Source organism: Sparus aurata, chromosome 2, assembly GCF_900880675.1.
Source record: "Sparus aurata chromosome 2, fSpaAur1.1, whole genome shotgun sequence".
NCBI lineage: Eukaryota > Metazoa > Chordata > Actinopteri > Spariformes > Sparidae > Sparus > Sparus aurata.
Window position 1 is genome coordinate 5,888,483 of NC_044188.1, and position 248,172 is coordinate 6,136,654.

The 248,172-nt window shown below is 42.4% G+C and overlaps 8 protein-coding genes across 16 annotated transcripts; 3 read left to right on the forward strand and 5 right to left on the reverse strand.

Moving 5' to 3' along the window:
- Positions 1–24,210: 24,210 nt before the first annotated feature.
- Positions 24,211–94,669, forward strand: arhgap42b (Rho GTPase activating protein 42b). Of its 4 annotated transcripts, none has more exons than XM_030403653.1 (25): positions 24,211–24,566; positions 44,566–44,661; positions 49,839–49,900; positions 68,983–69,054; positions 78,559–78,660; positions 78,892–79,002; positions 80,663–80,767; positions 81,600–81,729; positions 82,103–82,203; positions 83,353–83,462; positions 84,522–84,578; positions 86,559–86,637; positions 86,922–86,961; positions 87,291–87,353; positions 87,538–87,612; positions 88,253–88,337; positions 88,530–88,588; positions 89,108–89,213; positions 89,449–89,608; positions 90,334–90,484; positions 90,747–91,148; positions 91,509–91,665; positions 92,927–92,989; positions 93,103–93,182; positions 94,166–94,669. In XM_030403653.1, exons 1-25 carry the CDS (start codon positions 24,413–24,415, stop codon positions 94,252–94,254), a joined length of 2,709 nt encoding a protein of 902 aa, XP_030259513.1. In that variant the 5' UTR covers positions 24,211–24,412; the 3' UTR covers positions 94,255–94,669. The 4 variants fall into 4 exon arrangements, with proteins under 4 accessions (XP_030259513.1, XP_030259518.1, XP_030259526.1 ...); XM_030403658.1 differs by having other exon boundaries at positions 90,759–91,148; XM_030403666.1 differs by lacking the exon at positions 84,522–84,578.
- A 657-nt stretch (positions 94,670–95,326) lies between these two features.
- On the reverse strand, positions 95,327–102,130 carry pgr (progesterone receptor). 2 transcript variants are annotated; one of them, XM_030403685.1, is made up of 8 exons: positions 100,742–102,130; positions 99,914–100,023; positions 98,981–99,097; positions 98,353–98,658; positions 97,869–98,013; positions 97,627–97,757; positions 96,663–96,820; positions 95,327–96,577 (listed from the first exon to the last, which is right to left on the reverse strand). In XM_030403685.1, exons 1-8 carry the CDS (start codon positions 101,653–101,655, stop codon positions 96,422–96,424), a joined length of 2,037 nt encoding a protein of 678 aa, XP_030259545.1. In that variant the 5' UTR covers positions 101,656–102,130; the 3' UTR covers positions 95,327–96,421. The 2 variants fall into 2 exon arrangements, with proteins under 2 accessions (XP_030259545.1, XP_030259551.1); XM_030403691.1 differs by having other exon boundaries at positions 95,327–96,532; positions 100,742–102,062.
- Positions 102,131–103,799: 1,669 nt separating this feature from the next.
- trpc6b (transient receptor potential cation channel, subfamily C, member 6b) lies at positions 103,800–112,787 on the reverse strand. The gene is made up of 12 exons (XM_030399350.1): positions 112,310–112,787; positions 110,207–110,975; positions 109,631–109,816; positions 109,360–109,524; positions 108,637–108,853; positions 107,820–108,047; positions 106,359–106,623; positions 106,046–106,241; positions 105,630–105,836; positions 105,347–105,403; positions 104,687–104,762; positions 103,800–104,589 (listed from the first exon to the last, which is right to left on the reverse strand). Exons 2-12 carry the CDS (start codon positions 110,951–110,953, stop codon positions 104,441–104,443), a joined length of 2,493 nt encoding a protein of 830 aa, XP_030255210.1. The 5' UTR covers positions 110,954–110,975; positions 112,310–112,787; the 3' UTR covers positions 103,800–104,440.
- Positions 112,788–113,519: 732 nt separating this feature from the next.
- cep126 (centrosomal protein 126) lies at positions 113,520–124,802 on the forward strand. The gene is made up of 11 exons (XM_030399339.1): positions 113,520–113,894; positions 114,455–114,574; positions 116,220–116,365; positions 116,469–116,580; positions 116,784–116,955; positions 119,501–121,454; positions 122,756–122,874; positions 123,253–123,322; positions 123,698–123,907; positions 124,025–124,089; positions 124,180–124,802. Exons 1-11 carry the CDS (start codon positions 113,857–113,859, stop codon positions 124,258–124,260), a joined length of 3,087 nt encoding a protein of 1,028 aa, XP_030255199.1. The 5' UTR covers positions 113,520–113,856; the 3' UTR covers positions 124,261–124,802.
- Positions 124,353–154,156, forward strand: yap1 (Yes1 associated transcriptional regulator). Of its 2 annotated transcripts, XM_030399371.1 has the most exons (9): positions 124,353–124,480; positions 124,938–124,994; positions 130,795–131,030; positions 141,734–141,852; positions 143,137–143,250; positions 148,691–148,857; positions 151,328–151,455; positions 152,631–152,743; positions 153,335–154,156. In XM_030399371.1, exons 3-9 carry the CDS (start codon positions 130,906–130,908, stop codon positions 153,568–153,570), a joined length of 1,002 nt encoding a protein of 333 aa, XP_030255231.1. In that variant the 5' UTR covers positions 124,353–124,480; positions 124,938–124,994; positions 130,795–130,905; the 3' UTR covers positions 153,571–154,156. The 2 variants fall into 2 exon arrangements, with proteins under 2 accessions (XP_030255231.1, XP_030255222.1); XM_030399362.1 differs by lacking the exons at positions 124,353–124,480; positions 124,938–124,994 and adding an exon at positions 128,844–129,640.
- A 4,503-nt stretch (positions 154,157–158,659) lies between these two features.
- maml2 (mastermind like transcriptional coactivator 2) lies at positions 158,660–198,120 on the reverse strand. Its single transcript, XM_030404841.1, has 5 exons — positions 196,659–198,120; positions 167,147–168,367; positions 161,112–161,276; positions 160,900–161,008; positions 158,660–160,138 (listed from the first exon to the last, which is right to left on the reverse strand). The coding sequence occupies exons 1-5, from the start codon at positions 197,067–197,069 to the stop codon at positions 159,291–159,293; spliced, it is 2,754 nt and encodes a 917-aa protein (XP_030260701.1). The 5' UTR covers positions 197,070–198,120; the 3' UTR covers positions 158,660–159,290.
- Positions 198,121–201,049: 2,929 nt separating this feature from the next.
- On the reverse strand, positions 201,050–236,650 carry gab2 (GRB2-associated binding protein 2). Of its 4 annotated transcripts, none has more exons than XM_030403128.1 (10): positions 236,210–236,650; positions 220,643–220,943; positions 208,573–208,801; positions 206,029–206,621; positions 205,127–205,224; positions 204,695–204,974; positions 204,442–204,532; positions 204,184–204,286; positions 203,925–204,044; positions 201,050–203,809 (listed from the first exon to the last, which is right to left on the reverse strand). In XM_030403128.1, the coding sequence occupies exons 1-10, from the start codon at positions 236,279–236,281 to the stop codon at positions 203,666–203,668; spliced, it is 2,031 nt and encodes a 676-aa protein (XP_030258988.1). In that variant the 5' UTR covers positions 236,282–236,650; the 3' UTR covers positions 201,050–203,665. The 4 variants fall into 4 exon arrangements, with proteins under 4 accessions (XP_030258988.1, XP_030258982.1, XP_030259006.1 ...); XM_030403122.1 differs by having other exon boundaries at positions 203,925–204,047; XM_030403146.1 differs by lacking the exon at positions 236,210–236,650 and adding an exon at positions 225,031–225,114 and having other exon boundaries at positions 203,925–204,047.
- A 966-nt stretch (positions 236,651–237,616) lies between these two features.
- nars2 (asparaginyl-tRNA synthetase 2, mitochondrial) lies at positions 237,617–242,696 on the reverse strand. The gene is made up of 14 exons (XM_030403158.1): positions 242,365–242,696; positions 241,083–241,192; positions 240,849–240,969; positions 240,434–240,574; positions 240,257–240,337; positions 240,058–240,152; positions 239,756–239,888; positions 239,293–239,391; positions 239,134–239,171; positions 238,960–239,026; positions 238,692–238,829; positions 238,458–238,555; positions 237,963–237,989; positions 237,617–237,865 (listed from the first exon to the last, which is right to left on the reverse strand). Exons 1-14 carry the CDS (start codon positions 242,524–242,526, stop codon positions 237,721–237,723), a joined length of 1,455 nt encoding a protein of 484 aa, XP_030259018.1. The 5' UTR covers positions 242,527–242,696; the 3' UTR covers positions 237,617–237,720.
- Between the last annotated feature and the right edge of the window lie 5,476 nt (positions 242,697–248,172).

The window sequence follows — 248,172 nt, forward strand, 5'->3', positions numbered from 1 at the left end:
CTTTATGTATCGTCTACTGCGATTGCAATAAATATATTAACTTGAGTTTACATGTGGGCTGATAGTGTAAAGTTTCCCTCCTCTCTTTCCTCTTCACGCTGACGGTCCTCCCTCTGAAACTGTAAAAACACAAGAACAGTGACCCATCTGCACCGAAGCAAAAGCCTCAAATATGCTACCCCAGCAAGTATCAGTTAATACTACTTCTGTCTTCATCCATGCCCACGTGTCCTTTAGCCTCCTAAAGTCAAGTATTAAATTGTCTCAGTGGCGTCGTCGCTGGATCTGCTCCGTGATTGAGAGCTGAGTCGTGACTTTGCTTTTCATGCGGGTCAAAGTTTAACACTCATCCTGAAATTGCCAGAAGAGTAGAGCCCTTCAACAGATGCTGCCGCTACAGTAAGAGGGAAAACTGTAATATCATACTGTAAGAGACTGTCTGTGCGACGTGTCGTTTTCTGTGTTGCGTTTGATGGCTCTGCTTGCACAGTAAGTAAGTAAGTACTGTTTTATTTCAACGGCTGATACTGTTAAATGACGCCACAACGAAGATGAGTTCAAATGGGGGGGGAAAAAAAAAGATGATGGTAAAATGGTGTAATAATAATGAAGTGTGTGTTTCCATGCGTGTTTTTTTTTAGGAACTGTCTTTTTCGGGACCACACACAGTTTCCAGTGAATTAAAAACCATAATTGTGGTCTCCCCCTAAATCAATTTCCGCTGCGATTTTTCTCAATAAGCTTTAATTAAGTGTTCTCAATCTATAATTCTCTACCAATGTATGTCTGGTTAATAGTCTTTTAGTTTAATTAAAAGCTTGTGTGTGATGTGAGACCTTCTGTGATAATGAAACACTCTCCAGATAAATGATTTCTGAACCGTTGAATGAGATATCAACTCAAGAGTTATTTCCTATCTTAGCCAAAGACATTTTGTAGTTTTTGGTCTATAATTGTAAATATACAAGTCTTGGGACTTCTAGTACCGCTGGCTAATTTGTGTTTGCAGTTGGAGGTTGTTGTTTTTTTTTTTATGTTTGGATTTTCGGCCTGCTGGTCTCCCCAAGCAGCAGCAGAGATGGCAGAGAATGAGAATTAGGGAAGTGGGCCATGTTCTGTTGAAGCCTGTGAACAGGGGGATTAAAGGAGCAGCTTTGCAGGGAGAGTCAACATCCAGCATTGTATTGCACTAGTCCAGTAATTATTGAAGTTATAATTGAAGTTGTCTTTTGACCTCTAAAGCCAGCTGTGCTGTCAGGAAGCCTCGGTGCACTCTGTGTTCCTCTGTTGAGCTTGGCCAGACATAAAGAATTCATGCCTTCTTCTGTGTCTGTTTACAGTCCTCTCATTGAACCAGTAACAACTTATTCATCAGCCTGTAATTCTACCATTTTGCCCCAAGGACGCTACATTAAAACCAGGACACAGCCATGGAGACGGAGCCCCGGTCACTCCAATGAAAGCCGAAGTCAAATTGGCTCGACTAGCCACCGTTTTGGAAACTCTTTTTTTCACAATGTTGGCATATGGGAAGTATTTTCAGGCCCCGGTGCATCATGTGATGTCGTGATTACACTGTTTGGCCACTCTGAAAGGTAGGCTTCAAAGCCTGCCGCTCTTTCTGGGGGCTTGCATTCGCCCCGCCATTTGCCAGACTGGGATATCAGTTGGTCGGCCAGTCGATTCAACACTTCAGTTACGAGTTCATGGTCTCTTTGTTTAGACATCTTGATGACTGTTTAATACTGTTTCATGTGTTTGAAAGAAAAGAAAGAATGACATCATTTACATCCGAGATGCTTCCCTACAGCGTCATGTGAGGATGGTTTTAGTAGCGCCAGGAATTCACAAAAAAACACAATCTTCATCAAACATGCAGCATATGAAACTAAACTTAGATCCACATGTTGCAGACTTTGGTTCTTTTTTTTTTTTTTTTTTTTTTAAACAAATGCTCTCGTCTTGTTTGATGGCAGATGGTGTATTAGAGGGAAACTTCTTAAGATACACTAATTTGATATCCTGTGAACTCTCCCTCACAAGAAATTAAAGTAGAAGTGCCCTGCCGAGAAGCCTCGTTAGGGAGACGCATTTAAGAGTAAATCTGAGAAGAAAAAAAGACAAATCCTGTTGATTAAACTTTCAACCCCTTCTAGATCAGCCCTTGTGTTTTTTCTGCTCCCGAACGTTTGCCAAATATAAAACTGAAAGGGAGTAATGGGATGCATTGTACAGCCCTGCTTTATTAGAGCTCTATCTCTACTGAAGTGAATCGTGCTCTCGACATACTTTCAACCTCAAACTGAATATTATCAGGCTCAGAAAGCCTGGTTATTGTAGGGCATGTGTTACGCTGTAAGGTGAATACTGAACCAAAATGTGACTTTTCTGAGCCACATTTCCAACGCCCAATATTTCCAAAATGCCGCTCCAAAGAAATCAACATTTTCATTCAAGAATTTCCGCTGCAGCTGCAAATCCTCTCAGGAAGGAAAAGTCACATTCGGTGATTTGTTGATACAGATGTTGGAGCCCGGCCAGACCCCTGCAGATTGGCGAAGGTGCTGATTCAATTTGGAGATCCAAGCTACTTTTCCCTAGACCCATTGTGTGCGGAAATATAATAGGACGGATTTGTAAATCTGGGGATAATCTAAGTGCGATGTATATAGGAGGATGAGGGCTGCATAGGGAGATTTAAAGGTTAAGAGAGAGAGCAGTCATCTCAGTGCAGACCTCTGCCAAGACCTTATAATCCCCCCCAGTTAACTGCCTTCACAGTCAGTAATGTACCATGTAGATATCAGAACAGTCATATGAAGGTGACCAAACTTTCACTTGTCGGAGGCACTGCAGTGGAGGTCATGGGGTCACGCTATTCAAAAGGTTTTCTCCCGACGGAAGAAGATAGCGGGTAGTCTAGTAGTAAACCAAGAAACAACTGTACATTTCTTTTTGTTGCAACCTTTCTTTAGGTTCAGTTTTTTTCTGTTCTATATTTTATATTCTGACAATGCTGCGCTTATGTTTTGTTCAGGTTGAGGCACTTGGTTAGGGTCAGTTTTTGGCGCATATGGTTCTGTCGGGAAGCCAACACGGCTGGAAATTTGTCTCGATATCGTGTTAAAAAATCCAGTGATTTTAATGCGTGTGAATGTGTGAAACGCCAGCTCGAACAGTGGTCTCCGGCTTGGCAGCTGTGTTGCCAAGCCAGACCACAAACCGTCATATGCTGAGTAACATGAACGTGACATGTAAAAATGTTGGTATGATGCATATGACATGTAACAAAAGTCCATATAAAACCAAATATCTGTGATCTATAATCTAAACAGTGTAAATTAGAGACATTTGCATGTGATTATTAAGCTCATGTAATTAATACAAGTCACCAGAGGTCCCCAAGTAATACCAGTCCAGTGTGAAAATAGAATAGAAAGTCATCAGCTCACCACTTACAAGCATGAATGTGTCCGGGCCGTCCATCACATTGAGCTGACTGCACTGCAACTGCTCTTAAGGTCACGACTCCAGTAATACATAAATGTATCAGCTTGTTAACTGGTGGGAGGTGGTGATAAAGCTAGCTCAGTGTGAGTTTCCCTTAATCACTATAAACTTTTGACTTCTGGGACGGAGCAAAGTATTTAAGCTGTAAAGTTCATCTACCCAACTTTTGGAAACTACACTTGCACTTCTCATTTGTTATTCTTGGCCAGAGAAAATAGTATTTTGTGTATGCTGTTTGGACTGGTGCTGCTGAGGGCTGTTAGAATATATTTTTTGTTTTATCACTGGTTCATGGGTTTGCTCATATCCATTGTAGTTTGGAGTTTGACTCAGAAAATTGTCGGGCCTGACTTTGACCGGCACTGCAGCATCAAAATCTGACAGATTTACAGGACAAATGCAGCTGGGGCTGATGGGAACTCAACCGTGGATAAAAGAGGGGTTTCAGGGGTCACATACATGATTTTAAATGTTCGTTTTAATGTCCAATTCTTTTTTAAAGAAGGAAATGAAGTGATGAAATGATCTCTCAATCAAATATGTCAAACAAAAGACGTAGTATCATGATGTCTTGAAGTAACATTGGATCATAAGAGTATGTTGTCTTCATGTCAAACTAGAATGGCACTCAGTAGAGAGTATACCTCCGTCCCCAATCCTAATCATTCATAGACACCAGCCACCTAAAAACAGCAGATTTTTGTCCATCGAGATCCATGCGTTATTCCCTGAGAAATGCAGGGAAAATGTTGAAAAATGTCTTGTCTCACACTGTTAAACAGAGTGAGTGAACATTCTCGATCCGTTCCTTTATCCGGATCTGCGACAAAAGTTAATGGGGTCTATTCTGAGCTGGAAACCATCCTCCATCCAAGTTTTGTGAAAATCTTTTCTGTAGTTTTTTTTTGTGTGATCCTGGTGACAAAGCAGAAACAAACAAACCGGCCACAGTGAAAACATAACCTCCCTAACAGAGGTTACAGCCACCTTTTCTGAGAAAAATGTTCCCCAATCTCTCATGTATCACCGGATCTTCACCCAGAAGTTATAGCAGCAGGCGAACAAGATGAAAAAACACCACTACCTTGATAGAATTATGGATTTTGGACTCAACAAAATCTCTGAGATTTGGCGCCCCAATTTGATGTGATACACACATCATGTGTTAGAAACATGCATGTTGAAGTAAACATGTGTAATGCTGTGATCTATCCTCTTACTAATGTTACATAGTGCAGGAACAAGGTGTAGGGGGATGAGTGGCTGAGACAGAGACACTATCCACCCTATTTCAAGACACTGGACCATCAAAACAACTTTGGAGCTCTTATTTTAAGGCAATAATAAGTGACATAATGTTGCTTTAAATAACAACTCGGAGGATTAACATCTGTGCCAAATTTTATAGTCCTTCATCCTGTGAGTCTCGAATAAAGTGTGAAGAAGAGGCCACAGTTATTACATTGCAGTTTTTTTTTGTTTTTCTTTAATTCATAGCTCAGATTTCTTAAACGGGAGCGACAGCAAAACTTTCCATTTGGAGCGCAGAAAATGTGAGAGGGTTGAGCATCTGTGAAGAAAACACCCAAGTAAATCACCAGAATGTCACACCCCGGAGTTTTTGACATTTGTCACCAATCTGAATGTCAGCGAATGCTGGGTGCAGATGGTCACATCTAATTGTGTCTACGTGTCCTGGTGGATTTAGGCGTCTCAAAACAGAATAACATGCTGTTACGGCCACTTTCACTTTTATTTCACTTTTGCTGAAAGTGTAAATCACCCTTCATGGTTCACCTGTGAGCTGCTGTATGTTGACATGATTGTACACATTTCTCAGAGGTGTCCTGTAGTCTACAAATTACACCGAATCAGTCCAGCCACACAGTTCCCTTTGTCTTGATTATATTCAGGGTTTTTTTTTTTTTTTTTTTACATCTTAATAACAACTGGATCTGAAGGTAATACCCAATGTTTTATTCATTGCCTTTAGATTCAGATGAATCAAAGTCTCATCAGTTCCCTTAATGCACTGGCTCTTCCCGGATTGAACTGTTCTGACCTGTCGCTAAGACTCTGCTGCAGCCCCACACCCTCCATTTTCCATAGAGGGTGGAGAGAAAGGTAAACGCTGGGTTTATCCTTGGTCTAGAGCCCGGCTGTGCAAGGGAGCATCCAGTTCATCGCTTGGCCTTTTACAGCTTCATTGCCTACTTTACAGTAAAGCCAGGTGCAGCGAACCTTTCATGGTGCTGACATATTACCTGATTTAAAGATTCCCTGGGTGGTAGGCCACAGTAAAACCCGGATCAGTTGAGGCAATCTGAGGGTTCCTTCAAAGTGAAACTAAGTAATAAAACAGTAAAGAGGCCACACTCCCCTCGTCTCAATGCTGCTTTCTGCCGCTCTTCTCCAAGTTTAAATTGGCTGGATTATCAGAAAGCCCCACATTTGCCAATGTCAGACTGCAGCGAAAGAGACCTGATCATTTCCATGACGGACAGGAAAAAAAAGTTGAAGCGGTTTCACTTTGGCCTCAGAGAAGTTGTGCTCTTATTTTAGCTCGGCTGAAGTGTGCCTGATTTTTCAAAAGGCATTTGCAGTTTGCAGAGTAACAACAGCTGCGTCGTTTCAATACTCATTTACTTAAATAGCAACTGTCTGACTGTCATGTTTCTGGCACTGACGGCGCTGGCGGAGCCGCGGCTGAAAGAGCATTTCGAATAATTCAATGAAACGCTCTTTGTTTCATGATGCATGAAATCAAAAAGTATTATCGAGCACACTGTGTGGAATGTATAGCGCATAAAGCACTCATTAAATGTGATCTCAGTTAAAGAACAGAAGGAACAGCGACCGTGTGTGTTCACTCAACTCACAGTGATTTCAATTAGCTACTCGCTCCCTTAGAGCTATAGGATTTGCTGCGAAGAGATGAATAAAGTGATTGTGTCATGTGATTCTCAAGGACTGTAAACACTAACAAGATGGAAACGATTCCATAAAAAGGCTGTATGTATGTGCATGAAGTTTTATGATATAGAGCTTCAAATGCAAAAACAACCAGATTATCAGAGAATTTTTCTGCTTTTTTTTTTTTTTTTTTCAGCCCACATTATGTTATTGTACCAAAGTGGCAGATCTCAAAGGTCTCTTGTGGGACGTGTGAAATATCCAACCGATGGTGTTGCGTGTCCACACTGAGCTCAGTTTGATTTGCAGCAGAACATGAAATACGCCTATGATGTACAACATCTCATGGATAAAGACTGTACATTGTCATTATTCAGTCAGTTTGAATTTACACAAATAATTACAAAAAGGGTCGTGCTCACCTCTTGTCTATTGTCTATTGAGCACTGTTAATAGGCCCCTTTTTACTTTCAATAATGCAGCTGCTTGTGTTGTATGTGTGTGTTTCACAAATAATACCATGGGACAAAAAGCTGGACATATTATCAGTTAAAAAATGAAAAATGTCAATGAAGGATGCAAGATGAAGAACAAACAAATGCAAAGGAGAATGATACACGTGCCCACAGTTGTGTTGCCCTGATAGCTCACCTGGTTAAGCATGCGCCTCATGTACGGAGGACGAGTCCTCAGTAGCAGCCTCAGTTTGATTCCAGCCTGTGGGTCTTTGCTGCATGTCTTCCTGACTCTCCTCCGGCATTTCCTGCTTGACTCTCTAGCTGACCAGTCTCAAAAAAAGTCAAAAACTCACGAAAGTAATCTTGGAAAAAACAAAAACCTGTACTGTTAAACAAGACTGAATTAGTCTTTACAAAAGTTACCTGTTAGGTTTATAAGTTTTGTTGTCTTTGTTGAAAAGGTGTACAGAGAATGAATGCCATGGAAATGAATTTTATAATCCAGTTTGATAGTCAGTCCTACCAAAAAAAAATCAAAAAAAATCTACAAAGTTTGCTGACATGAGCTCGTCTACCTGTGCATTGAAACAATCTGTTAATTTGCACACAGGTGTGCAGGACGCTGCTCAGAAACAGACAGTTCCCACTTCAGGGCTAATAAATGCTGTAGTATTGGATCGGAGCGAAGACTTGCAAACTTGATACCTGATCCAGCATTTTAAGCTGCACCAGAGGCCTTTCCAGTACTAGTAACGGTTTTGGAACAACCGTAACTGGGATGGCGCTAGAAGACTGAATCTGAAATAAAACCAAAACTACAATAAAAAAAAAAATTGTAATTTAAATCAACCAAGGTTTTAACAGTCTATAACTCTGAATCTAATCTTCATTCTCTTAGAGCAGAGGGAGTACTTCACAGTATAAACCAGCGGGTCATGTCGGTGTACATCTCACATGCCTTGCAGGCAACCAACATCTAAAGGGAGGATACAACAATGATACTTGTCGAATCAATGCCGGCGTCGTTACCGTGCAGACTGCCAATACGCTCAAGGCTCAAATCATTCACCTCTGATGTCTTACACACAGTGTTGTCAGAACGTCTTCCCTGTATGACAGGTGCACACCATCAAAGCCCAACAGCAACCCGAGGTAGAGTCCCGTTTGAGCGGCGAGGTCCTCCCAGACTATTGAGCGAAAAACCAGGTATGCACGCGTGCTGCAGAATCAATACGCAAGGATATTGCAGCTCTGAGGAAGACCATGATGAATGAGACGGACTTGGAAGTGATTGAGCATGTCTGCTCTGATGGTGGTGCATTTAAATTGGGCTGTGCATGTAAATGTTTTCCCTTAATTGGTAGCCAGAAGAGGTTTATCACCCGAGGTGAATACAGATCTGCAACACAGGCAACTGAAAAGAAATCCAATTCAGATTTAATGAGCTGTAGGCTGGAAATCTCAGTTTACGCTCATAGGCGGAGCGGAGAGCCACTTCTCTTTGTACTGAGACGTAGAGATTTTTTCTTTTTTTAAAACTCCGGTGATTAATGTCCTATGTTTGACCTTATTGACTTGAAGCTCAAATGAGGAAATTGCTCTCAAGAGTGGTGCACTTTACCCTTCGTTCAGGCCAGCATGTCACATGTGCAGATCGTGTTTCCCTGTATGGTAGATTAAGTCGGACTGATTTTCCTGCGCAGAGGAAAACGGAGCCCAGCTTAATTTTGAGGATGCACTACAAACAGCGGGGATGGGCCACCTGTCTGTTCGGGTGGACCGGACATCAAGGTCTTCACCGTCGAGAGGGCCTCTTGATTAACGTCATCTCGGAGGCCAGTTGGCGTGTTAGACAGCTCCTTTATGGCTGAGACAAAACGTAGGCAAAAATACATGACAGGAGTGAGCCACGGGGAGCTGGGAAGTGAAGATCTGAAAACAAAGCAGATGCCCATAGTGAGAGAATTACAATAAATCATCAAATAATAGTGGGTGCTGTCGGAGCCGTCGTCTTCACATATTACAGCATGCAAACCCCTCACAGTAAATGAGACGCCTCTCACTTTGAAATGGCCGTGCACACATGTTTGATGCTGCACGTGAGAAGATAAGCATATTGTTGAGACGCCATTTATCCATTTTAACAACTTAGAATTCTTATCGGGGTTGGGGGGGGGAGGGGAAACAATTTGACTGCACAAAGAAAAAAGATTTATGGACATCCGCTTTATGTTGGTGAAATCTAAATGATCTGATCCGGCAGTGAAATTGAAATTATTGCAAAGGCACTGCATGCCAGCGCCAACGTCAACCTCATGGACTGATAGATGGCGGTAATAAAGTGCAGCGATAACGTGGCCTTTTTTTCCTGAAGGTTATGAATAAAATTGAGATTTTGCATGAATGTGCTCAATATGAAAACGGCCATTTATCCTTCAAAACCAGCGCCACTGAAATCAATGGAGCCACTGATATGTTTACTGTATCGCACGCTGGCATAAAATCAATGTAATATGGGGTTTCCGAATATCCTGCTGGATGTCTTTACTTGTGCAATTGCTGGATAATCTTCTGAGATTTCCTCTGGGTTTGTTTCCGAGCGGCTGTGTAGTTTGTTTTAAGTGGTTCAGTTACAGGGCTCTCCACACCATCGGAGCGACTGTGTGATTACAGCGCGCTCTTCTGTGGCTCCGCGTAGCCCGCTGGACCACTCGGGCTAATCTCAGTTTAGCATTTCCACACAAAAGGCTGTCTTTGTGATTGCTCAAACAATGGACGACCACTAGAAGCCTCAGATCAGGCCGTTTGTGAAAACAATGCCATGTAGCCCCCAGTTTCAATCTTTCCGAAATGGCGGTTTTTGCATGTAAGCCGCAGCTCAATTGGTGTCCCGCCGGACTGTCCCCGAGGCCTCAATCCTTTGGCACGGACACTGATGTGGTTAGGATTAATTTCGTGCAGACAGGAGTGGCAGCTAAATATCTTTATTCATTCGTACACAGTACATGCTTCAAATAAGAGTAACTTAACTTAAAAAGAAGTAACAAACCAAGATGCCAGGCTAAATGTCTGCTCTGTATGTCCGTGCATATCTCAGATACGTTTTTCAGTTTAACGTTGTGACAACGCTGTGTTTTAAGCCTGATGAGGTTTAGGCAAAAAAGCCTCTTGGTAAAGGTTTGGAAAAGGCTTAAAATATTAGTTTTGGCCACAAACACGGCTGAAAAAATGTCCCAACGTCTCCCTCATCGTCATACCTAAACAACTTAATCGGTCAATTGCCAGCAACATGACTATTGCCGCATACCAGAAACATCTGCACCAGACCTTTGTCATGTAGTTGCAGTTGTTTGGGTTTAGCTAAGAAAACTAGTTGGATAAGTCTCCTGTCCACCTTCCTATGCTGCCTCTTTATACTGTACTACTTTACCTGACTTTTGTCACCACAAAAGCAGCCAGAAAAATGTCCTGGTGTCTCTTCAAACATACTTGGTTTTATCTCCACAAACGCAGCTGGAAAATGTTCTGATGTCTCGTTAGAAAATCCCTGCTTCTGTCATCACAGACAGCGAAATGTTCCAGGTTCCAGAATCACATTCAATATGACTGGAAAAAAAAAAAGTCTGAGAAATTAAAGCGAAACTCTCGCCAAAAAGCAACCGAGGCTTTATTTGGGATTGAATATGAGTCAAACCTTCGTGTGAAAGCATAATTAGGACGAAAGAGGCACTTTTAAGATTTACCGTAGTTTCGGTTTTGGGCACGTTAATTTTGAACGGGAGTGCATGGGGCAGGACATGCTAACGTGAGTAGTTCAAAAACCTCCTTTTTCATAAACTCTGTGTACACAAACAATGTTCTCAATGCTCTTGTTCATGAGTAGAGACCCTGGTGATGCTACGAGCAAAGTTTCATGTTGTGTCGAGCCTTCTTAGTGTTCTAAAAATAGCGATTTTGATGCTAGCATGTCCTGCCCCATGCACTCCCGTTCAAAATGAACGTGCCCAAAACCGAAACCACGGTAAATCTTAAAAGTGCCTCTTTCGTCCTAATTATGCTTTCACACGAAGGTTTGACTCATATTCAAGCCCAAATAAAGCCTCGGTTGCTTTTTGGCGAGAGTTTCACTTTAAAAAATATCCAGTTTGTCATTTGAAACGTGGTCTCAAACAATGTATTAGCAAGATCATCCCGAGGTCCTAACTGCGGTGGGTTAGGGTCACCTCACCTGTTTTCTCTCCACACGCTGAAACTCTGATCACACAAACATCTCCGCGCAGTGATGAAAACCTGCGGCAACTTTGCCGTTCTGGCATAATGTTATAACATGCTTAGCATTTCCACCGGGGCCTGTTGAAATCCACACTTGGTTTATCATTCACGCCGTGCATACTAATGAGCCCTGTTCTAACAGACAAATCCTGTCTTCACCGGCTATTTATAGTTTTTCCCAGGATTAAAAAAAAAAGCAAAAAAAAAAAAAGCAGAGAGATTTACTGAAAACTAAAGCAACAGAGCTCTGAAATCCAAGGAAAAGAAAAACAAAAAGTTTCACTCTGACTGAGACCATTTCCGGAGAGAAACATAAGAAGAGCATTAAAAATGCAGTAATTCAGTGGGCACGCAGCAAAGAACATACTGCAAGTTGGCTCAAGGGTTGGAAACGTACCATCAGCCTTCAGTGAGCGGAGATTGAATCTGGCCTGGGAATCATTTTTAAATCTTCCCTCTCTGTCTCCCTCTTAATATCGCTCTGCTGAAGGCTGTCTAATGAATACAAAAGTATATCTGTCTCCTCTTCCTCTCTCAGACAGGTTTTTAGATACGAGTGTTTCTCACAGGACGGACACACTGCAAGCAAACGATGATTTTATGAAAAACGACGGATCGACGTGGATTGAAGTAGCCGGCGGTACGTGAAGCGGTAAAATTGAGCTCAACCTTAAACACGCAACACATTAACGCAGCAGTAATATTAATCTACAACTCCTCTCCAGCCACATTCATGTTTGTTTCTAGGCCCTTTCAGTGCTGTTCCCCCTCCATCCACCACATTCCCTCGGACGATCCCTTCTTCCTCCATCGCCTGATGATCCCGCCCCTCCACTCACCTGTTCCCGCTCTCCCTCGTCAGCCCTGCGGATACTTAACCAGCCCTCTCAGATTCTTTCAGTTCATTCCTGGTTGCCTTGTTGGATTGTTGCCCTTTGTAATATTTGAGTTTCTCTGATTGCTCCCTGTGAACCGGCCATTCCGCACGTGAGCTTCTGAAACAAATGGCCGATGTTTTTCACGCTGCCTCTCTTGACTTTGACTTGAACGCAGCATTTGATTTGCCATGACAAACGTCCTTACTGCCGCTAACCCACTTTTAATTATCTCTTCCTACTGACGTGACTTAACACCTACACTTCCATGTTAATCATAATTAAAACTAATTAAGATTGAATGTCGATGCTGGAAAAGGTGGACGTTCAGCTGCGGTGACGTTATTACTCATTTTTATCCAAGAGCCTAAATCCAGATGTTGTTTTCACCACTCGCGAGCTGCTGTCGGAGCAAACAAGGTTCATCACACTGTAAACCGAAGCGTCAGACATTTCATTGTTTCATCTGTTCAAATTAACCCATATCGCGATGTCCAGAAAGGGGTAGATAAACATTTGGAATCATTTAACTTGATTGTTCTGTATCATTCAGCTGTGTCACATCCGTCTCTGAGCAGCCTGTTTACAATCAGCAGCTGTTTCACCACAAATCCGCCGAGGGATTTGTCACACCTGAGTCACATCAGAATGTCAGACGTCCCTTCTTCCTCCTTCCTGCGATACCTCGCATTCAGCAGCGAGCGATGTCTGGAAACGCTGCACATCAAATCACATGACACATGAAAGGTTTTATCTGCTTGCGAGGAAACGATGAATCCAGATAGACGCGGGTTGAAAGTGAGCTATTGATGTCGATGCCTCGTGTGTGAGCAGTATTCCTTCTGTAAACTGAAACGTGTTGAGCGCAGAAGTGTTACCGATGCCTCTCCCAGCAGATTCAAGTTGCGTCCAGGTGAATCTCGGGAAGATTGTTTTGGGCGTCTTTTGTCCCGACGTGCTCATAGAGCCTGACACCATGACAATAGGTGGATTGGAGAGGCTCAATGCAGCCTTTCAGATTAGCATAAATCTTTAAAGTGGAGGCTGTCACTCATTCGGCTTGATTGGCATTACTGGTGATGTGAGGCAAACGAAAAGTGGCGAGATAAGCCTTTTGTCTTTGTCTGTTAAATGCCCTGACCTTGGATTATTGAGCTTCTGTCAACTGCACTCTCCACTCCCTGTTGCTTATTTACCAGCTTTGTGCTTGAGTAAGGACATCGCGGTGAGGAGACGGATGACAGTTTTGAAGCTGTCCTTACAGACATTCAGGACGGTCGTTAGTCCCGACCTCGTGGCACCGGGACGTTGGCTGGGTGTCTTCTTTTGCAATGTCCCACATTATGTTTGTGAGAGGGAAAATAATAACTTGACATTTGTGAGCAGCGTCTGCTGCACAGTGAGGACTGTGGTGAGAATGTGGGAATGTGGTCTTGTTTGTCCGTTTCGGGGAAATGTTTTGGACAGCGTTGAGAAATGGCTGAGTCCAAATGTCACACTGCCTAGTTTACTAAAGTTATGCCTGCTTGGGTATCAAAATGATTCAACTAATGCACCAAAACGTGATGTGGTTATAAATTCGGGGGGACGCTGCAGCTGCCTGTTTATCTCAGAGGCATTTTAAAGGCCTCTAATATCCAGATAATTAAATGGTGCCATGTGAAGTTAATGTATTTTATCAGATGTTAATAAGGGACATGGTAATTCAATAACACGACTCTGCCGTTACAGCTACATCAGAATTGTATTCTTTTTAAGATTGTTTTTTTTTATCATAAATATTTTTGTTGTAATCCTAAATATCACAGCTCACCTTTCCCAGGACTCACTATCCATTAGTGATTTTTCACATTTGCACCAACTTGCTGCTGCCTCTTAATGCTCAACCCAACCTACATCCATGCTACTTTGAAATAAATTTGCATTTATTTCATGTAAATACTGTAAATATCTTTTTTTAGTTTATTTGATTCTATCTGAGTTGTATACTTAACATGCTGACTTGTTTGTGTCTGTGTACAACTACTCCACGCGCCTTGAATTTTCCCCCAGGGACAAAAAACATTTTTTGAACTTAACTGAATTTTTAACGTCGTGTTGTCCTTGTCAGTCTCAGCATATATTAAAGACAGACCGCGTAACTTTTGGAGACAGACACAGCAGAACCTTTCTGTCCTTGTAATAAAAAAAATGAGTCAGCTACATCCTCCATTGGTCCGGCATGACCAGTAGCTTATGGTGGCAAACTTAAATAACATGTAAAATGTTTGTCGGGTGTTGTGTGGGGAGAGCTGGGCGGAGCTCCTCACCCGGAGTCACACTGGATTCTCCATTTGATTCTTAGTCGTTTGCTAACAGGAGAAGAATTTTATTTTAGGGGAATACAGTTGAATAAAATAGATAAAAAAAATAGGATTTTTTAAAAATCCTGTGTATTTTCATTTGTCCTTTTCATTTCTGTCCCTCATTAGTATCTGCATCCTCGTGTTGGCCACATGGAGAGTGTGACTACCTGCCATTAACATCCTTGTCTCTGATACAGCACATTCAAAGGAAACATGATTGAAAAGCACAGCTGGGCCTCTGTAAGGTACATGAATATGATCTGTGCCAGCACCATTCTGAGTCCATCCAGGTTTATGTAACAGTTGAGGCTGGTAGTGTTATAGATTTGTTGGCTCTCCCCTGCAGCATTTAACCTGTCAGATGATATCCTATGCACCGCGCTGATGGACTGTGAGCGTCTTAAATTAATTTGAAGGCATCATAAGCATGAAAGCGCAGGCTATATTAATATCTGCTTTGGACGGAAAAAGAAACGAAGGACCGGTGTTCCTTTCAGTCGCATGCTTTTAGTTGCGCGGGCTCTTTTGTGGGTATGACCCGCACAAAAGCTCCCTTTTTTTTTCATTTCAATTACCTGCTGTAAGCTATAGGGCTCCCAGAGAGAGTTGACAAAGCTTTTATCGGTCAATCACTAGAAGTCCAGCCATGTATTTTTGTGCCTTTAAAACTGAAAGCTACGTGGTTATTAAGCCTTTCCTGCAAGAAAAAAACTCTTCTAAGGGAGCTGTCCTCAACTCACTGATACTTTTTTCAGACTTTTACACCCAATAACAGTTATTCAGTCTGACCCCCGGAGTACTTTTTGTTTCATCACCAATGGCCAAAAATTGCCTTTATGTCTGTTACTGAATGTGACATAAACCTACAATATGAAACTCAAATATATCCCCTCAAAAAATGGTTGAATAGTGTCTTTATATTGAATTACAGTCTTAGTTCACTACATGGAAGAATTTAGCAACTACTCTAAGCCACCCAGTGTAACCACACGTCACTGCTTACTTATGTGCTTTTATTGCTTCACTCAGAAACATAATACCCCTTCTCTGCCTCTGGGAACTCACTATCACAGTGCTGCAATTTTGAATGTTCGGAAGAATTGTTTGCTTGATTTCTCCTTTAGCATGCTCGGTGAAAGTTAATCTCTTTGGCCCCCTTTCTCTCTGTCAGCAGAGGAAATATATTGGATAGAGAAACTTCAGGTGACATAAAACTAATGGGCTTTAAATTTAACCATGAGAAGGGGGAGATGATTGGAAAACTTTTTGAAGAATGTAAAATTATAATTCCGCGTCCCTGAGGAAGAGTCTGAAGCATCGGAGGACCTGTGTAATTCTCTCTCTGATGAAAACCCTTAATACTGATTTATCTGATCAAGAGCGTCTCAACAGCTTTCGCGGGTCTGCTTGAGGAATACTAATAAACCAGTCAACGCGAGGCTTGTTCTGCAAAGAGCAGAACAGGACTCGGGCCTTACAAACAAATCTGCTCGGACTGCAGAGTTTGATCGTCCACGTTTTATTGCCGTGACGGCTGGATTGGATCAGCGAAAATAGATTTTGTGCTTACTTTTAGCCAATGGTGCCGCTTTAATCATAAATGAAACGACAACATATAAACGGTGCTAGATTCACTGGTATCAGAACAGACAGACGTGTTAGAGAGGTCTCTCGGCATGAAACGTTTAATTTGGTGTGATTGTAACCATGAAAACAAATCTCAAAGACGCGAAGAGGCTCTAAAACAATTATCAGCAATGTTCACTGTGTGACTGAGTCATGTTCAGATTATATTAATCATGTTTGTGTGGGACACAAAGCTGGATGAGATTCATGGACGGAAGCAAAGTTGATCCCTAATCATTACCCAAACTTCTCTCAGTAACAAATAATTCTACCAAAAGCTCCCAAAGCCCTGCATTTGATGGAGAAAATAAAAAGCTATGGCAACATTTCCAATCTGAATGGCACTCAAAGAAAAAAGATGTCCGGTCAAAAGCACGCTGTCCAGACGGAATAAGCTGCGAGAGAGTGATCCAGTTTTAAATGCAATCTGTTGTTTTCTGTTGGGATATCAACTGGATCCTTTTGCTGTTGAGTCCCAGATGGTTCAATTGAATTGTCCAATAATGACACCCATTATTGACTCTTTGTAATCATCATTTTAAACTAATGAACCGGCATGTTTGTTGCGTCGGACAGCAAGAAAAAACTGCTCCAAAGAGTTTCTTTTAATAATAAAGAGGTGAAAATGACAAATACAGGTCACAATTTAGGTCAAATTTAATGGACAAATTTTACTCTACTCTTTCTTTCAAACAGAATTGTAGTTTTCATAGGGCGAGATGGGAAGCATACTTTTCTGTGCCATGAAGAGAAATGATTCAGTCACTCTTCAGCGATGTATCAGATGTGAAATAGTCGACTTTGAGCTAAAATGGAATCAAAGTTCTCTCTGAGATTCACACAGAGTCAGAAGCAGCTGCCAGCACTTGAAGTGGTAACCTGCATCTTGTTTTTAAAATAAGAACAAAGGCTTCTTTCGAGCACGGTGACTATTCTCTTCACAGCCTAACAGTTTGAGATTTCCGCCTTGGATGGGATTCGTTTGGTGATGTACCAAAACACCCTCACAGTGTGGGGTCAACACATGAAGGTGCCGCAGAGTCATTTTTCAGCTCTACAGGGGCGTGCTGATGTTGAGACGCCTCTATTTTTTAACATTTCTGCTGTTCCATATTAAAGCGAGCCTCCTAACAAAGCACCCAAGCTGTTTGCTTACGAAGCCGGTGGAGCCGCTCCGGTCATTTATCACCTGGACTTAAAGTTGTGCCTGGGGTCTGCCTGGGCAAAATCACCTTATGAAGGTCAATGGGGCAAAAAATAAAAACCGCTTTGCTCCTGAGGACAACCCCTCTCATGTGCGCTGAGAAGATTTTGTAAGTCAAGAGCTACAGATGCAGAGACACAGACGAGGCTTTCATGTGTGCCGGATTGCATTTACTCTCTAGCTCAGCCGCTTTTCGAGAGGATGTGTCCTTTACCTGACACCAGCCTCAGCTCAAATGCGACTGTGGCATTTGAAGCTTACCATCCCAATTTTCGTTGTGCAGTGAAAAGCAATGAATGGAATCCCTGGGGACGGCCGCGTGCTTTGGAGATGCCTCTTTGCGTAAAGAGGAGGTAATCGCGCATAACTGCTCAAAAACGTCATCTGGACATCGGAGTCATAAACAGGAGCGCGGCACTCACCACTTTGGCAGATTGCACTGTCAGGAGGTAAACAACGGAAAGAATGAGGAAGGACTCATCTGATAGGAAATGTCAGGGCGTGATTGGATTAAAAAAACCTTCTAAATTAGGGTCATTAATCATGAGCTGGGAAAACAGTGACAGGTCTTGTTCTCAAAAGCTCTCCTCTGGAACTAAGCTGAGTGCCACCCGGAAATTGTGCAATTACCTTAATACCTGATTTAAATGAAGAGTACGCATGGCAGTGTCAATTGTTAATTGGGGAAAACAGCTCATATTATTTAGAGGTAATTGCCATCACAAGAAGTCTAGTTATCTAAACCTGCCTTTTTTTTTTTTTTTTATGACGCACCCGTCTGTCTGGAATGCATAATTAACGCAACACGTTAAATTCAAATACCTGATGTTTCCCTACGCTGTGCAGCTATGGCTGATACCGAGTGTCACATTAAATGTCTTCCTCTGCTGTTGCCGGGGACTTTTTGCCGCATTCTGGCCAGTAATACACATGTCAAGTGTGACATCTTAAATTGCCATCCTCTCTGCACTTTCATATGGAAAATTGAGAGCCGTGCATTGAGCAGAAATTTTTTTTTTTTTTTTCCAAGTCCACCGCACAAGTCATCATCTTTCACCCAATAACCCAGTTCAGTACTGCAGAGTGCACACAGCAATTAACTTGGAGCAACAGTTACACTAATGTATCACATTTCTCTGCTCCCAGTGTAACAAACAGCACCCCCGAGGGCTGCTGCTGCAGGAATGATGGCACGCGAGCCGGAATTGACGGGGGCATGTTAGGAACCAACAACCCCCCGCCTCTCCCACCACGAGGAGAGCAGGCATCCTCCAGCATGCACACCGACTACCCCACTGTGTGATGCAGTGATATCAGAGGAAATCTAATCAGAAGTTCCCTGACTTGCACATAAGTCATTGCAGAGCTAATCAATGCTTATTCTGCATGGATTATGGATATCTGTTGTGAAATTCAAGACATTTTCTTTTTTTTTTTTTTTTCCGTCTGGGCTGCTGATTCTCCATCATGCAGGGCCAGAGTGGCTGTGTTTAAAGCAGGGAGAACAAGAGCGAGGACGTGGGAAGATGTGTCTGTGTGTTTCATATCTAATTTCTTCCCCCACATGTACGAGATAGCACGTGAAACATGTCTCATTCACTCAATGTGTGACAAAAGCCCGTGTGGCTCAAGCATGTGAGTATTTTCTGAGTGCACATGTTAAGCTCCCGGGCAGTTTCTTTACAGCTCTTGGTTGGTCTCCATAGGTGCAGTCACACAGAAAGTCATGTGCGCTGCATCTCGTTGGGCTCGCGCTCGCATGACTAATATGAATGTGTGAACGTCTTCATGGGAGAGGAGTTCAGGGACGCGGCTCCCCATCGAGTATCATCTTAATTAAACCGAACGTCCCTCAAAGACTCTGCGGCAAGCTATTTCAGATTGCAAATTAGCCACGCCTCGTGCAGCTAGCCACTCGTCCACAAGCGTCTGCTGGTGGGTTGTTCAGGCAACTTTTTCTGGATCATTCTTCCAACAGCTGCAAACAACTTCAACACAGATCATATTTAGCTTTATTTTCCGAGCATTACCTGATCGCTGAACCCCTGCCTTTCCCACGATCACATCCCAATGAATGAATACTACATGCAGGGGCATTATTATGGCTGCAGTAATCACATGTCCAGAGGAAAACTAGGATCCCTGACCAGCTTTGTCACATGCGACTTTAATCTGATTTTAGCGGTGCACCCGGTGACGCCTACCGGTGAATCCGTCATGGGTCTCTCATTCGGTTTCATTAGCAGGCCTGAGATTTCATCACTGTAAATGCATATGTGTAAAGAAAGATGCCGCCGCTGTCGCTGACTCCTCCGGTGCAGCCAGAGGCCAGTCTCTGTTCCCTTTCTTCACAGCGGTTTGACTGTGGCTGTGGTTTTCAATGAGACTCTCTGAGGCTATCATGCCTGAGGATTGACGGCTCCGTCTCACATCTCAGTTAGACATCAAAATATGGAAGCTGTGGACCTGTCTCATTCAGTTATGGGACACAGAGGAAGCAATCTTTCAAGCAGTATTGTACTTAGGTAAAAGCAAAGACATTGCGTTCAAATATTACTTTGATAAAAGTCAGTCACCCATATGAATGCTACATTAGTAAAGGATTTATAGTATCAGGTATCAAATGCACTTCACTGTCAAAAGTCAAATTTCTGATCCCTTTTCCTTTTCCTCACTGGCTACCAGCAACTCAGACTAAAACTTGAGTTCTTTCATCCATTTAATCCATTTTAGAGATCCTCAAACTCTTTACACCACCTCAGAATATGTTAGGCTCTCCAAGTTCCATTACCGACATTATAATCCAGCAGTTTAGGCCCACTCTGTCCAGCTTCCTGTTTTGAGTCTTTTTGCTGCTAAGGATAGCAGGTGCTGTGGAAGCTTCAGCAGCGCTATCTAAGTAGCACTTTTGCTCGTTCCCTGACGTCGACTTCAGTTTCAACAGGGCTGCTCGAAATAGTCTCCTCCTGTTCCGCACTTCAATTCACGATAGTTCCCATTTGGAGCCATGTGGGTGCAGGGATTTTGTGCCTTTTATTCTACTACTGCTTATCTTGCCTTTATAGTTTGGTTTTAGCGCTTAATACAACATTATTTGAAAATAACAGCTTCAAGATCATTTTGATGGTACGGCGTCTTGTAATAGGGTGATTGGTGTCTCTTCATGTCGCAGCCAATCCACCTCCCTATCACTTATTTCTGCACGGACCACAGTGTTTGCATTCAAGATACAAGTTTTCAATATATAAAACTGTCATGATGTAATGACTTATGTTTGTAGCTAGCACTTACACTACGTCTGACAAATTGTTACAGACCTGGGATTTGTGTTTACGACGGTGGTGTTGCACTCAGAGACTGTGCCAATTTCTGCATGATGTTGTTTTAACTAATCATGGATGACGTATGCACGTGCAACATGCATGAACGGGACTACATAGCAGGCTGCAATAAGAAACAGTATATATTTAATTTATGAGAAATTTATATTGTATACAAATGCACCTCATAGGCGAGTAACCAAAGTTATCAAGGGGAATAAAGAGTACAATGTTTTGCTCCAGATTGTGGTGAAGATGAAGTTTAATGCAGCAGAATATGTACAAGTACCTTCAAATTGTACATTAGTACAGTACTTTAGTAAATGTACTTAGTCACATCCCGCTGCTGTTTTGAGTCCTCTTGTCTGTGTAGATTCATAATGTCACTGTGGCTCCCTACTGTAGATAAAACAGGACAGGCTTGTGAGGGATCTGATAAAGATATTCCGGTAAAAAAATGTTTTGATAATCGGTACCTGACTGGCTGAAGCATCACGGCATGACGTTCATATTGCTCCTGATACAGCAACATTGATAAGAGAAGGAATATATTGTTATCAGTTTAGAAAGTGCAGCTTGACCACAGGCCTGCTGGCTGTTGCTGGAAGATGACGTTAACGCACACTAACAACTCAGCTGCAGCCACGTGACGCCGCCCAGGAAGGTTATCTGTCTCCACTGATTTATCTCCGTGCTACCTACTGTCAAAGAAGGTATCTTATTAGGAAAGGTCGCTAGTTAGTTATCAAGGAAGAAGGCTACAAGGCAACCTTCCAAATGACACTGAGCAAGAGCCTGTCCCCACCCACGGAGCTTACGGTGTGTAGTTGATAGTGAAGCATTAAATCATTAAATTATTAAAGTATTTTCATTGTGTGTGTTGGCTCGAGCCAGTGCTGCAGCGTTCGCCTCTCCGCGGAGACTGTTTTCACATTTGCTCAGAGATAAAGCTTCTTGCTGGCCCCGTGATGCAGTAAAGCACCATACGAAAGAGTCATCCAAAAGACTTAGTGCCACTGGTGACAGAGCCTCCGCTTCATGCTTACCAAAATACTCATTTGGAGTGTGACATCATTATCACTATCCTTTCCCGTTGCAGGAAAAGTATATGACAAATTCCCCTGACTCCAATTAGGCTCTTGTTCAATTACTTCTATTAACTGAGGTATTAACTCAGATCCCGCTCCTCAAACCCGTACTAATTCCAGCATGATGCATTACCACCCATAATTTCTACACAGAGTACAGTTCACGACTTTTAAAAGTAAGCCCGCTGGGATAATTTATCCAAAAACCTTAGATGTGACTGAGTCACGGCTCAGAGGGTGTAAGAATTATGAAAAAATGAAGTGTCATATAACAAAAAATAATAAAGTGTGGAGCACTAAGTCCTGATTAGCAGAGTTAATATTTAGTTAAAAAGCCTATGACACAATTCAGCTGGTCGTGTTGCTCAGTCTGAAAACAAATTTGTCACAATATTCTGCCAAGAGAAGCATGTTTGACAGTTCTGAAACTGACACTAGCATATGGATGCTGAAAAATGTTACCCTGACTCAAGACTAGACCAAGAAATAATAATGATATGAGACTCAGTAGAGTGCATACCTCCACCAAGGCCAAACAGTTCCCTTTAATTCAGTCAGCCTAATCCAATATAAAACACAATATCCCTGCATCACTTTAAATTCTATGCGGGCAGTTATTGTCAAACCAAAATTTAAGATCACTAGATTTAAGTCTTCATTATTCCCCGAGAATCTATTGAAAATGCCATATCTCACAATGTTAAAGACAGTGTTAAACATCCCAGGATCTGTTCCTTTATCCAGAGAGTAATGGGGTATATATTCTGGGCTGAGACCCAACTTCCATCCAAGTTTTGTGAAAATCTGCCTGATAGTTTTTTGTATAATCTTGCTGACGAACCAAGAACAAACGAATGGACGTGGGTGAAAACATAATGTCTTTGGTGGAGGTAAATTAATCTAGTGTTGGGAACTGTACCCCAAGTAACTAAACTAGTAGTTTAACTACATTTCGCTGAAGTGTCTAGTACTTCAGCGACGTTCATATTTAAAGTGATTCAAATACTTGCGGATTACTTTTTTTGTGTAGTAATAGTTTGGGCCATAAAAGGACAGGAAAAAACGTACAGTATTTGTCGTCATATTCATGAATATTGCTATTTATTAACACACATTTAGAAAAGTTCTTGCATGCTGTTTAAGAAGTGCCTGAGTAATCCAGCTCGGTGCAGCTACCCCACGTAGACTCTAGTTTCTGTAAGGCAGCTGTCTGACTGATGGACGTACGTACACAACATAAGCTGACACTTCTTGAACTCTCCAGTGATAAGTGCGGTATTATATCGTGTTTTGGGGTTTATGTATCACCTGTGAACAAGTGGGTACTTATCGCAATAAACTTTATTGAGTGCAATTTTTTTGCTGGCATGAGACTTTTTGTTATATATTTCGCTATAATTTTGTTTCACATGTCAAGCAAGTAATTCAAAGTGGTCGTAGCTTCAGCTAACCAAACCAGATTTCACCTCAGGGCAGCTTTGCTGTTGTTCAACTTCTTCCAGCGCCGTGAAGTAATTGGTAGTCTGCAAAGCTCTCCCGACACTGATAATATCTGTTATTGTATTTTCACAGAAGCTGAAACTCATACTTTGTTTCGCCCTTTTAATGGAGGCCTTTGTTTGACTTCTTTTCGTGGTTGGAACTCATGGGTGGTGAAGTGGGGTGGGGTCAAATTTTGTTTACGAACCCCCCAAAAAGTCTTGAGGCAGCTCACCCTGCTTCAGGACTTTAAATGCACCTTTACGTCGGGGATTATTCATGCGGACTCCTCCACTCTTATCTGGTCCTCACGACTTCCTGCTTTATGGTCCCCCACACAATACCCACACACAGCTCCATACATCTACTGCAGCAATTGTAACTATTTTTAATTAATCTGCTGATTGTTATTGTTATCAATAGTTTTGTTGATAACATTTCGCAGAGCCTAAATTTGTGTCTTCAAGTAGTTTATTTTCTCCAAACAACAATCCAAAACCCAAAGACTCTTTATGTGTGTGTCACAAATGGCAAAAAACAGCAGCAAACCTCACATTTAAGAAGCAAATGTGTCACATTTTTGCTTGGAAAAATTACTTTAATGATTAATCAATTATACAGATAGTTGGCAACTAACTGCACTTTGACTGATTGATTTGACTGATTGATTAATCAGTTAATCGTTGTAGTTAAGCCTCCTAAAAACGTAATGCTGTTGTCTATTCCTTTAACTTTAGCCCACATACAGTAAGAAAGCATTATGCCATAAGGACATGACATCATTGAAAACGTGTTAATTGGCCAATTAAGTAAGAAAAAATAATCACGACCTGTTGCCAGTGAGTTCTCCCACGGGGGCCCTCCTATACATCCCATAATATGCTTAATTAAATGAGATCAAGTGTGAAAAGAGGCCCGCAGTTTGTCTTTAAGTTTAATGTTATCATTCTGCATTTATTCGCGTGGAATGCAACTTTTGATACGCTAAATAATTCTCCTGAACTCTTGAAGAAGATCAGCAGCTTCTGGTCCACATCGAGCTGCTGTAAAGTATCCAGCAGTAACCAGCAGGAGTCACACCACCGCTAGTTTTACGATAGGTAGCGGAGAAAATCAAAGCGGAAGTGAGGAACTGAGAGGAGCAGGAAAACTTTTTTTTTTCTTCCTTTTTTTGGAGGGGAGGGGGGCGGCTGGAGGTGAAACTTGGAGACGACTGTATCACATCGGAACTGGAACTTGTGAGGGCGCACGGACGCGTACATGCAGAGTTGTGGAGAGTGAATAAAGGGGCAGCTTTTTTCTAGTTTAGTCGTTGAGGCGCGATGGGACTCCCCACTTTGGAGTTCAGTGACTCTTTCCTGGACAGTCCGGACTTCAGGGAGCGGATCAAATGTCACGAAATCGAGCTGGAGCGGACGAACAAATTCATCAAGGATCTCATCAAGGATGGCAACATGCTCATCGTTGCGCTCAAGAGTAAGTCCCGGCCTCCCTCCCTCCCTCTCTCCTGCGGGTCCAGAATTAATCTTTTTTTTTTTTTTTTTTTAAAAACACTATTAACCACCTGAAAGCCACAGGCGGCTTGTAATTAGCTGATGCATTCATTACAGAGTATTTAGGTCCACTGTGTTGGTGTCTGTTTGAACCCGAGCTGAATAACCCAGTGCTATCCCACTGGGAAACGTTATTATTGCTGGTGGGAAGCTTTCAGTCATTTTTGAAAAAATTCATTATTCGGAGGTTGTTGTAATTCCAGAACATTTTGTAAGGCTTTGTGTCTGCCTCCATGGCTGCGCTGCGTCCAACAGAGCCTGGAGTAAAAACCCAGTGTCCAAAACTGTGCGCATCATTTGAGTGGCTTTACTCTGCTTCTGAGGCCGGAACCAGAACCAGAACCAGGCACATGCTCTTCACTTCAGCCCCATTAATGAGAGATGCTCTCACCATTAAGGGCGGCTTTTCAAGGCACCTCAGAGGAGCGAGTGAAAGCTGGAGGTGGTTTGTCTTCAGTGAATCATTGGGTGAGAGCTTGTGTGTGTGTGTGTGTGTGTGTGTGTGTGACTGTGTGGATGAGGATGCCAGCACTCTGTCACGGGGTCATTGTCCTCTCCAAATCCCAAGTTCAATCTCAAATTCCTCCGCGCTGATTAAAGTGGACTTCCTGTTCTGCTGCTGTTCCCCCCCCCCCTAGGGTCAGCGTCAGGAGTGTGTATGCGAAATGGAGAAAACATCAGAAAATAAGCCCAGTAAACGTGGAAAATAGCTGTCGTGGAGTAGGACTGGAACAGGCCGCGGCGATGTGTTGTGGTCACTGTTTTATTCACAGCTTCGACCTGGCGTGGTCCTGTCAACCCGATGTGAGAACGCGTCATTCTTTTCGTGCGTTCACCCCTGTCTTTCAGCGTCACGGAACATGTTCTTGCTCGCGTGGTCAGTCGGCGATGCTGAAATGCCGCCAGCAGACGTTCTGACGGGGGTTGAAGTGACTGTTCACTGTCTTCTCACCCACGTGTGACGTTTCTCGTGGGCCACGAAACATTTCTAGCTTCTTAAACAACTGAAGTAGTTGGGAGCTGTGGAAAATACATAACAGCACAAACCAAATTATTGGGGAAGTAGTATCAATCAGCCCCGGACAGGAAATTGGACCTTTCAATATTTTAAATGCTCACCGAGAAGAACCGATGCTAAATGTGACCCATTTCTCTGTAATGATGGCCGCCATTACCCAAGTAGCTGCCTGATGCGTGCCATTAGTGTCACCACACAAGACAGCTAGCTACAGTTATTGCGGAAGCTAACATAGCCTTTGGACCGGATCAGAACCTATTTGGCTTTGGCTCCAGTTTCCCGCCTGTGTCTTAACCTTTAAATTATGAGAGCAATTGAGATTACATTGAGGCGGTTTCATAATCGCTCAAAAGCTCCTCGCACAGGCCGTCTTCATCAGAAAAACAACCGTCGGCCTACTATGAAAGTAGCTTATCACCACCCGCGGTTTAATGTCTGTTATTAGGTTTTTACAGCAGCAAAGGAGGAAGTCGGGCAAAGTTACGTCACATACATAGTGTTGCATACGTTCAGAGGTAGTTATACAAGGAACTTTGTTATTTGAAGCCAAACCTCAATGTTTTCCCAAACATAACCAACTAGTTTTTATTGCCTCAACCAAATGTGGTTGCATAATATCCCGATATTGTATTCAAAAAGCTCCACACTCTGACTCACTTTCTGAGTGTGATGGAGAGGTTGATGGCTGAATAAACACGGCGTAGACGATTAATAAACAGTCGCTTTGCTGTGGCCACATGCAGCTTGTTATTGTGAGAAACTGGATGTTAGTTCCGTGTTTCTATGGGTACATTCGATGTCAACAAAAGCAGCGAGGGGCACTTGCCGCATTTACCACTGTATTTGAAATAATTTTCTTCATCTTAAGGGCAGCTGAAGGCCAAAGCAATTTCAAGTCATTTTTGCAGGGGAAGTGTTCTGTCAGTGGACAGGGCGGCACAGGTGGACAGGAATACCCTCCCGGATGGTTTATTCATGACACTTAGGACACTCAGGCAGGATGTCATAGGTACATGAGGTGAGAGAACTTAACGTTCTTGGTTGTACAAAGCAAATAAGACAGTAGCAAGTGGATTGAAACTTTTGATTGCTTTTAATTGCTGTTGATTGCAGGAAAACGGCGTATCTGAGGGCCTGTTTGATCCCACCCTTACAAGTCAGAGAAGAGGAATGTAATCTGGTTCAGTAAATAACCCAAAAAAACATGGCCACACCTCAGCAGTATGAGTGGAACAGTCCTTTAGCTGGAAATCTCGGTTTCAGTCGGAGGCGGAGCGAAAGCGCAGGAAGAGCGTTGAAGGAAGTAAATTATTAATGGTCTTTAACTCGGGACGCCACAGGGGTTTATGACCCTTTATGACCCGCCATCAGTGGTGCCACGACTGAAAGACCCTTAATGGAGCCCCTTTTTTTTAATAGTAATCATCTCGTGTTTAAAAATTAAATAGTGTACCATAATAATTCATCGGCCTTTGTGTGTGGCGGTCTGTGTGAATGCGGCCTGTTGAGTCAAGTTTGACGGTCATGTTAATACGTTACCTGTTAAATAGTCCCACGCGTCACTGAAACTGCATTTAGCAGATTCCAAACCATGTAACAGTACTTTATGTTGGTGTGTGTGTAGTATACATGTGTACAGGATGTGTATGTCACGATGTAAAATCATTAAGGTATGATTATTGATTGTGTTTTGTTTATTTGTTACTTATTCGTAATGACAAATGCGATTAACTTTTGCAAGGTTGAGTCTTTGTTGGTGAGCTGATGCAATGATTAATGGGTCATGAAAATAGTTTGTAAATCATTTCCTTTTTTTTTTTTTTTTTTTTTTAAGAAAAATGTCAAACACTTCCTGGTTCAAGCTTCTTAATTGTAAAAATATTCTGCTTTTGGGCTCCGGGAGATTGTGATTAGCAGATTTCACAACCTTTCTGACATTTAATGGGCTTAACAAATAATTGATTCGATTGATTAATAATGAAATTGTTTGTAAGTTACAGCCCCTACTTTGTTGTTGCTGAAATAATGATGTACTGTGGTAGAGAAAGGTAGCATCGAACTTTGGGGATAAAATAGAGGCTTTGTCCTTTTCTTGTCAGTTTTCTTCCCTCTATAGGAAAACATTACGGTGAAGGAATCACAGTCTAAGTCATATCTCCATGGCAGTGTGTGCATTAATGATTAGGATCGTGGTGTAAACATTCCCAAAGCCCACCACCGTTTGAGCTTAGCTCTCTGTTGGTGTGGATAATTTGTTCCAGGTGCAGGTAGCAGCTATCTGCAGATGCTGTAAATAATCTTTGCCTTACTATCAGTGGCTACCACTGGCTGTTCACACCTGGTGTAAATAACAACTGCAGACTTTTATTAATCCCGCTGCTTGACAGGAGTAATTGAAAACACTAAAAGCACTAATTATCACTTCTTGAGTAGGGTGTGAGAAACCACAGATACAACTCATTTAACAATACATTGTAGATGTGTTGGGTAAGTCTGTAAACAAAGCACTCAGGCATGTAGCCAGACATGATTAGAGGCAATGTTGTATGCTTAGCACTCACTTTCAAATGGTGATTTGTTCTATTAGGATAACATAGGATGTCCAAAGTGTCAGTTACATACGAATAAATAAAACGAACGTTAAAGTGAAGATCTTTTGTTGGGACCAGATGTGGACATTTCAGTGTTTAACGGGATTATGGGATGCATTGTTATTTCGGTAACATCCTGATATCCGTGCCCGGCGGCCTCACAGTGATGACGGATTGCTGGAAGTGACTTCGCCTGGACAAGAAGCGGTCGGTCACATAACCCCACATGAAACGGCGACTCGTGGTTTTCAAACTTTGGTTTTTGTCTGGATTAAATAAACAAGAGAAAACATGTTCATCTGGGAGTGTCAGATGTTCTGGTAGGCTTTAGTCCACTGCAAAATATGTTTAGTGAAGCTGACAAGCTGCTGGTTGTGTCTTCATATTTGCATTCGCTATATTCCCATTTGCCGTCCACTTTCTCTCGCCTGTCATATACTGTAAGTCCTTTTAACGGTAGATTGACTGGCCAGCTCCCAAGAATAATGTGACACCGCTTTATTCACTGGATGTGGAGATTTTTCAACAACTGCTTGTTTACTTGACATTTGTCACACTGAACCTGTAGCATTCAGTTGGCTTTTCTATGAGCCTGTGTCCTGAAAGTGGCTGCAAATACAGCGAGTCATCCGATTCAGAGGATAAGCTTTACAACATTATTTTCTGAAGGGTCCAATCCATATTCTCTACCGACAGGTTCAAACTGAGTTGCAAGTGAAAAATCAAGTATTGTTAAAAACTGTTCCAAGTGGCACCCCCGGGCTACACATTGTGTTGGAATGGCAAAAAAATGTAACTTAGTGTTGGACCACAGAGCAGAAACAAACTGCTTGCCATAAAATAACCAGGGATCCTTTATCATCATGACTTAAGCAGTGATTTTAATCATATTTATAGAATAAATTGAATCTCAAGGTGGGCCAACTTTACCCCCACTTTGGGGCAGCCCTGCTCAAGAACATTAATCATAATATATCACTGACAAATGTGTCTAAAAAACATAATAAGATACTGTTGACTAAAGCCCCTTACTGGTCCTAGTGGTGTCATGGAATCCTCTCATACTCAGGTAGCCTTCGGGCTATTGATTGTGTCTTCCCTCATCAGTTGTACAGATCTGTGAAGCACCAGGCCAACTGCCAGTTGGTGCATGTAGGCACTTGAGGAAATTGTGCAACACCGCCACCAGACGTCTGCTGTTTAGGCCCGGACCTTCTGCACAACTCAAATAGTTCTCCAATCTGAGGTGTATTTAAAGTATGTTTGAAGGGTGGAGGAATTGCCCCAAAAATAGCATCGCGATCTATATAATTGCAAACCACAATCTAAATTGCCGTCTTTTTCTCAATTTTGAATTGCTATGTTGACTTTGGCCGGACATGAAATAGCCTTGGAGCTTCTCCGTTTGCACCACTGAAACAAAATACTGCAATAAAAAGAAAAAAAAACTCCCCCTCCACTTTGCTGCTAGCTAAAACTCGCGCTGCATTCTTTACAAGACTTCAGCAAAGGAAGAGCCACGTGAGGTCCAATCAGCGTAGCCATTTAGTTTGCCACACCGCTCGGTGTGTTTGTTCACATAGCGTAGACAATGGGGTTTTGTGACGTTTGGGAAAAAGAAGTAGTCCATGAGCTCTCCCACCTCAAGTTGTTCTGACTCTCCACAGTTATTATTAAAACCTCTCAGAGTGCAACATTGGTTTTCAAGAAGATTTCTTGAACAGGAGTAAACATTTGATTTTCACAAGCTTATATTAATGCTGTGAGATTAACTCAGTCTAAACCCGAAGACACCCCGTTATTATGCTAGCTGTCTGTCTCTGCCACTATCCATGCCCACGCCTGCTCACCAGCCAGAGTGATGCTTCCTCTCTGGGATGCATACAGTAATTAATGGCTGACAGGCATGGCCGTTATTATAAAAAAAAGATTACAGTGTTTTACAAGTATGTAAACAGCGTCTTTGCATGTTCCAACTGTGCCGGCGTAGTTGTGAGGCGCTTATGCGAGTTAACGTAGCTATGAATAGGGACTGTCATTTTGTTTAATGAAGACATGGCATGAAGGCTGTTTTCGTTCAAAGTGATGTCACAAAAGCTTTCAGCTTTGGGAACTCTCAGTGTTTGTTTGTCTGCGGACAGATGATGCTCCCAAGGCTCAGCCACAGGAAATGTCCTGTAAACATGCTTGTATAACCATCCCCCATCCTCCCTCAGATAGCATTTGGCCGGACATCTTTCTGCTTCACTGTGTGTGTGTGTGTGTGTGTGCGTGTGTGTTTGGGTATTTTCTGTGTGTTTGGCCGTCTGCTGGACTGTGACTGTAAAACGTGCAGTGTGTTGCAGGATTAAACCATTTGTAATGTACTGCCGCTGCTTTGACTGCTTTGATGAATCTGAACTTGTGTACTGGAAGTGAAATACAGGAGGACACTATGTGACTTGTTTAGCAATAGCGCTGAGCGGAGCGGCGAGCCCGGGCCCAATGCAGCACCGCGAGCGGCTCGGCTGTTTGCGCGGACAAATTTCGATAAAAGGATTAGACGTGTTGTATTTCCTAAAAGCTGTTTCCCCTCAGACCGCGCGGGGAAATGTGTTAGACTCCAGATTGAGGTCTGTTTTGAAGTGCTCCGCCGCTATTCTGCCAGTCAAAGTGATTGTCGCACCGAGCACACCGTTCCCATGCTTACAGTCGCCTGGCATCACGCGCCGCTGCTTCTGTTGCGTCCTCAGACTGAGAAGGATGAGGTGATGCGTTTGTGTTTCTCCTCCACCACATTAATAATTCACTCACTCTCTTCAACCGGACGTGGTTTGTTGTTGCATTATTCACCATATGTGAGGTTTTCGTCTTTGTTCTTAATGAAGATAAAATGCTCTGTTTTCTAAGGCAGTTGAAAGTCGCCAAACGGGTCAATGACGTTATTAGGTTTGATAGAAGCAAAGACTATCGAGAAGTGGTGCTTTCACTTCAGTGAAGTTGAGCAAACCTCAGACAGGGCTACAGCTTGCTCTTATTTGCGTTATCGATTATTTTCACTATTAATCAGCACATTAATTAGTCTGTAAAGTGTCAAAAAACTGTGAAATCGACTGAATTTCCCAGAGCTGAAAGTAACATTTTTGAATAGCTTCTTTTGCAAGAAAAGCAGCGGATAATTACATTTAACAGTCCAGCCAGGATACTGCAGGCTTTTTTGGAATTGTTGCGGCCTAGAGCGTCTGCTTTTCTTGAAGAATCGCGACGCAACTGTGTGTGAAATAGTGTACCTCAACTTACCTGTGGTTCTAAACCCCCCATCACCAAACAGTACACCGCAGCTCAGACAGGCAAAGAAAAGGGAAAAAAACGAGGGTGAACTGAAAGCAAGCTCCTTTTTACTGAACACCCCCCCCTCCCCCGAATGTGGATTGGCCAGCACCAATCTGGGGGAACCAAAGGGCAGAATGACCAGAATGCTCGGGTGGAAATCAACCTGTAAGTGGCACCTGGGCAGAAAATGGGAGAGAAAGAAAAGCAGAAAAGGGAAGAAAAACACACAAGCTCCCTGCAGAAGAATGTCTGTTTCTCCACAACCGCAAACAAGGAAGTTAAAATTGATGAAATATATGTGTGGCTGCTACGACTGGCGAAACGCGCAGGAAACCACAGATTTGAGTAAACTGTTGCGAACGCAACAACGCAACTTCCTAGAGAGACTGATTGAAGTAGCTGGAGCCACGATTAATCCGTTATCAAAATGAGTTGGCAATACATTAATAATCCACTAACAGGCAGATTGTTGCAGCTCTATCCCCAGATGCAATGTATTTTAGGATGAAATGAGTCACAGGCTTTGTGTAATTTACCTGTATTTTAAACCACTCATCCAGACTTGGCTCTCAGACATGATTTATGAGTGTGCTGTACATTCTTGAGATAAATCCAGAGTTTGTGCGGTGAAAGAAGGTGGATTTGCACTTTAGCCTACGCAGATGCTAAACTCAGACTTTGGATGGCACATTAGAAAGTCCCCAGCGTCTGGCCTCGTGGGTTGCCAAGTTTTATCAGAAGGTGTTTGGACAATGCAGAGTTTAAATTAGTTTTTTTTGCACGCCTCTTTTTTTTTTGTTGTTTTTTTTTATTGTGTTACTTGGAAGCCTGCTCTTGGCTAATTGTGCTCGCCTCGATAAGAGCTTGAAGGATTCGCACAAAGTCGGCGCTGTGTTGAATCTTATTGTGAACGCCTGCTTTTGCTGCAAACGTGAAATCCGTCTTGTTTTTTTCCAGAGTGCTTTTTCTTTCAGAGGCGAGTTCATCTTTGTCAGAAGTTGTGTCAGGCTGTCTTCTGAAAGAAAATCTCTCAACTCAGTCTAAAGGCTGTATTCTTGGTGATAAATGGAAGAGGCTGGCTCGGCTGGCTTTTTTCATTCCAGCAGAGTTGCGGGGCTAATAACTCTGATCTTTTTCTTTTGAGCTTAAGAGGCTGTAGCGTTGCATCAGCCTCATATCAAAGAACAGAGGTCAGTTTCTTTCATGTCTTCAATTGTTGGTAACACTTGAGATAGATGAAAACAATGCAGATTTAATCTGATCAGTCTATTCTGCGGGGATAGGTGCGTTTAAAAGGTATATTTCTCCCTGTCATCCCTGATCACCAGTGACCAGTGCATTGTTACAACATAATTGGATTAGTTGACTTAATTTAGCAGCCGATAGTCAGCTCACGTACAGATTGCTATAACAAGTCATCATATATTACTGGTTGTGTTTATTCTATCGAAATACTTGAGCATCTATTTCACAGCCTGTTCACGGCAGGAATTCTGCACCATTAGTCCGCCTCGCTGTTCTGTCTGAAATGTATGAACACATGATGGTCGGGTCATTGTTCTTCCTCCTTTTAAGCTGGCAGTGGAGGCAGCAGTGATGCAGACGAATAATGGCAAATGAATGAATCATGCCGGGACAGGGCTGTGACTTTTAATGACATGTTATGTGTGCGACCTACAACCAGGGGATGTAAAAAGCAGCGAGCGGCAGTTAGCATCTTACTCGCAGAAGAGTAGCAGCAACCGAAAATGGGGATGAAGAAGGGATAACTTGGGGTAAAAACAAAGGAGCGTCTTTACCTCCTAAGAGAGGGGGAGAACAAATGCCATACGTGTGTTAGAAGTCACACTAATGGCTGATGCATGAGTCATGGCGCCGTCACTCGTTTCCAAGTCTTAATCCTAAAACATGGCTACGCCGGCCCAAACTTCCTTCCTTGAAAGAAGTGCCGTGAAAACTGCCAAGTAGCATCACAAGCCATCGCTGAGAGCTATTTTAATGCTAAAGTACTGTATATATGCTGGTATCAGTGCACCCCAGAGACCGTGCTCTGAATCCTGCTCCCTCCATGTTTTATTCAGCTGTTTTAAGACCTCTCTCTCTCACGGAAGAATTAGTTCGCAGGTTGACCAGCTGCCACTGAAAGTTACTGCCTGCTCCTGTAGCATTGAGCATGGAGTTATTAGATAAGGCTTTGTTTCGGGCAATAGCTGGCGGTGGGAAGTGTTCGGTATTCTCTGGGAGTGCGGGGGCCCTGTCTGGTTGGCTCTCTCCACAAAGCTGTTCTCGCTCCCCTGCTGGGCAACTGACAGACGAACACTGTAGTAAGCGGGTGGAAGAGGCCTTTACCTGAAGGGCCACTCCCCTGCTACAATCCCTCCAAATGGAATCAAAGTGGCACAATGCGCCCCACTGTTGCATCAAAGAGATCTCCCCGCTTCTCGTTAAGCTGGGTGCATAGAGGCGTTCGCCTTTGAAGACCTTCTCATCTCAAATCGTCTGCGTCTCTCTGACAAGATAAAGTGGCTGCGCTGTTTCTCTCTATGATTTTGATGTACAGGCAGACGGTGCTCTGTCTCCACCAAAGTCGTCGCGGTATGCTTTTTTTTTTTTTTTTTGTTTGCCTCACTCAAAGACAAACGCGTATCGGAAAGACCGGGAACGTGCCTTGTAAATACTGAACAGAAAATACCTTGAGTGCATCCAGTGTCATCAGAGAGGGAAGTGTAAATATGCAGCTATTTAGCAAAAGCTGAAGATGAAGGCTTTATAGTGCAGACTGTTGCTTTTTTAATGGAGCACATCTTATGCTCATGACTCGAGGTTTTAAAAAAGCTTTTCTGGGCTAATTTGTGCTAAAGCACTTCATTAGCAGAAACCCATAAGAATATTCAGAGGAGTGAAAGCACAACAAGGATGCTGCTTGGTAATTAGTGTCGGGATGAGTATGTCAGTCACATAGCAGGGAGGGCTGGAAGTGCAGTGCGCTGAAGTTCATACATGCCCAAACATGTGCTTGTCAACAGGACATTTTTAAAATTCTTCCTTCTGTATTTTCTTAGCTTGCAGCTTTAAGTGCCTGTAGGGGATAGACAAACCAAGCGACAAGAGGACTTTGGAGATGTGCTGCAAACGGGTGTGCTTGTCACTTTCCTCCAAGTCCTCCGCCTGCTCTTTGTTAGTTCAGGGTGTCTCTCTTGGGTTGGAGTGAGTTTGGAGAGTATTTATATTATTTATTTAGCAGCTAAGTAGGTTTTATGGCCAATGCCCCTCGCAATTTAGGTCCAAATGCCTTTTATATCCTAGGAGGAGTTCTCTCACATTGCGTTGAACCGTGAAGCAATTAAAAGTCAAATGCCGCCGAATAGAATCCAACTTCATGTGAGCCACCTTCGTATTTGGAGTGCAATACTGAACAGAGGTTTTAATATTTGATGTCCTTCTGGGCAAAAACTCATTTTAAGTATTTAAAACTGCAAGGTAATATTTTTAAGTAATGACTAATACCACACAAGCATCACATTGCATTATGATCCTGTAGCTGAGTTATTTAAAGGGACAGTGTGTAACATATCAAGTATTTAGCGCCATCTAGCTGTGAGGTTCTACATCGCAACACTCCTTTGCTCACCCCTCCCGTTCTGAAGACGTTGGAGACGTTCCGGAAGCTACGGTGGCCCTGACAGACAAGAAACTCATTTTCAAAATATGGACTCTTTCCCAACAGCGTCGAGTATTTCTACTGATTCAAGTAATGAGGTAACTTTGTAGTTAGTTATTGTTACTGTTAGTGACGAGCGCTTTCGCTGAGCTCCCTCTCAGTTCCGCAGTCAAGCTAGCTCTGAGCGAAAACACGTTTAGCCTTACTACGTAGTACCACGTAGTACTTTGTGTCCCTCTCGGCAGTCCATAGTTTTTTTAAAACCGGAAAGACACGGCAGCCTCCATAGAGCTTGCCCGTGCTATGTATATTCAGATAGGTAATTCTTCGCTCAGGAGGATAAGTCAGATTGTTGGCAGAGGTAATTGTACACCAATGAGGACTTACTTATGAACGAAGACGTTGATTTGAGTTGATAAATTACTTAAATCGTTACACACTGTCCCTTTAAATGATGAGTTCCCCTAAAAATTTGAATTTAGCGATTAGCTTATCGACTTCATGGCAACAGAATGCAAGTCCATGAAACAGTTTTGCAGCGTTCTCCCTAGCAACTGAAGTAGATGGGGGTTTGTTTTAAAACATACAAAAACATAAAAAAAAAACATATATATATATATGTACACATATATATATATATATACACATATGTATATATATATATATGTACACATATATATATATATATACACATATGTATATAATCCATGTCCTAATGGCTACTTAAGTAAGCACGCACTTCTGTTTGCAAGACAATTGCAGCGTCGTCTGTGTTTTGTCCAGGGCTTTCAGCAGATGAAATTTGGTGCTGTGTGGTTGCCCTGGAGACGAGATAAAGGGCGTACCCAGGGGGCTTTGCTGTGCGCTGACTGACAGCCATAGTCCTCTCGCACATCTCGCACACTGGGCATTAACTGGGATCACTGCTCCATCCAGTCGTGTCTTGGCTGGGCGGTCAGAGCTCTACTCTTTGATTTTAAACCTGCACAGGGCAGGACACCATATGGCTCTGTCTGTTACCTAGTGTGCATTCATGCTGTGTGAAGAATCATTAGGTCCAATATTGTGTTAGGGAAATGACTTGCAGGGTAAAATAAAATGTTTTCTGGGTGCAATGAAATTAGATGGCACTATTTTAGGGTGCTGGTATAAATAGTGTTTTGTCTATTGTGTATAAATGAGTAAAAATGTCTCAAAAATAGCTTGTCTTTTCTTTTATACCTCTGTTTCTTGTGCTGCAGTAGCTCCTTCTTATTTCAGTGTTACACTTCATGTGGTAAATAACATCTTCAGACCCAGACCTTATCAAAGTTACGCTTCTTTCCTTTTATTACTCCCCTGAACAGCACAGCTCTTAGTCACCACGCACACACCTTCAAATTGATATGGAGCAAATTCCTGCTTCTGTCAGAGGCGATGCAGAGGAGTACGAGAAAAAAATGAAATATCTGGGGAACCATGAAGTCTCTTCTTCCTATACAGCAGACAAAGGTGCCTCTTCCTTTCTGTCTTTTATACCCTTTTTCCTCCCCTTCTTCTCAACTGGAAGCTAATCTGGTCTGCTGCTTTATGTCTCTGCATAGCACCAGTATTACCTGTGAGGTGTTATTCACTCCCAATATGACTGGTAATGACATGACAGGCCTGCACGGAGCACAACAAGCATTCAAACTGGAGTACTAGATGGAGTTTCAATGCATTTGTAGACTTGTTCTGCCATTTGGTTTATAATTTGATTTGGTTACGCGGCCTGATTGATCTCCGCTGTGTTATTGCCAATAACAACTCGCTTTCCAAAAAAGTAAAGTTTAGCCTTGGCGGCTACACGACACATCGTTCAATTAAAAAGTGATCAACAGAAATTTAATTCATCAGCGGGCTTAAGTATTTGGATGCAGGACGCCAACAGCAAGCGTTGACATTTAAACCGTTAAAATTCCCTGAAAGCAGAGAGTCTTTGTCTTATTGTTTCCGCAAAACTTTTAAAGGTTCGACCTGAATGTGTCACACTGATTATTGCTCTACTGCTTAGCTCAGTTAAAAAAATGAAAGCTGTTCATTTATCTTCCTTTACACTGATTCTGTTTCCATTTATCTTTGTGATCACTTTAAGTGAGTTTCTTTCTAAGTGCTTGAGAAGTATTTCCTGCAGTGCCCACTAATGAGCAGAGGACCCAAATCATTTGTGATGTTTCCCAAACTGCATAAATAATGCATATAGAGAGAAAGTGAACACAAAATTGTTGTGAGAGGTCTCCCACGAGCATTTCCCAAATAGAATATGGTACATATCTATACATTGGATATGCTTACATTGACATATTGCAGCAACGGGGCGGTGCTAGAGAGTCTCATCATGTAGGCACGCTTCTGTAAGGTATTTAGACTATTTAGGTATTTAAATATAAGCAGACATGCAGAAAAAAAAATAATAGTAAGTATTTAGCTGTCTAATCTGTTCTGCTGAGGGTAAATCAACATTGGGATATTTACCAGATAACATAAAGTTATGAAACTGTTACTGGAGCAAACAATTGTTAGCATATGGCTAGGCTATATAAGAGTATTATATTGTTATCTTGGTATGAGACTATATATCAACTAAGATTTTTAATGATGATATGTATAAGTGTATAAAGGCTGCATTACAGTAACATAATGATGTTTTCTGAGCATACCAGACTGTTCTGACATTTGCCTTTACCCACTTAGTCATTATATCCACATGACTGATGATTATTTATCCAAAATCGTTGTGTTATTATTTTGTTAAAGAACGAATAACAACAACATGCATTGTGCCGCAAGATCAACATCAAGGTATTTGGTCAGAAATATCGTGATATTTGATTTAATCGCAGAGTGCTAGCATTTATGACGTGCTTATAAGGAGATTTCAAAACATTGAGATCTACATGATGTTTCACAAAATATCCTAGAACTGCTGCAAAGTTATTTCAAGGCCATATCGCTCAGCACTATTTTAGCCTATTATTGTATATGTTCAGGACATGTATTATTATTGGACTGTACAGCTCAAAGAAAAAGAAATATAAAACATTAGTTGACACTTCATCTTTTGAGCTGCAGAGAATGAACAGTGAGCTTGACCACTGTGTTATTAATGATGATAACTGCTCGCCATCAGTTCCCCTGCTGCTGCTGCAACAAGTTAAGTTATTAAGAAAGTAACTAAAGCTGGTGGGCGATGTAGTATTTTGTTGCCAAGTACTGTTCAACTTGCTTCTGTCTCAGCCACCTCTCCCACGGTCCTGTGTCGCAGAAGTGCTGTCAAAGCTTAACGAGAGCTGTGGCTGTGGCTTTTTTTATTTATTTATTATTTTTTTCAACACAAGCAGCAGAACTTAAAATACCATAAATGGTGTAAAAGTTGCACCCCAAAAAAAAAAAATCAGGAACTTTCTAATTAAAGAATACATAAAGAACTTTTGGTAATGAGCCGTTGCATCTCAGGTGATACTGCGTAGCAAGACACGGCTCTTCCTTCCTGTCTTTGTCTTTTTCGCGCCCTTTTTCTTTGTACACCTGTGTTTCATTTGTTCATTGTTCCTGTGTCTGTTCCTCGTGTGTTCCCCTTGTTCCTGATTTGTTCCCAATGCCTTTATGCTTTTTTTTTTTTTTTTTGTACTTTTCTTTTCTTGGATTCTCCTCGGTGCTTCTTTGTTGCCAGCTTCTGTTTGCCCGTCTATTGTTGCTTGAATTTTAAAGCTCACTTCCTGCTCTCTCACCTTCCTGCCTGTGCGATCTTGCTGATTTTGTTCTTGGTTTCATCCTCATTTCCTCGGTCTGGCTGTGTATAAGAAAGCACTTCGGTTGATGGCAACATAGGTTTGTTTTTAGAGGTCTGAGCCTGCCTGAATGTCAGAGCTAAAAGAGCAGAAGTTATTGATGGTCCTGCGAGCGCGCCCAGACAACTGCAGCCAGGTATCGACCCCAAATCAAAAGCTTTAGAGTCAAAGCTAGAACAATAGGACCACTTCACTGGCGCAGTGCACGTGGAAAAGTCTCACTCCGTGGCACTCATTCACAAGTGGTCAGACATACTCATTTAATATAGTGTAGATGTCTTTAAGAGCCTTTCAGTCTGTGGTCTTGTTGAGCCACAGTGCTGTTATTCTGTCCCCTCAGATAACTAAAAAAAAAAACAGTGAAACACAAAATAACAATACATGCTGTTAGAAAAAGCCTTTCATTGACAAATATCACTCTCCGTCTTTCCAAGCAATTTATGTTCCTGTGGAGATGAGAGCATTGATTTTTTTTTTGTGGGCTTTCCGAGGCCGCTTTGTACTTTGGGATTTTAGACAACCTATTGTTGCCACAGTAGGAGCTGCGCAGCTTTCGACACTGTATCTGTTATGAACTGTCAAACATCACATCAGTCAGACACGTTCAACTTAACTTCAAACTGGAAAAAATGGACATTTTAAATCTTACAACTCTCCATTTTCAGTCATTATTATTACTATAGTTACTGAAAATATCAGTGTACAATATGATGTATGTGTGAGTATTCCAATAACATTAATATTTATAACATGCGTGTGAATGCAAAATCTGTCGGCGGGGAGTAGGAAGAGTTTTGGTATCTGGAATGTTCTGGTTTCCATTTGCAGTCTGAATAGTGTTGTCCATTCACATTTGAGTGGGCTGTGGTTACATGCAGATTGTGTGTGTGTGTGTGTGTGTGTGTGGAGAGCAGAAGAGGTGGAACTCCAGCTACCCATTAGCTCACCCCTTGGGAGTACACATCATGTATATACTCTATATTAGTATGTGCTTTTTCTTACTTCCAGGCAAGAGTCCACAGTTGTTTGAAGTGAAGACATGACTGTGAGAGAGAGAGAGAGAGGGAGAAACAGTTAGTGAGTCACTGTCGGCAAAGGCTATGAGAAAAAATGTGTACGTCTCAAACTGTGTGGGCTGACAGCTAAATTGTCGGAGGACTTTTCAAAATTCCATCTTGTTTTGCTTTTAATTATAAATTCAGCGAAATTATGGGATGTTAAAAGCCTCCCATTACGTGCTGGAGCCTCGTCCCACTCTTTAAAGCACTTGTAAACACAGGTTGCCTTCACTGCAGCAAGAACGTGTTCGCAGTGCTAACACAGCAGACCCACAGCTAACCTTTTGTGTAGCTGAGGTAGGACACAAAATGAAATCAGTCGCATAATACAAGAAATTAAATAAGAGTGCATTTGATTCATGCTCTTGGTCAGCTATTCGCAGGTCCCCTCGCATTAAAAAGCAGCTTAATTGCTTTTTTTCCTCAGAACATTTTCATGTGACTGAAATCGGATCCTCTGACCACTTAAAGAGTACGTCTCTGCAGATCACGGGATACTGAAGCTTTTGCATGCATGAGTCATATTAACCCTTTAGGCGCCAGAGTCGCAAATTTGCGACACACTGCGGTACTGAACAAAACAGCTGTTTTCTCCCAATAGAGTGTTACATGTCGTTCATACTCCCCACCACTAGTTGGCAGACATCCTATACTTAGACCTTAGCTCATAAAAACGTCTTGCTTCAATGCAAAATGTTCGAGGAAGTCCCATGCAAACTGTGGGGTGAGAGAGCGGAGACAGTGCGCCAGGAAGCCATTTTGCTGAAGGGGTATTGCTGGATTCAGACGTTATTGAGACGAAATAAACGACAATGGAATGCAAAAAGTTGACACTTAGGGAAGTGATTGAGCTCCTATTCGGTGATTCTGATTCTGAAGTGGAAAATCTAGCGTTGGGAGATGACGGTCGGTTGATTAGTGAGCTTGCTAGTCGCGGTGCGTCTTTGCATAGCAATGGCGGTGCCGCGCAGAGCGAGGAAAACGCACAAGCACTAACACACGATCCTTTGCCCAATAAGTGGGAATGGAAATGATACACGAACTCGTAGTATCAGTAGGGAAGCGAATGGATGTGGTAGAAGTAGCGGGGGTGGTGAGAATAGCGCTGGGTGTCAGCGCTAGTGTTCACTCTTTCCACCGCGACGGTCACGTAGCCTCCATCCGCGGCAGCGGTGCAGCTATGCGCCGCAGCAGTGTTCACGAAGCACAAAGCACACACGAGTCCAACTCTTCTCACAACACTAGAGGAGATAGCAGGGGGAGACGTGGGTGAAGTGTTCGTAGAAAGGCTGATGGGTGTCGTAGGGGCAACAGGGGAAGGCAGAACAGGGCTGGAAATGATGATGATGATGATGGTAATGGTGGCTGGGCTTACTTGAGAGATGAAGTATATGGATAAAGCCCTTTGATGAGCAAATTGGATATCGTGGTGACAGAAAGCTAAGCAATGATTCAAGGTCTATAGTTTTTTTGTCCCTCTTTCTGACTGATGATTTCTGGTATCTTATAACAATGGAGACAATGCTCATCAGTATTTAGGCTGACATGAACTAATTCCAAGTTCACGGTTTCATGAATGGTATGATGTAAATGTGTGTGTATATGTATATATATATATATATACATATATATATATATATATATATATATATATATATATATATATATATATATATATATATATATATATACATATATATATATATATATATATATATATACATATATATATATACATATATATAATTAGTTGTTATTGTCTCTATGCCTTGCAATGAGAGGCTCCACACTCTACAAATATTACAAACTTTTATCTGGATAGATGGGCACAGATAAGGCCTCTGCAGCTAAAAGACGCCTACTGTTATTATCATCATATAATAATAATAATAATAATTATAATAATAAAGAAGAAGAGAAGAGAAAACAAGAAAAAGGGAAGAAAAAAAACGCATACTGTTTACATGAGTTTTGTGGTGTACTAATAGTTCTAGTTTACGACTGTTGGCTTACAATTTACTTTTTCCCTGTTCATTTGATGTGTGGACAACATAACAAATGGATGGAGGGGATGAATCTGATGAAATAAGTTCAACTCTCTTTCAAAATACCAGGTATTTCATGGAAATTACATAATCCAATATGGCCGCCACCATATGACGTCATAATATGCAAATTAGATGGGAAAAATTACTCCCTTCATAAACTTTAGGTCATTCTCAATATTTGTCTCATTTACACTTTGTCTCTATCTCAAACTACATTCAAGCCAGAGCCTTCTGAAATTTAGATGTCAAAATCTAGTATTTTTTAAAATAAAACCCGGCGCCTAAAGGGTTAAAGGTACGACCCAGATTTCATTTTACTCTCTTGAGTTTATTTATGTCGTGGTTTGTTTGAGCGTATCCACATCATAACTCAAAATCCCTGCCGTTATGAAAAAAAGTGTTTAATAATTAAAAAAGGTGACTCATATTCCAGGAGATGCTCGTCCTGACTTTGATGGGCCCATTATGTTGCCCCTTTTGCTCGTCATTATTCTGTGGATGATAGAGGAGTGAAAGCGGGGCGGTTTATGTTGGGCGGGCAGCGTTCAGGAAATGAACACGCAAGCTTTTTTTTTTCTTCTTTCCATATTAGGTGAGAGATCATTCAAATCCTGAATGAACATGTAAGACTCCGGTTGACTCATCTCCACAAACAATGAGCAATCGCAATTTGCCAGTTCTGGCTCAGTGCTGATAAATCAACAGAACAAGACTGTACAAATGAAGACCTTGCGAGAGAACTCGATGAGAACGCTCCAAAGGATCTGGCAGCAGGACGGAAGCGGAGGCTGAGCTTTGTAGAACTTGTTAAAACGATTCAACAGCTCTGGTTTCGGTTCAAATTAGGATCAGTTAAGCAGCTACGGTGCAGCGATTTGTTAACGATTGTCACATTAACGCTTCGTGAATTTGCCTGGACTGATTTCAACCAGCTGGCCTCTTCTCCACAGCAACGACTGCTAAGGCTCATGGGTACTGTAGTATTTTGAGCCCGTCAAACATACCAACTTGATGAGTGAAAAACAAAGAAGTTCTCCAACTGCTGAAATGTATCGATATTCCTTTTAACATTTTTTTTGTTCATTGGCATCGTCCCCAACAATCAAGCATCAGTCAGGCGCTACTCAAAATTTACAATCGGAAAAATACTTCTGAGACCGGAGAGGTATCAGCTTTTCCGCTGACATCCCCGGTGAATGTTTGAATAAAAAGCGGTGCATGCTTTTTGTCTGCTGGAAAGCTGGAATACAAAAAAAAAAAAAAAGCTCAGGCCTGTTTTCTGGAGGGTTTCACGTGTCACTCTGTGAAAATAAGGACAGCTCTTTATCACAACTAAACTCCTGGAATGCAACAAACATCATAAATCCATATCCAGCTGTGTGAGAGTATCCAACGGTGGAATTTTACCTTTATTTGTGCTTTATCATTTTTGACACAAAGGTTAGGCAGCTCAGCGGTAGCCTATTTTTTTTTCCTGGACCGATGTTGGTATTATGATCAATGGACATGTGGTAAAGTAAATAAAACGGATACGGCAGCCACTAACAAGATTGCTATTGCATGAATGTCAGTGGGCATGGAAGTGGACCGTCAGCAGATGATAAAAGTGCATTATTCTACTCTTCTGCCCCCAGAAGATGTCAAACTGTAGCCATCTTAAGATCAAGTATTAATACAGATATACTGTCTGCACGGTATACAGTGTATAGGTTCTATAATTGTGACAAAGGCAAATAGCAAACATAAAGGTCCAGGGTGTAGGCTTAAGGGGCCAAAATATGATATTCCTAATTATGTATTCATTAGTGTATAATCACCTAAAACTGAGATTTGTCTTGTGTTTGTGACCTTTAAATAAACTGTTGATATCTACACAGGGAGCAGATCCTCTTCCACAGAGTCTGCCAGGATGCACTGCCATGTTTCTACTGTAGCCCAGAATGGACAAACCGGGCGCTAGAGAGTTTTTCTTTTAGTGGCTACATAGTCATGTCAAGTTCAAGTCAGGGGTTGTTCTGTTGGTTGCACACCTACACGTTGCTCCTTTAACTCAAAAGCTTCACAGTTTATATGTGCAGTAATGCCGAAGGGGCCGTATTGCTTACATAAGGAGAAATGATCCAAATCCACAAATCCTGTGACATAACATTGAGCTTGGATTTTTCTACTTTCTAACTGCTCTGCTGCACGTCTAAAGAGACGTCGACTTGCTGATTCAACTTTGTCACTTCTGAGGCGTTGGATAAACCACACGTCAGTCTCGCTGCCAATCTTGATAAGTAGTTAATTTATGGCTGTGCTGCATCAGCAAAATGTGTTTTTTTTTTGTCTACTATGCATATGTAGAATCTTGTCCATGTGTCGTCAGTGTCTGTTTCATTTGCGCGGTGTTCTGTTCTGACGCACTCACCCTCTCATCTTGCAGATCTTTCTGCTGCCGTCCAGAAGTTCTCCCAGTCCCTGCAGGAGTTCCAGTTTGAGTGCATAGGTGATGCAGAGACAGATGACGAGGTGAACATCGGTAAGTTCACTTTGTCCTGGCCCAGGAGGGCACATCACTCTCTGTGAAGTGTTTCATCTGCTTTCTTCTCTGCACTTCCCAGTTGGTCGGATTTTCACCTCGATTCAAACCTTTTCTGACATTTCTGTTCCGTCAGGAGACACATTCAGCGGCGGTACTTACACATGCCGCAAGCCAAGTGCTCAAATTATGACATTATTGTATCGGAGCAATTTTACACCGGCGAAAGTAGTTGAAAGAAAAGGAAGAAGCTTTGTCAGAGTCATCGGGAGCTGTTTTCACACTGAATTAAGCGTACTCTGCAAATTCCTGGAATGGGATTTGGCTGTGAGTGTAGATCTTAAAGTTACGACGCATGTATAATTAATGCTATTGATTTGCTTATGATGCTTCCTCTGTATCCTTTCAAGACTATGAGAGATCAAAGAGACTAATTGTGATCAGTGTCAGAGATTAATGGAGGTGCGAACCTCCTAGCCTCCAACAGGAATATGAAAGCAGCTGTGCAGTGGGCCTCACTGGCTCTAATGGGCAGGACTCCCAGTCTGGCCTCTTCTTTTTTTTCACTGCTCATTATCCCCAGCTTGAGTCCTCCGCTCCGTGGAGCTGGAGACTGCTGAATTACTGTCCATCTGTGAGGGCTAGACTGGATATCGACCTCCTCTACATGAGGCTGTAATGTTCATCTGAATCCGTAATGAATAGTCATTCTTCCCTTTTTTCTCCAAAAGCTGCAGCGTCTGTATGATGGGCAGGGGGGCAGGAGACCAATTACGCTTATTGGAAAAATCCACACCCAAATGCAAGCCTCATTAGAATAAAGCACGCTTTAATTTGAGGCACGGCACACTTTCCCTGGCCTTCGATCAAGAGCGGTGTTGATAACAGATTGAACAATGGATATTTTAGCTGCCCACCTGTTATGTAGCTGGACCTGCTGTGTATTTACAGTGCAAATCACCGGCACAATACGTGCCAGCAGTGTGGCTGAGCTCAGCGGACAGAGCCACGGGAACCTGTTTGGGAGAATTGGATTTATTGTGAACGACATACAAAGATAAATTCACATCGGGAGCCTTTAATCACGATCACTGCGAGTTAAACATCAGCACAAATAACAACACAGCCATTCGACACTTTTTTCTGTCGTGCCGCTCACCTCGAGAGTGTCATTATGTGTCTTACACTTGATGTTTTGTCATGCACTCTAATTGGCTAGTGTTTCTAACATCATGATAGAGAAAGACATTTACTGGACCAAAATATGATATAACAGCTCCACGGGAAGAAATCAACAGTGATGAAATTTAGTGATTCATTGATTTTACATCCCATTAAAGCGCTGGTGCGTTTCAGGCATGTTCTCGTCCATTTTGCCGGTTGAACGTCAGATAATCAGGGCGCAGATGTGGTGCAAAGAGGTGGTATTTAGAGTCTGAATTAGTCATGGGTGTGTTTTGGGCGGCACATAAATCAAACCAACCCAAGTGTCGTCTCCGTGCCAGGGCCTGGCACATATAACACATTGGAATTTATCTTTGCTGAGGGATCTTGTGCGTAATCCTCGGCTGCTAGATCTTCCGACCCGCCATTTCACAATCATCAGTGACATCAACAGCTCTGTTTGGCTGCATGTGAAAAAAATACACTGATATATAACTGAGGAGAAGCAGGTGGAGGAGGAGCGCTGCTGCGTGTCCCTCTGTTCTCTGTTCTGACGGATCATAAAAAGATCATCCTGATCAGTAAAAGGTGGGATGAGAGGGGAGATATACCTTAATGAGGAAAATATTAATAGTATTACCTGCGGGGCTCCTACAGTAGCAGAAACAATCTGTGTATCTCTACATAAACATGCACATTTGCGCACGAGGAACAGCTGATAACCTTCATTGATTAAGTCCAGCCTCTCAAATCGTAACACTAGAGCGTATGAACGGTGTGAACCTCAACCCGCCTGCGTAGGCGCATCTCATGCATCCTTTCAATAGCAAAATAGCTTTTTGTTGGTCTATGGTGCTGTTGATTTCTGCTTGCCTTCGAAATAGCGATCCACCATCAGTGAGCGTGACCACACCTCAATGTAAGACCAGCACACCCAAGAGCACACAGACGGGCGCGACAACTGCGTCGATCAGAAACCAGCAATGACACTTGCGCTGCTGTGTGCACCGCTTTGCGCCGAGTAGAGCCCATAGAGTGTAAGTCACGCAGGGGGGCCTGTGGTTGCCATGGAGAAGACTATAAAAACACATTGCTGAAGCATGAATTGAGAATGACAGGCAACCGTTTATTTTGTCTGTCTAGCGGCACAAGATTTTAACTTCCTTGCATCCCCAACACACAATTTCTCGGGCCCGGAATTGGGCTAACCGATCTGTTTTGTTTGTGAGTTAAGGTGTTCAATATCCTCTAAAAGAGAAATGGTCTCCTCGTACTCAAAGCTGTTAACTCACCGTCTTGGGGAGAAAGGCCATGATTACTGTTTGAGGAGAAAAATGGAACGGCCTGTTTAAATCAATCTTGTCATCAGTGAAGCTGAGCTTTCTGACTGACATAGCGAGACCCTTGCGTGAATGCCAGCCACAGTCTTGTTTCGGTATTGGTACAGTTCACTTTGATGCTCCCAACTTCCCCTCATAACATCAGGACCCTGTATGTGCTGCCAGAAGGGTTCACCTGACCTTTCATTGATTTTACTCCATGACTTCCTGCAGTGACATTCACATTCCACGCCAGTTATCTTGGAATCAATGGGGCCAAAAGATTGATGTGGCTATAGAAATTTAAATTTTTCAGAAAAGTTACATGCCCTTCTCTCAGAAGGTCAATCCTTCAGTCTCCAGGTGCTGCTCAGAGCCTTCTGGGGTGGAACAAGTCGGATGAGATCTAGAACTAGATCTAGAATATCACACAGAGGGGCAGCGGGTGAACCCGTAAAAATTGATCAGAAATATTGAAGTCTCCATATTGTATGTAGGAGAAATGTACATGTGCGGTAAAAGCTCTCCCTGTATTTTCAAATAAGCTCATCTTCGTTAATCGTCCCATGATTGAGGTGGTACATTGTCTTCTATTAAGTGATTTATTAGGTCTGTCACCTTCCTTACATTTACCAGTGAATGATATGCAAGCTGTAACCTCACTTTGACTCCCATTTCCTTTCGTCGGAGTCTAATCTTGTCCCATCAGCGGCTCCAGCTGTGCCCTTTACCCCCTGAGAGGTTTGTGCTGTTGATAAAGGAGCTAGTGGCGTTAATAGGAGGCCAGCCTGCCTGCAGGATCACTGGCACAAAATCATTGCTCCCTAGTCTTTAAAAGCTTTGGTGTGTAAATGGACCAAAGTGTCTAAGATGATGCATGGGTCCCCATGCCAGGCTGTCGCGGCTGATAATGATGTTACTGTGTTGGCAAGCAGAGCAGCTCGACCGCTGTTAAATGGCTGGACACGGGGTGACACAGGGGCTGACCAACAGAGGCCACACTGTATCTGGCCCTCCATTTAATGAAGCTGTGAAGCTATCAAGGCACAATTCTCTGGCAGATAAGATTCGATGTATTATATGCCGTATTCATCTGGCCCCGCACAATGTAATCTAAGCCAGCGAAGTAAAGCCCAGATGGCGTGAACATATCTCTACCACATCTCCTGCATTGTGACGGTATATTGTGAAGCCTAGCAGGGGAAAGAAAATAAAGGGAAGCAATCAGTGGGTTCCATTCCACTGAAGTATTGTTTTTTACCGCTATTCTTGGTTTTAAATTGGACAGCTGCATGATTTTATTAGGTTCTAAAATGTGCTGCACTGAAGGCTCTGATGCTGCAGCGCAGATAAACATTTTAGCACCGTGCTACAGTGCTCGTGGGGTGCCAGGAACATCTGATGTTTAACGACTGAGCCCCTGTGTTAAAATATCCTTTTTTATCATGCGAATATAAGTACGCAGTGGATCACTGTGTACTCGCTCGATGGTGAACATATTGTGCATGATTCATCCTACATGAAGAAGCGTTTATTGACCAAACATGCAGTATTTCACTGGAGTCGAGGCTGAGATCCATCCCGATGTCGGTATAGGTGCCGACGCTGACTGAATTCACTCAACACCTATTGGACCGACATCACTAAACCACGCACTGATCCAGACTACGTAGTGTGATTGGTTGATTGTTAGTCTCCCACTGCACTCTTTAAAATACTTGTATCACCTCTGAACTCATGCATAGAAATCAACTTTCAACCTTCCTTGTTTTTGAATTGATTGGACTTTTTTCTGAATGTCATGTCATGCAAACAAAGTGCCCAGCCCTCATGGGTTTAACAGCACAAGTACAGCTGCAGAGGTCAAGTCAATCAACTGTTGAATTCTGTCGAGCAACACTCATCAGACCAGTGTGCATATCCAACACACGATTGAGCTGAGTTTAAGTGTTCAGTGTCTCCCTGAAGAGAAATGATGTCCTCTATTCCTGCCAGTACAACAGGCGATGAGCGAAACTAAAAATGCGCTAGGAAAAAAGGTCCCCTTCCTGAAACACAAGTCAAGTTTTTTATAGTTATCCAGTTAAAAGAAATCAGTGTTTCGGTGAAAAGTGCATCTCTTATTTCCTCATATGTCCTCGTAGACTGGACAGCAAGACAAAAAAAATGAACCTCATTCTCAGTTACACCGAGCTCACACAACAAACACCGTCCGTCCTCTGGAGCGGCATTAGGGCTAATGGTAATGTTCCTGAATCTAACCGAGCACTTGGGGATCTTTGTCTTTTGTTTAGATTATACTCTACATAAGGTTTTGCCCTGTTGTGGTGGATAATGCATTGCTGGGTTCAACTTTTTTTTTCTCCAAACATTTATATAGTTGCCATAGAGATTTGCTCTCCTGAACCTGTTTGTATGCCGAGTCTGTTTAACCTGCAGTTCAAGTGGATTGCTCTAGAATACATTTAAATTTTAATGCGCGTCTGTGTCTGTTTTTGCTCTTTCAATAAGAAGTGCTGTGCGGTTTGCTACGGCCTCGTGTAACCTTATACAATACCGACAGTGACAAGAGTGATATGATATCCGAGAAAGTGGCCCAGGTATCTGTACCGGCATCTGCAGATATACAGAGTCAGGTATCAGAAACTGGCATCTTTAATATTATCCTTAAACGATATTTCCTTTGTGTTTCAGCCCAGTCATTCAAAGAGTTCTCGCAGCTGTTGAACACTGTTGAAGAAGAAAGGAGACGCCTGGTAAGCCTTCAATTTCTCTCTTTTTATAGATAGATTCTGTAAATGTATGAAACAAAAGAGAGACGGAGAACTCATACCTGCCTGGATTTGACACTCGGTAAGAATAACCTTTTTGACAGAAATTGGTTTGTGCTGTGCGTATTTGTATTAATCTGGACTCGTATGGGGTAGAGACTTTGCGTGAAAAGAGTTTGATCTGCAGGTTCCCAGCCTCCCATTTTCTCTCCGAAACCTAACCGAGCCGTCGATACGGGGGCCCTGGATTCTGACACCCTGTTTGTACACCAATCAGTCTTATTCAGCTTGTGGAAATACACTGGTGCTCCACTGAAACACAGCGAGGATGGAAATACCCCAACACTCCTCGCGGTGTAACAAAGACACAGTAGTAGGAACTGAAAGAGAGAAACGGGTTGTGGATATACACCGTGCAGAACAAAGATTACCGACCTTTGGACGCTGTGCCCCTTTTGTGGGACGAATAAAGGAATTCTGATTCTGATTCTGATCCTCATGCGGTTTTCATGTACAGTCTGATGCATTTTGTGTTTATTTTCTTCTTTTTGAAAAGTTCCAAAAATATATATATATTTTTTTTTTTATATCTTGATGATTCACTACACATTTTTACAGAGTCGTCAGCGTGCGGCTCTGATTGTGCAGAACGAACTTGGTGTGCACTGAGGGTTTGTTTTGCAAAAGTAGGCATGTTAGAGGGTGCTGCTGAGATTAAGTATTAAAGAGTGGATGAAGGGATAAATGAATGAATGGACATCACCCATCCCTCGTGGAGTTATTCAGACACAATGCCCAACAACAAACCCAGATATTTGGGCCACCATCATCTAGCTGCACTATACATAAACATAATCTTAACGTGGACGTAGACATTATCCAAGTGTACACGTAGACCTCCCCCAAATAATAGTGATGGATAAAGGGATGTCCCACAATGCCGCACACAAACAGAGCCCCCTGAGCGCTACACACAAATCCAGACAAAACAAAAGCTACCTGCCTCCATTTGTACCCGACACTGTACATTTCATCCCGTTCATAAATCAATAGTCCACAGTCCGGCTCATACTTCAGAGATATCGTCAGAAAATGCAAAATACATTGACAAAAAGGTGTTCGCTTAAAGCTCTCAACGCCAAACGATGTAAGTAAAGTTTATTAAGTGTAGCACTTTTCGCAGAGCAGAGCAATTGTAAGAGTGCTTCACGGACGTAAAATCCATAAAAACAGTAAAAAAAAAAAAAAAAAAAAAACCAACAATGAAATATAACCAGCAAAGATCACAAACCCTAGACAGCATGAGCCAGACAAAAGGCAGCTTGAATAAATGAGTCTCAGCTGCTTCTTAAAGGAGAACTCCACAGTTTCATACATTAAAGTTCGTTTACAGGTCTCGGGGGGAGTTCTACTACATATGTGGAAAAAGAAGTATAAAGCATTTTGTGGCTCCAGAGGAAGCTGCACACGATCTGATGGATTGTTTCTGGTGAGGTCACTCTGTGGCTAACTTGCATTGTGGGTAATGTAGGCACCATGTTTCTGAAAAGGAAGAAAAGTGTGTGGAATAACGAAGGATATATCTCTGGTTCTGTGTTGGCTTTGATCATTGAGTCCAACATTTTTATTGGAGTGCAATACTAGACCAGTGGTTTTCAAAACCCGGCACTTATCTTACCCACAATGCAATTTAGCCACTGAGTGACCTCACTGGAGGCAATTTTTCCAGATTGAATGCAGCTTCCACTAAAGACTTTACACGACTGGATTCCACATACGCAGTAGTGCTCCCCAAGACTTTAACATGCTTGAATACATAAAATTGGTGGTGTTGCCCTTTAATGGCATCAAAAGAGACTGCAGAATACAAGCTTACAGGAAGAGTATCCCACAGTGTCAGAGCCACAGTGACCTTCTGCTCTCGGTCAAGTGCGAAGGAGAACCGGTAAGCCCCGGTCAGAAGACTTCAGTGACCTACAGGTGAAACACGATGAAGCAGGACAGAGATGTACACATGCAGGTGCCTGACCATTCAGGGCTTATATGTGGGGGAAAAAGAAAAACAACAAAGTTAAGATGGGTGTGATGTGAGTCGTCCTGCCGGACCCGATCAACAGCCTTGCAGCAGTGTTCTGGACCGTTTGTAGACGATCCAGAGGCAGGTTCGAAGGGAATTGCAGTTGTCTCGCCAGGATTTTATCGAAGCGAGCGTACACGAGAGGCGCCTCAAGGCAGGAATTACTTTAGTCTACATTCTTCAGCTGTGCATCTGATTTACCAAGTCTGATATGGAAATGAGAGCAGCTGCAGGTTTTGCAGTCATAGGTTTTGGAACCGCCTGAGACACCATGAAGGAGCCGGCTACAGATTTTACAGCCATTTTTTCTCAGTTTAAAAAAACAACGCTTTAAAAATGGGGAGCACAGGTGAGACGTGAGGGATTAACACACAAGTTCAAAAGTTTCTAGGAATACTAGAATAATGTGATCAAACTACTGAAGCCCTCTCACACAGTGCATCATTTTGATGTGGTACACAGATATACTGTACCTCTGCTTGACTCTGCATCGTACTGAGGTATCACAGTGGTAGCTGCCGAAAAACACAGATTTGTCCTATAGATGTTGATATATGGCCCGGATTTATGTGACTTAATGTGAACAATTCCCTCCTCTTGACATTCAAAGTGCAGCTAAATTTTATGTTGGAAAGCGTTGCCCTTTAAAGTTGTGGGTCACCTCTGTGCAGGCCATGTAGCTTTATGGAATATTGTGTCATCCTAATCAATCTGACAAGCATAAAGGCACCGCTCATAAATCCACTTCGCCTGTAAAGCGCGTTCTTTTTTTTTTTTTTTTTTTTCCCCAAAGCTCTGATCCTTGTAAGTGATTTAATTGCCGTAGATGATGCATGGCCTGCGACGCCCGTGTCGGCCCCAACTAGCGATGTCTGGTTAATTTAGCAATGATGCAGAGCTTGAGAATATTTGCTCCAGGAAAGGAAATTAGATTTACTTTTAACTCAATGCATCATTTTATGCAAACTTCATCCTTTTTTGGGGGGATCCTCTGATCAACACACCTAAACATGCACAAATATTAATGCAGTGTAGAATGTGCAGTCGTGGGCAATGAATCAATATTATATCCTTGTCATGATACTATATATCCTCGAAGATGTTAGGTATCGTTATGGTGATATGACATTAGTGTTGTCAGTTCCTGGTCTTAAAGAAATGTGATTCTGTCACCGGGGCAGCACGAGGGACTCCTGGCCTCTGATGGCACCAGAGAAGGGCGTGAGAGGATTATATGAATGCGTTGCCGTTATACTGCCGTTAATCTCAGTCGGAGTGAGAACAAACAAACCATTTGCTAACAATTTGTTTGAAAATGTGTTTGTGAGACACATCATCTTCTTGAGTGGTGCTCAAGCTGTTGTGCTGGCAATGCTCATCCAGTTCTCTTTTTCCATTTCATCTCAATCCCAAGGCAGCGCTGTCACTGTTACTGATCGGATTCGCACAGGCAGCAGAGGAAACGCGCATTTCTGTGGCAACGTTTTTTTTTACATTTCAACACTTTCATCGGCTCGTCCAGGATTGCAGCAACGGGATGTGACACACTCGCCGCTAAACGCGGCGTGACACAGGGCTGGTTGGCTCTCACTGTCCCTGGTGCCTCAAACTAGCTCTGGCATATGGTTGTGACTTTGTCTTTCTGGTGTAGCGGTGGTCATTTGATGGCTGTCGAGGGCGGTCAGGCCAGATTTGTGCACACCAAGTTACATCCAAAAAACAGCCTTTTTTTGTGTGGTTTTTTTTTTTGTGCACATTTTGTGGTCAGAAATCTGGTTGGCATAAAGAAGGAACACCGCTTTGAAGCTCGATGTGTTTATGCCATTTGTATGCGCGGACACGGAAAGAAGACGTATACATACTAATGCAGGTTTTTTGGGAGGATTTTTTTCAGTGAAAGTGTTTAATTTCAAAGGGTTTTAAAGACACAAAAACAAATCAAGATGACAAGCAGAGACACAGCCGAGGTGATAACAGAAAATACATCGTAGCACAGCTTCGTATGACGAAAACCGACGACAACAACCGCACGCACTGTTGCAAAATGGTAGAAATAAATTCATAAATCACAGCGGCTACGACTGGTCACAGACACTACAGGATGCAGTGCTTTATTCAGCTGTGATGGATTTAATAAGTGAAAACCTATTCATAGCACACTCCCCCCCTCCCTCATACTGTACCCCTCTATACTTGCTTGAAAAGCACCGTGTTTTGCATCATCTCTTTTCTCTTCACCTAGCGCTCGTCTGTCTCATTAGATCACAGGAATATGAGAGGAAAATGCCTCTGATCCCTGCACTTTGAACTGATGGTTGATTCTAATGTTGGCGAAGCAGGAAGTAAAGCGTATTCTCCACTTGCACAGTCTCTTGGGATACAAGTGCCAGCGATGTACCTAATGTCATATGTAAAGGTAGTGTTTTTTTCTAAAATACCTGTGATATGAAAAACGACTCCTTGATGTAGTTTTCCGTGAAGGTGCTACTGGCGGGTGTTTTATTTTGAAGGGAAATAACCTTTTTTTTTTTTTTTATTCACTGCTCCTATAAATGAACTGCAAACTGCTAATGACTCACCTCACTTGTGGGGATGTAAAACTGTGATTGACAATGCTTAATAAGCTCTGTAGCTACTGTGCTCAATTTCAAGCTCATTTAGAGAAACGGGAAGTGTAAACCAAGCTCTGTGATTATCAGGCAGGTTGCCAGGTCCCCGACTTACACCAAGCATATTTTCTATGTCTCAATTTCCAGGACTGTCTCTCATTCACAGTTTTCACATCAGTGCCACCTTGGCGTAAATTGATCTCCGTCATGAATAATTAAAAATGCTCTTCTTTAATGTATTCCCGGCCAAATAAAGATAGGCACAGCATTAAAATGTGCCGTAATTGCACCTTATTCCACCATAGTGATTTAAACTTCAATCAAACTGTAGATCAGACACTCTGTGAATAATCAGTTCATCGTTTCAGTCCTCTTTTTAAGCTAAAATGTCAAACGTGTGCTGTTTTGCAAGGATTTGCCTTGGATTTCATAATTCATGATAGTCTCTAGGTTTTGGACTGTTGGTTGGACAGTTGAATCACATCACATCCAGGTTTTGCTCACACTAAAAGGACCCAGCGCATTAACTCATTATGATGACATAACTGAGCAAACACACAGCGGTAACCTTCCTAACTGCAGCCTGCGTACCCTATAATTTTGCAGATCTCAAAGAGCTATGACGGGCGTCTTGTAAAATCATGTTTAGACATGTTTTATAAAGTAAATAGTGTCGGATCTGTGAGCTTATTGTAGAAACAGGACAAAGGGAATACAGTTGTTCTCATAAAGTAGACAGATATCGATTTGATCATATTCCATTCTGCCCTGACGTCAATAAATCAAAGTTGCACCAACCAAAAGTGCAACCTGTTTTAAAAGCACGTTGGTGAATAGCTCATTCGAAACAGATAACTTGTAAATTGTTCTACAGCTGTTAAATCATTCATGCTTGACTGTGAACGAAACACGATGGTGGCATCACACTTAGTCAGACTACACAAGGAATAAACTTTACAGAGCGATCTGTGGAGATGATATTCTATCCACACAGCGTTCATTAGATCTGCTAAAGATGCAGTGAGGCTCGGCAGAGTCACACCGGCGCGGCGACAAAGTAACTTCTCTGTAGGCGGTTGTTTTATTTCGTTGCCCTCTGATATTTATTCCGAGGTGGAACGTAGAGTCAGTTCTACAGGTTCAGATTTTTTACGTCGCTTTGTGTGCTGGTTTCTGACAGCTGTATCAGTGAACGTTGTTATTGCATTTCCACGCAGCAGACAGTGTGTCTCACGTTGAGCTGTAAAGATACAAAATCAAGGATGACAGCGTACGCACTACAATGTAGAGATGAGTTATGTGTGACTGTCAGGGGAGACGGGTGCCAAACACACATATTCGGCTGTCAGCCTTTGGCTCAAATATTGTTAAAGGTATGAAAAGCTTATTCTGTCAGGACACTTTTCACTGAACACCTCTCATTTTCTAAAAAAAAAAAAAAAAGAAAACATAGAAGAAAAAAAAAGCTATTGACTGTCACTTGAGAGAGCGCCGAGTGGAAATTCCTTGAATGCTTTCTTCCGGATCGTTGCTGTCGTGGTGTGGACATCTGGCTGGTGCTGATGACCAGAAGGTTCCATTCTGGTCTTTGTGTAATTTGAAAGCAGTTGGTCTCAGAACTCAATTAGAGCACCTCAAACCAACACATGTTCACCAAACGTACAACATTCTTCTTAACAAGGGAAGCAGACTCCCCTCAAAACATGAAATATTGTGCATTTTACCAGCTGAGACCTGACTCTCTGCTATACTTAAGCCACAATAGCTGCCAGATGGTGTTTCTATTTGTAAGGTTTGTTAGTGCTAATAGATTACGGCGGACAGATGTGGCGTTGGTAAAAAAGAAACTTGTCACACTGAGTGGGTGCAAACTTTCAGTAGCAGGTCTCCACATAATTAAAAAAAAAAACAAAAAAAAACCCATCCCCCCCTTATTCCCATTCCACATCTGGACTGAATCTGCAGACTTAAAATAGAAGGGCACAGCCTGATAAGAATCTCTGAAACCCAGACATTTCAAAGCAATTGGAAAGGAAACCTGTACGTCTCAAATCGAGCACTCTGTCTTTTGTGGAATGTTAACTAGCATCCTGTATATCAGCGGTGCGTCTGCTGCACAGGGTAGACTCCAACCAGTGGCACAATTTCTGCAGGCCTTGTCAAGCTCGACACGTTTTATTGTCTGTTGGCTTGGCAGGTGGCCAGGCCTGAAATCTTCCTGCTTGTGCACTTTGTGATTGGCTTACCAACTACCCAAGTGTGTTATTCCATGGGAAGACTTCCCATATACTATCTTTTTTGCAAAGATTTCTGGTATAATTCCCCTGCTGATAACCCTTTCAGCAGCATAAAAAGAGCGAAAGTGGTTCAAGTTCTGCATGGATTGAGAAGGTTCAGCACTGCTGAGCATGGATGGCATTTAGGAGTGGAAGGGCAGTGCCCCGATGTTGTTGCTGTTGGAGTGATGATCATAACCCCCGGGGAGGAAGCCTTTTATGGCTGCAGTGGAAGATGGATTGTGTTTTCCTGTCGTTGTTGTGGTTGTTTTTCCTTTGAAAGCAAACAACAAAAAAAAAATCAGGTGCAGCTGTCTGAAAAGCTGTAAAGCTGTATACAAATGAGAAAATGTAAACAAAAAGTAAAAGCATGAACATTTATGGGAAAAAAAAACAAACATTCAGATTCTTCAAGGAAATGGTCTATTATCGATGTTTCCAAATGGCGTTCCCCTTTTTTCTTCCTCCCTTCTGATACCCTTGTTATGCGATAGTGTTTCAGTGAAAGAGTAGTTTGGGAACCGGACGAATCTGCAAGCTCATGTTTCATTTGCTCTGACAGATGAATCTGGCCCCCGTAGCATTCGCACAGATCTCCAGCCAACCGGGGGTATTCGGGCCAGTCACAACCATTTATCCACAGTAGGTGGGTTTGAAGTGGAAGAGTTCCCTTTGTATGATGGTGTCACAATTCCTGGGTTGTTGTTTAGGTGAGAAATAACGTAATTGCTAAAGCTTCACTGACATTTGATACACTGTACAGGGCCTAATTTAAGAGTTTGGTCTGGCTTTCGTGAGGAAAGGGTACTATAGACTGACCGAACAGGTGACTCAGAAAGATCAAAGTGAATATTGACTGTTGACTGATAAAGTGTTGTCTTTTCCTAAACCTATCCACTTTTGGTGTCTATATTTGAACGGGTAACCACCATGTTTCTGATTGTTTACTTCACCACAGAATGATACCATGTTGATTTCACGGGTAGCCAGCGCCAAACGCGACAGTAAAATTGTGGACTGGCGGGCCTATTACACTGTTTGTCTTGATACTAGGTTGTTGGGCAGAAGCTAGCTTGCTAGCACTTGAAGTGTTCACCGATGGAATTATAACAAAGCCAATACAAACAAAGCAGCAGGAGATTCACGCCGGTCTTTGCATTACCATTAGTAGTAAACTGCTTCAGTGAGACTTAACAAGAGCACTTGTTTATCTGTACTTCACGTGTTTTGCTCTAATTGGATGTAGGTATATCTAATTGCATCCAGAGGCATTTCTTAGTCCGTGTCGATGACGTCCCTTGGAAATTGCTAATTGCTTTAGCTATGCCAGGCTACTTAAAGAGGTTGCCATGTTAGTTTTACACACCCGGGTGTTTTCAGTGTATTTACTTATTTATTGCATGTTCAACAACGACTTGTAAATATGAACAAGATGATGCATGTGATGTATAACGGATGGAAAAACATTTGTGTTCAATGCACTCTCAGCTCATTAGTGACTCTGATAAATAGGAATGACATTAAGTCACTATTTGGGGCCTCATTTTTCCTCATTTTATTGTTGAAGAAAAACAAGTCGGGAAAAGCATTAGGGCTTCAGCGCTATCTCTGAAATCCTAGACATCGTTGCAATATTCAAAAAAGCTGTAGCGTCCTTTTTTTTTCTCCCAGTAATATGTGCAAGATAAATCTTGTAATTCCAGTTTCCTTTTCCTGCTCTACTGCGAGATGAACAACAGTCCCTTAAGTGCTGATTTTCTGCACTACACTGCATTTATTTCCCACGTTGGAAGTTTTCCTTTGGTTTACATTTCCTTCAGCAGCCTTCAACACAAACAATCGCACGTAATTTGTCTACGCCGCGGAACTGAAACCAAATGGTAAAAAAGCGTCTCCGTCTGGTATGAGGCATACGCCGCCGCTGTTGTCTCAGGATTTAACAGCACAGTAACTCCGCTCTGTGGGTAACTTGTGTGCTGGCCTGTGAACTGAGGAATGTCCCGTTGACCCTGAAACAACAGTGTGAGATAAAGGCAGTCATTGTTCGTAGCAACAGCCGCGGTGGCTTGTTTAATGAAAGTCTGAAAAGTATTTGGAATGGGACAGTATCAAACCCTCCCACGGATAAAATTAACCTTGGCTAGCAGGAGCAAAGATATCACTGTGGATATCATCATTCACCTCAGTCATTTTTCTTTACATTACATGTTCGTGTAAATTACATTACATTAACTTATATGTAGTGTTTGCTTTGTCAGTTTAGGCTCTGAGTTTCTTTTGATAGCAAGTTAGTGAAGGGTTAAGATGATTTTATCTATTTATTCTGTCTCAGTGTATCTGACTCTAATTCATGTGTAACTTTCACTTTGCGCAAAAAAAAGAATTTGCTGAAAATGAAAAGCCCCTCAGGCAAGGGCTTAGGTTTGGTCTCAACTGTGTTATGGATACAACAACCACCCCGGAGATGTATTTTAAAGGTCATATTTGCTGTACATATTAATACCAGTTTTAATGCTGATGCCTGCTGATAATACCAGACTATAATTCATAAGTGGGACCTCGCCTAAAACCCTGAAGATGCACCTTTTCCCTCGTCCGCCTGCTCTACTTCTCCAGCCTCCTGCTGGGTTGGCTGCAGACAACATTTTTCATTAATGTCGACATTTTCATGGGATATCTAGGCTGAAATTGAAATCATACGATGATAAAAAAAAACCACACCTTCTATAGTTACTCTTGCTAGCAACCCTACTGACAGAAGCCAGGGTTAGTCTGCCGGTTAACACGGCTTAACATGATGAACTTAAAGCAGTTGACAGTTAGTTAGGGAGTTAATCGGTTTTCATTTCAAATCAACCGATCAGATCGTAGCATATGTCTGAATCGGTGGTCGTAGCCTCTGGGAGTGCACGTCGTGATCATCTGATATGGCTTTCCTGTAAATGTAATGCGAACCAATTCGCTCCAATAACGGTAGAATCATGACCCTGCCGTCCGATTGCAAACCTTCGCTCTTGACCCCAGGCAACGAACAAAACACCTTCTGTCTTCCAGATTTCCTGGCGGAACAAAGTTAATACAACAAAGCGAGTCATACGGACTCGGCGCGTTCCCGATGTATCCCCAACATCACGCGTTGGCCGAGACAAACCATTAAAACAAACCTCGCCGGAGCCGCTGAACGCCTCTGTGTCCGGTCCGTCCGTGCTGCACTGCATTGACTCCTTTTTCTTCTCGCAGCTCTCGTTGTCTTTCTGCTTTTCTGCTATTTTACGTGTCACTTCAGGATGGCGAGGTCACAGATTCCTCTGATGGAAGGCAGTTTCTCTTCTGATGTGAGCCGTCAGTCTGAAGGCAGCTGCTTCTTGGAAAGCGTGGAAGGGAAAGAAGACGTTTAAGCAGTCACTAGCACAGGCTGTTTGCTGACATAATGTATTTCCTGTCACTCGTCTGTGCTAAGGAGGGACTGGATCCCACAGAGCCGGGCGCGCTGAAATACCTCTCCCAGGCGAGAATTTTTATGTTCCGATATATCAGCCTGAAGGTTCACCAGGCATACATTAATTAATACATGAAATATGGTGCTTAAATATCTATGTTACTTCAGCAGACAAATTATCTCGCTCACTCAGGGTTCTCAGTAAACTCCGCCTGCCAGCTTTACTAACTTACCGACAGCTAGCTACATTTTTTAGGATCCAATTTAATTTTTTACGATGACAGTCGGGTTGGTGTTGTAAATGTTTAGTTTCAGTGCAATGGCAGTGCAGCGGGGGGGGGGGGGGACAGACGTACTTTTGCAACAGCTCCCTCTGCATAATCTGACCCTTCTCACACACCTGACTGACAGCACAGCTTCCTGTTGTGACACACATGTGTAAATGATAATACTATTTTTAAGTCGCTGTCATTTGCCCCTGCTGTAGACACATTCAGTGTGACGCGCTCCGAGCGTTTCTGCTCAGAACAACAAAGGTTTCGCCACGAAGACAACCAGAAATAATTTTCGTGCCGTTGTTGACAAAATACACGAACACAGGATTACAAAGCAGGGTAGTCAAAATGTCAAAGAAAATGGGTTTAAAAGAGCTGCGTAAGTGTGGTGGTTTGTGATTGGAATGCAAACAGGAACACGTAATCGCCAAAAAATAACACAAGAGTTGGAATTTTCAAATTTAAGACGTAAAAGATCTACAATTTCAGCCATCAATCCTGTATCATACCAAACCATGTAATAGATCTGCTGTCATCCATCATGTCACTGTCACTATTCACGTCACGATGAATCCTAGCCCAAATGATTGCAATTCACAATATTATTCCAATAATTCTCAAGGTATGCTTAAAACTCCCCTAAAACCCCCCCTACAGATACAAATGTATTTTCTTTGTTAACGTCCTTTATCTTGAAAAAGAATTGAACAATCCTTGATAAGGTAATCATAAATCATAAGGAAATGATGGGCACCTCATCTCCCCGTTGTCCTTTAAGTTTGGCATCCATTGTGTTATTTATTTTTCTTATGGGGGGATACGACAGGCAAGCTGGGCCTTTAGCCATGGAGACAGGCTTAGGATTTTAGAATAACCAGAAAGATGCGGAGGCTCCCTCTGTGACTATTTACAATCATCCAGATAGTGGAAATGTGTCGATTTCTTTCAATACCCGACAGAATAACTTATATCCCCATCCCTATTATCCATCCCAATAAAGTTTGGGCACCAAAACTGCTTGATTAATTCACCACTTATTATTGGCTGTCTAACTCTGCCCTCCTAGCCAAAAGCCTACCTTCTATTACAGACTTCATCTTCCTCCCTGCTTCTTTAGCCGGTGGGTCTATGACACACTCACTAATGCACTGATTACAATCTCTGAATCAAAGTGCGAGACAAACTTTGCAGTCGAAACACTTGGTCCATTTATTGTCCCGGTGACTTCATCGTGTCCATTAAACTAAACAAACAGTAACATCCAGGACATCGAGTAACGACTGCAGCAACAGGCCGCCTCAGTAGAAACTGTTTACCTTCCAGAGGGAACGTCTGATCAGGAAAAGATTGTTTCCCGTCGTACAGAGCTGAGCACTAATCTGCTCTTACAAGAGGTTTTTTTGATACAGGGGCTAAGATTAGACTTAATCTTATTTTAATGAAAGAGAAAATTTAGCTACGTGGTTTTCAGGTAGATCAGTTGACAAACCCTAAAAAGATGATTTTCATGCCTCAAACTTTCGTACTTAACGTCTGTGTTGACGGATCATTGCGTACCATGGCTTGTTATATGAAGCAGTAGTTTAATACAAGAGGATAAATACATACATAACCACTGTAGAGCAGCCTGAAACTGAGGTATCAACAAGCATTACAGTATATCAGAGGCAACCAAACTGTACTTTAAACAAACAACAGAAAATCCTCATGGGACCGGCACGCCGGGTACTGTCTCCATTCCAGCGGCGGCTGCTTCATATCCTTGCTTAACAGCTTACTCTCCGATGAAATGTGTAGGGCAAATGTGTCACATCTACTCTCACACCGCTCCGTGACTCTGTCTGCACAAGGTTTGTTTTTATTTCATAGCTCATAAAAAAAAAAGTTGGGGGAGGATGACTTTTCAGCTTGCTGCAGGTGCCAGTGCTGCACCAGATAAAGATTTAGCTCTGCAATGAGATTGTTTCCCCCTCCCGCGCACACACACACACACACACACACACACACACACACACACGCACACACACTCCTCTGTCCAAAACAATCTGCAGAAAGAAGTGACTGAAGCACACGGCTGCCGCACTCCCGTCTTTCAATAAAGGTCATATCACACCGTCAGCATGAAACGGGATGTTTCGTTCCGTCACCATGATGAGGGCAATAATGTTTATTATGCATTAAGCACATTAATTAGGTTGTGGGGGGCTTTGCTTACACCTACTTTAATTAGTCAGGGTAATTCCTTTCGGTCGCCGCTGCTGTCATTGTGGTTATTGGTGCGAGTGTTGCTGATAGTTTTATGCGATGCTGCCGGCTATCATTAGCTGTAGTACAGTTAAGACAAAGACGTGCAGATGTCCGACACTCAGACCGCCTTTGTCACGTCAGGAAAACACACCCATGATTTTTGTTTTTTTTTCCCCGTTCCCGAATCTTCCCCAGCAGCACGTGTTAACATCCCTCTGCTACACGCGTCTCACTGCTGGATTTCGACAGTTAATAAATGGGCACAATCTTTCATTCAAGTACAGCTACGTTTCAGTACCAAAGGACTCCGTTGATCATTCACACATGGCAGCTAAACTTAGGCGACGACCTAATGGGAAGATGTAATCACTTCCAGGAATGAAGGCCACTCACGGTATGCATAGTTAAATCAATGATTTAATATTTATCACCGAGAGACCTCTTTACGGTCTCAAGGTGGAAACATGGACGACATTCATGAGAATATTCTTGATTAATTTAGCAGGAGGACAGAATTACAAGGCGGGCTCTTTGACCATTAAAGCTATAGTAAGGGAGAATTCTTCATCAAAATGTCTATTGCGACTCGACCTGTGTTATATGTTTTGTTGAGTTTTATACTTGCATTTCCCAAATGTTTCCAACAATGTTCAAACCCAGAGAAATCTGCATTTTTTACTAAAGGTTAACAGTGTGTTTCATTTAGTCGCTCGCGCTTGTAATTATGGGACAGAGTGTGTTCACTGCCAGCTAAGTAAGTTTGAACATGGGATCACTTGTGTATGTTTGTGTTACTAATGCAGTCTTTATTCGCCCCCCCAAAAAACAGATTGCTTTACTATACATTTAGCCTTAAGATGGTGAGCAATGGCACGCACCGAGGCTGCGTTAAGTTGAGGCTCTCACTGATCTCAGCACTCACCAGAGTCCCATTCTCTGTTCCCCCTGTTTCCTCAGTAACATTATGCTCATGTAAAGTAAAGTACATTTCCCTTCCAGCTCCAGTTGGCAGTCAGCGTTCACAGGTCATAAACCGTAGCCCCACAATGGAGGTCACCTCCACAGATCTCTGCTGCATTCAGGTTGATAAGCGGGAGTGAAGATAAATCCACTTTTTAATCCGAGAAATTAAAAAGTAATCCCTGAGCTCTCCTACCGTCGTTAAAGGGCTCCAGACCAGAGAAGAAATCTGATGTGAGTGTGCGTATTTATTCCTCCAGACGGTCTGGCTGTGCACGTGACTCTCTTCTCCTGCTGCTTGCCCGTTCCCATAATATACTTTACTACTTTATTAAATTCAGACTATAGTATGCTTATGGTTTTCTGAATGCTCTGAGATCAATAACATGTTTAGAATTAGACTTGAAAGAAATTCTCTGCAGAGGCTTTTATATTTTTGCCACCTCTTGACTCCTCATCGCTTTCGACTTGTACAAACCAGATGTCGAAACAAAGCAACACGTATTAAAAGCCTACTTGTTCCTATTAATACGCCGTGACGACGGTTGTGTTACATACAGAAAACAATGTCATATGTTGAACGTGAATGTCCTCGGCTCACCTGAATCAGAATTCTTAATACACTTTACCTCAGAAATGTCAGTGATTGTTTCACCTTTCTCTTGTTAGAGGCTTTTACAAAATTGTCATGGCAGATTTTAACTGGCAAGCACAGAACGATTAAACACCCACTTGTCATAGCCCAGTTGCCTTTTTCCACAACACTCTCTTCACTGCCCGAATCCACGTTCGCCTGGATATTGTATGCGAGAGTGAACAACAACAAAAAAAAATTGTGCCTTTTCATCTGAACGATAGTGCAACATGGTGAGCGAGCGGGCTTTTATGACGCCTCTTCAACCAGCAAAAGAATAGCAGGAGTGGTGTGCATGCGTGTGTTTGTGTGTATTGATGTACAAAGAGATTCAGTTGATTTGCACTGCAGAAAGCAGGGCTTCAGGTGTATTAGGCTGGCTGCTTATTGTGAGGACATTGTCAAAACGGAGCGGGCAAAAGGACTATAAATGTTATTTATCACCCATCACCCGTTATAGACTCACATGCTGTAACCAGGGAATTAAAGCAGTTAAATGCAACAATGATTATAACCTATAGGCATATAAGAGCAGAAAAAAAACACAAACAGCTCACCGTGAATTAATGTGACAATCTGCAGTAACGTATTCTGCAGCTGAAAGCCATTCCAATGGATCTCAAACACAATATTCTTTACACTGTAAACGTCTGCAGCACAAACAACATGGATGGAGCCTCGTGAGCTTACGAATGCTACGGTAACAAAAGCTTACCTGGCTGTGACATGGTCATCTGTAGGCATTTCTGTGAGTTATGCTCATGTGTGAACAGCATGAATAGATGTTGTCAGATAGAACAAAGGTGTGTTTGAAAAGAGACGGATGACATGCGCACGAATAGTATATCAACCCATCATTTAATTCGATGGATGAATGAGGGAGACACTCGTTGTGTCCAAACTACCTCAAGGGGGACATTCGCATTAAGAATTCTAAAGATATTTTTTTTTGACAGGTGTCAAAGGCAGAATTCAATCGGCCCACTTTGTTCTATTCAATTTGGCTCGGCCTTGGTGGCATTCTGCTCTGTCTCCGCGAATTAACCTTTAGAGCAAGACTTTTGATCCTCTTGATATTTGGACTGGTAAAAGCAGGAGCGAGGGAAATACAGCACATTGACATTCCTCCCCCTATCTGGTAATGAAATTGCTTAGCGCTATTGCATCCTTTCAAGCATCACACTGTGCTCGCTCATATGGATTTAATCCTGTTTAGAGAGGCTGTTGCTGAGGGCATTCGGCACAATGCCAGCTTGAAAGTAATAGGTTGAGTTTAAATAAGTTGGCCCCCGTCAAGAATAATTATCTGAATCAGCTTATTGGAAACGAATAATCAAAACTAATCTGAGAGTTTTTAGCATTTTAAATCTTGACATGCTGATTATCCTCCGTCTGCGTTCTCCACTTGTTTGGATGTAAACGGGTCTGGATGTAATGCGTGCTGATTGTGACTCCAGCTAAAATAAATGATTATTTTCATTGTTGATTACAGTGTTGATTAATCAATTAGTTGTCTGGTCTATAAAATGCATATTGTCATCCTGACATGGAGTAAAGAAACAAGAAAATATTCACATTTAAGAGGCGAGAATAAGAGATTTTCACATTTTTACTCAATTACTCAGTCGATTGATTAATGCTTATTGCTCGAGTATTCATTCATCAAAATGATTGATTAATTCTCGCAGCTCTGATTGCCACTTCAAGTTACCACACTGTTAATCTTTTGTAATGAACAATTGATCACACATTTGTTCTCATTCCATTTCAGCGCAAATATAAGTCTCACTTTGATCCTAAAACATCCGTTTGATGTACAAAGTCAGCTTCCAGGGTTCTAGAAACAGTCTGAAAGATCTAGATTTAGATTTAAGATTTAACTCAACAACCAACCCTACAGAAATCCAGAAAAGAACTAACAAAGATTTTTTTTTCTTTCTTTCATTCAATTGTAAATATTAGACAATAATCCCCAAAGCTTACAGTGCCATTTATTTAATTGTGCTGTCCATTCTACTGGGAATGAAAAAAAAAAGCTGAGGGTATTAGAAAATCTACATTTAAAGCATGGTAATATTGCAGGCTCAATTAGGCTGAAAGCGTAGGAGATAAGACAGAGGAAATGACATTATCACACAGGCAGAGTAGAATAATTCTCCCTGTTGACACAGTAGATAACATGATGACTTTGATATGACTGGAGGATTAGAGCAGTTAGATTTGATGACCGCCAAACGTCCTCTACGCTCCTAATGGAGTTTTCACTTGTACCCAAATTGCCTTGGTTTATCTTGCACAAGTGCTCTCCTCCATATGCTTTATCAATGCTCTCAAACCCATCCGGTGTCTGCCTGATGATCAGTAATGCAGGTCTGAGCGAGCAGCAGATTATTTATAATACTCCTCTTAACTGTCTTTTTAGAAGCGCTTAGTACACACCCTCTCGTGTGAAATCTGGCAGTGCATGTGATGAAAGTGACACCCTTAATTTAAATGTGTTTCTACAGTGTAGGGTGAGCGCAGAGTGTCAAACTATATGGCATCTCGGGGCTATAATTAGTAGTTCATAAGTTAAATGATTGCATAGTCCTATGTAGTTTGTACTTGTCAAGGTTGCCGTAAACATAAATAAGACAGACAATTAATCCATGAATACATTTACATTTATGAGAGGAGCACGCAAGATGATCTTTGAATTTGCAAAGAACTGTTCGGTATTAATACATTACAGTTATCAAAAGTAAGCTAAATTAGTTGATCAGCTAATCATCACGGCATGATGATTATGCAACGTTGCAGCTGTCAAAATGATGATTCGTGAGTGATAACGTCCTGAATCTCACTTGACTGTTCGCTGTTCCGATTTATCTTCCGAGCAATCGGCCTCGACCGATACCGGCACGTCGATCGATAAGTAAGCTGATGTTCGCAGGCGGCAGCGGCCGATGTTTATCTGATGCGTCGCATCAACGCGGCGCCGGCTCATTCATGACCAACTGGCTCATGAAACTCCTGCCATCAGATTGTAAGGCGGTTTAAGGAATATCAACATTGGAATCACAAAGGATGTATTCAAGGTTGTTTCGTGAATTTATGTGATCGAATGCAATGAAAGGCTGAATGAATATTACATTATCGTTGGCATTAACGGGGAAATGAATAACAACAAAAACAACATCAGCATCAGCCCGGAATATCACAGTCAGTGCAGCCCTATAGAAAAACAACGAGACGGCAAATATTTACAGTTGTAAGTCAGTGTAACCACCTACGGTGAGCAACATTATTTCAAGCGTGAAATGTGTGTCTGTGTTTGAAGGACCTCGAACATCGCGGTGTAATTAAAGTGCATTATTACAACAAAGCTGCACATTTACACTACAAGCTTACAGCGGGTCACAGCGGCGCATGCAGGAAGCACTGCGGGCTCGGGGAGATTGCGGCTCCGTTTGAAGCCACTCGTTCTGGTTGGCTGATGGAGCTGACAGGGTTATTTTGGGACAATGAAAATGCGCTGTGATTAATGGCTCAAAACAAAAACTCTATCCCGAGACGGTGTGTCTGTCTGTGTGTGTGCGCGTGTGTGTGTGTGTCAAGAGGACTGTAGCCGGAGAGCTGATAGTCCATCTGAGGCGACACCTCTAAATTAGTGCTGGTATCATAGACGTATTATAGAGCTCAGGCCTTAGTTTATCACATACACTCACCGCACAGAATAACACCTTAAATCAAACTAAGAGCCGTGTCATTTGTGACATTGCCTCCTGTAGAGCAGCCCCTCCGGTCTGATGTCATCTGATCTCGGCTGGATGAAAGCCCATCCACGGGAAATTCAGAAGCACCTTAATAATGGCACTTTTCCGAAACGCTCACTCGCAGGGATTGAGCACAGACTGTAATTGGCACAATATATCTCACCTTATCTGTTTCTGTCTGGAATGAGAAGGACGAGGCTCCAGGAGAGACCTTTTTTTACTCCGGTCGTGACGCAGGAGAGGTCACCAATATGTGGAGACATACCTCAAACATTTAAATGCATCGCAGGCTGCGATTGTTAAGCTCCCTCCTCCGCCTGTGCTGTGCCATATTTCAGCGAGGACTGACAACGCTGGTGCTTCACATAAAAAAGGCTCCATTTTCTTTCTATCTAGCCGAGCCATTGTTGAGTGCTCTATCTCCTATCTCTGTGATACTCACTTTCGGGTACCTCGCAGTAACACATTGTTCATTGTCGCTGGCTTAAGAGATATTAATGAATATGATTGCGCTATACTCCACTTGTGTTTGGACTCAATGCATCTGTATTTGACTTGGGCTGGATAATTTTCAGTGCTATTATTTCCTGTGTGTCATACACTCTTTCTGGCACATTTGTAGATCAAGACCATTGTGATGAAACTGAATGACTCCCGCTAGATTGAAAGGTTTTGGTGATATTCTCCCTTCTAAAAGTCGTTTTAAATCATTCAGAGGTGAGTCGGTTTGCATCTTTCATTCTAACATCCTCCTGTCTGTATTTTTTTTTTTTTCTTCTTTTTTTTAAACATCAGATTCAGAATGCAGACGACGTGTTGATTACCCCCCTGGAAAAGTTTCGGAAGGAGCAAATCGGTGCTGCGAAGGTAAGAGACCACCTACGCACGCAATTAGCGACTGAACAGCAAAGATATTCCACACGTTCTGATACTCTCACCTCTCGTCTTCAACCCGTTCGTCTCCCCCACAGTATGGAAGTCCTTGATTAAAAGAAAAAGTGTGACACTGCAAAGAGAAGTGTCCCGATCAGACTCGTCGGGGGGTATCAACAAATATTAAAAGATATTAAGGATATGATTTGATTTGTGTTTATGTTAAGCTCAATATTGAACGAAGCAATTATCCGTCTTTGGCAAACAGTTTGACAGAAATTGTATTTTACAAGTTATACGTATTAGATTTGAAAAATGTGATGTGATGAAATTTGCAATATGGCCAAGTGCACTATCCAAACGGCAGAAGCTGCAGTTGTATTTATAAAAATGAAATAGAAACGGTTTATATTAAGGTCCTAAGACTCCGATAGTAGATATATTATATTGCTTGATAACATTATGTGTTAATTATAGCCTCATAAACATGTTTATTTTTCGGCATTTACAGCTTAAAGACCTCAATAAAATCCAACTGTGTACTATAGTATTAAAAGCACATTTATTATTTATTATTTCCGATCATGTCATTGTTAAATCTTTACCAGATTTTCCAGGTCTGGGCTGGAATCAAACCAGCGCCCCTGTAGGACTGTAAATATCTAATAAGGACTTGTAAGGGACGTATTACCTTACAAATGTCTTTTTTAATACAAAATAATAAACCTTAATATAAAATATGTGACAGAACGGCATCTTAAAGAAGAACTGTAGTGCCACAGAGATGTCCTCGCCCACAAATCTTCTCCAGTTGTGAGAAAACATGTTCGTCTTGCACAGATTTCAACAAACCTCGCAAGTCACCGTCATCCTGCAGCCCTGATGAAAATGTGCAGGACCGGTTCAGCATCAGTGCTGTTCCCTCCTGACTTTGCTGACTTTTTTTTTAATGCACTCATAATCTGATTACTGTGAACTTAATATATTGGATTCACCATTTTTGTAATCAGATTACTGCAGTGCAGCTACATGTGATGCATTCTTGACTAATCTATTGGATATAGAGGATTGATATCAGTAGGGGTTCTGCAGAGCGTTGCTCGGAGGCATCCTGGTTCCACCGCGGATGTGTTGTTGAGGCCCGAGTTGACTGCGAAGAACAGAGTGGGCTTGTTGCTACAAGCTATGCTTTCATTTCTGGCCAATGCAAAGGCATAAAATGAAAGCACGGCAGCTTGTTTGTGGTCACTCCCTGGGTGAGATCACACATGAGCAAGCTGCTAGATGTCGAGCCTTACCACAGATCCCCCACTGAGTTTCTGAGCCCACTGCTAACTCTTCACTGAACTGAACTCTGTGAATCATTTGCACATCTTTACATAGCCACAACCCCTGCGAGGGACATTCCAGCCTGAGATTCACACTCTCACCCAGCCTGATTTATTTCACTTGACTTGACAGCGACTGGGTTGCAAAATAATTATTTTCTTCACTGCACTCGACTTGCGCCTTCACAATCCAACCTGCAATGGAGAGGAACTATTTTTCCTCTCGATGCTGAAGACTGAACATCGATCACTCTCCTTTTTTTTTTACCTGCCAAGGCTAATAACCATTGTCACTCCGCGTCTCAACCATCACATGTAGCTACTGTAATGAAATAGCACATTCTGCAGCCATCTCTCTCCCCTCCCCATCATGGTACTCAGTGTTATTGCACTGGCTCTCTATGTTTATAAAATGGTTTCTTAAAAGCCACAACCCCTGTCACTCCCACTACCTCTTCTTTTCTCCGACCACTTCCTCCTAATGGCTCTCTCCTCCTACGGCCCATCCCCCCACTAAACATTAGCCCAACTAGAGTGAGATAAAAGGCAGACATCACGAGTGGCTGAGCAACTTTCCACTCTTCCGAGAATCTGGAGAGATCTGCAGGCTGTCTGACCCTTCCAGTTACTGCGCTTCATGTCTGAGAACGTCAGATGGACAAACGGGGAGCTCTTGCCTTATTTGGCTATACTGCGAGTAATCCCGCTGAGGTTACGTACCAGTGTAGCAGCTTCTTAGGCACAAGCACAACACTTCCATGGCCATAACACACCGGCAGATTGACTGCAGCACTACAGGACATATTAGGCACAGTCTGCTTCACACAAGGCTGAGTCAAATGTTTTGGAAAAACCTTCAAACTTTGCACGGTTTATGAAAAATAAGAATCGAGAAAGCCACAAGAGTTGAAACTCTCATGTATTTTCACTGGAGCGTGGACTGACCGTGCGTTGGCTGTAGAAGTGAAATTATGGCTTGGCTCCTTTTCAGTTTCAGATCCGTTTTCGCAGGCTGAAAGTTGGTAATGTCCCGGGACTGATACTTCAGAAGTGAAATAAGGAATGAAAACCTGTCCAGGTTTCAGCGTTTCCTCTGCTGTTTTCTATCACTCCATCAACAGTCAGCCTCTCTGTTCTGCCAACTGATCTCTTAAAAACTTTAACCTGAACCTTTTCCTTGAAGTCTCACACCGACCTTCTGTATTTTCTTCCACAAACTCAAAACCACTGGAGGTAAATTGCCAAAAGCTGGCTTCACACTATTTGTGTGTACCTGTGTGTTTGTTGGTTGTCAGACTTGTTTAAGGCCTTGAAATTCGAACAAACCCCAGGGACGCTATCTCAAGAAGGTACCAGGGGGTGTCCAACTGGTGGGTGGCATTCCCGCTCTCTGAAATTCTGACAATATCAACATTAGGGGCACCATAGGGGTCCCCCGCTAGCTGAGTGTGAAGAATCAGTGCAAACAGACCCAGATGGGAGTCAGATGGCCGCTGATAATTTGAGCTGTCCTCATTCGACAAAGGCTGCACAGACATCAGATGATTCTTGGCTAGTTATGCCTCCAGAGGCAGAGATGACATTTGCATTCTTGCTATGAAATCTCAAAATATGCTAACCTACATCCTGTGGAGTGCTGGGATCAATTAACAGTGGTTTGGGGATATGCTTGCCAGCTGTGGGTGACACTAAAATCTTTCAATCACACAAATGTGAACAGTTACCTTGATTAACCTTGGGATTTGGTAAGTGTGGGAAAGTGACTCAACCCACCGTTTTTGAATTGAGTGTTGCAGAAAAGCTGAGCCGGGAAAAAAAAAAAAAAAAACCAGTCAAATTAAATTGTGATTCCATGATTGCATCGTGCTGTTGTTTTGGAGGATGTTCAACAGATAGTTCCCACTAACATCTGTAGTGCTAAATCTATCTGGATTGTTTTTGTGTCGGCTGCTGAGTTTTGGAGATGTCGGCCATAGAGATGTCTGCCTTTTCTCTAAAATATAGACTATAACTATAATAGAGCTAGACGGCACCTGGCTTGCGGTGCTCAAAGTGCCAAAAGTACATTTGAAAAACTCAACAGCAATGTCTGTCTCCTGAAATCATGAACCGGTTACTAGAGATAATAAACAGATCACAACGCAGAGGGAAGCGTGCATCCATTCATTGACGAGAGGCTCGGGCTTGTAACGGCGTAGACGTAACATTAATGGCTTCTTCTCTTTTTTTTTTTGCAGTGCTGTAACATTAGTTAGCCTAGTTAGCTCTGTTAGCTAGCCACTCATTCGTGGGTAGATGCATGCCTCCTGCTTGCTGGTTGGCTGGTGTAGTTGGGTTAAACAGAAAATGAGTCCTACATGAAACTGCTCAGAACAAGGCCTGTGGATTATCTTCATCTGCCAGGTCATGAGATTTGCAGAATTCGCCCCAAGATATGAGTCGGTCATGACCCAGTTACTCAAGATTATCAGCGGACATTGTAAGCTGTTTCATGTTGGAATCTATAAACGAACAAGAGGCTCGTACCTCTGGCAGCATTGACCTCCTCAGTGGTTATGTTAGCTAGCTTCTCGTCCTCGAGTAGACGCATGCTCGCTTCTGTATGGAGCTACAGAAAGAAAATAGTTTCAACACGAGGACATGTGAATTCCCCAGTGTGATCCTGAGTATCTGGGCGATGACTTCTGGAAAGAGATTTTGCTGCTGAGTTTTTCAAATGTGTTTTTTTATTTTTTCTGGCCCTTTGAGCACCACTAGCCGAGTGCCATCTGGTCCCATCTTTCAAGAGTAGGCAGACATCTCCACGGCTGACATCTCCAAAACTCAGCAACCAAGACCCAAACAATCTAAATGGATCAATATCGCTACGGTTAAGAGGAAAAATATGTGTTGGGTGAACTGTCCCTGGAGTGGCCACAGGTTTGGAAACGATAATTCCACCAGATGGTGCTAAAGTAAGGAAAATTGAAATCTTACACAAAGTGATCCAAATGAATTATAGCTGATCGATTGGCGATCAGCTGACCTAAAGCTAATAAACTGATCGTGTGAGCACTAAACTATTCACACTGTATGTGGATCACAGGCAGAGCGCAGCAGAGCTTTTCCGAGCCGTATTGAAATTCGGCACGAGTCCAGCCACTTAAGACACCAGATGATCAAAGATGGAATTGATGTCCTGGAGATATGCAAATCATGTTGCATAACAAACTTTGCGAGTGTCAGTTGAAATATCACTGATTAATCACAGAGGTGCACGCTGCAAAAACTCGACAAGAAAACTGCCACAGACTTTGAAAATGTTTCACCTAATAACGGCGAGGAAAACATGAATTAGGATGACAGCGACGCGGACGACAGTCGGACTCAGAATGTGGGCCGCGGAACAACAAACTGCATGAATGAGGTAATGCAAATTAAATGTAAATATTTGCATTTTTCTCATGTCTGCCCCATCACTTTCCACTTGCTCCACCCAATAAAGCAGAAACACCATTAAAACGATCTTTCAGAAGGTAATTACTTTTTTCTCCAGAACGTTACAGGGCAGTCCTTGAGAGTTTAGTCTTTACCTGTTTGAAATAAGCAACCAGGCCCTGTGAATACATCAGCTTCTTGTTTTTTCTATCATATTTTGATATAAATACAAACAGCAACATCCCATATTCTATGTATCTATTCACTTACTATTCATTTATTTTTTTTAATTTTTTGGTTTTACCTTGTTTTACTTTATTTATAATTTAGTTATGTATTTTATCAGTTAAAAAGCAGTTTTAGACTCCTAACCTTCAGTATTTTATCATTCTTAGTTTTAGAGCTTTATTATTTTATCTTTATTTTACTGCCTCTAGTGTCTCCTCAGTGAAATACATCGATGATAGCTTTTCCTCAGTTCCGCAATACCTGTTGTTTGTGCCCTGTTTTATTTATTACACTTTATTTTATTTATTTATTTCTACTATTTTTTTTATTTGACTCATTGTATTTTAAGAAGCTGTATGCTGTGTGTGTGTGTGTGTGTGTGGGGGGGGGGGGTTGTATTAATTGCTGCTGTTTTACCTCTGTAAAGCACTTAGTGCTACATTACGATGTATGAAAAGTGCTCTATAAATAAAGTCTGATTGATTGATTGACAAGGGTCAAAGGGCCTGGAAGTAATATAAGTTAGTAGTACTGTTCATTATTGTTATCATGTATAATTATTTGTATTTTTACAATTATTGCTGTTTACGTTCCTCCAGAACAGATGAAGGACAACTAATCTCATTGTGGTCATCAGAACTTACAACTCATGAATGTCTGTTTTTTCCTTTTTTTTTCTAATACAACTCTTTTTTTCTGACATTATCTGCACTGCAGTTGAACAATGACTCAGTGAAAGCATTTTGCAGGATGAACTTGACAGAATGGCGTCTAGTTTTTTATTGTATTTTCTTCCAGTACATTCACCGCTCTGTGGAACCGAAAGTGACTCTGAGACACTGAGTTTATGTCTAAGGTCATTCCTTATCTGTGGTGAAGCTTTTCCTGTCAGTCCCCTCTGTCTTTGGGTTTAATAAAGCAGAACTGTTTTGAAAATACCCTTCAGAGATAAACACAAGACTGACCATTAGCACGCAGACTGAAATTAAATGCGAAGCAAAACAAACTCTTAACTGAATGTTATTAAAATATCCCGACTACGTCAATGGTGAGATTAAATAACTTCCTGTGACACCGGACATAATTAATGAATAAAGGGCAGCACTGAGCGGTGACGTAATCCAAACCAAAAAATCCCCCAAATGAGTTAAAAAGTCCAGATGATTGAAGTTGCCTTCATTATCTCTCGGGTTAGGTGGTGAGGAGAAGGCTTAGGTTGCTCTTGACAGGGAGAAGCCTAAGGGCTCCCTATAGGATACAGTATAGATCTATATTCATGCAGAGCTTGTCAAAAGATTTTTTTTTTTTCACAACATGATGATAAAGAAGCGTTTGAAGGTTGATCTTAGGATGAAACGCGCTTTTTTCTCCTCGCTGCTCCAGCTCAGACCTTAAGAGTTAGTCTCAGATCAGATACAAAGAAAATAAAGAATGAGCGTGCACTGTATATGCAGATTTTTGTACTTGTACTTATTTGTATTATCTTGCATCATGTGTCAGAGAGAGCAGAGACAATGATCAACTCATAAAAGTTTGTTTTCCCAAGTAAAGCTTTGCAGTTTGCCTCAATCACACACACACTAAACATGTTCTATTCAGAAGTCTGGGTATTTGTTTTTCGGCTCTTCAGAAGCAGATGTTTGTAATTATTTCGTGTTAATTGGCCAACTTCTCGCTGTCTGTGATCTCTCGTCAGGAAGTGGGATTTCAGGTAAAGCGGGAGACATTTCTTGGCTTTGCAGCAAAGTAACTGAACTCGAGCGGGAACCTTGTGTTCTCGCCGCGTTCCCTCGTGGAAGAGAGAGACCAGCTCGCGCGTGGTGGAGGCATCAAAATAACCTGGCTATTGCTTTTTAATCACCATTCTGGACCCCTGCTCCAATTAGCTGTCTCTAATGAGTTCATAGAGAACGGTTGCAGAGTTCTCCCTTTCATGTCACTGCTCTGAGATCCCTTTCAGATGAACGTGTGGAGAATTGTGCTGCACGTGACGCCACGCTAGCGGTAGATGTTTGTATTATTCCAGGGCGTAAGGCGGATGCGAGGAGGTGTGGATAGTGTGTTTGATATATGGGGTTCTTTCCTCTATATACACACACACACGCAACACACACAACCGACCCTCCTTGCCGCTTACATCTGTTACCATGGTAATGAGAGGCTCGGAATGATGGCCCTGAGGCTCGTTAGGGCCGGTGTCAAAACTGGCGATGTACAGCTAGCTTCCAAATATTCCTCCCGCTGTCTTCACTGTTGTTTTCAGCATCCTTGCTTTGGCAAATTAGGAGAACACCTGACCAGAAGAAGGCCTGCCCTGTGGCTTTTTCCCTCCACGCTATACGAGCGTTTAGCAAATTCACCCATGCTACAGCTGGCATCAAAGCGCCGTTAACGCCAGTGTGAGCCTCGCCAGTTAGGAGTTCCACCACAGAGGAGGAATCTGCATCAGAATATTCTCTTCCTGCATCTGATTTATTCATGAGGGCGAACAAAGCAATCAGATGAGAAAATCTCCCAAGTGGTAGGTCCATGTGTGTTTTCTGCGCTACAGAGTGTTGGAAAGTGCCTCGGCGTGATCCATTCCCAGCCAGCTGATTACTCTGGGGCGCCGGCATTAGTTTGTGTCAGAAACTTGTGCGCTTCAGGGTTTATATCTATCCACATCTATGTCCTCCGCCACCACGTGTCGGGCTTCAAAGCCTTGTGCGTGAGCGCCGCTCCCCCCTCCGTCTCAAGGAGAGTGTTTGCAATTGAAATCGCTCATATTCCTCTCTGATTGCACAAACACTATCCGGGAGGGGTTGGGGAGGGGGGGCAGGATCTCACCCACCTCACGGACAAACCGTCAAACACCTGGTGTTCTGTGGGGGTATCATTATGGTAGCACCCGTTTATACACGTCCTCCCTGGATCAAAACAAAGCAGGACACTTTGGGTGACTTAATCAGGCTGGCTGTGCCTCACAGACTCACTGCGGCTCTGAGTCACTCCCCACTCTTTTCCAAGTGTGAAAGAGTTTGTCCAGACGTATGGAGGAGTGATTTGCGAGGAGTTTTCTGGCGTGCTCACACTGGTCAGCAGTGTTGGGAGATTCCCGCTGTGACTCCGGGGCTCAGCTAAACCTAAAGCTCTTAATTTAATGTGATCCCCAGTCTGTGTGTGTGTGTGTGTGTGTCGAGGTGTGTGTGTGTGTGTGTGTTGGTATTTTTCCCCGGGGCTTCAGCTGCATGCGTGCTCACGAAATAATGTCACGTCAACAGCAGTCAAAAAGGCCGACAGTCAGCTCCCCTTTTGTTCTCCAACCAAAAAAAAAACAATAATACTTTGGTCCTTTAGGGAAATGTATTTCCTGTCAGCGAGATATCATATTTAATCATATGTTTGTTTTGCTGTCCACCTGTTTATTTCCGCTTTGTTTCTGAATATTGGGCCTGCGCACAATTGATTTTTCCTCCCCACTCCTGCAGAGATCGTCCCTGGGTCAGACATGACAGGAAAGATGGAAATAAGATGCTACTACATGAAATTATCTATTGATTTTTTTTTTTTTGCGCTGTACTTGTAATAGTTATGTAGGAGGGTTACAGTGTCTTGCGACGAATTCCTCCAGTGTGTTTTACTGCTGTGGGGGGTTGCTGAGGCAGAACACTGTTCTAGGTCATATCAGTAGCTAGTAGATTAGACTTGCTAAATTTCAGGGCCATGGGAATGAAAACAAACAAGCAGGATTTGGTTACATTGGCCATTTCCTCGCACTTTCCTCGCCCTCCCCCCCCCCACTTTATTCTGTCTCTCCCCTAGCCTCCTTTGTGGATGTTTGCATAGCGAGATGGGCACCGAGTGGGCAAAGCTCGGTTTAGAGGTCAGACTTGCAGATGAGACACTCGAATGCTCTCTCACAGACAGGTTCTCTCTGCTTGGGCAGAGTTTGATTAAGGCCTGCAAAGTGGATCTTTTTTTTGCGGGGTGAAATGTTCAATCTCTTCGTCCATATGCTTTATAGATGGGCATCTGGCATGAAAAGCCCATTTCCTGTTGCCTCCTCAGAGCCTTCTGGGACAATCCTGGGACTCATGACCATGGAGCTTGACTTGTCTTTGCAGGTGGAGCATGACAAGAGAGGGGAAATTTCAAGACAGCGTCCAGCCAGCGCTGCATGTGACAGTGCAAAACGCATCAGGCTGATGATGATTTAGAATGTTGTGTGTTTTCCTGTGTACTCGTGTCTCCAGCTGGGGCGCCGTGACAACAATTGCATATATTACTCAGAGGTCCCGCTGATAATGCGTGATCCTTGTCGAGCAGGCCGACGTCGTCTCCTCATCACTCCGTGGTCATATGCCGCTTCTATGACCTGTGCTAATCTACTGACAGGACTTTTAAAGACATGCGGGCGAATGCCATGTGAAAATGTACTTACACCTCCACCTAGTGGCGGCTCCATCGCACACACACCCGCATCAGCAATGCACGACACACCGTTGGTGATGTTTAAGCCTTTCATGTGTCTTGTGGACCTTTTCAGGAGGGGAAGAAGAAGTTTGATAAGGAAACAGAGAAATACTACTCCACGCTTGAGAGACACCTCAGCCTGTCATCCAAAAAGAAGGAGGCATATCTGCAGGAGGTAAAGCCAAAACAAATTTTCTGATCCCCAAACATGTCTCTGAATAATACTGTTTTATGGTCTGCTGAGTGTCTCCTAGAAATAAAGCTGTTGTTTGTGAGCCGCTGTTTGCTCACACGCTGCTTCCAGGTGGTGATGCAAGCATTGGCTCTCTGTCCACACACTGCACCCCCAGTTTGACCGCCGTCTTTGTCGCGGCACTTAACCCTGGTTTTGTTTGCTCATTCTCAGGCCGACACGCAGATTGATAAGGAGAGACAGCTCTTTTATGACGCGTCCCTCGAGTACGTTTTCAAAATACAAGAAGTGCAGGAAAAGAAGAAATTTGAGTTTGTCGAGCCGGTAAGACAAGTTTTACACACCTCTGTGCTCCGTCGCTGCTGAATGCATATTTAAGATGCAGTCATTTCTTTTGCCTTTTTCCTCTACGTATGTAGTTAAAAAGACCTATTTAAGTGGCACATACTCAAAATAGCGCAGAATCTTTTACTGCTAATGAAAGTGGCTTTTTAAGTGTCTGCTCTCCTCTCCCGGATAACACGTCTCTCACAGGTAAACATCTATGCTCGTGTATAACACAAATTTGTCATCCGCATCCCGAATCCTCTGTAATATAGTCAATCCATCTGGGCAAAGTAGTGGATAAAATTTGATAAAGTGGTTGTTGTCAAATAAAACAAGACTAAGTGCAAATCAAAGCCCGTATAAAAGCCCCCTCCTCACAGATACATAGAGTCAATTCTAACATCTTTAGCGGAGAAGGTACAAGGGATAATTAAGTTCTCTAGGTGTTGAATGTCTGGGAACGTGAGATGGCAGCGAAGTGGCTCTTTGAAAAGCCCCCACTCCCATTTGTTTACACTCACTGGCAGGTCACCCAGAACCCAGGCCAGAAATGTAAATCTCCAGGTAGTGGAGGGGGTGGGAGAAATGACAAGGCTCAACCTTGCCTGTGATGAATCTGGGCCCAGATAAGATGGTTCATCCTTGAACATTTGATATACCCAAGCCTTCATCCTGGAAATAAAATCAGTGGTTGGGTCTGAGGATTTGACTGAGAGCTGCTCTGTGTTTGTCGGATCCTCCGCACCAGAGATGGGATCAATTTTTTCCTCCAACAATACTGCCAGTGCTTCTTTTTTTTTTTTTTTTCCACAACGGTTGGGGATGTTTGTGTTATACAGAAAATAAGATCAATATCTGTGTGCCACAAAGGAACTACAGCCTTGTGAATCTTCAACCCAATCGCGAGAGTAAATATTAATAATGTGCCTTTCTGCAAAACACAAGTATGTTGAAACTTTACTTTTCTTTAAGTTGCAACTGTATGTTTTTTTAGGTTATATTTTTTATATCTTATGTTGTGACAACAACGGGCTTAGTTCTTGGTCGGGGTTAAAAACAATATATATTAATTCATGGCTTAAATTACCTGATGTCTCATCCAAAAATAGTCAAGATAAATGTAATTGTCATTATCCAATACGAGATTGTGTAATGACATTTCTGTGTTTACTCCCTTGGCTACACAAAGAGAAAAAAAACAATTCACACAAATTAATGAATAATGTATTATATACTTCTGTTGAAATCCTTATATTTTATGTTGCAGAAATTAAAAAAAGACAAGATGTTATTCTTGACTGGGCCTTCATCTTATGTGCAATATTCAAGTGTTTAATTTCTTCAGATCTGCTAATCCTTTTTTCGTTTTGTTTCTACGAAGTATAGTCCCGCTTAAGTCGGTTTGGTTTTTAATGCAATATGTACATCATGATGATCGTTTTAGGACATAATTAAGCACATTTTGTAATTTTGAGGTGACAGAATTGTGATCAAATCCATTATTGAGAAAGAAAATCACTACTGAGTGGGTTAAACATCCCTCAAATTTATGTTGCCGTGTACCACTTTACAATGTACTCTCAGGTGTGAATCTGTAATGAAGCTCTGTGCTGTTTATTCACTCTGTGATTCACCCTTAAATATTGCTCCTCTCCAGCTCCTGGCCTTTCTTCAGGGCTTGTTTACATTCTACCATGAAGGATATGAGCTGGCTCATGAATTTGAGCCATACAAACAGCAGCTCCAGTTCAACCTACAGAACGTAAGTCTCAACACCTCGGGGGTTGTACACAAAGGCAACCAGCCACGTAATCAGATTCTGCAGCTTATCATACCCCGACATAACAAGCAGAGTTTTCACAAATGGATAGCTATGTGATTAAATGAGATTCTTCGCTGCACAGAGGATCAATATTTTTCAGTTTTGTATTGCAGGCAGTTACTGCAGGCCATTTAATGGTACTGTGTCAAAAGAAAAAAAAAAAGTTAGGGAGTAAAACTACAGCTGCTGCCGTGCCCCCTCTTTCCATCACCGTGACCTTAGCACTTGCAGCCTGAGGGCCCAAATTTCTCTTTGACCTGAAATGTCAGCACCGTTGCCCTGACAATTTCCACTCGGTAACCCTCCCTGTGTGTCCTCAGATGCAGAGAGCTCTAATAGGAGCGGGGAAAAGGTGAGGCTGTCTCAGCATCTCACTTGTAGGGGAAATGAAACAGCCTCATTCTGACCCTTTGTCTCCACAAAAGAGGATTCCTGCGAGCAATAAATACCGATTCTCTGTCCTAATTTTGGCTCGCACGAAGTTCATTCTTCCAATACTGAAGCAACATATTTGAATTAGACGCCGCGACTGTATTTTTCCGAAAGGTTTTGCCAATGTGTTAGTTATTCATCTCCCCAGGTGTTCTCGGGCAGCTGTACAAGCATGACGCATTTTGTCACATGTTTTTTCCTTTAATGTATTTCAATCTCGACGTAAACAAAGTCATATTTTTGAGATGCGAAACGGCGAGGAAAAAAAAAAAAAATTTGCAGATACACAAGACTTCCTTTTGAAATGCAATTATGATCCTGTCCTGCATTTTCTGCACAGACACGGAACAACTTTGTGAGCACCAAGCAGGAAGTGGAGAAGCTGATGAAGAGGATAAGATCTGCAGATCAGGACTATAAACCCCCAGGCCAGTGGACGATGGAAGGCTTCCTGTACGTCCAAGAGAAACGTGAGTCTTTCTAGCGGGGCTCCTAGTTAGCAAGCCCGGCCCCGTCATACTCCCCTCCCCCTCCGCCTCGCATATAAGTGCATGGTTTTACATCCATCACCATAAACATGTCCTGAGTTCTCCCAGGCCTCTGCAGAAGAGATCTCACACACACAGAGCTCGTAACTCATCCTGTTTACCGATTCGCTTTGATGTGCTCTCAAACAAGGGGGGAGATGCCCAAATGGTAGATTTTTATCAGCAGTGATAAACAACTTTTGATTTATCACACTATAATTGCAAATTGATTTTCAGATGTCTTTCCAGACGCTCTGTGATTCAGAGAAAAATATTTTGGCTCAAACCTCTGTTTCCCCCTATTTTTCTGTCTTAGGTCCTCTGGGATGCACTTGGATACGTCACTACTGCACGTATGAGAAAGGCAGCAAGACCTTCAGCATGAGCAACACTGAAGCCAAGTCGGCCGGGAAACAGGTAGTTTTCTCTAATTCGGCTTTTTTCTTTACTATTTTTGTTTAGTTTAGGTTCAGTTTTTTTTTTCCCATTTAGTTGTACATACAAATAAAAAGCTGAGACTGAGCAAGCATAATCTGTGTGGGTGAAACAAAGAAACCCCCCCGAGGCTCAGAAGAACGTCTCTACCCACAGGGGAAAAGAAAGACAAAAAAGTCACGATGACAGAACTGCGAATTGGGCACAGAAAACAAAAAAGACTTGTTAACTCAAAGCGGATAAAAATGGTTCAAAGATAGCAAAATCCACAAATAGCAAGAAAGAGCTCAAGGAAAGTAAAATCAACTTTTAACAGAAAGTTTGTGTGCCTTGTTTTGTACACGGAACGCATCCATCTCATTTACAAACATTTACAAATGAGGGGAAACTTATTTCAGACTTTGTGTTTTAGATCAACTGCCGTCCAAGCTTTTACATGTACTAACAGGACGATCATATTCCAGTTTTTACCCTTCTATAGACATTAGGGCTGGGTATCACCAGGTACCTCGCGATACGATACTATCACGATATTTTGCCCACGATAACGATAATATCACGATACAGCGATTCTGCAATAATCGATATATTGCAAGAAATTTCATCCACGATACATCACGATATCTGTGTCACTGAAGAAATTCAGAATTTATTGACTGCACTGAATCCATTTCACAGGAATTACAAAACATTGTCAATCAATTTCACATGAATGACAGCCAAGTAAACAAAGAGTGTATTGCACAGTGTCCCTTCTTAACACACACACTGGCTACAACTATCATTAAATATCTATATGTGTGGGTTTCAGAGCTACTTAAACCATTTTTAAAATTTCATTTGGTTGTATGCCTATGTTTGAATAAAGATACAGCTGTCCTCCGAAGAGGGGTGGTGGTGGTGGGCCAAAAATATGTATATTTTTTTTTTTACATTTTTAAATATCGATATTTGGTACCAGTGTATCGATAACGTACCTCAAGACAAAATATCGCGATATATCGTAGTATCGATATTTTGGAACACCCCTAATAGACATATGCATATCATTACAAGGTATGTGTGTAGTACAGTTTCGGCCATTTTCCATCCCGACTCGTATTTATAAATGTATGCTGTGTTTATTTCTAGAACGGTCTCGTCCTGAACCAGCCGGAGATGTTCAAACTCAAGTCCTGCATTCGGAGGAAAACCGACTCCATTGACAAGCGTTTCTGCTTTGATATTGAAGTGGTGGAGAGGTCTGTGACTTTCTGAATCATCTAGCTGTTTTTCCCAAAAAATGTCTTTTCACTTACATGGACTGAAAACATACAAATAAGCATGATATTTACAGGGACAGTTCACCCAAAATATGAAAATACATATTTGTTTTCTCTTACCTGTCGTGCAGTTTATCCATCCAGATTGTTGTGCTGTGAGCTGCTGAGTTTTTGAGATATCGGCCTTGGAGATGTCTCCTTTCGCTTTAATACAGTAGAACTAGATGGCACGCTTAGTTAGCCTAGTTAGCTTTGTTAGCCTCTCATCCATGGACAGATGCATGCTTCCTGCTGCGTAATGATATGGATGGCGGGCGTAGTTCGGTCGTCAAAAAATAGTTCCTTCGTGAAACTGCCAAAAGCAAGGTCCGTGGATTATCTGAGTAATCAGGTAATGATTTCTATAAACAGACTATGCTGTGGAGTTGCATGAGTCATCAGTAAACTGAGTATATTTTGATTATAATCGAGAGAAGGTGGAAATCTCTACAGCTGATATCTTATAAACTTGGCAATACGCAGAAAACAATCTGGATGAATAAATAGAACTACAGGTAAGAGGAGTGATAAGAATTTTTGATTTTGGGGTGAGCTTCCCTTTAACACTGTGACCCCTTCCCTTTAACATCTCAACATATGACAGGCAGAGCAATTAAAGAGACCAATTAGTAAAAACATCACCATTTTGTATATTAGCTAGTCTATCAAAGCAAAAGTCAGCATCACGTAAGACACGGTGCATGCGGGATGTTTTCTACTCATGCATCTTGAGTTCTGTCAAACCCAATTGATACTAGAGATTAACCCAGATTATCTTGGGAGTACTCAGCATTGCAAGAGCTGTTCAGGTTTGATAAACATTTTCAGAGGGTCCCTGTTTACCAGCGTTGGATGTTTTCAGCTCTGTTTGTGTCCTGCATGTTCCTGAAGCCCTTACCCTCCTGAAAGCTCTGTGTTTGTTATGTCCACAACATCCGTATTTTACACTATTATTTGAACCCATTCCGTCTTTTTTTCTCTGTGTTCGTGTCAACGTAGAAATGACATCTGTCGTGGAACTCTTTTCAGACCGCTTCAGTTTTTCTGTAAAGTCCGGTATGTGAACTGACCAGTGCTGCCCTTTCAGAGCAGTTGCATGTGCTGCATGTGTGCTGCTAATCACATCGTGCACTCCCGTCTTCAAATCTAAGCCTTTCTCCAGAAATACTGTTAACCTCCTTACCACCTCACTAAATCACAATCATCTCTTGGTCAATATGGGCTAAAGGACGCAGACGTATTCCTAAATTATTTATACCCATCTGCAATTACTCACGTAGTTTATTGATTTGGGTTTTCCTGAGAATCAAATAACAACATTGTCTCTCGTGAGAAGTTTGAAATCTTTAGCTTTATGGAAACATTCCTAACTGATTTGTATTTGATTTTGTTTGGGGGGGGGATCAGGATAAGGAATTGCCCAAAGATTGAACACATTGGCTGCGCGCTGATTAACAGTGGCTGAATTGATCAGGTCGTGCATCACGAGAGCTTGATAGGAGGTCATTACCGTGACGTGAATTTCCGGATATGGAGTTAGCTCATGGCTGTGCATTGCTCAGAGCTGCAGCTATCAATTACATTCTGGATTAATTGATTACTTGTTAGGTCGGAAAATGTTGAAAAATGTAAATCAGAAGCCCAAAAAGACATCTTCAAATGTCCGCAACCCAAAGAGATTCAGCTGACTGTCCTAGAAGAGTTAAGATGCCAGTAAATAGTTACATTTAAGAAGCTGAAAACGGAGGATTTGGGGCTTTATTTATTTATTATATTGCTCAAATAATTAATCGGTTGTTAAAGTAGTTTGGGATTAATTTAATACCTGACAGCTAATCAATTAATCATCGCAGCTCGAGCGTTGTTGTTGCACGGCAACCAGCAGGGCCCGCGCCGCTCACCCTCACCGAGTGTCGCTGAGCACGGACAATAACTGCAGTTTATTTGCAGGGCAACTCATTTATCATAAACGACGATGCCCCAAGGTGCTTGTTTCCAACCGCAAGGACAAGGCGGTTCAAGCTCCAGTCGGCTTCAAGCTCATCTATTCATCCTCATTATAATAAACGGGCTGTTACACCTAATAGCCCAGCCAGAGTCGGGCCAACCGTCTCAGAACCTCGCGTTTAAAGGGCTGATTCACCAAAGTTTACTGAAGTTAGTTTTTTTCTTTATTTGCCCAGATTTTGAGATATCCATCTCTGAAAAAGTTTAATTTGTGTTGCGCAAAGGAACGAAAAAATTTTATTTAAAAAATTCACCAGCAACATGTCTTTCTAGGAAGTGAATAATTCACAGTCCTGACTATCAACAGTTTTCATACGGCCCGCCGCAAAAGCACTTCCAAAGGAGGCAGATAACAGGTTCTGTGAATTAGAGACAGGAAAGACATGTTGCTGGTTCTGTTAAATGTTTGAGCATCAAAAATGAAACGTCTTCCACCTCCGCTTGTTTTAGGCTCGCATCTCCAAACCTGGTCAAATAAATCCCAAACTCTCTGCACGGTGAGATTCCCCTTGAGATTAGACTACAGTTACATTCATTTGGTTGATATTAATCGCAACACATTCAACCTGACATGGCTCCATGCTGGTACTAACTCTCACTACTGGGTGGGGTTTGTTTTGGTTTGCTGTCATCACATAATTCTCTCATGACATCCCTGAGCAGTGCTGTGTATCGACTGCCGATATATGGCTCGGGCCGGTGTAAAGCTACGTGGCGCACGGCGCGGTGAGACATGACACGTAATACCTGCTGCGCTGTAGAAACACAGATGAGATGAAGGTGTATGCATGTTGGGGTGCGGAAAAGCGAATCACTCTAATATTAAGCACATGTAGCGTTTAATTGGGGGTGGAATGCGAAGCGCTGAGCCAACCGGGGGCACAGTTTGAAGTCAAGCATTTGCACACGAGCTATTTTAGTCACACTAGTCCTTTTATAGTGGTCTCAGCCAGTGTAAACACGGTCTGTCCAGGGGCCCCAAGGCAATGAGATCAGACTGAGACCAGCTTTTCTCTGATATCTTTCCAGGCATGGCGTTATGACACTGCAGGCACTGTCAGAGTCCAACAGAAGACTGTGGCTGGAGGCCATGGATGGCAAGGAGCCGGTGAGGAGCCCCGGCTGCTCGGCCGGGATGTTTTTTAGTAGCTTCTCTGACAAGAAAACAATACGGCGACTGAATTATTGGTCACCGGCACCCTCCTCTGGTGTGTTCAGGCTAAGTCTCTCGAAGAAAAGATGACCTCACCGTCAACTTGTGCTAATAATAGATCAGTCTGCATAAAGCAAAGAAACTCTGGGAAAGCTGTGTGACAGAAATCTCTTCCTTTCTGGGACTTGTTAACCAAATGTTTCCTCGAATTGATTATGATTTTTCTAACCTTTCCCCAGATTTACAACCTGCCAGCCATACTAAGCAAAAAGGAAGAGAGTAAGTCTGTTTTTTTTTGTTATTTTTTATCTTTCAAAACCCCTTTCATCATTCAGTTGCATACACTTTTTTGTTTTTTTTTTAACACTTGGAATAAATCCCCAACACACGCTCATCAAACACATCCTCCATCACCTATAGCTGTATCTGTTCATTAACACAATTACTTGACACACACCCACTCAGCTGACATCGCAGAGCCTTGCAGCACAAGGGTTGCATCTTATTAGTGGAAGCAAAAACATAGGGGAGTGCTTATTATTCCTGCGTGGTGCGCCGTTAACCGACAGTAATTGATGTGTCAACCCTATTCTCATGTTGTGTTACAGCATTTCTTAATGAAGCGGGCTTTAACTTTATAAGGAAATGCATTGACCTGGTGGAGACAAGAGGTGAGGCATTTAAATCTCTCAGCTTTCATTTGTCGAATGACCTTAGTGCAGCCCGCTTGTGATTATGAATAACAATGTGCTTCATTCATTGGCGGGCCGTGACGTAACTTATTCTTAACTTGACAAAAAAATCTTTGTTCCTCGTTTCGATTCCTGAATTTCCTTTTTTTCCGTTGCCGCGCAGGCATAAACACAATGGGACTGTACAGAATCGGAGGGGTCAACTCCAAAGTACAGAAGCTGATGACCACTGTCTTTTGTAAGTAGCCTTGGAATGAGGCGAAAGGACTTGGTAAAAAAAAAAAAGCTGAGTAGAATGAAAAGTACTAATGAAGTCTGTGTTCGAGAGACTGGAGCCAAAGTATCAGTATCAGTGTTTATCAAAAGCTTTTTCCATCCTCAGGGTATTCCTCAACAATATCCTCACGTGCCATGAAGCAAAACTAATGTAAATAGATAATTCTCTGTTTTCCAAATGCATAAATGGTCACTCTCTCTTTCTACAGCATGCCAAGGTTTCACATATGAACAGCTCATTTTTCACAAGCATCTCGGGTTGAATTTGTGTGAGCCTGCAGAGTGAGGGAAGAGGTCCTCCCAGTGGTGCGACGGTGTAACAGCCACCCGGCCTCAGATTACTCTGTCATTACCTTATTAGATGAACCAGGGTAATCCTGTTAGCATACATTTCATACATTTGAACAGGAAATGTCAAAATGATTTATTAAAGGCTCTCTCAAGCTCGATCTCCATCTCTGTAAGAGGCCTGTGAACAGTCCATAATTTCAAAGCTCATTTAGGCAGCCTGGCAGGTCATGTCAGGTTGTATTGCTTTCTCCGGTCAGTTTACAGCTCGCTCATTGTGGTGATATAAAAAAAATAAAATGTGTTTCCAATAGCATCCAAGGCACCGGTGGACATGGACCTGGATCCAGAGACGTGGGACAACAAAACTATCACCAGCGGTCTGAAGAATTACCTCAGGTCAGCTCGCCCCACCAGCTGTGTATCTTTAGCCGTCAGGAATCATAATTACCTCCGTAATGCCTCTTTGAACACCTCCATGTGTTAGTCACACATTCAGAGCTACCAGTGACTCACAAAGGAAAGGTGGCTGCACTCAAAAGCCCAATGTCGCGGCAGAAATAAATGGTAACGGTTCTTTTTATTCACCAGATGTCTCTCTGAGCCTCTAATGACCTTCAAGCTCCACAAAGATCTTATCATGGCTGTCAGTAAGTTGTGAAAAGTTACTAACCAATTTTAATATAATAGATATTTTACCAACCGCTCCATTTCATTTTATTATCAAACATGAGAGGGCGACTTTAAAGTTAGCAGAGCTTTGTCAAATTAAAAAAACAGACACCGCGGATGAATCCCATGTTTACCGTATGAATGTTTTTAATCAAAGATGAGTATATGAGTATGTATATATATGTAGACATGTTTCCAAATCTCATATTTTCAGATTTAGCATTATGTACACTGCAGCAGGGATCTGAAATGAGCAAAGATTGAACCAATTAAATGGCTTCCATCTCTGAAAATACACTCGTGCTATGTGTACCGCGTAGCTCTCATATTATGTCAAAGTGAGAAGTTAAATTGGTTTAATATGCTCTAATATATGTGTTAATCATTTGCTTATCTCTACACCTCTGGATATAGTGTCAATAATTGGCAGCTTTGCCGTTTTTCTGTTCAAGTACATGAGCCTCTTGATCATCTTGCATCCATTTGCCCTTCCTCAGAGTCCGATGACCAGAACTACAGGGTGTGTGCCGTCCACGCTCTGGTTCACAAGCTGCCAGACAGGAACAAGGAAATGCTGGAGCTACTAATAAAGCACCTCGTCACGTACGTGTTCCAGTAATGAGCCTTGAAAAAAGGGAAAAGCTCTGTGAGAGGAGATAGAAATTGCTGAGACTGATTAAATTTGTCCTCGCGGCGCCGGGACGCTTTAATGTATTTACAGGTGTCTCTTAAACTGTCAGAGTTTGATAGATAACAAAACTGTCAACACGCGGTTAAGAGTTTCCATTATGGGTGTATCGGCAGAGAACAGCATCTCACACGTCTCTTCCACGTGCAGAGTTTCCGCACAAAGCCAGTCGAACCTGATGACGGTTTCCAACCTGGGCGTCATCTTCGGGCCGACGCTGATGAGGTCACAAGAGGAAACTGTGGCCGCCATGATGAACATCAAGTTCCAGAACATTGTGGTGGAAATTCTCATTGAGAACTTCATTAAGGTAATCTATCATCTGGCGTTGGACGTACATTATGCCTGTAATTTTACCTTCATCACTGAACCCGTTTAATTCTTACTTTCACAAATATTTTTTATCCATCGTTCCACACAAGCAAAAAACAGATTTGTGGCCAAAATGATGTGCAAAAATGAGCTTGACACTTCATGAAGACAGTATTTTAGTGTCTTCTATCATTTTATATGTAACTTCATATTGCATTATTTATATACCATATGTTTTGAAATATTGTATTTTCCGGAAACCTCCTCTGACACCTCTGATTAAGCTCCGTAGCATTGTGTTGGATGCACGACTTTGACCAAACAGATTGATAATATTGTGACTAACATGGTTAAGAGCATTGCTGTTTCGATGTTCTCCCCCGTGTGATTTAAGTTTTGTTACATCTGAAGACTGTCCAGTCATAAGAACCAAAATAAACAAGTAATTGTCAAAAAATCTGTCATGGCTTCCAGTCCTCTGATCTTCTTCGGGGATCTTAAATCTCAAGAAACCACTGTATGTTTCTGACTAAGTGGTTTACATGAGAGATAAACTTAACTATCTGACCAGACAGGCAAGCCTAAACTGGGTAGTGAGTGTCTTAAAATATTATTTATAACCAACTTCAAAAACACAGTTTAAATACCGGTCTGTATTGGTTAAGAAATACACAGATTGTGTAATTTGTGTTGAGTGATCAGCGCTCCTCTCTCGACCTGCAGATCTTTCACCAGCCTCCGGATCCCAACGTTCCTCTGCCCCAACCCCAGAGTCGGCCCGGCTCTCGCAGGAGTCGGGCCATCTGTCTGTCCACGGGGCCCCGGAAGCCCCGCAGCCTCTACACCCCAACACTTTGCCTGGCCGATGCGGAAAGTGAGTACCGAAGCAGTGATTGCCACCGCGGGCCGTCACACCACAATGTCCCAAAAACCCGTTGGTGGCCTTTAATATCAATCAGACACCTGCACACGCTGTTTCACCACATTTCTGTGAGAGTCACCTCATATTGGCTGTTTTTTAAAGCCTGAGTAACCCTTCCAAATGAGTGTTATCTGCTTTTTTTCAGGCTGTTAATAACCATAATTACCTCCTCATTCAGCAGGTTTTAATGAGGGCCGTGTGTGCCTCTTCTCTGGTCCCTGCATAGGTGACACTTTTAGCAGCAGTCCAGGCAGCACCCCCATGGGCAGCATGGAGTCTCTGTCCTCCCACTCCTCTGAGCAGAATACCTCCTCCAAAATGGCTTCCTCTGCTCCAGTCAAGGACAAGTCGCTCCTGGATCTCCGCCGTACGCCGTCCCAGCTCTCAAATGGCCCCAGGAGCACCGTATGCATCAGCAGTCCAGAGTCCAGCTCCAGGGAGGATGCGGGGCGTACAGATGGAGACTCAGAGGATGCTCTCAGCCTGTCCTCAGTCAGCACGGCGCCCTGGCTGTCTCCTGCCCCCAAAAAAGCCCCCCACTGCCGCCTGGACCTCAGGCCAGCACTGCTGCCCCGCTCGCCCGCTCCCTCTCTGAAATCACTGCATATATCGCAAGGTAGCATAATCATCAAGTAATCCAGTTTAGGCTTGTCTGTCATCAGATCATTGATTTTGTTTCCCTTGCAGTAATGAAGTGGAAAGAAACCTCGTGAAAGTGTCATTTTCGTGACGGGATTCATAAACTGGATGGTGTTATTGTCATAACTTATTCCTCCCGGACTCTCGCTCCTTTTCAGAGACATTCAGCACACAGTTGACATAAGCGTTATATAAACAGCAGCGTTCAAACGTTATTTTCTTGGCTCACTTCCCGAATTAGTTTGTGCCAGAGTTTGAGCTGTTTTAGCATCAAACTTTCTCGTCTTGTCGTCACCTCGTGGAGACAGGAGTTATTATTTGTTTGTCTCCCCTCAAGGCCGCAGGAGCTGCGCTGGATCTGTCCAAAGTCTGTCAACACTGGAGCCCAAAGAGAGTTTAAAGCCTGCTGAGCACCCCGACCTTCCGCCGAAACAAGTGATCCGCCGCAGGATGAACACATCAGCTACCAACGGCTACCAAAGACCAGGCTCAGTGTAAGGGGCTTTTTAAAGGCTCATCATTTTGCTCATTATAACCTGCCGTCCTGCCGAAGCCCGGTGTCTCGCTGGGGTTCACTGGGAGGCAGATGAGCCTGGTTTAGTCCACCCGTCCAGGTCCAGGCAGAGTCTAGTCAGCTGAAAGAGCCACTAGCTCAGTGGCTAACTGAGATAATTAGTGTACAGCAGCTAGCTACAGCCAAAGATAACTCGCAAAAGGAGCAGTTATGAGTTACTCTGTTAATATGCATTATATAATATTATTATTTTTATTATTATTATTATTATTATGATTATTATACTGGCTATATTTTACAAAATGTACCTTTAACGCCAATTCTGATAATTAAATAATAGCGGTTTTCTAACCGGCAAAAATGCTCTGGGAAGATGTAAAGACTTTTTTTTGACAACAGGTATTCATTGATTATTCAAAGCCAACAACTGGCAGATTAATTAATCACGGGCGTAACATTTGGTCCTGTCCCCTCATCCCTGCGCATGTGTGTGTGCAGTTAAATGTACCCCCACGGAATAACTACAAGTCAACAACATTTCTTTCCGTCTTCCTGCGTCTCTTTGTCTCTCCCCTCTGAGTCATCAGCCTCGTCTGCGTACGAGCAGTGAGCATTGCGAGGTCTCTGAGATCAGATGAGTATGTGCTGGAGATTTATGTCTTTCCCTCTCTGGTGGGAGAGCTGGCTTTAATTACGTTCTGCCTGCTCTGGGGTTGATGTGACCCAGCAGCAGCAGTCTGCGCTCGTTCTCTCGGGACAAACAGATTGTTTGACTTGTCATGTCTGAGAAGGCCAGTCACACAGTCTCTGTGTAGTTTCCCTGTACAGCACCCTCCCAGCTTGCCCTAGGCTCTGCTGTCCCCTTGACTCAGAGGTTGTTGCGTGCGGGGTCAAGTGCAGCCTTGTTATATAGTTTAATTCAGTTCTGCACTGTGCTGAGGCTGAGTCCACCCGGAGGAAGGAAACCTCCTGTGTTGTGTTGTCACGCCTTTCACCTCATTTGAAACAATGAGGAACGCTGGCGGGGCCGAGAGAAAGTGGACAGACCTGCTTTTGGTTTAGTTGTGACCTACAGTTTATCTTTAGACGTCTTTTAGACAATTATATATCAAAACAGATTGTACTTGTATTTTACTTACTTGAGGATTACATCATTTGTCAAACACGTCTGTTTTCCAGCTGTTTATTTTGTCCTCGTACGATCAAGTCAAGTGCACACTTCTGTTTTCATGTTGTTTCAGGGTCGCTGCCAGGGCGCTGCTTTTTGAAAATGCCTCCTCGCCCCAGTCTGTTCCTGTTGGAAGGTGCCGTACAAACGCGACACCGTCTACCACAGATTCCCCTGATTAATCCCACTCTGATCCCATTAAAAAAAAAAAAACTGCCATGACATTGCCTGTTTTTGTTGTCTTTGTAGGGATGCCAAGGCGATGTATTCGTGTGAGGCGGAGCACAGCCACGAGCTCAGCTTCCCCCAGGGGGCGCACTTCTCAAACGGTGAGGCGAACATTTCAGACGGTTACTTTGCTGCAGAAGTGCTCCCAACATCACACATGCCTCCTTGCGTAGGATGATAGGACATCGGGTAGTGTACACAGACAGTCTGGTGTGTCCTGGCAGCACACAGCCACACTTGGCTAATTCCCCGTGTTTTGCGGAGGCATAAAATAATGTTGCTCCTAGCATGAAACCCCCTTATCCACTGCTAAACAGACCCAGGATATTTTATTGCCTCTTGCCTTTTCCATGAAGAGACGACTTGGCCCTCGACCAGCGCTGACAGGTCACTGTAACCTAGAGATTGACGGCACCAGGGCCTGTTCCCTGTTAACAGAGCCAGCAGAGGCAGCAGCCAAAAGCAAAAAACGTCAACAAACGCTCCCTACCACTTACCAGCAGGCAGGGCGCTTTTATTGCTCTCTACGTTAACAGGGTTTTTTCTCTCTGCAGCCTTATTCAGCATAACTGTGCCAGATGGTTGTGGCTGATCATTTTGAAAGCTGTTCCCCCGTAATTTTGATGCATCTCAGCAACGACTCATCTTCTTGTTTTTGTGGTTTAAACTGATGTAAGGCGAGGCATCCTGTTTCAAGCCTGCTAAAATCCTCTGTAGGGACTGACTCCGGCCCCCTTTTTTTTTCTTCGACTCACTGAGTCTGAGAAGAACTGTGACCAAATACAGGCTCGGTGATTATAATCAGGTTACACTTGATCAGTGGTTCTCAAACTGCCCCTGCAGCGGGGGCATGGATGAGCAGGGGGGAACGAAATATAATTTATGTTGGGAAAATAAACAAACTTGCTGATTGATATCGCCCTGACCTTTATTTCTCTGAAATTCAACTTGAATCCTTTTATATTAGCGGCTTTTTCCTGATGCTTGATGAAGTTTTACGGGAGGTCTGCAGGAGATCAAGAGTCTGTTTCTCTCCCTGTCTTCAATTAAATGATCTTTTCTCTTTCCTTTTTTTGTCCTCTAGTCTACCCCTCTGTTGAGCCGGGCTGGCTCCAGGCAACGTTCGAAGGAAGAACGGGTTTAATCCCTGAGAATTATGTCGTCTTCCTCTAACAAACTGGTAAACATGGCATCTTTTTCATGGTATCCATGGAAAAAAAATAATAATAATAATGCACCATGTGGTTGACTGAGTTGTTCCTGTTGTTGCGGGTGACTGACATTTCTGCAGCAGTAATTGCTTGACCAGACCCAGAAGTACAGAGGCTAAAAAAAAAAAATGTTTTACCTCCTTTGGTTTGTTTTGAGAATCCGAGATTTTTTATGTTAGGAAGAAATAATTATGATATTATTGTTAGGTGTAAATATATTACCCATCGACTGCACTGATGTTTTTTTTTTAATCCCAGTATTAACCAACAGAATCACAAAACAATCACATCCCATTTAACAAAGACTTCCTCTCAGAAATATATCTCCCTATTATATCAACACAACAGTTGCTGATGGAAAACTGTAGTTTCATAAACCTTTTTTTTATTAGCTGTTAATCGAGGAAAAAAAAAACTGTGATTTTGAAATAAGGCAACTAGTCTAATCTATAAGGATCTAGTAGAGAAAGCGTAATGGGTTTGCACCTTAACTTTCATGTTTATGGCCTGTGATCATTGTTCATCCACTGAAACTCACTGCTGCAGTGCACTTTCTGGATCGCTACACGGTACTGTACGGTACTTTAACGCTCATGAGTTCTTCTGAAGTCGCTAATCCAAAAAATATTTGCTACTCGTAAACTGTTTATTACTATAAATTATCGCTTCAGATATATGCTGTATGTAAAGATGTGGGTTTTTTTTATAATGCTATGAATGCTATGTTCATGAGGTGGAGCCTCCACCTTCAATACCTGTTGTGGTACTGTAGTCACTGGTACACTGGTGTACTAGTAATAGACATGTATCAGAATATTATTATGTTATAGATGCTTTTTTTTAATATTTAATTTTCTGTTACTGTCACAGTAATAAACATTTCAATAGTACAAAGTCAATAGTTATCTCAAAAGGTAGCTTCAGTGATACATTTTCTCAAAAAAAAAAAAAAAAAAACAGATAAAAGAAAGAAACTAACCAACAGCCTGTTCACTCCTCAGTTATTACAAAAATGAGAAATTACTCCAAGGTTAAAACTTTCTCTGCTGCCCCGAAAATGTATTTGTGAAGGTGTTTGAGTTATTGCCAAGATCACCATGTTCTTTTTCCATTTACATTTTTAAGAATGCAACGTGGCCTTGGGATAATACTCCCTTACAGTCCGAAATATGCAGGGGCATATCGCGGAAATGATACTCACATCCTGAATATGTAACATTAGCATCCTTCTTTTTTTTTTTTTTTTTTTTAAATATGGCGAGCTTGTTTCCTTGCAATCATCTACTGTATCTTGACAGTGCATAAACATGTCTTAAAATAAAAACAGTGTGATTTATGACAGCGGTGGTCCAACTTGTTTGTCATTTCTGCATGTTGAGCCACATATTTTAAAGGATTTCTCAACATTGTTAATTATTTTCTATTTTTTAATGAACTACTGCACTCTTTCTGTTACATGCATCCCATTATCACCTGCAGCTGTGTGTATTTAGATGCAGATCAAGGTTCAGACTTTTAAAAGTTAAAGGTTTTATTAAAAGAAAACAAATTTAGGGCGTTGTTCATCCCCGGCGAGAGATGTGTGCCTTTTGAGTTATTTCTAATCAGCATAAGCTCACAGTAAGTCATTTGTTTTGTTTGTTTTTCCACAAATATTTCAGAGATCGTTATCTTCTCCTCCCTGAAGTCGGTGCAGTGAGTCACTCCGCAGTCACCCTAAAATAATTTAATCATTAGTTTGAGTGGGTGCTGTCAGTTGCTCCTACATTTTTCTTCTATTAAGAATAAAGTGTCGATGAGAAACACTGTTTTCACAGTTTTTGTATGTGCTTTTCCTCTGTTGCAGCTTCAGTTAAAAAAAATATCAGTATCTCTAGTGGTTCCCAATACCTTTTATTGAGCTTTATTGATTGATGCCTCTGAATTATTAATATTCATGTACTAAAAAACATACTTTAAGGAACATGTTTCACCTCATGAAGTAGAAGAGCTTAACACCATTAGATGCAATTTGCCAAAGAAATAATGACTACAAAAGCGAAAGGCTGTGAAAAAATCCAGTAATCGACACGTCAGGAGTCCAGTCACAGGACGTCTCCGCAGAGATTGTGGCGTCTGTGCTGGAGTCGTCACTTGGTGTGGAACAAAAGCGGCCTCACCATGCCGGCCAGGACCTTCGGAAGCTGGGAGGCGATGACCTCTGACATCATCTCTGGAAACTCCACTTTCATGGCGTCTGCCTGGATGAAGGTGGTCAGACAGAACAGGTTGACCTTCTTCACTATCTGCGAGAGAGGAGACATTCATGTTCGTCTTGGTTCTCATTAAATCCACCCCCAGATTTAAGACATGAATTATCGCCGCACTGACCTCATGCATGGCGTCCATCAGTTTGGTGAGGTGGTAGAACCGCTGCGAGCTCGCCACCAAGCCCTTCTCCCTGCCGTGGATAGCCTTGGTCAGCTCCCGGATGTAGCTTTGTCTCATCTCTTCAAATGCCCCCTGACTTTTGAGTCCTTCAAGAGGCACTGAGAGCAGACAGGGAAAAAAAAAAAACATTTCAAACAATCATTTCTCCATTTAGGGTAATTGTAGAAACATGGCAGACTCCATGGAAACAAACCTCCAGGAAGAGCACCATGCTTAGAAGCCAATATGACAAAGTGACTAAACCAAGTAATAACCACCTCATCTGACGCAGCGGCCTAAAAAAAAAAAAAAACTTTTTTCCATAAGAAGCGGCTGTAAAACGATGGGCAATGTGTCACAACCCCCGCAAAATGACTCATATTGTCAACAGAAATCTGATCAATGCAGTCTGAGAAAAACTGTAAAGTTGAGAAGAGCCACTTCCTTCTGTAGATAATAAAGACTTATTCCAATCTAATGAAAGCATAACTCTCAGTTTCGGTACTGATGAAAACAAAATCACGACTAATATATCACCTCTGGCAGCATAGGCCTCCCGTAGCCCTCTAAAACCTCCACACTGCACCTTTAAATGTAGTAAAGCACTAAGGAACTGTAACAGGAGTTCCAGTCAACAATGGGGGTTTTAGAAGAAACATGCTGCTATTAAAAAATAATGATTTCAAGTCAAGTGTAAAACCAGGACTTGATAGCAGCCGCTACATAAATCTTTTTCAAGGTCCAGTCACCCCGTACAGCACTCCCTTTATTGTGCGGCTCTGCAGTAAATGGTCATCGAAGCTTCACGTCTCTGTTTGCAACACTGTATACTGCACCTCGAGCAGTAAATGCAAAAACAAAAAAAGGTCAACGTAAGGTAAAAGTTGAGTCACAGGTCCGGTTCAGAAAGTCGGCTGTCTCTTACCTGTGTTGAGGAGAATTATGGCTTTCATGCAGAGAAACTCCTCGCGGGTTACTTGAAGGTTCGCAAACTCCTGGGGGATGAACTGGATCGCCAGGCAGAGGTCGTAAATCGGAGATCTCCTCATTTGCTCCCTGACAGACACAAGAAAAACAAACAAAAGATAAAACGGTTAATGTCTCTGAACGTGACTTTTTTTTTTTTGCTTTGTGAAGTGTAATTTCTGTGTGATGGCGGTTACTTACTGACTCAGGACCAGATCGGGTGCAAAGTATAAATATTCACTGTTGACGTTCTGAAAGGAGCGCCACCCAAGAGAGAACACCATCAGGTTCATCCACGAGTACTGGATGAGGGTCATCTGGTCAGTGATGTGAAGATTGCGAAACCCTTGAAAGAAAAAGAAAAAAAATCCCACGTTAGAGAACATTGAATTTGTCAGCTTTTGCGCTTTTGTATTTTTGTTTTTTTTACAGTGGATGCAACTTGTGTCCTAACACGTGTGCAATAATATACCATCGCACCCATAATCCTCTTGTTTCAACATTTCCTGTGACAGTCAAATTATTTCACACAACTTGCAGTAACTTCTCTCATATCCAGTATTCGTGTCATTACAAGACCTCTCCTCTCAGTCAGTGTTTTTTAAGGCTGAGACCTTCAGCGAGGCCTGACAGGAGGTCCCCATGGCGACAACTGTGGTGACCCTGAGCTGCAGAGAGCCGTTACCTGGCAGAGACTTGGACCACTTGACGATCCACAGCAGCTGTTTCTCGCACAGCCTGTTGAGACTGTTGAGCAGGAGATGGGCAACCTCTGGCTGGCTGTTGTCAAAACCCGAGTACACGACCTCCGGTTCAATGTTTTCCAGGATATTGATGATCTGCTGGGAGAACTGCACCTCGCGGATGCCTGGTATGCAAGACATGGAGTTCAAGGCCTGATTGTCGCTGGACATGGCCAAGTGAGACTGGAACATCAGGGACGGGGCCATACCCAAGGCTTTCAATGCCCCAAAACGCTTCAGCTTCCTGCCTGCGACATGAATACAAGGCCGGGTTAGATTTGATGACAAGGAGCACAATTTGTGCTCATAACACACACACACACACACGGAGCGTCAGTATCTTTCTTTCTGTACTTAGCAAATTCACACTTTGAGTTGCAGAATTGCTCAAACCTGCATTTGAAAAAAGAGTTTAATATCTCTGCCTACAAAAGGATCCAGTTCAATCGAATTCGTTCTACTGATCTTGGCACTCTTAACACTCGTTGACGCCAATCATGACTTCACATTGTGACTTGGTGCCACACGGCCACAGTCCCGCACAAAAAGAAAACCCAACCCACATTGTACCTCCGAGCATCATTCCAGCTTGATAGCACTTTCGGAGACGACACGCAGGGCAATTTTTCCTTCGGATTTTGTCCACAATGCAGTCATTACGCCCAGCGCAGAGATAACTATGGTGGCCTGTTGAGCGAAAGGGGGTGACAGACAATGCACACAATTTGAACAGCGCTTGATTCTGAAACACGTAAGAAGGAGGAGAGGGCACATAATGAGGAGAAACATGATGAGGGGCTCTTGACTATCAACATGGTCTCTCCTAGACACTAAGGCAGCGCTCTGAGGAGGCGTCTAAAGAAGGAAAATTAGATAGAGGCAAGGCTGTGAGGACAGAGTGACACGGCCAAAGTGAGACATAGTGGCTCTTACATATCGCGCATAACAAGATAACGAGAAAAAAACGCTCAAGATGAAGGAACACGGTGAACACTGGTCAATGTGATACTGTTGCTAATGACCTTTAACGACTACCATAGAAGGTCAGTCGAATTTAACAAGGCAGCTCCCCCTTTACAGCCTGCAGCCCCTCATTTCATCTCTCATCTTTTAGTCGTGACGTTCTGAACAATACCCATTATTATGCATAGGAAAATTAAATGATGTAGCATAGTAGGGATTGTTCTCAAGTATCATATGTGTATGTACAAGAACAGTGAACATGCACCAACAGAACACAGGCAACAGAGAAAAGACACAGTGACCCAGGGTAGATTTAAGTTGGGGGAATTAAACTGAAGAGGGCCTGAAAGCCTGAAAGAGGCCATTAAACTGTCTGTAATAACTGATGGCTCAGCTTTTTCCCTTTCACAGCAGCCCCGATACAAAATGTATTTGACTTGGACAATATTTGCCAAGTAATAAATCGAATTAAAAACAAGAACTTGTAGGTTGATTCTGCGAATAAGCACCTGAAGCAGATCAGAGACGCTCTCAACTCACCTTCGACTGCTCTTTTAAAAAAGACCTTACAGCTCCCGCAGGTTAACACTCCGTAGTGGCAACCGGATGCCTCGTCACCACAGATCATGCACATTCTTTGAGGTGGCACACTGGATAAAGAAAAAAAAAAAAAAAGAAACACCGATTGAACTAAATGCGTTTTAAAATCTGACAGAATCGTTCAGTCTTAAAGCTGAAAACTGTCATTTTTGAAACTTCATTCCACTTCTCACATAATGGTGAAAAGGGAACATGGAGTAGGAAACATTAAGAGGTACAACATGTGAGTTTAATTATGTTGTGAGGAAAGGCAAGAGCTGATTACTGTTTTAATTAAACTCTGACATGAGTGGTGGGCTTTTAAAGCTTTATTCAAGATGCTAATTCCTGTGTTTGCCAGCGAAGGACCCTGATTTTATGTCAAGATGTACAAGTGAAGAGGAAAGCAATGGTAAATGGTTGCGCAGGTGCTTTTTTTATGGAACTTCCTGATGATCTGAACTGCCAAAAACCAAAACCAGACCAAATGGTCTCTGGTTTTCAATGAAAAAAAGCTTGAGTCATTATCTGACAGTTTGTTTGTTCCACTTTCTCAGACTCAGAAACATCCTGAGTGACGCAGACTGTTAGTTGTTCAGTGATGGAAAATACTTTGTTCAAACACGTATCTTTAATTTCTATCTGATCATACGTGTGTGTGTGTGCTGCTGTCTACTTTCCATCTTTAAACGCCAACTGTCACACAGAGAAGCACACGTTTACGTCATGATTAAACTTTATATTTCATCTTGACAGTGACTTCTGAATGTTGTGGTTATTAACTGTTACCCGAGGAATGCAGAGAAGGGTGATGGATTCCTCTGAGACAGGAGCTGGCTCTGGATCCCATCATAGCCGCTGTGTGTGAACGGCTCCTCCGTCAGCCCTGCGGACTGGACCCAGTACTGAGGCTCGGCCGGAGACGTCTGCATCTGCCAACGGGGAACCTCGCTCTTGTACATCGTCAGCTGCGGGGCCGTGTGCCTGTTTGCATCAAAGCTGGTGACAGCCTTCCCGGACAAACCACACCTGGAGTCTGTCCTCACCTGGCTCAGCGCCGGCAGCTGCTCTCTCTCTGGTTGGTTCAGGTCGATCAGAAAGTTTGGAGATCCCTCCAGCCCCGGCCGAGGGCCGAGAGCGGCCGGCGTGAAGCCATTCGACTCACTGTCGCTCAGCCCCAGCTGCTGCTTCCTGTTGTTGGTCTGACAACAGGTGTCAAGAGCAGGTATCTCCGATGACGGATCAAAGCTGGGACAAGGTGTTTCCATAATCACAGAGGGCTCCTTCTCATCTTTGATGAACTTACACGCTCCGTTTGCCGCGGAGAGGTTTAAACTTGCGCCTGGTAAACTTTCGGATGGGGCCACATTCGTCTCCTGGACGTTTACAAAATCTACCCAAGGCACACTGTCGCACTTCAGATATTCACCGCGCGCGTAAAAGTGCTTGGCAACGAGTGAACCGTCGAGTATGTCACAGTCTCTGAAAACTGCGCCGTCGCCGCTTGAATTCAGACCGTGGATCAGTGTGCCAGTGTTTCCGAAATTACGCACGATAGAGGACGCGCAAGTAAGAGACGGCGAGCCGCTGGATAATTTGGTATTACCGTACCCAGCTTCGATCAAGTCGCTCACTCTTGTATCGGTGGAATCAGCGATCGAAGTACTGATGGCGCTCATCCTCTCGTTTATTTCACTTTCCATCTCCTGAACCGCGACGCGCACAGCAGAGAGTGGAGTGCTCCCGGGGGGGGGGGCTGGACGCGCTGTGATCAGCTGTAGCTCAGAGGCTCTCCTGTGGTGCTGGTGGTGCTGGTGGTCCTCCTCCTCGTCCAGGGAGGCTGTGACTTCTCCTTTCTTTCACACAAGAGTCTATTCCATAAACTTGAACAGCTGCTCAGAGAAGAAAACTTACTTTAAGTGTAATGATGAGGCATTAAACGGTGCGCATTTACAAACTGAACCTTGCATATTGAAGTTAATCAACCTTCTACTGTATTTCCTTGTTCGGGTGGTCCTGTCATCTTTCTAAGTTGAATAGATTTTCTTTTTTTCTTTAACACAGTTTTCCAAAAGCTTTCCTCATGAGCTGAAAAGCCAAGCCTCCAGAGGGTGACAGACGTATGGAGTAACACTTCCCTCACAGCAGCGCATCTATAGCTAATGGGCCAGCCAATGAGAAGACCGGACGACGGATCACTTCAATTTCAAGGGTCATTAGTCTCCTCCCTGCTGCTCACGAATCAGGTAGTTACAACATGGTGACATTTTCTTTTTTTTGGCCAAATAGGAAAATATTGGAAAGGAGGTGCTCATAGGAGATGAGACAATAACACCACAAACCTGCCATTAAGTTCATAATTACATGAGCTGTGCACTGTAATTAGGCTGTTTCAAATTAAACATCTAAGTTCAGCTGCTGCTGTGAATATTTCAGTTAGCTTAATTTAGGTAGAAGAGTTTGTTTCAAATCTTCTTTTAACACAATTGGAAGCGAACTGAACTTGAAAAATTCATCTTCAGTTAATTTAAGATATGAAGTTGAATCAACGACTGCTCAGTGACACTGACAATCACTACAATTCAATCTGATTTCCTTACATTCAAAAAGCACTTTGAAGGGTCAATTCTTCGTTTCACACAAGAAACATCAGCAGTTGCTCCGGACGTTATATCAACCAACTCACAATGATTTGATAAAAAGTGATAAAGACTGATAAAGTAAGGACAGGATATAATAATACGCTTCAGCGTGTCAGTTTTGCAGCAAGTTCCCATAACATGTGTTTTCTTCAAACGATAAGAAAAGAAAGATATCATGACAGTTTTACCTCTCAAACAATGCATGCTGGGAAGTCTCTCATTTGCTAATCATGTACATGTGCATTACATTCATCCAACTCATAATTTAAGGTCAAAAGACTTCAAATTTAACAAACTTATAATGTCGGTTGAAGTTGTCTGAAAATAAAAAGCTATAAACTTTAAGTTTAACCAACTCGAAACATATAAAACTTGTAAATGTATGCTAAGTTAATTATAAAAGATGATTCCACTAAATTAAATAATTTACTTTTTACAGTGTGCAAGTCAGTCGGATTATTATGTAAAGCTGAAGGTGTTAAAATAAAAGTCTTCATGTTTCTCAAATCTTTGCACATTTGCATTTATTTCCACGGCTGCTTCTCAATTCGGACGTAATGTTTTTGCTTTGTTTGTGTGCAAATGCACTTGAACTGCATCCGATCAGGCCGAGAGTAATAACCTTTGTCTTGTCTGGATGGCAGTGCTCTATATTTCGTAAGGAGTCATTACAGCATCCCAATCTTCCTCCATGTTCGGTTATCCTTATTAGATAACAGAGATGGTTTACTATTCAAGCTAATCAGCTGAGCGAAGATGTTGCTGATGCCTGTGGTTGTGATGCACACACAGGCCTTGGCCCCCTTCTTCTCCTGCGTCATCTGCTCGATATCAGAGGGGATTCTCAGGCTGTGGCCTACATAGTTCTTTGATAAGTGTTTTTCTCTCATATCTTCGTGATGTGTTCTTCAAATGTTGTAATAGCCTGGCTTTGATACAAAGTTGCAATCTCTTAATGCGATGCTCATGGTTCACAGCAACCAAAAGCTTTTAATTCTTGTGTAATCGACGATAAAGTCCTCACAGCAGCTCCGTTCGGGGTCCTGACAGCTCAAAACTCGCCTGGCCTGACTTTAGATGGTGCTGAGCTGTGTCTACATGACAGGTCACACTACTCTCAGACATTTGTCTTGCTTCACAGCATGCGTGCAAGAGCACAACAGCATCTGCTGTGACCATTTAAAAAACCCATAAACCCGCTGAAGTCCATGAGGTGAAGATAATCCTTTAATTATATCCATTAAACATTATGCTTAAGTGATCAACATTTTTATTACACACAACATAAAACAAGTTAATGGCCTTGTATGAACATTTTTTTTAAACTGGAGTCCCGCTGGATGATTCCAAGGTTACAGGGGAAAAAAAAAATGATTATCTCACAATTTGAGATTAACAGACAGCTCAGAGGGCAGTCATTACCAACAAGCACCATGTATCTTTATGTTACATCCGACTTATCAACCTGCTGCTTCAAATATATGCATTTTTTTAAATGTAGCTTAAACTGCTTTTACTCCAGATTAAAAACATCAAAAGTCTGAAAATCGTATGTTAGCAGTCAGTGGTGCATATTACCATACATAACAGCGGGCATCCATGTAAACTGTGCACATACAGGGACAAGAAGTATTTGATGACTTCTACTCCCAAAGTGATACATCTACACTCAGGAAAAAATAAACGATGTTAACAATATTGTTATATTCAAAATACAGAATATAAATCCTTCAGTTTTTGTCTAAAAATGTGTGTTTAGTCAGTGCATCCCTGGATGACTCAGAGAGTGAAGCAAGTCCAGATAATACATCTCTAATATCTACGTTCTTTGAGAAAGTACAGCCGGCTAACTCTTCCGCTCTTCCCTCTGGTGAGTGTTCATCACTTCTCCCAGTTGCCCGATGAGCTTTGCCAGCGTCTCCATGTCCCGGCTCCCCCTCTCCAGCAGCTCGTAGCGCAGGCTGGAGATGTCCTGTTTGATCTCCTTCAGTTCGCCTGTGGGACAGTGAGGGAGACGGCGTCAAACGAGGTTTCGGTATTTATGTGATCCAGACATGAAAAGCGCTGTATCCAGGGGACCTGCTGAGCTCACCTTCATTCACTTCATCGTTGTCTTTGTCTCTCTGCGCTTTTAAGATGTATCTTTTGATGAGGCGATTCATTATCTTCTGTGATAAAGAATGAGAAGGTTAGGGTCCCGAACTGATCAGTTATTTGTTCTTCAAAAATCACAAGTGTATAGAAAAAAAGAGCAAGAAGAGCAGCTGTCTGATTAATTTCATTCGGCTTGTTTGATTATAATCATGGTTTGATTGACACTGAAGCTTCGGACCAGGTTTTGAGTTATGCTTTTAGCTTTGCAGCTTCATTAGAAGTGTAAATAATGTCTTTTCAAATCAGTTTGAGGTCTGTACAAGTCTTTGAATTATGCCAGTCAAGGCTTTTTTTTGTTGTTTAAAAAACAAGTCCCCATCTACTCCAGGTGTTTAAGAGAATGCTGTAATTCTGTTTTGCTGTGAAGCTCCAGAAAAGTTTTGTGGACAATGAAACGTCACCCAACTTTCCATCAGCATGAGGCTGACGAGAGAAAGACAGAACTTTTATTTTGGATGGATGTGTCCTCCAGATATGAGGAGCTACAGTCCCACTATGTCACTAGCACTGCATTATTTATGGTCACAAGTCTATGAGTATAAAACCAAAAAAAAACATCCGTTATTAACAGGTCGATCAGCACTGAAAGCTGCTTTACTTGGTGGCGGGTTGGACCGAGTGATTCTTCCACGCTCAGGTCCTCTTGTTGCCTCAACTAAGATTGAAGACAAGAAAAAGAGATGAAGCAAGGTTAATACTTATCTTTAAACATTCTTGTGAGGAACACACTTACACCTGCAACTCCTAAATGTGACACAAGAGGGCTCTGTAGACCAGTTAGAATGTAGGTCAACCTTGCTTTTTAAATTCAAGAGAATGAATTTGGTAATTTCCTTCCCTTGAAATATCTATTTTTTTTTTGTCAGCAGCTGTTTTCTCACCTTGTTAAGCTCCATCTCATCATTTGGATTCCCCTTGCCTTTGCCTTGAGGTACATCCCAAAGAAATTGCCTTATCCCCAGCATGAAGGAAATTATAGATGTGGGGTTGGGTACGAGGTTGAAGGGCACTGGCAGTGTGCCGCCGTACTCAAAGTACGACAGCCACAGTTTGGCTCTGGCAAATTTCCACTCAACGTCAGAATCATCCTGCACCAACAGGAGAGGAAACGGTGAGGAGGGGGAGGAAACATTTGATGTGCAACAGGTGAATATTCAGAGATTTAATCACATGAATCAACTTCCAAATTATGTTAAATAAAAGAAAAAAAGGGACCTTACAGCTAATTGGTTATAATCATTTGTAGTAGGCTTTACATGACATAAACAGGAAGAGTAATTTAGCAATGTAGACGTACCTCAATTTCCTGGAAGGAGCTGTTGAACATGGCAATGAGCATATTCAGCAGGACAATCACCATGATGATGTTGTACACCCCGTACAGAACATAGCCAATATTCTCAATGAACTTGTGGTCGATGTTGATGACCACTGATTTCACTTCCGACAAGCCAAAGATGGCCCAAAATAACGTTTTGAAACTCTCCTCGAGCCTGGAGGAACAGAGAGACGGGAATCAAACAAGCATAGAGCGACTGATGTCTTACTCTAATATTTAACCATCTTCCGGTCTGTGTTAATGCAACAGTTCACAGACGTTTGACACTCACGTTGTAAAGGCATCGTTGTACTTGGCTCCGAGGTAGTACGAGTACAGGTTGAACATTCCCACCATGAAAGCCACAAAAACTGTGATGAAAATCACCATGAACTTGAAGATGTCTTTTACTGTTCTTCCCAGGGAGATCTGCAAAGGCCCAAAGCTCTCGTTGGCCGGCAGAATGTATGCAATGCGAGAGAAACTCAGCACCACCGCGATCGCGTAGAGGCCTTCGGAAATAAGCTGCGGGTCTGACGGCATCCAGTTGACTCGAGCTGAAAGGAAACCATTATGTTGGCAGTCAGTAAACTTTCACTCCGTTTAGACCACTGCCTGTGTATACAACTGCTACAGCTAACTCAACTGTGCGGTCATGCTGATAATGAATTACCCAGAAAATCAAATTCAGAAAGTAAAGTAACAAAATAATTTCCCAGTCTGGGATCAATAAAGCAATTCTATTCCATTCTATAAAATCAAAAACAGCTTTGCACCAGCCTTTGTCCTTAAGGGAACTGTTTCTATCATTGAGTAAGCTGATTACTCCTGACTCAGTGACATGTTAAATGATCAGTTAGTATTATCTTCATTGTGTAACAATAACAGTCGAGAACATCTGATAAACTGCACAATTACACCACAAAGTTATTGCAGTAAGTCCAGACAAGGGGTTTGGAGTTGGAATTTTGAGCAGATTTTGGAGAATTTTTTATGAAGTTCACCGAAATGAATGAAATCCTGAGACAATGGCCAACTGTATATTTAAAAAACAAATGTTTGTTTACGCTGCTGAAACCAGAGACGACCTCATGACCTACTGTGAAGCCTTGGCAACCCCTCGTGGGGGTCAGAACCCTAAATTGGAAACCAGTGCTTAATGCAACTAGGCGTAACATTAATTCTTTGTTTTTATGGATTTCCTTTTCTAGGAAAATCATCTTTAAAGAGCAACTAAACCCCTCAGTTTTGGATGACGTGCTCTAAGCTGGAAATTCAAAGAATGCCTTGATGATGGGCGGGGCTCCAGGAGTACTCTCCGATTCCCCCCTCCCCCCTCCCCCCTAACCGTCACCACACTACACTACCTACTCAATAATCACTATGCCTCTCTATTCACAATTCTCTCAATCCAACCTACTCGCCACAGATTCCAGATCAGCAGGTGCTAGTTTTTATAGGAGGGGGCGGAGCTAACCGTGGTGGACCGTGACGAAAGCTGCCTCCAAAACGTCATCTGCCTCCATCTCAGCCAATAGGAAAATTCGATCGTAATAACCGGGTTTCAACCCATAGAGGGCAGTCACACTTACATTTTTACTACAAAATACGCCAAATTGAAATACTTCGACTAAAATGTCAAGAGTTGGACCAGAATCACTCAGCAACACTACTTCATACCCAAATACATTGGTTTTCAGCAGAAAAAAGTGGTTTGGGGGTTTAGTTGCTCTTTAAATAGCAGCCCACTTACCCAGCTGGAAATATTGTATCTCAAACGGCAACGTCATGTTGGACAGGTCAGTGTAGTGCTTGTCAACATAACACTGGGCAGTGTATGCATGCCAGAAAGCCATTAATCTGGCAATGAAAGAGGTCATAAAAATGGACAAAATGCTAAAGTCAAGAAGGTTCCAGGGTTCGGAGATGTATTCCCGGATGTCCTGCGACCAGATATCTTTACATTCCTCCCAGATCTTCCCTGTTAGGAAAACACATCAGACGTGTTTTTGTCAGTCACACTGGTTCTCTCACAAATGTCAAATGAAATAATGGCTGCTAGACTTTTATTATGGCTTTTATACTTTTATTTACTTTTATTCAACATGTATAAACATGATAAATAAGGCTTGCATTGATAGTCTTATCACACAGGATTTCGTAATGCCGTCTGGCTCGCCTGTAGAGCCAAGTAACAGTGTCACCTTGACTTTTCCGTCTTTGGGAAGTCATTACAAGTCTGATTTATTATGGTACATGTGCTGAGAATACATAATTATCTATGCGGGCCATTTCCTAGCATGATAGATGTTCGGGGATTTGGAACTCCTCAGTGACTTGCAATATCCTTGACCCTGCATCCGCCTGCATAAATGATGTAATTGTGAAAAGTGTGGGACCTTGACTTATACTATGAGAAGAAGACGCGGCTGAGTGTCAGAAAGATGGGAGAGGAATACATTAACATAAATAAAAGATATACCAACATAACAAAAAAAAAAGTTGACGGCTAGTTCAGCTTCGTGTGTGAGAATTTTGAAGAATACTCGGGGTTGTGTGTTTAAACTGACCTATGACCCAGGATATGATGAGGATCTCCATCCAGGTGAAGGAGGTGGTTTTCATACGAAACAGCTGCGAGGGGTGGTCGTGGACGGTCATGTTGGGCAGCAGCGATGTTCCCCCAAACCGGTCCGCTGCATTCAGGACCAGCAGGCAAAGAAATATCATGAAGGAAGCTGCGTGGGCCACAAACTTCAGGAACGGTCCACACACAAGTTTTCCTAGCTGGAAACAAGTCAGGGAATGAGAATATAGTTTAACATTATTTTCTCTGACAGAGTATCAAATCGTATTGCGATTATTTTGACATCTATTGTAGAAAAACGACAAATACATGTAAAAATAATGATGATTTTTGCAGGGATTTGTACTAAACAAGTATATTTCCTTAAGTCTTTTAATAATTTACAAAAATAATTTGTATTCTGGGGCATCTCTGCAGTACCACAATGTTTTATGTGTTTATGTTTTACCTTTATCATAAAACTGCTGCCAGTGAAATTTGGATATTCCACTCGGCCGTATAGTGACATTTAAAGCTGCATTAATCCAGTTTGATGACTTTGGAAGAACTGCACAACAAGCTGACAAACCCACAGCCATGACATATTATTGCCTTATAAAGATTTTGAATTTTATGTTTGAGCAAATATTGGCCTGTTTAAACATCCAGCGCCAGACACAGTGCAACACTGAACTCAGGGTGAATGTAAACTCTTTTGTCGACTCACCTTACTCGATGGTGCTATCCAGTACATAAAGGCCAGGACAGGCAACCCAACAGCTACACCGAGGACAAGCAGGATTTTAACCGCCGTGGTTTGCTGACGTAGCCCATACAAGTTCTCGTACCAGATGGAGAGGAGCTGCTGTTGGCAGTTCGGATGTGCCACGAACTGAGAGAAGGAGCGGAAGTGGAAGGAATCATTAGTGGGAAGCCGAGGTTGAGTACGAACATCAGCTCTAATCCTTGAAATTAAAGTGCTCCTCTCGCATGCTTACCTTTTTAACTTCATATTTTATTGCAAGTTTCAACCTGATAAGGTTCTGTCTGCCGAAGGTTTCGGAGCTTTGGCATGATTCGGTGTCTCCGTTTAAGATGGCCTTCACCTCCTCTGTGTTTCGACACAAATCCAGGAGTCCCACCACGAAGTCTTTACACTGCATGGACAGTTTCTGGTAATCATTCTGTAACATACAAAGGTAACATTGTTCTCCATACTTTTATGAATCACTCATAACACAAACTGTATAAATCCGGTCATAACTGCAGATAGTGATCTTTTACTCAACATGATGCACAGCTGTTGTCCCTGAAATCTTGGTGAATGAAAACCAAGAACACTTAACTTGAAGGTCCAGTGTGCCGGATTTAGGGGTTTTAGAGGGCAGGAATGTAATAGAATATTGGTTGGAATGGAATATAATGTTGTGTTTTCATGAGTAAAGAACAACCTGAAAATGAGAATCATGTTTTTGTTACATTAGAATCAGCCTGTCTACAGAGGGAGCAGACGTACCAAAGTCTGGCTCTACATTGCTGCTAAATCCTTCACGCTGGACCTCTAAAAACTCTACCTTGAACTCCTTCTCGGTGTTGGCCAGAACTGCAAGCTCATTGCCCAGCTCCAGAGCCGCCATCACAGGGTCCTCGTTGGAAAGTGACAGATACGCCGGACTGGCCAGACCTTTATACGCATGGATACGGGATTGTGAGTGGCTAAATGAGTCGTGCTTTTGCTGCTCGCTGCAGGTCCGGCACTGGCAGAAGTAGTCATGGGGCCGCTCTATACGGGCCCCCTTTGTGAGAAGTATGTGCACTATTTCATACTCGTGGCACTGGGAGGCCAGGATGATGGGGGTGATGTCGTGAGAGAAACGCGTGCCATCCTCGTCGTAGGCGAAGAAGTCATCGTGTGTCTCGGCCTGACTGGGACTGTTGGTCAGCCTCTGACCGTCCGCGAAGGCCTCGTGGCTCAGTATGGCCTCCACTATACGGATGTAGCCTTTACTGATGGCCAACAGCAAAGCATCTCCTATTCTAGCGAGGTCTTTCTTCCGAAGCAGGAGTTTTGTCACGTCCAAATGCTCATTGGCAACTGCCAGCTGCAACGCATTCTGGCCCATGTAGTTCACACAGTTGACATTGAGGTCCGGCAGCTCATCTAGCATCCGCCGCACTTCGGCAATGTTGCCATATTCTGCAGCGTCTAGGAAAAGTTCCTCTGTCATGGAAAGGCAGGAGGAGGACTGAGCCTGGGACAGGTACCCAGCTCCCCGTAAGGCTTGTCTCCGGGGTTTGGCCATGGTCGGCCGCAGCATCATGGCTCTTCCGTCATTGCCCCACCTAAACACAGATTAATACATTTCAGATGATATGACACCATATTGCTTATACCTTATGTTTGTAAATGTAAATTTAGTAGGAGTTACTGTTAGTTTCTTCCTACACAGACACAATATTTTCAGTGGTCAGCTTGTTTAGGTAAATGAACGTTAGCTCCATCTATATTTCCAACAAATCTCTGGGAATGAGACAACAAGAAGACCTAAGTAGTGAATTGACCAACAGGGTGCAGTGGACAGCTGGTCCCCGCTGAATTATAACTCTCACTACATGTGTCACACCACCCACAGCGCCATCAGCTGCTCTCCTTCATTTCATTGCCCGGTGCTGTCCATCCACTCAGTCTCCGTCGGATAGTTGGATGATTTTAATCAGCATTTCTGGAACATCGTACAACAATGTCACCAGGTGTTAAACTTTTATTTACAGAATCAAGTATGATGTTAAGATCGTTCGGTAGACTATGACCGTACGACCATATGACAGAGACTATTTTAAATCCTAATTATGTTTCGGGGTCAATGTCAAACAAGTAAATCCACTTTCTGTCCAGTAATTACATTAGAATAACGTGGTTATCTCAGGAGCTAATTACTTGGGCACAGACGATGATAGATGGTGACAAACGTCTCTTCATTCAATCATAATTAGCGTTAATACGATTTTACACAACTGAACAACCTGGTGAGCGCAGGCTGTGGACAGAATATGTTTTAATGCAGAGTGAATTCATCCAGCTATCCATCTTTGACAGGATAACATTAAAACTATGTCATGTTGATCAGCCAGAAGGTGAAAAGAACTGGTATGATCACAACATGACATTTTTATCACAAGTTCGTTGGGTTTAAAAGCGGAATAGTTGGCTGCTCCGTGTGGATTTACCTGCCTGGCTGTTTGTGTTCTGCTGCCTCTTCTTCATCGTGACAGGCAGCTGTTGGCATGATGGATTACAACACTGGCACTTCCTGCACTACTTTAATGATGCACTGTGTGATAGATAAGCTTCTTCTGCCGTTGACGTCATCAGGCGATGTGTGTGTGTGTGTGTGTGTGTGTGCATGTGATGTTAACATTTCTAGTAACTGAAAAGAAGAAATCTGTGTCACATCTGAGAGAGGTAGACATCATTTATGAGGCTATATATGACAAGGGCAGGCACAATACTGCAGGATGAGATCACAGAGTAATAGTCTGTCACAGTGGCTCCTCTCCTACCAACATGGGCCTGAAGCTTTTTTTTTTTCCCTCAGAAGCCTCACCAAAGCATGTCACCTTCAGCATGCATCATATATGACTCACAGCAATATAAAAAGTCAGGATGGTCCACTCACCTCTCAGAGCACTGGTGTCCCAAACGACCTCACTTTTCACATCAAGTCGACCCAAAACTGCGTCCAGAGGCGGCCACCTGCACCTCGTGTAGCCTGTGATCCACACATGTCAGCCGGCTGCCCACCTGTGAGCGTGGCTCTCACCCTGAGTCCCACCTTGGGTCTGGATGCTGACGGTACGTGTAGCCTCTCCACGCCCAGTGGGCGGTTTTCTAGCTGTTTTAAAGGTATCTTGTATATTATATGATGTCTGTTATATCGTCCTGTTTAGATCTCTATCTGACTTCCTTAATTTTTCAGAACTATGATCGGCAATCCCCCCCCTCCCCCCAACAAAACATAAAACAAGACACACGAGTATGTCAATCTAATAGAGGATTGCATTGACCTACCTGGTTGTGTCATAAACTGAGGCACAAAGGCTAAGGGATTATTTTCTTGGGAACTATTTGTAATTGTCAGCGTGCAGGCTGCAGGCAGCGCCGCCACTAATGCTCTATATGGTGTTTGACACACTGAGAATAGATTGGATGCAGTGGCATACACAATCTGTAAAAAGCAGATTTTCCCAAATCCTCTTAACTCAAGGTGCCATCAAATGTAACACGTAATAACGACACGCGTGCCTTCATATTTTATAAGGGCATCACTCATGAGCAGATATAGCCTAAGCTATGCAAAAACAATCCTTTCCAAGATAATTAGACAATTATGTGATTGCAACCCGTTTAAAAATGAAGATGTATTTGCTTTTTTTTTTTGCTTTTTTTTTTTTGCTGCTCTTATATTCTTATTCTTGCTGTTTTACATTCTTATGTTTATGTAATTTTGAGCATATGAGCAAAGTTTTATCTTATTTTATTTCGCCATGGCTTATCTTATAAATCTGTATTTTTCTGATTTACATGTAAGAGCGCAGAAACAGACGAGCACTAATTCAATGTCAGTCAACGTAACTTTAAACCAGCTTTGGTGATTATATTCAACCGTAACATTAAAACTATATGACACATTTAATTGGACACATAGAATTCCTACTACGTTCTTTATTCAACCCATCAATCTCTGCTTGATTGTGTTGTTGTTTTTAGCTCTTTGTTTCCATCCGCACTCTGTTGTTGCTCATTATTACGACACTTCCAGGTGTACCTGAAGGCCGCTTGCATGTGTTGAGCCCTGCGCCCTCTGCTGGACATGTCGGGTACTGCCACCACAAGTCCCCGTTGTCAAGGAACTGCGTCCTCGGTTGCTAACACGGAGGGACCGTACACACAGACAGACTCAGGTGAAAGAGCGAGGAAAGTGACAACTTAGCTCGATTATTCCTCACTTTCACAAAACGACCGAGGGGCCCGTCATTCTCGAGGAGAAGTTGCCGCGATGTGGATTCGAGTATTCCCTTTGCAACTTCTGCTTCGTCCTGAAAATGGTTGACAGAGTTTTGAGCGTTAGCTAAACAGGACCTGACGAGCCAAGTTAGCAGCTAACGTTAGCAGCTCTGCTAACCTGTATGTCTGCCCGGTGTCAGCGAGAAGCAGCTGCCTCGGATGATGCAAGTTCCTCAAGACACCTTTTTCTATCATTCGTATCCTGTCAACGTTTAGTTGTCTATTTCTGTAGGTTTATTATATAAATGCTTTAGAAAATGTAGAGAAGCTCTTCATGTCAATATTGACAGTGTGTCACTATTGCCAGGACTTGTACCCCATTAAAAAACAACTTTAATCAAATTATTTACTCAAGTCAAAGTATGGCTGGGCTTTATATTGATATTGTATCATGAGAATAGATCATCTTTCTCTACATACATACATTGACTTTATTTATTTTATTTTATGCATTTGGCTATGCATATCTACATTATAAGGTACAAGGTAGATTTATTGTCATTTTGTAAACAAGGGTTTTAAAAATAATAAAATATTGATCCGGTCTTCCACTCCTGCTAAATCTACTAAAGACTTGTTGATAGCAGATATCACGGTATCATGTATAATTTGCCAGATTGTGTATTTATTCATACTTTTATTGTGTTCATATTTTGTGAAAGTGCCACTTATTATCCCTACAATATGTCACAATAATCCCTATCAAGGAATTTCGTCAATTCCCATAAAGCTGCTTTCCTTAGTTGCTCATTTGCAGAAATTCAAGGTTGGGAGCTGATGGAGGCCTCGAAAATGAGAGACAACTTTTGGTCGAAGAACAGAAGTTATGCAAAGCCCGAGCTCGCAGGTTTTCCGTGGAAACCAACCGACGCAGGAAGTAAGTTTTACCGTCTAATAATTATGCGTTATTGTTTTGATTTTAGCACTGATTGGATGTGTCCCCTCAGTTCAATGTGTGTGCACTCTGCCAGTTCTTTGTAAACTCAAAGCAGCATCTTCCATTTTTTTCCTGGAAGCTTACTGGTGTACAGTGTGCACCTCCCGGACAGACGGCTTATGGTTCTGTCCTCGGCTTAGCACCTTTGAGGCGTGGATGGTGCTGAAAGGATTTTAGAGTCCTTGAAATAGATCTGTTGCCCCTTAGGGTAACTGTGGGTCAGAGCCGTGACCGAGGCTTCACCTTTCTGACTAATAAAGCTGGAAATTTCAGAGATCCAAATAGGCAACAGATCTTGAAATCCTTCTATATGTATCTTTGCATAGTTATCAGCAGAGGCTATAAGTGTGTGTTGCTATTTTTAAACTAGTTTAAAAGAGTAAATCTATGCAGGGATAACTGTAGGTGGAGGTTACATTTATTATGTAGTATCAGAGACTGATTTTGGTTTTACAGAGGCAGCTGATCATTATTCGCATAATGTGGGTTAACATTCTAGCAGCTTTTATTTGTGCTTTTAATAGAGGCATAAATTAAAGGCGGTGGACTAGATATCCCTGTAACAATATATGAAATATAACTTGTTTTAGCTTGACCTTTGAAATAAATGTCACAAACATTTATTCAATATTGAATGCAGTAGATAATTGTATACATGTGATGCTGGTAACTAGAAAGCTGTCTGAGTAAATTATTGCTGTTGTACTTTTTCAGATATATTTCTTATTAGTATCAGATAAGCAGGAATGCAAGATTTTCCTTTCATGCCAGCGTAAAAAAGACAGAATGATTAGGTGTTAGTTTAGGTAACTTCTTGTTATAAGGACTAGTGCTGCAAATTTTAGTTGAATAATCCATTAGTTGATCAAAAGAAAATCAATGCTTTTTGGATCATCAATGTTTGCTCCAGTCACTTTTAAAGCAAACATTTTAGGCTTTTCTGCTCTTTTTGTCATTTATGTTAGCAAAATAAAGAGTCTTTGGGTTTTGGACTGATGGTCTGACAAAAGAAGACACTTTTTTCATAGACTGAACAACAGATCCATTGAACGTGAACATATTTGGTAGATTAATTGATTATGAAAATAATTGGGCTTAATTTGACACTTCCTCATGTTGTATGATCGTGCTTGTCTTAAAGTCTCAAATGTAATTCCATGCCAAAAGGTTGGAGTTCCAAACTTTACAGCTCCAAAAGATGCGATATGAATAAATATATTAGGTAATAAATGCGAGATGATAAAGATTGTGTTTATTTTAAGTAGTACAGTGTGTGTTAACTAAATGCGTATTCTAGTTTTTGTTCTAGTTCTCAACACTGTTTAAAAATGTACTCTGCTCGTGTTGACATTGATTACATTTCCATTTTAACCTATTAATAAAACATTCAAGCCGACCTTGATTGACCCGGCCGCTGTTATCTTTGGCTTCCTCTGTGAAGCGCTCTGGTAGCTTTTTATTTATTAATGGCTATGCTGAAATCATATCTTGTGGAATGGACTCAGGTTTCTTTATCCAAAACGTGGTCAGTCTGCATTTAATCAGTTTAAAATGTCCCTCGGGTTCATGCTCTGCTCTTCTCCAGGGCTCTGGAGGAAAGACAGAAGCAGCGGGATGTGCAGGAGCAGCGGCTGCGACAGAATATCCTGCAGCAACGCAGGCAGCGCGTACAGGATGCAACTGAGCGCTTCCAAAGAGCGCATCTACCTCCTTCTCAGAGATACAGACAATGTCAGAGATGTATCTTACATGGTGCTCCTAAGCGCATGAAATAAATCACTACAATCTTGACGCACTTAACTTTGTTTGAATGTTGTCCTGTATGTTGTTTCAGCTTCTAGAAGAAATGCCCCAAATATCGAAGATGCGCTCAGTCAAATTCAAAGCCAGCTCAGTTCACACAGCGGGCAGTCCTCGTTCCTGTCCAGCAACTCCAGCGTTAACAGGTAAAATGTTTGGTTAATGATTATATCTCAAGTGTCCTTCATGCTAATAATAGCCCAGTCACTTCTGACAGAAACAAAACCCTCATATTGTTACTCAAATGTTGGTGATATTTATGTTTTTTAGAAATGTATGCATTTCTCATAGCCTTTAGTCTTTTGAATGGCTGGATAAGTCATACATTTTATTTACATTTCTTTTATAGAAGCTGCACTCCCTCTCCTAAGCCTCCCACAGTTTGTAAATCCTCCCACCGCCAAGCACTCTCCGCTGTGGAGGCCTACACTAAACTGCTTCAGGAGCAGAGCATGACTTGCTTCAGGAACAGTCAACACACTGAAAAGGCACAAGAAAAGCAACAGGATCACAGTCCACAGGTACGTGGGTTATTGCACTTTAATGTCCAGGAAAGAAAATGTATTGCACAATCCTGCAAAGATTCTCTGTATTCTGTATTGGTATTATGTGACTTGATCTCTCCTCTTTATTGTACAGTGGTGATTCATATCTCATGCTGAGTCTTGACTTTCTGGCATTCAATTTTAGGCAACTTATTGAGCCAGCCATATGTCTGTGAGTAGCATGTAGACACTGTCAGAAGTTTCACTTTCACTCTAATCAACAAATCAGAAATTGATCTGTTTTTAAACAAAATTCATAATTTATATTAAACTGCCTATTTTGAAAAGTTATTTGAAAAGGTTTCAGTGTGTTACCTGGTGCTGTTTGTGTTGGTGTGGTTGGCTCACACAACCTGCACTAACTAACTTTATGGACCACTTGGGGGCAGCAGACGCATCATCACCTTTTGCACATCTTGCAGTTATGGAGCACACTATCATTCATTTTGACTCTTGTTTGAGGCAAATATCTGGCTCTTTAACTGCTAAATGCTGCACTTTGTTCAACAGCTAGTCTCTGATTGATCTTTTCAACTGACGGTAAACCTGCACAAGAAAATATTCATTCTGTCTGAGATCAATCAGCAGTGTGTGTGTGTGTGTGTGTGTGTGTGTGTGTCGGTGTGTTGGTCTGTCTGTATGTGTGTGTCTGTTTTTTGTTGTCTGTAACCAACCAACCAAGTCATAAAATTTCAAGTTTAAGGCGTTTTCTCTGCTGTCATTTTTGACCCGATGACAGCAGGAGGGTTAAGATTAAAACTGAGGTTCCGATATGAATGCCTCTTATGTGGTGTGTGAGGAAAAGCATGTTGGTAGAATGACTTAATCACTGAACATATTTGCATAACTAGCTTACACTATGTCACATTGTCATCAGGATATCAGGCAGTTCAAATGCCTGTGTGTCCATCTCATCCTCCCTCAAATAAACCCCTAGAGGGCAGTGGTGTGACATAAGCTGTTTCCGGCACCAGGAACGCCCGTCCTGGCTGCCACAAACTTTAGCACCCTCTAGTGAAATGTGTGTATGAGTACTGTTTCACAAATGTTATTTTTAATTCTATTTTGTAACAGAAAATCTTTGCTATTGTGAATAATGTTTGCCTCATGGCAGAGAGAACGACGGGTAGATGCTTTTAATGTGGGATTTGAATTAGTATGCTTGAATAAGAGAAAGATGAAATATCAATTTTCCGTATTTGGTGTATTGCTTTCATGTCCCTGTCATACCTGGCCTATACATATCACACACATACTGATCCGGTACCATACCAGCAGCTAGGAAGAGGATATGCACACCACTCTTTCTTCACAGATTCACTGTCAACTTGCAGGGTGTCACTTTATTTTGCAGTGAAGCTGTCCTCTCATCTCTGCCATGCTATCTCAGCTTTGTTAACAAACTCTTGTATAAATTGCACCTTTAAGTCAGACACCTGGTTTAAAATGACCCAAGAAAGTCTCATGGCCACCAAGCAGACCAGAGTCTGAACCCTGCTATTGACGGTGTGGTTTTACAGGTCTGTCTACCTAGGTTGGCCCTTTTATAACAGCAATTTCTTTCCGCCTGAACAACAGGCCAGCAAATGTGCAAAACACAAACAAATTGATGGGCTATAGTTAATGTGGGATAGACAGATATAGTGTAACGTCTAGGGCTGGGTATCACCAGGTACCTCGCGATACGATACTATCACGATATTTTGCCCACGATAACGATAATATCACGATACAGCGATTCTGCGATAATCGATATATTGCAAAAAATTTCATATCTGTGTCACTGAAGAAATTCATAATTTATTGACTGCACTGAATCCATTTCACAGGAATTACAAAACATTGTCAATCAATTTCACATGAATGACAGCCAAGTAAACAAAGAGTATATTGCACAGTGACTGTTCTTAACACACACACTGACTACAACTATCATTAATATCTATGTGTGGGTTTCAGAGCTACTTAAACCATTTTTTTAATTTTATTTGTTTGTACACCTATGTTTGAATAAAGATAAAGCTGTCCTCCGAAGAGGGGTTGTGGTGGTGGGCCAAAAAAAAAAAAAAAAAGTAAAAAAAAAAAATTTTTTTTTATTTTTTTTTTACATTTTTAAATATCGATATTTGGCACCAGTGTATCGATAACGTACCTCAAGACGAAATATCGCGATATATCGTAGAATCGATATTTTGGCACACCCCTAGTAACGTCCTTACCACCTTTGAGAAATGATGTATGATAAATTAACAGGCAGAACTCTTTTACTTTGTGATAATCAAGTGTTATCGAGTGATTAAAACATTTGAGATGTAAAATGTAATCTTACCATTGAAAGTTGACTTTAAGAGAGATCACTGGTCCATCAACACTATAGCCCTCACATTCTCCTCTCTCTCACTCTCCGCACTTTTTTTTTTATTTTAGATCTGTGTAACCAGCCATAGATAGCTATGGAAATCTATGTATTATTATCACATTATTAGTTTTTACTCATTCCTTTTGTTCTCCCATTTTTCAGGACAGCCAGCTGTCTGACTGCTGTAATTCTGAAAGCCTTTCCAGTAAGGACAGTTTGGAGAATGAGGACCCCTACCACAGTACAAAACATCACCAGTATTCCTTTTCATCATTCCTCCTTGATTCAGAGAAGCCCCATCCAGACCTGAGAAAGCAAAATGATTTGTGTCCAACATCAGACATAACTTCTTTCTCAACGATGATGCTCCTCGGTGATAATTTACCCCAGTCAAGAAAACTGCACGAAGCCAAGACGAAAACACAAGAGGACTCTGAAGGGCAGAACAGTAAGATGCACTCTACTAAAGCTTCTTGGGGGTTTACGTCTGTTGAGCAAACGCCTAAAACTGAGTTCCAGCCTGCTCTGCACAACTGCAACTTATTCACTCTTTGTGAAATTCTAAGTACGGACCCAGAGCACTTTGAGGTGAACTCCTCACAACACAGCCCCAACGACAACATCATCGTTACAAGTGGAGCTGCGTCCAGCAACACAGCTCTTCAGTCTTCGTGTCCTAAACAAGAGACTCTGTTGGATCTCAGGCAGCAGAGGGTCAGTGATGACAGACAATTAAAACATCCATCAGCTACAGAGATCCTTTTGCCTGCCAAAAATGGCAATAGCAAAGACATTTTGTTAAGGGCTCCCCCAAAGCCAAATATTTTCTTGCACGATAGTGCAACAGATAATGACTCAAAAGAAGGACCTCTTCAGCAAACAGGAAAAGAAATCCACTATCTGTCATCCCAGAAAGACCCTAGTGTTTCCATAAACAACCTCAATAAGGTTTTAAACTCAGAGCCCAAAACTGACACAGCATTGCTGCAGCACACATGCTTGTCTAACATTCAGTCAGACAGTCGTAAGTGCCTTAAACGTTCTGAGGAGGAAGTACAAAAATTGCCTGTTTCAGTGGGGACATCTCATTCAGAATGTGAGGTCAGATTCATTAAAGGAATCCTTAAAAAGCAATCCAAATACATGTCAGGAGATACCACATGTGTGTATGGCTCAGGACATCTGATTTTTGCAAAACAAGTAGCTTTAGCGATCAGAGATAGTGTTGAACTGACCAGGGCAAAAACTAAGGATGCGGAGGGCAAAGACTCGGTCAAAAAGAAGCTGCGTTGGTTTGATGAGGTACAAGAGGACAAAAAACAGGGCATAATGAAAAAGATGAAAAGCAAGTCCAATCTTAATCAGTCAAGTAACAACTCCGACGACCACCAGCTAAGTATCACTACAGTCTCAGGGGCTTCCAAGTCTGGACCCAGCGTGACCTCTCCAGCCTCCACTGGTTATCACTTTACAAAGCAAGCGTGGGCAGATGTTGTGGTTCAAGTCAGCCTGGCCCAGGAACAAACAGACGAGGTCAAGGTGCCGTGGAGCAGCATCGCGACCGGTGGCCCCAAGGTCCCTCGGAGAGAGCGCTCTGCCAGAGCTGCAGCGGGTCCTGTTTCCTCACGGACTAGAAAGGGCACTGTCATACGACCTCAATCTGCCACCGAGGTGAGTCAGATTGCCAAAACCCAAGGGAAGATCATGGTGCCCCGCCCACCTCCTAGGATGGAATATGTGGAAGACAAGACGCCGTACATCACTAAGACTCCATATGGCGTGGATCATGCGAGCGTCAACTGTAAACAAGCTGTGGCTGTAGAGCAGGCCCTGCACAAGGACAACTCCGAACGCTTTTTCTCACCTTACACACATCATGTAATGAGAACAGATAGTACTGTTATGTACACACCGCTTCCACCCTCGCATACCTGCCCCGTCTCGGAGGGCAACACAAAGGGCACGCCCAGCTCAAGTCATCAGGAAACTCAGGGCGGCAGTAGAAGAAGAGGGACGATGTACAATGAAAAAGGCCTCCGTTTGCATTGCACTCCCACGGATGAGGAAATCACACAGCTCTGGAGCGGTGTCCGCACTGCTTTAGCCACCAAGGATGGTAATGTATATTTCGGCCGACTGCCTCTCACACAGCTGTGGCTTGCTTTGTGTGTGTGCGCAGAGCTTATTTGTGTCGAAGCATTAGCTATCAAACTATAAATTTCAAGTTAACAATCTGAGTACCAGCTACAGTGCCCTGTTCTGATCCCTTTAATGCTTTATCCTTTTTGCAATCCCAGTGAGCCTTTGAATCTGGCCTTTTATCTGTAGCTGTCCTCACATGTAATCGCATTGAAGGGAAAATGCAGTGAATGAGCTGCATGATGCTTGTGTGACTGCCAATTTGCAATCCACTGCCAACTTGTAAGATTCCCAAGCGATCCTTTTTTCACCGGAAGGCAATTTTTCATAATTTGCATCAATACGCCAATACGCCTCTGGTGCTTAGTGTTTACCACTGTTTGTGTATTACTCACTTATTGAAAGTGATTCATATAATAACTGACTGCTCTGTTTACATCATCTTATGTTTTGACATTGAATAGTCGGTGAAGTCTTGATTTCCTGAGAATCCAGTAATACCTGGAAAAGAGGGCCTAGTTGACCCTAAAAACGTTCTGCCTCACGCTGTTGTTTGTTGTCTGCCTTGGCCTCGTCTTTCCCATGCTGCCGTCGGCGGTTCAAAGCAGTCACAGGAGTGCATTTACTCTTTCTTACCCCTTTTACTGGTGAGATCACACCTTGGATCTAAACCACATTTTCCACTGCAACAAAGAACACTACGAAGAATGTATCTTTGATGTAATTACTTTATTAGAGCTTTTACATACATTCGCACACTACGGTTTGAAATAGCAAAGCTGAACAGATCCGCCTTGAGCTGCACAATGTAGACAAAATGTTACATTTTGCTTGCAATGTCACCTTCTGCAAGAAGTGAAAAGCCCTAACAAAAGGGGGACTACACTAGCAATTAGAGCACAGTGTTATAAAGTGGTGTCTTTCCCTTCATATTGCATTTCAGGTCACAAACTGATTACGTTGTTTTCTCGGCATTCAAGTCTGCTCTCTCGTTCTCACAGCTGTCTTTAAATGTGTTTTTTTTTTCTGCTCCATTTATTCTCTAACACTTTGGAAAAATGCTGCACACACGCAGTTCTTATTCGCAATCTGAACATTATCTGCTGTGATTTTCAGTCGTCTGTATTGCAGGCTTAAGATGGAGACCATTTTATCATATCCTCCTTAGAGGACCACAGGGGCCTGGGCTCACCACATCCCAGTTGACATTATCATTTATGTTAATGTCACTATGTTTTATGTTAATTGAACAATGTAAGTAAATGCATCTTCTTTCAGCTAAAGCCAAGCTGAGAAGACAGGCCCTGGAGAGTGGGCGGGTTGTGAGGAAGTCGTGCGTGGAGCAGAGCAGACAGCCTCCTGGCTCAGGGAACAGAAGGCTTCCTCAGACCTCTCAGGTACATGCATGCAGTTGCCCTGTGGGGAGGAAGAGTGAGAATAATTACTAAAGATCAGTAAATGGGTGTGTGTTTGAACTTGTTGAATCAGTTTTGTAGTCCCTTTCATGCTGTCCTTAGCGTTGGTAAAACTGACTAGACAACACGATTTATGCCTGTCAAGACAAGACTTACTGGAAGGACCTGAGCTGTCAGGGTTTCACGAAAAAAAATAAACGTTGTTGCGTGATGTTTTTGTTTACAACTTGCTCTACCAGTTACTATGCTTACTATGCCTATCGCCTGTGATTCTCTTGAGTAGTACAGGTTGCATAAATATCATTTGAGGTTAATCCAAGACTTAACTGTCTTAACGTGTGTTTATTTTGTTATGTGTAGCCTACAAAACAGACCACAGAGCCAGTCAGCCAGTTTTCCGGCACTTACGACGTGGCCTTTCCAGATGCAGGTATTGTGTTCAGTGTGTCTGTGTTCAATGGAGAGTGGAAAATAACTTTCAATTTCTATAAACAGCAGAATAACAAAAATATCTGTCTTCTGTCAAGTTCTGCATTTCATGAGATTTCTCCCCAGAGCGTGTAGTGTTTGATATGTAACCAAAAAGAACCTGAAGTATCAAACAGCTCAAAGAAGTAATGTGGGAGTAATTATTCCAAGCCAGGACGATTCTGAATCATTTTTGCAGTACAACGGACATCAGAATTTTAGAAAGACAGCAGCACAGCTGTATTTTACTCATAAAATCCATAAAAAAAACAACAAAGGTAAAGTAGAAACAGGTGAGAATGCATGCCTTTGATGTGAAATTCGCCTCTGCTCTCAGGTTTGGAGAGTGCGGCCCAGTTACACCTGGCTGAAGAACATGCTGAAGGCCGTCTGGAAGAAAGGGGTATTGTGGCTGCCATGGGAACGGCCCAAACACAGAGGCCTGGAACGGTGCAGCAGCGGAGCCAACAGCAGGGACTCACCACCATTTCATTGGAAGAGCAGAAAATCCTCCTCTCTCTGGACCGACTCAACCACCAGCTGTTCTGTGAGGACTTTGTAAACACTGCAGAAACATTCAACTAGATCCTGCATATCACAGAAAAGTATTAATACGCTGTCATTTCAGTGCAGTATAATCTCTCCTACCTGTCACTGTTTGTAGGTATAAAGGAACATGTGGGGGCCAATACTGGCACGCGGGGCCTCGTACTTATTGATGGACCCTCTGTGAGTATGAATTTCTTAGAGAGAAAACAAGATCGGTCGCTTACTGTTCCACATGTTTTATTAGATACTTCCTTCTCCTTTATTTTTCAGACAAGGGAAGCCAAAGTCGGAAACCATCACAAGCACCGTGCATCCTCAGCTAACAACCGCTCTCGACAGAAGAAATTCTGACTCAAAGCATGTGTGGTCCACAGTGGTCTTCTCTCCCATCAGTGCATTATCCCTATCTGTACTATATTACAGAGCACTTTATTACCCTGGAAAATGGGTCGAGCCTCCTTTAAAACTAGATTTGCCCACATAAGTAACTTCAAGATCTACGAGATCAGCAGCAGTGGACTGTAGAGGCCGTTAGACATATCAGCAAAATTAGAAAAGAATTCTGACGTTGGTGAGTAGAAATAATTGTTTTATTTTCGCTCTCTGCTCGGACAGTATGTTGTCTCAGAAAACGCCTGTTGCTTTTGTTGACCCGCTTACTGTTAAGCAGTCATATTTTAAGTGCCTATGAAAATTACACTGCTTTGTTTTTGTTGTACAAATGAAATAAGGTCCTTCTTATAATTGACACACGGCCAGAGCTGACTGCAAGGTATGCACTGTAGATTTGTATTGGCTTGTTTTCGAAGCTGTCGTGCTCGTACTGTCTTACTGCTTTGACACCATATGGCTGGAACTGAATAAAGCTTGTTGTCAACGTACTGATAAATGGAGTGGGTGCAGTGTGTTTGGCAGTGTTACTATTACCTCAGTGATGCGTAGAACAGTCAATAAACGGACTAAGGGCCGGAAATGGTTTATTGTGAGAAGTGTCGCAACGTTGAAGGTGTGTTTGTCTTTCTTTGAAGGCTGCAGAAAGGACGATTAAGTCTTGTGCAGTCGACTCAACCTACTGGCTCAACAAGGTGAGCCTCTGCCAGAGGGTTTCCAGCCATCTGTTGCAACCGCTTCTACCCTAAACTTTACTCGTGCTTAAGGTCAGATTTCAGTAAAATGCACCTAAGTTAGAATAACACCTGTCAATAAAGCCTATATTTATTTGATGTCAGGTGTCTAAATGATAGATAAAAAAGCTTATTAATGAAATGTTTCTCTGTGCTTCAGTGAAAAAGCTGCAGGGATTATTGATGTGAGTTCAGTTGCTCCTCCTTCACCAGCATGTCTGGTTTTGCCCCTCAGCCAGCCTGTCGGGACTTGCTCCGAGAGGTGGAGGAAGCTCAAACTCATTTGAAGAGTCAGGCTCCCATCAGTGATGAAACTTCTTTTTTTTTCTTTCTGCATGTTTCTGGTTCTATCCATGTATACATTCTTGAGTGTGTCAGGACGGAGCTGTAAACAATGAAGTGACTGTGGTTGCCTCAGTGCCATGTAGAGTCATGCACCTTCTCCTTGTTATCTTACACCACAACTGAGAACAAAGAGAGATGCTCAAAAAAAGAGAAATATGCTCAGCGTTTAGTGTATGATGATGCCCGAAGCAGCAGAAGCCCTTTGACGAGTTCTGTGCGAAGAGATTCTCTAGTAAAAAGGACAAAAGATGTCGAATGTGGTTATTTGAGGAGGGACACCTTGAAGCCAATGGGCATAAAGTCATTAGAGAGGAAAAACACTGGCACTTTATCAAGATAGGTCAATGTTAATTGAAGCGTTCCTAAATAAATCAAAAAAGGAGAGTAAAGGCAAACAATCCACCAAATAACCGGGCCCCAACGCCTCCTTTCTTTTCACTCATTGCATTTCAGAACAATATTAAAGTAAAAAAAAACAAAAAAAACATCCTGTCCATTAATCACATTTCCTTCACTTGTATTAGTGAGAAGATTCTGAATGCACATGTTCAAATGTACAAAATAGTAAAATCATACGCAGTAGAGTTCATCTGTGCAGTCTGCACAGCGTTGTCCAATCTTTGGCTCCGAACACTCTGCTGCAGGTTGTTTAGTTTCTGAAATCTGTTCCCTTTGGCCTAGTACTGTTAATGTTCAGAGTCATTATACAATACAATGGTGAGCTTAATGACATTTAAGCCTTAACCAGCACAACACCCAGAAACTCAACAAGAAAGGGCAAGAGTGCCGAGAGTAAGGGAAGACGTTTTCCACGGCTGCAAGTCCAAGCTTGTGCCTTGGTCCGTTGTGAAGCTCAATCTCACTAGTATTTTGCCATGTTTTGTTACAGTCCATTTAACATGCCGTGAGCGAGCGTCTCGTCTGCTGGCTCGGTCTCTGCAACACTGCAAAAACTAGTCGGATGCTTGGAAAAAAAGATGCAACGTTGTGGACGGAAGGTTGCAGCTGTGTTCAACAATATTGCACATGAAGACAATATTTGGAATAATCTTATAATCTTACCTTTTTTTTCAGCTTTACTCTCTTAAAACAAATGACACATTACAGACTTGCAAAAATATAGATAATACAAAGAAAAAACATATACAATGGATGACTGGATATCAAATTTATTTATAAAACGTGTTCATAAAACTGATAAAAAAAAACCTCAAAACTAACATACAGTAGCTTTTTTCCAGTGATGGAATGTCACTAAGTACATTTACTCAAGTGCTACTTATGTGCAATTTTGAGGATCCTGAATATTTCCATTTTCTGGTACGCGACTATTTGATGAATTTGGTTACGAGTTACTTTGCAGATTACATACAGCATCAGAGACAACGTAATGCATTTTTAAATTAATGCTTTTTTTTATTGACAATGGGATGTAAATATTTCATTACATTTAATATGGGATACTTTCAGACTTTTACACAAGTCAATTCTGGTGTGTGTGTGTGTGTGTGTGTGTGTGTGTGTGTGTGTGTGTGTAAGGGATACCAAGTTTGCCTGTCTGTTTACTATGCTGTGTACCCACAGACCGTCTGTACCCATCACAGACTGCAGGGGGCACTCCAGCTCCCATCTGCCCAGCTGTCTGTAGCAACACCGTGCGTCACTATATCCGATAATAACACCCGAGCGAAGCGTTTCAAACAGGGAGGACTGGATATAGCCGCTCTGTCTTCCGTGACCTCGGATTGATTCTGTGAAATGGAGCCCAGGAAATCGTCTCTGCTGGTATCCCGCACCATCGAACCGAACCCCGGCGAGACTCGAGTCTCTTCAGCAGGAAGAAGAGATGTTGACTAAAAAAAAGTGGCCAAACTCTGCCAAGTGGGTGGTCCCCTCAGGGCCGCCGGGACACTGCAGTCCATCTCTTTAATGTGTCTGAGTGCGTTACAATGATGTGAAAATGACCACTTTCACCCAGACAATGGACATCTCTTGACTGGCAGCATGTGTGCACAGAATGTGCCATTCATAAATCAGAATGTGTGGGCTTGCAGCACAGTCATTAAGTGCTGCACAGACATTCAAATGTTCTCAGATAACTGTGGTGTGAACTATAATCATTAAATGCCCCTTGATTTACATTTTTTTTTTTTATAATACGAGATATATATTCCCAGAAGACAGTTATAGGACCATGATTAAGGCTAACAGGAAGTTATTACATTGGACCTGCTGGGTATCTTTATTTTGCTTAATTACAAAGTTTCGAAATTAGATGAAGAGAAAGAAAATTGAGTAAAAAAAAAGAAAATACTAGACTTGGTGACGTGCATCTGTTTAGAAACATGAGCATGTGTGTGTGTGAGAGTGGCAGGGGGAAGCGCTTTAATCTGCACGTCGGGGCTTTACAGTGTCTGCGGGTATTTAATGGGGCTTCATAATCATTCATTCAGTAGATGTATGGGAAAAAGAGTTGAAACAGAGCCTCTGTATCCAAAGAGAGTGGATCTTGACAAAATGATTTCTCAATGGAAGAGGGGCCTCATTAGCATAACAATTGTGGGAACTGCATGGATCTACTTTTCATGAGCACTGTAAAAAAAAAGTGCGAGAAAAAAAAAAGAAGCGTAGTACCATTTTGAGGCAACACACTGGTGAGGGAGTGTGGTTTTAAATCATTGTTTAGTATGCTGCATCATCATCCAGCCTAAAGACATGTGTTCCGCATAAATAAACACATTTAAAGTAGCGTACAACTGCAGTCAATTGTGTACGATTTCAAAAGCATTCCCTAAAAACACTTTTAAAAGTAATTACAGAGTGTATTCGTTTTTGCATAATTCATTTTAATTTATTGCCATATGCATTTTTTTTTTTTTTTTTATATAGCTGACCAACTTATGAAACTTGCATCTCTACTGTATTTCCTCTGTTTACTTAACACTCTGGCACTTCCACATTTTGGGTTGCAAATGAGCCACAGTTCAGTGTTTTCCCAAAGTTGGGCTCCAGCTGGATAATCAGGCATCAGCAGGGGTCCTTGTAGTATTCAAGTGGTTGCCAACAAAATAATGAACACTGTAATTCAGCAATTGTCGCCCAGATGATCTAATTAATGTGTAAGAATGATCGTTCGGTTATCCCAATCGATTATTAAATAAACAATAACAGAGTCACCAGCTGGAGGCTGATCTTTTAGAAGTGAGGGGATTTTAAATTCAACAATCTGTTTTTTTTTTGTTAATTCAACTTGGGTCATTTTGCATCGAATTTATTCAATCGAAGTTCGAGATTTTTTATGTAAACTTTTAAAAAAATATACATAGGCTATATATATAATATGTGTGGAGGGCCCCGGTCGTCCTCGGGCCCCTGGGCTACACTGACTGTACCTTTAAACACTCTTGTCCCAATTAAAGCGAAGCCCCGCCTCCTGGAGCAGACGTCCCATGAGTCATAAAGTTTGATGTCCTGCCCAAAGTTTAGACCCGACTGGAGCAAAAGTTTTTTTTTCTACTAAGTGAGCTGCGGAGATTTGTTGTACGGACTATGAATCTTTCTTGTAAGAACTTCCACTAACAGCTCCAGCTCGGCCGGCGCGCAGGAACACTTGGATTCTTTTTGCGTTTGTTGTGTTTATTTTTTCGTGTTTCGTGGCCGCGTCTCCCCCTTTTTTTTTTTTTTTTTTTTTTTTGGGAAAAGTTCGGGCCGGACGACAACATAGATTCCAGTGTGGTGTAGATATGCGCGTTGTTATATTCACAAGTATGCCAGCAAGAAACAACAGGGAAACGCTGTGTTTCTCCGCAGGTATCGACAGCTAACACACTTTGGAAAGAAAACTCAGTCCTCGGCTGCTCAACTGTAGAATGACTCGGGACAACTTTTACTGACTGTCGTCGAGATTTCCTGCTTTCCTGCTGCGTGAAGAAGAAGAAAGAGGGAACAAAAAAAAAAGTTTGGGATTGGCTCTAAACTTTTTTTTGTGAGTGTTTTTTTTTTTTTTTCCTGAACGCGACCTTTTTTCGGACACATAAAAGTTCGCAGACTTTTGGGGGACAATGGATCCGAGCCAGCATAACCCTCCTGCCGGACACCAGATCGTCCATGTACGGGGCGACTCAGAGACCGACCTGGAGGCGCTTTTCAACGCCGTGATGAACCCGAAAAACACTATCGTCCCCCCTTCCGTACCCATGAGGATGAGGAAGCTGCCAGACTCCTTCTTCAAACCTCCTGAACCAAAGTCCCATTCCAGACAAGTAAGCCCGCCCTGTCTCTCCGCTGCCCCTTCCCAGAAATCACGATTAAAGCAGGGCCCATCCTGTGGGGGGCTCAGGCCTGCAGTGTGTGACTGGTACAGTCACTTTATCCTGCTTAGTAGTCGTTAATGTCCTTTAAGGATATTACTACTGTTGCCTTGAGAGGTGTATTAATGTATTTTCTCTCCGCTCTCACACATTTTATCACACCAGGACTACATGTGATTAAAATCTCCCAGTAACTTTACAAAATCACTGCTGGGGGAAAAAAAAAAAAAGGCCTGTGGGGCCTGTGCGTAAAAGTTAAGAGAGTAAACAGAAGATCCTCGGAGCCACTTGTTTGGCCTCAGCAGCTGGTTTTATTACGGATGTGTGATATTATTACACTGATGAGTGAGTTGTCAGATCGGCCGAACCCACACGGGACGAGTTAACTCGCACTTACGTGTAGATGTTTTGGTTAGTCGCGTCCGGGGCTGCGAGTTATTAGACGAGTTACAAATCATGCGGAAATAATGAAACGCGAGTGTCGTAAACAAGAGTGTTTCTGTAATGATGACAGAAAGATGTTACGATTGTTGAATTCGTCCTATTTGCCCCCTCCCCCTCCCCTGCCGTCCCCCTCACAACTGTTGCTTGTGGTCTCTGTGGAGTTTTGTCGTCAGTGCGCATGCGTTGTTGTGCAGCAGAGGCTGTGCTCTCCCCCCCCCCCCCCCCCCCCCCCCCCACCCCACTGTCCCACACAGGCCTTGGATTCCCTCATCCGCAGACACAACACCCAAACTCGTGTACATATGCGCATGACAATAACTTTCTAACAAACATGTGGAGCGTTTGAGACGTGACTAAAGTGTTAGACCAGAGTAATGTATGTAGACTTTAAGTCCACAGCAAACTGATCCTTGAAGGCGTGTGTCCATACAGCCAGTTCTCTTGGAAATACTAGTTTTGTTGTGACAGTTGTATAATCTCCTTCACAGATGAAACAGTCATTTATTAAAAGATGACTTTTAAGGAGAAATATTTAAACAAACTCCCAATTTTACACAATTCCGACCCACATCATAACAATATAATAAACAAAAAAGCATTACTTCACAATAGTTTGATTATTTTGTTTTTGTTATTTAACATTGCCTCTCTTCCCAACACAGGCCAGCACTGATGCCGGGAGCGGCGGCGCGCTCACGCCCCACCATGTCCGTGCACACTCGTCCCCGGCCTCCCTGCAGCTGGGAGCCGTCTCTGGTGGCTCCCTGTCTGGCATGCCCCCGACGAGCCCCAACCCTCAACATCTCCGTCAGTCTTCTTATGAGATTCCTGATGACGTGCCTCTGCCCCCGGGGTGGGAGATGGCCAAGACCGCCTCTGGCCAGAGATACTTCCTCAAGTGAGTATGCTGGCAGCAAGTGTCGACACTCATTCTTGTATTACACAGTCCTCGGAACCTTGGAAAGTTTGTGCCAGTTTCAGAAAATGAGAATAGTTTTAAAATTGATTGATAAGCTCTTGGCCAGACAATATCAGGAGCAAGAAATAACGTATCTGTTGGTTAAAAAAAAAAAAAACACGTATGTTAAACATTTCAATTCAAAATCTGTGTCCTTTCATTTTACCAAATAAGACCAGTCTCTTTATCATATTTCAGAACGCAACAACTCGAGAAGAATCAATGAAATATGTCCAGCCAGCGAAATGGACGTATTCAAATGGGTCAAGACTCACTTGAGACGAAAAAGAAAAACTGGTCACTGACACACAATAAATAAATTACAAATTATATCCAAGTCTTTTTTTTAGAATGATAAATTCACCCTAAAATGAGAATTAAGTCATCATCTACTTGTACTTTCGCTCTGTGATGGAAAGTCAGGTGAAGTGTTGTAGTTCACGAAAGCTTTCTGCGGCGAAGCGGCATTGCAGCATTCTCCTGAATAATTTAAGTAAAAGTAAAACATCTAGGTCTGTAGGAGCATGATATCCCAAGCTGATTTGAAAATGCGCTATTTGCACCCTTTTAAATGCTGAAGCTAGCTAAAAGCGAGAGAAAGAAATATTGTGTGGACTATAGAACTTCGTCCGACTTTTCATCGTCATGGGGTTGAATAGATTATCACCGAATTCACATTTCTTGGGTGAACTTCTCCTTTTAAGAACAACAGATATGTAACTGATCCTTTAATGTACATAATGTGGAATATTAAAAGCACAGACTGAACACTTATTTTGCAGTTCTTGAGAGAGGGGGGACATTTAGCTTCTCGGTAACGGCCAAGAAAAAAGTCCAAGCTAGCAGAGCCGTGGTCTTGAGGTTCGGACTCTCATAGTGCGGCTCTGTTCGGTGTACATTATGCTGACAATAATTTGCCAATCTTACAGTGCACAATGGTGACCAGTGTGCTCGAAAAGAGACAATTGCAATAGTTAAATTGTAGGTTATTAAATTTGGTGGCCACTGCAAACAAGAGAGGTCTTATGAGGGACTGCTGCTGTATGTAGTGTTCCTTTTCTTGGTCTCAGGTTTCAGGAGGAACAATAGACCATTGTAGCCGCCCCAGACAGCAAAAAGGACAGACAGCTCTGTAAAACTCATCTGCTAACCAGCAGATCTCCTCCACATTAATGAACCAACGTAAACTTTTTAATAGCGGGGAGCAGGTATACTCAGAGCCCTTTACGCCTGTCATTGATTTCATCAGTAACTTTTTGGAGTGTGAGGCCTTCCTTTTTTATTCTCCGCCACTTTCTTATGTGCTTATTAGTCTTGTGATGCCTTCCACTTTCTGCAGTCCTGTGCACAGCTTGAATTATTCATAAAAGTGACGTCTTCGTCAGCAATTTATGTTAAGATAATCTGCCCGTTGTGAAATGCTCCGGCGATGAAATGCTCAGCAGATTGTGGAGCAGAGATGCTTTTGACATTGCAAGTTGCCATTCTTACTCCTATTAAATGCAACATGTTGTCAGTTCTTGGAAATATTACTCTCTGACGCGGGGTCTGAACAAACACGATAGCCTCAAATTTACTAGGATCAAAAAAAAAAGAGCTTTCAGTACCAGATGTTTTAAGGTCTCACATCTGGAGAACATCTGGTCTGTTTTGAGGAGGCTCTTCTAAAATTGTACAAAAGGACTGGTGGGGGTGGGCGGGAGTAAAAGCTGTTCCCTGACTCCCCCAGGATCGCTGCAGTTGTTCAGAAACTGACTAAGCTAATGCACCTCTAGACAATGAAGCAATTTTATAAACTGAATTGGGCGACTAAACTGAAATCTTTTATTACTTGTGGCTCAAACATTTGTTGCTTTTATCAAGTGTTTTGCCGTTTTGCGGGTGTACATCAATATGTACAAATTTAAAGTGTCATTTTTCCTTGTTTATATGATAATTGTGTAATTTTTTTGTAGTTTGAGATTATTTTTGTCACCGCTTTTTATACGGAAAACAACATCTGCTGATAGAGAGATACCGTCTACAACTGATGAGACATAAAATCTACAATTGCAGCAGTGATACTTGATACAAAGCCAACTTAAACTAATACACAAAACTCTAAACTGTGATTTTAAATAGTTTTTTTTTTTACAGTTTTGGTCGAAGAGACAAAGACACACTCAAATCTTTTGTACACACCCATCTACAATAAATCTGCAGAGACTAAAGTATACTCAACTGAATACATTGGTCCTTGAATCCTTGCTGAAGGCACAATAAAACATAGCATAAGACAATATGTTCACAATTTAGGTTTGTATGACCCTCGTTCTCTTTAGAAAAGTAGAAACCTGCTTTAAATCCCTGCATATCAAACTTTAGCATGTCAAGAACAAATGGCTAAACATTCGGAGCAGATAAAGATTGTGTGTGTTTACCACGTTATCATCTCGCTTTCCAGCTAACAAGGAAAAACAGTCGAGCAGCGGCGCACAGAACTGTGTCTCCGCTGGCGCGTTGTGCGACCAGACTAAGTGTACTACACAGTGTTTGTGTTCCAGTAAGGAAAACTGGAGGAGACATCTTCCATACGCCGCACATCAAAGCTCAGATATTTGATCTGGAATACAGGCGGCCTCGGCAGAGCTGCTGGAAAAGACACTCCCCTATTTATAAACAGGGGTTGTCTGCCTGAGACGTGTTGCAGGAGGGGTGAAGCCGAGCGAGAGTGTGTGTGTGTGTGGGTGGACGGATGGACGGGTGGGGGTGGGGAGTCCGTCAGCAGCGAGCAGAGCTGAGTGGAGAGTGGGGGCTCACATTTCACTCAGGTGACCGCTGTTGTCCTTAGAGATACATCGAGTCGGGGTGAAAGTTTTTTTTGTTTTTTTTTTTAAAGGGAGAATTATTTCTCTTTCCCCGTCTGTTGTTCACTGCTGCACTAGGATCTTACAGTCGGATTTGATTGGCCTCTGCGAATCACAGCAGCCCCCGCGGATGCCGATGTCCCACTCCCTTTTAAAAGCCAGGCTCCGTTTTGGTATGAATGGAGCCATGGCGCTGTGATGGTGCCTCTTTTGTGTCAATGGAGTTAAATGGCAGCCATGTGGAGATGACTAGAAGAGGGGCCAAAAGAAACTCCGGCCCTCCCTTTGTCCCAGCAGTGAAACAGTGATCTTTATTCAGACCACAGGCCTGTTGAGACTCATGTGAGCCTTCCCAAAATAGACAAATGGTTGACATGAAGTTTAAAGATGGCGGTGAGAGAGGGCTGCGGCTTTCTTAAGAGTTGTACAAAGTTCTGAAATGTTCATCAGGGTAGGAGTTTGGTGTACAATCCAGTGTGTGTGTATATATATTTATTCTATGTATATATGATATAAAGTGAATGACTTAGTGCAACAGCGCTGACAGCAGAAATGATTAGCAACTCATTTGATTATTCAGTCCCAAGAAATTAATTGTCAACAATTTGAAAATCAATATATATAATTTTAGTCATTATTAAAGAAAGATGCTCAACTTTTATTTGTTTCCAGCTTCTAACTTATGAGGATTTTCTGCTTTTTCTCAAAATCTGGATTTCAAGTTTTTTTTTTTTCAAATTTAAGACTTTACCTCAGGCACAAAGCATTAATACGCGATACGAGCAGCCTCCTGCGAAAATCTTTATTTTGTTTCAGCTATTACAAAAAAAAAAAAAAAGCCGAGAGAGGACTGGGAGAATGTCAACAAAGTCTATTGACCTTTCCTCCTCTTTCTTCCAGCAGTTTGCTGTGGCCTTTGATTTATGACAGCAGGGGCAGGGAGGTTGGGTCACCTTGCTTGGTGCTGGGACGGGGGCAGGGCCGGTCTCCAGGGCTGGGTCATAAACTAATGAAGGTTTCTAATTTAGACACACCGGTGAACTAGGAGGGGTAATCACTGTTTCCGGCCGCTTATTAAATGCAGCTTTGAATGAGCTTTTAGTCCGTGGGAAGTCAGCCCTAAGCAGAGGAAAGCTTTGGGGGAGCAGCTATTGTCTGCCCTCAGGGGCAGGTAGAGCTCAGTGTTGATGGACACTTTTGTCTTTCCTCAATTGGATTTTAAACTGTTTTGATGAGCCTGGTTTCCCACAACCAGAGTGGCTGACTTGTGACTTAACTTATCTGGTCACAGCGAATAACTTTAATCAATCGCGATCACTGTTAATCGTTACCGGTCTGAATTAAAGGATATTGCTAATTTTAACCCTGTAAAGCTGCACACGTCTTCTGGTGAAACGGGAGATTTAAGCCGGGTGATAAATGGTGGAGCCTCGGTGTACATTATCTGGGGTTTCCTGAACATCTGTTGCACTAAATACAATTCAAAGAGACCTCCTGTTAAAGCGGGACTGATCAAAGCGTCTGCTTGGACTTCATGCTCTCATTGTATGCAGTGGATATCTGCGCAATTGCTGTTTCGGACTATGAGATTATGTCGGGATTTCCAGCCGACCGCTTTACATCCATTGTAATACCGAGCTTGTGTAAAACAGAATTTTAAGTCCCCAACATTTTCCTTTTGTGAGTAAGGAAAAACTACCATTGGCTTATTTTAATTCAGTCCCTTTAAACTACAGATTGAACGTCGTGTATTTTTTGACTGATTATTACCCATCAAGGTGGCTGATAGCCAATAATCAGGTCATGTACATTTGCAGTAAAGATTAAAGTCATAGTGTAAGAATTTAGAATAACCAGTGACGTAGTGTAGCTAAATAAGTACAACTTACTCAAGTAGTGTACTCGATCAATTTTGAGGTATTTGTACTTTCCATTTTTGGCTCGTTTATACTTCCACTCGATTAGAGTTGGGAGGCAAATATTGTACTTTACACTCTGCTACACTTATTTGCTAACTTTAGTGACTAGTTACTTTGCCGATTTAGAGTATTTATGCTCAGATTGCATTTTTAAGTTATTTCATCTGCAGTCTGGTGGATAAACGGGTACCTGGCCTTCCTTTTTCAATTTGCAGCACATTTGTTGTAAAAAAAAAAAAAAAAAAATCTTATCACAGCACTGTTGACAGTTCATTATCTGAAATGCATTTAGTTTTATAGCTCGGTCAACACAAATCTCATACTCGGCATCTTATGTACACATCATATATAAAACCTAAGAATGTTTTCAGTATCAACTGTTCTCTAATTTGCTTTCAACTCTGCATCAAAGTTAAAGGGATAAATGCAGAAATTGGTTCTCAAACTAAGCTGTTATGAGCTGAGGCCACTCGGTCAGTCACAAATGGCGCTGGGAAGGCCCGGGCTGTAAGTCTGCGTGAAGCCCTCATTTGGAGCAACTTTGTGTTTGACAAACTTTTGGTTTATTGACCACACACAGACAAGGCCCTTCCTGTTCAACTGGGGCCTGTCAGCTCAGTACACAAATGGGACTGTGAGAAAGTCAGGCTAGTGTTTACCAAAGTCTTGATGTAACACCTCTGTTCCAGACATCAATGCCTCCACTGTCACTGAGGGCATCTCCACAGAGATGTAGTATCTGAGTGGATCCTCTCAGGTGGAGTTTAAAGTTCCCCCGACTCAAACTAAAAGCACCTTACGGGAGATGCAAAGCACTTGAATAGCAAAATAAACATTTGTTTATATGTTGTCGATTGCTGCACGATTACGATTGAACTATTTCTAACGTTTTGTAATATATGTATTTGCCCGTTAATAACAAGTCAAATCAGTACTTGTGCAGTTCAACCAACACAGCCACAGTTTTGGCTAAATACAACTAAATAATCTCACGTGGCCACATATAAGTCAATTAGTATTTTGCATTAGTCTTTGAAAATAAGTCAGACCAAACCTTCTGAGCTGCACTCAGTCCTGGTACGTTGTGAATTAGTTGCTTCGTTAGGAAGTACGGTGATACAAACCCTCCTTCAAAGGGAAACTTAAAGCCACAATAGGGTCACAGAGGTTGCCCCAATAATCTCTCTTGATGATGTCCTGCTGATAGAGAGGCAGCCAGGCATCCCCAAGTCAACCAGAGTGGAGGTGGTCATCCTCATCTTAGAGGCCTGATTACATCTGGCCTCCCTCAGTGCGCTCTTTAGTCATCGGCCTCAACCACCTTCCAAGCATATACTCCCTGGGTGGAGCCACTGTGGCCTGAGGATCCCATTTTTAACATTTGACAACTCAGCTGTAGGGCGTGTTTCATCACTGCTGCACTCCCCATAGCTTCACTCCCCTGTTTTACACCAGTGCAACGCAGCTTTCGACATCTGGCTTTGAGACAATTTCAGTGGAATAAACAGTCAATCTGGCCTCAAATCTCGCTTTGATCTGCTGCTTTGGCAGGTAGCAGAGCTTGTTCTCAGACATTTTAGACCACAGAGCTGACTTATTTTTGGATGGAACATTCTCCACGAAGCCAGATGTAAACGCCACAGTTTTTCATGGGTGTAAACAGACATTGTGAGTGTTAGGAAGCTTGTCATGCCACTGTAATCAGATGCGGTCTGTGAAACAGCAAGTGCAGCGTTCAGAGTTCTTCACTTGGACGTCTTTTAAGGATGTCGAGCCTCTGCTAAGTTACTCTGTCTTGTAACGTTTAAATACTAAAATCGAAGCTCTATCTTGAATTATCTTGGTATAGCGAAAACAGTCCAAGTCAACGGATAGCAGCTTCCGCGTGGTTGTCGCTGAACAGTTGAACGGCAGATCCTTTAAGCAGAGTCAAGTTTAGCCTTTATGCGAAAGGTCCCTCACCCTCCTTCTCAGCAAGACACATATAAATAACGTTGGCACAATAAACGCCACCTTGATAATTGGGCCATCAGTCAAGGAGATGTCAAGTGCTTGGGTGGATCAAGAGTCCTGCTCTGTGCTCTGCTAAGCCACAGTCGCCCATGATGACAGCTTGAGCGAAAATTAGCAAGTAAAGCTCAACAGTAGAGGCAACCGACTTGATAATGGGTCACGTTTGAACCGCATTGCTCTCCTTTCCTGCAGTACCTGGCCATTTTACGGATGGTTTACCCTGCCTCAAGAAGGTAATGATGGGTTAGATGTGTTGTTTGAGATTCACAACAGAAGGCATAATATAGCAGATTGCAGCTATTTCCACGACAGGACAGAGACATTGATTATTTTCAAAGTTTTAGCCTGTCGTCCACAATAGGATCGCAGGTTGGACCACCAAGAAAGGTATTCTTCTTTTAAAATACAGTTGAATATAAAAGAAATGGAGCTCTCTGTTAATGCCTTCTGTGGTTTATTCTTGAACCTAGGTGCTATCTAGCTAACAAGCACTAATTTCTACCAATTTTGAGCATAAACAATGTAATTGAGGATGTGTTCTCAAACGGAAGGAGTTGCACAATGCACATCAGCCTGTGAGAATAGGACACGCCTATTTCGGTTTGCACATCAGGTGAAGAAAAACCTGCTTTTCTTTTTGGTTCCAACTTACAAACTCATGTAGTTTTTGGCTGAAATGCTCCCGACAGTTAAGAATTAGATGTACCAACTGGTTTTACTTCGGTGGGAATGGGGGAAACAGTATTTGTGAGAAGCAAACAATGATTTAAAAATCTAAACCACTTGACAGAAATGGTACAAAGCTTTTGTTTTATCTCTTTAAGCCTGATGGGGGCCTTTTTAAAAGTTTATAGTTGGCCCCTTCATGGAGATATTGGCCAGTTTGAATTCAGATCCCTTACAACAGATTCTAACGGTGCCAAGTTTCATTGGCATTCACACAACATTACATTATCGCTTCCCCGCTCCCACATCTACTCAAGGTGAACAAAGTCCCTCATGAAGACCCAAAAGACATATTTATTTCTAGTCTGGTCTTATGGTTTTGGCATGTTAGTTTGGACGTCACTTCAGAAAACCCGTGAACTTTTGTTTTTGAAACGTAACCGTGTTAGTGTTGACGAGGTCTGATCCGCAACCAGTTTGCTCTGTCCGCTGCCCTGCCCTGGGGATGGATGTTGGGGGAGGGTGCAATGTCTGTCCTGCTGAGCTTGCCGTGGTGTCAGAGACATGTAAAGACAACACCGAGCAGTTGTGACCGTGGAGGTTGCAGATCATCAGCAATTCCTAACAGCAACTGGTGGCCTCCAGCCGTCCCAACAGTTGCCATGACATTGTTTTGTTTTATGTTTCGCCTACAGGAAGCGGTGTATAGCCCTGGCCATATAGGGTTCAGGGCAGGTTGAGTGAATGGATTATCTTTTAGTTTTAAAACCCGGTGATGAATTACCGGCGCTTGGTAACTCATTTACCAGATCTCTGACTTCCCACATACGGGCTTTATGAATACAGTGTGGTGCTGACTTGGAGGCCCTCACACTGTGTGGATTTTATCACCGGCGTTTTGATAAGAATCGCCTCTGTTTTGATCCGAAGCCTTGTTTACATCTGTTCTGATTGATTTGGGGTGCAAATGTTAGCCTCCCGAGCTAGGCTTTGATAGAAAACTCAATATTTGCACTTTCATCTGTGCTCCGAGGAGCACGACTCGAGGGGGGGTGGGATTTATAATCAGAGATCTTGGAGGCTTTGAGGTTGTATATTTCCATCAGTGTTTTCCAGCCGTAGCCTCTCTGTTTCGGCACTGGTGTACCAGGATGTGCAGGCCTCTCATTTGCGATAAGTCCTCCCTTCCCTTATCCCAGTGCTCCTCTCCCAGTCTCCTCCCCTGTTCTCCCCTCCCCTCTATAATAAATGTCATAGTTTCCAGAGTGGGAAGGAGGCAGCGGAGGGGGGTAGGGCGGGCGCTCGGCGTGTAACAGGACCACAGCAACTCATGCAGCCAATGGAATTCAGAGGGATTGCTTCCGTAGATGTTTTTTTTTTTTTTTTTCTCTTTCACTCTTCTTTTTTTTCTTTTCTGTAGTTGTCTCACCCCGCTCCCTGTGACCCCTCTTTCTCAAGGGGCCCCTCCAATCTGAGCAGTTCCAGCTATTTTGCTTGGTTTGTGGTGTTTGTGTGTGTGTGTGTATGAGTGTGTGTGTGTGTGTGAGGGCTGGGGGGGGGGGGAGGGTTTGGTAGGGGATTTGGCAGCTCCTTTGATCAGTAAAGCATAAACAAGAGGGGGCTTCAAAATGGGTTGCATTGTGTGGGGGGGAGGAGTGCTGAGTCAGGCCCTCTCGCTCTCTGGCCTGGGACAGAGAGCAGACAGGCAGGCTGGGATTACCGCAGAGGCCAAGAGAAACTCTCTGAATCTCTCACTTCAACCAGCTGTTCCAAAATCTGGGCTAATGGCGCTTTGGGATCAAATTAACAGCGAGTTGTCAAGAATCGCGGTGGGTGGAAGAAGAAGACATCCAGAACTGATTCCTTGCGGGTACAGTGGATAGATTGGGGGGGGGTAGTATTTACTTGTATTTGACACAAACTCTCGGTTTTTGTCATGTGTATTTGAATAGCGTAGCCGCCGCTGCACAATAAGCACGGGAGTTGTGTCGTCGCATAAACAAGCTACATGAGTTTGGAGCCCATTTGTTGGAGGTGAGGGGGGTCCCTTAAATGGGATGTTTCAAAACACAAAAAAAGAACAAGTGAATAGTGGGGTTTTGGGTCGTAGCTCAGTCTGTGCCTTTGTCAAGCAGGTGAAAGCTTTGTAAATGTGGCGCCAGATTGTTAAAGCCCCTGACACTCCACAGTGTCCGAGCCACTTCCAGGAAAAAGGACCCCCTGCGTTGAGCCCTGGGACTGACCCTCCCTCAATAGAGAGGGTCCTGCTCGGGAGAGGAGGGCTTCCTGTATTAGCTTTCCATCTTAATCAAGCAACAAGTACCAACAAAGCACTAATTATCAATGCCTTCACAGAACGCAGCACAATGCCCCCCCCCCCCCCCCGCCTCAGCTCCTGTCCCAGCAAAGACGTACCATAGAATAGATGGAGCAACTTTGTTTTCACGTCACAATAGTTGTTATGAAACCAATCGTGGCCTCTTAGACGTTTTCACAAAGAAGCGTTCAGCTAACATATGACGGATAACAGATGTCTGATTTGTTTTTCAGTCGTCCTCTGTTTGGTTTGTCTTGTCACTCGGGCTGCGACCAGTGATTATTGTCATTTGTTGATTAATCTGTCAGTTATGTTCTTGATTAATTGATTGATTGTTTCGTATTTAAAATTTCTAAAAAAAGTCCAAGATGCCCACAACCGAAAGAAACTTAGTTTACTGTCATAAAGGACATTTTAAAAGGTGGAATTGGATGATTTAAAAAAAAAAAAGAACCAATTTATAAAATAGGTGACCGCTAATAGATTAATTGTTGCAGCTCTACTTGCAACTTAATTTTAATTCAGAACAAGGTGCAGTTTCTCAATTCTGATTTATGACACAATTTAATTATAGTGAAAAATATCCCCTTCCAGTCCGAGCTAAGAATGAACCCTTTGTAAATCTATATTGAACTGTGGGCTCAGACTGGATCCAAACAGACCCAGCTGAGTTCCTGTAACAGTCATCGTTTACAGAAAGCAGGAGTTGGATTCAGAGTTTTCATCAAAAGAGCCTGTTGAAACTGCTCTGAGTCATCTGTTCCTGTATGTGACCTGCTGTTGTGTACTGATACTGCCCCTGGTTTGAACTTGCTACTAATTACCGTTCGTGGTGATTTTTCTGACTTAAGTTTTTTTTTTTTTTCCCTTCTCTCCCATCAGCCACATTGATCAGACCACCACTTGGCAGGATCCTCGCAAAGCCCTGCTCCAGATGAACCAGGCTGCCCCGACCAGCTCTGTGCCAGTCCAGCAACAGAGCCTTATGAACCCAGCCAGTGGTGCGTATATGTTGATTTTGTGATATTTAGTTTCACTGTACAAGCAGCGCGTGACGTGTAGAGCAGATAATGTTCAGCAAATTTGTGGGGTTTTTTCCAGCGTTGAAGTCAGAATCGCGTTTGCTTAGAGGTTATTTCTGGGCTCTTCTTTCTTTCTTACAACATACAGTAGAAGTCAGGAGCAGGCGAGTCTAGTTCTTACATGTCACTGAGACTCTGTGTACCTCAGTTCTGTCCATGCAGTTGGAATTTGCCCCAGGTGAGGTAAGGCTGAGGTAGAACGTGACAGGTCCTGTCTGACATGTTTGGGAGCTCCGTGACTCACAGATTACAGAGTTTACCGATGAAGTTTCTGTTTTTCGCAAATCGTCACTGTTCCATCTCGCAACCCATATGGAAATCTAAAACAACATAAAGACATTTTGAGGTGCAGCCTCGTCTGTTTATCGGAGATGTATTCCACTCTCAATACCTGTACCAAATGATTAAAAACTTTGAAGCTTCATCCAAAACATTGAAATCCAAATATGTTTTCCTGTACGTGTCTGCACATTCTGCTCTAAAGCCAGTAGTTCCGCACAGTTGCAGTTAAAAATGAGGCTACTCTAGTAATATTAGCGTTATACTCCAGAGCGTTCTAAAGTCCAAAACTCAAAATAAAAAGATAGATGTAATCAGCCCGTAAAACTTTCGATAATCCTCATTGAGCCTTTCAGAACGACATATTGACTGCAGTCACAGTGCGCTCTGCCTGCACACAAAGGGAGGCATGCACCTGTACTACCAGGGTGGTCCTGCAGCAGCAGCACTGTAAATGATCCACCGGAACAAAAAGTCTATTTCGACTCAACGCTATTATCGTTATTGCATAACAAAATAAAAAAATGCTTTTTTTTTTTTCTCCGCTCAGCTCTCGATTTAATTCCATGAATCACTTTGTTCTAATTGAATATTTTGTTAGAAGAATTGTATTTTTATTTAAAGTTATTTTATTTAAAGTTTTAGTTTGACGACATCATAAAATATGATGACATTCAAAGCGATATGTCAATAGAGGCTTTGAATGTGAAAAAAAAGACATTTAGCTCAGCATTAAATAATAAAAATAATAAGATATATATATATATGATATTACTGCTTCTCCTACTTAAAAGGTGTCTGTAATTACAATACCCTGTAATTAAGCTCAGCTAGTTGCTATATGTTGTGCAGTAAAACTAAAGTGTAATCAGTGAGTGAACCGGCAGCATCTCTTTAACATTAGTTTTGCATGGCATCCTTCAGGTCCTCTTCCTGATGGCTGGGAACAAGCTATTACATCAGAGGGAGAAATTTACTACATCAACCACAAGAACAAGACCACATCCTGGCTTGACCCACGACTTGACCCACGCTTCGGTGAGTTTGCGATAGATAAAGTTTAGCATTGTTCCTGATTTTAAGTACAAACCCATGCATCTGCTATTTATTCAATGAAGTAGCCCCTAAAATAATACCAAGGGATGTTAAAAGAGCGGCCTCTGCAGTAAAGACTTTCTTTTCTAACATTTTTTGTGACCGCATTTTTTATTCTCTCCAGTAGAAAAGCTCTGGCTTGTCGATAAAACATGTATCTCCGATAGTGAGTTCATTTCTGGGTGATTCATTGTTCGTTCACCCCACGACATTGTTTGGGAGTGACTAGTCATACCATTGGTTGTTGAAAACAGATTACACCAAACCCCCCCCCCCCCCCTCAAAATCTGCACCTAACCTTTTGTCAGCCATTTTAGTGTTGGAGCAACAGCTGAGTTGGCCATTAATCCCCCAGGCCGGGCTAAAGTTTGACAGTTAGCTTTCAGTGTGTGGTGGCCAGGGCTTGGTGAATAAGTGACAGGACCAGGTACATGTGTTGAGATTTCTCTGCGGCCCATGGGAATGAGCTAATCCTCCTGCGCTCAGGAAGGCTTCCAGAGATGAAGGTTCCTGCTTATGTCACTCTGACTCATTTACGCTTCAGGTGCCGTCCCCTCGTTACAGGCAGCGTTCCCCAGGGAAGCTCACCCTGGTTCACAAAGGCAACATGTGCGAATCAGCACGCTGGCTGTTATCCTGTTAAATGTTAGTGTTACTTTTTATCGGGGCCCGGGCACTTAAAGGGCAGGTTTTCTTTTTTTTTCTTTTTTTTTTTTTTTTTCTGTAAGCAATTGTGTGTCCCAGTCTGAAGGGAGGCAGGAAAGTTCAAAACAGAGTTGTAAGAGGAGTGGGGCAGCTGGGAAGAGATGGCGGCTCTGATCGGCGAACCTCTTTGAAGATTTGTAAGTCTTGAACACACAAGGCTGCCGGGCCCCTGAGAGCGAGTGAGAGGGAGAAAGAGACCACGTTAACTCATGATGTGCCATTAAACATGATGTTGTTCTCCACCTGATGACATCTTTTCTGTATTAACTTATCCTAAAGGCTGTTGGTTATACAATTTATATCTCCCATATTGCTCATTCTGCTGTTATTTGTTCTTTGTGATCCTTTTGAGTTCAGAAAGCTTTCTTAGCGTTATGCTAGGTGAGGCTCTGTGCTCGGTGGACACCCAGTTTTACTCGTTTGGATTTATTTTTTGATCATTTCTTTCACATTTGTGCATAGAACTGGGCTCCTCAGCTTCAGAAAAAAAAAACCCTCTATACTGCTGCTATGTAGGTCTCCAATCATAAGCCAGCTGCTTTGATAATGGAGGCTAATTTGAGCTTTGAGAAGAAAAGCAGCAGAGCTCCTTTAACTGAGGGTTGTTGCCGGCTGGCTTTCCCCTGCATGAGGCCCAGTGCAGGCACAGCCCCATTCTGCACTAGCTCCAGACAGACTTGAATCTCTGCCAGGCCTCTTTATTCTGTGGTCCAACTCTTAATCTGTTCTAGACCTTTTCAGTCAAAGAACTCCAATGTGAGAGGGGGAGGTGGGGTGGGGGAGGCGGCAGGGAGAGGCGAGGCGAAAGGGGAAGAAAGGAAAAAAACGGAGGAACAGAGGGAAAATGCCGACGGGATAAGCATGCATCCTCTTTGAGATCCAAGGAGGTGGCGAACGGGGAACAAGACATGACTGCACTGTGGCCGGGTTCAGAGAGGGGCTGGCCTGTGTGGATGTGTTGTCCTCCGTACGTACGACTCTGGGCGAGCGGCAAGGAAAACATGCGGGGAGGAAAGTTGAGGGTGCAAAAAGTCGGGTTTCCTCTCCGAGTTTGATGTTTTTGCTTTGCTGGATCGCGTCATGTGATGTTTTTTCTGCCTCCGCTGTCGGAGTGCTTCACCAGAGAAGTGGCATTTTATTCATGATGTCACCGCAATTAGATACTGTGTGATGAGGCAGCAGAAAGCCGGTTTTAAAGGGTCGGTTCATATTTTTAATCTTAACCCTGGAGGTTTTTCTAGTAATGTGCGCAGTGTGGGTTTTATCTGCACATTTATTTATCCTTTTAGATGTATGTGTGCCTATAGAGGGCAGAAGGGATGAGGTATTATTGCACGCTAACCTGGTAGTTAGCATCGCTCTGATCCTCTCGACAGAAAGCCTTGTGGGATTTTTCCAGTTAGATTTTGTGTTGTTGCAGAAAATACGCTCTGCGGCAAACACAAGTTTATGACACTTTCACATTTTGTTCAGCAACATGATAATCAAACTACATAGTAGTCGTATGACTGCAACGTCACCAGCACTAAGCCTCCTACTATGTTACGCCATACACATTTTATTAAATGATCAACCTATAAGTTGGAAAGTTAGTGAGTCTTCGTGTTTGTTGTCATGACATTTAATGTTTTTTTCCACACATTTTATGTCGTAAAACAAAGCGTAACAGTCTCTCGAACCTGATTGGACCATAGACCTTATTTCATATGTCTGAAAACTGAAAACCCATTTGAAAGAAAAAATTGAAACATAGACTTTGAGCGAGGTATAACTGGAAACAAACTGCTTGTACGATTGTTCTCCATTCTGATTCGATTAAAGTCGTCCCACTCGACCCTCCGGGTGAACTGACCCTCACAGTCCAGGGAGATTTTCACACGTATAAAAATCTGGTTGAATTCCCTCAGCGTCATTGATCAATTTTAATTTCATCAACCTTCACTGAACAGAAAAATCCAACACAACTTTCGATTTTTCTACCCTGTAATGTGCTGACATAATTCCCAGACTGACGGTCCCGCAGAGCTCCCAGACGGACTCAGTTTTTTTCCGTCTCCTTGCCATGCAGCGCCAGGTCAACACAGGCTAGCTTTACTCAGACCTTACTGTTGTACAAGACGATAAAAACGGTGTTTGTCTCGCATCCAGACTGTTTCTCCACTTTGCTTATCTCGATGCCAGAAACGCAACGCCTTCCTGAGGGACCTTTTTTCTTTCTTTCTTTTTTTTTTTTTTTTAAACTTGTTCAATCGACAGCGGACAAATATTTACAGAGCCTTCAAAGGTGCTGTGCCCTGGCCACATAGAGAACTTCCCGCTGCTTGCACACCCTCGACTCTACCTGTCGCAGGTGATCTTGTGGTGTAATGTGCCTGCCGGTGTGATGGTCTGATAAGGGCCTGTGTTGCTGGCTCGTTGTCTTGCAGGGGTGCGTGAAAAAGACAAAAGGCAGACAGCATTAACTTGTCTCTTATCTGCCTGCCCCACCAGCTATCACCGCCCGTATGTGCTGCTGACTTCAAGCACCCCTCCGCACACACACACACACACACACACACACACACACACAGTCTCGTAGCCTCCCTCCATGCTATCGCTCTGGCCCTGAACTGAACCTGTCCTTCGCTTTCTGTGTCACCCACAGATGTAATTCACGGCTTGGATATGCTCATTGTTTGTGCATAGTTCCTGCAGTAACATTGGTTACTGTTAGCTGTTTGGTCTGTGGGACGAGACCTTGACGAGAAACTGACGCTTTCCGAATACCCTCCTCACTTTTTTGACGCACACTTCTGCAGAAGTCGCACCTCAAAGAATTTTAAAGAAATAAATAATTGTAAACTTTTATGGAAATTTACAGCGGGCACTTTAAGCCAAGTTCGAATAAGTTGGTTGTCGGATTGTCATGTCTTTCCCTGTCAAACCGCCAATCAGCGATTACTATTACCATTAATATAAATAATGGTCAAAACGATTAAAATCAAGAGCCCAGTTGTGTGAAACCAGATTTTTTTTTTTTTTCCCCTTTCATGTGAGGCCTTGTGTATCGGTGAATCTCTCTCCACATGCGCCTCCTTATTTTCCCGAAGCTCAAAGCTTCAGATCTACAGCTGCTGACATGTGCAGCACCTCTGCCTTCAGAACAGCTGATGGTGCCCTGATGCTGGAGTGACCTCAGCCACAAAAGGCCTCAGTATCTGCCAAAGATAAGAAGCAGAAGAGAAGTAACACTCTCTCCCATGGCGTTCAGTTCAGTTCAGTGTGGGTGTGTGGGTGTGGGAGACAGAGGAGGAGGCGGCGGCGGCTCCATGACTCTGTGTGTGTGTTTGTGTGCAAGCGTATGTGCTGGGGTGGGGTTGTTGGGGGGGGGGGGAGGCAGCGTGGACAGAGGGGGGAGGGAGGGAGGGTAGTGTGGGGGGGGGGGGAGACGGAAGGCAGGGCGGGGCGGGGCCTGCAGAGCTTCCCAGGGAGAGCCCTGAGCCACGGTTCATTCAGCTCCTGAGATAGTGTAAACAGACAGTGATTGAATGGTGATGAGAAAGGTGCCGGGGCGGGCAGGACAGCACGGAGAGAGGCAGCCCCGCATGAAAATTGCGCCCCCGTCAAGGCTTTTGTTTTGGTTGGTGTTTCAAGCGCATAAGCAAACAGCGCTCCTCATTGGTTCCGTTACTGTTACACCCCTTGTGGTCCAGCACATTTGCTTCTCTTTCCCTACTACGGTGATAAAAAAAAACAAAAAAACGTGTGACCTGCTTTGCATGCATAGATCGCTGCATTGCTGCGCTGCTTTTATACTCATGTTTATTAGAACCCACCCTTCCCAGAGAGCAGAATAACAAAGGTTTCACCGGGGAGCAGCCGTGTTTCCAATACACAGAGAGGTTGTTGGCACACACCACAATTACATTTGGTGGTTTGAAGGAAGTTTTAGAAGCTAACGGCGTCGCAGAACCTAATGCAGGTGTATTTTAAATGAAATTCTAATTTTCTTCTTTTTTTTAAAACTCGTAATGCATTCAGTAAATCAGCTGAAGTGGAGCCATCGGGCCAGGTTAAAGGAGGCAGCGAGTCTTGAGGGGGATAATCTGTGATTTGTTTAGAAGGAAACGAAACGCACGGTGAAAAGGATAAGTCATAACTGATGCAATGTACAACGCACAACTAACAAAGCCTGTCTTAGTCAGTGAGTGGGAGGGGATCAGGTCTTACAGGAATAGTGGTTGTTTGAGATGCTAGATTGAAAACTTGTGCTGGGACTTCCCTTGTACTACACAACCTGTTGCACTGGCTCCGGCCTTTTACAAGTTCAGCTTGTTGAGAGAGAGAGAGAGAGAGAGAGAGAGAGAGAGAGGAAAAAAAAAAAAGAAACGCTCAGGTTGTCAGTCTTGTTATGCAGTGTTTAAATGCAGCCAAGCATTAAAGGGTGTAGCTGCAGAGACGTTGCGTGTGTTTATAGTCGGCTGAAGGTCCCATATGCAGGATTAGTTTTTTTACATCATTGTTTAAAGCTGCATACATCATATTAGCCACAGAATGGTGATGCAAACGACCAAGGAGCCCCATCCCACTTAATCGAGACCCAAAAGGTTTTTGTTAATCCACTGTGCAATGTATAAAATGTGCACTACGTGTTACTCAGACAGTGACCGATTTTAACCCCTATCCGTCTCTCTTGCAGCCCTGAACCCGCAGAGGATCACCCAGAGTGCCCCAGTGAAGCAGGGAGGGCCGCTGCCTCCCAGCCACAGCGGAGTCATGGGAGGCAACAATCAGATGAGGCTGCAGCAGATCGAGAAGGAACGGCTGAGACTGAAGCAACAGGAGCTGCTTCGACAGAGACCACAGGTCAGGAGTGAAGGAGTTATAAGTGTTTTTTTTATAAAAGAACCTAAAGGCTTTCGAGATATGCTGCGGCCTCGTGGAGGATCTTTTAACCTGCACCACAAAGGTCACTGGGTCAGTCATCTCAGTATGATGTGTCCGTCAGTGTAGCAGCAAGACACTGGACCTCTGACTGCTCACCCGCTGAATGAGGGTGCCAGCAGAATGTTTACATATGACTCATCCTTCGTGTGCATTGTGTTGGATCCTAAGCCCCTTTTGATCAGAATTTATTGTCACACCGCCCTGCAGCGGAGTCCGATGAGTCACGCGTGGTAATTTTATCACTTCCTAGCGCTGATGTGTCACCGCGCAGCCCACGCAAGGGCGGTGCAGCCGAGTCCAGTCGTTTGCTAAGGGCTGTGTCATAACACTCGAAACGGAGCTTTATGATTATGAATGAGGGTGCCGGCCACTTTGTTTACCATGCAATTCGCACGGGTTGTTTAAAGTTCGCAGAGTAGGAAGTGACCTTAGCTTGTACCTGTGACGAGGTGTAGTGATGAAATTTGGTCAGTCGTTACTGAAAATCCTCAGGGCATGTTAGGCGTATACTCAAGTAACCTTGTAGTCAAATTTGTGAAAAGGTCATATGATGGAGAAAATCTGGTTTCCATCATGGGGTAGAGGATCTGGTTACAACTGATTACTTCCGGAGAATCGTGATTTCTTAGCCATATCGAGGCTTTAAACTTTGTTCTCTTCCTTTTAAAAAAAAAAAAAAAAAAAAAAAAGTCTTCACGCATGTAAACAAATCTTTTGGAGCAAACCGGTTATTTCAGTGCAGCCATTTTCTTTTTCCTGTCTTCCTGATTGATTTCTCTTGATCTGCGCGCATTTATACAGAGCAGTAGTTTAAGGACTTCAACTTTAAAGACACATCCTAATGAAGTTTTTTTGTTGTATTGATCTAAACCTGAATCTAAACTCTTAGCTAAAGCTCTCAGATAAATGCAGTGAAGGTATAAAGTACATTATTTGTCTCTGAGATGAAGTGAAACAGAAGTATAAAGATAATCAAGTTAAAGTACCTCAAAATTGTACACAATTAACAGCACTTAAATTGCTTTCCCCCACTGATATGTAGTTAAAGATAACATTATTAATTATGCAATGACAACATTTGTTATAAGACAGTGCTATGAAGTCTTTTGTTGCTCCAGAAGAAACTGCGTGTTATCTAATAATCTGCCTCCAATGATGACCGTCAGGTTACGAAAAGGAAATATATTAGGAATACATATACATACTTTTCAAAACTGGACGCCTACATTACCCACAATGCAAGTTAATCGCTGAGTGACGCCACTGGAGGCTATTTATCGGATTACATGAGCTTCTTCTGGAGCCACAAAAGGCTTTATATGTCTTTTTTCACATAATGCAGTAATACTCCCTGTAAACACACTTTAATGTGTAAAATCTTTGGAGTTACCCTTTAAGATGGGAGCGCAGACCGGAATGTATACACATAAAATCGTATATATAGATTCCAGTAAACTTTCTAATTCCTGCAACTTTCCAGAAACGAGATGTTTGCAAATATAGAGGAGCATGACTTGGTGCTCGTGTAGGGAGTTCAACTTTGGGGCACTGCTTGCCACGCCTAAATGTATTCCACATGGCAAGACGTATGATGGAGAACGGGTGTGGATGTATGGGACCCGCCGGTGGCAGACGAGTGCTGACGCTGCTTGGTCATGCACAGAAAGAAAACCATAAAGGTTGTTTACAGTACACAGCCCTCATAATCCCTCCTAATCGGAACCAGATTGTTTGCGCGTGTGCACGGGATTCTGGTTTAGATTCTCAAGAAGGGACACGTTCAAGTTCTACTGAAATATAGAGAAAGATGCAAACAAAACAACAATGATTACTTTTATAAAGAGTAGATAAAAGCCTTTTAGTCATCCTTTTTGCCTGAGGGAACATTGTGTCCACTCTTCCTCAACCACAACCCATACAAGCTTCTACCACCACTTGGGGTGTCTAGCAGCTACTTTACACCCTTAACCAAAAAAAAATAGATAATGAACATCCCATTGGCTGTCATCAGTGACCCTATATTCGTTAAATGACTTCAAAACTGTGACACAAGTCGAATCATTCCACCTTCCTGTTCAAGGACTTTGAGGGAAGGAGGTGAAAAAAAAGAACATGACTTCATATCCGCAGCCTTATCTGATACAGCATGTGTAGAAAACAATTGTCTCCAACTGTGGTCGCCCCCTCATGTAATCTGACACTGTGTATGGGGAGGAATGGAGAGCACCATGTCGGCAGTGTGTGTCTGTGTGCTTAAATTAACATTTTATGCTGCGGAGCAGCAGGGACATAAGGCAGTTCTGACATGTTTTCATGAAGCTGTGTGCAATTAGAGGTCAGGGGTGGGGTTGATTGTGTTGTTCATGAATTTTGTGCTTTGTCGTCACAGGAACTCGCTCTGAGAAATCAGCTGCCTACCAGTATGGATCAAGATGGCAGCACGAACCCTGTGTCCTCCCCTATGGCCCAAGATGCCCGGACCATGACCGCCAACAGCTCTGACCCATTCCTCAACAGGTTGGTTTCACACAGAGGCCCAGAGCGAATGGAGGAAATGTTCCCCTTGTACAGTAGAGCGCAGTTGCAGCTGCTTGACGTCACTTGGCGAGGGCTCCCGTTCTTGTTCGGCTCGTCAGACTTTATGTATCCTGTCTGAGGGAATCTGTGCGCTCGGATGTTGAGTTTGAGCTCTGGTGAGAGCTCCCCGAGTTACACAAGTAGTAAAAACAGAAGGACAATCGCTCGGCTTAACCCTCTTCACATGGTAATGACTCACTCAGAGCAGCAGGTCTGGGCTGGTGATAACTGCACAATGATGACCTCTGGTGTACAACTGCTGCAACAAAGAGGAATCAGAGCCGAAATGGTGGCGTCACCTGTGAAAAAATGCATTAAAACTAGACTTTATTCAGCTTCCACAACTTGAATAGATAAAAGATTTTCTTCAAAAACTGGACTTTAATTTTAGATCTGAAAAAAGCTATGATACGAAGGGACCGGCTCTTCCTCTATCTGTGAATGCTGCTCCATGGCATTCTGGGAAATCATGGGGTAGCAGCCCTCAGCCCTGGTTCTTCTGTTAGGAAAGAGCTGAATAGCAAGCAGGCCATGAGAACATGTGGTCCAGTCAGTCGACAGGCCAACCTAATCTCCCCTCCTCCCCCTGTTGCCTCCACTCCTCTGCTCTTACAATGGCCTCATTCATCCTGCCTCTGCCATACTCTGCCTACATATTTTTCCTCTGCTAATTAGTATAGGCTTGTCAAATGTCTTCCCCTCTGCCTCTTTGTCTCTCTGTCGCCCGATTCGCCGTTGCTCTTTTCCCTAACGTTCTGCAATAAGAGAGCGACAAAGTGTTGCGTCGGGGTTTCGCCCGTGGACCGGCCACCGCAAAACTCACCGAAAGTCCTTCACGTGGATGGAGACGAAGGATGTATGCAGAAAGTCCCCGAGGGAATTAAGGCCACACTGTTACTTTTAATAACCGAGTGTGTTTGCTTTGTCGGTTCAGTTAATTGGATTCACGCAGTTCAGTTTCAAAGTGGAGTTAAAGTGAGGGGTCGTTGAGGTCGTCCCGAAACTCTGCAGAGACAAAAAGGCTTTTTATTCCCTCCAGCTCGTTGGAAGTCATCATGTTTATTAGCGGCGGTGCAGAGTTTACAACCCAGATCTCTTTACTCTTCTATTTTCAGCGGGACCTACCACTCCAGGGATGAGAGCACAGACAGCGGCTTGAGTATGAGCAGCTACAGCGTCCCCCGCACTCCAGATGACTTCCTCAACAGCGTGGATGAGATGGACACAGGTGAGGCAGGAAGAGCAAGGAACTCTTGTTTGGTGCCTTTGTCTGAAAAAGCTGCTTTTTTCTCCCCTGTTTATTTCTGTGAAACGTCACTGGAGCTGCAACGACTAGTCCGTCAGTCGGTTTGTCTGCGGAAAGAAAATTAATCGCCAACTATTTCGATAATCGATTTGTCTTTTTAAGTCATTTTTCAACCGGAAGCGTCAAACATTTGTGACTTCAAGCTTCTTTAATGTATGGCTGGATTTAGTGCTTTTCTCTGTCGCAGGTCTAAAACACCACATTGTATTCATGATGGCTGATTAGGACAAACAGAAAAGAATGTTACATTCACCCGCATGGCGTGTCCCTAACAAAAAAACTAGTTATTTTTGGAGGTAATGTAGGTAATCGCACATTCAGTGAGTCTGTTGAAGATAACGAATTTGAAGCCTGCGTCAAGTTGTGTAAGAAAACGCTCAGATTTGAGGAATAAAGGCATCACGCGCATGAAAAATGACAGAAATATGGAAAGTCATCAATTAACGTCATCATTGCACCAAGCCGACTAGATCTTCAGAACAGTCATCCTAACGTTTTTGTCGTGTTCATCAGGGGACCCTCTTCCACCCTCCATGGCAACACAGCCCAGTCGTTTCCCTGACTACCTGGACACCATCCCCGGGACAGACGTGGACCTGGGCACCCTGGAGGGCGAGAGCATGGCGGTGGAGGGCGAGGAGCTGATGCCCAGTCTGCAGGAGGCCCTGAGCTCCGACATCCTCAACGACATGGAGTCCGTGCTGGCAGCTACCAGGATCGACAAGGAGAGCTTCCTCACATGGTTATAGAAGACGCGAGCGGTGCGCTCCTTCCTCCTCTGCCTACACTCTGAACTGCTGCCTGCTCTAATCTGTGAAGGATTCATAGATGCTTTTACAAGACATTTCAGCGAGCGTCTCTGGACTTCTGTCTTTGTCTCGGCGTGTAAGGCCAACCCTCTTTTGAGGCAGTATTCTTTTCACTGGTGTGTTATCTCTTTATTTTGTCTGTGTCTTCAAGGCTGGCCCATGAACAGACAGTTACGCAAGGGTCCCCAAATCTTTCACCGGTCTGTCAGTGAATCTAGGGCATCTTTACCTAGAGCAGGGGCCGCCCCTTCCCCTGGTCTCCCCTCATAGCCGAGCTGGGCGGGCGCATGTACTCTCCTGCCTCTTTTCTCTTGCAATATAGTGTGAAGCGGCGCTACTTAACTGTATTTGGGACTGTTGCATCTAGATTGAGTAGCTTTATATTTGGCCTTGTGAGGTTTTTATTCTTTCGTTGTTTGTTTTCAACAAGCCTGAGAAACCAAAAATGATGTATTTGAAGCATAAAGAACAATACTGATTTGGAGTAAAGGTAACGTGAGGCCCAGTTTGAACATGTTGGCTTTGCTTGGGGGGGGGGGGGGGAGGCGGGTGGGGGGGTAGAAGGTTGGAGCCTGGGGACCGACTACATTGCTGCTTGGCTGTGCCAGCAAGTCTAAGTTAATCCTTAAATAGATCAAGTGCCTTCAGTTGTATTTTTTTGAGACGCGAGCAACACGAACAATTACTACGTTTCTGTAACGCAGCAATAAGCATTAGGCTGTATTCGCTAACATCAGCCACACTTTCCTCTGCCTAATGTTCAATAATCAAAAATGTATTTTTTGTTTTATAAACACATTATAAGGGGATTTAGGGATTTCTCTTTGTTTTTTTTAAAAATCCTAGCTTCTTTGTATCTCAGTCTTATCCAAGCCTAAATCATGATTCATTCTTTGTTTTATCCTTTTAGTATTCTTTTATTTTTAGGTTACTACATATGTATGATAGCGTAGATCAAAAGGCATTTTGCTTGTTTTTAACTTCTTTCATAGATGAATATAATACGTTTGTAACAGGGTCGACTGTTATCGCATCACTTCACCAAGATGAATCCTGCCAAGACTGCAGATTGAGTTTTGGCTCTTCTTCTTCTTTCTTTCTTTCTTTCTTTCTTTCTTTTTTTTTTTTTTTTTTTTTAACCATTTAAACTGATTCTCTTCTTGTCTCTGATTTTACTATATACATATTAGTGTTATTGTTTATTTGTTGATCACATGCAGCTTTTACTATCTTTCCTGAACATTAACCAAAAAAAAAAAAGGCAAATCTCTCGGCTAAACAGAAACTATAGCTCTTCGATCAATTTGTGACAGCGTTCAGTATACAAGGGTTACAATGTGTGATTCTACGGGGTTAGACAGCTAAGACAAGTTCAAGCAGGTATAAGAGTCATGTCGAGGGGGGGTAGCGTAGAAGGCCAGGGTTTGACTGACGGCGGTGAGTTACGCAGATTGTTGAATTCTTTTTTTTTTTTCTTTTTTTTTTTTTTTCTGAAATAATCAAGAAACAATCAGTTATTATCTCAGTCAGGAATTGTTGTGGCGGATTCCAAAGATGTTTTTGTAATGACGCTAACACTTATTTTTGCTTCCATTTTCACACAGAGTCCAGAAAAAAACGGTATGATTTGTAAATCAGCCTCTGTTTGAACACACTGTATAAGCTAATGAGAAAATGATGTTGGTTGTTAAAGTGTTAATGGACACGTCTGAATAGGTCTATAGCTGAGAGATTCTTTAAATTTTTCTTTTTTTTTTTTTTTTTTTTTTTAGACAAAGATGGTTGTTTTGAGTGACTAACCCTGAGATTTAAGGATGAGGTTTCAGAACAGAGAAGCAAGTGATTCTTTAAGCGCTCACATGTTTACATTCTCTACGAGCAAGAAACTGCTACAGCAGCGACGGAGACAACAACACACTGACAACTCTCTCATAATCACATTATTTTGATGTTTACAGCATGAACACATCATTGCATTACTGCAGTAATCTTTGAATAATCAGCCGACCATGCACGCCCTCGGTTGAGGACTTGCAGGATGTCACACTGATTCTATTGCCGACCAATACTTAATTGGTAGCATTAACTTGATGGAACAATTTTTTTTTTTTTTTAGATCAGAGAACATGAACAATTTTTTTTTATTATTCTGTGTGAGAAACCTCTTTTTAGTTTGATTTTATTGATCATTAAATCATGTGTTGATGGATTTTAAGATGGATAAACAGTGTTGGTGAGAACAATGCAACTAAAAATGAGTGGTACACTACAGTGCTTGTATTGCACGGCTACAGAGTTTTCATTTTGATGCAATGACGCATTTGGTCACACAAACCTGATTTTATGCTTACTTAGTGTGTAACTGTCGGAGCATATTAGCTGTTGACTGTCATTGTAGCAGTAGAACTAATCACACAAGTTAAAGGATTTTGTATTTAGAGTTTTCTAAATGCACATGAAATGAATTTATATTCAGTAATGATCTGTTCAATTTTTTTTTTTTTTTGATAGATATGTGCATGTGTTTTAGAACAATAAATTCTGTTACATTATATCTTGCTTCATATGATACTTTGAAATTGGCCTGAAATAAAGTATATACTTTGTGGTAACATTTGCCTTGTGTGGTAATGTATTTCCCCGTTTTGCATTTGTATGTAATGATTTCTGTACTGCAAACCTACCATGTACCCTGAAGTAAGAAGCTATGGTGGCCAGGTTTGTCTACATGTGCACTACGTTTGCTTTCCATGAACTGAGATAGAGAACAATTTACAGGAAGATAGAAATAGACAAACAGCTAAACATTTTTATAAAGAAAAGCAAAAATAAACAGAGCCATTATGTACATACTACAAGGTTAAAAATTAGATGTATACATAAATGTGTGTGTGTGAGAATATGTTATCATGTTGTTCAAGCCCTAACCAAAGTTAATTTTCTGTCACTATGTGATAGACCATAAAGTTTCTTGAATCTTAAATATGTATTAATAAAAAACCAAAAAACATGACTAACTTCACAAAATGTTTATATACAACAAGTGCTTTTGTAAATTATAGACAAATGCAAATAAACATTCTTGGACAGAACATTTTAGTTGCTATCAGATCAGTGCAGATGCTAATTTACAATGATATTGCTTGATCAATTATGTTGTATGTTGGGTATTATTTCATTTTTTTTTTTTTGCTATGATCATCACAATGTCACTAATATTTAATTTCACGTCTTATTTTGAAAGTATTCAGCATAAGTGCAACTCATGTGATGCAGTTCCTCTGTGTTACCACCTGAGGCCAGAAAAGTATCGCTTTCTAATGTAAATGTGTGTTTATTGGATGTGTTTAAAGGCACTACAGAGCTATTTGTGCCAGCTGAAGTCATGAATGCTAGTGCTATGCTAGCACACTGTGAGGAGCTTCTCTGGTAAAGAGTACAAACCAACATAACGCGGGAGGATTTATATTTAGAAATGCGAGTGTTCACTGCCCTCTTTTCTAAGTTCTATTTTTCTTTTTTTTCATGTGTTGAGAAGAGTAAAAAACAAGTGACATGATTATTGGTGCAATTCTGCCTCTTGTGGTCAAAGTGAGTATTACAGAAAGAAACAGGAAAGTTCCAGGAAAATTCCATATCGTCATTATTTTTTTATTCATGTGTTTAAAAAAGTGTGTATGAGTAAACAAAGATTTCACTCGTGATTTTTTTTTTCTGTGTGTGTTCAATGACGGAAGGCCTGAGGGGTGAGGGAGAAATCTTTTTTTCCTGGTGCTCCTTTTTCTAAGTTCTAAAATATTTTTTTCCCGTTTGTGAAACAGAATGAAAAAAGCTTTTTTACACTGGGTTTCACACACACAAACACACACACGCGCACCAAATTTCACCCGTTAAGTTTTTTTTTTACTCGGCTCAACACATGAAAAACAATATTTTAGAACTTAGGAGAAACAGATGAAAAAAAAATATCCCTTTCCCTTCAGGGCTTCCGTATTCATCCCCCAATGACTCGATTATTTGTGAGATGTTTAGTTGAAGTCACAGGAGCCAACAGAAAATGTTAGGAAATTACAATGTTAATTGATTTATAGTCAAGCATAATTCTTAGTGTTTTTGTTGGAATGGTGAAAATGTTGTCTATTGTGTAAATAATATTTTAAAAAAAGTTTAAAAAAATATGTACAGGATAGTAGTGATATCCATGTTTAAGATTCAGGACCCCACACTGCCCTCTTCCCACATAGAAAAAAACATTTTAGAAGAAGAGAAGAAAAGATACCAGAAAAAAAAAAAAAAAAATCTCCATGGCAACTCTTGATTTTGAATTTTGTATTGTCCAATTTCAGTAAAAAATATGTTTATCATAACTAGCATAGCACAGCGTCATTGCGTCTTCCATGCTGGGAGGTGGCGACGTTTAGCTGAAGTCAAACGAAACGAAACAGAAAATGTTATGTGCTCCTGTTGGAATGATGAAAATGTTATCTACTGTGTAAATAAAGTTTTAAAAATATGGTGATTTCCATGTTTTAGAATCAAGACCCCACACTGCCCTCTTGTGGACAAAGAGATGAACTGCAATATTCAATTGATCAAGCTGCATCAAATAGCACTCATACTTCCAGTAAATAATTTAAAAATATGGTTAGCAACCGTTTTGTTTTTTGTTTTTTTTGCTTTTTTGCTTTTGCTTTTTAAAATGAAAAATTATAGGAAAAATACAGAAAAAATCCTGAAATATTCTGGAAAAGTTTCGGGAAATTTCCCGATTTTTATGTGTTGAGAGGAGTAAAAAAAGAAATTTACTCGTGAAATATTTTCTTAGTGTGTGTTTTGCTACACACCATAAAACAATTCCTTAAAGTCATTCACCCAAATTTAACGCATTAACAAGGGCCTTGGTGCAACATGTTAATATTTTCAATAATATAAGCCACTGAGAACACACCTTTTCATGAAGTAGTTTTATTTTTGCTTTAGATTGCAAATCAAAGCATCTATCAAAGAAGGAACAAGGCTTTTTTATTTATTCATTTATTCAAATCAATTTTATTAATTACATGTATTATAATGTATCATTACTATCCCAATAATTATTAAATATCACATGAAAAAAAACAAAAAAAAAACTAATGGTTACATTTTTTTAAATTGCATCAAAAACTACCACAGATGAAAGAGCTTGAACGATAAGTAAGAAAACATCTGTTGTGGCAAGATTCTCTGTGTGTGTGGTAGCAAAACTTGTTAAGGTTAATACCATGTCATGCTAAATAGTGGATGCAGATTTAGAAACTTGAAAGCAACACAGCAATGTTTTCTTTTCACAGTGTGAAGTTGGTATTTTATCCTCTACGACAGCACTACAGCATGAGTATGACAAAGAGACCACGGAAACAGTGACTGCAGAGAAAAAGCAGTTTCTTGGCCGATATACCAGGAGTAAAATATGCTGAGTACTAAGGACAGAACACAAATTCCTTTCACAGTAAATACAATACAAAACAATACAGTATACTTGGATAAAACAAATAATATGAGTTTATAAAATTCCATTTTAACATCATTTTAAAAAATGTTACCCCTCGCATCTTACATACATAACCTCTATAACTTTTTTTGAGCTGCGGGTCAATTTTTAGCAATCTGTGACCCAAATTTCATGAGTGACTGCCCAGAATCTCATCCAGATTTATATCTTTCATCCAATCATCGTTCCCAGAGCCAGACTTGAGCAGAGAGTCTATGAAGTCTGAGTCTGTGTTGATCCCTGGAACTGTGTTGTCTCCCTCGGGGAGGAAGTCAAAGGTCAGACGGTTGGCCCGGTTATTCTGGTAGCTGCTCGAGCTTGAACTGGACTCTGCGAAGTTGCCTGCTGGTACCCTCTGTTCAGGGGAGGCCTGGTTCAGGCTCCCCACTGCTGATGGCGATCCCATCAGTGGCTGGCTCAGTCTTGGGCCTGTGTCTCTTATGGCAGGGTTATGAGGGAGCATCCCGATGTCAGGTGCTACCTGGTTGGGAGGGCCGATGTGTCTCTGTTGGTACGGATGGTTTGGCATGTCCAGCTGTGCACCCTGAGACTGTAGTGGATTGGGTAGCCGCATAACACTGAGTCCGGTTGTCACTTGCTTGTTGGCCGAGCCCCAGCCCATGTTGACATTTTTCATCAAGCCTCCTAGACCCTGTCCTGGCACCCCCGAGGAGTGCAGGTCAGCTGTCGTTCTCGGGTGTTGCACACCTGCTGCGTTACTGTTTATCACAAAAGAGTTTCCGTGCGCGTTTGGCCCCAGGAACCTGGCTTTATTCGGATTGAGTCCAATTCGATTCTGATTGTTATGCTGCTGAAACTGGCCGATACAAGAGCTCGGATGACAGTCATTCCCGATACCAAACCGGCGGTCCGGTGGTGAAGGACTCATCTTTGAAGCAGACCTACTTGGGAGGTGACAAGACATGGACTGTCGGTCATTCTCAGGACCACTGCTCGAAGACTGGGAGGAGTTTTGACCTGAAGAGAAACAAAGAAAAACGGTTTACCGTTGTTGTCACTTGTCAGTACTGAAGGTGAGACGCTACATCAAAACATTGTTTTCCATTCTCTGGTAATTCTGAGATTGTGGGCTATTTCCTTCCTTTGATATGACTTATTTTAGAATAGAGGAAAGAAAACGCCCACGATTCACATTTGGATGTTTTTGAGTTCAGATTGCAAAACATGTGAATGCCAAAAATGCAGATTTTATTAGATAATAATAACAATAACAACAGCGATAATAATTATACATTTTATAGCTAGCGCTTTCCATGCTACTCAAAGAAACTTTACAAAATCACATTTTAATGTATATAATCTGCATGTGAAAGTGGAAATTTTCATTCATATGTGAACAGATGATTTTTACAAGAGATCTTTTTTGTTAGGACACCTGGAGTGTCTTATTTTCTGTCTAAAAATGTTCTTATCTTAATTGTCTTCTCAAAATGAGTTTTTTTTTATCATCTCCACTTCAGACGCGCTGCAATACACCAACCTGTCCAGTTTGATTCCATCTAATCCTGATGATTTTTTTTCACGTCTTTTTTCAGTATTTTCTAAAGGATAAAAAGAGGTCTCCAAAGTCCTCTCTGTAAAAACCGTTGTCTCGAATATTTCATCCAATGCTCAAATTTCCAATCTACAACTTTGTGCAAATCGGCACCTCTTTAATTCATAATGAGTCGTTTGCATATTTAAACTTAAGATATCAGAGAACGTAACACGAACTTTACCTGTGAAGATGTTTCCTTGCTGAACTCCCACCATACTTCTTGACTGCTTGTAATCAGGCGGCGGCCTCGTGAGATGACGGCTGAACTGATCGTGTGCACTGTCTTTGTCCTGAAAAAGGAAAGACAAAGACGTGATTACTGATCAAGTTATTCAAAAACACCAAATTCTACCACAGTCTATTGAAACCGGCACGATGTAAGACGTCACTCACTGAACTGCTGATGGGGTGCTGTGGTTGGTTGAGCTGCCGCTGCATGGCCTGAGTTTTGGCGGGGCCTTTCTGCTGGTTGTTGGGTGCTGGGGGCCGCGGCTGCGACTGGGCCGACATGACCCCTAAACTTCCATTGGTGGGCAACCTCGGGCCAGGAGGAACACCCTGAGAATAAGACACACACGGATGTTTCACATTAGTGTCGTCAGGGATGTCTTTTGTAGAAGCTTTGGGAGAAAAACACAAAACCAGAACAGTGCAATAATACGCTTTGGCCACTAGAGGGCAAGACTGTACAAGATATCGTGGATCTGTTTCAAAGATGCTATTCAACCTCCAGAATGTGGTCAAGGCTACTCCCTCTGCAGATGAAAAAGGGAGACTTGGAGAGAGGCTTTTTTTGGAAGGGGGAGTGCGAGCCCTCCTCAAGGCCTGCTTCTCCCTTGATAATTGTGTCTAAAGAGAGTGGAAAGAATCCCTGAGACAGCAGGAAATGTGTGCCAATGGGGAGTTAAGCGCCAGCACCATGACTACCTCCATTTAATAAGCTCTCCTTTACTGATCACTGTGTTGTGTTTGGCAAAGAGGCATTCTATCCACTAGAAACCCATTTGGCTCCTCGCACTATCACACTGATTAAAACGTTGTAGTCGGCAGCACTCACACGAAATTGAGATATCCAAACCGGCTTTTTTTGGTTTCGAGGGCTCGTCCTGAACGTGTGCTTCTGCAGATAAGCTTTCACCAATCATGGGTGTTTGAGATGTTATACGTCCTCGTAACGCATATTTTCCTTTTAGCTTTTTTTTTTTTAAGGCAGCAGTGCAGACCGTCTAAAGGCTCCGAGTAAAACCAGTCCTTCTTGTGGACACTCTCTCTCTATGAAGCTCAAGCTTCAACCGAGTGTGAGCATTTGTCATGAGCGAGGTTATTGTGCACCAAATCCAAGTCAACACGAGCTGTGTATACAATGTCAGTCGCCGTGTTGACTTAAAATGTTTCCCAGGGTGAAATGGATTAGAAATCTAACAGTGCGTTTAGCTGAAGCTATTACTTAGAGGGCAGATTCTTCGCAGAGGATGAATCTCTACTGGGTGGTGACTCTGTGGTCCCTGAAAGAAAAGCTGAAAAAAAAAGAGAGAGTGGGAAGTATGTGCATAAATGTGCGTGTGTGTGAATGATAATGAATGGGAATGAAATTTGGAGAACGAACGAGACAAGATCACAGAACGAGGGAGGTTGAAACTCATCAGGAGTCACAAGCCATTTCGCGAGCTAATATTCGCCTCCCCTGCCCGAGTTCAACCCACACAGCAAACCAAGCATGGCAATGAGGTTACACAGGGACTAAAACATCAAAACAGCGGTTTCTCCTGTTACTCTAGCAAGCGGAGTCACTGGCTTTGATTCACTGTATCCAGTTATCGAGCCTGTGAGAAATTGTGACCGCCACAGACATTTTCCCCGCAGAGGTACACTGGAGAGGGCTTGTTCCCTCTTTGTTGTAAGAAAAACCCAACAAGGGGTGTTTTAGCGTGTACAACTGAGTAATCCTCTCTGTCATCCTGATGTGTCATAAAGCTGTTTTCCATGTTTTTTTCTCCCCCTCTCATTCTTCACAAGCTTGTTGTAAATGAATACCACATGTGGTTCAGGCCTCAGAGAAGGAGCGGAGTGATTTAGTCTCCCATCCTGCGGCAGTGCAGGCAGCTGACAGTGATCCAGGCCCAGCCTTGCCGGCTCTCACACTGCACTTCCTCCAGTCTGGACTCATGACGCTGTCCCTGGGGAGCGCCTCGGCATCTGGACTTGGCTGCGGCTCCCTTTCCCAGGAAACAAGTACTCCCTTCACAGCACTGCCGGAGTGACCTGGTAGGCTCAACCCCTGTGGCCCTGCTCTTATCCCAACTGAGGGATGTTGTGCCACAAGATCATCAACAAACACGGAGGAGCCATTATTTACTGAGAGCAAACCCTTATCTTTTGGTTGTAGCTGTAATTTGGGTTTCTGAATTTTCAGTAAAGAGGAGTATTCTGGCGACAAACGTACCAAGCGCCCGTTTGGTATTTAAATGTAAATCCGTAGCTGAAGCTAATCACTCGGATGATGAAAATGATGCCAAGTGTCTGTCTTTAGTTGAAATGACAGTGTTGTCTGTAACACTTTATATTGAGGTCCTTGTAATAAGTGTTAGCAAATAAGTAATGAGACCCTCATAAGATGCTTATTAATATAATCATGTGTAAATAAGACTCACAGTTTGACCTACACTTACTATTCAATAAAGGCAAAAAAAAAACAAAAATGCATCTTATAGGGGCCTTATTACCTATTTATTACAAAGACCTTGATATAAAGCTTTCCCATGTTGACTTAAGTGATAAGTCACCCTTTATAAGATGCTGTAAAGCTCAATCTGAATGTTCATCTTTAGATTTTATCAAAAATATACACACACGTTTGTGTTCTGCTGTAATGGAACTGAAAGTCAATTAAAAAAGGAGGTCTTTCAGTATTCTGGGTCCGATTCCCTTTGTAACAAGTACATTTAGAGATGAGTGAACAGCTCAAAACACACCTCAGATTGTGCTAGAAAACCCAATTTATTTTTAATATTTCTTTAAAATAGTTTTTTATGCGCCTGCATGAATAACTGTATGGTGAGAGCATGCACATTCTTGTAAAACTGGGAGGAAACTCATAAGTTTCCACCGTGGCACAAACTAGGAAATTTGGAAGAAAAAAGAACAAAGACCTGTGATCATTTTTCGTACATTAGGGGTCGAAAAACATCCTAAGGCTAAAATGTGCTCGCAACCTGCAGAGTTAGTAGAAATTCCTGAAGTTAAGGGTGTGTCCGTGCTACCTTCAGGACTGCAGTTTGAGTTTAAAGCGCAAAATTGGAACCCAAAAAAAAAAAAGTCAAGTGTTTTCCTTTCTTTAGCTTGAATACACACAACCACGCTGTAGATGTAATGAGCAGCACTACATTTTGACCTTGAAATAGCATTGCCCACCAACCACAGTAACTCAGGTCTCATAATGCATTAGTGTCCTCCTCTGTACGCTGCTGCCTGCCAGAGAGTGTATTCATACTTGAAGTGAGCGAGGTATTTTTTTTTTTTTTGTGTGTGTGTGTGTCTGTCTGAGGGTTACAGAGTGGTGGATTTTGAATTTTGACATGTTTGACTCAGCAACCGATTATTAAACTGTATGAAGCTTCAAACAAGCAGCAGAGCTCACATCTCTGACTGCTTAAAAAAAAGGTCTTCAGCTTCACTCAGTGGGAGGAAACCCACTGCTGGTAGCTAGTGTTACACAGGGGAGCAGGGCACTCTTTCAGGACCTTTATTTCTCCGGCATTACTAATTCAATTCACTGTGGGAAGAGACTCCACTCTTTTTTCCCCCCCCCTCTCTGTGAGCTGTCCCTTCCTCATTAGCTGGACTTTTAACCCTGTGTGTGCTGACTGCAGAAGACAAACACCATTATCAGCCTCTTTCAAACACTTAAATCACAAGGGGGCTCTTGGTTCTTCTCCGTAATTCCTGCACTACCTGATCACTATAGCTTCGCGTTTGCATATTTCATTTGTTCAAACAAACTGCGCATTAAAAAACGTCCTTGGGAAAGTCTCAGCGAACCGTTACCCCTAATGAACTCCAGCACAGCCGCATGTCCTCAGCATTTTAAAGACCAGAGGTGACTGAGTTTTTACTTTCAGTAGCTCCAGGCTTTGGAAAAGTTTGCTTTATTAAATAATTAATCAAAATCCATTTAAGGCTTTTTCATTATTTGCTATCCAGCTTTTCTCAGTCGCTTCCCTTTCTCTCTCACACCTGTAATTTTCAGCTTTGACTGGTTATAATTTATGTTTTTAACATGCTACATGCGCGATCCCTACTGCTAACGCTACCATAGCATGTAGCTATAGAATAGCACTAATGTCAATGCTAATTCGGACTTAAGCCATACTCTTAGTTTGATTCCTATTTTAATAACTACGTGTATTGTGTGTTTAGAAAACAATTAATCGATTGGTTGTCAACTATAAAATAAATCGTCAGCTACTTTGGCAATCGATTAATCAATTTTTAAGAGAAAAAAAAGGTCAAGATGATTTGATTCCAGCTTCTTAAATCTGAATATCTATTGATTTCTTTACTCCTCAATGACAGTAAACTGTATATCTTAAGGTTTTTGATTAAACAAGACATTGGAGGACTTTGTGAAACGCTGATCGACGTCTTTCACCATCTTATAGCCTAAACAACGGATGAATTAATTGAGAAATTGACAGATGAATCAACACTGATCAATGTGTGAATGCTGTTTTCTTTTTTAAAATCAAAATTTCTGCTGATCGGTCATAGAAACCTTTTAAAAATTTGAATATTTTAAGGGGATTTTTAATTACGTTCAGAGACCATCCATGAACATGATCAGCCACACGTGACTCTGTCGTCACTACGGTAAAACTGGTTCTGTTTTACTGACGTGTGATTTGTCATCCTACCTTGTTTACTTCCATGTCTAACTCCCTCCCTTTCGCCCTCCTCCCACCCTCTCCCAGTCACTCAAGCACTTCCCTTGATCTGTAGAGGTTATGAGAGCTCTCCTGTGTGGCTCGCATTATCATTTCACACAAAGGCGGCTACAGATACTGCTAGTGCAAAAATGAAAGAGGGGACGGACTAAATCTCCCCAATCATAACAAATCAGTGATTCAACCTCCGGCACCAGGCTAAGCAGATTACTGTCATTTTCCACCACTTGTCCCTTGTAGCTAACAACCTCCAATTAGCAAATCCCGCTGTGCATATCTGTGCCCTGACGGGGAGCCACCATGACAAGCAGAGAAATTAGAAGTCCTGCATGTTAATCTACCATGCTCTGGCAATCTGTGTCATCGTCAAAAACACTTGCAGGGGAAATACATATTCAAGGGATTCACAACAGCGAAGGCATAGACGGCAGCGGGAACAATGAGAGTAAAGTCCCAAAACAAACAGCGCTGCATTGTTGCCGCTTCAGACAGCAGGTTGGCTGCTGCGAGCGAACTGAGGAGAGTGATTGATGAGGAAGACCAAAGACGGGGAGTTTGACTGCTGTGTGTCATGTTACAGTGTCTCCAGCAGAAGAACATTTGTTATTCACCTTGAATACGGAGTGTGTTAAAATACACAAGCAAGATATTCGACATTGGCTGAAAAAATGAAAAAAATAAAGAAATAAATCACACAAGAAATAGAACATTTGGGTCACCTCATATTGTACTATCAGCTTCAAACTCTATAGGTTATATTGTACATGTAAGTCATGCTGCTTTATTGGGATGCTGTAGTTCGTGGTTAGCGACACGAGCTCAACGCGTACCTCATCATTTCGTTGCTGTGGCTCTGTTGTATTTTTGCTATCACCGAGGCCAAATGTTGCATGAAAACCTGCAACTCCAATATCATTCTACATGTCCTAATCACATACATCATGGCAGATATATACAGTATGTCACTTAAAGACCTTGTGGCCACTTTGTAGGGATTTTAAGGTTTACAGTCTGTAACCCCAATTCCCCCCAAAGAAGTTGGGACGCTGTATAATTCATTTGTAAATTCACTTTGAGGATGCTCCATTGATACCCAATCATGAAACTATCACATGTTACCAATATACCTGTTTACCTGTGTTTAACTTTCCCAGTCTGATGTTGCCTCTGTCCCAACTTGTTTGAAACATGTTACTGGCATCAAATTCAGAATTAGCATATATTTACAAAAATCAATGAAGTTGATGAGGTTAAACATCTACTATATTGTCTTTGTACTGTTTTTAGTTGAGTTTATGTCAAAAAGAATTATACCAACATATCATACTCTGTTTCATTTACACAGTATCCCAATGTTATTGCAGTTGGGTCCTTGCTGTGGTTAAGGCTGCCTGGTTATCAAGCTAAGCAAAAGGCGGCGTTGTTCTAACTTCTGAAACATTATTTCAAGAGCAATCCTTTGTAAGGGATTTTGGACAGAGCCCTTACCTGTCGCTGTTGTGATAGTTTGAACGGCAGCACTGCAGGAACAGACTTGGGCGGCAGACAGAGAGCCGCCGTCGTGGAGATCTGTTGGTTCTGGAAGTGGAGAGCCGAATGTGGCTGATTCTGGCCGGTCGATGGTGACTGCTGCTGCTGTTGCTGCTGGGCTGAAGTCTTGTTCACCGAGCTTGCCATGACAGGCATCGGCTGGCTGACAGAATGGGGTGCTTTAGGGCTGAAGTGCAACGTGGGCTTGGTGCTGAGAACCTTCATGTCCAAATGATGGGAGCCATTGTGCCCGTTTGACTTGAAGAGGCAGTTGTTGATCCCTTTACTCTGGGAGCCAATCCTCTGCTGGCTAAGCGAAGCCGGGCTGGAGACCTTGTCCTGGGGAAAGGCGCTGGTGGAGGAGTGGGTACTCATGGCAGGAGCCCAGCTGGTCAATCCTGCAGGTGGTGTTTGGTGGTGGTGATGGAGCAGAGAGCTTGGCTGTTGCTGGTTTGCCGCCATCTGCTTCAGCTGTTCTGCGTGAGATATTTCTGGCCAGCAGGGCATGGCTCTGGGCTGCGCTGCCTGAGTGTTAGCTTTCTGTGACGTGGTGGTAGAGGAGGTGCTGGTCAACGTGAAAGAGGGTCCTGCTGAGGCTGGTCGGAGCTGCGGCGAGCCACCGTGAACCTGGCCAAAATCTGGGGAGTGCTCCATCTTTATCGGCCTCTCCATCGGGGAACAAAGACTGGCAGCCGCTCCCGCTGAGCTCGGCCGACCGAGATCCAAGCCGAATGTATCATCCTGCTTCAGTATCTTCTCAAACTCCAGGTCATTCAGTGTCGGCACTGACTTTGTCAGCTCATCAAAAAGATCCTGGAGGTCTGGGTCAATCTGACCACCACCCTCATCTTTGAAGTCAAAAATCATCTCTGCGTTGGACTGGCCACAAGACTGGACCTCAGTGGGCTCTTTTTTCATTTCTTTCAGGGTCATGTTGAATATGTCTGACCCCACTCCATGGGGCATCATGTAGCTCTTCCTCTGCATGCCCATGGTTGAGGACCCTTGCAGGGAGTGAGACTGGGCTAAGTTATGGTTGCAGGGCCCATGTCCCAGTCCACCGGTATCCATACGGACCCGCTTAAAGTCTGATCCAGAATAACCGCAGGGGAGACCATTCGGCTTTGGTGCGTGTCCTGGTGCATTTCCCTCAATCTTCCTTCGTAAGGATCCTTGAAGCTGCAAAACACAACAGAGTGGAATTTAGAAAACACTTAGAAAAAACACAGAAAAGACCTCGATTGATACGGACACATCCCCTCACCTTCATTACATTAATTTATTATTTAATGATAAGTGTTTTTCCAAAAAAACGACCTTCATGGTTTGGGAGTTTAAATTTCAATAGAGAAATAACCCTAAAGAAATCGTTTTCATAACAAGACTTTAATTATTCCACTCGATTCAAAAGCTGTCTTGCGAGCCAATTGAAGTCATGGTGATAGTTCTGAAGATGGGAGCATTACATGCAGCTCAAAGTATCACCATGTAAATTAATCCAATTTCACAATTTGCTCCGAGGCTTGTAGATGCTGTACACTCCACCAACTTGTGAAATTTCCAAAGATTGCTTTTATTAATAGCAGTGTTTTCATTCAGTGTTACAACTTTTAAATTCGGCAACGTTGATGACGTCTCAAATGCTTTATTTTGTCATAAATCAACCAGATCAAGCAGATAAATTCAGTTAAACCACACAAAGCTTTCATCTGTAATTTCATTTAAACACTTCCAATGCAGCAGAACGCTGCTGCGGCATTTAGAAAAAAATGTTTTGATAAAATGTAGTTTGAGCACAGTGGATGAGCTGAGAAGATAGCTAGGAATCTGATACAGTTGACAGAGCGCAGAGAGGAGAATAGGGTCTTTGTTTCCCTCATTTGCATACATTATATTTCTTCCATTGTGCTTCGTTAGATAGCAGAGTTTCTCCTTTGTGGCTGAGATTCTGCTTAACATGCCGGTGCAGCTATCTGACTTCCTTTTGTCCTATATCCCCATGCATGTCTTCCTTTAAGGTAATAAGCACACAGCTATGACTCACAACTCTAACCACTCTGCAACACTCCATAAAACTGAAGCATTAACAACCCCAACACGACGCCTTTTTCTCTTGACATTATTCGTGTTTGCAGGAACATACAATGTCGTGTCAACAAAATAATAAGAGTTTCTTCCTTCACATGTGCCTGTGAGTCATTAACAACAGTTCGGTGATGAAGAAATTGCCTATCCGGCAGCAATCTCAGGCTCACCGTGGTATACACATAAAAATGACTGATTATCTGACCATCTTTTAATGCGGTGCCTGCATGGAAACAAAATGGAACTGATTGTACACCAACCTGAACACAGGAGAGGAATATCAGTGTGTGATGCATATTTCACTGTGGGAACAAATTTGAGTCATTTCCACCTGCTGGCACACATTAGATTAAGATGATTCATAGCCCGAGGCTTTGGACTGAATCCCGCAGTTCACTACATTTCTACTCTGTTCGTGTCTGTATTACTTGTGCTAATGCTCAGAACAATTGCTCAGAGATACATCCTCACATTTTAATCAAGGCACAAATATCTCTGTGACTCACCGAGCCTCCTTTATTAAAGCTAATAAGTGTGCATGTGTGTGTTTCGACATATTGAATGGCTGCGGATGGATGATGTTGGTGGAGGCGGTGTTGTACTGAAAGGGGGGAGGGACACTGAAATGATCGATTCAGTGGCTGTGGGAAGTAGAAACTGTAATACTTAACATTAGTGCTGACCATCACAAGCACGTTTGCTGATAGTGAGAGGCAATAAATTGTCACATTAAAACTGTGATATGAGATTAGGTATTAAAGACATTTTATCATGATATGGCATACTTGTTGGCTTTTCCTGGTTTTACCTGCATTACTGTCAAGTGATACGATTTTCTGAAGAACTGCCTTTACCCACTTAGTCATTCTATCAATCACTGATGACAGTTTCTCAAAAATCTCACTGTGTTAATATTTTGTGACCAACAGTCGTCCTTACAACGATGCTGCAATATCAATACCAAGGTACTGGGTCAACAATATTGTAGGATATTTGCATAACATAACCCACTATGAGAGATGTGTGTGTATACATATGTACTCCGCATTTTTCAAAAATAAAGTATATGCTGCCAGAAACTGATTTGGTTAAAGTGGATTTAAAGTCTAAAAATCTTAAATAATCAAATTCTATCAGTTAAATCAAGCTTCAGTGATAAAGAGCTTTAGAGGAGATAATAAAATATTATATAATAATATCGAGATATAAGTTGTGTAATGTGATATCACCTTGCAATAATATTTATAGGCCATATCGCCAAGCCTGGGATAGATTGCATTCCAACTCACTGCTCAGTTTATTTTAGTACAGCAGGAAAATCTACTTTCAAACAGGTGAAACTTGCTGGAGCTTCATGACGACGACCAGTGTGAAGGCAGAAGGAAAAAAAAAAACATTACATTCAGCCAAAGACACATTTTTGCCTTTTTTTTTTTTTGGTCAAAATATTTTGCCAGTGTGTAATACTGCAGCTGGAGGCAGACCCTATTTTAAACTCTTGTTGGTGCTGCATTTACAGACCCCCCCCCCCCAGCCATCTGAATTTTCAAAACATGTCCGCGTCTGTGTTCAAACACAGCTGACAAACAATAATCATGAAGTGTTATGCTCTGAAAAATATCCAGTAACAATAGTCCTGCTGTTGAAATGCATGAGAACAAATGGAGGGCAATAAATAACTAGACAAAATAGTTAACTATCAATGTCAAATGCACAATGTTTGTTTTAAATGGTACATGTATTACATTTGTATGTATTTTTAAAGTTAGTATTTGCTCACTTTACCTTTTGTATTTTGAAATTTAGGTAGGTGCATGCAATCTTGTAAAAATGCAACCAGTACTTATACTTATAATAATACCCAGTAGAAAAGTTCTTATCACAGACAACAGAGAAGAAAGAGAAAGATGATGCAATGACTGTCTGGCTGAATGATGCCTAGTTAATACAGAGAAGTATGAGTAAAATATACAAATTCAACTTGGACGTGTTCCATAACTTTATCTACAGAATGTCTCATTCAGCAGCTCTTTTTTTGCCATCTTCAGTGAGATGCACAATATCAAACATCATGCCTCTCTGTGGACTACTGGACATCTGTTTTTCTCCAAATGCAGATGAAAACAGGCCTCCTTGTGTGTGCAGCTCATGCACACTTTCTCTCGTTCCACAGGGCTCTTTCTGGAGAAGACAGACAGGAGCACTCCTCATGGTTCAAGGCACTGTCTGAGAAAACACTTCATGAATAATGGAGAGGAAAGTGGATGTGTTGCAAAAAGCCATTGTGAGACACGGTTGCCTCGCTACTGCTTCAGTGCCATTTAAAAAATGGACTCAAGTGCATATCTTAGTTTAAAATTCCGAGTTCAACCTTCTCAAGATTTTGTGAAGTCAAGATTTTGTCGAGGTTAGACCGTTGTTATGTGTGCGTACCTGATGCTAACTCAGTTTGGAGATAATAAACTAATACCCAAGGTCCAAAACTAGTTTTTTCTTATATTTTCAAAAAATAAAGGACCGTCCTGTTCACTCAGCACTCAGAAGCAGTGGCCTCCGACTGGCCTGAAATCCTCATGACAGATCTCCAAGTGAACTGAAAATAGATTTTTTGATTAACATTTAATGAGCTGAGAAGCTCTGAATCACTTTGAAAGTGACTCCTGCTGCATGAGAGTCTCAAACATATGCATTATATACTGATCGTTGTACAGATGAAGGTAGATGAAATACATTTGTTTTCTGTGTTGGCAAAGCACATTAACCAACCCTTAAGGTCTAGGTTCAGACATTAAATTGTGTTTTTTTTTACGATTACAAAAAACTAAAGGAGATTTTGTTTTGCAGAAGTAAGAAAATCATTCATCTAAATGTCATACGGCCACAGTAAACAGAAAGGAACACAATATACACGCCATGTTTTAAATAATTTATCAAGCTGTAACTTGTTGTGGCATCTATCCATTCTATGCCAGCCCGGTCACCAATAAAACGTTGGCATTTCTCAATTACGCAAACAAAATATAATATTAAATTTGTATGTTTCGTATCGATCTTACCAACATTTTACCAATGCGTGTCACATTCACATTACATGCACATGAGCTGACTCTGTCATCAGGTGCAGGAGCTGATGGTGGTCTTGTGACAGCTAGATGAGAAGGTGAAACCACTGGATATTTTTAACGAGACACTGGGACACATTTCTTGCCACGTTTGTGGCAACAAAACCCAATATTTTTGGTGGGCATCTGAACAATTTGCAGCTAAAAACTGGGCATTTTTAACAAGACGTTGGGACAATTTCCAGCCCAGTTTGGCGACAGATCCAGGTGAGCCAAAACTGAGAAGTGAATATAAAGAAAGCGAAGTTGTAACAAAAAGAAACAAAGTTGGTTGTTTGCAGAACTGTTTATTGCCAACATTTATTCTGGCAACGGGGTTTGTTACTGTTCTACTTGTGGACACAAGTTCCAACAAAATCATTTTAAGAGGTAGATTAGAGCTGGATCTCGTTGTTGAACATGACCTTTTCAATCCAGCATATTGATGCCCTTTGACTGTGGCAGTAAGGCTCCTGACCTTGGCCCTGTCAACAGAAGCTATCTATTCCTGGGAGCTGGAGGGCTGGTAGCTCGTGTGTCAAGCTGAGCAGTGTGGTGATGCTGAGCACTGTGGATGGGGCTCCGGGTGAGCCATCACAGGGACACAACACCAGGCCTCCTGGTACCATCTGTCATACCAGCAGCACGGCCCTCAGAGCAATGCATGCTTGAAGGATATAGGTTTGAGAACGTTCGAAGGTTTTGTGTCTGTGTTTGAGTATGAGAGTGCGGCTCAACAAAAGATCGAGCTCGCCAGCCTTTAATCTATTCACCAGAGCCCTGAAACATGTTGCAATCCGCTCCTGCGAGAGTTGGAAACCTTCCTCTCGGCACTTGACATGGAAAAAACAGTCCCAAAATAAAGGCATAAATACGACTATTGTGTTCCTAGGGAGACATAATATTTATGCGGTTCTGCAGGTTGCATACTGTTGCAAGAGGGGATTTCAGCTCCTTTATTGCCAGATAAGAAACAAGAGCCCTAAGACCTGTGCCAATGATCAGCTGCCATACAAAATTCAGCTATCTGCTTGCAGAATGCTGAGAAAGTGTAGAGGGCTCAGTTTAATTATAGGGTTGTACTAGCTGTCTAATGCTGTAAGCCATGATACTACATCCAGAGAAATTGCTTAGAACATACTGGATAACTTGACATGCTTAATTATTTAAAGGAATGTAAGGAAGCTGAGGCTGTACGTACGTTCACAGGGCAATTTAGAGTTTCAGTCAAATCGGGTCAGATTCTGCGTTGTCTTTCTGGAACTGTTTCCTTTTTTGAGGGGTTAATGGATTTAAGACAAGATCGAGAATAAGAAGAAGAATAAGGGAAATAAAGTATGATTGAGGGTGTACTGAGGCAGCAACAAGGAATCATATATAGTCTTATTAAAAATAAGACTATATATCTATCAGAGATAACAAGGTCTGGACTACAAATTAGATAGATAGCTTTTGGCAGCTATGTTTAGCACTGAATTAAAACAATTTCAGTGTGTTTTGGTGGATAAACTGGATGACAGAATGATAACACAGGTAGGCTTGATCCTTTTATAACACATAGTAAATTGTAAAATCGATGTTTCTCTCAAAGTGGAACACTTGGAATATAACTCATCATATATATATCCCATATTCCCTCAACAAAAGAAAACATATTTAATCTGTTTCTACAGGGCATGTGCCGTAAGGTTGCACAGGGATGTGTGCATAGGTTCACGATGTGCTTCCCTAATCAGGCTGGCGCGTGATGGGATGAAGCGGCACACTGCAGAGGTGGGCTACTTTTGGCTCATCAGCACTTTGCATCCCCACACTTCCTGACACAGTTGTATTAGATTGAGGCTGCCCTCCAGAGAGCAGGCAGGAGAGAAGGATGAGCAGCAGCAGCGGCAGCAGGAAAAAAAAAGGAGAGGCAGCTTTGTGGCAGCCTCTGGGAAATGGGAAGAGATGATAAGAGCTCCTTTGAAGAGAAATCATCCATTATGTTTACTGAAGGCAGATTTTTTTTTTCAACAGTTAATGTAGCTCAGCTCCAACATTCCATGGAGAAACTCGCTATTTTAATATAAGGCAGCCTGCACACAAAAAAAAATCCTGTCGGAGACACTTCCCATTCAAACATCAGCTCTCCTTTATCCAAATGCACAGATTAAAAGCTGCATTCCAATCGGTCCTTGCTTTGGCATGCCCTTTGTTCAAAATCAAGCTACTGAGTTTAATGGGATATGGCCAAGGTTAACGGAGGCAGCTCTAAAAATATGCATGGACCCCCACGAAAATATGACCTCTTAAATAAAACATCTCTGCAATCTTTGGACTTGTAATCATTCTTACTTTAAATAGGCATCCCTTAAAATTACCTAAAACACAAATTACTCTTGACCTACAAAGGTAGTTTGAAAGGCCTATTGTGCATAATAATCTTTGAGTATATTCTCCTGTCAGGTATTTTGTCAGATAGTACAAGATTCCTGGCCCGCAGATTCCCGAGATGGAAGGATCGCGGTGAAGCGATCCTGGGAACAAATATGGGGTGTGCGAGTCAGTGTGGGAGGGGGGAGGCGGACTCTGTCAAGGCATCACCGCAGCACCAGCTAGGCCACGCCACTGCAGACGTACCATAGGTCACCAACATCGCAGTGACAAGCCGTCACATCACATCACCCATGGCCATGTGGCTCACGGAGCTCCTGACACTGCTGTCGCCTCTCATCTACATGTCATTCTCAACCACGGAGACATTTACTGAGGGGGACTGAGGGCTCCCCGGACTCAATCCCATGCAGCATACATCACTGTATTCGCTTCCAGAGTACAAGGGATCCCTTCAATAAATGATTAAAATCGGGAAACTACAGGACGTGTTTGAATTAACTGCCATAATACATTGAGCACGCTGAAAAACCATTTCCAGGTTCAACTTTCACATCCTGATCTTTTTTCCTATTAAAGACAAATTCCACCTTTGTCCCCACTTAGTTACTTTAAAAGAGAGAAAGGCGCTTGACATGAAGACAATTTAAACAGGCCCAGAGCTACTCACAGATAACCATAGAGCTCCTGCCCGCCCACTGCATATAGGCTGAGCTGCTATTGTAGCGCACAGGCTTTAATTTAGTGGTAACAGGCTTAAATTCTCATTGGTCCAACACCCTATGTGCTGGAAACACCCTCTATCAGCTCTTGCTCGTCCAATCCACATCTAAAGTGCTGAACACTGCGCCAAAAAGTGAAGGGGTATGATGTATCTACCATGATGACATGTTTCTTTCAATTGGTATGAGTGCTGTGTCTGCTTAAATGTGACAGGCAGACGGTAAGAAACAATTTTCAGGCTGGGAAACTGCCTGAGGGTGTGGGAAGGTTAACATAAATCAGAACATTAAAAGATTCTTAACAGCGAAGGCTTAAGAGTAAGAAATTATCAAAGTCTGCAGACACCAGAGGTCACTGTGAGCATGAAAAGAATGAAAGAAAACTCCTCAAATTAACATTTCTGGTTGTTGGGATTAGTTATTTATTACATAAGAAAAGCTAAGCCAGGATAATAACACTGACACCTTTGACTTTAGGCAGCCTGGAGTTATATGATATGAAGTTCCAAAGATCCAAAGAGTAACATGTGAAAATGATGCCACTATAGTTAGACAACGTGATGATTTTAGCTTCCCTGACAACAAATCCCTTGTTAAACAGGTCTAAAGCCCTCCTCGAATGTTTGTACCCTTAAAAGGCCATTGCCATACAACCACAAGTACCTTTTTCCCAGCAACCGTCAAACACAAGGCCTGCCTCCGGTCATGCCACAGGAAAAGGCCCATAAGCAGGGAACAAGTTCCCTTCCTGTTTTCAAAGACGATTCCTATGGCATGCAGAGCCGTTTCCTGCTCGCTAGGCTCATTTCACCATCTCAAACATCTGGCTGCTCTTCAGCATGCAGCTGCAGCACGGTGAGAGCCAACAGTGCCACTGCTGAGTTGAGCAACACAGTCCTGAGCCATTTCAGTTATATCTCTGGCCACTGGAAAGAAAACCATCATTTAGCTTCACTAGCTAATGCACGGCATCACACTAGTGTGAATTATTTAGCATCTTCAGTAACTATTGATGAGACGATCTTTAATTGTACCATATTTAGTACTTATGAGCTGTTTATGTCCTACTGCTCAGCTATTTGGATGATGAATTCCTTAATGCTCCCTTCTGAGCACAGTGACTGCTGTTCCAAATCAGGAAACAATATTAGTCAATATCTGATGTGATTGCAGCAAAGTGCTCTTTAGCAGCATTGCTGTGGCGATTTCCCAGTGAAACAAGGATCCATTTTATATCCCGTGGGAAACCTGGGCTGAGTGGTTAATGCTGTGCTAATGCTGCTTCACTCAGCCAGGTCTTGATAAGCCTCATGCTTTTAGAGAGGGGAAACACATTTAGTGTTTTAAACCGCTTCAATGGAAAAAAGCTTGGAAAAATCCACTAGTTGAAAAGGGTATACTTGTTGAGTTTTGTCATCTCTCTCGGCTTTCACTTAAATTACACACACATGCATTAGGACAGGCGAGCAGTCTAACACTAATCTGCACTCGTGCTCTGAAACAATCCACTGCTAGTTCGGTTTGAAAAGGGACTGCTGCAGCTCGAAAGTAAGGAGAAAAAATAAATGAGTGGGAAGCTTTGTTTGACTCCCACTCCTATCAGTTCTGACATTCCAAATAAGGTCTGTGTAGACCGGCGCTGGCAGAGACGGACACAGAAAACACTGCAGAGCTCTCACAGGCTCCAACCGAGGAAAAAGTGTGTGCAGTGGGGGGGGGAGCATTGGGGGATCATGGTGCAGAAAATATGTGACCTCTAAAAATTTATCATCAGCCTGACATTTCCCAGAAGGACAAAAACAAAACATCACATGATACTGATATATCTTAGATATTAGTTAGATACCATTATCCATGAAAAGCAAACAATTCAGTTGAATTCAAAGCTGTTTGCCTTAATAATGGATAGCTTGACCTTAAAAAAAAAAAAAAACAACTGGTTTTGACACTGTTGAGACTGTTTGAAAAGTCATTGGATCAAGTTTGACTGTGGAAAAAAAAAAAAAAAAAAAAAATGACACCCAAAGAAATCATCAGGTAGAGCAGTAAATTTAATAGCTGCACTAAATAACTTCTCACACCGCTGGCTCCAAATGCTGGTATGAGGTAACTGTCTGATTTAGATACAAAGAAATGATGAAACATACCGTCTGTTAAGAGCATATGTTAAGTTCCTTTTTATAAACCCAGACAAAACTCCGAGCTGACCTAAAAAAAATGTTTCGTTTTTCTTTCAAATACACAAATGGGACAAAACCAAGTGTAAACCCACCATGACGTCATTCACTGGTTAGTGGACTGGTTGTGGGCTGTTGCCATCTTGTTTGTTTTTTTTGTTTTTGTTTTTTAAAACAGAAGTGACCATGGTTGAAAGAGTGTGTGGAATTGGGTAGGATATGCTGACTGGATCTGGCTGAGAACCCGAGGACATGTCATGGTAGCAACGTGTCAATCACAAGTTAGCCACACATGCTTTATAGTCTTAATTTTGCTGTAAATGGGACCATAATTTAAAGCAAAGAAAAAGCAAAGAGAGTAGCTGGTGAAGAGGGAGTAAGATCTAGCATATTTTTATATGAGGTGGAGACCAAAACAGAGCTACAAGGGGAGTGAATGCCGGACTTAAATTTGTCAGGTAGCCAGAAACATTATTCCATATTAATGCTAATGTTTTATCTGGACTTCCAAGAAGGCAACGTCAGCCGCTTTAACTTTGCGAGGTCACAACATGTCCAGTTGTTTCAATTCTGCACCCTATTGGTCAAACTTCCTGCGCACAGAGAACAGAAACCACAGAGCAGCATTTTAGCCTTTCATTCAGGGACAACACTACCCTCTTCTCCATTGCTGCCTCGCTAGGCTAATAAGGGACGCTTTCATTCGAAAAATAAAATGTCTATTCTCCTGCATGTGTATTATAAAAAGACTTTTCATTCCAAGGATTGCCTAAATTGCCTGTAGCCCTGCAGGCACTGAGCTCACCACTGTCTGGGCAAGTGGTGGCTCTCACAGTGGCAGGGAGAGTTCAAGGTTGCAGCAGAGCCCATGTCCCTGAGCATGTTTCTGCATGCAGGCAGCCCTTGTGTGCGTCTAAGTGGGCCTTGTGATTCAGCGCTTCAGGTCTTTTTGCATGTCGCAGCTAGTGAGAGGGAGTCACACTGAGCTCACAGGTAATCTGCCCAAGTGGAAAAAAACAACTTTCCCATGATGTGATCACCGACATTCAAAGATAAACACTAAGCAAACCGCTGTGATTTCAAACTGATTATGCGGATTTCCGCTGATCAGGAGGGGAATTGTGCAAAAGTACCTAGTTCACCCCAAAATAGCCCGTACCAGTTACAGGCAGTTCCTCTGTCCCAATAGTGGCATCTGGTCAAGTAAACATGTAGTCGATTGCTTTGAAAAAGGCCAAACCGATGATGAATAAGTCCCAATCCTTCTCCTGCCAAAGTACAGACTCAGACTGTTCCTGATTAAACATACTAAATTAAAATTAAGAGGATGTCTGCTCTTTAAAAAACAGTTCTGCTGCTACCACTAAGAGCAGTTTAGTAGTCTGGTAATAAATGTTTAAGTAGCTTGTACCAGTGTCTGCTCTGTATTACAAGCGGACAGTGAAACCTGAAAAGCAAAGAAAAGAGCTTAGATGAGTGTCTCGGCCATGTGGCTATCGTCAAAGCATCTGCTAAAGGAGGAAGCACAGAACCTAGCCAGGCTCCCTCTGACCGGTCTGTAGGATTGGGCTGCAGAACAACAATAACTTAACCGAACAGAGGCTGTTGTATGGCGGATAAACTGGCAGATCGCAGTGATCGCTGTACAAGTTGCAGAAACTGGAGTGGGAAGCGGGAATACAAGTAAATCAATCCGTCACTTCCAGTCTGCTCTGCACAAGATCCCCAGCCAGCCTAAGGTTGTTACAGGCTGAGAAAATCCCAACATTTTGGACATTAACACTCAAACAAACATGTCGGCGGGTCCCTCCGTGAGTCACTCCTCATCTCGTTTGAATCACAATAGGAGAAGCTACGTAACCAAATACAATGCTGCATTTTAACAACATGCTGCTGCTCAACCTATGTAATGTTCTCGGTATAATTGCCATTCAAACACACAAAAAAGGAGCATCTACCTTCAGTGCCAATGTGATGACATTTGGGACATCATATTATAGATTATGCTGCTGTCACATCAAATTACACTCTGTTAGGTCAAGGTTTTGTACATGAGACTATCTGCATTTCCATCCCAGGATATGATATTTGGCCTGGGTGGAAGAGATTATCCTGCTTGCTTGTGTGGATTTCACAGCTCAACTGGCAAGGCATCCCTTCACTGACTAGACAGCTGTTTTTTTCCCTCGCTTTGACTACTTCAGGCAAAACAGATGAGCTCGGTGATTCAAACTCAGCCAAGGCAGCATAATAGAGGGGAAAAATCCCTCTTACCAAGGGAATTAATTCACTGGGAATGACAATGAGGACAAACGCTGATAAACACAAGTGTCAGTATTTTAATCAGCGCTTTGAAAAGTTGTTCTGGTGTAATGTACTAACTACTGAAAAGAGCATTAGGGGGAATATATCTAAATATTTTACATTATGTTGGCTAGTGGTCCTTTTAAGTGAACATTTAAGGGCCACTTGTTTAAATACATGAAAATAGTAAAAATAATGTTATGTGAACGAGTACCGTACTGCAGGACAAACAGTGTCACTGATGTAAAGCACATGAAACCAAGCTGCTCATCCGACGACAGTCCCTCAAAATAAGTTTCAGCCCTGCAGATTTGTCGGTGCAGTTTGAGTGAAACCAGAGGCACCGATATGCGACGAGAAACTGCCTCAAGATAGCACATGTCTTCAAACTGCAAAATTCTCTGCCTGTAGGTGGCAACGTCATAAATCTACCGAGAGAGCTGCTTCTAATCAGCCGAGCTGCCAAGTGGCAAGCGGCTAACTGTGGTTCCGTAACATAAAATTATCTCCCCCTTAGACCGCCATTGTTGTGAAACTGTTGACAGGAACTACAAACAAGATCAATTGCTATTACGCATTTCCAAACCATGAGGGTTTTTGTATTTGCAAAACTTTCTCAGAGACATTTTCATGCATGTGCTCGGTTTACGCTGCTACTGCCAGTGCTACCTCTTTCCCTTCCCACTGTTTCCAAACGCTCCTTCTTGAGGGGGATCTGAAGACGTCGAAATGCGAGTGCGGGAGTTTGAGATTTAAGGCCAGTTAAGAATTTCGCATCGGATCTAAGCCGTAGCTATGCCGAAAGGTAGGTCATATCCTATGCAGGAGTGCTTGAAATTCCCCCCTCCTTTAACCTAAATTGGTTTAACAAGCCATACGCACCATCTCCTCCTACGTCTTCTCTCTTTTATGCCCTGTTGTTCATCATGTATGAACTCCACAACTCAAACACGATCAGCCCAGTTTCAGTCGCCATTGTTTGAAGTGCACAAGGAAACTCAAACACAGTGGCATAAAGAATCCCATCGCTAACAAGCACTTTGGTGCAGAGTGACACAGAAACAACTGCTCACAGCGGTGTATAGGCTAATGCATAACCTACAACTGTAAATGAACATCTAAGTCTAATATTAAAACAATATCAATGATGATAATTTGAGAATTACGTAGATTCCCTTAGCATGATATATCCACGCCTCAAGCGGCATCACTACCTTCTCACAGCACCGATTAGTACTTAAGTCTTATTTGAAAATATCTTAAGATTGACAACCAACGTTATTGGCAACAGGACACGAAAATATTCTTCACCATAATGATAAAACCTGTCTCTCTTCTCTTAATGGAGACACTCCACCCAACTAGAACACCTCAGCCATCTGTCAAGTGAGGCAAAGGAGGACGTGAAGTTAGGAAAGAGTGGGCTTCAATTAATCTATCACATGTAACCGTGCCTGCGTGTAACAGAACCACAGAACACCATGCTGTTAGGTTATGGCATAAAAAGGCTGGCTTTGTTGCCGGATGTGGGAAAAACATCCAATAGACTCTAAAAAAAGCACAGGAAGGAAACTGGGGGTGGGGTGGCAGTGAGTAGCAATGGGGGTGTGGTGGTGGAGAGTGGGAGTGAGAAAGGAATGTTCTCTTCACTCTCTTTCTCCTTCTTGTTATCATGCATACGCACACATAATAACCCCACTTTCTCACTAACAGCTATGAAAAGAATGCAGCATCACAGTTTTTTTTTTTTTTCCTCTCTCCGCGAGGAGAAAAGGCAAGAGAATCAGTCTTTACTTGCTTAATGATCTTTTTGCCATCAATTTTACAAGAACAAGTCAGCAAAAAAAATTAATGAAAGAAAAGGGATTTTATTACAGGAACCATTACCCCTGACTGTGTATTTACAGTGTGTGGTTAAGTATTTTTTAGTTATCTCCAACATTTTGTCAGGACAGATAGCAACACACTCATCATATTCTTGCAAGTCAGCTCGGTACGGCGCTGCATACAATAACATTCACTCCTTGTAGAGAGTGACACAGTGAAGGGTTAGATAACTAATTGATTATTAGTGCATTGGGAGTAGCACTTGACCCAACACATACCTCCCCTCCCTGCGCCAGATATAGTATAGATATGACCTGGGTTTGTTTAAAGGGTCCACTTCACTTGCATATGTTTAAACAAAGTCTATTCTGAAGTAGACCACTCGTGTCTTTGCTTTAAAGGTCAACAAGACATATGATTTGGTCTTGCCCTAAATTTTCTATAGTTTTTACGATAATCTAAATGTCTACAGGTTTTTTTTTTTTTTAGATGTTCTCTACCCGCTCTAAAGCAGCTCCCGTGTAGTTATAGGATTCACCTCCTTAATTGTTTTAATACTCATTCTCATCTCCTGGAGGCAACATTCACCACCTGGCTTTGCCAGATGGATTAAACCCACTTTGTACTTGTCTCGAGAGTGGTGAAAACGAGATAACAACTTAAAGTGGCGAACACAACAAACTGAGGAGAGTTAGGAGTAATACCATGAGAAATGTGGCAGAGACCTTTCAGAAAGGAGGAAGACGGTGAAAACGAAAAGCCCTTACACAGATGGAAGGACGCGCCTCACGCAACTTCCCACTTTTATTATCGTTTTCATTTCTCTTTTCTTTTATCTTAAAATGCACATAACCATAGAAACCCATCTACACCTTCATGCAATCCACCACAAACTACAGCCTCAGAAATGACCACACTCAATAAAAGCTCTCAGTGCTTAAAATGCACAAATTGAAAAAAGACAGTGTTGATTACTGATGCACAGCATGGGTATCTATCTGATACATTCTTCTATAGCGTCCATAAATGTTACACACATTACACAACATGGCTTTTCCTATCTGCTTCCCAATTTAAGGTGACGGTGCTCATTACACCTTCATTCAATCTTCTCATGTCGGGGGTGGGCTTGTCATGCAAAGAGCACATATCGCTTACACTGAAAAACATCATGCAAGTTTCATTACACTTTCAAATTAGCCATTTCAGTAATCGTCTTCCCTGATTGAACTTTGAATCTAATTGAATTTTAAAGATGCAATCTAAAACAACCAAGTAACTCGTGATAATGTATCTACGATTTAATTTCTGAAATGTTCTTATCTCTGAAGATTTGGCCAGCTTATTACGAATTTTTGTTACATTTTATTACTATGTTTGTTACGATATCATTACAGAATCTGCTTAGATAATCCTGTTACATGTGATCCTTTATCCAAACCTGGTTATAACTTGTGAGCGCTCACACTCAAAGGGGGTTTACCTCATCTGAATTAGAGGAACTGCTGTTGTTGGCCAACAAAATCCTGCACTATTACATCTGCAAGTAGGGACTCTGTCCTAATAAGCGAAAAATAGCCTGTTATACGCTTTTTAAGAATCCATTTTATGACAAAGAGCATTACTTTTAACTGCAGCAGTAGTATAGTTAAAATCATGACCAAATCTGTGAGTTTGTATCCTAATCAGCTCAAAATGAAAATAGTCCAACATAACCACCAAACGGTGCCGAGCCTTTGTCACCTGAGGCCTGCTTCCTGTTAAAACCAAAGTGTAGATGACTCGACCGGGGGCAGATACAGACCAGAGATCCTCCCCTGGTTTCACCTTCCGTGCGTGCTGTAGATGCAACAGCGGTGTCTGTGTGCCTCGAGGCAAGGTGGAGAGAGAGCAGGCGCCAGAGCATAGCTCAGCACCGTGACACCTCACCACAGCACAGCACTAACACAAACATTCCAGCTGCCACTTCTCAGCCTTATTGGCAGAGCTGAGGCAAGAAACAAGACCATCTATGTTCTTCCTCTAGACCCGTATCTGATGCTCCAGACAGGCTGGTCTAGCAGTCTGAAACATTTGGACTAGGATTTGACGGTTGTCAGAGTTTGATATATATATTTTGTGTAACCAGAATTTCACGACTGATGTTTAGTTACTTTAAATCCGTGCATGATCTCACAACGATTTAGCAGTTCTACACTTAGAAGGGCCTGGGAGCCTCTGAAATTGCTACCATTAAAAGGAAGATTCCTGTTTATTCCAACTTGATTAAAACAACATGGTTATAATATTATTGTACTTCTCTGGGATCACCACTGCATCACTGCAACAACGTCCAGTGGGTTCAAAATTAGCAGCCGAATGATCTAACAGCTAGCAAGCCAAAACATTTTAGCTAGACTATCTCTTTGGAGGTAAAGCCAAAAGTGAATGGATCCCTAATGTTGTTGATAATCGCTTACTGCATAAGAAGAGTATACATACAACTAAGGCAAGTACAGCTGGTTGAATTGTGATGGATGATTAAAAGTGACAGTTTTTTCATTTAATTTCACAATTGTTTGCCTTTGTTTTCTCCTCCGAATAAGTTGGCATACATCGAGATTCGTTTTAAACCTGTCTGATGTCTAAACACTCATGTTCCGTGCCCAGTCAGACTCTCTTTGAGCAATGTTGTCACATTACCAGATACCAGTAATTGGTTTGATGAGAACAATATCATCAGAACCAACAATGGAAGCAAAGGCTGTGAAAATAAGTTCCAAAATGTAAACTGGAGAAATCCTCACAAGTCTCAAGTGAAATCCCGACTAATTAAACGCTTTAAATCAGCTGGCAGCTCTACAAAGGCAGGGTGATGCGGTCGCTCAATCCATGACGCTCCTCGGTACGATCCCGCCACACTGCTCTACGAGGGGTTATAACGAAAAACAGTAATCCCTGGATCTCTATCAAGATGACAAAACTAAAACGGATCCGACACTTAAAGCGGCGACAAGAAACTTACATGGTTTGTTGATATGGTGGCCCCTGTGGACAAAAGACGTATGAGCACCAACTGTTTCCTGTGTAAAGATATTGATCGGGCTAGCGCATGCATTTCTTTTAGAAGCGGGTGAAAGAAAGACGTATAAGCACACCTGTCTGCACGATGAGGTAACGTATCTACTTTTGGGTTTGTAAGATTAATAACTGTAATATGAAGATGGTGAAACAAGCCATACCGTAACACCTGACTGACGAGCAGCAACTTCTTTCCTCAATTCATCCTCAGCACTCTGCCATAAAAAATATTTTTAATTTGATTAATTATACGACCTGGATAAGTTGGAATCCGACCGGGTGACATTACAGCATTAAGAAAAACTATAATGACTATATGGAAATAGCCGGTCTTCTCACTGACGGTCTCATTTGCATATGTAGGTCAAATAAATAAATTTAGACTATTTTATAAGCAAACTCATTAAAGTACGTCTGATAAAATACCAATTTGTTTAACTCAAATGCTCACCTTAAAAGATGGGACAGCATGTTGTCTTTGTCACTGCTGAGGCAGAGCAAGGTGTATGCATATCAGACACGACATAAAGAAAAGGAGATGTCAAGGACTGGAGACAAAAACTGTAATAATGTACGCCTGCGCTGAATTTTCTATTAGTTCTCGACTTTCATTACTAGCACAATGTCAGCAACACCATTTCAGACATGCAAACATTGTCAATGTCAACCGTGTTTGTGACTTTCCACATTTCATATATCCCACATCTATAATATTGCCCCAAGGACAACTGTAGCAAAGAGCAGAACATTAAAAAAGATGCAAATGGAGTTGAACTATGACTTCGACCCCAGAGCGCTGCAGCGGGCGGGAGAGAGGGGAAAGAAAAAGTGAATGCTTGTGCCTCTTTTCAGCACTCCGCAACTCTGGAGCCTGGGAACTTCAGCAGCTTGGCCGAGCTCTGAGAAATATCCTGAGCTGTAATGTAAACATGTCTGAACTCTGATCTAGCGTGGCCCTCCCCTCCCCCCTCCTACTTTAGCCCGGCATTCTGTGGAAGGGGTTTGCCAGTGACATCAGGAGCCCACTTTCTCATTTCCTGAGCGGGGTAATGACCCTGGGGAGAATAGGCTGTTTGAAGTCCCTGCAAATAAAGCTGCTTTGCTTTTGTTCCTCAGCAGCGGAGCAAGATAACTGATTAGGTTTTTGTGGCTTCGGATGGTTTTGTCTGATAAATACACTGTATCTTGATGTGGAGTAAAGGTTTTTTTCAGCAAAGGGAAGACATTACGTTGTCAAGGTAACACATAAGTTGACATCCACACCCTCTTCTCCGGTGATCATCAGGTCTGTTTACCACAGCAGCTACAACAAGTCCAGGAAACTCTGACATATCAGGTGGCTGATTGTCAGATAAGTGTGAGAACAGTTATAGATAAGCCCCTGTTTACCCAAGCGTCGCACAACTGTCAGCTCAGAACAAAACCGTCATAGCTGTCGATGTGAGGCACAATATGAATGCTAAAAATGGTGGAAACCATAAATAATGGGTTAAACGAGTGCTGAAAACAAGGCAGCCAAGCAAACCGCTTGTGTTTCAGTTGCTGCTTGCAATTTGTCCCCTCAATTCACCTTCCATGCACTGCACATAAAATACACCTGAACATGCTTGTTCCCACAGGGTTCCAGTTTCAGCACTGGGTCGCAAAGCACTTGTGGAAAGACACTCCAAGGCACTACCCTCCACTCCCTTCCACCCCCCCCCTCCCTTCCCTCTTTTTCCTCACACACAATCCTGCCCTCTCTTCAATTAAGTCAAGCAGGAAAAACCTGACAAACCTCAAAGAGCTCTCTCAGCAGAAGAAATCACATCAGGCATGAATGGATACCTCTACAAGGCCCCTCTGAATATATAGATGTACATAAACACGGCCCTTTCTTGCTAAGCGATTGCCCCAAGCTTCACATATATTTTTATGTCTAAACTCCAGATGATGAAAAGCCATGAAAAAAAAAAATGTTTCCTCAGTCAAGTGGATTTAATAGCTAGGATGGAGCGCTAATATATTAGTCATCCTAAAATTCCCCATCGACTTCAGTGGCGCAGATGAGTTTTTTTTTGTGTCTTGAGGTCCACATAATGCTCGAAGATTCAAACAAAGTGTCGGCAACAACGGGAAGCATGCTGAAAGCACAAATCAACAACAAAGGAATACAGTGGGGACTCTCTAATCCAAACCTCTAGGGAACGGAGGTATTTCAACCCAGTGAAATGTTCACTTGGATGAAACACTGAACAGTGGGGTAATTCATATTCAAAACATCAAACAAGTATTCACGCATATTCACAGGAGTCTGCTGCAGAGCCTAATTTGCAGCTGAAGAATCAACACAGAAATTTTAAACAATCGTGCAGCATTTTTGGAACTAATTTTCCATTTTTGCCTAACTTACCATATTGCAGATGTATTACACTTACACGTGTAAGGTTTCAACATGCTTTTCCTATTGACCAAGGTGTAGATTGTTTTCAGCTGACGCACAGAAAAAAAATTCAAAATACATAGTTTAACTCTTATCTATAGTGCTATTCATCCATTCAGATTGATTTGGTTTGAGTCGCAGCATTCTAAAAATATCTGCCTTCTCTTAAATATTGGATGGCACTGGTGCTAAAAGTGCCCAAAAAAGATACACCTGAAAAACTCAACATTAGCTTAGTTAGGCTAGCTGCCTCTCAACCAACAGTAGATGCAAGTTTTCTTATGCGCAGAGATATGGAAGGAAAATACAGATGGACAAATATCACTGCAGGTATTTTGGGGTGAACAATCCCTTTAAAATGTCCATCACAGTTTCCAAGAAATTGCTCAGAAATTGCATTCCAAAAACCATAACATTCATGTCTTAATATGTAAATTAAAATGTCTGTAGATTAATTTCATTTTGCTCAACTATCTGATTAACTGATGAATTGTTTCAGCATCTTTTCATCACGTGAAAATAAATCATGCCCCTCACACACACATGACCTTTTATTTGTTGCTACACCGACTGTAAATTAGCAGACTGGGTAGACAACAACAAAACAACCTGCACCACAAGGGAGGAGACGTTGCAAGGTTGATGCTGATCGTGTACTTTCTGCAATGTTAACACGGTGTTTTGAAGGTAAAGCTGTTACCTTGCAAGCTCTGCTAGAGGCTGCAAAGCATGGCCAGGGACAGCAACCAGATGTCTGTGGAGAAAAAAGATTTCTTAACCCTGGACGGGCGGTCGTTCAAGTTCAACTACAGGCTAAATTTACCCAAAAGGCCTTGTACAACGGCACGGCAGACCTGGCCCACCTGGACTGTCGGACGCCTATGTTCCTGTACACACTTACATTGTATCATCCCTTGAAGACTGAGGATGAGATGGGTCTACTACATGATTTCGGCAGCACTCTTCAAAGACTGGTACAGCCTTCCCATAGGCTGCTGAATAAAACATGAGGCGGGTGGGCTGTGTGTGTGTCTGCGTGCGTGCGTGTGTTTGTGTGTGTGGTGGGTGGGAGGGTGGTTTAGTGGGGGAAGCGGGAAAGAGGATGAGGGGATTCTTCAGACATCACTACTAGGGATACTGTATAACAGTTGATCCATGCATGCCTTTGATTTGACACACATCCTTACTGCCCTGCTGGGTGTCGGGAAATTTCCGTCTTCCCCGTTTCACATGTTCTTCTTTGTCTTCTTGTTTGTGGTATGGTGCAATTTTTTTTTTTTTTTGTCAGGATCGGAACTTGTTAACAAAATTAGTCCAGAAAAAGAAATGAAAGTGTGCTCATTTCAGGAGGAGAAGGCAATGCAAATCTTGCCAGGTACCGAGATGTCCCAGATTCACAGAGCACTATTTCGAACACACTGCTGCTGCTGCCGCTGCATGACATCATATTTGCTGAGACTTGTCTTTTTAAGACAGCTTACACTGGATTCAGTTTTTCTTCTATTGAGATAACAATATATGTAATCATCCAATCAAAAAATGAGAGTATTTATACATGAATAACATAAATGTACATTGATTTCACTCATCAGAATGGTCACCAAGGTCTTAACAGCCAAAATGTGTCTTATTATAATGTAGATTTAGTACTTTTCCAGCCACATGATGAACCTCTTTCCATCTCTCAGTGATGAGGTTTCAAGAGGCAATTTCTAAAGCTGTGCTAAAAACAGGAAAATGCAAATAAATACTAGTGAGAGTTGGACTGCAACTAATGTGTTTTAATTGTCAATTTATCTGCCAATTATTAAAATGTTTGTCCATAAGATTGTGAAAAATGCTCATCATAATTCCCCAGAGCCCAAAGTCGATTATCATTTTAGTTGATCGGCTAATCAATTAATAATATCAATCAACTAATCACTGCAGCTTTAACTGTGAGATAATAATGCAGTTCACCCAAAAGCATGAGGACATGGACTCTATACATGAGTCACATGTGGACTTTTTAGATTGTGCACTAGAACTGCACAATCAAGACTCATCTCACAACCCACTCTGGCTGACCTGACCAGTCCACCCGTGTGGATTTTAGCATTTTTATTTGCACTACACGCGGCCTTTAAGCTGCTGTTCTACATCAGTGACTGAAAATTACACCGAACACATGAAAGCTTTTACTGTACACGCACCCAGTGTCTCATAGGTCTTTTCTGGGAAAAATCCACCGGTGCACAGGAAGTGATACATGTTTTCTGCTATTAACAACATTGTTTGGAACTGGGTAGTCAGCAACAGCAACCACGGCCGGACAGACAAGGAAAAGGGGGTCGTAAAAACATCAGTTTGATCTAATGGAGGCAGTGAGAAACAACACAGCAACTACAGCTCAGCACTGGAGATGTCCTTTAAAAAAAAAAAATCTCTTGGATTGTCACTTAAAATTTCATTCGACATGCTTTGACGTCATCGCACTAGAATACGTGTTTTGCTGAAGATCCTGAGTTGTGCCACCTTGACACTGAATGATAAAAGCTGAAGACTTTAGACGATTGGAAATACAGAGTCTGTAATGTCTTCATTAACTAAAAGGGGATTGAAAAATAAAGCTCCTCTGAGACATGTCAGTCATCAGTGAACTTTGCTTTGTGCCACAGAATCTGGTGTCTGGGTTTGGCTACCAATAGCGCAGCTTGTTGAAGCCTGTACCCTGCTCTCCCTCGAGGACATAGCAATCATGATCACAAAATTTAAGTTGTTTAGAATGCATGTACGCTGATGTTATCATCAAACTATGTTTACCGGGGAATAGAGACATTCATTTCATGCATGATTTAGCCGGAAGATGATACAGTAGCTATTAACTAAGTCAAAATCAACATACTGTCCAAACAAATGTCCTCCAGAGGCAGTAATTTCCTGGAAACTGACAAGCCACGGCATTATCCTTGTGTGTGATATTAACCTACCACTTCCCCCCTTTCCTTAAAAGACAAGCTGTGCTTACACAGATCTATTCGGTTCTAAGAATTTATGAACTGCCTTCGGATATGACTGTGGAATGTCCAGAACATACTGTTACATGGCCCTAACTTTTATTACATAAGTCAGTAAGCTGATGTGTATCAGTAAGAAGCCGCTGTCATGTTCCTCCTGATCCGAATGCAGTGATGCTTTCTTCTGTTTTTTGCGGTGTCAATCAGCACAGACACAACACAGGCATTTATGGATGGAGAAGTCATAATATCAATCTCGGAAAGCATGTTACTGCCTGACATGAATCTGGAAAATGCTTGAGCAAATGTCAACAAATGAGTCTTAACTTCAATCACATTCCAAAGTGCGCTTTACCGTCAGGCCAGTGGGTCTTAAATTTAATCTAGTAAGGTGGATCGTAAATGGAGCATAATAGATTTGTATTGGCTCAAAGTCTAGAACCTTTTCACGTAATGTGGGCACAGTAACATATATTTTTACGTATACTGTATGTGTGTTTTTGCATATGTGTTGTCTCACTCCTGTACATGTTCGTATATGTTTTGCTAATGCTGCTCATTATTTCTTTATCGTATTGTCTGTGACAAATATCACATTTCCAATGCTTTGTATGTAATTTATTTAACTTATGTACGTACTTGCTAATGTTGCTTTTCTCTTCTTTTTCTATCGTATGTCAAGCCCTTTACTTTGCAGATTTTGCACAAATATTATTATACTCTCATTTATGGCTGCAAAATTAATCAACAATTTTGGCAAAATTGCAATATGACAAAGTGCAGTGTCCAAATGTTAAAGAGGCTGCAATTTGTTGATAAAAGTAAAATATGTGACATAACAGCATTATAAAGTATTACTGTAGCACTGAAGAAATGCTCCTGGCCTTCAAATCTGGTTCACCAGATGTACGAAAAACATGTTTGTTTGGTACAGACGCCGACAAAAAGTCACGAATGCAGTCGTTTTTTCAGTGAAAAAGAAAACTGTGAAGCTAGGTAATCCTGCTAATTTTGCTTATTTGCTGATTTCATTATACATCATGTACAGCCCTTTAATGCTTTGTGCGCTATGAATAATTTTGACTTGACTTGTCAGTTTTTGCAGCATGTGGACAAAGAACATTATAGTCTACGCTCATCCAATTAGGATCCATTGTTATAAACTGTCAATATTATGACCTTGTCTTTTTGCCTGAACTGCATTATTTAAATCAAACTGTCATTTTAAACATTGCATATCTGAAAACAGAGTGAAAACTGTTAACTGATATTTATAATATTCTAAATGAGCTTTGTTTTGCTAGAAATACTCACATTTATATAACAGAGGACATTTCAAATACATATTCAAGACCAAAAACTGCAGTATGCATGAGCAGAATTGGATTGATTTTAGCCCTGTTTAAACCATATCTTGGAATGAGCACTAATCCCAAATAGAAGGAGGAGATTAACAGATGGCTTTACTACAGTATGGAGGCCTATCTTAATGTCTTTTAATCAGAGCACTATGAGATGCTAGACTCATCTCGCAGATGCAGTCCACACAATGAGACAAGCTTAATCACATCAGACTTACAGTGTGTTCGTGCTGTCAATAAAAAAGCACCCGCAGCGATTCCAGCCCTCACTAAAGGGGACTGAAAGTAATTCAGTATTCAGACCAACTGACAGCCAGCTACTCCTAAAAAGAAAAACTTTAGCCTTCCCATGACAACATGGGTGTGATCTGTGGGATGAACATGGATCCTTGCTGCATCCACAGGGTTGGGCAGAGATGTGGGCTTCACTGTGGGTGGCCCCCATGGACCTGGGCTAATTGTTTCACATCACAGGCGAGCCAGTCTGAGATCAGACCACCGGCAGCTCTGATTCAGGCAGTTCAACAGCCAAACAGGGTATGCCAGGAAGCACTTACAGTGCACACTCCGCCCCACACTCACACACATGCACAAACACACACTACTCTTCATCCATCATACATGACCACAAGAGAATAGAACGAATTTCTTTTTTCTCTATCCTATCTGAGTAAGCTGTCAATCCTCTGGTAAGCTGGTAGCTGTGGTGCCCTCAGCGACAACACAATTAAGAGGTGGAATTGCTCTGTTTCAGTGTCCTGTTGGCTCAACACATGTACTTTAAATGTAATCTAAAAAATGTTTGATACAACAATTATACTACGAGAAGAAAATCCTCTTGACCTTTTAAAACTAAATACGCAGATTGAAGATTGAGTTCATTTTACCAGGGTTGGATGTGACTCCCGCAGTACAATCAAACATTTAGCTGTAGAACTGTCTATTCTGATTCAAGGTGTGTAGGTAAACTCAAGGAGAAAGCTTTCTGGTGCCCAGCTGGGGGGCAGATGGAGGCAAGCAAAAATCATGTTCATCCAAACTATAAGTGAAGAAAAGATACAAATAAAAAATCTAATGTGTTGTTGTTGTTTTGCAGCTGACCGAATGACCTGAAAATTTCACAGATCTAAACTAACTAATAGCAACTATTGGAGTGAACTTCCCCGCTATGCCAGGACCTGCACATAAATCAGGATCTCGGAAAAGAAAGGAGAAGAAAAAGAGGGAGCTGGCAAGAGCTTTTGACCCACATAATAATGTAATGACCAACTTTTTTCAGTCAGCTCGGAAAGCTGCTCACAGCAGGGCTGAAGAGGCGAACAATAGCAAGGAGGTTAACGTTATAGCTAGCATTACTAGCCAAGAGATAGCACAAGAGTGCATGTGGTTTATGGAGAGGAGAAGAGAGCATGAGCATGTGCATGCAATTATACATTTTAACAAAAAATGTCATCTTGCACATTTGTCTTGATACACAATAATCTGCAACGGACACCACTGTGTAGTGGCTCACAACCTTTTTGCAGTGTGACCCTTTAAAACAATGCAATGTCAACCTGCAACCCCTCATCACTATTCCCTTTCTGCTCATCCAATTCATGCGAAGAGTTATTTTATGTCCTTGCTTTATTTAATTAATTTTTTATAGTCCAGAAGATGAGAGAGAAAAGGGCTAAGTTTAAGCAAAGTCTTAAAAAAGTCAACATAATTTTGTCAGCTGAATTTTTTTTTTTACTACTTTCTGTCGGTTTTATCTTGTGACCCTTTTGTCGTAGGTCCCGAACTCCAAGTTGGAAACATCTGATCTGTCATCAAAATCCAAAGTGCATCCGACAGCAGTTCTCAATGCTGACCTTTTGTCCAAGGTGCTGCAATTGTGGCAAAATAACACAAAGCTTAAAGAGCATTTTGGCATTGTGCCCTAATTGGGCAGCTCACAGTAGATAGTGAATGGAAACATGTCAAGAGAGATAAGACTGATAAGAAGGAAGACAAGGTTCTTCGGCCAAATTTTAACTTTGGGGACTTTGCTTTATATGGTTTGGGTTTTACACCACTAGATGACCAGGATGCCTCACACTCCTACTTTAAAAATAAAAAAAAAGAGCTGCTGCTGTGCGGTGGACACAAAGAGGGCAAGTGGGCAAACACAACAGGGGCAAATACATCAGCATACAGATCACTTTCTCTGCGAGCGCATGCTGCTCTCGGCCTGTAGTTCCCAGATCTGTCACTAGAACAAGACTGGGAAATAACAAAATCCTCCCAGTGCACACAGGACTGTTAATCACCAGGCATCCCTCGCCTACTGCTTTTTCAAGGCCTGTTTGACTTTAAGTAAACATGTGCAGGAAATGTATTCAGTGGCTCCAAACATTTATATGGGGGCCTTGTGCTTCAAACAGTTTCATGGCCAGGACATCTTTCAAGAAGGTGCTTAGTGAGCCATTTGTTACACGCATGATAATAGGGCATGACAATGTATGGCATGCTATGAGGAGCGAGGCTGTATCGCTGTTTGTTAAGCCTTTAGTTTGTGTGTACTCACTATCTGTTTTGTTGATAGACAATGTGCGATGGCTGCTGGATCCTGATCTGATGAAAACTGAACGTCTGTACATTGTAACACAGCGCTCGTGTTTTTTAAGCTCCTCTACTCTGACCTATTTCTCTGCTGAATGAATTCACTGATACAGGTACAAAAGGGAAAGACTGCAAAAAGAAAAAAGAAAAAGAAAAAAAACATGGTTGTGAAACATCTAAAATATGAGTATTCCAAAAAGCTTTCGATGAACACATGCGAGCATTACGGAAAATCATTTCTCTGAGTCGTTTGGATAAGTAAGCCCTCGTCTCGTCTTCCCCGTTTCTCCAATTTCATCTAAAAGAATATCCTTTGTTAATCTGGTCTCAATGAGCACCGTTGTTAAGTGCTGCTCACTCTGCACTCCCAGCCAGTCATAATCCATTGTGTTGTTTGCCCCTCACTTGGTGTACATTTCCATCGCAAATTCCAATGTGAACAGTCAATAACATGCACAGATGTGGCCATTGTAGAAGCCTTACTTTTTTTTAATTCAGAAGAATGTAGTATGGTGAACGACTACTGCACCCCAGGAAAACATTTGATACACGAGTTGTACCACGATTATTTAAAAAAGAAAAAAAAAAAAAAAAAAAAAAAAAAGCTGTTCATGTTGTTGTTTTCAAGTGTTTTCCCACACTTTACTCAATTTGAAGAGACCCAGAAAGAACTCCCTGCAGTATTAATGCTGGATAGATGGAGTATAAAAGCATTAAAGGGGGATTTTGCAATGGCTGCTGTTCTGCTTCATCCAATCATCATGAGTTGCGAAAAACATATTAACCTCGGGGTTGATAAAAACATGTGCGCCAGGACTTCATTTCCTCCTCACCATCTTGCTGCACTCATCAGTTTTATGTAGAACACACTACTCCAGAGTCAACATCAGTAAAAAAAAAAAAAAAAAAGAAGAAAAGAAAAAAAATGAAACAGTACAATAATGATGTTCCCTGACCTCTTTTAGACAGTCAATATAATCCATGATGTTGCCGTTTCTTGCCTCCCATCATGTTCCACGGCAGCACCGCGCTTTATATTACCACTATAAATCATGGAAAATCTACTTTTCCTCTGTGTGAAAGTCTTGATGAAGGCAAAAGCTAATACAATTGCGTGACATGTAGTGGAGGCTATCCCGTGCGCAATTCCAGTGATGACAATAAATGAAGTGACAGAACAATCATCGCTGCCCTTTTATGGCTTTACTGGAAAAAAAAAAAATATATATATATATCACATTGTTTATTTTTCCATCCAACATCTCAAGCAAATCTACTGCAGCGACATCTGCAAGCTTTCACCCTGTTGACATTATATTGAAACTCTGCTTGGGAAGTAATTCATAGTCGAGATGCTGAACTCCCTCATGCCCAATGAAAGAAAACAACAAAATAAATCTCACATCTCACTGGCTGTGCCCTTAAGAGATGCCATACAGGAAGTCAGTCCTATCAGCTCTTGCAGGCACACAGAAAGCCACGCTGTGTTCCCTGTGTCATGTTCTTTACAAGGCTGTGTTGTTGAGGGAGTGAACTACACTGTCCTTCCTCAATATCCTTCACTAGAAAGACTCTCAAGCTTTACAAAGTAAGTCTTGAAACTCCTCGAAATGAAGCCACGCGGCTCTTCACTAAATACTGGATGCTTCAGAAACATACAAACAAACACGACGTTCTTGTTAAGACACACTTTGAGAAACCTGTTCAATGACAGGTGGCATCCTCTAGAGAATCTGTCAAATTCGCGTGACACACAAAAGGAAACGGAATTATCTGTACTGCGAAATGAGATAACGGTGCATATTAAATGGGTTAAACAAGCCACAAGAATGCATCTCGCATCCCTCTGTTTGGATCAGCTGCACTGTAGAGATGCTGACATGGTTTGCAGTAAATGCAAAACATCCCCATGGCCCGTTGACCCCAAAACCATTTCCTCTGAATGGATTGCTCTGCAAGCTTCGTGATCCTGTATCATCCCATCTACTTCAAGGGGCCCTTTAATCAGCAAAATCAGGAACCTGGAGTTTGTTACTCTGATTTAACAACGTTTCCTGGCTCTCGTGGGTCATTTGATCTGGATTTGGTTGCCCCGTAGGCTTGGACAGACAGGGCCCTCACTGTTTGTTTATTAAGATTCAAAGTATCTTTTTTTTTTTTTTAGAATTCAAGGAAAACACATTACATAATACACTATCACAGCAATCATCCGTGGCCAGCAGATTGGCACGATGTTTAATGCCATGTAATCTTTACTGTTCTGAGTTTTGTTGTTGCCGTAAGTTTGCGCAGATCTTTCAGTGTTTGCTCATCATCGAGAGTATCAGCAGCCATATCACCATCCTCAACGTCATCACCGCGATAACCCTGATCGCACCATGTGTGTCATCGTTACCACAAGCTTTACTTATCAGCACCACCATCACGATCACTCATTCATTCATTCATTCAAGACTCACCGCTATGCGGGTGGAAATCTTCTGCTCGCCCTCTGCGCCCTTCTGCTCTCCGTTGGCCCTGCTGTACTCGGGAGGTTGCTGGTTCGATCCTCGGCTGCCCTTTGCCTTTCGGTTCCCAGGCCCTTGGTGGACTATGTTGAGCAGGTGAAGCGTGTTCTCGTGCTCCCGGTCCGAGCTCTCGGCCTGTCCCCTCTGGTAGCGGTTCTCGCAGGTGGAGTGGTGCCTCCTGCACAGCTCGATGCGGGCGCGCAAACGCTCCACGATGGCGTTGTGGAGCTGTGGCACCGCGGAGCCCCGAGAGGTGGCCACCACCGGCCCGCCGCCGACCCCACCGGGCATAGCTCCTAAACCGACACCCAACATGGGTACGAATGCCCCTGCAGCAGACTGAGCAGGGGTCGCCTCTCCCATGCCCGCGGGTCCCCGACAAGTTTATGGAGACTGAGGTCCACTGAGCTAATAATGGACCACAGCACGGGCATGGAAGAAAACAAGACGTGCGGACTCAGCTATGATCCCATGTGGAAGGAAAACGACTGTACTGCACGCACTAAGTCACTTGAGAGGGGGAAACACGACGTAGCCTGTGATATTTATTGAAAAATGTGTCGCACAGCTATCTTCTCATCTGACAGAAAATGTTATAGTAACGCGGAATATTAAAAAAAAACAAAACCCTGCGCTATAAAGTAAGATAAGGTCAGTGTAAACTCACACTGCGCTCTACAGAGGCATTAAAAAAGTCCAAATGTTAGAGAATTTGATTAGTAATCTCTTCCTCAGGGGTGTTACTCCGTCGGCTTATAATTAAAACTGTAATGATTTACAAACATGAGAGACTCCCGCACTCACAGCTGGAATTAATCCGCTCTTGCTTAACGACTCGACCTCTGCTCACAGATGAATTATATTCAGTATGAATCCCCTCGGATGATTCAAAACCCTAGCACGCACAACTTCGGTTCCATCGATGGGCACATCCCTGGCACACTGTCAGCGTACTTTATCTCAAACGTGCCACACTTATTTAATAGTCCTCCCCCCCGAAAAAAGAAGGAGTAAGGCTGCCAACTGTATACAAAAAAAAATTATAATCAAAGTGAGCGAGCGGTCGCCAAAAAAAGGAGAATCTACAATCGCACAAAACCCCACTAAACTTCGAGACTCACGGCATTTTTCTCCTTTGGAAATTAGTCCTTTCTCTCTGCCTTGCTCTTTTCCACCCGGACAACGAGGCTCTGGTTGCAAATTACGAGTCAGAAAAGCACGCAGCCGAGGCGCAGGAAGCCGTTGCATAAACCGATTGAGATCCGTCTCACATAGTCCATTGACAATCGTTTGTCCGTGTGGTGCACCGAGGCAATAGCGGAACTACAATACACAGACCCTCATTGTATGAACATTCCTCCTCTGACATGATACACTCGCTCGGACCAAACGGGGTCCAAACGCACACTCTAGTGGAGCGAAGGGTGAACTGTCCTGCTGGGCATGGACCTTTACCGGGAGGGAGGAGGGAGGAGGGAGGCGGGGCAGGATGTCATTAATGTGTATTAAATATAACACGAATGTTGAATTGATAGAAGCAGAAGATTTAGATATGAACACTTCAAAAGATTCGAAAATTGTGATGGTGTTAGATATATCTTGGATACATCTCTGAATGTGGTTAATACAGGCTGTGAAGGCGCCTCCGAGGATTCATGTGTTTGACTAAAAGCCTGCTGAGGTTTCCATTTGTTTTCGGCGGGGTTTATAGATTTACAGCAGCAGCCTTTCATGACAAGTAACTATAATTTAACACATTGATTAATAAACTCAGTTTGGTTACATTTGAAGTCCTGTGAAACGTTGGCCGCAGGGGGTCAATATAACATCAGATATGTTAAGCTTCCATTTGGTTGTGGTAAAGTGGCCTGACGACTAATTAACTCAGGTTCCACAACTTGATAGAATTGTCACACCGAGGAAAAAAGACTGCAAAAATAAACCTCTCGCTGGCACCCTACTGCTCAGTAATATGCTGCCATCTAGTCAGCATGCCAGTCAAGTTGCACATTAAAAAACAGTCAACACTTTACAACAAGAGCCCAATTATTAAAAAAAATGCATTAAACAATGACACAAAATGAATGTTATTCTTGCTTGCAATGAGTAAAACAGTAGTTTTTTTTTAATCTGCCATTTGCACAGAGGAAGTTTGTTTTAAAGGCGTGCCACATCTCACTGAAGTGCTACTTTCTAGGTGATTATATTGCGTATTCATTTCACTGATATAATCTGATTTGACAAACAAATCCCTCCATCTCTCTAAAGGGACCAACAGGCAGACAAACTTACCGAAATAACCTCTCAGAAGAGCTGATTGGCTCGTGACGTGCTCGTATACATGCTGTCCCCCTATTTTCTGCAAACTGAGGGCGCCGTTGCACCTTACCCTCCTGCATGTGAACTGGGTTAGGGTTCATTTATATGTTAAATAAAATGAATTTTCAGTTGCACCGATTATACACCCTCGCCAGGTAATTCACTGTCACTTCAGTCATTCATTTCCTGATAGTTTAAGGGTCACCGTTTGTTGTAGACTTTCCCCGTCAGTAAGTAGATGAAGACATATATTGAACCCACAGCTCAGTGCACTAAGGGTTAAAGCTACAGACAGGCAAATCACACAGACACACAGAGAGACAGGATGTATGTTTTTCGTAAAAGCAGAAGGAAGCTGCAGCAGCCAGAAGAAAACCACACGAACACGGGGGAGATTACGCTCAGTCCACACAGTCGGAGCCAAAGACGTGAGCAACACCATCCATCCTCGCACCCCTTTGAAATAGAGCAAATAAGGATAATAATAATAATAGCAATGATAATAATAATTCTGATCATCATCACTATAATGGAGTAATCGAGGATTTGACATCCTCCCCTGTGCTACTTTGACAGTGGATCAAGACTGACTACTGTGGTCACCAACCTGTTGACTCTGCAGTTCAGGAATCTCTGACCACACTCAGACCTCTCTGCTGACCTGGAAGTGGGACTTGGCACACTTATCAGACACCAGAATCATTAGACTGACCCTCCTTGGCTTTTGATATTCTTGAGGCGGCCTGGCACCAACTACAGCTCGGCTTTTATTTAATCATAGCCCCTGCTCACCCCCTGCTTTAGTCCAAAAGAGTCACAAGATTATTATTATCATCAGGAACAGCTGGGCATGACAACGGATGTTGTTCTAAAAGCAGCCTGCAGCAATACATAAGAACACATTAAAATCATTATTTATTGCAGGAGCACTGCAGAAGACTCTGCTGGTAAATAAATGAGTTAAGACTGAAGCGTTGGTCATGTGGGCTTCAACTTCAGTAATTTGACTGCAGTTTTTACATCACCCTTCACTGGAGTTAAAAATCGAAAGAACTCTGAAATGTAGGAATGATGTGAACATAGAGCCCTGCAGATTTTTACATGCATAGTGGATCTTATATTATTGTCATTTGAAGTCTGTCAAAAGTCAACAGAATGAAAACCAGATATACCTCTATAGTGTCATGCTTGCAAAGATTTGCAAACCTGCTACTTCACAAAGCTGCAAACTTCTTAAGGACCCATAGAAATACATTTTGGATTGATGTTCTTCTGGATCAGAACAATGAATAATGAGGATTAATACATAATTGTTCATGCGCTATGCTGGTCGCAGCAGGAGCGGATGATACACGAGGGGCCGGTATCCCTGTTACTGATATCTATTGGTTGGAAAATTCAGTCTGCAAGTGCTTAAAGAATTATTCTCTATCTTGTTTTTTCAGCTGAGTGAGTTAGTCAAGTAATCTGTTAGAGGGGTCTTGGTTGACTCAGACATTAAATCCAATGAGTCATTTTTAAATTCATTTAGGGGAAATGGCATATTAGTCATTGGTCATTACTGGAAAATGATTGTCAAGAGCATGTGTTTAAGAGCGCCTGGAGGGCCCAATTCTTTTCTTCTAGCCTTAAATCTGTATGATAATTAAATATTTAATGTCAAACTTTCTGATTTAAGTAAAAATGTAGTTTGTTTTTTGTGTTCCAAGAATGAAATTATGGGGAGGGCGGAGCGTATTTGTAAGTTTTCGGTATGAAAAGAAGAGTAAGTATAAGTCAGAAGTATTAATTAAACATGTACACGTATCAGCCTTCATAAACCCTCAACTTAAGCAACAGTGAACAGCTGTCTTATACTACATCCATGCAAACCAATGCAGCTGCTCTCCTTCACAACAGGGGGCAGCAGACATTCGGCTTTTGTGCATTACAGCACCAATTAAGAATGTGTGGGTGAGTAATGGTGCCGCGGCTGCCAAAACAGTGTCTTTGGTTTATATATTCAAAGAGGAACCTTCGCGCCAAACTTTCACTTCTTGATTTATTCTATGTCCACAGTTTAAGTCTACCATAATACAGGAATAACAAAGTCTTGTATTCTTGCGTATCCCAAATGAACTGTACCACATTACCATCAGACTGGCATCGTTTGTCATATTGCTTCACAAAATCAAGACAGTTTGCATACATCAATGTTAGTAAAGAGAAGGTTTCCTTGTTTGGTTGTTGTTGTTGTTTTGTTTTTTTTCTTCCTTTTTTTTTGTTTTTTTTTACATTTATCAACTGCAAAATGCACAATAAATTAATAAATTAACACACAAGCAATCGGCAAATGCTTTACAGTAGTAGCAATAACAGTGGTTAAAAAAAAAAATGATCTCTACTAGTACAGTACGTCAACCCAGTGACAGTCTGACAGTAGATCTGAGCAGTGTTTTCAATCTCGCCCAGTCAGGCTGTCATTTAACATACTAAAAACTCACAATCTACCACAACACATACACAAGCTCTTCTGCTTACACAACGGGTCTCTCTAGATAATAAATTACACATCCATTTCACTTCAGAGACTGACAGGGAGACGGGCTTTTTTTCTTCAGTCTTTTCTTTTTCCTCTCTCGCTCGTCGTGGATCACAGTTCGCCCGGGAGAGGGCTTTGCCAGTGCAACTCAAAAACTGCCAGGCTCCCCATTTCATGTACGGATCATAAAATTTGGAAATTAAAAAAAAAAGAAAAAAAAAGGAAAAAAAAAAAAAAGGAATAACATACACACTGTCACAAACTTAGCTTCATTTAGCCTGGCCCCATCCTTGTGAATATCACTTGCTTACACTTATCAGTAGAAAATAATGATAAAAAGAATACAAAAAGCAGTAAAAATGGTAGAAAAACACTAAGAAGTAAATCTTAATGAAATAACCAATAATACCATCCAGCACTGCACGGCCAGACTGTTCATATTACGGTCTAATAGGGGTTTCGCCCTTCAGTGGTTCCAGCCCACAGTTAAATACTGGACTTAAGTTGAACTCGAAACTGATCATTCAGTTGTCCTACATACAATATGGCTCTCGCTTGAATAATATCGCGAATAATGAAATTTCTCCAAGGCAAAATTTACAGTCAAATGAAAAATATAAGGCAAATTAACAAAATAGAAGAGTTTAGGAAAATTAAGAAAACATTCTTTCCTCAACTATTTTTTTTTTTTAAGTGACTGTGATCACTGGCAAATCTTCATGGTGGCAGGTTGCCTTTTACGAGAAAAGCACAATGTTACATTACTGTAGTGCACTTTTTTTGTTTTTGTTTTTTTTTGTCTCAGACAAGTGCATCCAATTTTCGAACAGTCAACAAGATGCACTGCAAATATGTCATTCTATTAATAATTTACATACAGAAAACAATTACTCTTCAGAGACGGAGCTGTAGCTGTAGTGTGTGGAATATCAAAGACCGGAGACATACATCAGTGAATGGTTGAATTCCGGAAAACATAAATATGCCATTCTCCTTCTGCTTAGCTTGTATTTATGGTCTCTGGAGAGATGGAGAGAAAGAGGCAGGGAGGATATCTGAACTCCTTGGAAAGAACGCCTTCTGCCTTTATTTTTACTCCCTCCGACTAAATCATATTTTTGGTCAGTGCACATTTGCGATGAAATGTATTAGGATATAACCTGAAGTGGAATGACCGCTGAAGTCAAACCCACGAAGATACAAGATGCTTCGTCTTTCCGTCTGTTTTCTTCATTCTGTACATTTGGACGACTTTTGTACCTGCATTGAAATAATTGACCTGCCAACCGACACACGACAGCTTTTAAAACGTGGTTTGGGCTCTTTTTTTTTTTTTTTTTTTTAACTGAAACTGAGGCAACATCCGTGTACAGTTATCATCAGGGCTTCTGACACAGGCCTTTACACATTTGTATGGCTGTATTTTTCCCTCCTCCTCCTCCTCCTCCTCCTCCTCTCACCAGACATGCACTGCTAAGCTGAAATGATTGCCCGCAGTGAAAATAATCTCTCCACTGCTTCTGCGAGACTCAGCACAAATGATAGATTGAAGTGAAAAGAGAGAGTCCGCCTGCATGCCAAAATTGGAGTGCATCTTGGCATTCCTGAGATCAGTAAGCATACTCTGACAGTATATTAATATGGTTATCGACCAGTTAGCCTCTGCTACTCTTTTAAAAACAGCAGCAATCTGGTAAATTGCTCGCTAGATGCTAATAAAAATGTTTGACTGTTGCAGAGGGGGTGTGTGTGTTTGTGTGTGTTTGTGTGAGACAGCTTCGATGAAATGCTTGCAGTTTCTAAAGGATGGATTAATGAGTACGGATGATATTTTCATACACATTATCAATTGTCCATACACTGTTATAACAGTCGGCATGAAGAGCTTTGGCAGGGCGCTGCACCTGCATGGCCTGATATCCTGCATGTTAGCAGTGCACTGCAGTAAAAATCATCACAGAGAACAGGCATTAGATAGGTTATGGCTTATTGTCCAAATATTTCAGTCTTAAACAAGCCCAGCCAGTATTCATAGTAATGATAGAAACATGATACTGGAGATGCTTGGCTTAAGATTGGAATTTTCTTCTTTTTTTTTTTCCTCCTTCCAGTGTCAGTGTCAGGACTTGACCCCCTTGGCAGGTTCAGTAGACTGCCGCACATCGGTCCACTCCTGCATGGTGCTTTGCAGAGCCTGGGTCTTCTCTTTGTCGACTTGCACATAGTCCACCTTCTCATCGGAGGTCACAGAGGATGTCGAGGGCTGTGGAACGATAAATAAGGCAGGAGTGAGCCTCTAGCCTGAGGGCAGACTGCACCGTGGTAGAAACAACAACAAACGCTATTACGAATCAACTCTACAATTTTCATCGGTTTACTTTTCTGTGTGGGCTGGGTGACCCGGGCTGGAAGTCCAGTGCTAGGTAGTCCACGTTGCCGCACTTCCTGGGGGCCGGGCTGCTGGTGCCACTCACGGCTGGGGAGGTAGACGCTGGGTTCTGCTAATGTGGGACAGGAGGGAGGTTTCACTCACACAGGGTGCAGCTAGTAAGCGTAGCACGCAAACAAGTGGATCATTAAAACAAAGAACACAATGTGCTCCCCCCCCCGATCTTCCCTCCAGCTATTGGGACTCACCATAGCCACATAATTCTCCTCGCTGTCTGCCGAGTCGGTGCTGGTGATGCTTTGTGTAGAAATGGGTCGACAGTGCTGGGAGGACATGGAGTTCATAGCGGGCCTGAAGTAAAGCAGACAGGACTGTGAGCGCCTCTACCTTCTGACCTCAGGCGGAAAACAAAATACAGCACCAATCTGTGCCATCAAACTGCGTATGTATGTGTGTGCACGGGTGACCTTGGATAACCCGTCCTGAATGATTTATATGAGACTCACATGGGCCGTGTCCACGACATGGTGACTGGGCTCTTAAATGGCAACTCATCAATGATCCCATTGTTCTTCAAATCAAGAGGTGTTGGCTTCGCTGTGGAAAACAAGACCAAACACTCAACAAAAGTCATTGTCTTGGCAAAAAATACAATTAACAATGCAGACTTCGTAGGTGATTTGACGCCAACAATGGCAATTAAAAGAAATCAAAACCAAAGCTTTCACATCAGTGAGAACTTTGCTGTCAAAAACTCACATTTCCTGTTAGGTTTGAGGTTGCGGTTGATGGGTGGTGGTGTGACATCACTGAGACGGCTGGGCCGGTGACACAGGGAGGCGCTGCTCCCCTTACGGGCAGGTAATGTTGCAGAGAATCCTGGGAAATCAAAGTGATGGGGCCCAGGGCTCATAGGGATGTAGATATTCTTAGGACTGTCAGCCTGGGCGGCGCTGAGTGGCGACGAGCCAGGATTCATGGGCACATAGTTGTCATCCGAGTTTCCGCTGTCTGAGCGAGTCAGAGGGGCTTTGGTTCTCTGGTGTCAAAAGAGACAGACGGCACATGACTCTCTTTGACTCGCTGGCCTCAGTATTGCAGGAAAGCTACCACACTAAATCGGATGAAGATAGTGGAACTGCATTTTGCAGTCTGAGGGGCGAGTGCAGTTAAATGGAGTGAGTGACTCACCAGGTAAGAGCTGAAGCCATCATTGACAGACTCCACGGACTGGCCCGAGCTGTTGAAATGGATGGGACGGTGATGGCTGTTCGTTTCAAAGGAGGAGCCTGTGGAGAGAGTGGAGGAACGAAATCAATATTTACCACTGCCATAAACTCTAAAAAGGGAAAAAAAAAAAAAAAGGGCCCCTCAAGTGAAACGGTACACAATGACAAAACCACACGAGTCAAATATTGTACAATAATCACAGCAGCAGAGGAAAATCTCGGCAAAATGTGAGACATTTCAAGGAGTAAACTCATGTTTCTAATGAAACAAACAGAACTCGAGTGACATTTCATTAAATGCTTCACTGGGTTATAATTACTCTCTGCAGCACAGGTGTGGGAACAGCCTGTAGCCTCACTAACAAGGGTCACAGGTCGATTCTTGTCACTAGCTATACGAGGCCTGAGCACAGGTTTGGCAAGGCAGAGAACTCAGCATAATAAGAGGCAGCGCATTGTGTCTGCAAGTGTTTTTTTTTTTTTCATTGCTTATCAGCCTGGAACGAGGCATTCTGGAGCAGGCTGTACGGCTTGAATTTCATTAGCGTCTCAACAGAACAGTGTCTGCTAGACTGGCCCGTTTGTTTCTGCTCAGCTGCTCGGTAGAATGAGAGATAGAGGAAGAGGGAAGGAGTGAGAAAGAGAGGGGGGGGGGGGAGGAAGAGGAAGCACAAAGTCATCGCGGTACCGCGAGAGAATGGACTGATCAAGTCAGACTTGCATTTCGAAAAAACAGGAAACAAGTGAAATGTGTGATTTTTAAAGAAGATCTTTATGAGTCAACTGAGGTTTTGCTTAAACAGATGAGCAGCGTGAAGAACCTATTAGGGAAAGTCAGATAAGCTGTAATTGAATTCGGTGTACCTCTGTGCAGCCTGATGTTCTCGACGGCAGGGAGAGTATTCCTGCGCGGGATAACTGACACTGCAGACGTCACCTCTCCGTTCTGGCTTCCTACTGAGTGGGGACTCCCCCACTGCCCCTCCGACTGGCTAGGTTTAGGGGGCCTGGGAGGGGGAGCACAGGAGGACTCAGAGCTGGAGGGTGTCAAGGCATTGTGATTCTTATCAAACGTCCGGGGGATCTGGTAGAAGGAGCCAGGTGTTGTAGGAAGGTCATAATTGTCAGTTGGACGCTCATTGCTGTGCATGGTGGCGAGGGCATTGCACGGCGTTTTGAAGGTGTAAACCTCCTCGTTCTCCAGCTCGGCATCACCGAGACCGCTGAGAGTCGGCGCCTCGGAGCTGTAACCCCGCGGAAGCACGTAACAGGCCTCCTGGGGGGAGTCATCATGCCCCGGTAACTGGTGCTTCCCTGGCTTTGGCAGGCTGTAGAAGCCGTGCAGCTGAGCACCCATGCCATTCAAACAGTGCGAAAAGCCATGTGAGAGTTTCTGCGCTGCAGAGTCGCTCCCCACAAACAGATTGCTTCGCGTGGCCTGGGAGAAACTGGCGCTCCTGCAACATGAACACAAGACAGACACACACAGTCAGTATCTATAGTGCCCACATTCTGCGGTGTCTAAATCCTCCCCTTGAAAATAGAATTCTCTCTCATCAAAATAATTTCACAGCAACATTTCACGTCAGTATTAATGTAATTGCCCAAATAGCCACTAGATGGCACTGTAGCACTTCAGAGGAAGCTTTTTAGGTCTCAGCCCACATTTACAAAACGGATCTTGCCACCAGGGCCTGAGTACCTTTCTGCAGCGATTGGATATGTATTCATCTTTAGTATTTCTAACATTTCCTTGAAAAAAAAAAAAAAGAAGCCGATTTGTTTATATGTTTGCAGAGTGTTGTCAGGGAGAGAAGATCCATGTTAAGAAGGAGAATGCCGACTTTCCCACAGTTTCTCAGCTTTGGTCAGGCACCCTCGGGACATGCCTCATTTATTCTGGCTCCTTTGTAGCGCTTGACCTTGAGTGCCAACTAGAGCAGCCCTACAAGCTCAGACATTTCTAGCCAGTTAGCTGACCAATGGTCCGGCTTAGTTGGCCAATGCAACGATAAGATTTTCTCAATGAGTCGTTCCTTTATGTCTGTGCTAATCTCTTTAAGGTTCCGTGACTTTCTGCGAGCTACACTGCAGGTTTCTAATGGTTCTGTTCAATCTCGATTATGAATGCAAAAAAAAAAAAAAAAAATTGTAAATGAGTAATGCATCAAAGTTATGCAATTAATATTGGCATAACACTTTGCTCCCTGACTCCATTGCATACGATGTTTCATCAATTCTTCTTCTGTCTGCCTAAGATTTCAATCATCAATCACTCATCTGGTTAATCACTCTGCCTTCCGTCATTGCGGCTGCACGGGGGCTCTTTGTGCAGATTACATTGGTCATCAGACGAGCGGAGTTTCACTCTGACGTGAATCATACCCCAACCACCAGATGCCTGTCTTAATTAGCAGGCCCACAGTGCAGAAGCTGGTGAGGGAGTGACAGAAATCTCAGGCATAAAGCTGATGAGATGGATTGCGAGGTTTGATTTCCTGGGTTTCTCAGAGGTCCAACACTGCAGATTTATGTGCAAATCGTGTGGCTGTGAGGGCAGTTTCTACCCCGCGCGAGTCCAGACCTATAGGGGTGATGAATTGCAGCCACAACCTCATTGATCATCTACTGTGCCGGGCTATCTGCTGAATGGCATCATTATTAAAGCTGCCTTTTGACTCTTGGAAGGAGGCATGATGGCTGCAGGAGGTGAGGTGAATGTTAATGTGAAACTCAGGAGGGCATTTAACATAAACGCTTGGTCCTTTGTTTTTCGAGCTTAGCATAAAGCTGAGATAGGCACGCATGTCCATGCGCAGCTGCTCAAGCATTCAGACCTCACAGACTTGTGCATATTGTGTCGTCGTGTCGCATATCGATTGTTTTAAAAATAGAAAATGCCGTTTGATTATTCTATTTTATCTTTACATAATTATCATATTACTGCAAAATAAAATGACATACCCCGAGTTAAATCCATATCAAAAAGATCCTATGATATTTTATTATTTTGAATCAAATCATACAAAAGAATTTTAGTTAATAACTTGTTTGTTTAACCATTTTCTCAGGCTTCTGGACTCGGACTTACCTGCCGTACTCACAGAAACATTTGTCGAAGATGATCTATCGCTCGTTTGAGACTGTTTTTGTTAGAATATTCACTTCAGTTTATCGTCATCATTAATTACTGGCACTTCCTCAATCAGAACACTTGTAAGACGCACTATAGTCTTTCTTTATCATGCACATGTGCGTACACACAAGGCAGTTAGATAATTCCCCCCCAACAGTAGTTCTAACTGTCGGGGGCTTCTCGACTGAGGAAGTGCTGTAAACCTGTATGTTGACCTGCATTAACGGATAACAGGAAACTGACACAGGACGCTCGAGGGTCGTGACCTTTACCGTGCGCTCTCTGTCTTCCTGCTCATGCACTGGTGGAGGAGGAGGTAGTCCTGGGGCGCGCTGTTGGACAGGGAGCTGTGGTGTGTGTGGCGCACAGGCTCGTCGAAGGTGAAGAGCACTGGCTGGCTGGAGTGGATGGGGGCAGAGGGCTTGCGTTCTCCGGTCAGAGGAGCCATCGAGCCGGTGACATCTGCTCCGACAGAGCGGGGCATATGGTGTAACCTGCCATCTGCAGACAGAAAAAAATTAGAGTTATTGATTGTTTAACCCGCAACATGTTTTTTTCCTTTTTTCCAAACCATCCTGGCTTGAAATCTAAAAATCGGTTTTCTGCAGATTGGACATGCTGCGCGATCTGATGCTGCAGAAAGTAACAATCACGCAAATACTAATCCCTAAAAAACATTTTCCATTTGTTGTCACAGTCCTTGAAGTCAGAGGGCAGTGTGTAATTCATTTGATGGTTTTTAAGCCTTTGCATGACCTTGCCTTGCATGGAGTCTTGTACTCAGCAGCTTTCTGTCTGCTCTCTAATCAATAGAAAAGAGGGATCTGTCTCGAGGGACAAGAGAAAACAGTATCCTGCTTTTTTTTTTTTTATAGCTGCAGGGTACAAGCAGTTCAACAGCACATGATCCAAGTTATCCTTTTTGGCCAGGATCAATGTGCTTTGTTTGATTATATTGAGCTGACCATTGTTTCGAACACTGGGACTGCGTGACCAACACGGTCTTGCAGTCTTAATTTTTCCGTGAGACATCCCTGATATCTGCATTGAAAAGGCTACAAGGAAAAGGCAGATCTGAGATGGGGATGCTGCAAATAGACATGGCATGGGGCCAAAATGAGGAGGCGCAAACTGAGCCGTAGGAGTAGAGAGTGGGCGGCCCACTGATCCATCGACCCATGTTGTGTGCAACACTAGCTGATGGGAGAGAGGCAAAAAATCTCCATCAATCAGCCTCTGCTGATAATCTCCATCTTTCACAGTACAATAAGGGCAAGGTGTGGTGTGAGATTATTTGAGGAAAAATGCGCTAATCGTTTACATCTGCCATTTGAAATTGTTTTATTTTATTAGTGGATTAATTAATGTATGGGAAATTTCGGATTAATCAAGTAAGATTAAGAGACTAAGGTGAAGATATTCGACTGACAAGAATATAATGTGCATTTTAGTTTGAATAAATGACTTAAACACTGGCATTTTTTTATCTTTACACTTTGATTATCAACATTTGTGATTTTCTATCAAACAACTAAACTATTTATCATTCACTTCAGCTCTCATTCAAATGAAATCTGAAAAAAATGCCTCCCGTTCTTCACTTCTTCACAAATGCAAGATTTGCAACAATTAGTTGACTGATCGATTAGATGATTTATCGATCGGTCTATCGGCCGAAAAGATCACTGTCCACTGTGTTCATCAAGAACAAATAGCCAAAATATTTTTTCTAGCAAAAATGGCAGAGAAGGCTGTTTTCAGCCTCTCAAATATGGATATTTTCAGATTTTCTTTGTTTTATACCATATGGTGCTGAATGTCTGTGTTTTTCAGGCCAAGATGTCTGATAACTTCGCGGAACTGGGATGGACATTTTTCACAATTTTCTCACATTATATAGACCAAACGATTTATCGATTAACCGACGATAAAAATAATTTGTATTTGCAGCCGTAACAGACGCACAAGTATTTTGCTCATTCACCACCATTCTCCTCCTCCTTTGTCAGACCTTTACAAAGCATGTTATGGATCAAACTGCCCTTTAAGAAGAGGGCAATGTTCTGTGAGTCACGATGTGAGCTGGCCATACAGACGGACCACAGCCACTGGGGAAAAACAGAAAATACAAATGTGGTGTGTGAGCATGTGTGCATGCATGAGGGATGGTTTGGAGGGCGGGGGGGTATTCTGGAGCCCAGCTAGCTGAATGAGGTCACATCCATGCCTGAGGGAAAAAAGGCCTCTGCTGTGGGGTCTCCAGGCCAGTGGACATCAGTGAGATGCTCATGCCCACAGCCACACAGGCAGGGACTCCCCCCCAATGAGCCTCAATTACACCATTGTTCTGAGCCATTCCACTCTCCCTAGGCTGGTTAGGCATCATCTCCTTTCTCCACAAAAAGCTTTGTAAAAGCTTTCATCCAGTGCGGTGAGTACTAGGCCCACTAACATGGGTAGATATATTGATTTGTTGTAGAAAGACAGTTCACCTCCCCCACCACCGCCCCCGCCGCCGCCGCCGCCGCCAGAGAGGAGCGCTGCACGGAAAAACACATGCAGGCCTGGTGATCAAAATGCCGAGGACACAACCAAACTTCAAAAAGCGAAGAGTAAAGTGTAATCTCATTAATGTGTTATGTTTTTCCGTGTGCCCTGGATAATTTTTGATTAAGTGCCGCACATGACTGTCAGAAGAATCGGGAGGAGCAGAAAGACGACTGGTCCGGCCTGCTGATGGAATAGCCTACATGGCTCATCACTGACACTAATGGGTCTGATGATGTATGTTACCACTGGGAGGCAATTCCATCAAGTCAGGAGAACCACAACACAGAAATAGAGAAAATAAAAAAAAGCTGAAACCCTGAGGTGCTTCAAGTAATACTAGCTCCCCCCGGCCAATGTGCTGTGACACTCGAAGTAAGTAGCTAACATGTTTATCAACCAAAGTGAGAAGCAATTTGTCATACTACATCCTACAAAGAACCCTAAAAAAAAACTAAAAAAAAAAAAACTGGGAGGGACTGGGCACGAGTAAAATAAAGGCTAGCTGCAGTTCTCTTGAGCCCGATGTCATTACCAGAAAACAGTTTTCTCAAAGACTGAGCTGAAGCTTTCGGACATCAAACAAGCCAGTTGAAAGAGACAAAGAGGTTTTTCCCACGACATTCCTCGGCTTGAAACAAACATCAGACTATCAACAGCAATGCATTAAAAAAAGAGCCTTTTTTTGCTTGGTGGACGACATATGGCCATACTGGGTCAAAGAGCTCCTAAGTTCATGAGCAATTTTCCAATTACGCTCTATAATACATCACCTACTGTCTCATCTGCTCTGTGGCTATAATCTAATAGAAGCCGGCTGCTGGTCTCAGGGGGCCAAAATTAGAACCCTGCTGGATCACCGAGGACAAGAACGTCTTTGTAGGGTGCTCATTTCCTCTCAGTCCGGCTAGAATTAGACGAGGACATATGATAATCTAATCTGATCTGAAATGAGATGTATAAATAGAAAATACCACTGACCTATTGAATTGAAGGGCGTCTGATGGGAACATAAAGGAAGAGGAAGTGTTTGAATTGCAGCGGTTTTCATTGGGAGCGCAGTCATCCCTTAAAAATATTACAAAAGAAAGATAATCATCTAAAGGTCCACACCGTCCACCTTGCTTCAATTTGAGTACAAGAAAAATGCAATTTCCTTAATGGTTTCATATGAGATTGGACTTTAAAATATAGCCTCAGGGTCTGAGACAGCTAGAATGAGTGTTGCATATTAACCCCAGATATGCATGGTGGCCTGGCGATGGGGGAGGCCATCTTGTGACGCAAAGGTCAGGCAATAGGTTTGATCCCCTCATGGGTGCCCTTGAAAAGGCCTCCACCTGCTCATTTAGTGTAAGTCAGCTTGAAAAGAGCAGCAGCTAAATAACTCAAACAATAATCAGTTTTTTTTCACTTCTGATTCCAAGTATAAAGATACATTACTTGTAGTCCAGTCTGGATCTGATGGATTAGTGGCTCTTTAAAGCAACACCCGAGTCCCAGAAGGCCACATAGTGGGTCCATTTGCATGTGTGGTTAGCGGGGGGTTGGGAGCTTTCCATGAGAATGACATAACTGGATAAAGAAGATGCTAGCTGCAGCGGAGATGGGTTAGGTAGGCACTGAGGAGAGCTGTTAGCACTGAGAGAGCGTGACACTCAACAGGAAGAGGGAAAATGGTGCCCTCGCTCTGCTACTTAGTCTGAAGTGAACAAAGTGACATGGCTGTCTCGCTCTCCCCTGAAACCACCTCAGAAGAGTATTAAGCAGAGCAGACACACAGGAGCATTCCCTGATCACATTACTCCCCTGTGCCTGCCTGCTCTGCAGCGTCATGTGATCGCCGCCCCTCGACCAACACTGCGACATCAATTTGCCTCAAAACACTGGACTGATCAATCAACCTAAAGGGTGCAATGAATCAGAGTCGGGCCGAGTCTGAAACAGCGGCTCGCATTCAACGCTGTGACTTCATCCCTGCAAAGCACTGGGTGGATAAACACTGTAACTGTGCAACAGTAGGGTGGACACAGATGAAAAGTCGAGACAACTGCGGTGGAGGTTGAGTGTCGGTTTTCATTCTCTCATTGGAAAAAATGCTAGGCTTACCTGGAAGAGGCTGTGCAGCTGATTGCAGCCAACAAAACCAAAAAAGAAAAAAAGAAAAAAGGATAATCTGCTCTGACAATACAGTGGAAGATAGTGTGGAAACAAAGAAGTCAAGATGAATGGAGAATGTGACACTTGTATGCTCTTCATTTGCAATAAACATCACCTAGTCATGATGCATACAATCACTCACATAAACCTATAAGTGGTGGCGTTTGCATGCAGCCCGGTCACCTGTTAACATTGCTGGCAATGTCACACTTCAGCTGGCCTACGAAAGAACCAAAGTTAATGTTTCCTAGATTGTGCTAAGACAACAATGTTCAAATCCACAGAATACGTAGTTGTATTCAAGGTGTGTTTCGTTTGGTCTGGGACAGAGTCAGAGAGTGAAGAGGGAAGCAGTAATAATCTTGACTCCATGGCATTTAATTTTGACAAGTCTTATTCTCAGTATATTTAATGCAGACTCCAAGAATAAAAAAAAGAAGCAGCAGCGACTTCCTTAATGACACAAAGCAGACTGTATTATATCTTGCAAGTCCTGTAGACAGGCAGCCGTGCTGTAGATTGGTAAACAGCTGCCCACATTAACATCTTTGCATCTAAACAGTTACATGGAATATCTGTGCGCTACTGTACAGAGGAGGCAGCTCTGCACTAACAGTACCAGCCTACCAATTACAGTGACTGTAATAGTGTGACGGAGGAGGGACATCTCTCTGCATGACAGAAAGAAGATTATACTCCAAAATAGCTGATTACAGCTGAAGACTGGTCTAAACATCTACCTACAGCAGCTGAAATGCATACAAACAGTTGGCTGAAGGAAAATCTCATTCCAAAACAGTCCATTTGCAGTTTCCATATGAATACAGGCTGGGTGGCAGCCACCAATTAAAGTGATTGGCTCAGCCACACATGCCAGTGCTGAACCTGTCATCTGAACAATTGAGCTGATGCCAACTTACATACAATGAAAAATGGCTACGCATACATTCAGAACCTGTACACATACAGCAAATCCACAAAGATTATCAATCAAATCAATAGTGGACAGCAGACATTCCAGGGTGAATAAGGTTTGATATAAAATAGAGACACAGTGGACGAGCAGTAATGTGTATGGCATAAAAATCCTCAAAACCAGGTGCTGGACTGCATTTTCAAGTTGCATTTGAAGACAGTTCGATTCTACAAAACACTTTTGTTTATGAAAAGGACATTGCAATCTGAAATTAAGATCGATTTCCATTGGTGGAAAGTAACTACATACATTAACTCAAATGCTGTGCTTAACTACAACACAACTTTTACAATACGCCATTTTCTGCTAATCTATACTTACAATACTATACGACAATTCAGAGGCAAATATTGCACTTTTTACTCCACTTCTGTACAGCATTTAATCCACACATACATTATAATGTATTATTATAAAGATAAACTCTACTGATCCCTGTAATGAGTAGTTAAACCAATGACACCGGCTTCAACAAGAAATTGATGAACAGATACATGCATCGGTAACAATGGGTACTTGTACTTGTTGCACTTTAAGTATATTTTGAAGCTAATACTTACCAGTATATTTAGACCTTGGTGTTGCTACTTTTACACTGATGCATGTTTTGCTTTGATTTCTTGATTCCTCTCATTTAGTGAAATTCCTCTCCTGTCAGAGGAGGTTTATGTGTCGCCAACACCGGTCACATTTTAACCGACTTTTCGTCAGCACAGCCACCACTGAGGAGAAAAGTAAACAGTGGCCACAACGTTACTATCTCGCACGTAGGTTCCTCTTTAATCATTGTTGGTAAGTCGAGATTTCAGCACAAGCGTCTGGCCGCTCTTATGTAAGAATGAGTAAATGGGGAAGTTTTGGATAGGTTACACTATTTCCGCGACATTTCCATCGCGTTGGAAACCTTGATGGCAAGGTCGAAATCTCTATGATGCTGATTAATTTCACCCAGACACATTTTTAAGCGTTACTGAGACGTGCATCTGCTGTCAACAAATCATCAATCTGGCTGCACACAGAGGGTTTAATGTGAACCCACTGTGAAAGAGTTTGGTGAATAAATCTAATCTGTTTTCAGTGTCTATATGACAAAAAACTGCTGAGGCTGCTGTTGGAAATGCTGATTTAGTAGTTATTCTTTTTTTTTTTCCATTTCTCACTGTCTTAAAGCCAACAGTTAAAGTGAAAAACAATACTGACTTTAGATTTTTTTTTTTCCCCAAGGGACAGCCAGGGAAACAGACAAACTGAAGATGAGGAGAACAAAACAGAGCAGGAGCCGTCATGCAAAAGAGGGAACATAGAAAAAAAAAAAAACACCCCCCCCAAAAAAAAGAGGACTGCTGACAAGTAAAAACCTCATGCCTCGGTTGAGATTATCCTTGTCTCGGAGTTCAAACAGCTGGGAGAGAGCAGAACAAAGGCCGTGATTGACGAGATGATGTTCCATTCATTAGATTGTGCTCGGGGGGTGGGTCTCCCTGGGTGCAGACACACGCCACACACCCAGCCATCAGTGTCTGATAACAACAGCGCTAACACCCAACAACAGATTATGAGAGCTAGGAAAACCATATAGCTTGGCGAGTACGCGAGTGTATAAGAAAATGATCGGACGTGCTATGACGACGAGTTACTAATGCCCACTGCTCGCCAATTTCACTGGTAAAGGCTAAACATAAACAAGATTCATTCTGATTCGTTGGATTTCTTTATCGCTACACTGTATTCTCAAGTCTCGGGTCTCCAGCAGTGCTTCGGATGCTGCTCGTCATACTGCGAGATGCACGGCAGTGGCAGCAACAGTGAACCATTCTTAGACAGCTCTGTGGCAGCAGAAACCTGACCTTCCAGTGCCATGGAGTCTCATTATTTCAACAGAAATCAATGCAGACGAAGGGCACTTTGGGAAGGGAGAGGGCGGCTGTGCATGTGCAGAGAGAGTCAGAAGCCAACGTAGAGGGGATATGTGTATATTTGTATCTACTAGATGTGCTTGTCAGTAAACATAAATATGTTGTACATAACTGATGCTCGTTTGTTTTTTTGTTCATCGAATAAAACCAAAAAGATCAGCATATATAAGAGCTCAGAAACACATATCCTCCTTTAAGACTCCGAGGCCATTTGCGCTGACAAAAGCATTCAAAAAAGACTTCTCACTGGACAGTTTACCAGCAAGTGCTTACTTAAGAAATTAAATACACAAACTGTGTAATAGTGTAGTCTTTGGAAAGTAACAGAGGCTCATTTGTAAAGAAATTTTTTCAGCTGCATTTATAGACTTTCTCTTTGTCCACCAAGAGGATTAATTGAGTTGTTTATCTTTTTTTCACCCATTGTAACTTTTATTTGAATTCTTTTTTTTTTTTTTTGTTAACACTTTTGCAAATATTTGTATTTGTTTTTTTCAAAGTAACATAGGAGGTTATCAGATCTAGAGTGACACACAACACCATAAACGTCAGCGCTCACATCTGAAATAATGTGATTCGAGGTCAGTGTCCGACGGCTGCTGTGTGTCTATGTGTGACCGTGTGTGCAAAATTGCGCGTATGCGAAAAACAAAATTAGATGTAGTGAAAGATAGGCAGAAAGAGAGAGCTGCGTTGTGTAACAATGAGCTGCCGTCATGTGCCGCCCTTGGCCAACCTTCCTCGCGGGACCGAGAGGCAGCAGAGGCCAGAAAGGTAAGTTCAGATCAAGGTGCTTATATAACTGATGCCGCCAAAGTCTCAACAAACTCCTCTGAGAGACACCGACACTTTACTCTCCTTAGGACTTGCTATTGTCTGGCTGAGCCTGGTTAATCCCTTGCGCAATAATTTTAGACTTCCCACTGGCGCTGCAGCGGTATAAGAACAACAAATATGACATTGTGTACAGCGCGTAACATTATGGCTGCAAGAACACCATCAATATGATCCTCAGACGCGCGGGCTGATGTGTTGTAATCTCGTTAACACCTTCAGGCTGGCTCTGTATGAAAACAAACACGCTATTTTCAGAACTCGCGCTTCTCTTCTCTGTTTGTCTTTGTATTCCTGTGTAACATTTGCATACAGGGAACTTTACTTCTCAGGGTTTTTGTTTTCCAACCTGGTTTGTTTTCTTTCAGAGAGGGAATTCCCGGTCTGTTGGATGACACACTGCCTCAGTCCTGCAGCTGTCTGCCAAGAGGAAAACCCACAAAGTACCTTTACTGCCTAAAGACGTTTGTGCGCAGTTATCCTCCGTTAGCTTCAATTACCATCCGTATATCTGAGTCACTTTAATAAACTCTAATCACAAAAGCCAGAGGTAAAAGAATCGGCATCAACTGATAAAAGTTAAGCGTGTGAAACAACAGATGATGTGTTGCTGGTGTAGAACCGCGGCTCGGCTTCATGATCGCTCCTGTGTGTTCAGGCTCAGAGATCAAGATCGGCGCGGGAGGAATACTGATGCAGGCAGGATGTGATCTCCTTTCACACACTTTTTTCTAACACACATGCTCTCTGACTTGAAATCCAGCATCAACACACCTTCTTTTTCTTTTTATAAACGGGTACTTTCTGCCAGTCGGATTGAGCAAAAGCACTTTCAAACTGCGCTGAGAAATTCCACATGACAAGACGGTGTTGTCAAAATGCTACTTGTTGCCATGTGACTGCAGGGACCAGGAAGCTTTCTTTGATTTCCTCATAAAATGTGCGCCGTTTTGCCTCATTCCTTGATAACCGATCGACAACAAAGGCTATATAGATACTATGAAACAGATCTGACAAGGATTATCACTAACTCTTGTAATGAATGTTCTTTTGCATTTTCTTAAAAAAAGACTAGTTTCAGCCAAGGTGTCTGATTAGTTTTCCATTTGGGAAAAAATATATACAACGCACTTGCTAGCTCTACACTAGGCAGATGTTGATGACAACAGTTCAGAGGGGGTGAGTATTTATTTCCACCGCCACACTGACTACAACCTGACACCACACAAGGGAGTAGGCAGGAGCTACACAGAGGGATGGATCTGCATCGAAGTCAACAACATGTTTCTTTGGAAAAGGGCAAGGTGCATGCTTTGTGGACTTATCTCAAGATACGCGTGTGTTTTTGTCTGTTCAAGATAGATGGATGGAGCAGAAAACTGAACAGATGCCAGGAAGATCTTTCTCAGTGAACGAGCACAATCGGCTGAGGGGTCAATCGTTTCAGAGCACGCTGGGTCAAGATTGTCTCATTAACCACCTCGGGATCCATGACTGCTTTTCCAAATATATGTCTTTGCTCGTCCCTCCTTTTAAGACAGTGGTAATGACGTAATAGGGAACCACTAGAAAATCAAGCAGCTATGCCCTCGAGGGACACATGATGTATGTGAAGGAAAAACATACAATACGACATTCTCCAGGATGTTTGGTTAACTATTAACACACACACACACGGAAAAATTAAAACCACCATTACCTACGCACTTAAAAACACTGACTGCTTTAAGAAGACGGGAGGCTTATATCATATTTCCAAGAGGAGTTCACGCCTATCCAGAGCACTGAAACACACGTCTCCATCACAGCCCCCCCGGCGCACGCAACGCTGCGAATCCTAATTCTGCTCGGAAAGAAGCTGCGAGTGGTTTTTCAGAGAAGGAGCGAGCGCACAGAGGGGCGCTAACAAACTCTAATTTCTACTCATAAGTTGCCACCTACTAAAATAGAGTATGAAAAATGCATTTGGACGAACACAGAGGGCTGACAGTGTCCGGGTGACGTTTCTAAGAAAAGGGAACTGAACTTTTCAGGGAAAAACAGAGTTACATGAGCAAGAAGGCCTGATGTGATGTTTATACTGAAGGGGCTGCAATCACTGATGCAGCTGTTATGACATAAACTCTCTCACTACCCCAAACCCATTCTCCCAGCCACACCCTGCTGGCTACAGTTGATACAGTTTGAGATGCAGACTGTGTGATTCTTGTACTTGGACTCGGGGTATCCCCTCATAATGTGAGTATTATTAAACTCTCCACAGCTGTTTTTTTTTTTTTTTTTTTTGGTTTTTTTTATTACACGCCACACCTGCACATGTCGCACGTCATACATGATCAACCATGTGCACAAAAATTAACGTCCACCAGCTGCCAGGTGGCGGGAATAAAAACAGCACGAGTCCAATCTGGATGGGACACATACACTGTACTGATATAACAGACACAGAGTGCTGAACCTCATCGGCTTCATTGATTTTTGTTAATAAATGCTCATTATTTCAAACAGGGTGGGACAGGGGCAGCAAATCACCAGGAAAGTTGTCAAAAGTTGGAAAAAAAAAACCAAAACACCTGTTTGGAACCTTCCACAGGTAAACAGGTTCATTGGCAACAGGCGATCGTATCGGGATTGGGTAGGAAAGGGACATCCTTGAAAGGCTCAGTCTTTCACAAGGACGGATGACGCAAAGTTCACCACTTTGTACAACGCATTAGTGTATAAAGGATATTACCAAACTTACAAATGATTGTATTCTGTTTTGTTGCATTTAACACAGCATCACAGCTTCTTTGGAATCTTACTCATCTTACCACAAAACCTCATGAGCTGAACTGACAGTAACTACACATCACATTCATACTTCGTCCAAAGAAACACATCTGTTAGTAGTGAGTTCACCCACACTGCTGCAGGCCTCACCCACTGTGGGAAGGGTAGTAAAGAGGCGTTTGCCATCTTTCGTTTCGAGTCATCACTTTGTGCGTGCAGCGGTTGCGTTTTTAATAGCAACAGATCAGCATTGTGTAATTAAGATAATTACGTCAAATCTACGGCTCAAAGGCGAAAGGACTGCTCTTCCCCGCCTCAGACAGAAGCCGCTTTACATTAGAACATTACTGCATAATCATTAGTGTACATTGTCCGAGAGGCGCCTCTATCCGACATGCTTTATGGTGCGATTCTGTCATTCTTTATTAATGACAGGAATGAAAAAATGCATTCCAATGCACAGAAGTAAAGTTTAAAGCAGAAACTGTGTCAAAAACACAAACTCAAACCTCTAAATACGCAAATTGGCCGTTTGAATTGGCCCATATCCACAAACCTTTTTTTAACAAAACAAATGAGGAGAAAAAAAAATTTGTAACACCCTGCCTTTATTTGGCAGAGATGCTCCTCTTCTATTCCCTCCCAAAAAAAAAATACAATTCCCAATGATCTTACGTGGCTGGACCTCGGCTGCTGAATTTTTGTGACAATTAAGATGCAAGCTGTTCCAAATAAACAGAACACATGAACGACAGTGGGAGACAAAATAAAATGGAGGTGATTTTTGCTGTACTGCTTGTTTGTCTTGAAACACATTATCATTCAGGGAATTGGGGAAAAATGTCCTCAAACTAATTTGCCAAAGCTTTAACAAACACTCAGAGAGAAGCAGGTATTCATTCAGAGGATTTGCATGATAAATGACTCGAATAATTAATCAGTTATCAAACTTACAAAGACTTACAAAAACTTTCGGTAATCCGAAAGAAAGATAGGGAAATAAAGAATATAGAATGTATTTATAAATGAACAACAACACTTTTGGCCTCGTTTAATGGAAAAAGGAAAATAGTGGAGTGATTAAAAAAAAGCATTGGCGGAGGGAAAGAGCAGCTTGGACAGGTCGGGTTTGCCTACCGTGGTTGTCGTCTGACTGGTTGAACCCACACAGCTGGCAAATGGAGCGGACCCACTTGTTCATCTCCTCCTCAGTCTCAGCTACGAGATAAAAAGTGCGATCTGAGGTCTTGATGTCAAACACGAAGCTGTCCTGGAACTCCTTCCTCTTAAAGGTCAGGCCAGCGTCCACCTGCTCGCAGCAGTGCAGGTCGATGACCCGAATGGGTTTCTTGGAGTGGTCGTTCTTGTAGTACTCCAGAACATCAGGGTCGCCACTCATGCGGCCGCTGCGGAGTATGAACCAGCGCTTCTTCCATGCCTGGGAAAAAAACAGATTGAAAGGTGAGAAAAAAACCACAACGTACGCAAAAAGGAAGCAGTTGTGCTGTGAGCCAGCGTGGCTAAAACATATGTGTCTAGCCAGTGAATGATAAACTTGTACTTCAATTTTTTTTTTCTTTTATTATGTAAGCAACGCAGATACCATCTGCATCTCAAATAATAAACAGATTCAGTTTGATTTCTTAATGTGTGTGATGCAGAGTGTAACCTTGGCGACGCAGTCAACAGCTGGACTTCAGTTGATGTCAACTGTTGATCAAACAGACTTCACAGAAACTAAACTCTGTTTACTCGAGCAGGTTACTGCGCTGTAGCACGCGTGTGGTTGTGTGCGGTTTGCGTGTGTGTCGGAGGCTGTGAGGGGGAGACAGCAGGTGTTTACTCCCTCCCCAACGTATTTCCTGTGCCGATATCCCTCTGTGAGCTGACAGAAGAAGCAGAGCTCCTCCATGACAACTCCATTATAAGACCGAGGGGCTCCACCCACCTCAAGAGCTGGCGAGTGACACCGATGTGAACCAATCCAAACCGAGCTACATCTTGGATTCGCGCATGTCACTCGGGCAGGAGTGTAAATAAACATCCCTTGTGTTAACCACATGACAGGACGGCAAAACGCACACACTCCAACAATGCGCGCAGTTACGATGCAAGAGCGAGAAGCCTACAACACGACGTGTCAAATTCACACCAACAAAATCACTGTTGTACTTGTAAAATAGATTAGCATAGAGGAAGAACGGCGGCCTTGACGACAACAGCTCCATATGTGTTTTCCAGTGGCTGTCTTAAAGGGCCTCTGTGTTCTCTGTGCTCAGAGACAAAAGAGGAAGATAGACCAGGAAGGGAAAGGGGGAGTAAAGGGGGGAGTGGAGGGGGGCTCTTGGACATCTGCCAGTGATGCACTTCCGCTCGGCAATGTCTCTCACATGCAGGCTGCTGACACACAGGATCCTGCAGGCCCCCTCTCTCTCTCTCTCTCTCCATCAACACAGACACTGCCGCAAGGCTAACTGCCCCACGCCCCCCTCAGCCAGACTCACACCACACAGACGCACAAACACGCACGCGGGGCTGCAAACATGGATCTGCATCGCGTCTCTCCTGTGCTTTTCAGGGGAGTGTTTCCTAATCTCCTCTGGAAATAGGCACGCCGAGTTTTCTTATGAGCTCAAATCAATGCTGGCTGTAATAAGCCACTCGGTTTCAGTGTCCTGGTATTGTGTTGTGCATCCTGGCTGCCTGTCACACTGTCAGTTCCTACTGGAACGCTGGGACACACAGAGGAGAGCGGTCTTCTATGTCGCACATGTGACTTTTCCCACCGCAGCACGACAAAATGTCTGCTTATCCGGTGTTTTCTGACTTCACAAAATTCAATCCCATCTGCATACTGCTCAGAATGATGCCTCTCCTCTATTCCTTCTGTAAGTCATGCTAGTCATCACTGCTAATGCTAAATACAGGGAGTTTCTGCCTCTTCAGCCGTGTTTTGTTCATGTTAAACTCCTCGGCCCAATTGTTTGTCTCTACTATGTAAAAACAATAAAATTAATTAACTTTTTTTTTTTTTTTTTTTATTGTGATAAGCTACCTCATCTCAAGCTTTATTGGGACAACTGGAGTTTGATATGATTTAGCCCTGTGTACACATTTTGATTGCAGTTGGAACCTTTTTTGTTTATTGAGTTTAAATACTATCAATCACTGTCATCTGTGGAGGGCTGTTTGAAACATCCTGCCGTTTCTCATCACACAATCAGTCTAATTAATATAGAGTGTTCTTAAAGATATAATATGTAACATTTCTGCATCAAAATGACAAAAAACGACAAGACCTTTGTTAGATATATTCTTGAGTCGTGTACTTCATTATTGCCAATGTTTCCAACAATGTTCAAACCCAGAGAAATTCACAAGAATGTAGAGACAACAACTCCATGTTACACATTGTGTTCCGCAGTAGCATTAATCATCAAATCTATAGCGTGTTACATTTTATAGAAATAGAACAACTTCCCCTACTTTATTGGAGGTAGAGGTACACTGCCTCTGCTATAATATGCTCAGCAATCATCGTTCTTTTCTTGTGGATGATGTTACCGAGGTGTAATTTCAAAATGTTGGCCGCTCTGTTCATTTTCCCCCCTGAGAAGCGAACACAGGTAAGAAGAGGCAGAAACATGTTTTCTTTCTCTTCTTCCAGGAAGTGCAGACTGTGATCTTATCTTCGGCGTGTAGCTGAAGTAATCCTGGGGTGCTGGGGTATAAAGCTTTTTTCATTTCATTTGCTGTCAGACTGATACACTGATAAAAGCTGCGGGCAGTACAACGGTGATGATTTCGACAGTGGCGCTGCAGTGCTGCGTGCATCTTACCGTCGGCCACAGTCGCAGGAAGTGGGAACAAAAAAACGAGGTTTAATCAGCGCGATCTGTTGAGTTGCGTAGTCGTGTGCGAAATATGTATTAGGTAATTTCTCAATAAGGGAGGCTCTGATGAATGTTCAGTAACACAGATTGCGCTGGTGAAGGGTGTGGGAAAGCAAGTTTCAAAGAAGTCAAGAGTGTTACTCACCGAGTTTCCTTTTCAGAATTCTGTGAAAGTGCGAACTTTATTTACCTTAAGCCATTAAGAACCAAAACCATTACCAATGATATCATTATTGCACTTCATGTGGAGAACAAACAGAGAGGTGAATGCATTTTCTTTCTTTTTCCTGGTCCACAACGCTCTTTGGTTCAGGGTCGTCGCACCCGTCACAGAGAAATTGCTATAACTCTTGCAAGCCCCATTTAAATATTATTGCCTTTTCTGGAAAGAGAGAGCATCACTTAATTGAGACCTGGAGCGTTGCCCGGTTTCGAGAGGTCAGTACAACCCAGCTGGGTTATTCCTGGCATCCTTCAGCTGCGGCCAGCGTATTAACCCAAGACAGCAACAGCTCTCAACCGCGAAGGAAATACAACTCATTTAGGGGCCTTATCAAACCAAAAATAGAATGAGTATTTTCCACAGGAAGAGCAGTTGCTGTCTAATTCAAGAACACAATAATTTACAGCTTGGTCTGAGTGGCAGAGCTGAATAATGTTTCCCTCTGTCATTCACTTTCTGCTACGCTCCTCGCAGAAATCTTGCATGGAAAATGGAGAAAAACATCTTCGGTGCATTCAGTTTCGAATCCGCCTGTTCAACAACACAACTGGCAGAGCAGCTTTTCCCCTCTCTCTCTCTCTCTCTCTCTCTCTCTCTTTCTCTCCCTCATCTCATGCACACTCTCAAATTTGTGCAAACTTCCCCGGCAAAGTAAATCATGGGGGAGGAGGACACAACAAAATGAGCTAACCCACCCACCGCCTGTCCTGCAGAGCATGTCTAAGCTCATCGATCACTGTTGAAGCGCTGGGAAGTGAGGGCCGAAGCCGTAAAACTAGGCTGAACTCTCCCTACTCTTCAACTTTCCCCTCCCCCTCGTGGCTTTGGTTTAAGCTACATCGCTGTTCGCAGAAAATGAAAAAAAAAAAAAAGGGGGCTCTGCTGAGACACACTGCCCTTGTTAACAACTGGACTGGACAGTCCACTGGACCGGTGAGAAAAGCTGTGAGCCAGGCCACTAATCACACCCTAAACCAACACAATATCAAAGAGTTACGCTGTGCAAAACACAACAAGCCACGCGAGACGCGTCGTAACTCCCGTGTACCGGCATTTCTTCATCGTGTTCTTCTGTTCTCACTGCAGATGAGATCAAAGTCAAATAAAAAGGTCAAATCTGAGCAGTGAAAAGAACTGCACAACCGCACAGAGCACAGAAAAAACGATACTTCTAATGAGAAACAGTAAAGACAGGACTCTGTGAAGATATCCTACGATTTTAGGTTAAACAATCCCTCTGTTTAGATTATAAAGGTCTCAACTCTTAACTGTAAAAAAAAAAAAGAAAAAAGGACTGCCTGCCAGCGCTCAGAGCTCTCCAAGAGGAAGAGCAGCCATCCGTATCTATGAACGCACAGCGTTTAGTCCCTTCAGTCTTATCCAATCATCCCATAAAGGCTTGATCTTACCTTGTTCCAACATAGTCTCTTTGTCCTGCGCTGATGGCAGCCAGCTACAGATACTGAGAGACCACAGCACCCAGCACAACACGTCTGCGTCTATTCTAGATGGCTGGGAAGGAAAACATCTAATAACAAAACCGCACATAACAATCTTTTGAGCAAGTTTACTTCCAGAAATAGGATCAAAACAGGTTTTGTCTTGCCAATTCCTTTTGTTTCGTTGCGTGTTGATACATAGGCACGTTGTGCTCTATTTTTGGCAGATTGCAAAACAATGATACTGTGGGAAAACAAACAAATTCATACAAACGCTCTCCATTCATAGAAATAAATGGGACACTATTGTCTCTGTGTTGATAGTCCTCCGAGGCTTTACACCGCGTTTCAGAAGATAAACAGACAGTGACAGTGACGGCAATCACTCGCTGTATTGGCACATATGTATAAACACCGTAAAAACAAGCCCAGTCTCGTGTCTTTGAACTCACCACTCCGCTGTCCCAATAACACTGACTAATGAACTGAGATGGCTGTGGCTCAAACAATTATCTAAGGTGTGCCTCTCGCAGCCATAGTGCAATACAGAGTGTGTGTGTGTGTGTGTGTGTGTGTGTGTGTCTGTGTGTGTGTGTGTCTGTGTGTGTGTAGTAGTAGGCTGTGTCAACAGCCTGGCTGATAAGCATCAGTACACATGTTTTTAAATGTACATGAGCAAACATCTAATCTTAACACACGTGTTATCCCAGTTACAGGCTAGAACGGTCTTGTTTACCTCTCCTCCTATTATAGCAGGAGAGGAGGAGACGGCAGGTTGTTGTGTTTGGCTCCGCGTCCTCCGGCTTTACCTGCTGCTGCAGTACACACACCACACAGCTGCACAAACACCAGCACTGTGTAGCTGCAGCGGGCCTCGCTTGTGTACATTTTCTCATCTATTAGCAGCTTTTGTAAAGGTCATGTGTTGCAGCAGGGAGATTTACCTCTTGTGACTCTAAATGCTCGGCTATAGTAGGACCGTACGCCTCAGGCAACATGTCTCCCATTTGACGTGTGTGATGGTGAATCTGAGAGCAAGAGCAAGTGCTCTCTCACACACACACACACACTGACAACAGCGTGATGAGACTGCATTAAAATGCACTGGCGCTGGGCCATTACTGCTCATAGTAAAAGGTGAGTTGAGAGGGATCCCATCAGTGCTCTCAGAGTGTTCCCACTGGTCGGCCTCTAAGGGCTGGGACAGAGCACGGGCAAAATAAAGAGGGGGAGGAAAAAGTGGTCGGGGGGGATCTTTAGTATCCAATTTCAGCCAACAGGGACTCCCAGAAGTCAAGTGTGAGCTTTCACATATCAAATGAAAAAAAAAGAAAAGAAAAATGTTTTAATCTTTTTATTCTGTACTTTTGTAATCGTATCGCACCCCTCTGAATTGCAAAACAATTATCGATGCATCTTAGTGCATCAAAAGTTTTGACTTATTGATTTAATTTTGCTCACAGTGGGACTACTCGCTACTTTGAAAACACTGTGTATTAGTATCGATCCACAATTAAAATAGACAGATGAATTTACTTCCATTACCTTATTAGCTCAGCCATCCTCATCAAAACTGGAAAAAGTGACGTAGCTCAGAGCATGAAATCAACACACGGTTACGTCTGTTGTGCTTCACATTTAAACTGGTTCAGCTACGAGAAACGTACAGTCCAGTGTTTTCAGTTGCTACAAGAATCATAATGTCCAGAATTGGGTTATTTATTTTCCAGTTATTGATTTTTCCGCACCGAGACATAATCTTTCAAGGGAGAATCACAATGCAATGAAGCAACTAATACAGCCCTGCTCCTCAAAGCAAGGGATGGGAAAAAGGAAAGGGCTATTTTAGCAAAACAGCTACATTTTAAATGCCATGACTCATACTTTTATCTTGGCTTTTCCACCGAAAGCACCTTGTAACCTTGATTTGGAAGCTTACATAGTAAACTTTCTGATTGAGTATTCTGGCAGACTACCAACTGCTCACATGTTAGCATGGTGCAGTTTTTAATTTGATTTGTTTAAATTGCAGAAGCACTCCCACAAATCTTCCCTAATGCATTCACACCACATCTGTTCCACGTGGGAACAAAAGAAGAACATTTAGCACATCAGTGAGTTGATTTATTTTCCTTTCTGTCGCTGGATTTAAGCAAGAATTTGGTCTTTCCATAGGAAAGCCTTTCAACAGAAGAGCGGCAGTGAGGACCACTTTGGAATGCATGACATAAAAAAAGGTGGGACTAATACTGTATAATGGCCGTGATTGTATGAGCGAATGCCTAGCCACTTGTGATTCGGGTTAATGCGGTGATGGGGACAAAGCTGGACGGACTGTGGCAGACAATGACGACAGAGTCCTGATTATCTGGTCCTAATCAATAGTGGGTCACACGTCAGTCCACATTCCATGAGCAGATGGGAGCGTCAGTGAGCGACAGAATGCAGCACAATTGCCTTTGAAGAATATTGCTGATAGCACAAAGAAAACTTTCATATATTTCTACCGCCAAAAGGGCACATGTGAGTAAATACCATCAACAGCCATGGGAAATCCATTTTGGCCATGTTTTTAGGAATAAGTGTTATGTAAATCGAGATTTCTGACTCAGCGCATGAGAAAAAAAAAAAAAAAAACCACAAAGAAAAGCATTGTAAACTATCACGCATTTTAAAGGAAAAAAATGGCAAATTAGCTAAAACTTTGACTAACAGATGCCACCATGAAACTTCCAAGGTTGATGACTGACATCAAGACAAAGTTTTCTATCATTTTAAATACGCAAAAGAAGCTGTCCAATTGAATACGCGCTGATACGCATAAATGTTCAGATCAGAAATGTGAAGTTAAATTGAGCTTTCCATGAGTCTGAAAGGAGACATTTTATGGAGCAAAGCAAAGTCCCAAATCTCAAAATTGACCAGAGCGTTAAAAAATGCTGATCTGGAAGTATTATGGTCATTTTTGTTCTTTGTTCTTCTGTAAAGTTGGTCAAATGTCACTTCAGTCACTTCGGTTCTCACCTCTCAATATATTTGTCTTCTAATGTGTCCCAAGCGTCTTCTCTGCGCTTGGCGGATCTGTATCTGTATTTACTGTCCGCGACACCATGTAACAGTGAGCCTTAAATAAACCACAAATGAACTAGAGAGAGCATGTCCTACAGTTTACACAGGACTTTACACATCTCCACTCGACTAGGCGAGACGTTAAGCAGAGCGCTGTCCCGGACAAAGTTTATAACACGCATTTCTGGAGCCTTTCCAATAAATTCAGGTCACAAACAAAACAGGAGTCCAACAGTGTGCCAACAATGTGTGTCCATTTTGCACTTCCAGCAGCTCCAGCCCATTATCTGTCTGAGCGGTGAAGAGATCCAGATGCTCCTGGGTTGGACACAACTCTGTCCTTTCCGTGTACCCAGAGAAGTAAACATGAAAAGATGTTAAACAGAAATTGCCGCAAGTATAAAACTACAGGCATGTAGGTCCAACGGATGCATTAGAGGACCGTCGCAATTTAAATCAAACTGCTCAGGTTTCCCCGAACAGTCAAAACACCGGCCTTGGAAGGCCGAGCAGCTGCGAGACATAACACATGCAGATAAGTCCCAAACAGGCCCATAAATTCTTGCGTGTTAATAAAGAAGGTGGGAGGTTAGCCGTGGAGCGCTAAGACAGACAGGCTCCTCTCGAGGGTGGGAACACTTCGCTCCTGATGTTTCCCTCATCCGTGCACATACACATGCTCCCTTTTAAAGCAAGACATCGGCTCTGAAACCCGCTTAGTGCCTGTAGAATAGAGCCTGATGTGATTCAGCGTTCGGAAAAATACGATTCCACGCACAATGCCACACGACTGTGACGGAGAGCTCCATCCCACAGGTGTGACAATGATAGAGAGGGATGCTGCATTCGGTACCTACAGTCCTCATTCAGCCACTTCGCGGGAGCAATGATCTGTGAAATCTGCAGCGCATCCTATGAAAAACAACCCCCTCAAAAGCTCTCAGTAGATATAATGAGTCTCAATTTGCAGTCGAACACTTCCATCATTAGGAAAATGACTAATCTCTCACCGCGTCTCCACATCAGCAAAAGGCCGGGCTTGTTTAGCGTGAGCCCGCCCTGACAGTTTGACTAACGGGGCGCATTATCTTTAATCAGAACTCTTTGTGTCACTTCCACTGCCTCCGCCATCTGCTGCGGCTCATACGCGTCTGGTGTACGGAGGGCGTGCTGTGAGCATCTCCTGGTCTCTCTGACTACAGCGGAGAAACATTTACCTACAAGAGGAAGTCTGACCTCAGCGACTTAATCTGTCACGACATCGCCCCGGCTCGGATCACATGATGCACTCTCGCCTCATCCAGCGGCGCGCATCATCACAGGCAGCCACTGACGGTGCGTTCAGGATGTTGCGTTGTACAGCATGACGTCAGCAAAATATATTGGAAAACATGACATGTAGCCGGAGCGCACCAGCAAACAAACGGTTGCACAGAGCGGTCGTCATTAGCAACGTCTCACATTGCCACCTGGATAATTTCTCCTGACGATTAAATACACTTTTTAAGTGGCTATTTTGAATCAATCATCGATTTGAGCATGAAACGAGAGAGAAACACCCTTAAATTAAAGACAGGACCAAAATATAAGGTTCAAATGGTAAACCAGAAGACAGACCGCTTGGACAGGTGGACTGTTGTATGATATAAAGTCCTTTTACAAAAGCTTTTTGGACTTGTTTTTCTTGTGAAACTATTTTAATACTAAGCATAATGAACCGGACATTCACTTTGTCAGGTTTGCATTAACAACAACGGAGTCAGTGCTTGCTGTACTGTAGTAGTATAACAAGTCACCATTACAGTCTTTTACAAGAGCACTTGCCATGCTGTCATTTGTGTACATAAGTACACACCAGTGCCTCCCACAATAAACACAATAAAAATGGCCTAATAAAGCAAATTAGGAGCCACTCAGCTGAGCTGATCATTTACCTTTTATGTAAGAATCAAATTGGTGTGTTAAAATGATTACTTGTGCTAGAATATTCCATCCAGATTACTGAATGTCCGGTGCCTCTGCTGCCTGCTCTTTGGGACGGTGAACCTCCAAGATGCCTACCAGCCGGTGCAGTGTGTCATCTGAAAATCTTGGAATCAGACAGGACCCTGAACAAAATAGACAAAACACTCGGGAGTTTATTCTTATCTGAGCTTCAGCTGTAGGAAATTTCAGTTCCTGAACTGCTCTGACTCATCGCTGTCTGGATCTTAAGATGACAGAAAAAAAGTATCCCCGATGTCGGAAAAGTGACAGGTACACCGAACTTGAGTATTAAAGGCTTTCAACAATGTGGTGCAACACACATTTACATCTGCGTGGCTACTTGAATTGTGGTTTTACAATTGCATGGAAAGATAATTTATGTATAGAAAATGAACACTTCCCACCGCATCGCTGCTTCCTAAACCAAATTAATGATCTCTACTTCGCAAAGAAACAAGGTCGTGCCTGTAGCTGTTTTCATTTTGACTATAACCACCTGTACCACAACCTCAGCCAAATGGCACGTTGCTTACAGATTTCCTACTCCTACAAACTACCACAGCATGACAAAGAGTTTCACATGAAACAGAAGGTCAACACGTCACACCACTCTAATCTTAGCATATTTACAGCTGTTTGCGGTACAAATCTATTTAATGCAACTGCCTTCATACTCCCACTTCAGTTAGGCATAACATGGCTAAGGGTTCTGAGAAAGCGCCAACAGTGAGGGCCATTTTTAAAGGAGTATAAAATATATTTTCAAGGGATGCACACTTCTGAAATCTTGGCTGATATCCCAGATATTTTGGGGAAAGTCAGGCCAGTGGAATGTAATCGCAATTCTTCTCTGTGTCATCACCGGGAATCACCTGGCCCGACATCTCTGTCCTTCAAGTTGTTTCGGAACATTTGAGGTTTAAAAAAAAAAAAAATCAAGTCTTATTAATTATTGAAAGAGAACATTGGTTCACCTCATAGTTGACCTGCATTGCACATTAAACTGCATTTGAGCTTAACCCATTAAAAAGGCCAATTATTGTCTCATTAAAACTAGAAAATTAACAATAAAACTGTTATTATCACTCTTAGCAATTATATATTTCAAGCCTCCAATATATGTGTGTGTTATTCTGGTGAAATGATGTTTACCAAATTAAATACATTTCCCTTATATCCATATAGCCTATATTTATTTGTGTGTATTTTCTTTTTAAATACTATTATTTAGACTATTTACACAGACCTCAAATACAGCACACAATTTTTGTCACAACAAGATTATTTCAGCTTTTATCAAAGTCCTACCTCACAGAACACATTATGATGTTGCCAGGAATAAACAGCGACCACCTTCTGAAACACAAGTATAAATATCACTACCTACAAGTGTGCTGTGCCGAGGGAATGACACACTCTGCTTACCATTTCAAGACAGTATTCTTTATCATTCTGTTGGTTATTACAACCCACATAATATGACATCCGAGTAAAAGTCTAGCGTTGTAGTAATCTGCAGTGTTTAGAGTACATTCACAAATTAAAAAGTATGTTTATTAATTGCATTTCTACCTTAGCTAAAATATGTTGTTTAGGAATGGATGAAAGTGAACACTTGACATCTTTGGCTGTCCGCCGTGGTGATCTTGTTGCTGCATTAGTGAAATAACTTTCCGATACCTGAAATTACTCCGGCGAAGTAAGCAGCCATGTGATCAGTATGTGACACGTTGTCTGAAGTAAGTTTAGCAGAGTTTCCCGTCCCTCACCATCCGCTATCACGCTGCATCTAAACTGAACCGAACAGACCTGCTCGGGGGGCGTCAGGAGAAGCCCTCAGGTGTGAGCAACTGTTTTCAGTGTAAAGAATCAAATTACAAACTGCAAAGCCCATTTCAGAAAGTCAGTCTAATGACAGTCATATGACATGGAAGCTATTAAGAGCTAGTAGGGTGATTCAAGTCTATCACTTTGTGTTTGCACCTAATCAACAGCGCAGATGTCAAAAACGATTATTTGTTTATGGTCTCATTAGTGCAATGTTTCCTTGAAGTAGCAGCAGAGGGGTCGAAAACACAAATGGATTAACCCCAGGAATCGTTTCGGTCAGCTGTTTGTGATCCCCGTTGTTGTAATCTGAGACAATTTTTTTGGTATTTTTAGCCCCATTAAATGAAACCATCAGTGCGGTGATAGTGTACTTTCTGAGGGTTCAGCAAATAAGTAAAAACATTTTCACTGCTCGCCCGAATCACGAGAGAAAAATCAATCGGATCTCATTTCCTTCGGACCGGCAGTATTTTAAGCTCTGCTTGATATAGTCTTGATAGATGGAAATACATTTATATACTCACAGACCAATTTAATCTCTTTCCCTGTCATGGGACCTCTGTCACAACATTTCCTGTAGGTACCATCTAAAGGAAGTCTGGCGACTGCTATTGGTGCAATAATTAAGTCTTGGACAGAAAACACACAGGCTAAACCAGAGTTCATGGCAAAGGACAGGATATTATGACAAAGGTTCAAACAAGGCCAGCGTGGCAAGAGTGGATGAAAGGATGTACTCGGGTTGCCGGAGAAAAAGGCGAGAAAGTACAACGTTGTCAAGTTTATGCATCCACTTCTCATGAATGTCGATTGGGTGCAATTGTGCTCCACAATGCGCTGCTAAGAAAGGATACACAACTTGTCCACACAAAATGTATCGCACATTTTTGATTGATAGTTAAGATCAGGAAAACCGTCAAATGTTTTCCCGTTTCCAGCATCTTGAAAGATGAAGATTCCAGCCGTATGCCGATCGCGAGGATCCCTTTAAGCGAACATATCTAACCCGCGATAAACTTATCTGACGTTGATACTGCAGTCGCATAGAGCCACCCCAGTTTTGTAGCTTCTGGGGGGGGGGGAAAAAGGCCCGTTCGAGGGCCCACAGATAAAGTGGAACAAGGAAAATGTCTGTGTGAGCGTTGGGTGTCTGTCAAAGCAGGAACTGGGAGGCGTTCTCTGTTGACCTCTGAGGGCAAGGACTTCCCAAAGCCCCTCTGCAAAACAACAGCAGACCCGGCAGCTGACAGTGGGACACAAGCGGCTGCTGCTTGCTCTGCTGCGAGGCCTGCCTTGAAAACTCACTGACTCCCCCCCCCCCCGCCTCTCTTCCTCTCTCTCCTCATGTACCATCCACGAGGGGCAAGACTACGAAGCCCCGGAGAAGCTGGCAAGCGGGAGGAAAAGCAGAAGCGGCTATCACCTTGCCGATACGATCTGTCTGGAATGTGGCAACGCTTTACTGTATGTGAACAGACACGTTTGTGATGTCAGATACAACAACGGGCAGACGGGGAGGCTTTTCTTGCCAACAGCACCTTCGATCACTACCTGGGAACAGGTCTTAAATTGTTGACACGGTGACACATCCCATTGCGTGATTGATATCGTGCATGCAAATAGGCCACGGCTCACACGTCCACGATTCGCCCTGATGACGTTTCATGACGCATTGTGTCAACATCGTGCTTCACGGAGACACGTCTAGGAAAGACCGGGAAGAGGAGGAGGTTGAGGCGAACGGAAGATTCGAGGAAGAAGAGCTGTGTCAACAGACGTATTTTAACAGCGTATTGATTTGATACGTGATGAGTTGGCTTAGCAGCAGCTTCTAACAGAAGGCTGTTTTGTGCTAATGTGGCAGACATGATGAAGCATATCGTCTGACCGCTGACTGATGAGTAAAATAACCTCCACACAACTATGCAAGAGGCTCTGGGCAAGTGCTGGATTAGTCAGTTGTTTTCATGTTCCTTCTGCTTATTCTGGACATTGTTCAACAAAAGCAACCAGGCCACTCCCCCCCCCCCCCCTTTACCCTGAAACCACTGCCCACCTCTGGAGCCTCGGTCGGCCCCCGAGAAGAGATAACTACAACCGAGTGATTCATTTGAGCGGCTCTGAGACATCAGAGCGCGACTGTTTTCCTTGTGGAGATGCAGCGGCGCGTGTGAAAAGTGACTAAACTCGGTCACATGATTTGGGGGCGGGGGGGGACACAGAAAGTTTATGCTCATCATGTGTTTGCACAGCGAAGGAGCTGTTGTAGGGAGAGTGAGTCACAGCAGAGAGTTAATCGCACTTGTAAACAATTAGCGAGCATTTAACCAGGACTAGTTATCCCACTTACTGGGGCAAACATGTTGCCTCACGTCCCAACCACTCTTTAAATCCAGGCCTCAACTGCCACCAGTGTTTTTGCTCCCCTTCTTTGCATACGATTTGCATGGTGGTAGTACCAGTTTAAGCTCTGCTCCTAACCCTGCACTGGATTCTACGCTGCATTCTGACACGCACAGCCGTGTGCCACATTTTCAAAAAACACATCTGCGGAAGGTCGCCGAGGCTGAACACAATGACCAATCATTGCAGCGACTCGCCACTGATTAACACACGCAGGCCTCATCCGGCTCAGGGAGGACTCCGTGGTGGAAACAGGTGGAATATTGACAGGGAAGAGTTGTTAGTTAAAAAAAAAACACCTTCCCACTGTCGCAAGTATAATCTCCTAAAAGGAAGGAACGACAGTAGGATCTGTTGTAGCAGCGAACGTGTCAGTTACAGCTCCGAGACAATACATTCCTTACACCTCCTCAATTCATTCCGATATAATGACGATCAAACTCGCCACCTTGTTCCTTGAGAAACACTACACACCTTCAGGCTGGAATGTGTGTGTGTGTGTGTGTGAGAGAGTATGCGAAAGTGGTATCTGAAAATATCCCTCTGCGTTTGGACGTCAACTATGTCAGATGACAGCAATACTGCTGAGTAAATGGCCCCGATTGTCCATACGCCTGACTTTAAGTGGAAGGAATTTCAGATGGACAGATTATCGCAAAGTCTGCCTGTTCTGGACACTCCATCTCATGACACTGTTTGCTGGCTGAAACTGTGTGTGTGTGTGTGTGTGTGTGTGTGTGTGTGTGCAGTTGTTTATAGGTTAACTGCTCAGGGTGAGAAGCAGGGTGAGAAGGGCCGAGAGGCTGTTCCCTGCACTTTTGCCTGAGGAAGGCCGTTCTGCTTGCTTCGCTCTGCCTTTGCGAGGGTTTTTTTTTTTTCTTCTTCTTTTTCTCCTGTTGTTTATACAGAACTGCTACGAACCGAGCAAGTTTTTTCCTCTGCACCGTCGCAGCTGCCGTTCCATACTGACCACGGTGGTCTCTGTGTAAACATTAGCCAGCTTTAAGTGGAAGACAATGAGGAAATGACAGGACAGGAGAAGGGGGGAGGTCGGAGGGGGGAGGGGGGGGGGGCAATTCAAGACATTCAAGGATGGATTTCCAGATGAAACAGTGAGATGACATCATGGCAAAGTTAGCCAGTAGGAACATGGAGAGGCCTGGTAATGCAACACCATACATAAACAGCGGACAGCTGTATTTATAGGAGATTGTCTCATGGTTCTATCTGCCTCCATAAATCCCATTATCTGATTTGCAGCCATTCCCTGCCCAGCGCCCAGCAAGAGGCTAACAGCAGGCTTTGGCTTACAAAGCCTTATCAAGGCACCCTAATGCTGTGGAGTTATCACCATTGTTGTGACATTAGTCGGCTCGGCCAAGATGAGAACTGGTCACATCACTGCTTGATGAGACATTACCTCATCATGATCGGATAAAAGCCTGCTGGCAGTTTGTGTTTGTCTCTCAAGAGCTGCTTACTTCAAATTATAGACAGCTGTCGGCTCTCGCAGAGGCTTACCTCCACGCTGTCACAGGACCCCATTACAGTACATTACATTACATGTAAACCCCGACAAGTGCATTTGCATGTGATACATTTGATTCCTCGCCTCTAATGGACCAATAACGCGGTGCCTCTCCTGTAGGGCAGAGAGGAGAGGAGAGGAGAGGTCCAGCTGGTGGTGGGATGCACCTGCTACCACTGGATTTTAAATGTCTTCACTTTGACACCACTTTTTTTTTCTTTTCTTTTTTTTACTACACACTCAAGTGGCAGCAAAGAACTCACACAAATGACTTCTGCGCCATTCAAACTCTCAAAACACAGAGGAAACTAATCGAAAGTGTGATTCACTTACGTATCTCCTCAGTTTCTTCTCGGGTGGTGACTTTCTCAGCCAGCCCTGGAAGAGGATCTCTCCGCCGCTCATGTTGGTCGCTGTCTGCTGTCTCTCGTCGCTCTACAAATGCCCGTCTGTCACTCAGTACATGACGGCTCCTGAAGGCTCGCCCGTTTAAAGTGCTGTCGGCGTTTGGCTCTCACTGGTGCAGTCCGCTCCCCCCATTTGATAAAAAAAAAATCACAGTAGTGCTGGTCGGTGATGTTGCCGGTCGCTCCTGGTGGTACCGTGCGCAACGACCGGCGCAAAACCCCGGTTGGGGCTGGGCGAAGAAGAAGAAGACTCGACTCGTGGGGAATTACGCACGAAGCTGACGAGGAGTCGCGGGGAAACTCAACTGATGCAGGGAGAGGAAGTATCGTAGGGTGTCTGCAGTTTGTTTTCCCAACTCATACCACGCCCACCGAGCAGAGAGAGAGAGAGAGAGAGACAGAGAGAGAGAGAGAGAGAGGGAGAGAGGGAGGGATGGGCTGCGCTGCTGGGATGAACAGGATGGGAGAGCAGCTCGCCACAAAGTCGCTCCAACATTCCCCAAACGAGTTTAAATCGTGGAGGAATCGATCGGCGCAGATAGTGTCTGACACAGCTCGCAGAAAGCAGACCAACGGAGTGAGTTTGTTTGACTTTTAAGAAAAGACACGCGTCTGATTTCACTTTTTATCATGACAATAATATATTTGTGATCAATCATAACAAATGTAAAAAAAACAAAACAAAAAAACACACACACAACAAAACAAAAAGATTTTCTGCGCTTTGAAAACAAAGCAATAACTAGCCTGGTAACACAATCAAAAATATATTTTTTTTATGTAGTTATGGAGTGAAATAGTCGTATTTTCTCGATTGGTTGGAAGAGGGAAAACGCACCATCTTGTGGAGAGTTTAAATACTTGACACTTGACATACTTTTATTTTTTATGTGAAAGTGGGTCGAGAATAGGAGACACAAGTTCATGAAACTAGTCACTTTCTTGAGAAGATATAAATCATATTGTCGTGACAGGAAAGTCGTGCACAACTGATGAGAAATACAAATTATATTAAATGAATTCTCAAAAATATATTGCGCTACTAAAGTACAACATTAGCAGGGTGCTGTATGTGTACTACTACTAACTTTTGTGTTTCTTGTATAGTTTCTTTTGTATTCTACATTTAATTATTTTCTCTGAGTTTCTCTGTATCTCTGTATTTATTCTTTCCGTGGGCACCTGCATTTCCCCTGTTGGGATCAATAAAAAATTATTATCTCATCTTGAATTAAATTCCACATTGTCAAATATAACCTCTCTCAAAATCCCCAATCAGAGACATTTAAAAAGTAACCAATGTTATTTTAAAGACAAATATACCAACAACAACAACTGTATAAAGCAATATTTAATATAGTATTTATTCAGTGTTTGAATAACAACAAAAACAGACTTCAATGACGTAAAAAAGACATCTCCTAGGCGCTCACTGTTTTATAGAGGACATGAATGGGAAAACCTGGGGAAAGGAATCACATCTTTTATGCTGTCAACACCAAGAATGCACTGCAAATAGCGCTCAAATCCCAGACCGAAGCCGCCGTGAGGGACGGAGCCAAAGCGCCTCAGATCCAGATACCTGCGGATAAATCAAAATGTCATTACAAATCTGTTGATGTGTGAGGATGTTTTATTTTCAAATGTCAGTTCTTTAATTAAATATGCTTTTTATTTACCAGCTGTAAGTGTCTTCTAATCCAACCCTGGAAAAAGAATGATGATAATTGGTCTTAAAGCAGTAGATACATTCAGCACATTCAGCTGCAAAAAAGCAAAAACTGAAACCGCATTTAATTTCCTTAGTTATAGTATCATTTTTGTTTGGATAGGACACGTATCCTATGGTTTTTCTCCCGCTGAGTATGCGTGGTGAATCATGGGGAAGTTATTTTGTGTTTTTACAGCCAAACTCTCTGACTCTGCACATTGCTGCCCTTGGAGATGGCAAGTGTACAGAAAATATAACCAAATTTGAATTCATAAAAAACTTATTTTTACTCAAACCAGCCACTGCAACACTTGTAAAAAAAAAAAGCCCCAGCTATCCCAGAATGACACTACTGGGATTATGCTGGATTTCAAGGAATGAAAATACAAAAACAATTTCAAGCCATTAAGCAGATATGACAACCCCCTGGGCCTTCTGATACCCCTGGAGTAAGTGTTCTTACTCTTCTAGCCGAGCCCTCAGCAAATCCAGCCTCTCCTCTCTCAGCGAGCCCCCACAGAGCTCTCCAACTCCTGGCACGAGAAGGTCCACTGCAGCTGCCTGCACACAAGCGACAGTCGCAGTCAGCTCGGATATGCAAATCGCTGCGATAACCCAACTGACACTACAGGGAAGGAACTGAGTGGTCAAATGATTGATTTGCTCAGCATTTTTAACAGTGTAAACGACGTCTTACTGAATGCCGTGGATGGTCCTTGTTGTCTCTTGCATAAAAAGGCTTGAGATCATAAGGATAATCAGTGACAAAGACTGGTATGTTGCCGCAATGTTTCACCAGGTACTTCTCGTGTTCCGTCTGAAGGTCGCATCCCCACTGCGAGAAAGAAGAGCTGAAGTTAATATAGAGCTCTGTGGAATAACAGAGGTAGTAGAAAATATACAGTAACGTTAGATATGAAGTCTGTTCCATGAAGGACAAAAAAAAAAAACCCATCGCCACTTACGTGTGTTGGGAATGCAAATTTCTGAGAGCTGCGGTTGAGGATGTCTATCGCCTCACTGTAGGTAATCCTAAAAGTAGACAGAGACAGTATTATTCATTCAAGGCCTTCAACATTTGGCTTTAATCTTGAGCTGATTACATTTTACATGCCATGTTTAGCAAAGTAGAGACTTACACGGGGAATCTCTCCTTCAGCATAAAATCTACAGCGTTCTTACGGATGCAGCGGGGAAGACATGTAAGTTGAGATAATAATGAAGTCAGGTGCAGTTGTGGCTGTTTGGCATAAGGAGCCATATTATGTTCCAAAGTTAAAGTGTCCTACAGGACTCACCCTGTGTCCGGGAGTCACATGCTTGTGAAACAAATCCACATCCTCGGCACAGTGAGCCAAGACATGCTCCGTGGCAGATCTGAACATGTCCTCCATGACCTACAGAGCGGGCGAGGTTTAATAATTAAAGCTTTTCTGGATGACTGTGGACAGGGGCAACTTTAAAAGTCACATAAGATTAGTGTAAAACTTGAACCTCAGTGCAGGGAAATTGTGTGATTTGACATCAGTGCACGTCACCCAAGATGTTGAAAGAATAAGTCATACGTCTGTGATGACTGCTCTTTATCAAACAGCTTTAATATTCTTCAATCTCTCCCTCTCTGGACAAAGAAATCAGTCTATTGCTTGCACAAAACTACGCTGATTGACAAGCAGTTGACAGGGTGACATTTTAACCAATGTCCTACTTTGATCAATGTCACAGAGCTTTGCTGTTTTAGGGGACAATGGAATAGGGTACCTTTGTGAGATCCTCTAAGGACTCTGTGAAGGAGACCTCGGCCTCCACCATGTGAAACTCAGCCAGGTGGCGTCTGCTTTGGGAGTTCTCTGCCCGAAAAGTAGGCCCAAATGTGTAGACCCTAGAGAAGGCCCTGGAAGAGTGTGAGTGACAAGGCATAATTAGAATTGTACTTCAGTGTATGTGTCTGTCTCTTACTCTCTGAGGCAGAACATACAAGTCGGATATGTGAGTTTAAAAAAAAAAAAAAAAAAAAAAAATGTGCGCATGATCAGAAGATGAATTCATGTATTTTATCTCACCCTGACATCACCTCCAGATGAAGCTGACCAGACACAGTCAGGTAGGCTGGCACAGAGAAAAAGTTCTCACCTTCTTCTACCTCTGCGCTTGATGGCTGTGTGCAAGTGCAAGGTTGTGAGGCTTCAGACACCGTCATCCTCATGTTTACATATATGTAAACCATCGCTTCAAGAATATTTGTTGACACATCGTACCCACCTCAACTTGAAAGAGCTCCCCCGCCCCTTCGCAGTCATTTGAGGTGATGACTGGAGTGTGAATCTGCACAAAACCATTTTCCTTGGATAGAAAAAAAGAAAAAAAAAGAAAACACATAATAAATATAAAAAGCGTTGCACTTCATTCCGCTAAAACATCTTTTACTGATGTTCTCACCTTGAAATATGAGTGAATTGCCGTGGTGGCCTCACTTCGTACTCTCAGCAGGGAGCTGAAGGCGTTTGTCCTACAGCGGAGATGAGGAAACTGCCGAATATACTCAAGGCTGTGTCTCTCTTTGGTTTTAAAGGGAAAATCCTGAGACCAAAAAAAGAAAAAACAAAAGAGTTACATGAGAATGAAAAAAAAAAAAACAACAAACAGGAATACAAGAAAGAAAAGCAGCATAAAAGTGAAGTCCAGCCACCAGAACTACCACAGGCAGCCGTCATCATAATGCAGTATGTGAAAATGAAGGTGGTGCAACTGTAAGGTGAATAACAGTGCAGATATGAGATGAGGTGTAATTTCAAGCCTGCACAGTGACTCATTAAAATGTGTGTGGGATGCTTGAGGAGACTATTGTCCTTACCACAGGGTTACATTCTCCAACTACGTGGATTTGGTCTGCTTCCAGTTCAACTGGCTGATTTCGGTGTGGACTTTTCTTAAGTACACCTGTGACTTCAACAGCACTGCCAAATGTGAGCGACCTTAAATTGGGAAAAACGTAAAAGACAGAGTAATTTACACATGAGCACTTACTCTTACTTTAGGAATGAGGAACGTGAGGGATTATCTACAGGGATAAAATAGTAGTGCTCACGGATCATTCAGCTCTGGACTGGCGACAACCTGCAATGACTGCAAAGAGCTGCCATCATTCAGGTGGAGGAAGAGATTTGACTTCTGAGATCTAATAGAGCGAACCCATCCCTGCAACAGAGAATCAAACTACAATCAGATACAATCAGCCTTCTCGTAATAAATACAGAAATATCTTCTTTTTGTTTGCATGTAATGTGGTCATTTAAGAATTTCACTCGTCATTTTTTCCCAATAAAATGTCAGCTAATGTTAAGACTTTTAAATCAATATACAGTTATATTTGAAGTCATCTGGAAAGCAAAGTGTGGAAATTATTTCACTGTCATAGTTCAGGGTGCAAAATGTGTTGGGATTCCAATAAAACATCCATTTAATAATAGTTTAGTTTGGTAATAGACAGAAAAGTAGCTACATTTACAATTAAGCGTATCCCCAGCAATGTAGTAAAAAGTACCCAAAAGTCACACCTGAGTAAGAGTAAATAGATAGTGTAAAATTATTACTTTCATAAAGGTGAAAAAGTGAAAAAAGTATCTGATATCAAACTTACTTAAGTATCGAAAGTAATGTTCTGTCATTAAATGAACCAAATTCTGAAAAACTACAATAAAAATGTTATTATACATATAAACTGCTGATAATCAGTTAAGGATATTGGGATATGGGTGGATACATGCATGTACGTGGATATGCAATATTTTTTGGTAAACACATATTCACAAAACACAAAATAAAAAATCAGATATGTCACAGAATAAACAACAAAGTAAAAAAAAATAAATAGTGTATTTACATGTATGCCTCCCATATTCAGTATGTTTTTGATTATTGGAATCATAAATTAATTAATTTAAAAATGTGCTGTAGATATGTATGTATATATATATATATATTTTAAAAAGGCTATGCTGCAGCATGCACAAGTAACCAGTACAATATTTGCAGAAAATGTAAATCTAAAGTACACGTACCTCATAATCGTGCATGAGTAGAGTACAGCAGTTGAGTAAATGTACTTAGTTACATTCCATAACTTATTCCTGGTTTAGCATTAGATGCTAGAAATGATCCAGGCTAATTTAACGCTCAGCAATTGCCGTTTGCAGCAATCATTTGTGGTGATTTATATCTATGAACTGAGTATGGGTAAATGCAACCTAAGATGATAACCACCGTGTATGTGCTATAATAAGTAGCACGTTACTGAAGGACTGATGTTAGCATAAATTAGCAACAACTAGCAGAAAACATCAAAAAATAAAACGAGGCGTTAACGTCACCTGCACTTTGACATTGGCTCCCAGTTCAGTTCCTGAAAATGCCTGTGATACTCTGAGTTTAGTTGGTGTCCTCTTACAATAATGTCGAATACTGAATAATACTCCTCGACAAAGTGAAGCGGTTGGTGTGACAGAGAACATCGTAGCTGCAGCCCGGAACATCGTAACTAACGCAGCACTTTGTCACACGAAACTCGCTAAAAGTATAAACATGTCGCGACAGCCAAAATAGACAAACAACGACATATTCAATTAAATTTACGATGGTTCACATTTCACTTTGACTTTCACGTTGTCACTTGTCTGACAGCTACACTTCCTGTTTGGGTCTTTCGTCATACGTACAAGCGAGTCACGTGGAATCGGATAAACCAATCAGATGTCGGTATGTTACAGCAGCGCTTTTATTGCTCTAGGGAGATGTAGTTTTTTTCTCAGGAGAGCCTGCAGCTCTTTATAGATAAAAGTCAGACGTTTAGGATTACAGTTTCACTACTTCAATTGCAATTATTTCTATGGATATTTTATGACATTTTATTTTATTGCAGAATTTATTGATAGATATTTAATAACAATAAATAATGGTGAGAATTATCTAGTGAGCCTGAATACTATTTTAGACAAAACTCGGAATTTCAGGACTGCAGTGTCATTATTATTATTTTCTATGACTATTTTAAACTAAAACATCTCAATAAAAAAATAAAGAATTGTGATATTATCAAGGGGAGAGAAGTATGAAGGTAATATTATCACTTTTAAGAACTAGAAGCAAAAAAATTGAATCTGTTTCCAAAAGCTTTAACACATGCAGTGTATGCAGTTTTTAGTAGGTGACTCATTTCTGATTTTATGTTTTGACTGATTACATGATGTGACATCTGGGGAAAAACCACAACAATGATCTCTCAAAAAAAATAAAAATAAATCCTGTTCTCTACTCTGATAGAAGCATTTGACCTCTTAATATCCCAGTCGCTGTCTATCAGCTCTAAGTATAAAGTGTTACATTTAGGCCACCAACCAAGGTCATTTTCTACATAGGAAGAAAAGTTGAAAATGTATTTCCACAGTAAAATGTAACACATATGGAGTGATTCAATGGTGTAATGAAGCAAGCAGAACGGCTATCACGACCACATGGAAATCCTCTTTAATCTTGTATGATGTATCTGCCGTCAGAGTGAGGTCCATTTGTGCGTAAACCTCGTTAATCCAATACCCACTACGACACTGGGTCTATTCCCACCATTTGCTGCCGGAGTAAATCAGATCATGCCAGCAATGTAATAAGATGCCATAGACAATTATTCACCTGGTCTCGCCTGTCAGCTCTGGAGCCCCTGGTCTGGGTCTGCCAGCATACACAGAGCTGGGTGTCTCAACCTCGGGCTGCTTATGACACATCATCATTAAACCTAACATGATGCATTTGAGAAGTCAGCAGGGTCATTGATATTAATTATCTCCAGCATGGATGAAGCAATTATGCACGTGGTCTCTTCTTAATGGGGAGCAGAACGATTCTATTTTCCGAATCATTGACAGAGAGTGCAAAATATATTGGGGGGAATTTGTAAAGGTCAAGTTTCTGTGTCTTCGGAGAAAAGTTGAAACATCTTTTCTATCATAACAATGGAAGACACCAATCATGATAAGCCTATCTCTGAGATGCTTCTGGGAAAAAAACAAAAATAATACACTTTTCTTTTTTGGAAATCAAGATTAATCGTATGAATTATTGGAGTAATAGTCTGCAGGGATCTGCTTTCCCCTCCACACGGTCATGGGCAATATCTGTCCCAACCACAAGGTAGTGCTGTAGCTCTATGACACTTTCCACTCCTCCCTCCAAACTCCCACCTAATGTAGATTTATTCATTTACCCCTGAGTTACCTCGAATATATTATTCATTTGCAGCTCCAAGGTCTACTGGAATGGAAACAAGCCGGCATTGTGATGTTCTCTTTGCAGTTCTATCAACAATAATGCAAAGGACCGGCTGGCTTTCATTGGCAGCAGATAGTCCTGCCCAACAGTGAATTCAGGTTGCATCCAGGAACTGTTTTCTACGCATCAATAGGAACAGCACAGTTGAGGTACCCCCCGCATGTCGCTATAACTTGATTTGTAATCCCCCCCCCCCCACCTTTCTTGCAGGCTTGAAACAGTCTGCGACTACTTGCACATGGGAGTGACGGCGTGTCGCATGTATTTATATTTCCACAGACACACATCTTCCCACACAAACCACGAGGCAATCTATGCATGAGACAAGGCTGAAAACAGTCTGCTCTGCTGTCTGTATAAGATTGTGGCACAGCTTAGAAAAACACCCCAAAGTAAAGTGTTATCCTGTTTACACTCCCCATATAATAAATCAAGAGGAGAAGTCAAATGGTAGCCCTAATGGGAGATACATAGCTCTCCGTTCCCGCAGCCTCTACAGGTAGAGGAGTTGTTTGGCAGTGGCCTGACAACCTTATTTGGGCTTAACAACTTGTTAAAATCAATACACGATTAGTCAGCAAAACAAAGGATTTTGCTGTAAAAGCTTGGATCTCAGGAGGATCAGTGAACTCAGAGAGGGCAAGTGCATCCTCTGCTCTCTGCAGGTACTGCCTGTCCAACAACTGCAGCATATATCGACAGCATCTTCCTCCCGTTCCACAAGCCTTCATCAGCTCCTCCAAATATTCTGCATTCTCAAATGGAAAGGGTGCATTGATTTTATGTAACATGGCTCGTTAAGTGCTGATTAGACCATTATAGTGATGTGATTTCAGGGAATGGGTTTGGGTGACAGGCGGCCAAACACAAATCAAAAGGAACTAACAACCCTTACTGAGAGAAATTTGGACTGCTGCACCGCTTTCACCTACAATCCTCCAGTTACGAGCAGAGTACCGCGTGTGAGCGTTTATACCTAATTGAGCAGCTTCAGAAGTCAGCAGTTCAGAGAAAATAACCATTAACGGTGCTCACGATGCACTGTTTGGAAGTAATGACGTTCAGTCGTCACAGGGTAATCAGTTCCATACAATCAAATAAGTGCATCTGTGATGGAGCTGCAATGATCATTTGATTAATTGAATAGCCAATCAACAGAAATGTAACAGTTAACAATTGTCTTAATTGATTCTTTCAGTAATTCATAAAGCAAAAATACCAAACAGTTGCTGTTTCCCAAATCTATGTCGGGGAGCCAAAACTAGCAATTATCACATTATGCTCTGTGGATTTTATAATTAGCATGCTAGACGCTCAATTCATTGATTAATTGTAAAGCTAATGGATGACTTAATCAATAATGGAAATAATGCAACCTTAATGAGTGCAGTGAAACTAACAAAGGGACACCGTAAAACTGCAAAAATCATCAATTAAAGATGCAACGAGGACTGCTCGACAACAGGTTTGACGCTTCCTCTCCTAGATCAGACAAAAACGTTTATTTTTTCTTGTCTTCAAACGTTTGAGCCTCACCGTCTAAAATGATATATGTGCAGAGTTTGACTCTGAAAGGCTGTTTTCACTTTCACCGCTGAAAGTGTACATTTTCTCTGAATATTTGATTTTAAGAGCAAACAGTACAGTTGCCAGGAAAAATTGTTGCCAGTTCTGCAAACTGATTTGTTCACATGTGTCATGGGCTGTTTTTCAAGTAGATCTTAGGACAAATTCCAGATCTCTGGTTGTGGTGACCAGAACATGTATTTTAAGCCAAAACTTGATCTTTTCCCAGCCCTAACCAAATAGTTTCTGATCCGAGCTAACAAGATCATAACCTTGCACCGTGAAAATTGAACTTAAAAGACACACAAAGAAAAAGTCGCAAAATAAAGATACATACAATTTCAACGTGTCGGTGGCTTGCAGAAACACAGACATTGCCAAATTGTATTTTGATGATCGGGTAGCAGTGAGACGAATATCCTGATCCGATCCTGTTCAGTTGCTGCCACTTTTTATGTTATTTCTTGGCTCACAACTAAATGTCTTCAAAGTGAGCTTGCTGCTCTATAAAGCCTACTGTTGAGGTATTTTTCTGAAATTGCTTTTGCTAATTCTGATTCAAACTCGAGAAGTTCCTGCGCAGCTGAGTGGAGTCTTCGCTCTGCACTCAAGCCTCCGAATAATTCACTCTCTGGCTGAAGCTTGGTGAAGTAGAACAACACAGTCGATTACACTATTGTTCTCACACTGCATTGTGTCCCATAACTTTCTCTTTGTATGAACTTACAGCGAAGCTTTGTATGAAATATCGTTGCAGCGACTCACAGAGGCTGGTGATCAGGTTAACATACTGCATGTCACAATTGAAGTGATCACAACTTCAGATCCAAACACAGAAAAACGCAGATTCGGTCATGTGCCAGCGGTGTCACGGATTCAACCTTACAGTGTCACAACAGTTTACCACCTGAAACCTTTCCTTTTCTTCTGCTGGAGGTAGTCAAAGACAAGACTCTCCTGAGATGGCTAAGAATAGATAATGAAGAAAAGAAGAGTAGAGATAATATCAAAATATTGTACCTCATCACACAGTGTTAGTCTCAAACACACACACACACACACACAGGCCCCAGTCAAATGAAACAATCCATTCAAATCCACACTTTGCTCTTTACAGCAGCATCACTTGTCAGAGTCGACTTTTTATGGATATGGTGTGGGCTCCGCTTCACATTCCCCAGGTTCCTTAATTTAACCTCCAATAAGGATAGAGCACCCTCATCCTCGTTTACAGGATCATTTGCACAAACCATCGTAAATGTTAACTCGGAACTGTGAATTCTAGTTGTATCTAGGTCACCCCAGATAAATGTGGATTTTTTTTTTTCCTACCTCCCCTATGTTGGCTTTCCTGTGTAGAACAGCCCAAATTTGCTGGATATTTGTCTGATCACATGTATCATAATAAATCAATAAAGTCAGACTGTGTGGAAAATAAATGCCATTTGTTTAACTCAAAATCTTTGTCGGTCTGCGTCTGATCTACCAACTTGGGGAGCTTGATCATTCTCTCATCAGCATTTCCTCATATCACATATTTTCAGTCAGGTTTTGAAAAGGAAATGCCTGCTGTAAGAGTTTTATGATCTGTCGCTCCACCTGAACATTTTACAACTCTTTTAGGACATTTTTAGCTGCCTAACGTTGCTGCAAAATGCTGTGAAGTTACAGATTTTACCTTAGCTGCAGCATGTAGTTATTATCTCCTCTAGAGAGGTTACGCATTTTTATTTATATCCATCAACCTGTAAGTGTGCTCGCTTGCATGTCTGGCTGGCTCTTTCTCCGCAGTAATAAACTATATTTATGAAACTACAGGCCAAATGGACAAGACATTGATTTTGCACATGTATACGGCCTTTTCACTGCAGCCATTCTGACAGGAGATAGCAGGTGAACACATGAATTAAGTCTCAACAGAACCTTCATTAACGCATTAGTACCTATGTTCAAAGCGGCTGCTGTGAAAAAAGTCTATTCCTGCTGCAAAAAATATTCTATTTCTGTTACTGCCACATCAAATATTATCTGTCTCTCTAATTAACAATGGACGTTGTTAATTCCATTCATTTGTGTGGAAGCAATCTTCCACTATTCATATCAGAGGTGGGAATGACTTAAATGTACAAAGTAAATCTGAAAACATTTTACTTTTACTCCCTACATTTTAACACAAAGGAGCCTGTTTCTAAAAAGTGTGGAGCTGAAGACCTGCTCCACACTCTTTAAAAACAGGCTCATTCATTTAATTTTAACGCATTGGAAGGGAATTATTAATTATTTGTATTCTG

What these genes read in the sequence shown, in the direction of transcription:
- pgr (XM_030403685.1), bottom strand. Translation starts at nt 101,655, where the DNA reads ATGGAAAGTGAAATAAACGAGAGGATGAGCGCCATCAGTACTTCGATC. An exon ending in CCCTTCTCTGCATTCCTCGG is followed by an intron (nt 100,024 to 100,741) that starts GTAACAGTTAAT and finishes TTCTTTATCCAG; the next exon opens with TGTGCCACCTCAAAGAATGT. An exon ending in TGATGGACGCCATGCATGAG is followed by an intron (nt 96,578 to 96,662) that starts GTCAGTGCGGCG and finishes CCTCTCTCGCAG; the next exon opens with ATAGTGAAGAAGGTCAACCT.
- cep126 (XM_030399339.1), top strand. Translation starts at nt 113,857, where the DNA reads ATGATGCAAGTTCCTCAAGACACCTTTTTCTATCATTC. An exon ending in GAAACCAACCGACGCAGGAA is followed by an intron (nt 114,575 to 116,219) that starts GTAAGTTTTACC and finishes GCTCTTCTCCAG; the next exon opens with GGCTCTGGAGGAAAGACAGA. An exon ending in TACTTATTGATGGACCCTCT is followed by an intron (nt 124,090 to 124,179) that starts GTGAGTATGAAT and finishes TTTATTTTTCAG; the next exon opens with ACAAGGGAAGCCAAAGTCGG.
- gab2 (XM_030403122.1), bottom strand. Translation starts at nt 236,281, where the DNA reads ATGAGCGGCGGAGAGATCCTCTTCCAGGGCTGGCTGAGAAAGTCACCA. An exon ending in AGAAGAAACTGAGGAGATAC is followed by an intron (nt 220,944 to 236,209) that starts GTAAGTGAATCA and finishes TTTTTTTCCCAG; the next exon opens with GCATGGAAGAAGCGCTGGTT. An exon ending in CCAGTCAGACGACAACCACG is followed by an intron (nt 208,802 to 220,642) that starts GTAGGCAAACCC and finishes TTCTGTCTGCAG; the next exon opens with ATGGCAGGTTACACCATATG.
- maml2 (XM_030404841.1), bottom strand. Translation starts at nt 197,069, where the DNA reads ATGGGAGAGGCGACCCCTGCTCAGTCTGCTGCAGGGGCATTCGTACCC. An exon ending in AGATTTCCACCCGCATAGCG is followed by an intron (nt 168,368 to 196,658) that starts GTGAGTCTTGAA and finishes TGTGTTTTGCAG; the next exon opens with CTTCAAGGATCCTTACGAAG. An exon ending in AGCACCCCATCAGCAGTTCA is followed by an intron (nt 161,009 to 161,111) that starts GTGAGTGACGTC and finishes TTCCTTTTTCAG; the next exon opens with GACAAAGACAGTGCACACGA.
- yap1 (XM_030399362.1), top strand. Translation starts at nt 129,440, where the DNA reads ATGGATCCGAGCCAGCATAACCCTCCTGCCGGACACCAGATCGTCCAT. An exon ending in GGCCAGAGATACTTCCTCAA is followed by an intron (nt 131,031 to 141,733) that starts GTGAGTATGCTG and finishes CTCTCCCATCAG; the next exon opens with CCACATTGATCAGACCACCA. An exon ending in ACGACTTGACCCACGCTTCG is followed by an intron (nt 143,251 to 148,690) that starts GTGAGTTTGCGA and finishes TCTCTCTTGCAG; the next exon opens with CCCTGAACCCGCAGAGGATC.
- trpc6b (XM_030399350.1), bottom strand. Translation starts at nt 110,953, where the DNA reads ATGATGCTGCGGCCGACCATGGCCAAACCCCGGAGACAAGCCTTACGG. An exon ending in TAAAATATGAAGTTAAAAAG is followed by an intron (nt 109,525 to 109,630) that starts GTAAGCATGCGA and finishes TCCTTCTCTCAG; the next exon opens with TTCGTGGCACATCCGAACTG. An exon ending in GCTCCTTCCAGGAAATTGAG is followed by an intron (nt 105,837 to 106,045) that starts GTACGTCTACAT and finishes CTGTTGGTGCAG; the next exon opens with GATGATTCTGACGTTGAGTG.
- nars2 (XM_030403158.1), bottom strand. Translation starts at nt 242,526, where the DNA reads ATGTTCCGGGCTGCAGCTACGATGTTCTCTGTCACACCAACCGCTTCA. An exon ending in CAATTCACTCATATTTCAAG is followed by an intron (nt 240,338 to 240,433) that starts GTGAGAACATCA and finishes TTTCTATCCAAG; the next exon opens with GAAAATGGTTTTGTGCAGAT. An exon ending in AATTTGCATTCCCAACACAC is followed by an intron (nt 238,830 to 238,959) that starts GTAAGTGGCGAT and finishes TCTTTCTCGCAG; the next exon opens with TGGGGATGCGACCTTCAGAC.
- arhgap42b (XM_030403653.1), top strand. Translation starts at nt 24,413, where the DNA reads ATGGGACTCCCCACTTTGGAGTTCAGTGACTCTTTCCTGGACAGTCCG. An exon ending in AAGAAGAAAGGAGACGCCTG is followed by an intron (nt 49,901 to 68,982) that starts GTAAGCCTTCAA and finishes TTTAAACATCAG; the next exon opens with ATTCAGAATGCAGACGACGT. An exon ending in TTGCCTGGCCGATGCGGAAA is followed by an intron (nt 90,485 to 90,746) that starts GTGAGTACCGAA and finishes GCCTCTTCTCTG; the next exon opens with GTCCCTGCATAGGTGACACT.